The 260116-nt window shown below is 40.7% G+C and overlaps 26 protein-coding genes across 35 annotated transcripts; 11 read left to right on the plus strand and 15 right to left on the minus strand.

Annotated features, from left to right (window-relative positions):
• Window positions 1–2615: 2615 nt before the first annotated feature.
• Window positions 2616–4009, minus strand: wu:fa19b12 (uncharacterized protein LOC560551 homolog). The gene is made up of 3 exons (XM_053325929.1): window positions 3958–4009; window positions 3482–3818; window positions 2616–3213 (listed from the first exon to the last, which is right to left on the minus strand). The coding sequence occupies exons 2-3, from the start codon at window positions 3788–3790 to the stop codon at window positions 3049–3051; spliced, it is 474 nt and encodes a 157-aa protein (XP_053181904.1). The 5' UTR covers window positions 3791–3818; window positions 3958–4009; the 3' UTR covers window positions 2616–3048.
• Window positions 4010–4707: 698 nt separating this feature from the next.
• carnmt1 (carnosine N-methyltransferase 1) lies at window positions 4708–10594 on the minus strand. Of its 2 annotated transcripts, none has more exons than XM_053325926.1 (8): window positions 10317–10594; window positions 9647–9842; window positions 9393–9559; window positions 9026–9166; window positions 8583–8710; window positions 7496–7609; window positions 5728–5831; window positions 4708–5628 (listed from the first exon to the last, which is right to left on the minus strand). In XM_053325926.1, the coding sequence occupies exons 1-8, from the start codon at window positions 10475–10477 to the stop codon at window positions 5434–5436; spliced, it is 1206 nt and encodes a 401-aa protein (XP_053181901.1). In that variant the 5' UTR covers window positions 10478–10594; the 3' UTR covers window positions 4708–5433. The 2 variants fall into 2 exon arrangements, with proteins under 2 accessions (XP_053181901.1, XP_053181900.1); XM_053325925.1 differs by having other exon boundaries at window positions 8583–8761.
• A 1003-nt stretch (window positions 10595–11597) lies between these two features.
• Window positions 11598–13344, minus strand: LOC128365256 (serine protease inhibitor 2.1-like). Its single transcript, XM_053325927.1, has 5 exons — window positions 12696–13344; window positions 12497–12567; window positions 12187–12380; window positions 11915–12062; window positions 11598–11826 (listed from the first exon to the last, which is right to left on the minus strand). Exons 1-5 carry the CDS (start codon window positions 13339–13341, stop codon window positions 11632–11634), a joined length of 1254 nt encoding a protein of 417 aa, XP_053181902.1. The 5' UTR covers window positions 13342–13344; the 3' UTR covers window positions 11598–11631.
• A 6378-nt stretch (window positions 13345–19722) lies between these two features.
• Window positions 19723–22493, minus strand: LOC128365254 (serpin A3-5-like). The gene is made up of 6 exons (XM_053325924.1): window positions 22372–22493; window positions 20866–21517; window positions 20667–20737; window positions 20355–20548; window positions 20082–20229; window positions 19723–20001 (listed from the first exon to the last, which is right to left on the minus strand). The coding sequence occupies exons 1-6, from the start codon at window positions 22378–22380 to the stop codon at window positions 19807–19809; spliced, it is 1269 nt and encodes a 422-aa protein (XP_053181899.1). The 5' UTR covers window positions 22381–22493; the 3' UTR covers window positions 19723–19806.
• Window positions 22494–23604: 1111 nt separating this feature from the next.
• LOC128365257 (dual specificity protein phosphatase 26-like) lies at window positions 23605–25291 on the minus strand. The gene is made up of 3 exons (XM_053325928.1): window positions 24665–25291; window positions 23970–24181; window positions 23605–23806 (listed from the first exon to the last, which is right to left on the minus strand). The coding sequence occupies exons 1-3, from the start codon at window positions 24841–24843 to the stop codon at window positions 23610–23612; spliced, it is 588 nt and encodes a 195-aa protein (XP_053181903.1). The 5' UTR covers window positions 24844–25291; the 3' UTR covers window positions 23605–23609.
• Window positions 25292–25606: 315 nt separating this feature from the next.
• Window positions 25607–30953, minus strand: bag4 (BCL2 associated athanogene 4). Of its 2 annotated transcripts, XM_053325075.1 has the most exons (7): window positions 30708–30953; window positions 30006–30125; window positions 29568–29798; window positions 29133–29405; window positions 28157–28811; window positions 26857–26986; window positions 25607–25762 (listed from the first exon to the last, which is right to left on the minus strand). In XM_053325075.1, exons 1-5 carry the CDS (start codon window positions 30798–30800, stop codon window positions 28344–28346), a joined length of 1185 nt encoding a protein of 394 aa, XP_053181050.1. In that variant the 5' UTR covers window positions 30801–30953; the 3' UTR covers window positions 25607–25762; window positions 26857–26986; window positions 28157–28343. The 2 variants fall into 2 exon arrangements, with proteins under 2 accessions (XP_053181050.1, XP_053181049.1); XM_053325074.1 differs by having other exon boundaries at window positions 26857–28811.
• Window positions 30954–31436: 483 nt separating this feature from the next.
• lsm1 (LSM1, U6 small nuclear RNA associated) lies at window positions 31437–35231 on the plus strand. Its single transcript, XM_053325273.1, has 4 exons — window positions 31437–31636; window positions 31775–31843; window positions 32895–33010; window positions 34138–35231. The coding sequence occupies exons 1-4, from the start codon at window positions 31591–31593 to the stop codon at window positions 34306–34308; spliced, it is 402 nt and encodes a 133-aa protein (XP_053181248.1). The 5' UTR covers window positions 31437–31590; the 3' UTR covers window positions 34309–35231.
• A 1463-nt stretch (window positions 35232–36694) lies between these two features.
• Window positions 36695–60274, plus strand: grk5l (G protein-coupled receptor kinase 5 like). The gene is made up of 16 exons (XM_053325032.1): window positions 36695–37150; window positions 50787–50882; window positions 50997–51109; window positions 53812–53889; window positions 54294–54391; window positions 54545–54637; window positions 55684–55747; window positions 55836–55976; window positions 56062–56252; window positions 56402–56439; window positions 56637–56726; window positions 56835–57043; window positions 57133–57270; window positions 57497–57634; window positions 57836–57967; window positions 58055–60274. The coding sequence occupies exons 1-16, from the start codon at window positions 37099–37101 to the stop codon at window positions 58136–58138; spliced, it is 1755 nt and encodes a 584-aa protein (XP_053181007.1). The 5' UTR covers window positions 36695–37098; the 3' UTR covers window positions 58139–60274.
• A 3229-nt stretch (window positions 60275–63503) lies between these two features.
• Window positions 63504–65399, plus strand: star (steroidogenic acute regulatory protein). Its single transcript, XM_053325114.1, has 7 exons — window positions 63504–63567; window positions 63766–63873; window positions 64089–64219; window positions 64372–64530; window positions 64676–64860; window positions 65021–65114; window positions 65280–65399. The coding sequence occupies exons 1-7, from the start codon at window positions 63504–63506 to the stop codon at window positions 65397–65399; spliced, it is 861 nt and encodes a 286-aa protein (XP_053181089.1).
• Window positions 65400–67412: 2013 nt separating this feature from the next.
• Window positions 67413–78154, plus strand: elmod3 (ELMO/CED-12 domain containing 3). The gene is made up of 13 exons (XM_053324796.1): window positions 67413–67484; window positions 68565–69347; window positions 70864–70935; window positions 71057–71131; window positions 71224–71293; window positions 71643–71705; window positions 71827–71915; window positions 72608–72731; window positions 72871–72993; window positions 73231–73361; window positions 73617–73693; window positions 73802–73929; window positions 74067–78154. The coding sequence occupies exons 2-13, from the start codon at window positions 69312–69314 to the stop codon at window positions 74315–74317; spliced, it is 1239 nt and encodes a 412-aa protein (XP_053180771.1). The 5' UTR covers window positions 67413–67484; window positions 68565–69311; the 3' UTR covers window positions 74318–78154.
• A 5879-nt stretch (window positions 78155–84033) lies between these two features.
• Window positions 84034–96712, plus strand: aebp1b (AE binding protein 1b). The gene is made up of 22 exons (XM_053324794.1): window positions 84034–85007; window positions 85835–86014; window positions 86109–86171; window positions 87143–87487; window positions 88203–88277; window positions 88820–88885; window positions 89363–89446; window positions 90602–90673; window positions 90781–90890; window positions 91110–91249; window positions 91331–91415; window positions 91542–91686; window positions 91772–91860; window positions 92198–92321; window positions 92635–92831; window positions 92984–93160; window positions 93378–93541; window positions 93673–94148; window positions 94285–94424; window positions 95132–95231; window positions 95348–95514; window positions 95605–96712. Exons 1-22 carry the CDS (start codon window positions 84755–84757, stop codon window positions 95959–95961), a joined length of 3609 nt encoding a protein of 1202 aa, XP_053180769.1. The 5' UTR covers window positions 84034–84754; the 3' UTR covers window positions 95962–96712.
• On the minus strand, window positions 96706–99404 carry pold2 (polymerase (DNA directed), delta 2, regulatory subunit). Its single transcript, XM_053324795.1, has 11 exons — window positions 99279–99404; window positions 98954–99183; window positions 98724–98845; window positions 98482–98605; window positions 98256–98370; window positions 97984–98182; window positions 97763–97843; window positions 97415–97572; window positions 97195–97322; window positions 96997–97098; window positions 96706–96884 (listed from the first exon to the last, which is right to left on the minus strand). The coding sequence occupies exons 2-11, from the start codon at window positions 99174–99176 to the stop codon at window positions 96724–96726; spliced, it is 1413 nt and encodes a 470-aa protein (XP_053180770.1). The 5' UTR covers window positions 99177–99183; window positions 99279–99404; the 3' UTR covers window positions 96706–96723.
• A 1363-nt stretch (window positions 99405–100767) lies between these two features.
• Window positions 100768–102667, plus strand: nono (non-POU domain containing, octamer-binding). Its single transcript, XM_053325080.1, has one exon. It carries the CDS (start codon window positions 100867–100869, stop codon window positions 102199–102201), a length of 1335 nt encoding a protein of 444 aa, XP_053181055.1. The 5' UTR covers window positions 100768–100866; the 3' UTR covers window positions 102202–102667.
• A 4134-nt stretch (window positions 102668–106801) lies between these two features.
• On the plus strand, window positions 106802–118238 carry npc1l1 (NPC1-like 1). Its single transcript, XM_053325982.1, has 21 exons — window positions 106802–106980; window positions 108594–108755; window positions 108919–109833; window positions 110149–110442; window positions 110539–110762; window positions 110881–110981; window positions 111243–111415; window positions 111787–111915; window positions 112607–112789; window positions 112893–113007; window positions 113167–113432; window positions 113576–113665; window positions 113779–113969; window positions 115067–115194; window positions 115297–115426; window positions 115519–115574; window positions 115696–115846; window positions 116013–116244; window positions 116893–117006; window positions 117137–117299; window positions 117407–118238. Exons 1-21 carry the CDS (start codon window positions 106939–106941, stop codon window positions 117643–117645), a joined length of 4098 nt encoding a protein of 1365 aa, XP_053181957.1. The 5' UTR covers window positions 106802–106938; the 3' UTR covers window positions 117646–118238.
• Window positions 118239–119319: 1081 nt separating this feature from the next.
• Window positions 119320–140173, minus strand: LOC128365301 (rapamycin-insensitive companion of mTOR-like). Of its 3 annotated transcripts, none has more exons than XM_053325979.1 (37): window positions 140125–140173; window positions 139963–140010; window positions 138315–138412; window positions 135533–135597; window positions 135164–135295; window positions 134948–135011; window positions 134228–134354; window positions 133910–134079; window positions 133446–133513; window positions 132890–132957; window positions 132689–132771; window positions 130806–130893; window positions 130464–130554; window positions 130276–130342; window positions 129948–130028; window positions 129597–129697; window positions 129256–129421; window positions 128454–128555; window positions 128285–128331; window positions 128058–128193; window positions 127747–127946; window positions 127519–127645; window positions 127189–127353; window positions 126902–126978; window positions 126689–126767; window positions 126480–126589; window positions 126300–126387; window positions 126065–126157; window positions 125864–125970; window positions 124938–125167; window positions 123703–124801; window positions 122301–122560; window positions 121950–122156; window positions 121668–121820; window positions 121039–121162; window positions 120787–120925; window positions 119320–120693 (listed from the first exon to the last, which is right to left on the minus strand). In XM_053325979.1, exons 1-37 carry the CDS (start codon window positions 140171–140173, stop codon window positions 120613–120615), a joined length of 5190 nt encoding a protein of 1729 aa, XP_053181954.1. In that variant the 3' UTR covers window positions 119320–120612. The 3 variants fall into 3 exon arrangements, with proteins under 3 accessions (XP_053181954.1, XP_053181953.1, XP_053181955.1); XM_053325978.1 differs by having other exon boundaries at window positions 122301–122608; XM_053325980.1 differs by lacking the exons at window positions 132689–132771; window positions 132890–132957; window positions 133446–133513; ... (6 more) ...; window positions 139963–140010; window positions 140125–140173 and adding an exon at window positions 132162–132239 and having other exon boundaries at window positions 122301–122608; window positions 130806–130916.
• A 6462-nt stretch (window positions 140174–146635) lies between these two features.
• On the minus strand, window positions 146636–150294 carry c9h5orf34 (chromosome 9 C5orf34 homolog). The gene is made up of 11 exons (XM_053325571.1): window positions 150061–150294; window positions 149371–149460; window positions 148920–149285; window positions 148589–148848; window positions 148390–148488; window positions 147612–147738; window positions 147422–147513; window positions 147269–147338; window positions 147103–147179; window positions 146950–146996; window positions 146636–146817 (listed from the first exon to the last, which is right to left on the minus strand). Exons 1-11 carry the CDS (start codon window positions 150262–150264, stop codon window positions 146636–146638), a joined length of 1614 nt encoding a protein of 537 aa, XP_053181546.1. The 5' UTR covers window positions 150265–150294.
• Window positions 150295–151137: 843 nt separating this feature from the next.
• On the plus strand, window positions 151138–157799 carry rnf34a (ring finger protein 34a). 2 transcript variants are annotated; one of them, XM_053325987.1, is made up of 8 exons: window positions 151138–151293; window positions 151860–152078; window positions 152903–153289; window positions 154043–154105; window positions 154408–154609; window positions 154826–154855; window positions 155072–155113; window positions 155765–157799. In XM_053325987.1, exons 1-8 carry the CDS (start codon window positions 151288–151290, stop codon window positions 155950–155952), a joined length of 1137 nt encoding a protein of 378 aa, XP_053181962.1. In that variant the 5' UTR covers window positions 151138–151287; the 3' UTR covers window positions 155953–157799. The 2 variants fall into 2 exon arrangements, with proteins under 2 accessions (XP_053181962.1, XP_053181963.1); XM_053325988.1 differs by lacking the exon at window positions 155072–155113.
• A 728-nt stretch (window positions 157800–158527) lies between these two features.
• On the minus strand, window positions 158528–169632 carry kdm2ba (lysine (K)-specific demethylase 2Ba). 4 transcript variants are annotated; one of them, XM_053325984.1, is made up of 10 exons: window positions 169305–169632; window positions 165527–165748; window positions 165296–165439; window positions 164397–164484; window positions 163721–164007; window positions 162766–163583; window positions 162482–162645; window positions 162205–162366; window positions 161685–161903; window positions 158528–159936 (listed from the first exon to the last, which is right to left on the minus strand). In XM_053325984.1, the coding sequence occupies exons 1-10, from the start codon at window positions 169356–169358 to the stop codon at window positions 159755–159757; spliced, it is 2340 nt and encodes a 779-aa protein (XP_053181959.1). In that variant the 5' UTR covers window positions 169359–169632; the 3' UTR covers window positions 158528–159754. The 4 variants fall into 4 exon arrangements, with proteins under 4 accessions (XP_053181959.1, XP_053181960.1, XP_053181958.1 ...); XM_053325985.1 differs by having other exon boundaries at window positions 163721–163999; window positions 164398–164484; window positions 165527–165751; XM_053325983.1 differs by having other exon boundaries at window positions 165527–165751.
• A 1940-nt stretch (window positions 169633–171572) lies between these two features.
• LOC128365305 (calcium release-activated calcium channel protein 1-like) lies at window positions 171573–175731 on the plus strand. Of its 2 annotated transcripts, none has more exons than XM_053325990.1 (2): window positions 171573–171589; window positions 174752–175731. In XM_053325990.1, the coding sequence occupies exon 2, from the start codon at window positions 174758–174760 to the stop codon at window positions 175295–175297; it is 540 nt and encodes a 179-aa protein (XP_053181965.1). In that variant the 5' UTR covers window positions 171573–171589; window positions 174752–174757; the 3' UTR covers window positions 175298–175731. The 2 variants fall into 2 exon arrangements, with proteins under 2 accessions (XP_053181965.1, XP_053181964.1); XM_053325989.1 differs by lacking the exon at window positions 171573–171589 and adding an exon at window positions 171762–171943.
• A 3079-nt stretch (window positions 175732–178810) lies between these two features.
• Window positions 178811–180288, minus strand: LOC128365308 (rho-related GTP-binding protein RhoF-like). Its single transcript, XM_053325991.1, has 5 exons — window positions 180154–180288; window positions 179888–179975; window positions 179507–179616; window positions 179208–179342; window positions 178811–178981 (listed from the first exon to the last, which is right to left on the minus strand). Exons 1-5 carry the CDS (start codon window positions 180286–180288, stop codon window positions 178811–178813), a joined length of 639 nt encoding a protein of 212 aa, XP_053181966.1.
• A 1140-nt stretch (window positions 180289–181428) lies between these two features.
• Window positions 181429–188988, plus strand: LOC128364955 (histone-lysine N-methyltransferase SETD1B-A-like). Its single transcript, XM_053325572.1, has 17 exons — window positions 181429–181566; window positions 181699–181797; window positions 181907–182177; window positions 182279–182391; window positions 182565–183575; window positions 183701–183839; window positions 183921–184408; window positions 184728–184788; window positions 184879–185072; window positions 185297–185420; window positions 185513–185914; window positions 186187–187185; window positions 187436–187593; window positions 187671–187793; window positions 188232–188351; window positions 188593–188730; window positions 188815–188988. Exons 1-17 carry the CDS (start codon window positions 181429–181431, stop codon window positions 188986–188988), a joined length of 4752 nt encoding a protein of 1583 aa, XP_053181547.1.
• A 903-nt stretch (window positions 188989–189891) lies between these two features.
• Window positions 189892–195564, minus strand: hpdb (4-hydroxyphenylpyruvate dioxygenase b). The gene is made up of 14 exons (XM_053325573.1): window positions 195349–195564; window positions 193639–193665; window positions 193416–193478; window positions 192979–193083; window positions 192777–192819; window positions 192189–192271; window positions 191966–192055; window positions 191741–191844; window positions 191556–191633; window positions 190751–190913; window positions 190578–190649; window positions 190370–190492; window positions 190125–190241; window positions 189892–190002 (listed from the first exon to the last, which is right to left on the minus strand). Exons 1-14 carry the CDS (start codon window positions 195562–195564, stop codon window positions 189892–189894), a joined length of 1395 nt encoding a protein of 464 aa, XP_053181548.1.
• Window positions 195565–206264: 10700 nt separating this feature from the next.
• Window positions 206265–208292, minus strand: aplnra (apelin receptor a). Its single transcript, XM_053325417.1, has one exon. It carries the CDS (start codon window positions 208162–208164, stop codon window positions 207082–207084), a length of 1083 nt encoding a protein of 360 aa, XP_053181392.1. The 5' UTR covers window positions 208165–208292; the 3' UTR covers window positions 206265–207081.
• Window positions 208293–236178: 27886 nt separating this feature from the next.
• On the minus strand, window positions 236179–246598 carry LOC128364512 (TBC1 domain family member 10A-like). Its single transcript, XM_053325055.1, has 9 exons — window positions 245962–246598; window positions 244390–244489; window positions 242641–242748; window positions 242139–242245; window positions 241922–242036; window positions 240518–240583; window positions 239822–240011; window positions 239556–239710; window positions 236179–238700 (listed from the first exon to the last, which is right to left on the minus strand). The coding sequence occupies exons 1-9, from the start codon at window positions 246141–246143 to the stop codon at window positions 238143–238145; spliced, it is 1581 nt and encodes a 526-aa protein (XP_053181030.1). The 5' UTR covers window positions 246144–246598; the 3' UTR covers window positions 236179–238142.
• A 432-nt stretch (window positions 246599–247030) lies between these two features.
• Window positions 247031–252125, minus strand: sf3a1 (splicing factor 3a, subunit 1). Its single transcript, XM_053325054.1, has 16 exons — window positions 252070–252125; window positions 251876–251954; window positions 251052–251161; window positions 250745–250952; window positions 250396–250653; window positions 250230–250304; window positions 249988–250138; window positions 249699–249895; window positions 249487–249604; window positions 249079–249386; window positions 248729–248974; window positions 248436–248643; window positions 248163–248314; window positions 247640–247741; window positions 247478–247549; window positions 247031–247378 (listed from the first exon to the last, which is right to left on the minus strand). Exons 2-16 carry the CDS (start codon window positions 251921–251923, stop codon window positions 247277–247279), a joined length of 2355 nt encoding a protein of 784 aa, XP_053181029.1. The 5' UTR covers window positions 251924–251954; window positions 252070–252125; the 3' UTR covers window positions 247031–247276.
• A 123-nt stretch (window positions 252126–252248) lies between these two features.
• On the plus strand, window positions 252249–252500 carry ccdc157 (coiled-coil domain containing 157). The gene has a single exon (XM_053325900.1). The coding sequence runs from the start codon at window positions 252249–252251 to the stop codon at window positions 252498–252500; it is 252 nt and encodes an 83-aa protein (XP_053181875.1).
• The last annotated feature ends 7616 nt before the right edge of the window (window positions 252501–260116 follow it).

Raw genomic sequence — 260116 nt, forward strand, 5'->3', positions numbered from 1 at the left:
AGACATAGTAATGTTATATTGTCAAATTACATATTTATTTGTTGTTGTGGTGATTTTATTGGGGACGCAATAGGCACCGATTCTACACAATGGCCAAATGAATTAAGTTTAGCCTACCATTGTTTAATTTTTACTTTATTAATTATATTATTTATTCTTGTTGTAAGTGTACTATCTGGTTGCATGTGTATCCTCCACTTGTAAAATGAAATAAAAATTAAAAAATGGTGACAAAAAAAAAAAAGTTGCCATAAAGTCGTTAGCCAGTTCAGGCCTTTTTCCTATGTATACATGTAAACAGTATACTGTAGAAAGAATATATCATTAAGAGAATATTAGAGACAGTGTTGAAAGTCAAATACACATGTTTTACTGACAGTTACCATTGGCAGCTGATAAGCTAATAAATAGCGGCAGGTCATAAATACCTAACCTAGTTTTACACTCACTGGAAACAAAGCTAGCCATTGCTGTGAATAAAAGTATTAGTTACACACTACTTACCATGGCTGGAGGGAAACTTCGGTTTAAAACTTGTGTTACACGTATGAGTTTAATCCCACCACTTCATCATTACACTCCTGACAAGAACCGAGTGGCCCTTTATCAACCGCTGGTCCAAAGGGCAGGGAGAGCCGTTCCAAGAAGCCTTGAGGAGTTCATGATCCCCCCTCCTCCAAACACACTTTGCTTACAATGGTAGGAGTGTGACTATAAGTCCCCCATCCCGGTCCTGGGAAAAAATGTAGTGATGGTATCTGGTAGGTAAGAGAGATAATAAGGAACAGTAACTCAGTGAAAAGAATCAACTGATGTCTGTTACTCAGCCCCCTCCCACGCACACACGCACACACACATGCACACACACAAAAAGCAATTAAATGGTCAGAGCACTTGCTAACACATGAAGGAATAGTTTTATTTCATAAAAGCGTACATCAAACAATCCTATATTTATTAATTTATCATTTTATTTGAACTATAACAGGCTAATATGTGTTCTACTCAGGGGTTAAACTACTGACTAATATCATTTGATAAAGTGTAAATAAAATAAGTGTTACAACTCACTGTAGATACTGTTGTCAGTGCACAAAACTACAACTGATGACAATAACATCTTTCTGTAGGGGTAATCTCCTGTGAATCTCTATGAAATGTGAGAAAGGTGATGTTACCCCTAATTTAAGAGAAAACGATAATACAAAGTAATATCTATCACAATATTTTTAATAGTTAAATTAAACTATCCGCAAGCTAGTTCATTTTCATTAATTAATGTAATAGCTAGGAAAAGGTCAAATTAGCCTGCATTACCTAACTATGGCGTATTTTGATATGTTGCTCAAACAACTGTCCTAACAATGCTGAGATTTCCATACGTGCTAACTGTTAGCTTAGCTTGTCAGTCAAACTACAGCTTCCTGCTAGTCGCATGAAAGTTAGCTACCAAAGATTGGAGAACACTTGCCGCAAACCATCTTGTGTTAAAGTTAAAGATATATTATCAATTTCTTAAATTAAATCAAATCATTATTTAAACAGAATATCAGAGACTTTACATTATGTTAAACAGTCTCTTTCTCAACTATTGTCTCCCTACGTTCCCATCCACCTCACTCTGCCATCTGTGTCCAAGGTAATCTCATCTGCCAGGTAGCTCTTAAGGAAACTTGGTGAAAGTTGTTATATCACCTCATTCATGCCTATGATCTCTACAGCTACGAAGAAAACCCGTTTTAGTCATTTTTGAATAATTAAGACCGAGAAAATAGTAAAATGACAGGTTGAAGATGCGGGAAATAAGCGTCCCCTGATGACAGGTCAGTGTGCCAGGCTGAGCCCAGTTTTACCTGGCTTTACTGGCCCATGCTTTTACTTGTGTGTGCTGTTACTCTCCTGTATGCTTTAACTTATTTGGCTTCATGAAGCAAAAAAATATTTAAAAAGATCCCCCAGACATGTTTTAGGTCTATAACAATACACTACTTGGAATTATAGTTGGCCCAAGAAAAAAGACCATATCGGAAACTTGATAAACTAAACTTAGATCTCTTCCCTCTCCCTCTTGTAAAAATCCAGAGCCTACGAAAATATTGTTGATTTCAGAAGTTTAACAGCTGGACACAAGAGTCAAGTTTCCACATTTAAATGGTGTAAGTTTCTTACTAGAAAACAGTATTCTGGTTGTATCTTAATATTTACAACATTCGGCACAGTGAAGGTCACAAAACACATTTTTGGAGTGGGACTCCTGAAGAGTACATAACATTTATAAAAACAAATGAATAACACTAAGTGCATTTTAAAGTAAACTAAAATAAAAACAGTAAAGAGCACATAAAGTTTAAGAAACTTTTATTGCCAATAAAAACAAGTGACTGTAACAATCAGCTCTGATCGGCAACCAAGTGCATCAGTAACATGTAATACGAGAACATACACTGAACATTAACAAGGTGCATTTAAAAAATGTCTTACCTCCCACAACATCTGCAACTCAGTCACAAAATCTTGGGGAAATATTGTTATTGTTCTAAATGTATTGTGTAGACCCTGCTCCTACCTCATCGCAGTAGGTAGCATTACACAAGTTTGGGTTTATGTTGGGTTTACAAGGTAGAGCTTATGCACAAAACAAAATCCAGTCAAACACAAGAAACATGAAATACTGTTCACATAAAGATATTTTCAATGTGGATGTTATTTTAAATAGAACACTTGGATTAATAAACAAGCTACAACTTGGAAATGGATGGATTGATTTTCCATGATTTTGCAAAAAAAGAAAATCACCATATTTTGGTCACCACTGTAACAACTGTATTACTGCAGGGCAGATATTGTTAGTTTGCCTACTGTGAGTGAATGCACCAACACAGGCCTGTCTCACTATCCATCTGACAGGGCTACCTTGGCCTGAATTAATTATTTTGTGCAACCTCAAGTGTTGCTAATGTGCTTCTGATGTGTTCATCTGCTGAAAAGCATCACATTTGCCAGCTGAAGTCATGACAGACCATAACAAACTTGCTGCACCTTTCACTTTCAGGTCTCCATGGCATCTGAGGAGTTTTTGACCTTTGACTTGTCTTTTGTTTTGGACTGGGCATTGGCATCGTCTAGCAGTGAGAGATCAAGTTCAGGCAGAGGGACCCTCCAGTACTGGAATGAGTTATATTTGCAGTCTTCAGTAGTGCTCTCTGCGCCAGCCTGAAAGTGATGACAGGGAGAAAATGTGAAAAATGTACAAAGTAGCTATAATAGTAACGTTATAATCTGCATGTAGCTGCAGGGATAGAATCAAACCTGATAAAATCTGCCCAGGTATTGACAATTACAGTTGGGGCGAAAGAAAGCTACACAATGTTTGATAAAGGGTGACATCTAGTGGACGTTTACTGCCATTGCATTTTCTCAGAGCAGCTCCGCTATCATCAGTGCAGACTTGCTGCAGAATACTTTATTATAAATAACTTACATCATCCTTCGCTTTGGACGCAGTCTCTGAACCCACGGAGTCTTCTCTGAGTCGTTTCTTGGAGTTTGGGGATTTAATGGTGCTGCGACGGTCCTGGAAACTTCCAGAAGTTGGCACAGGGAAAACATCAGCCGCATGCTTCCTTGTGTCGCAGCAGTTTAAGGTCTTGCGATAAATGGGGGCTTCTTCTTGTTGTTGCTGCTGCTGCGCTGGGTCTTCAAAGTAATACGGCCGCTTTCTGCAGCGGGTGCCCAACAAAGCCAGCAGGGATGGCGGGCTCTTAGGAGCCACCATGCTTTCCAACTGCATGTCGATACCGCAGAGTGAGTGGTAAGACCTTTTAGATGGAGAGTGGTGCAATAAAGTGTCGTCTGCGCGTCTCTTTGCCATGTAAACCAGCTTGTCAGTGCACTATTAAGACAGGCAGTAAACCAAAGCACGTTTTATTATAAACGTTGGCAGCTGCGTAGCCTCACCTGTGCTTAGCGGGGAAGGTGTATACAGCCGACAAAACACGATTAGTCTTGTATTCACACTCGGAGGAAGCCTCTCGCGAGATCTTAACCCCATCGCGAGAGTTTTTACCCCTCCCTCATTAATGTGTTGATGTTGATGGAGAGTGCTGCCTCAAAGCTCACGTCGCCCCAAAATTTCCTATAGGTGTTCCGTTAGGTTAAGATGGATACATGCGAAGGCCATGGTATATGATTAACATAATTTTCATACTCATCAAGCTATCCAGTGACCCCTATCACGGTCATAAGCTTGACGGTTATGTTATAGAAACCTTCTTTATCCTTTTCGTTGCACATGTACCAATCTAGGTTATAAATCATGTCACTTATTAATATATAATTACATGGTGTACCATTTATAAAACCAAATTTCTTTGAAAAGTTACATTGGTCACTACAGTGAAGTTTCAGCTTTTCAACATACACTGCAGTTTCCATGCAAATATTAATTTATGTCATTCATTTGTTAATGTATTTTTTGTAACTTTGAATCATTCAACACAGGTGTAATCAACAAAATAAATTACTAATTTAGTTTTGTTGCACTTAGTACAAATATATTTTAAACCGTGATTGCACTTATGATTTGGTTGCTGTGTATACAATGCAACAGATCAAACATGACCTTATTGCTTGCTCAGTACCAGCATAAACACTAAATTAAATAAAACAAATTGAATAATATAGTAAAACTCTGGAGATTAATATTGTTCAAATGTCTGGCTTTATTGCAAAGTGTGATTAGAAACAACCAAAAGTTGACGACAGTAATTTCCAACTTTAAAACACCTATTCCTCAAAAGCTGAAACAAGTTTTGATTACATTTTCAGTGTAGATCAATAGAAATGAGTAGATGTAGTTATTGGCACCATATCTGAAAAAATAAATAAATTTCAAACGTAAATGTACATGTCACCCTCTTCACTCACACAATCTCAGGCAGGTAAAGTCAATGGGCATGAGAATGAGTAAAACTCCAGGCCTTAATAATTGAAGGAAGAGACTCTTCATGGCTTACAGCTGATACACAAACCGCCACAAAAGTAAAACACCAGCCAGAGCGATCTGACTCAACTCAAACCCAGCGATCAGAGGATGTCGAGTATTTAGGATCACAAGGTTTCTCTGCAGAGTATACCACTGTAGCATATGATGACGCACATTTCCAGGTCTGACAGATCACTTGGTGCTGCAAAAGTTCCTATTCCACATTCAGGTACTTGGTGTGTCTCCCTCCTGAAAACAAGTTTCTGGAGTTGAGCACATTTCTCCACAAGACACATTATTAAAAAAATAAGTCACAAAAAAGAAAATTTATGTCCACTGATTTGTTTTCCTTCTGTGTCAGTTTTCTTTTTTTATCTTCTCAGAGCAATCCTCTCTCAGCCAATGGTTGTGCTCCTTTACGCTTATTGTTCAAGGCAACGTATTTGCTGTCACGTCAGGCAGTCTGTTCCCTCTCGTCGTGGTGACTTTGCAGCCGGTGGTGAATTCTGTTGTTGGTCGTCTTCTTGACAGTTAAAATACAAATCTCCAGGCTTCCGTGCCACAAAGAAGACACAGTCATACACATACCTCAACATGGAGCGATCATTTTCTGTGTAGGTGGTCTGCACAGACTCTTTCTCCACCTGCAAGAGAAATGTGAACGTTGTTTTACAACAAGAACAGGATGTCTGAAGAGAAACACAAAGTTAAGTGATGATTGTGCACAGAAGTCCTCCGTTTACCTCTATGCGGAAGCCGAAATTAACCATCACTGTCCTAATGTCTTCGTAGCTAAGTTCAACTGAGAGTTCGTTGGCCATGTTCTCAAAGTGATACAGCAGTGGACCTGAAGAAACAAGAGATATGTGCACTGAGATCCAAAAATACTACTTTAAAAAGTTTGTCTATGTCTATCTACCTGCTCAAAAGACTGTGACAAACAATTGTACATTAGTGGTGGGACAATATACTTTGGCCACGATTCGATTGTATCATGATTCTAAGGTGCCGATTCGATTTGTATCACGATTCTCGATAATTGCAATTTTACAAGTATTGCTATTCAGTAAAATCAATAATTGCAATTTTCTTTTCCTTCTTAAAAAACAAACAAGTTGAATCATACACTTTTAGAGATGATAAACCATGAATGACATTCTCATAAACAATGCACATCAGTCTGTGTCAATGTAATGAATTGTTCAATAGATTACCCAATATGTTTTTAAATAATAAATAAAGTGCTCTGACTACTCAGTGCTCTCTGAAGTAGTGTAATGTCTGATAGCTTTAACAAAATAACTACTCAAAAATAGGTATTTTCTGTTGTTCAGTTGACTTGAGCTGTTGGAACAATAAATAAAAGATAAATAATAATAATGGTTTACTTTTTTAGTTGCCAGTTTTACTTTTTCCATCATTAGGCTACCATACAACTATGTGCGCTAGATTCCCCTGCTGCTCTCCTCATCTCCTACTGCTGACTGTGAGATCTGAGCAGGTAGAAGCTGATAGTTCACCAACTATAACCAGGGAGCATACTGCAACAAGGTTAATGATCCACACAGTGACATCATATCATTGATGACACGCAAAAGCGATAGAAAAACGGTCGTTTTTTTTTTGCAAGTGCATACGTGCGCAGGATGCAGCACACACTTTCTAGTTTTATGTAGTGTGAACTGCTCCTACACTCTAGAAGATTTAGGTGCGATTGGTGTAATAAGCAGCAACCCACACACTATCAGGACGCTGTGCTCTCACGCGCTGCATTGATAGTCACATACACAGACACACACGCGCTCAGTCTCTCTAGTGCGCGCTCTTGCTTGGTCGCTCCAGATTCCAGGAGATTGTGTCGGAATTTGCAGGCGTCAAGGAGCCGCTATCAATATGTTTAAATATTTTTAAAATCACCCCATAAAAAAATCGCGATATGTACATGAATCGATTTTTCCCCCACCCCTACTGTACATTCTATTAAATAAGAACTATTCATCCCAAATTTCTTTTGATTGATGTACAACCTGTTCAGTGACCAATCTGTTGTGTTATGAACAATGCTGGAGACATCAAAATGATAAAATAACACATAACTGAATCTTTGTAGATCTTTTCCCAGTATGGAATAGCATTACATTTTACAGATTCTCGGCAGCTTTTTTTGGTAATTTGATCAACCATTTTCAGTACACATTTTTCTGCCTACAACAATAACTATAGCATCAAGTATCACATTCACTGTAACTGAAGCATTGCTAAGTTAGTTGAAAAAAAGTTGAAAAATCAAAAAATGACAACCATGAATAGCAAAGAATTGCTATGTTAAGAGTATGTTAGAGTGAAATGTGTTTTTACATAATTGCTGTGACAGAGAGCATATTTTGGCATATGTCTCTAGTCTACAAGTTTATGGTGGTGTGTTTCTCCTTGTTAACTTCATCATTTGTTACAGCACCTACCAAAATAATAGCGTTCAAGGGTGAATCTTGTTTCCACAAACTCACTCACCCAGGTTGATCCAAACTCCACCAGGTTTAAGAATCTTCCAGATAGTCTCCACATACTGTATGACGTTATGAGCTGTGTCGATAAAGAAGCAGGTAGCCACGCAGTCCCAGGAATCTGAGAGAAACAGATGTTTGACATGTGAACACTTTTATAAATGAATATTGATAAGAAGCACAGTTTTGAAATAATACATTTTACTTTGGTGTATTTTATTGTGTGCTCCTTAAAGAAAACGTATAGATCTAAATTGTTTACCTGATGGAGCAATTTAACCGTAACAAAATACAGATTAGGGATGCAACGGTACTCAGTAAAATATTGAACCGTTCGGTCCGCTCTGCACGGAACAATACAACCTTATGGACTGCAGGTTTTCTGTGTGTGTGTGTGTGTGTGTGCGTGCATGTGTGTGTGTGTGTGTGTGCCTGTCCAGGCAGGTGAAAAGCCCTCCCCGCGAGTTAATGTCCAATCGCTGTTGTGCCTCCACCCACTCAACCCCTCTCACACTGTAACTAGAGCGGAGTTCAAGGTGCAGCTCACACACAGAAGTGGAAAAAAGAAAACAAAGAGGCATGGCCAGCACTAGTGGAGGAGTTGACAGAGAAAAGTTTGAAGAAGCACCGGCTACATTCAAATCTCCGGTGTGGGTTAATTTCTGTTTCGCCGTTGAATACATGCGGGAGTCTCCCGTATATTGATAGCGGCTCCCTGACGCCCGCAAATCTACAATCTCCCGGAATCTGGATCGAGCAAGCAAGAGTGTGCGCTAGTGAGTGACTGTATGTGTGTGTGTTTGTGAGACTATCAATGCAGCGTATGAGAGCACAACGTCCTTATAGCTGTGTGTTGCAACTTATTAGACCAATCCCCCAACCAGACCAACACCGATCGTGCACTCCCTTCCCCAACCCAGTGAAATTGTTTATACTGTATAGCGTATACAAGTAGTCAAGGAATAAGAGGCAGTTTATTTGAAAGTGTTGTGTTTGGTAACTGTTCACTTGAAAGGAAAGTGTTATATTATTCAGTACACCAGTGATACTGTAATTGTTTACTGTGAAATGCATCCACACAAATTTGTACTGACCTGGTTCTGTGTAGATCTCCAGGAAGTCTCCTGCTACCATGGAGAAGTCCGAATCCAGTGGTAAGCTTTGAGGGTTGACATCAGGGAATCTGATAGGTCGTGTCTGGTCTGAGGATTTCTTGTTGTTGCTAAACTGGTGGATCCAGGGGTACAGGGTCAGAGAGTTCACCTTTTCACACCTGAATGGAGCCGTCCATATAAATGACCACAGGTGGATCGAAGTGACATTCCACAGAGTATGAAGTTAGATGTGTACCGCCAAACAGCTTAATTTGAACAATGTGTTTGGATTTTTTTTTAATGATCACTGACACATACGAATTAACTGTGATTAATAGATAATTCCACTTCAAGCAAGCAAAGTTATCCTGCATGAATAGGAAGATGATAGTCCCTACGTGTTGTGAGAAGCAGGAATGTTAATGTCTGTGTATGTGCTGTACCTATTGAGAACATAGTTCGAAGAGAACAGCATGAAGAAGCTCCATTCGTTGCCCTGGCAGATGTAACCCAGCCGAGCTATCTCCCAAGCTAGACGGCCAAGACCAGCACCCGGAACCAGCACGCTCACCTTAGACACATCACTGACATAATAAAATGCATAAAATGCACATATCATATGGAAAACACAAGAAGGTTTGATACCATAGCACATAGACAAGTTGTTTGTTTGTATCATTATAAAACTAAATGTATTTATTTCTGTCTGTTCTACATATGCAGCACCATATGAGTTGTACTGTCTTTGTCTTAGCATGCATGTTTGTCTTTGTGTGTTATTCTGTGTGAGCAAGGATGTGTGTTTCCTACTATTGGTCACTTGGGAAGAGTCTTTGGATCTCTTGGATGATGGGCTGGTAACAGGTGTCCCTTTCACCCCGGCCCGTCTCACTCCAGTCTCTGACAAACTGCTTTAAGGTGGACTTGAGCTTGTCCATGTCAAATGTAGAGGATGGGCGCGCTTTCCTTGGATCCTCCTGAGGAAATCATACAGACACAACATGCTGCATTTCTGGGGTAAATAAAGCAGTGGAAATTCAAACTCCAACTACCTCAAGCCTTACCCTCTCGCCATACTCAATGTTCTCAAACATGTGGATGCTATTGTGAATGATGGCTTGCAGCACCTCCTGGTTGTGGTCTGCACACTTGCTGATGCGGGCCAGGTTGGACTGAACAGCTGGCAGCAAATTCTGGTGGCGCTGAGGTAAGCTTTGAAACTGACGCTCAGCACGTTTGACCTGCTCCTGGATATGGACCCTGACAGGAGGAAATGCAGGTTAGAGCAGGTGTCCACAAAGGGATGGCAGAAGGACTTTGGGATACGGCCTGATTTGATGCTTCTGTTTAGTGACAGACAGTGGGTATGACTCTCCAGATGAAGTGGTTTTTCTACATCATTTACTTTTGTCTCCAGGCTAATATTCCTTAAACCAATCTTATTCAATTTGCGAGCAGTGTGAGAAGGGAAAAACGGAACAGAGGTAATGCCAAGACAGTCGAGCTGCAGTAAGAAAATTAGCTAATAAATGCCACAGGAACCCGTTTGAAATATACGCTTGGTTAACTTTGGTGAGTTCACTGACCAGTATTTGAATAAAGATGAACTATCTGGCGAGGTTTCCCTCCAAAACCGTCTGTCATTTGCTATCTTTCTTTGCTAACACCACCGTTCGTTTGAAACAAACCGCCACTGGCCGTGTCTACTACTTGGTTTAATGTATTTTATTATACCTGTAAAATCTAAAAGCATCGATTATTCTCCAGAAATGTTGCCTTTCCAGCCTAGCCTCCTCGTCGGGGCTGCATTTTGTTTTTTCTTTGTTAAAATACGGTCCTCCTGGATCCCCTTCCCCTGGTGTTTCAGCCATGTCTGAAACAAACTTTACAGCCATCCAATCAAAATGCGACAAGCGTCTTCTTCTTGGGATTTGTCATTTCCTGCAGACCAGAATCCGCGAGGCGCACTGCTGCCACCTACCGATAGTCTATCAAACTGCATTATTTGCGCTGGTATTTACAGGTTTTACACTATTTTGTGACCCATTTACATTATGTGGTCTGCAATGATTGAAGAGGTACTCAAAAGTATCAATACCACAGTGTAAAACTATTTAATGACAAGTATAGAAGTGTTACTAGCTTAATGTACTTATGTACTAAAAAGGCTGTGACTGATATATTAAATAAATCATCATCAACAAAGTACATTATTAATACTGATAAGTCAATCCATAAGTAGCATATTACTATTGCAGCTGGTGGAGGTGGAGCTCCAATGATCAATTGGTTGGGAAGGAAGACAAAACATAGCTGTGCTACATAAATATAAATTAACTTTTCAGAAGGTTTGTGTAATCTTGACATTTCTGTGAAATATTATGGAGTTTCACCTTTGTGGGCCTGAAAGTTATTTATTTGAAATCATGTCAGGGGAAATGTTTACTGTCAATATTGATAATAATGCAGTCACACATGTTGTAATTGATATTCACAAGGTTGCTCATAAACAATTTGTAAAAATCATTCCATGATTTCCTTCTCTTTTTTTTAAACAGCAACAGAAGTTTCACATTTGTATCATAATAACAGACAAAAGGTTTTGGGTACAAGTGAATTATATATATCTACTGAGAGCAACACATGGGTGATTTTTCACATATGGAATATGCTTTTTTTCCATCCAAAGGATTTCATGAAATGACCCAGTACACAGTCAAATACTAAAGAGGATTCTAAATAAATAATACTGTAGTTATAGGAAAAATGTAAACATACTGCATAGCTCCTGAAACCATTGTGTATTGCTTTATGGCAGTACTTCTGTCTCAAGGCCTAACAAATGCAGTCAAATCCAAACCTTGTGATATTTGCATTTGTATCTGATATTGTATTATTTACCTTCAAAAACTAACATAAAACACTCAAACAATAAGACTGTTATCTACACACTCATTTATACAGCAAGAGACCATAGAGCAAAGGTTTTTTCTGAGTATTTAATTTGTGATGCCACAGCAGTGCATAAGTGAACACAAAGCTTACTCCATCAGATGTTTGGGTTGGTAATCTTGCCCATAAAGAGGATGTTTTCTGTGTTGTGCTCAGTGATCAGGACCATAAATGGCCGATCAAACTTCAAGACAGGGATGTAGGAGAAGGACAAAGGGATGAAGCCAGTGCCTGCAGCTGCTGCAGCAGTGGCTCCGGCCTCATCAACATTCAGAGTGGCTTGATGCACAATCTGGGGGTAAAATAGAGGCAGCGCGAGATCAAAGTTAGATAGAATAGACAGAAAGAAATATGTGTTAACAAATAGTCTCCATTCATACCTTTGAGACAGCCAATTGTTGTCCCTCTGAAATGCCGCTCAAATCTGCCTGATCACCAAACATGTCTGTCATTCCCATTTCAGTCAACACATCCTTCAGGAAATAAGAAGTCTTGATGGAGAACTTTGGAAGATACAAGTCAAATGTGCTAAAATTGAAAATAGACAAACATACAGTGATTGATCTGACAGCAGATAACAAAGCTGGTGCTTTGAGTCAAACCTTCCATATTAGAAACCAAAAATTAAAGCATGATTGCAGATTCTTTCAACCTGGACATCATCCACTTAAGCCATTTGGTGATGTGGTTTGGACAAATGGCATTCTCCAGTGTCGCCATATCATCAGGCAACAACAATAGCATGGAGTAGGTGCTGTTAAAGGGAAGATGGAGCACCGATGTGTTAATCGCCTGGTCGTAATAGCTATTAACATCCTCCTCCATATTCATCATCTGGACAGGAACCTAGAGGAATTAACATCAAGTGTCAGCTGGGAAACATCAAAGTATCAATCAAATGTGGCTGAGTTATAGTCTAATCATTGTAATTGAAGTATAGTATAAATAGTGCCATTCTAAACCTTGGTGTTCTCGTCAACTGTGAACGTATCCTCCATGGTGAGCTTACGATCAAATGGAGTTTGCCACTTTCCTGTTAGACAGTGATGAGCAGAGATAAAACACAAGTGATGGCTGATGTGTAAAATTCAAAACAACTATCTGAAATGCAGAAGAGACCTTAAAAGAATGAGTGTACAAAGTAGATCTCATCTCATGTACCTTTGAAGTATATGTAGCTGATGAGATACATGACTGTGTTTGGGTCCAGGTCTTCCACCAGCTTATCAATCTTTCCATTGGTCTTCTCCTCCACATACTTATTGATAGTATTGGCGCTGTCTGTGGTTTTGGTGAAGTCAACTTCAAACCCATCTGCAAAGTAAGATTTCTTTAAGACGTCCAGGAACTCAGGCTTTGGCTTGAAGCGGTTATCCACAAACACAGCAGTCCCTTCACTGGTGTCTTCCTTAGAGGTATTGTTTGCCCGTTCGAGGAGTGTACGGAAGGCCTGATCCACAACTGTCTGTGTTAGTAGTGAGTTGGTGAAGCCCAGACCACTGAAGATCTGCCGGTGCGTCTCCGCCCGTGCTCCAACAGACAAGGCAGCCAAGGCAACAGACACACTCTGTGGTGAGAAGAAGATATTCTTTCCTTGCGAGTCAGCATGAGCTGCTAACTTCCTGTACAGATTGTAGGCAAATTCTTTATTTGCTGAAGCCACCAGTGAGATGCTGTCGGCACTGCTGTCCAGTGCAGTGTCTTGGCTTGCCTGATCTTGGACCTGGATGTGTCCTTTATGGTGATGACTTCTGCCCACACAGACCACTGCGGATAAGATCCAGATACTCAGTAGTGCACGCATCATGGTGAACTAAGACAAAAGTTCCAAAGTTTATAATTGAGTTGCACAATATTTGCTGCAGCAAATACACAAGTGACACAATACATGTGTTGATTTAAAGGCCCTGACATCAACATGTCTCTCCTACTTTTTTATTGCAAGTAATGGGGTCCTACAGAAGCACCATTTTCAGCCAAAGACACAACATTTTTGGTTAATTTTGTTTTACCTTTGTGCACCAATAAGGATTTCTCAACATTTGAGTCACATTTGAGTTTTGACTGTTAAATCTTTACTAAATAATACCTAAAATCATTTTTTTATTTTGACTATTGCATATTCAGTGATTAATATTTAATGTTATTAGAGGAATACTTAGTTTGGTTTATAGTTAATACTTAGGAAAGTTCCGATGTGCATCTCTAACCAAAGATATCAAACACAATCTGCTTGTTGGCGAAACTGTTGCGCATAGAAATACGTTGCTAAAATAATTCATGTTAGAAATCTAAATATTTTTAACTACTTCCCTTTTTCATTAATCACACACACCAAGGCACAGTCTGGATAGAAGGAGATGTCAGTTATAAGAGCAGCTGAACTTTGGCTGTGTTTATTCTCTATCCCACTCAGTTATTTGCTTGGCTACTGTATTTCTTCTGTGTAATGGTTACTGTCTAACTGTGGCATCAAACAGGGATTCCAAAGTCAACTCCAGATGCACCAAATATTCTTACCTACCCAAATCTGCTCTTACCCAGGTGTGCTGAATAATGAATCTCACTTTTTCCCAGAATTTCCTTGTGTATGGCTTCTTGCATAAGGCCTATTGTTTGTTTGAGCAGCATTTACAAAAAGCTACCATAGTAATGATCACAGTCTCTATTGATTTTATATGGAGGTAGAGCTAAATGTAAATGAATAGTCTTTCATTAAAAGCTTATTTTTATTTCTTTCAGTCAAATTATGGAGAACAGCTTATAGGCAAAGGTCTTGGATTCCACTGTAGTCCAGGATTTCAAATTTACAAAAATAAATACATTTCAGTACAATTCCAGTACAGATACCACGTCACAATAATCGTGACAAATGTGGCACAAAAATGTAACACAAAAACACACAGTACAAATACGGTGTAAGTATGGCAGAGGCACACCTATAAACAGAAGACAACAAAAACATTCACCACACTACCATGTAACTTGTACAAACATCATGGCACAAATATCATCATTACATAGCCATAAATGAACAGGTGCATACAGAAAGAAAAATCAAAAAGAAATTCTATATGAAAAGGGAATAATATAAAATAAAAATGTAATTAAAGGTAAATTAAATTAAAAGGGTAGTTCCACTGCAGTTTTACTTTTCATGAGTTTCACGGCTTTAATATAAGATAGACTCATTATGAAACACACTAAACCTTGGTTTCACCTATTTGGATTTGTGAATAAAGAATTTCCCAAATATTAGGATATGAGCACATGGTCTGATATCCAACCTGTTTACCCTCTGTCCTCCTTCTACAGGCTGTAGTGAGTAAGTAGTCCCTAGTATATCTATCACTTGATATACAGTTGCACCCCTTGCATCCTGTATTTTGTTGCGAGCAGCAGGCCTTTGTCACAGATACACACTTTCTCACTTTGATAGGCAATACATTCTGTTACTTTTTGTTCTGCATATTCCTTAGTCCTGTAGCATGAGCCTATTTCAACCTTTACCAGTGAACTGCAAGCCAGTCAACTTTCTTGTCTCCAGGATACTCATTTACAAGAAGAACATCAACTGGAACATAGTAAAAAAGTATGGGGAATAGACTGTTGTCAAATTTGGAGTTAGATTATAGGCTTACAACAAATGCTCAGGCCCACGTCTTTTTTGTCAGTGGGAAGTGTGCGTAGCAATGTGTTATGTGCAGTTGAAGTATTCACATTGAGACTTATCAGTGGGATGATGAAGAGTTGTGCGGGTATAGTTTACAGAGCTCAGCTATCACTTTTAAAGTTATGGCCCTGATCAGAATACAATCACTCTGGTATGCCATACTTCATGAACCAGTTCAATGCAGATCTTCTGAGAAATTACTGATATGTTAAAACTGTTAGAGGCTTAATACAGAAAATGAAGGACATTAGGACTATAAGTAGTAGTAGTAGTAGTAGTAGCAGCAGTAGTAGTATTAGTATTAGATGGGAGTATTTTAAATTTAAAGTGAGAGAATTCACAATGCAATTTAGTAAATCCAAAAATAAACAACAGAGAGGGTTTGTGTTCAAATTGGTGCAGGATATGAGTAATTCCTGTAATACAACTCTGATATCAATAAAAGCAATTCTATTAGCTTACAGTCAAATTGGAAGTTTTCCAGTCTTCTAGTCAAATTATTATTAAAGACTTCCCTCACTTAAATTTATTTCCCAGCACAATTGAAGAGGAAACAACTTACAGGAATACATCAGTAATGTCAGAGTTAAGATAATAACAAGTTATCTCTCCTTTCCATTTCCACTTAAGACTAAAGAAGTTCATTTTAAAATGATGAATGAGATTTACTCGTGTAATAACTTCTTACCCCAAGGGTTTAATTTAGATTTAAATATCTATGCTTTTTGCAACTCAGGTATTAAAACTATAGAACATATTTTTTTCTTTTGTACATTAAGAAGGACTTTTGGGATGCTTTTCAATATTGGATAACCTATAATGGTCAAAGTGATTTGCTTTTAGCATATGAAAGTATAAAACTTACTCTCCTGTTGGAGGACAAGAAAATACAATTTTGTAAAAAATAATTGAATTATTTTGGTAACACATTTCATACATTCATGTAGTTTTTATAAAACAAAACTATTCCTATATTTAATGCATATCTAAGTGACATAACATTTCATTAAAAAAGTATGTAAAATGTTTTTTCTAGTGTTCCCATCTACCCAGGAGGATTACTTTAAAAGTATGGTAAACCCAAGCCCCCTGCTGTCCAAAGTGAACATTTACAACAGTATAACAACAATAGCTCAATCAGGAGAGACCAGAGAATGAAGTAAAAGAGTTGATTATTTTACATAAGACTGATGATTAGGTATTGTCAAAAGTCTTTGGCGCTTGGACTCTGTAGGGAGATTTTGAATAGAAGGATGTCAGTCCTGAGCAGCAATAACATATATCCCCCATGGAGTCCAGACACTGGTGATGGTAGCAGATGACTTCAATCAATCAAGCAATCAGTCTTTGTTAATACAGCACCAAATCACAATAAAAGTCATCTCAAGGCACTTTACACATAGAGCAGGTCTAGGCAGTACTCTTTAATTTAATTTAAAGAGACCCAACATTGCCTCATGAGCAAGCACTTGGCAACAGCAACAAGGAAACCTCCTCTTTAACGGAAAGAAAAACAGACAGTACCAGGCTCTAAGAGGACAGCCATCTGCCCTGACCGGTTGGGGTTGACTGAGGGAGAGAGAGAGAGAGGGAATGGCAGAGAATGAGAAAAGAGAGAAATAAAAAGGAGAGTGAGAAGAGGGAGAGAGGAGAGAGGCACAGTGACAGTCAACTTCAATCTGACTTCTGATTGAGCTGATGAGATTGATGAAATGATGCACTGATGAATCTGAAGACTGGGAGGTGATGGGGAGGTGATGGGTCACGCAAAACAGCATCAAGAAAGCACTAAAGCAGAGAGGGAGAAAACATTTAAAAAGACAGCTGCAATATGATAGGCTGACAAAGAAGGTGTGTCACTGTGCTATTGGTTAGATGTGGCCAGGTGATGTGAACAATTGATGTGGTATCAATGCCCTATAAATTACAGCAAGAAAATTATGAGCTGTGAGAAGAATCAGAATGACCTAGGGATCATGAGAAGTAAAATTATATGTGTGAGCATTTTACTTCATGTAATATTGTTCATTTTCAGAGGGTTTCTTTTAGTGATGGGAATTCTGGCTCTTTTGAGTGAGCCAGATCATGCGGCTCAGTTCAACAAGAAGAACCAGCACTTTCGGCTCCCAAACGGCTCATCATTAATTACTACTTCTGGCATTTATAATTTAGAAATTCAATATCTTTTTAACCTATGATTGGTATGTGTGCAGGCATATCACATGTTATTCAGTGCAATTATTCTTGACTTAATAATTCCCAGAGTACCATTATTTTACATTATGTTTAGTATAAGAATATTAATGTAAACACCAGACACTATATTACAAGTGTATTTATCAATTTATTTATATTAAAACACTATTGTTAATATATAATTTTCACTCAAATAATAGACCTTCTCTTTGTATTTGTTGCTTTCAGCACTTTAATGTTAGGCAGGACCAGCTGTCTGAGCCTATTGGCAACAGATATTAGTTCCACCCCATAGCCTACTTTATGCCTTTCTCTTTTGATTTTAGGGAAAGTGAATTGTTAGGATAAAAAGAAAGAAAGAAGAAAGCTCTCAGATGGGAGCTGGCTCCCATCGTTCACACAAAGGAGCCGGTTCATATAGCCAACCCGGTCACAACCGACACATCACTAGTTTCTTTAATCTTTAACATTTCTGTGAAATATAGAGTTTCACCTCAAACACTTAATTATTTAAAACCATGTCAGGGGAAATGTCTCTTTGGTGGAACTGCCAATAATTCAAGATTGGACAGTGTCATTCATAATGCCATTCTGTTATTTTTATGCAAAGACTTAATCTTAAAAGTAACTGCTATCAGATAAATGTAGTGGAGTGAACAGTACAATAATCACCTCTGAACTGTGATAAAGTATATTTATTAAGTAGCATAAAATATACTGTGTTGAAGTACAGATCCTAAATAGACACATAGCTAAAGTGCAACCGTTCATTAATCAAAAAGACAAAAAGATGCAGAAAAACATGCCTTTACCTCAAGCCAACTTGATTACTGTAATGCAGTTTTGACTGGCCTCCTGAAAAAAAACACTTAGAGACCTCAGCTCATTCCAAACTCTGCAGCTCAGCTATTAAACAGAACCAAGAGTAGAGAACACATTAGTCCAGTTTTAGCTGCCCTGCACTCTGACTTTAAGGCCCTTCTCCACATACAAAGCCCTTAATGGACAAGGACCAAGCTACACAGCTGACTCCTTTGTAAACTATTTGCCATTAACCCTTACATACTGTTTAGGATCAAATTTGACCCATTTTTACATTTGAGAGCTGTAAAAACACTGTATTTCTGTCATGCCAAGATACCTAGCTTCACTACAATAACTGTTTTTTTTTCAGATCAGTGTTTTACTTGATAAGTACAATTAATCACTTCAGCCATAGAGTACAAAAAGGTTTTTTTTTTAAATCAGGGTCATTCTACAACAGTTTTCCATGCCTTCATATTGAAGCCTCATCCCATTTTCCTGTGTATGACATTTTGTTCTCAACTTTTATTGTAATTGTGCTGCCTTTTTCCTAACTTCACATTCTTTGTAGGCAACACTATATGTTCTCCTCCACAATCTGAACATTCATATTGACCACACTTGCTATATTCATGCTCACCTCCACATCTTACAAATATCTGCTTCCCCTGACAGTAAGCTGCAATGTGACCATATTTCATTTCTAACATCTTAGAAGTGGGGGGACATATTATCTCATATTATAGGCTATTTCATGTAATGATATTGACTTGGGAAGTGTCTCACTTAAAGCAACTCAAGCATCAAAGACAAACTATCCACCTTTTCACCCTGTGCATGTTTTCAGTCATCTCAGACTTGATCTTTCCTAATCTGACATTATCCTTTAATTTTTACAGGTCCTCAGCAATAGGAATTCCATATATCACTGCCTGACTCCAGTGGGTCCATTCTCCAACTTTTTTCCTGAGCTGATTTTCCCCTCTTTTTTAAATGCCAATAATGAACAGAAATCAAGTGTTTTTCCCTCATCCCCGCTTTCTCATTTCAGTTCATTTAAGCATTCTCTGATTTAAGTCAATTTGTAACAATCATTCCATGATTTCATATTCTTCAAAAGAGCAACAGAAGTTTCACATTTGTAACATAATAACAGAAAAACGGTTTGGGGGCAAGTGGAATATCTTATGTATAGTAAGAGCAACATATGTGTATTTTTTTCAATATGCGATATAAATTTTCTATCCAAGGGATTTCATAAAATCACAGAGTGCACAGTCCAATACTGGAGAGGAGACTTGGGAAATATTATAGGAAATATAAATATATTGCACAGCTCCTGAAACCATTGTGGTTTTTTATGGCAGTACTTCTGTTTCAAGACCTAGCATTTGCAGTCAAATCCAAAATTTGTGATATTTGTTCCTGTATTTGACATTGTATTATTTACCTTCAAAAACTAATATAAAAACACTCAAACAATGAGACTGTTATCTACACACTCAGTTATACAGCAAGAGACCATAGAGCCAAGGTTTTTTGTGAGTATTTAATATGTGATGCCACAGCAGTGCTTAAGTGAACACAAAGCTTACTCCATCAGATGTTTGGGTTGGTAATCTTGCCCATAAAGAGGATGTTTTCTGTGTTGCGCTCAGTGATCAGGACCATAAATGGCCGATCAAACTTCAAGACAGGGACGATGCGTAAGGACATAAGCGTGATGCCAATGCCTGTAGCTGCTGCAGCAGTGGCTCCGGCCTCATCAACATCCAGAGTGGCTTGATGCACAACCTGGGGATAGAATAGAGTCGGAGTGAGATGAAGGTTAGATAGAAAGGAAATATGTGTTAACAAATAGTCTCCATTCATACCTCTGAGACAGCCAATTTTTGTCCCTCTGAAATGCCGCTCAAATCTGCCTGATCACCAAACATGTCTGTCATTCCCATTCCAGTCAACACATCCTTCAGGGAATAAGAAGTCTTGATGGAGAACTTTGGAAGATACACATCATATGTCCTAAAAATTGAAAATAGACAAACATACAGTGATTGATCTGACAGCAGATAACAAAGCTGGTGCTTTGAGTCAAACCTTCCATATTAGAAACCAAAAATTAAAGCATGATTGCAGATTCTTCCAACCTGCGCTTCATCCACTTAAGCCATTTGGTGATGTGGTTTGGACAAATGGCATTCTCCAGTGTCGCCATATCATCAGGCAACAACAATAGCATGGAGTAGGTGCTGTTAAAGGGAAGATGGAGCACCGATGTATTAATCGCCTGGTCGTAATAGCTATTAACATTCTTCTCCATATTCATCATCTGGACAGGAACCTGGAGGATTTTAAACATCAAGTGTCAGCTGGGAAACATCAAAGTATCAATCAAATGTGGCTGAGTTATAGTCTAATCATTGTAATTGAAGTATAGTATAAATAGTGCCATTCTTAACCTTGGTGTTCTCGTCAACTGTGAACGTGTCTTCCTTGGTAAGCTCAGAATCAAATGGAGTTTGCCACTTTCCTGTTAGACAGTGATGAGCAGAAATAAAACACAAGTGATGGCTGATGTGTAAAATTCAAAACAACTATCTGAAATGCAGAAGAGACCTTAAAAGAATGAGTGTACAAAGTAGATCTCATCTCATGTACCTTTGAAGTATATGTAGCTGATGAGATACATGACTGTGTTTGGGTCCAGGTCTTCCACCAGCTTATCAATCTTTCCATTGGTCTTCTCCTCCACATACTTATTGATAGTATTGGCGCTGTCTGTGGTTTTGGTGAAGTCAACTTCAAACCCATCTGCAAAGTAAGATTTCTTTAAGACGTCCAGGAACTCAGGCTTTGGCTTGAAGCGGTTATCCACAAACACAGCGGTCCCTTCACTGGTGTCTTCCTTAGAGGTATTGTTTGCCCGTTCGAGGAGTGTACGGAAGGCCTGATCCACAACTGTCTGTGTTAGTAGGGGGTTGGTGAAGCCCAGACCACTGAAAATCTGCTGGTGGGTCTCCGCCCGTGCTCCAACAGACAAGGCAGCCAAGGCAACAGACACACTCTGTGGTGAGAAGAAGATATTCTTTCCTTGCGAGTCAGCATGAGCTGCTAACTTCCTGTACAGATTGTAGGCAAACTCTTTGTTTGCTGAAGCCACCAGTGAGATGCTGTCGGCACTGCTGTCCAGTGCAGTGTCTTGGCCTGCCTGATCTTCGACCTCAATGTGACCTTCATGGTGATGACTTCTGCCCACACAGACCACTGCTGATAAGATCCAGATACTCAGTACTGCACGCATCATGGTGAACTAAGACAAAAGGTTAAAAGTGTATCATTGGGTTGCACAATATTTGTTGCAGCAAATACACAAGTGACACAATACATGTGCTGTTTTTAAAGCCCTGGAAACATATTTCTCAATCAGTTTTTTTACTACAAGTAATGGGGTCCTACAGAAACACAATTTTCTGCCAAAGATACAGTTTATTTTTCTTTTACCTTACCTACTAATCAGGATTTCATAACATTTGAGTCACGGCTGCTAAACCTTTTAAAGACCCCTTTTAACTAAATGTGTATTTTGTTTATTGCTACTTGACTTGGATGTTTGAGCTACAGTGTGCAGAATGATATATGTGTAGAGTGTAAACACAAGAAGATTATTTCTTCTGTGTCTATCTTGAATTCAAACTTAAGACTTAAGAGAAGATTTTGTGAGGTCATAGTGGGTGGTGGTGGTTTACTGGAGGGCATTTGTATTGAAAAGTGTTATAATATTTTATCTTCTTAATGTATGTTAATGAATAAACAAAATATTAGGAACAACACTCAATATAATGCACTCCAGTACACTAGCACCACCTCAATAATAAACATAAATCAGTAACATCACCTTTCTGACAATGTCAACAAAAATTAAGAAATATAAGTAGAATTTATGGCAGAGCTGTTGTATTAGATTGGACAGTTGCTCCCAATAAAGTAGACAGTGCCCGCAGAGGATTTTTAAAGAACTTACATTAGAAGTTCCAACACATATTTTCCAGTGTGCATCTCCAACCAAAGATATCAAACACTATCCGCTTGTTGGCAGAATAGTTGCACTTAAAAATATGTTGCTGAAATCATTCGTGTTAGAAATAAATATTACAAACCACTTACCTTCTCCATCAACCACACACACCAAGGCACAGGCTGGACAGAGGGAGATGTCTCAGTTATAAGATCGATCAGAGCAAGTGAACTTTGGCTGTGTTTATTCTGTATTATTTGCTTGGTTACTGTATTTGTTCTGTGTAATGATTACTGTCTATCTGTAGCATCAAACAGGAATTACAAAGTTAACTCCAGATGCACTGAACGTTTTTAACCAACCAAATCTGCTTTTACCCAGGTGTGCTGAATGATGAATCCCACCTGACGAAAATAACTCAACTCAACTTTATTTATATAGCACTTTAAAACAACCACAGCTGAAACAAAGTGCTGTACATAAATAGATAAAACAACACAGGAACATAAAACAATTAACAGGAAATAATTACTAAGATAATGTTTATTGTTTTTAAAACAAATTAAAAACAATAAAACAATAAAACAATAATTAAAACAAACAAACCATAAAACCATAAAACACTAAAACAGAAGCAGAGTCTCATGCTGGGTTGAAAGCCAAGGAATAAAAATGGGTTTTAAGACGAGTTTTAAAAATGGACAGTGAGGACGCTTGTCTAATATTTAAAGGAAGCTCGTTCCATAATTTAGGAGCAGCTACAGAAAAGGCTCTATCCCCTCTGAGCTTCCGCTTTGACCTCGGTACCTCCAGGAGCAGCAGGTCAGCTGACCTGAGGCACCGAGCAGGAGCGTGGGGGTGAAGGAGCTCAGAGAGGTAGAGCGGGGCCAGTCCATTTAAAGATTTAAAAACAAATAAAAGAATCTTAAAAATTATTAAAAAATAAGGTTGAATTTGTTTGTCTATGGCTTCTTGTATGAGGTCTATTGTTTGCTTGAGCAGCATTTACAAAAAGCTCCTTGTAATGATCACAGTCTCTAGCCCATCATATGATGCACCATAAAAACCCTTTCACTGATTTTATATGGAGTAGAGCTGAATGCAAATTAATAGCATCATTCACTAAAAGCTGTACCAGATATATGTTTATAATATAAAACAACACAACACATTAAATTGCGAACAAATTGCACTTCAGAGAAATCACCTTAAGTTTATGGCAATTAAAACATGATCCAAGTATAAGATACTGTAAAAGGAAATACTATATGTACCATCAGTCAGGATCAGTGTATCTCACATTTTCAACACTACTGACAATTACTGAGCTATAACATATTTTTTCCATTTGTTCTGGTCTGATGAGAGCTGAGCAGTATTTCAGGCTTCAGTGATGTTTGCCAAAGAGTTGCCTGTCCAGTCGGATGAGCTGTCGGAGGAAACCTCTGTTAGGGATAACGCCCCGGTTTTCTTTCACAGCACAAATAGCCTCCACAAGAGTCAAGTTCTGCTTCAGCATCAAGTAAGCCAGGACTAGGGTGGCGGAGCGGCTCACTCCTACATGGCAATGCACCAGCACTTTGCCTGGAAGTCAAAAAGACACTGCATCAGAGACATGAAACACTGGCACTGCAAAATGTTATAGAAACCTTACAAGGTTTTCACCTTTAATTTCTGATTTACAAAGTTGCGTAAAGCTATCAAATTGCCTTTAAACTACAGTTATATTTTTCTTCATCCTTCTCACCTCCTCTGCTGAGAGCCCTGTGAATGAAGTCTGCTGCTGCCTGGAAGTTGACACTCATATCAAAAGTAATGGAGTCATGAGCCTCTATGCCCATATAGGTTATCTCCATGCCGGTATAGATATCTGGCTGTCCTCCACGTTTACTATGAGCTGCATTCAGGATGTGAGTGATATGATGAATGGCTAGATCAGCCCGGTTCTCTGCGCTGTGTCTGTAAAAAACACAAAGCTTTGCATTCACTGACACTAATAGTTAGTGGAATATAGATTTGCACGTTTCCCGATGAAGCATTTGAATGCGGCGTATTTCAAAGTGATGGGTTGAAATATAGAAGAGCGCTCCGGACATTCGAGTTACATTTATCAGAGATGTGAGACATACTCTCAATGCCAGGCCATCAGTGGAAACTCTCATATAGCACAGCAGGAGTTTACGCAAGTTCCCAATGTGGAATGCAACTTGAGCGATCTTGACTTACACTCAGTAATTAAATCTGATTTATGATCAGGTACTCTTTCACATAGGTGGATTGAATCCAAGTCTACACTTGGTTATATTTGTAACTGGGGCTTAGACGAACTCCTCTGTCACAGCAGAAGAACAATACTTGGCAAATAACATGCAGAGCAAAATGTTAAAAACCATTTGATTGCGCAGGGTTTCACCAGGAAGAAATACAAGTCGAGTTACTTACTGGTCACCGATGTAAAGCCTTGGCCACACTTCATCTGCATGGCTTATGATGGTTTTACCAGTAAACAAGAGTCTTTCCAACTCAAACACTGCTAATCCAGGTGAACTCAGGTCAATTTCCACTTTCCGGGTAGGTGGTGTATCATTCCAGGAGGCGGGAAGTTTGGATGTATATGGCATTGTTTAGTCTATATAGGGTTCAGGCAGTCCTCTGGGGCAACACACTAGATTTCCACCCGAAAGAGACAACTTTTACTCTATTAAAAATATAGAGTACAAAAAGTCAAAAACAAAATAGTTTGCAGCTACGTCTTCTCCCCCTATAATTGTTAGTCTTACATGTGGCCTTACTCTTTGAGGGAAGCTGTAAGAGGATTATTTCCAAGCAAGTTCTCGGTGTTCACGAAGTCAAACATAGCAGAATGAATCACACAAGTGATTTTAGTCTCAGGCTCCTTCACCTCAGATTTACTCACCACAGGGCGTCCTAAGTGTTGTCAGGCCATTTAACCCTCGAATCATATACGACCACCCCCTGAGGTGTGAGGTGCCTGTATGTGCGTGTTATGCTTTTGCATGAAAATAGCTGTCTATTTAAAGATCTGAATGCTAGCAGGCAGATCCAGGGTGTGAGGAACCATGCTGCAGTTTCCACCCAACATTAGGAACAAGGGATTTCTCTTTCTTCATTCTCATTAAGAGTTTCTTCTACTTATGCACATTTATTTTATTCATATGCAACTAAATATTTCACTGTATATAAATATATTTGACTCTCTTAACTACAGCATTTGCAGTGGTTTCCAAAAGTCTGAATCCACATTGAAAGTCTAATAATTTCATGTAAACCTGGAAATAATCAAAGTCTGAGGATTCATAAACATTTAAACACAATATGTTGTGACATGTAAAATGAATATGAAATATTTAAGATTCAGCACTATTTCTATGTCAGCAATCAAATTTAAGCAAAATTGTGGCATTGACCAACTTAACTGCTTTGTACAAAATGTCCTTGAGTTGTATCCTTTTCATTGAAGCATGCTTTCAGATGACATTATGTGGATTTGATCTACTCAGGGACTCGGTCTGTCTTCACCTGTTATAAATATGGCAGAGCCATCAAGTTTTCAGCAGATCATTGCTTACTCAATACCATTGTGATTGTAGGAAATATGGCATCAGAAATGAGTGAAAGTGTCAGAATGTTATTCTAAGCAAAGAGGGCCTTGCTCAGTGTCACATCATGGCTAGACTAAAGGTTACCAGGGGGGCAGTGCATGGAGCTCTAACACACTGTGCAGAAACTAGATCAGTTGGATCCAAAAGGATAAAAAGTGACCACACCATCAGAAGATCAATATATCAAGCTTAGTTTGCTGAGAGATATAAAAACTACTTCATCACAGACACAGAAATTGTTAAATAAAGAACACAAGACTAGCAAAAGTACTGTCAAAAGATAGCCGTCTTGTGCTGGTCTCAGGGGACAAGTATCAGTTTGTAAACCACTTCTCAGCTTGGGCTGGGCTAAGAAACACCAGCATTTCACAGTGGATGACTGGGGTGTGTGAGATGAACAGGAGAAAGAACGATCCAGCAGTGTATCAAACCCACAGTGAAACATGGTTGTGGGAATATTCATGTCTAGGGGTCTTTTGCCTGCTGTGGAGTTGGGACACTGAATCGACTAAACACTGACCAAGGAGAAGTACCACCCCATTCTTCAGTATCATGCTATACCCTCTGGTTTACATCTTGGTGGAAGATTCATACTGCAGCAGGATGATCACTCAAAACACACCTCAAAGCTTTGCAAGAACTGCTTGAAGACTGTCATGGACTTTACTGCAGTCACCTGACCTCAACACTACTGTACATTTGAGGGGGCACTGGATAACTGAGAAAGTCAAGTTTTTCTCAATAAGCCTTTTGAAACATTGTCATATCATGCTGGGTTAACAAGGGACATCAGGTTTTGCACAAACTTGTGGAGTCCATGCTAGTACTTTTGGGATTTTTAAAAGGCTTTTCACTACAATTGTTAAGCTGCTATTATTGTTTGTAATGGGAAAAAAAGAAAAAAGTATTACATTAGTATTGTACAGTGACCCCACTGAATATTTAAATGTAATTTAATATAGTGAGTAAAAAAAAACATTCATTTGCTCAAAGGTTAAAAAATATACTCACATTTAATTATTTCTGGGGGGTTAGGGTTCGTGATAATTTCACTATTTGTCAGGCAGAAGATTCCCATCTTGTGTTGAGAAACATGCATTACATCTGGAAACTATACAGGTGTGCTCCATCTAAACAGAAACTTAACAGCACAGGAAAATGAACACATATGACAAATGATGTTTTTTCATGCAAAGCTTGTAATCTTATTTTTATTATTTTTCTAATTATATAAAACCATCCCTTGAAATATGGCACGCTTTTTTTCCTATATCAATACATCACAAATGCTTAAAGAAAAACTTGCTCTACTTAAGCGTGAATAACTTGTGATCATGGTGCAATCAGGATTTGACAGAACAATAATTTTAGTGCAAGAGGAAAAAACAAGGTCTGAAATTTGATTTGAGTGCCGTGACCAGCATTGTCATCAAGCACAACACATTGCTGAAAAGTAAATATTTTCCTTTACAGCAACTGATTGAACAATTATGAAATACAATTCAATTGCTTTATCATATATATTCCAAAAAGAGGGAAGAAAAAAAGGACATCATTTAACAGATTTTTCAAGTAATTCCTAACCTTGTACTATATCTGCAATAACAGCAGTTCCTATAGTGAAATACATGGCATTCATATGTAGGTCTGATTCACAGGTCTGCACTTAAGAAGCAATTTCATCCGAACGATGGAATTAATGGGGACAGCAATCTTTAGGGGGTTTTCACTAATCTGCTACGACTCCAGGCCCAATTATGAGCTCTGAGATGTCACGACTGTATTCAGTTCAACTGTGCTCGTCTGATATAAAGACAGTGCATGCGGGGCTGGGAGCACAGTGGAGAAAAAAAAAGGAAAGCATTGCACCAATTCCTGCAGAGGCATGGTAAAGTAATTGACTATGGGTAACTAAGTGTATCGACATTATCAGTGGTGAGGACAATATTATGATCATGCAAATTGACTCTGAAATACAATAATGGACAGCTAAGGAAGTGCACGCGTTGTTAAATGTAGGATCAGATTCAAACTGACCCATGATCCTGAAGGACAGCATGACAATAATCTGATTCTGTATTACAGGTTGGAAAACACTAACGGTTGCAATGTGGCACTAAGTAAATAGACCTTCCAGCGTCTCTGCCCTGCATTATGCTGGGAAAGAAGGTAAAGACTCAGTCACTCACTGAGGCTGAAAGTCACCTATGATATGTACAACCATCAGTTTGCAGATCTAACACCACCATATCAGTTATACCAGCCCAGTTACCCCTTTAACGTTGATTTCATGTACCAGTGATTGTTCTACCTTGTTCTCAGCTCCTCGTCACTTGCTTCAAGCCTTTTATATCATGGTGACAGGGGGAAAAAACAGAAACATAACACAGCTCCGAGAACAAGTCTAGACCTTCCTTGTGTCCATGGAAGATCTGGAGGAGGAAAACAGCAAGACTTAGTGATCCACAAACCAATGAATGAGTCCAATTGAGTCCAGTTCAGAAAGCTTTCTTCTCCAGCCGGTCCAAAATGGCCTGGATCCTCTGTACGGCCTCCTTGCGGGCTTGCCGGACATTATCCTGTCCCTGAGTCTCCACAGAGTCCAGCTCCAGTAACTCTTTGGTCAGCAGTTCCTCCAGATACCGGTAACTCTTGTCTGATTTTCTGCCAACAAACTCATCAACATCTTCCTGATGCACGAGCACTCTGGCCATGACCTGCTGGACCTTAGCTAGGCCAGGGTTATCGCTCAGGGGCTGAGGTCCAGCCTGGCCAGGAGCTGGAGCCTGGGCTGGGGCAGAGGGTGGAGGAGGCTCACCTCTTGAAGGATTGGGCTCACCTCTCCCTGTTTTGTTGTACATTTGGGGAGGGGAACTGATTTCTGTGGGTTTTCCGTTGGAGGGATTTTGGGGTAGGGTTGGCCTGGGCTTAGGTCCCACTTGTGGGGCACGTTGGTGCTGTTGGTCCTGGAGTGAAACAAAACAGAAGATTATGTTTATGATATTTTGATTTACACTCTTAAATCTCCTTTGATCTTTTTATTATTATATGCCAATACTATTTCCCCCTGATATTTCTAGATGATAAAATTCAAATCAAAAGAAGAGTAACTGCATCTAAATTATCTAAACCTATGAAGGTCATATACATATTTTAAAGTGCATCACCTTCTAAAGTCGTAATACTTTTCTGTCTTATATCAGTGCCTTTCATTTATCTCAATTGACAATATTAAAAAAATCTATTGAATAAACAAACACCCCATAGAAACAGCTGCAGATTCACACCTTGGGTTGATAAGGTGGTGGAGCACCAGTTCCAGTCCCTGGCCACGCTGGTGGATGTGCTGGACGGACAGGATGATTTCCATAATGGTTCTGTGGAGGCTGCTGGCCGGGCTGCCATTGCTGCTGTGAGGGTGCATATGCACCAGAGTGTCCCCAAGCCTCAGCCTGGGGACTAGGATGGAGAGACTGGCCAGTGGGGTATGGGGGATTTGGAGGCATTGCATGACCACCTTCACTGTAGTGAGGGTATGGTCCAGAAGGATATCCGGGACCCTGAGAGTAGAAAAATTACAAATGAATGTAGCGAAAAAGAAAAAACAGTTTCTTTTGGGTGTGAAGGTAATGAAATAACCTAAACCTAAAATCATTCTGGGATTTGTTGTAACAACTACTCTTTTCCACATTTGACCACAGCATATGTTTGGCTGGTCTTACCCCTTGACAGTGAGGTCCAGGATAGTGGTGATGTTGGTGCTGAGAATGTGGCTGCCCAGATGGCCCACTGCTCTGCTCAGCTGGACAGCCCTGGCTGGGATAAGGACCTGGAGCTGGTCTTTGAGGGTCAGCACAGTAGAAAGGGTTGGATGGGTGGAAGCCACTTGTTGAATACTGACTCTGAGGTTGGCTGTAGACACCATGGCCATTTGGATAACCTCCAGGCATCACCTACATGGACACAAAATATGTATGAGAATCAAATACGCATGTATTACGGCACGTAAATGTGCCACATATGACTGCTGTTTTCAGTACAGTAGCTGACTGTTAGACAATGTAAGGCGGAGGTAAAAACACGTAAGAGACTTAGGATAATGAGTAGATTTACTCCGACACCCGCGGATTTAGAGTGCCAGGTTGCATCATGAGCCGTACCTGTGGACTGTACTGTGGCTGAACATCTGATCCAGAGGGATAGGTTGTTGCGTAGTGTCCTGTCGAGTGTGACTGAGGATACCAGTAGTGTGAGGGGTAGCCTGGATACTGAGGAGCATCCTGTGAAAACACACACAACATCACAGAGGGGGAGTCAATACAGAAGTACAATTACCACTACAGGTACTATCATCTGAGGTCTGCTCTGTTTGGCACCAGCAAACACAAAAGTAAACTGTGAAGCACATGCTTTCAAAAATCACTCCCCATCCTAGAAAAAAACTAAATGAACTGAGGTTGTGATTCTTTTTGTTACTTGCTGGTCCAGTTTCCTCTGAAGCAGGTAAACAAAGTATGCTGTTAGCCAAACCAAAACAGACCATGAGGAATTATTTGGGAGGGAAATATTATGTTGGTGTCACTCTGTGTGTTTTGACACAACTGTAGCACCATCGTTAGCAGCGTTGTCACGTCAGGATAAACGTGACTAGAGTGTAAAGCCGGGCAACAGCTGAACTATCGTTAGCAGTTAGCGGGCAACTATTACATAATGCCAGCTAGCTCCGATAGCGGCTAAACGGAAGCTAGCTGGGTTTGAATGCTTATTGTGTACAAACTCAACACGCTTTTTAGTGTTGAAAACAAACTCAGAGACAACAGACACACACTGGGTATTTGACTAAGTTGTGTTCAGCCACTTACCATACTGTTATTGCAGTTCACGTTATTATTTCCCGAGTTGCAAGTGGAGGGCCAGCCAGGTTTCAGGTCTGACTGCATTTGGTGGTGATGCATCAGCTAAGCGCGTTTTTCCATTTCATGAAAAAAAACCCTAAACAAAAAAAACCTACCCCTACTTATCTGAGTTGTCAGCTGGCGTAAACTGTTAACACCGTTTCCCCCCCAGAGAAAAAGAGATCGCTTGATCGGGAATCAGGAACCGATTGAATGACACCGAACTCGCACAATATTGTCCTTCCCCTTTAACGAGGAGCTCGAGTAAATGTGAAGAGCGCTCACTCTGATCATTTTTACGGGCACCTTGTACGGCGCGCCAGGATGTACTTAACTTTAACTGTGATTACACTGACGAAAAATAGAAAAAAATGCGTGATTATTTATGACTGTATGTGTTTGGATTTTTAAAAAAGAATTATATGGACAATATTTTAGCCACACAAGCACAAGTGTGGAGTCATTCCACATTTGTACACGAGTAATCTTTACTTCTAAATATTGGATCTCTGGTGTCGCAAGTGCGTCAGTCGAAGCTTTCAACCAATAGGATATACGTCAGATAAATATATTGTTTTTTTCCATTAATATTCGATATTTCTGTCTTTAAAAACTATCTTACGCGGGCGTTACGTGTATTTAAAGATCTGTATTTAAGTTACGATAAATTAATCCCGTTTATAGAAACTACGTTGTAGTGCAGCGCTCAAAGGGTTAAACGCGTACAGGAAGTTTATCCCAGGCGTGTATAAAGACGCTTCCTGTCGTCTTCTTGAAAGAAACATATTTTGAAACATTCATGGCTTGACGTTACATCAAGATACACGAAGCAAATAAACAGCAGCCCAAGATGAACTACGTACCAGGGACGGCAAGTCTCATAGACGACATCGACAGTAAGTTGGAGGTCGGAGGGAGGGGGGGTTTAGTGGACGAGTCGCCTCAAGATGCGGCATCGTGTCTGAGACCAACTGAATCATGTGTAACCGTTTCATACTGTTATTTAACATGCCTGTGTCGTTTGCGTCCTGCAGAGAAACACCTGGTCCTGCTCCGGGATGGCAGGACACTGATCGGGTACCTCAGGAGCATTGATCAATTCGGTACACATCATTTAATTATTTCCTACTTATTAACTCACATAACGTGCAAAACATTAAGCCAAAGTGTTTCCAGCTGAGTCCATAATGGCTCATTTCAAGTGTACTTAAAGATCCCCTCCAGACATGTTTTAAGAACACTCTACTTTAAAGGTGTCTATTAAGGTTTTTCCACCCAAACAAGTTAAATGATCTTCTGATCTTGTTGTCCTTAAAATGATCCTCCTTCTACCCCTTTTAGACATTTCAGAGTTTATGAATATACAAATATACAATCACTCGCCTCTTTATTAGGTACACTATGTCAATCTAATACAACTCTTCCATAAATAATGCTTTTTTTAAATTTAATACATTTTCAGTTTTTCGTTGACATTGTCAAGAAGGTTTCTAGTACTTTGTTTATTATTGAGGTCGTAGTGGGTGATGATGATGTGTTAGGGTATATTATATTGAATAGTGTTTCTAATATTTTACCCCCCTCATGTATGTTTAATGGAGTGGACAAAATATTACAACATAAAGCAGAATTATCACCTACCTGACGACAATATCAACAAAAACTGAAAAATTAGAAACTTCATAAATGTATAATTTAAAGCAGAACTGTTGTATTGGATGCATTAGATTGCATAGGTGTACCTACTGAAGAGGCCGGTGACTGTATATAAAACACAAGATATCTTCTACATCACTGGAAAGTTAATTCTCAGTGTCTGTGTACTGGTCGCTTCACGTTTCCACATCATACTTGTGAGTTGTTATTGGACCAGGATTGGCTCCAAACTACTTGTGGTGTCACAAATGCTGCACATAAAATTGGATTTTCAGTGAGCACAGAGAAACCTCCCACTTTCAGTGGCTGAAAATAAAAATAAACTGCACATAAATCATTCTGCACAGTAATAGTCAAACATCCAATTGTAGGATCAAGAAGGAGTAACACATTTTTGAATGGAGGGGGACTTTAAGAGTCCCACCATCTGTTGCATTATGTTTTTTAAGTCTTCTGTGTAAAGCAGCACCGCTCTCACCTGTTTCTCTTCTCCCCCAGCCAATTTAGTTTTTCATCAGACAGTTGAGCGCATCCATGTGGGGAAGAAATTTGGTGACATCCCCAGAGGAATATTCATTGTGAGAGGAGAAAATGTGGTCCTACTTGGAGAGATAGTAAGTGGACATGTCCTGGTTTTATACTTGAGTTTTTGTTGTTGTGTGTTTGGAGTAATATAAGTCGCTCAACTTTTACAAATTTGGGTTAAACAGCAGTAATTAATAAGAATAATTGTCATCAATCAAACTCCCTTCATTCACTTATTAGTATATAACATTTATAGCATTACATCCTGGAGAATAGATTCACACAAGCAAGTGGCCATGGCTGCATAAAGAATGGGATTAATTCTTATCATGCATTGTTAAATTATTCCTAGCATGGTTTAGGAGTGCATAATGCATAGAAACCAAAAATCTCCACTATATTTGACATTTTTATGTTGGCAAGTAGAGCACAAATGAAGTGGTGGAAGAACACAACAGCTCTTCTGCTCTCAATCTTCTCCACTCCTCTTTCTGTTTGACTGTCAGTGGGAATGACTTATGATGTCATCACTTCTTTTGCAAACCTTTTGCATGATTTTGTTTTTTACTCACGAGGTTTGATCATGTCTGTGCCGGGACGCTTTGCTTATCATTGTACTTTGACATTACAATGAGGATATAGGGGCATGCAGGCATACACACACTGCAATTAAACATAAGTCATGAACTCTGTGCATTCAGTCACAAATCTGCATTTTTGACAACAATGCATCCTAGCATGTGATAATGTAACACATTAAAATTTTTAGCAGAGACACAAAGCATCAAAACTTTATCACACTCAACGCTCCAGAAAATAACTTATCTTTTGTGGTTGGACTGGTTTGTGGTATCCTTGTTATTACGCTGATTTGCTATTTCTCTTTATCTTCATTTTTAATCAATTATTAATTTCAAATTGAGATATTGGAAGTGATTCAGTGTGCAACCATACTGGGTTTGTGGTTGTGGTGTAGTGTAGTTCAGCTGTGTGTCGTACACTTGAGTCATTTGAAATACCATTAGTGTCATAATTGATCAACTCAACTGAAATCCAGGAAATTGACCATTATGGTAACTTCAGTAATCCAGTTTTGGTAAAACAGGAAATAGCTCGTACTGTTTCATGAGGTTTACTGCACCCACAAGTTTGTTGGAACTGTTTACATTATGTGTTGAGTTTGTGGCAAATGTCATGTCTTTGTCTATCTGCGCAGGATGTGGATAAACCCTGTGACACAGTCCTGCAGCAAGTGTCCATCGAAGAGATTTTGGAGGAGCAACGGTTGAAGCAGCAAGCCAAACAGGAGACGGAGAAAGTCAAGATGCAGGTCCTGAAGGACCGAGGCCTTTCCGTCCCCAAAGCCGATAACTTAGATGAATACTAACACCGCCTTGATTCCATGAGCCTCTCTTTCAGTTTGTACTGGACTGACAAGTTTTATGTTGAGTTTGTGAAAGCACGAGTGTGTTTTTTGTTTGTTTGTTTGTTGTTGTTTTTTTAAATGAGTGCAAGGCAGCATCATGCTGGGCATCTATACTGTAGTGTACCGAATTTCTTTTGAATCATGTTAAGGACAAAAAAAGATACAGCAGCTGCTCTCAGTTTTGCAGATCATGGTGGGAAAACTATACTTTATCTATTTGTGTAAGATCACTATTATGGCAATTATTTGACGGCAGCACTTTCTATCTTGTCACTAACACAGCGTGTGTTTTTATTTGGAGATATATATAAGCCTGCTATTGACAAAAACTACTGGCTATGCTCCATTAAAGTGTTTAGTTTTTCATTAGATGAAGACCTGCTCAAAAACATCTGTGTGTCCTCACATTGTTTCTGTTAATTCTCTTGTATGTAATGCATCAGTAAGGCATGAAAGGTAGAAATATTTGGGTGAAAGTGGACCTTTGAGCCAGGGCTCTTTTGGTCCCAGGTGATGGCGCCAAAATCTCAACAAGCAGTTAAGGTCACGATGCAATGTGATATCAAACGTGAGGCGCTTTCTGTTGTTATCCCATCCAGGCCTGTGAGGAAATAACATCATTAATTTGGTTAATTGAGTGTAGGCAGGCGCGCGCACCATCATCAGACAGCCTCGTGTCTAGTTTATTAAGATACGAGACATGTATCGATCCTATCTGCCTCCATCAATCAATAATATCGTTTGGACGGACACAGTGAGGTGATATGAAGCAGCCGCTCAGGAGGCACAATGTGGCTGCTTTACTACACTGGCACTAACACAATAAACAACTTATTATGGTACCATGTGAATAAGTCTTTAGCCGATATTCATTGTATGCATTTTTTTTTCTTTTTACTGTGAACTCTACAGCAGCCTGCATGCAAAAAAGAAAAAAAAACTTTTCCACAGAGAGAAACGTCAAGTTATACAGCTATAAAAACACGAATTCCGGTCGAATTTCAAAATAAGATCCCTGAAAAGAAGTCCAGGAGCCTAGAAGGAACGAAAGGGGTCTATAAGATAGCGACTTTAGGAAGTACACATTAGGGCCTAAAATAATTTTCTTTCTTTACTGTCTGATTTAATAAGAATGTAACATGTTTGTCCAGATATGACAATTAATATTTATCCTGACTGTGTCAACTATGCAATATTAGTATCAGCCCCATCAAGGCTTATAACCATCTATAGAGGTTATGTCATAGTGTTTCGAATGTAACATATCAGCTTTTTTTTCTGTTGACTACTATTGCCAACAACATCGCGGTATAAACAGTGTGCATCCAGTGCGGGTTGAGTGTTGTCAGGCCTGGACACACTTGCTTAATAGCTACTGCCTGCCTATTACGCGCACTTAAGGGCTCAAGATTGTAAGTGTGGGTATGGGGACGCACCCATTGTGACTCGTCATGGTAGGGAAACCACGGGTGTTCCTAATAATTATCATAATTAACGATGGACGTGTTTTTTTCAAGCACTAGGCCTATAGTAACCCATGACACAGCTACATGGACCCGAAGCACCCACATGGTCAACTATTGTTATTTTATATTATTTTAATTTAAACAGACATGCTTCAATGACATTGTTAGTATGTGGACATAATGAGGTCTTCAAGTCAGTTCTGTTAGCCTGTGGAATAATTCTACCACCAGAGGGCGACTCTTATTTTTCCACTCCATATTGATTGCAACAGGGAGCAACTTTAACCTTATTTGTGTCATTGCACTAGAACCAATATTAATGATTAGTAGAGAATGAGCACTGGCATCTGAGTTTACAATGAGGACGTCCTATCTTTCTATTAATAGGCCAATATAGTGTGACGGTTAAGGACAGCCACACAGGTGTTTTCAATTATTGTGGTTGATTAGGCCTTTGCTCAGGTGGAAGGTGAATGTAACTCTGCAGGCAGTTTGAGGACGTTACCAAATCACAGATGCAACAACGAACACGACGAGAGGGAAGGACATGTCGAAACTGGAAAGGTTTGCCCCCATCAACCTACCCAGTCTGAGAGTGGGTGACATCAAACAGCTGGGGGGTAGAATGACTGATGTGGGGTCAGCTTCAGTGAGAGGACAACAAGTGAATTTTAATGTCTACGCTTATGGGAAGGCATTTCATTTAAAAAAAAAAACAAAACATAGCGGTACTGTGCTTTTATTGTGATGACAGGTTGTCTCAACTTCTGGTGGAGTTGTATCTGCCTGTGGCTTGACGCAGCTGGGGACAGACAAGCCCAGCCCATTTTGATTACGCACCAAACAGAGGTGGGGGCGCGCTGATGTCCTCTCTGGTGCACTCAGCCAACCCCTGCTGTTGAAATGTAAAGCTGGTAGTATCCTGGTGTACCGCTAGAAAGAATATGCTGATAGGACCCGGTTTGCGTACATCGGCATCTCCAACTTGATCCTTTTCTGCATTTGGGGAGATTCCGCAGCCAAATTACGCATGGAATGGTTTTGGGGGGATTGGAGTAGAAATGCAGCGCCGCACTTCCAGCCCACAACAAGAACCATGCCCAGTTTACATTTCAAGCAAATCTATGACATCCTGTTTTTATCCCTTACGACTTTGATATGAGTGATTTTTGCTCGGATACCGACGAGGAGTGAAGACAGTGTACACACCATCCACGCTGAAGGACGCTGGTCTCGCTGCAGACGCCTGTGTAACGAAAACCTCTGCATTTAGGATTTTTTTTTGATGGAGCTGGAGAACATAGTAGCCAACACTGTACTGCTAAAAGCGAGAGAGGGTAAGTTGATATATATAATAGTGCAAATAGCAAGTAGGCATGGTAATGTCACATTTTGCGCTTAATATGCAGAAAAGGTGGGAATAATCGTACTGATGACGGCACTATAGGTAGCCCTGCGGACTGTACGGCTCATTATAGCAGGTAAATCCTCCAGATGCAACAGACTTATTATGCAACATGAACATATCATTGAACATTGAATACCTGGTGATCAAATTTAACCTGAGCGCAGGCTGATGGATTATGTTATCCTCATCGATTTTGACAGATCATATGCGCCCCCCCACCCCCCCAAATATATGTAAGGAGAGGAGAGAAAAAAAATCTACCTCCCACATCCGCTTTCGCTGTCTGTGCAAATGAATGCGCTCTTTCGCAACATTATACATGCTGAGGCACACATTGGAGCAGGGAATAACTAACTATGGAGGGAATGAGTGTAGGCTGGCTGGCATTTGAACGGTGATTTGATGACGTGACTGGCGTTGAAATTTATGTACGGGGCCTGTACAGAGTGTCTGGTGTGGGTAGACAGTCAGATATCTGTGAGAAAAGATGCCGTTTGACTACTAGTCTGAAATATAATTAACAGTAAAGGGTCTTTAATATCTCTCCTTTTTTTTGTTGAGGAAGTCAGGGTCGCGCTGAGGGCAGGGGGGAGGCCAGCAGGTAAACATCATTCAGTCTGACTCCATGATTGATTCTCATCAGTGGGAATAAGTCAATGACAGGAGTCTGGAGTAAATGCAGTTTTAGCTGAGCCTTACATTGTCACTGGTTTGATTGTACAGTCTAAAATGAAATAAAACAATCATATTTTAATGCACCATGCCCCAAATCATAGGCTTTTGTCCCAGGATGCTATGGGAATATTTTCTTTTTGTTGGTGACTTTATATTTAATAAAATAACTGTATACTTTACCTATAGGAAAATGATTATGGTTTTAAAAATGTAGATAATTCCCAGTGACTTAAACCATATTTGTGGAATTTGTCCTTACTGGAACTTCCTTAAAGTCCTCTGGAGGGCCGCAAACCTGTTATGGGATCCACACACACACACACACACACACACACACACACAAAAAAAAGCTCCAGCATCATACTTCCCTGGAACTCTTTGCTGCATACTTGTGTGTTTTTTCAGAATTCGTTTTAATCTGAAGCACTACTCAGAGTCTCTCACAAGTGCAAACACAAGTTTTGTCGCAGCATGTGGTTTCATGTGGCAAGAGCCTCTGTGGATATGAGGGGTGACGCAGGAGAAGACTTGTGCGCCTCTGGCAGCTCCTAACCGTTTATCTCACAGTGATGACATACTTTGGGGGGAAAAAGGGCAGTCTGCAGAGAAGGCTGAAGCAGTTTCATGGGAATTAATGGAATAAAAAAGTGGAACAGGAAGCTGAAATGCTGTCAAAGCCCATACAAAGGATGCGTACGCCTCGAGGTCAGACTGGACGTTTGTTTTATGGGAGCAGAGCGCGACTGGGCTGGGTGAATTAAGCTTCATGAATTAATAAGAGCAGTTAATGACCCATGAGAGATCTCGCTTGTCCCAGCTGCTCCATTGGTGCTCATCCAGTCCCTGCCCTGACTGTGTGTGGGAGAGAAAAGGGCCTTTTACACTTTCACATTAAAGGATGAGACGGTTCTTTGAGTTAATAGCTGAAGCACGACTTTCTCAGCGGCTTGATCAATGGCCTCTGTCCCTCAGATGCAGCCTCGTGAGAATGGATCAACAGTTGAGTTGAAATGTGTTGCACTGCACACACTGAAACATGTCACAGGTTGTTATGAGTGTGTTATTGGTTGTGTCCTTTTTAAGCGTCTGAATCATTAGAGGTTTTATCTTACAGGGCCCAGTGCCAAAGGCTGTGCAATTCTCCCACTGTTCACTTGTATGTATGGCAGAGTACAGGATATACAGAGGCACATTTTAGGTCACATACCAGCAACAGTGGGAGAATGTGAATGGAGCAAATAAAGAGTGTTTATTCCTGTTTGTTTATACAAGTGCTTCTTCCAAGCCAGAGCTGAACCGGGAGACATGCATCCTCTGTCCAAACGCACTCAGGGATGCGCAACAGGAAGGCCCAGTTTACACTGCAATCTCTGCCTGTTTATGCCAGCGTCCTCACACCTCCCAAATCAGTAAAACAGCACGAGTGGCAGCGAGGCGTAGAAATAAAAAGCTATTGATATCTCCAGGCCAGGAGTGGGCAAAACAGGCCCTGTGCCAGCCTTGCATCGGTCTTTGGCTCTTGTGTGTTGGCCATGACTGATCTGACGGCACTGGTCTGGGTTTTACAGCCAAGATCGTGTGAACACTAGTCATTGATTATAGGGGATGGGGCAGCTCCCCTCGTGGATTAAGACCAGCTGGGACACGGCTAAAACTTTTTTAAATCGAAGAGGATTTATGATCAATATGCTTTTTCATGTTAATCATAGAGTGGAACACGTAGCACATTTTGATTTCCACTGGACCACATTGAACCATCTCGCTAAGTAGTCTTGAGCACTATCTTACATAAAGCCATATGCGCTATCAGTTAGATGCAGCCCATAAGCTATTTAATCAAATTGATCGTTACATAACAAACTGAGTGGGCTCCTGCCATCCGAGCTCCATCTTCCTGTGGAGCTGTTCTCCGGTCTCTGCGGAAGATACTTTATGGATGATGAGTATGCGGCGAAATGATACACCCCGATCTCCTGCGTGGTCATCTGAGTATCATCTGACAGTCCACTGTTAACCATGTCAGAGCAGCAGGAAATGCTGATGTGCTGGTCTGATGAGATAGTGTCTGTATGTTCTGTGTCAGCTGAGGCAATTGGAGGAAGGGGTGTCACAGAAAAAACTCAGGCCTGACGTGGCTGTTTGTTACAGTGTGTTTATGAGAAGACTGAGTAAGCAGGTTTGATACAAGGGTGTGCTGTACATTTGTGTATGATATTAGATGGAGTGTGCGTGGATGTGAATTCCTTTGTTTAAATGTAACTTGAACTCAGCCACTCTGACGAGAACAACATCAGTGCAGTAGACCCCGAGCTTAGTGTGTGTGTGTGTGTGCGTGTGTGTGTGTGTGTGTGTGTGTGTGTGTGTGTTCCTCCTGCCTGCCTCCCCATTCACAACTCTTTCTGGCAGCAGTCGTAGATTCCGAACCAGGCGAGCGAACGTCATCGGCTGTCCAAGTGAATGAGAGTAAGGGGGGAAAACTGCATTGCTGCATCCAGCTGCCTTTCTTTGAATTGCGGTAACTGAGCCGGGGTATTTAGTTTGGGCTACTAGACTGAATTCCACTCCGCTACCGCTGCTGCCTGCCGGCTTTCTCATTGGTGCTGTCGTGTTTTTGAATGTTGTAGCCGTGCAAGTAAAAACCATTTGGTGCCGCACAGCAATATAGACATACAGTACATATTTCCTCGTGTTATGGGCGTGTTGGTAATATGACCTGAGTAGTGAAGGATAAACTCAGATTAGAAAGTCTCAGTTTAGGTCCAGGTAACTAAGGTGAGACATCATGATAACAGGAACATGGCAGCTACCCTCTCTGTTTGCTTTACCCTTTATTTCACCCTTCAAGCATTTTCTCCAACAAAAGCTATAAAGCCCCCCCCCCCCCCCTCCTCTCAACAGTGTATTTTCCTTCTTGTTCCTTCAGCTGGTTGTTTGACTTTCACTGTGCAGAATGATGTATGTGCAGTATGATTCAGTTTGGAGCCAATCGTGGTCCAGTTTTCAACTAACACAAGTGTGATGTGGAAGCTTGAAAGCCTCCAGCGCACAAACACAAAGAATGAACTTTACAATAAATCTTGTATCTAGCAGTTTAAAAGTATTCTGGCATCTTTAATGAGGAGAAATGAGTAAATGTTGGAAAAATGGACAAAAAAAAAATTCTTGAGGAAAAATGATATTGGAGACAATATATGTATGTTATATAGATCATAAAACATGTCTGGAGGGGATCTTTAAATACTTAAATTAGATCGAGAGGCAAACATGGAGACTTGAACTGTGATCTTCTACAACACTACTGATTCATTTGTTCGTTTTCAGCATGAAGAGACAAAGAGGAATCTCTGATGTAATGAATGATCTTGTTTGATCTTTGACGGCCTGTGTGGTTTAGATAAAAATCAGTGTGTAATTGCATGTCTCAAACAGAAACAGTTTGATGGGTCTAAGGGTTGTCAAAATAAAAATGTAATAATAGCCTGCATTTAAATGACATCAGTGCAGATTTATGACTTGTTTGTGTGCTAAAGTGCAAAAGGGAAAACCTAACATGATCGGTATCTAAAGATTGTGTGATCCAGTCATTTCAGATCCTTTTTAAAGCACAACAGCATTGGAGTCCTAGATTCACATTGCAACAACACCTAATTGGATTGTGTTGTGTTTGAAATCAATCCTACCATGTGTTTTTTTTTTGCCCCATTGCACTCACTCAGAACATCACCAACTGATCTGTGACTACAAGAAGCTACAATTGATTGAAGATAACAAAAGATATTAAGCGTGAGGTATTTGTCTGTTAAAGCGATTTGTGCGGGCTCTGAACGTGCACTGTGTCCTCGAGCTCCTGCTGCAGAAGGGGTGGAGGGGAGGGGTGGGGTGGGGTGGGTGGCGGGTAGGGGGTTGGTGTTGCTTCATCATGTGATGCCACAGCAAGTCTCAGCAAGCCAGGGGAAATGCTGTCAGTGGGCCTATGCCGAATTCTGGTGAAAAGGAGCCGGGCAACCTGTTCAAACCTCTCAACTGTCAACACACACAACACAAGGTCTTTGTGTCTCATCTGATCGTCTACCTGTCAGCTAATGGTAATGTCAGTATGAATAATATACAGTAGGCGCTTTGTCTTTTTGTAACACACACACACACACACACACACACACACACACACACACACACACACACACACACACACACACACACACACACACACACTTTCTCTCCCGCTTCCACACAAACAAAAACACTTGCCTGGAGTGCTCCTCTCTCAGGACCCCTCTGAGAGGACGGAGCCATGACATAATGCTGTTGACTTTTATTGGGCAGACAACTGGAGAGCATTAATGGAGGGGAGAGTAAAATACACAAGACTCTTGTTTCCTCGACAGGTAATGCTGACGGGAAAGGCAAGGGATGTGAAAAGAAAAAAAAAACCCAGGGGAAGAAAGTCTCTTAAGTAGCTGCGGGACTGTTTGTGACTAACCTAACCCATTTTTACATATTTCATATTTATCTCTCATATTAAAGAGATAGATTTTACGTTTTCTCTTTTAGTCACCCTGCAGATTAGAGCCCCAAAATGTTTCCTGCCAATACTGGTAATAGTTAAAGTGTTGCAGAATAAACATTTTATTATGCGAGAATCTCCTACAGTAAAACATTTAGATTTAAAATTTAGTAAGCAATTTAAATATGTCATCTTGGGTCCTGGGAAATATATTTTTACTATTTTCTGACATTTTATTTACAAACCTCAAAGACAAATTAATTATTAATAAAAAAAAGATCATCTACAGATTAGTTATTGAGTTGCAGCTCCAGGTAACGGTACAGAGCAGTTTTTGAAATTCCAGTGAAGCTTCAGTTGAGGTTAACATGAGGTTGATACCGAAGACAAAAGTCTTCGGTATCAACTGTATAAGTCAAATTTTTGCCAGTCCTCCAGAACGAAAAGGCAAAGGGATTCTTCCTAGACTCACTATCTCCTTACCAGTAGTTATACATGAAGAAATAAACTAAAGAAGCAGCAGAGATACCCATTCCTCCATCGACAACACGCCACAAGGCTCGCTGTGTTTTGAGTAGGAGTGTGACTCATTTTTTCTTGAGTGGAAAAATTCAGCTCTCTGGCCCTTACTATCTCTATTGTTATTGCTGCCTCTACCCACACATACAGTATACGTAACTCAGCTGGATGCAACAAGTTCACGCCTGTTCTCCGGGGGTTGTCGAGTGGAATTCTGGGAAATCCAGGAGATAATTATCAAAAGTAGAAGTAGCTTAGGGAGTGTGGATGCAGAAAAAAAAAAGTGAATTTAAACAGCTTGTCACCAAAGTACTCCAGGAATGCACTGAGCAGCCAAACTGATGATATCTAGCTCTGCGTTTCCATCATTTCAAACATACAGGTGAATACTTATACAGCATTTTACTGTGTCTTTATGTTCTTCCTGGGTGCTGCCATATTTCTGGAACATCATTTGTGCATTAATCAGAGAATAATCAATCCTGTCTATCTTTTGAAGCTTCCTCCCTTATGTCTCCTGCTGTATTAGGTGCCAAATGCAAAGCTGTGTGCTTTTACAACGCATTCATGCAAACTTGCAGTCACACCACAGTCAGACATGACTGTGTAGTAAGTTTTTATTTCGCTAGTGTTTACTAAGTCATCTTAGTTTTTTAAAATGTGAATGAATAGTCATGTGCATGTGACTGCTGTCCCACATGAGCCACTATAGGTTAAGGTAATGTAATCTATGGCCTGAGGTCTCCTAACCGTGCAAAAATGGAGCAGATTATAATGTCTATTACTGTAAAAACCCAATAATTCTCAACAGTGTGGCAGAGACGGGAAAACACCACCTCGTCTTCCTTAAGGCCTACTGTGAGTTTTAAACAATATAGGAAAAAAGACAAACAAAACTGCCCCTGAATAAGACCAAAATACCCCAGAATATCAGATAAATGTGGAAAAATCTGAAACAGCTGCTTTCTCTCAGCAGTTCAGCTCAGTTAAGTCCACAACAGACTCTTTTCTTTCTAGAGATGTTGCCATAACAGGGACAAAAGAACATGGAATGTCAACATACTGTAGAAGTAAGACGTGGAACAAACATCTTCTAGAGGAGTGTGTGTGTCTTCGAGAGGGGGGGTGGGAAATGGAGAAAAGGCCAGCCTGAGAAGGGCAATGTAATCACTTTAACCCTATTTCCGGGATGGGTATTTGTGCTATACGAACACGCACACACACACCCACGTTCAATAATATCTGTCCATGCACAGTGCACCATGTGTTCCATCAGTTTTATAAGTTAGGTCTCTTGTTTTCACTGGAGGCACTTTCCTCAGCGCTCTCTCGCTTGTGATGTAACTGCAGAGTTTTGCTCTGAGCAAAAAGAAATAAAATCATCTCTCATACAGATGTAGGTTTGCATAGTCATAATATTCTCCCTATCAAAACATTTATGGAGGTGAACAAACACACTAACAGCTAGTCAGCGCGGAAGGGCGTCCTATTATGGCGAGCTTCATGTGGACTATGCTCTGTCCTCCTGGATCTTTATGGTTGAGCAAACAGCATGTATTACCCAGCGTGCCCTGAGATGTGTGTGTGTGTGTGTGATGCTCTGATCGGACAGGCTGGTGGATTATATAATTTCAGACTATTGAATGTACAAACTAGGATACCCGCCCCCGCACTGCTTTCACATTCCATATTTCATATATTTATAGGACAGGAAACTTGTGGCACCTGACTCTTCCCTGACAGGAAATGTACTCTGCTTTCTACTGCTGTTGTGAGATTTTTGTCCTTGCAAACAAGTTTTCACACTCGACAATTGTTCACTTATGAAACACACACAGCACAGTTAGTGACAACTGTCACAGCTCGCCAGCTCTGAGGTCATGGACCGGTTTGACCACCTCCGTTTGTATTAACACATTGCTCCTGCCCTTGGGCTGGGTGCTATTTATAGCAGTGATGTTTACAAGGACATAAAGACAGGAAAATAGTCACGCTTGTGCCCTTTTTCTTAAAGCTCTGTGCAAATGTAGTTGTGGGCAACATGTTCCACACAGACTTTATGTCTAAACCCATCTTTAACATGTACACATTTAGCTTTCATGCTAAATACAGCTGCATTGTTAGGGTTGAGGTCAAGCTAGATTCAGATGTTATTGTCAGCGCAGCACACTTTGTGTGTTGGGACAGGGCTGTACAGTTACATCGATACTGCTGATAAGATCTCTCTTTTATTGTCTGACTAATTTTGAGTTTATGACCCCTCATTAAGTGGTTTCACATGTGACCCCGCAGCAGCTAAAAGAATAGTCCAGCGTTGCCAGGGTAAAAGTGGACGTCACAGATGTTTGCTCTGAGCGCGTTGGCAGATGTTACAGCAGAATCATCCCGTTATTATTGCGATAATGAGGAATACGTGGACGGAGGGGCTCGTTGAGGATGGTAATAAGGCTGGACAGAGGGACCGACATGACATCATGGTGGAACAGGGCAACAAAGAGCGTCTTCCTGCTATAGTCCTCCCCTCCTGCTCGGGTCTGGGCAGCGTTTCCCTCAGCTTCCTGTGGCACACAGACCACACATACAAACACACACATGCTACACTTAAAATGAACCCTAAACTGTCCTCCTTTCAATAACAAACCTAAACGTCACAAAGACAGGATTAATTCTAAGTGTCGGATTGCATAGATTTATTTATCAGTTTAGTGTACATTAGGATTAAGTTTATTATTACTAACTGTAAAATACATATTTTCTGTGCAATTTAGCTCTACATCCCCGTTCATACTGTATGCTGTACATAATAATGTGCACTTTCACACATAACTTGCTGCACAGCACACAAACAGCACATTCTGAAAAGGTGTGATATATTTTCAAGCAACAGCAGCTTCTTTGTTTTGCAAGATATGTTTATTAATGCTATGTCTCCTTGATTTAGTTTTTTTGATATGTAAAGGAAGCTGTTAAGAAGCAAGATGTAGGGCCTTGAGAAGCAGGAACAGGATGTTTTACAGAGAGCCCATGCAAACGTTCTTATTTGTTTGATCGTCCCCTTGTTGTGTTATTTACGTCTCAGATTTTGCATGTATAAGAACACCAGCCCTTACCTGCAGTCCTAATGCAAATACACTCCAGCCATTGGAACAGTTGGACATTGTAGGAGAGAAGGAAGAGGGAGACTCAGAGAACAAAGGCGTTTGTATCACAGTCTGGTGCTGGTTTGCATCACTGTGTTTGGTACCTTGCTGACCAACAACTGTACGACTCAACCACAAGGCCGACATTTTAACAGTTCAGACAAAGGAGGAGATGTGAGAATGAGCCAGAGTTTGGTGATCTATAAGAGATCATTGGTTGTTTGTTAACCAGTATAAAAAGTTTAGATCAATGAAGAGATGCTATGTGAAGTGTGAAATCTTTCTCACATTTAGCACAGCGGAGGTGTACACAGCCGCCTGTATATTCACAGCTCTACTCGCTACCAGCACACGTTGCTGCTGTTGCTGCTGTTACATATATGCCAGATGCATAGCATGAGTTTCAGGATGTGGTTTCGACTGGTTGTCCACAATACATCAGACTGCATGTCTGGTGTGACAGTGTAACTGGAGGTGTTTTTGAAACCTCAGAGACCATGTGTGTGGGAGCTACAAACTGGTTAATGGCTTGGATTCTTTTGTGTGTCAACACTTTATGAATATAACCTCACAGCTAAACGGGGACATTTTTGAATGTGTGGATGGATGGGGGCCTGCAGGACTGCCCGACTTGGATAAATTGAGCATGAGGTCATTACTAGAGAGAGGTCACAGTAGAACTCTGTGCGCACACACAGATGTTTGGGATGCCGGTAACCCCCTGGTGTCGCGCCAGACGGATGTCGTTCCCTCTATGACCTTATTTTTGCTTCACTTGACAAGCCTTGATGATGTCAGAGCTGCTAAGCAGAAACATAAATAAAGGGCGGTGACCACACTGCCCGCATGGAACAAATTAGACTGACAAGTTCCTGTGTGCAGTGTACCCACAACGCAGTGCATATTTCTGCTCATGTGTAAGTGACAGAGCATGAGAGAGTGAGAACTGTTTAATAGAAAAAGAAATAAATGGGGGAGCGAGGACAAGAGGGTTTATAGAAGACATTTACATGCATAGTCATACTTTTAATAGACCTGTTTTATTATACAAGGACCCAGATTTACTGATTTGGATCTAAAATACAGCACATGTAAGTCAAATATTTATTCTTGTAGTTTCAAATCTCAGTGTTGATATTAGCTATCCTTTTCAAACTTCTTTACTTCTTCTAGACCTAGTTTTTTTTTTACATCTTGCCAGAATATTTTCCCTTCAAGATGCAGATATACAACAGCTGACGGCCATAAGGTGTGGAACAGAATTTATTTGAACTGGTCTGATTTAGGTTTGAATTTTGTTTTAAAGCCAACACATCAGAGACATCTAAAGACACTGAGACCAGACAGACTATAATTTATGTCCAGATGGATGAGTCTGTTGTGTGGACATAAATAATTTATGCATTATATTTTAACGTTTGTGAGTAACGGGTAGGAGTGTCTGCATATGGGTATCCAAGCCTTTGCACCCAACAGGATAGAAACAAAATAAGGCAGTTTGAAATATGCTGACAGAGTACTGGTAGCTAAGCAGCGTGGGTGCATGCTTTCATCTCCACTAACTTTCTCACACCCTGTAACTCTGTTTCTTCTTCTCACCTAGCAAAGAACAAAGTTTTAGGTTTTATTGACTGTGCAGAATAGCTGTGGCCCCCAATTTGGGGGAAGGGTATATCTCAAGAGGTCACAAGAGAACTTGGATGATAAACAGGAGAGGGGGAAAATGTATTATGTCTATCTATTATTATAAGAGTTGTCTCTAATCTTTATTTTTCCTGTGAATTTCTGGATAATTTTAACCTCTCAGGCTTCTGAAAATGATTCTAATCAATCTAAGAGGGACAAATGACTAATGGCTAACTCGTAAACCTATGCAGGCTACCGCCTCATTTTTAGAGGTCATAAGCCAAAAGGTCAGGCGACAACTGATCTATAGGATAGTTCTGTTTAATTTGCTCATAAAACTGTTAACTTCTGACCTTATGTGACCCTAAAACAGACAATTGTTGGGCCTAAAGCTGGAAATGAGGTCTGTCATTGGCTGGCAGCAACTTTGGCGTGGTGATCTAGATTTGGTGATGACAGAACATCCTTAACAGAGTCTGAAAGTTAAAGAGATGCAGGCTGACGGGAAACCGAGAAAGGGAGGAAGGTGATGGCAGGAGAGACAAGTCACTAAAAGCCGGAAGAGATGAGGAGAGAGAAAATGAAAAATAAATAGGCTTGGAGAGCGCTGAGAAGGAAAGAAAACAGGATACAGAAAGGAAAAGGAGGAACTACATTATTTGTGGTTGTCTCAGCATTGTGTAGAAGTTGAATGCTTGGGTGGAGGACCCATGTTTGGTACAATTATTTGACATGGCATTGACCCTTCACAGGAAATCTATGCCATTTGGTTGATGCTTTTATCCAAAAACGCCTTACAGTAGCACAAGTGCTTTCATTTTTAGATTAGTGGCCCCAGTGGGGGATGACCTTCTCCGCTCACTGTACTGTTGTGCTTTTTGGCGGACATCATGTTTTTATTAAAAGCGATTATAATATCAGACCACACAGCTAGAGCGTGCTGACATTTTGTTGCGGAGCATAACTTTACATTAACTGTTTTCAGAGAACAACTGGTGCTTAAATAAGGAAGTGGGCCTGTTTATAGCTTGTTTGGTCTACAGTAATGTTGATGAGGAGCAGGTGCTGGGAGTTAATGATTCTCTCAGGGGATATTTTGACTTGAGTTATTAATACATTCATGCTTCATGTTTGTCTAAGGTGATACGGCTACCAACCCGTGCGTCTCAGCTGCTGTGACGTTGAGTCCTCTATGTAAAAACCAAAACTACGTCAAGTTAGAATCATTTTATGTGGATTTTGTGTATACAAAGCGTACGGAATGGATTAAAGTGTGTTTTTCTGCTCTAACATGAGCTGCAGTCGTTAGTTTGCCTGGCTTACAAGCTTACTAGTAACCTATCATTACTTCTGCAACCATGGAGCACATAATAAGCTGTGTTCACTACAATATTTTGTAGGCTACAGGTTATATTATAAAAATCCCCGTTCAGGACAGCTACATCCACTTTGGCATGTGGTAGATAGCCCTGGATGATTATATATCAGAGTGTTGGCTAATGTTAGTTGCTCTTTATTGGATTTGGAGAAGTTTACGCTTCATTAACTCATTACATCAGAGTGTTAGGTTTGCAGACTCATCAGTACTCATCCTCGAAGCTTTTTGATGCCCAAGCATTATAGAGACAACATCTAGAATGTATTTATGATGTATGTCTTCCAAATAGGAGATCAGCTGATTAAAAATATGACTTTTTGCCTGATCTTTAACTTGATATCGTGTATGTGCATATTAAGACCTTTTTATACATTATTTTAGTGTCAGCTGGAAACAATAAAAATCCAGCTTGCTAAATACCACAAATTTCAAGTGGTAGGTTTGCCACAGTTATTGTAAACAGTTTATTCCTCCTGGTATGTGTGGAAAGCTTGATAAAGGTTTGACCAAAAATTGTATCTAAACTCAGTGCTGACATTGGCAGTGTGCCGGAATTCAGCATTTTCTTCAGTATTCACGGTATAAAATATATAATGATGAGGTATAATGTGCATGTACAGGTGACTGACTATATTGATGCATTAAATAATGAAACAACCAAATTTGCTCTTGTTTAATCAAAATATAGCACTTAAATTATCAGTACTCCTCCTGATTCATACAAAAACATGTCAGTATGAGTCTTTAATCTTCATGGTGTTGAGTGTTATTGAAATTTCCTTGAATTCAAATCATTGAGAGTGTCAAATAATACACCAAAGGCGTGACAGTGTTTGAGATTAATAGATATATTCAAACAGCAGAGGAGGATGAGGCTGTAATCCAAGAGGATTGATGGGAAAACTGCTAAAGACTTCACTCAGGGGCTCCAGTATGACGTAGTGCCTCTCGCATTCCTGGGTTATTACTTAAAGATGTCTGCTTGTCATTACCTCTCCTGCTCTCATGCTCTCAGTGTTGCCTCTCACATTGGACTAGCTGCTCGCAGCCAATTTCCACAGCACCGAGCAGTTAAAGGAAATCCCAGTTAGTTCATTATAACAGTCTTCGCATATTAAGAAAAAAATAAAACTGAGATGAACATGACGTAGGGTTCAGCAGCTGGAATGGATGAAAAACGGTGAAACGAGCCCTCACAATTGCTGTTCTATCCCAATCTTTGGCTGGTGTAAGATGGAAAGGCAGAGGTGTGGTGGTCAAATATGAAAGGCAAGTTTCAGAAAGTTTTCCTTTAAAGATCTAATGTGGATGTAAATGATTCGAGTTCACGATGCTGCAGAAAGCTGATGCCCAATTATTCAGAGCAGTGGAATCCAGTCTGGCAAAGTCCCGGGCTTTGATGGGAACTGAGCCGGTCAGAATAGGCTTTCTGTCTGTGTGGACACAAACACACACATTAAACACACACTGTTCCACTTCCAGAAAAGCTACTGACTGAGACAGAAAGACAGTACAGAGACGAGAAATTTAGGGCGGAAGTGAGACGTAATCTATGAATTACATATACATGCTGAGATTATGATTTAATTCAAGGGAGAATCTGAACACAACCCCCTCTATGCTTTTAACTATCAAGCCTTCATTTGCTCCTGAAAATACACTTTGATGACAGTGAAACTTTTCCATCATAACGTCTTCTCCTGTTGTTTTGCTTTTTCTGCAGGTGGAGGAGGAAAGCGGAAAGGGAGGAGCAAAAAATGGAAGGAGATCCTTCGCTTCCCCCATATAAGCCAGTGCACTGAGCTGGGAAACAGCATCGGTAATATTCTGCGTTTGCACTCGTGTGTGTGCTCTCTTGCATTTGATGTGTTTGCCTGTGTGGATATGGCTGTGTTTTAAATTGTGTGTGGGTTTGTTTTGTGTCTTTCTGCAGAGAGGGACTATGTCAATTTCTGTGAGAAACAGCCTATCGGACGGCTTCTCTTTCGTCTTTACTGTGAGACCAGACCCAAACTGCAACGATGCATCCAGCTACTGGATGCAATGGTACACACACACACACACACACACACACACACACACACACACACACACACACACACACACACAGATATAAACACAGAGTGGAAGGCTACCATTAATCCCAAAATAGCCACAGGGAAAGTCAATGGTCAACTTTCTATTTCAAATTAATGATTATAATTAAAGTGACCGTGAGCAAAGAATTTCAAGGACTAGTTTGACAATTTATTGGCTTTCTCGCTGAGAGTTAGATGAGCAGATATCATTCTTATGCCTTTACAGTAAATATGAAGCTACAACCAGCAGCTGCTTAGCTTAGCATAAAGAGTGTAAAAAGGGGCAAACAGCAAATCTCGCTCTGTCCAAAGGCTGAGTATATGTCGTTTGTTTAATGCATACAGAAACGACACGTTGAGGTTTTATCAGGGGTTATGTGTCAGACTATTGCCGGGCACTGGAAGTTCCTGGCCCATGCAAGCAGCAGAGACAGAAGTCACTGTGCCTGGTCAAGAAATAGTCTTCCATAAAATGTTTTTAAGTGTTAGGATGAGGGTGTTTTTCCATATAAAACAAACAAGCAAAAAACAACTCTTTGCTGGATGAATGCACGTCTACAAAACACACGCCTGTCCACCTTTTCAGTGTACTCACTTTGATTACAGCGTACCCAGTGCTGGGTCAAGCAGCGCAGAGGGGACAATTAAACTGAGTAGTGATTATTCAACCAGCTAGATCCCCCCCATCAAGCCGGCTTGCCCCTCTCCCCTCCAATCTCTCTCTCTCTCTCTCTTTCTCTCTCTCTCTCTCTTTCTCTTTCTCTCTATGCGTCTAGACGGAATACCTCCCACATGACACATTTAAGTCTTTATCTATGCCCAGAATATCTTTGCGGGCATGCAGCAGGACAGAAAGGACAGCATTGTTTCCCACAGCACCCCATCCAATCCCAACACGCTCCCATCCCAGCCCCCTCCCTCTTTCCACCTAAAAGTGACTGTCACTCTCAGCGAGGGGGAAACCACTTTACATGCACTCATCCCAAACACTTGTTGGAGCTAATTCTGCAAACCATGTGACCAACTAAGAGGCTGCGCTCAGTGTTGAGCATTGTACTCACCACTTTACTGACAATAAAGCAGTCCCGAGGGTGATTACAACCAGGCAGGTGTTTCAAGTGTTTAAATGACATGTGAGTCCTGTGTGAAGTTTGGAAGTTTAACTATAAAACTGTTTTATGAGAGAGAGTTTTATGTTTTTTGAGATGTGTAGAAGTTTTAGTTTCTTTACATTGAGTGTGTGAACAGGCATAAAGACAACTGTTTTGAGGGGAGAGGGATTGTGTGTGTGTGTGTGTGTGTGTGTGTGTGTGTGTGTGTGTGTGTGTGTGTGTGTGTGTGTGTGTGTGTGTGTGGAACAGAGGAAGGAATGCACTCAGGCGTTCCAGTGGTTCCTCTTACATCATGAGGTGTGTGGATACAAATGTGTGTGTGGGTGTGTTGGACCCCCTCTGCTTCCAAAAAGGCTAAAGGGGCATCTTCTATTCCCTTTGGCTGAACCCCTGCTGACAAGGGTGAGAGTCAGACAGCTCATTTACTGTGTGTGTGCGTGTCTGCCTATGTGTGTTTCTCTAGTGCCTCTGATAACAAATCCTTAGTTAATCAACACTTCTTGCTCTTTCACCATTTCTCTCCACCTTATATTCACACTCATATATTTACATTTGAATAATACAGTATGTATTTATTACTGGACTTCTCGTGGCTTTGGTCTGAAGTGTCAGTGACGCTGTGGCTTTTTAAAGCCTGTTGTTCCTAAAGCTCCAGGCTTATGTGTGTATGTACTGTATATATATGTGTGACTGTAGATGTGTGTATGTGTGTGTGTGTGTGTGTGTGTGTGTTTTGTAGTGGAAAGCCGGTGACGCTGGTGTGACACACTGTGACACTCCAGGACCTCAAGGAATCCCGCAGTGTTTACTGTGTGGTTGCCAGGCAACACAGGACCATGTTGGATAAAAGCCACTGATAGAAAAAGTCGAGCCAGCATGCAGCACGGGCGCCATGTTACCCCCGCCCCTCTTCCTTTTTCAAAAGTTAAAAGCGCTGGCTACAAAATGCGTCACAGCGCTTTTCATGTCGATGCCTCTATGAGATGTCCAATATGTCCAGTGTGTAACGGCCAAACTTGTTTGTGTCAACAGCTACGTATGTTCACACACAGAGTCAAGAGCGCCATATGTTTATGTGAGAGTGACAGCAGCACACAGAGATACAGAGAGTGAGAGGTGTGTGTCTGCAACGTGGCCTTTTTACCACCAAACAGCAGCTACTCCAGCATACACATTAAACACAAAATCAGTTGTTTTTTCATAGTTGGGAAGCAGAGGAAAAACTTGATCATAAATCATCACCACTTTATGATGATTTGGGAGGGTATATTTTTTGTTTTTTTTATGTCCTTTATTCCTGCTGATTGTATCTTTGATCATTATAAAAGATGAGTTGTGTTTTAGGGAGCCTCACCATGGCCTGAGAGAAGGGACAATGTAATGTTTTATGTAAGAAACTGGTCTTTTCCTGACAAAATTATTTAATTGCTGCAAAGTTGTACAAAGCTACAAAAAGAATTATAAAAAAATGTAATTTTTGTTTGTCTCTGTCCTACATTGACAATAACTTTGGATAATGCACACAATGTTATTAATGCATGTTATATTGTGTTTTTAGGAAGACTATGAGGTGACGCCTGATGAAAAAAGGAAGAGCAGAGGAGATCAGATCATCAAGACTTTTCTCTCAAAACAAGTACGTTTCTTCATCTGATACATTTATCAACTGTTTTTAATTTACATTTAGCTTTAAAAGTGAGCTTTAGTAACTTTTTACAGTGACTGATTCTCCAACTGTGGAAAATAACTGAAAGCAGACAATAATGTTGAGTTACAGCTGAATGAAAGCCTCCCGAACACTACCCAGGGTACTTACCAGGGTGTCGTAATTCAGTTAACACATTAAATGCAGAAAAACAACAATGTAATGTTTGTACAAAGTGTAAATGTACATTATGTACTGATACAGTTATCGTGATTCGCTCTAAGAGAAGTTAAGTGTGTTAACCCCCAGTTTGATGTAGAGTGTGTAATAAAAAGTAATTTATTTGTGTATGTGTGCGCATATGTCACTGTGTGTGTTTACATGTGTTGATGTAGTCACCTCAGCGTGTAGACATAGCAGAGGTCTTTGCCGACCAGTGCAGAGAGAACCTCGAGCTCAGTCCATGTAAGGAGATCTTCAGCAACTGCCGCAAGTGAGTGGCCTCTTACCTGTCTGCTGGTAGTGGCTTTACCTTGTGCCATGTATATAACAGTAAAGATGTTGTGAGATACATTTTAATATATGCAATGTATATTCTCAGTTGTATCTGTGTTGACTGTGGCTGCTTTGTTGTGTGTTGGAGCAGGGCTGTCCACGACTACCTGAGCGGCGCTCCCTTCTCTGACTACCAGAACAGCATGTACTTTGACCGCTTCCTGCAGTGGAAGGTGCTGGAGAGGTTGGCTGGAAAAATCTTTTTTATATTAAGCATTCATTTAAAAGCCCTAAATTCTTAATTCATTTACATTTACAAGTTTTTAAGTGGAAAGTTTAGTCTTTAGCCTGTTGGACAAACTTAACACAGGTCTGTAGTTCAAAATTTAATTTTTACCCTGAAACTCAAATCGTGTGATCTGTTCTAATTTTAGTCACCAACCTTAAAATCTGACAATGATTAACATCAATAATCATTTATGTTTACCAGAAGCACACATCATACAACTTAGGTTCCTTTGTTATATATTTCCTTATTAGAGAGGAAGACTATGATGATGTTTTTAAGTAGGTTCAAGGTTAGTTATAATCTGTTCCTCTTCTCATCTGTTATTAGGTTATTAGGTTTCACTATTTTAAGCTATGAGGAGGAGAAAAAGGTGGCCCAAAAGCCTAACTTACTACTTTACTAACAATGTGTTACAGAACAAACAACTTACAGATAACACAAACTCAAACATTTTCATAATTTTTCAAACATTTTATCCTGGAAACAACTTGAATGGCACCTTAAAACAACCAATGAACTGTCTAAAACATAAAAAAAAGACTAATTCAAAACAATAACTCAACTCAATATCTTTCACCCAACATGGTTAATAAAATATATACTCACACATGCAATTAGTGTCTGTCATATAATGAAACTTGTGACTTCCTGCCCAGTTTTGGGAACAAAATGGAGTGAAAAAAAGTGAAAGTGAAAGAAATGGACTCTGATAGAATTGCACTTGACTTGAGGGATTCTTAGGAGGAACAGGATGACCCCAGACAGGAAAATATTTCATGCAGAGTGCTTTATCAAAGGCAGTTAGAAGTAAACAGCAGGCTTTCAGAGCAATCCTTGATTGTATCCATGTCTGGGAAGTGAAATAGCGTACAAGAGGCCCCACCCTCTCTACACAGGAAACAGACTAAGGATGGTATTGAGTTCCGCAGATAATATCTCTGTTCTAATCAATACTGTACGAGTGTCTATTAATGGGTTTTGCTGTGTCTGTGTTCTGTCAGGCAACCAATCACTAAAGACACATTCAGACAGTACCGAGTGCTGGGAAAGGGAGGATTCGGAGAGGTAAGAAATGCAGTTTATGAAGATAGTGATAGATGTTGAATACAATGTTTATACATTTAAATGACTCTATACATGCTATTTTTCTCAGGTGTGTGCCTGCCAGGTTAGAGCTACAGGGAAGATGTACGCCTGTAAGAAGCTGGAGAAGAAGAGGATCAAGAAGAGGAAAGGAGAGTCCATGGCACTCAACGAGAAGCAGATTTTAGAGAAAGTCAACAGTAGATTTGTTGTGAGTACCTACTCAATCTTATCTTGTCCCTTTTCCTTTGTCCGAGCTTTTTAACCTTTTTTAATGTGTTTTTCTCTTCTTCTAGGTGAGCCTAGCATATGCATATGAGACCAAAGACGCTCTGTGTCTGGTGCTGACTATCATGAACGGCGGAGACCTGAAGTTTCACACCTACAACATGGGCACACCAGGCTTCGAGAAAGACAGGGTCCAGTTTTACGCCGCTCAAATCTGCTGCGGACTGGAGCATCTGCACAGAGAATGGATCGTCTACAGGTAGTGATGTGAACACTTTGAAATGCATTTTGAGATGTAGTTAAGCTGAGTTCAGTTTTCAAAAGAGAGTTGACTGACTATGTTGAATCCGTTGTGAATAAATGATATTGTTCTTTGACCACACACTGAATGTGCTGTGTTATTTGCAGGGATTTGAAACCTGAGAATATCCTATTAGATGACAATGGTGAGTTTTGACGTTTCATCAGATCAAATTTCTGGTGACACCTTTGTTTACGGCATTTCTTTTTGTTTTGTTGCTGATGAACAATGTCAAACTAAAGTCACAAATCATAATCCATTTCTTGGGTAAAATAAGTTGAACGCATTTGTGTAAAAGCATGCAGTTTATGTGATTAGATAAGCCTGTCATCTACATTGCAGGACACATCCGTATTTCTGACCTGGGGCTGGCTATCAAAGTGCCTGAAGGAGAACTCATCAGAGGGAGGGTGGGGACAGTCGGCTATATGGGTAAGAAAACAATCAAATCAATGTTTGCCAGGGTACATTAAGTAGAGTAGATTCACCCAAGTATTTACCAGTTTTCAACCAACAACCCAATGCCCCTTTTCTCCTCAGCTCCGGAGGTGGTAAACAATGAAAAGTACAGCATGAGTCCTGATTGGTGGGGGCTGGGCTGTCTCATTTACGAGATGACCGCTGGACGATCCCCCTTCCGCGCCCGCAAGGAGCGTGTGAAGCGGGAGGAGGTTGAGAGAAGGGTGCAGGAGGAGGAAGAGGAGTACAACGACAAGTTTACAGAGGACACCAAGGCCATCTGTAGAATGGTGAGGGTTTGATGGAGAGTTGTTCACACAGAGAGATGGATGAATAATGAATAATGTAATGAGTCATCTCTGCATCTGCTCACACCCAGCTGCTGACCAAAGACCCTAAGCAGAGGCTGGGGTGCCAGGCGGACAGAGCAGTGGGCGTCAAGGCCCACTCGTTCTTCAAAAACATCAACTTCAAGAGGCTGGAGGCTGGAATAGTGGATCCTCCATTTGTGCCTGATGTGAGTAGTTTGTAATGTTGTACACACTTTGAAACACACCTATTGTGAAATGCTGCCTTTACTGCACTCAGTAAGGGTTTTAATCTATGAGCTAACTAAAATGGCCACCGCAGGAAACATGTTCTTTTAACTAAAATTCCATGATTATAAAATATCTATTAAGATAAATGCGTCTCCTGTTTTTCCTCTCCAACTCTTCTTTTCCGTGGTCATTGCCCTCTCCCAGCCTCGGGCAGTGTACTGTAAGGATGTGTTGGACATAGAGCAGTTCTCCACAGTCAAGGGAGTAAATTTGGACCAAACTGACAATGACTTCTACTCCAAATTTGCTACAGGCAGCGTTTCCATCCCATGGCAGAATGAGGTAAGTGTGTGCACTTAGTTTGACATTTTTAAATGCTCAGTGCAGTTTGTACAACTGCTGGAAGAACTTGCCTAATAAAGTTCACTGAACTTCAACTTCTCTTCTCTTCTCTTCTCTTCTCTTCTCTTCTCTTCTCTTCTCTTCTCTTCTCTTCTCTTCTCTTCTCTTCTCTTCTCTTCTCTTCTCTTCTCTCATTTCTAGATGATAGAAACTGAGTGTTTCAGAGATTTGAATGTGTTCGGGCCTCAAGGGACAAGACCTCCGGATCTTGACTGGAATCAACCACCAGAGCCGCCCAGACGCAGCCTGCTGGACAGGATCTTCAGGAGACACGTAAGTGAAATCACACACACGCACACCCATAAAACTCATGATAATTTCAAACAAACTAACTCACTTAAATCTCTGTCTCTGTTTTAGCACCCAGAGGTGTCTATTTCCCACAGCCGCATGCAGTCTTCCAGCGTAAACTCAGTGGACTCCATGTCCAACTCTGCCCCCTAGTGGCATAGTGACAGTGTGGGAGCCACACACACAAAGGGAAGGAGCTCTGAGGGGCTTCCCCGCTGCTGATTGGTCCACTGCCGGGGCCTGAGCAGCAGCCGGAGACAGCCTGTCTAGAGCCTAAATGGTCAGCCATTGGGGGGGGGTGGGGGGGGCTGACCAGGCCCTGAGACCCCGGGCATTTGTTATGGGATGTTGCAGAGACGTTTGGAAATATTCGGACAAACCTTACTTACCCTCAGGATTGTTGGACTATAGAACAGAGCCACTGATGTTGATGATAAAGGATAGAAAACAAGCTAATATTCAGGGGATCCACTGTATAATAAAGACCACCACAGGGAATAGAAGATGGGGTCTTGGTGAATTTCTTTTTCCAGAAAAGGACTTTCTTTTTCACTCATTATGAGTCTTCTTTACTTTCTGGCCTATATCTTGTACCAATATCTCTCAATAGTGTCACCATCTGTACAACTCTGACTATAACTCATTCTTTCTCTGTATTTTTCCACCTCTCGTACCTCAAATCACTCCTAAACATTCAGAACACATCACCTCGACAACCTCAACACATAATGTACATTGCCTTGCATACACTCAGGCCAAAGATTACAGTTAAGTTTTTGTGATACTGTTGTCATGTTGATTTATTGGTTTTTGAAGGTTTTTAGCCGTCATTCAGAACCACAGGGGGGTCAGAACGTGGGTTGCCTGATCCATTTTATACACATTCTCTAAATATGAGCCTGCAGACATATCATATAGCTTAAAGCACACACACATACATACACAATCAGACAGATGCACACAGACAGAATTGTGAGAATTGTGTTGTGTATTCATTGCATGGACAAGTGTAAGTATGGACAGCTGTATCCCTTTGCTTCTGCATACCTCATTCCACTGATGTTACCATTGTATACCATACAGCACAGACGTCTCCCTCGGTTTACAGTGTCACTTTATATATGACATGATGTGGAGTTTGAAAAACAAAGTAATATGCTGTACAGAAACAGAAATTGTCTCTTTTTTTTCTTCTTTTTTTCTGCTCAATTTTCTGCACAGTCCCCATGGAGTGGAGAGGAACACATGCACTCAGCCTGACTTCCAAGTTGCACAATTTTAAAATAATGTCATGCTGTTTCTTCATCAAAATGAAAATGTTTTACCTCTGATCATCAAGGCACATTATTGTATTGATATTACCACACACCGCTTGTTTTCTATAGTTAATCCGATACTTAAGTGTTCTTGCTCCCTTTATGCCTTTTCCATCTATAAGATATTGCTGCGTAGCCATTGTTGTCACATGTACAGGTTTTTATATTTTGCCCCGTTAACATTTCCATGTTCTTCAAAACGCCTCACCAATCTAAAGGGTCTTCCTCTTGTTTTATTTCCAGCTGTAATCAAAGGCACAGGGTATATGATATATTATCTGAGTTTTATTTATCCTATTCATCCGGTGAATTATATTGTCATATGAAGATGGAAGAAGACGCCAGAGGAACCCACAACACCACACAAAGAAGTGGCCTTCTCTCAGCAGCACAGCCAATTAAAAGGGAGGAAGAGCTCAGTCTCTTCTGCATGTTTCAAGAATGTGGTATTTTCCTATTTGAGGTAGTGAAAGCCGGTTAATGCAGTAATATAATCGTCCTTATTGATCTCACGCAAAGCCTGTTTTCTTTCTCTCTCTCTCTCTCTCTCTCTCTCTCTCTCTCTCTCTCTCTCTCTCTCTCTCTCTCTCTCTCTCTCTCTCGTTCTCTCTCTCTCGCTCCATATATATATATATATATATATATATATATATATATATATATATATATACTTGATATGAAAAAAAAATCTCAATCAGACTGAAGTGCCTCCTTGCATGATCTCCCAGACAATGCCCACACAGACATCAGCACTTTGTTTGTCCTCTGACTGTCATGATCTGTTTGTTTTGCTGGGGAACACGTCAACACAAGACTCACACAGTTTTTTGGATGGGAAGGGAAGGAGGAGAGGAGGGAAGTGGTGAGGGAATTCTGTTTTCCTTCTTAATGTGATGTACAGCAAAGTGCTGAGTGCATGTGAAAGCCAAACCCACTGTGTCCTTCAAGTCCCAATAAACTCTGTGCTATAGTTTGAGTACTCCACAGTACACCTGCCTCTTTATTTCCCTGTCTCCTCTGTCCTTGTGCCCGCAGCTCATTTCCTTGTACATATTCAAATTCAACTTGAGGAAGTTGTTTTCTTGCACGCATTGTTATATATTAAACCTTAATGTACAGGCAGTCTTGAATTTAACATAATAAAAAAACAGGAATATAATGCAGTCTGCATGAATCTGACAGTTATACAGTTATATCATCAGTTAAGAGCATGAAGTCTCACAGAGGATACTTGTGGGGGAATAACTTAGTCAAAGACCCCATTGGTAAATTAAAAAGTTTAAGAAAGACAAAAAAAACATAACTTACATATGTGACAACAATGTTGATTTCTTCCCACAGGCAATCATAAAGGGGCAACTGCATGGATTGTATTATTCTAGATTAGCTAACTCATGACCTTTCACCCTATGAAAATAGTACTTTATAATGTCTTCAGTGGCTCTGGATGTCTAGAAACTATAATATTTAGAATGAATCCTGCATTACAAAGACACTGCATTACAAACTTGGAGCATGAAATTAGCATTATGTGAAGTGTAGTTTGTAGTTTAACCCATAGAGATGAAAAATCGAGAGTAGTTGTTGCATTGATTTTTAGCATCTGTTTCCCAACTTAATGGAAGAGCAATGCAAAATCTCTAGAGTATAATTGAGGTGCGCTGTTAATCTATGACTGCAACTTTATTCAATGTAGGAAAAAAAATCGAATTTCAGCCAGGCAACGATTATTTTGTTTCAAACTGATATGCATCCACTAGAGGATTTAGCGCACCTGTTACAGAAGTCACTGTTGCTAGGTGAATTTATGAACTGAACAACAAACATCCAGTGCTAGAAGATTATATTACTTCATCTGTTTGATCACATCAAAAAAAGGTAGCATCTGTTTTCCTCTCAGTTTTTACCATTTTAAAGTCACAAATATATGAGATGGCTGTTTTATAATTCCATTATATTGCAACAAATATCAGATGGAATTATGGGAAATAAAACAGATGTGTGTACTTGGAGAAACCTGTAAAAATCAGACCATTCAAAAGGATGGATACAAACCTTTATTTTATCTTGAAGCTATTTAGATACCTTAAAAACTGTTATTTAAGCACACTCTATATGAGAAATCCAAGAAAAATCCAAAAAGTTTATGATACACATTATCATTCAGTAATGATTGTCTTCTACACATATAAAGTTTAGTGGTTTTCAGATATACTTTTCTACAGGAGACACTCTTTAACCTTCTATGGTTCTTAGATCTTTTTCAGACTGGGATCTACATTTGAGAAATGCTTTTTGCCCCAGGACTGAAGCTCATTAAAACATAATGCTGCTCGTCAAATAGGCCGCCATTAGAAATAGGAATATGACCCACTTTAGCTCCTAATTCATTATCTCAGAAAAATGAGCTTTACAGTACAAGAGACGTGGGTGTCTGGTCTGTCCACTGTGTCTTAGTAATGGGTCACATAGTACTAGGCCCGTGTGTTCCCATTTTAAATGAAATGACCCACCCTGCAGAAGGCCAGAGGGAATGATGGGTAATTCCTGCTCTCCACACAGAGGGACACAAGGTTGCAGGTTAAGGTGACTTCAGTCTTTCTTTGGGATTTATGAATCTGTTCCTGTTTTTTCTGTGCCCTTTTCTGTTCACTTATCAGATAGCCTGCTACTCTCTTGACAGGTTTCCATTCCTGTGGTCATGAACACTGTTGACTCTGAGTGTGTGTCTGACGCGCAACTCGCTGAGGCAATATTGCTGTTAGATAATTTGGATTTTGCTTGGACGGACTGAGGAAGGTTGTCAAAACATGTGAGTTGCTTGACAAAACATGTTATTAACAGATCTTGGTGTGTTGTTTGATGATGAAGCAAGATTTTTCCAGACTGTGATTCAATCTTAGACAGGAAAAGGCTGAAGCACAATCGTGAAGTTGATGTTAAGATGTTGGCATTATGAAATGTGATGTTTTTGACAAGTCTGACTGCCATGGAAACCATGACAGAGCTGCTTTTGGACAATAATAAACCCTCACTGAGTAGTTTCATTTAACATTTATGTATCCAGGATAGATTGGCTCAGTATGCTGTACATGCTTGATGACTGCAATGCCCTACAGTATCACTGTCTTGCAAATGCATTGTTACAATGATACAGTATGTAACAAAAATGTATCTAACCAGTTCCTCAGTGTTAACTTTGTTTCTTATTACTGTTACATAGTTTTTGGATTCACCTTTAACCCTTATGTTTTCTTGACACTGGCTTTACTTCCCCTTTGTTCAGAGTCACACAGTTCAAATACTTTCCTCTTATTGTCTGACCTTATAAAAAGCCAATATTTAGAAAAATATTAAAGTGTCAACCTTCATCTTTGCCATAAACTGGGCTTGCAAATTTAGTAAAGGTGGCAATTAGATGGAAATGACCATATATCATATCATACATCATGTTGTGTCACTGAATAAAGAAATATTTCATGCTTTATTTGATGTTTGATCTTTTTCATTTGTCAATTTCAGTAGCATTTCAGAAACATGTCAGCAGCTCAAACTCATACTGTATTTATAAGCGATTCTTTCAAAAAGTAATTAGATGAAGATGATGAAAGAATGCAAAGTATGGGTACTTGAGATATACTTCTAGCTCAAAACAAGATATCAATCATAATTGAGGGGAAGAAGCGAGCCAAACTCAATGGAACATTTTTTGCCCTGAAATTCCTGTGAGTGTTTAGGCTGTAATGGACCATGAAGGGACGGATGAGTCACTCAGGGTCTCTCACACTGACCTCTCTTTTGGCACTGTCATCACTGAAGAGAGGCTGTGTTTTTATGTGTGTCAGTGTGAGCAATACAGCGGCCTGGGCACTGAACGTTATCTGACACAGTGTTTGTGAGAGTCTGAGACATGCTCGTCGTGTCCGGGAGGCAACCTTGGCGACATGGCCATTGGAACAGTGAAGTGATGTGTGTGTGTTTATCTACGTGGTGATAGCACGGCGGCCTTGTGTGCAGAGCTCTTATATATACAGACACGTTCAATCGTCTACAGACAGAAATCCTCTCAGAAGTCCTCTCTGCACTCTCATCCGCTTGTCCTCTTCTCTCTAAGATTTACAACTAAGCCAGATTTTTGAATCTCATTTGCTTTTCAAGTTTTCTAGTTCTCTTAAAGCTGCAAGAAACTCTTGTGTCAGAAAATGCTGCCTGCAACCTTCAAACTGTGTGCTGGCATCTCCTACCGGCACATGAGGAACATGACAGGTGAGTGAGAGACATTAAGATATTCTTGCCTTGACCTGCTTTTCTTTCTGTTTTACATTAGGTTTAAAAATGCACATTTTCTCAGTGGAGTTCTGCACGGAGCCCAGAGCCAGAATGGCTGAATGAATCAAAGAAGACAGATCTAATCAGTGGATTTAACATTGTAATAACTGTGGGCTGTTTGTCTCTGTATCCCAGGTTTGAGAAAGAATGCAATGGTGGCCATTCACAATGAGCTGAACAGACTGGCAGGTCCGGGCCCCAGTAAGTGGATCAGCCAAGTCCGCCGACGAAGCTCCTTTCTCAGTGAGTTATTACACGTGGTTACTTGAGTCAGTTTATGGATTCAAACAGTGCTGCCATGCCGAGTAACAGTCTTTATGTTAGATCTTAAACTTTATAAGCATTTTTGGTTGATAGGTTAACAGATAAGTCAGTGTATTATTATAAATGCTCCTTCTCCACTATGAGTTAACTGAAGATTGATGTGAGTTTTTAGTTCCTTGCTGTTTTGTTTTAAGGTTCACGGATTGAGGAGGAGGAAGGGTACAACGAGGAGGAGATGTCTTATGTGAAGCAAGGGGAGAATGCACTGCAGAAGGCCATCAGCATCCTCGGTGAACAGGAGGGCTGGACCGTTGAAACTGTGGCTGTGAGTATCAAAACAGGACTCAGAAAGCAGAATAATGGTTCACTGAAGTGTTAAATCATTCACCTTGTAAGAGATATAGCCAACATATATTGTTTCAAATTTGAGAGATTACTGTATGAATTCTTCTGTACTTTGTTACACCATTCTTTTAGGCAAATGGAGACAAAGTCCTGAGTAAGATGTTGCCTGACATTGGGAAGGTGTTCAAGCTGGAGGTGATGTTGGAGCAGCACCAAGACAGTCTTTACGAGGAGCTGGTGGGAAACATGGAGCAAATGGGGGAGTGGAACCCAAATGTCAAAGAAGTTAAGGTGAGACAGAGGCAGCTGGTGTCTGCATGTGAATTGATACTGCTACTTGAAATTCACTGTTACATACCATAAATAATAAAACATGTACAAATACAAACATATCAATGCAAGAAGGTTGCTAAAATGTCACATTGGGATTCATCAGATCCTTCAAAAGATTGGCCAGGACACCATGATAACCCATGAGGTCGCTGCAGAGACACCTGGTAACGTTGTGGGGCCAAGGGACTTTGTCAGCGTTCGTTGTGCCAAGCGTCGAGGCTCCACCTGCTTCCTGGCTGGAATGTCAACTCAGCACCCGAATATGCCTGAGCAGAGGGGTGTGGTGAGGTGAGTCACAGAATCATTAACTTGTTATGGTAGATGCACACCACATTTACGTATGTAAGGAGTAAATGAATCTGAGATATGGATACACACTGTTTGTGTGCAATGGATGGATGATATGTGGTTTAAATTGATGCTGAACACTGATCATGACATTTTTCAGAGCGGAGAACGGGCCCACCTGTATAGTTATGAAGCCCTGCCCTGAAGACCCAAATAAGACCAAGTTCACCTGGTTACTAAATATAGATCTCAAGGTATATAAAAGCCGTCTCAGCATTTTTTACACTTACCACACTGAATTGCACTGAAATACATTCAGCTATGTTAAATAATTGAACATAAACATGTATGTGACAATACTGCAATACTAAACACCATGCTATTCAATCTAACACTGACTTTGTCTTGGTCGTCTGCAGGGCTGGATCCCAAAGACAATCATAAACAAAGTGCTCTCTCAGACACAGGTGGACTTTGCCAACCACCTCAGGCAAAGGATGGCTAATAATGTTTCTATGGAGATGGCTCATGCCTGCTGACACAAGATGCCTCTTGAGCTTTGGCACAGCAGTGCACTCGACAGCAGCAGAGGAGCAACCCCATCTCATTTGAAAATAATGTAAATCTGCTTTATCTGCTTAAGTGAACGAGACGATCATGAGGAAATGAAGGAGATCAGATGAAAATAATGCTTGTCTAAAATTTTTGGAAAATCTGAGGACAGATCTTGGTTTGAATTGGAAAATGTGTCTTTTTCTTGGCCTTTTTATTAGAGTCTGTCATGACATTTTGATCCACCAACACCAGCTTTGATTGTTTCTGCTCTACTCCACCTTGGCAGACACACTAAGCCATAAAACATGTCATAAACTGCCCATTGTTTCTGTCTGATAACACCCTAGTTACTGTCCATCCTGCTGCTGTAAAAATGCACTTTTATTTCATTGTTATATTTATTGATATTGCACAATTGCATTGCATTACACAACTGCCAACTGAATAAACAATTGATATTTATGGTTTTATGATTTTTATTACACTTTCGGCAAAGAAGAAAAGCAGTGAGGAGAATGATTACTCTGTCTTTTCCTGATGCATGAGAACCTCAATAAAACTTCATAAAACATTTCATTTTGACTTGTCTCATTGTGAAGATAAAGACACACTAACTCACTCATACAGAGGAGAACATACACAAGCAAAAAACTGAATAGAAAACCTTCTTGGAAACTGTACAGTGATTTTACAAATATTCCACTTCAGCAGGGAGAAGATGGATGAATTTAAACGTTCTTTTTTAAACCATGAATAATAAAGCTCATAAAAAATGTCTTCCTGTTCCTTGATGGGTTTTTCGGACTGACAGTTTGCCAGAGAGAGCAGGTGTTTGGCCATTCAGATGTGTGAGGAGCCCAGCAGCGAGCAGTTCGGTGTGAGCCAGCAGCGCATTCCCTGAGATCAAGTATCAGTGGATTTCATTCCAAACAGGAAATCTGTTCATTGCCAGTTGTGTAACATTTTTCCTATTTCATTTAGACTTAATCGATCCAAAATGTTTTGCAACAGCTCTTTTAATTGGATGTAGTGCAGACTACAGGGGCCAGGATTACCTAAACTGAGGAGTGTAGGTCTCAATCTCTGTCGCACATGATTAAGTCGGCTGCAAGACATTCAGCAGCATTACTTCAGAATTATGTAATTATGTCATACCACTGAGGCCTGAGGGAAGTTTCTGAGTTGAAATAGGAAGTGCGCTGACTGCAGCTTGTGAACAGTGGTAGCCGTTTATCACTTTTTTAAGAATTCCCTTTTTGGTTAAGTCTGACTCCAGCGTGCTCTAAAAAACACAAACTTCAGCAGAATAGCTCTAAGTGCTGGCTTGACTAATGCAAAACAAACTTTTTTTTTCTGTGAAAGAATGTTCCAGAGGGTAATAATTGACATCTGCTTGAAATCCCTCAAATCTGAACATAAGCAGATGTGAGAAGAGTTGTAGATGCTCGGAAATCTTGTTCCATTATTTGTGTAATAAAAAGGAACGCAGAAATTCTGGGGTAGGAAAGGGAAAATTGTCCGGTGCAGATAAGTTGTGTAATAGGACCAAGAAGACAAAACAAGCTATCTGGCAGTCATATAGAATCCCTGGCACTGATGACTGCCTTGATTAAATCTTTCTTCTTTTTTTTCCGCAACCAATATCCATCTGTGCGTCCTTGACTGAAATTCAACTCAAACATCAGCTTTTTTTCTGTGTAAGAGAGAAATGTAGGAAAATTCTTGTACTTTATGGGGAACACCAAGAATTGTCCAAACTTTGCCAAGGAATTCAGAAAAAATGAAAAATTAACCTTTTCACAATATCGCAATTATCTATTAAAACAAACAAACAGGGAAATTAAGATTTTACTGTATTTTGTGCAAAGATGTATTGCTGAGCTGCTATTAGGCTATCTGTAGACTGAAAAGGAGGTCACAGCCTCCCTGCTCTGTGCCGGAGAACGATGACGTAATGAGCCCAGAGTCCGACAGGAAACCACAATTCCCAAGATGCACTTGAAATTACCGTGGCCACTGGACGGGGGAAGGGAAGCTGAGATTGGAGGGAGAAACAATCAGAAACTGAGGTACTTTTAAATGCTTCAAATCACATATTATGCGCAGACATGCCGCGGCACACGTCGTTTTGTGGCGTTTTTAATATATCTTAAAGAGAAAAGCAGATATCTCCGCATGTTGCTGTCGCATTTGTGCATAGACTCCATCTCCGTTGCAGTTCAATAGAGCTACAGCTAGCCCGTTAGTTAGCCGGACAGCTGGCTTTTCTTGTGTTAGCAGGCAGGTCCCAGCTACTTAACCGCACTTAATTTTCATGACATGAATCGTTTAACTATGAAGCACCAAAATGAGGCCCGCTGACATGTAGTGTGTGCAGGCGTTGCAGTCTCGGTTAGAAATGAAGCTGTAGCTGCGTCTTTGTGCCTGCGGGGTTGCTAGCTTGTTGGCTGCTACAGATAATGTTATCCAGGCGACGTCAGGCTGCTGCTGTATGTTTGACAACTGTCACTCTGTCAAACATGAACTTATTCTGCATAATTTGTAATATTGTCATGACACACTGCTTTTAATATGCACTGCTTTAATGTACACAATATACATTAACATGAAAGGGTGTCTTAAAACCTCCTCATTGGAAGAATACTCCTGAATTGAAGATACTGTGCAAGTGAGAGTACACACGTATTACCAGCCAAATACACTGAAAGTGTCAAAATTCAACATTTTATTAAATTGAATTATAGAGCAGAAAATGCATCATACTTCATGAGCTTATTATACGGGTTGTGTTTCAAACTTAACTATATAGTAACTATAGTAAATAATAGAAGGTTAAAGTAGCATGACTCAAAATATAAGTACCTCAAATTTGAATTTAATCACACTTGAGTAAAATTTAATTAATTAGCTGTCCTGCAGTGAATTTAGGTTGCTCTGCTAATCTAGTCGCATAAAAATATGATACCAGAAGAAATATTATTGCACTGTGATGTAAGTTCATAGCAGTATTTTTGTCAATAGTGAGAGAGTTCAACTCATATGTAGCTCTGTGCTGTTTTCTGGATAGCCACACATGTTAATATGGATTTGTGTGTTGCTTATTGACATGTTTGTTAATTTTGTGTAGTTTAATACATTTTTTGTTCTAGTTTTCAGATATTGTGTACATATGACTGCCCCTCCTCAGGACTCTGACCATACAAGGACCCCATCCATGACCCACATCTCACGGAACACCTGCGTGTTGCTGTTTTATGTGAGACTGAAGACATAACACAGATGCAAATAGTAAATTGAACTATACTGGTAGCTCTGAGTACTCCTCGGATTTGTCTTGAGTGCCAAAGGGATGAAGCGTCTTGGACAGGGAGAGCCCAGCCCTGAAAAATGTCATCATCCAGCTTTTGTGCACCTCTGATGGGGCTGAGAAGTAAACCCACTGACCAAGCAGATCTGTGGAGGAGAGGAAGGAGGGAGGTTTCCAGGAAATGTGTGTATTGATGGATAGCCTACAGTCAGCTCTTGTAGACTGATACCTGCACATTCCTCTTCGCGCACACACTCAAGGTTAGACTTTTGGAGTAGCCACCAAAACCAGGCTGCTGTCAACACCACACAGTCATCGCTGTCACATAGAAAACGAGGATATCATGTGTGCAACATGGGTTTCTATTGCCAGTAACAGTTTTGTGAAATCCTACTGGTGACTGTGGACTGAGATTCTCTGTGTATATGAGGAAAAAAAGAGTAAAAGAATAGAAAGTCACTACACATGTGCACTACAGAAACCATGGTGGTCCTTGCAGCAGCTCATCACCCCATCTCAGTCCGTGATTTCAGAAGCCTTTAGAGGCCAGGATCAGGAACGCGCTTGCCAGCCAACACACTCATATGCAATGGAAGAAGACATTGATGTCACATCCCACCCTGAGGTATTGTTATTCTTTCATAGTTGGACTTAAAGTTATAAACAGTTCATGTCATTCAAGTGTTTTTGTTTACATTAATGTAACACAATTAAAGCAGGAACCTGCACCTGCTGTGTAAGTGGAGAAATTAGGAGTAGACTCTCTTTACTACTGTTGGCATATTGATGTTGTCACCATCATAGAGAAATGCTTCCTGTACTGCACTGTTGTTTAATGTTAAACAATTAGTAGCTCATCTGTTGAATCAGTTCTGTCACATGTGTTTAGATCAACAGTTCCCTCTCTGTGTTAGCTGTAATCTCTGGTCTGGTGTGCTTGGCACGTTGCCATGGCGGCAGCTATCCTCAACTTAGTTTTCTAGCCATAACATTACCTCTTAGTCCCTGGACTGTATCCTTGTATATTGCTTTTTTTTGTAAACATTTGGATGAGTACTCTGTGTCTCAGGGCTCATTGGATACGTTTACAGGCACACTAATATTCCACTATTATTCCAAATATTCCACATATTCCACAATATTCTTAATTGGATGCAGGTCATGTGAACAGCATATTCTGAATTAAGTATTTTCCAATTAAGGCATGAGGGATGTGCCAATATATTCATGTTTTATGAGCGTTATTTAGACTGGTATACGGTGCATCCAGAATATGCATCTCAGTAAGGTTTGTTACCAAAGTTTACAACTCACAGCCTCTTTCCTATTTACCCCTGCTCAAGCAAAATGACATATGCTAGAGCAGGAAGGCAGAAAGAGGAGAGGAATGAGAGGACAGTGGAGAGCTGTTCAGGGTGGGTTGGAAAAACAGAGCGTGCCTTCTTCATGAAGTGGATTTGTTATTATCCTGACATGCAGCCATGGACTGACGGTGACAACTTGATTTGATGCACCAAAAACACTCAATGTAGTAAACGTCATGGTACAACCCAGGCACTGAATAGGCCTGTAATTATATATTTATAATATCAGTCATATCACTTATAAGTATCAGGCAGCAGCTCACTAATGTTTTTCTCCTTGCTAGGGAAACCCTGAAAGCACTCTGCATGTAGTCGGGAATATTAGTGGAAAATTAATTTTCATTAGTCATGTTAACAGCTTTGTAGGAATATTGTCTTCTTCAAAAACACAAAAACTGGAATATTTTGTGCATGTAAATGTAGTCTTTGAATGCATGTGTATCTGGGAGGGTAGAGGGTACACACTTCTTTATTTATTTTTTATTTTTTGATTGCCTTATTTTCAATGCTTAAATTTAGGAAGCACACTAGTAAAACAGATGTGTTTGCAAATGCACAACTTCTGACACATCTGTGGGAGTTTGTTTGGTTTGTTTTACTTAGTATTTTTCAGTTTTCCAAGTTGGTATTAGGAATTCTAGGACTTTAAAAAAAATGAGATAATAATGAGGCAAGCAGTGATCATGAATGGCCTGTCTTAGAGCAGTGAGGGCTGCACTATTTTTATATTGGGTGCATGTCGTAATCAGCTGCTCTGTGTTGCTGCCCTCTTCTTAGGGCCTGAATGGTTTGTCCCATGAATGTAAACCATTAGAGGAGATCACCAATGGACACTCCAACCATAAGCCTGTGAGTACAGTAAAACAGACCACTTCTCATTGATGGGACCTATGTCTCATTTTCATTCAATGTGATTTTCTTTCCCAGAAAAACCTTTAAAACAGTTCAAACTTTTTTTTTTTCTTTTCAGGTCATGAACGGACTGATTATCGGTCATAATGTCAAAGACAACACTAATGGCAGCGCATCACTCAGATCCCTGCCGGTAGTTACAATTTATGTGTAGTATCTCACTTTAACAACCATCCTCTGGTCCCCTTTGTGTGTAAGATAATCCTTTGTTTGGTAATTGTGCAGATTTCAGCACTGAAGCAGAATGGTCTTCTGCAGACACTGGCAGCCGGAGGAGACCAGCCAAAGCCTGCAGGTGACACACACATACTCTCACACAACCTCTCCTTTGTCTTGCATCCTCTTCCCACAGGAATTTGTGAGTGTATCCTAGATACCAGGCAGCTATTGCAGGTAAAACCTCCCTCAGGAGTGCAGGTTGCCTGCGTGGAGGTAGAGTGGGGTCTCAGTGGTGCTCTGGATGATGCAGATCTGTTAGATAGGAAGCATTTATGACAGGGCATAAACTGGGTGGGTGTCAGCAATTGCACCACAGCCCCTTGGCAGACAAGACACTGTTTGAGGCTTGCAGCTTGTGAGGTTTGAGTATTACCATATATATCAACTGAATTAGTTTTCTTACCTCACCTTTTCTTTCTCTACAGAGGAAAATGCAGAGTTGGAAAAGGCCAGACAGGAGTGGGAGGCTCTGGAGAACATCCAACCAGGTCAGAAACATCTGGTAGTTTCACCTGTTGTACAAGATAATCATGACTTAGTGATTTTGAATGTGTTATCTGTAATTTGTTGCTAAAAATATATATTTTTTTTTTGGAAAAAATCCTGCAGCTCTCACAGAGGACTCAAACCCAACCCCGCTCATCTCCTTTAATGAAGCCCTGCAGTACTTCCAGACCACAGACCTCGGGGATTTGCTAGTAAGGAACCCTGCATACCATACATTCTTAAATAAAAGCTGTTATCTAAATGATGGCGCAAATCAAGGCTTGTCCCTGATTAAGGGTGCAAAAAGTTTGTCTTTTGAACAGAGATATTGTTCTTGCTCTGAATCACTTTAATGGAAATTCAACTTGGTCCTTTCTCAAGGTTAAGCCACTTTCAGTGAATCTCAGTGTTTCCTTCAGATGGTTCACAGTAAAAGCTGTGTATCTTGGAAGGGCAAGGGAACTGGTGGCAGCATTTTAACATGAAACAGATGGAGGAAGTGTTGACTTAGCATTAACAGTGAACACCAACAACAACAAATGAACAGATCAGAAACTGGGATGGTTCTTGGTTAAGTATAAATGATAAAATGTTCCTATAGAGTAGAGGAAATGATAACTAAAGGTCTGTAACACAGACCTTGATCACTGCTCAGTGAGATAAAGAATCAACAGATTGTGGGTGAGAGAGGGAAAGACTTACATCTAGTGTTGCCTTTATCTGCAGTCGCCTCCCAAAGCTGGAAAACTAGAGCCATAAAATGTGAAAGAGAAGTGAAAAAAAGCATCTGGTCCTGTTGCTCAGTCCGGCCATAAATAGAGTAATTGGATTGAAACTGTGGCGTAGTGATCATGACTTTTATTCTAAAGCAGTATTCTATTTTCATCTCCACCCCCACCTGCAGAAGAACATCCAGCCAACCATTCGCAGGACAGGTCTCGCCGCAATCACACACTTCCTCTTCGGACCACCGCGACTGCACAGGGAACTCCTGGAGGAACGGGATCTGGTCTTTGCCATCGCACAGTGTGAGTGTGTGTTGGCCAGGCCTGGTGATGAAATAATCCGCCTGGTGGTGAAATAATCCACCAGGTGTAACTCGTGAGTGTTTCCATTAAACCACTGATTTTTTTACTGAAGCATATTTGTGTGTCTTGTTGTTTGTAGGCCACGTGGACAACAGCCAGACAGTTCACATGCGTGTCCTACAGACCATTTATAAGAGGCTGCTTGGCTGCAGGCTTGACTGTCCTCGCTTTGGGTCGCACTGGGAAAACATCGGCTTTCAGGGTAAAACACCTTTTACACTGCTCCTTAATTTCATGACGTAAAAGATTTTAATTGTTTATTATCCAATTTCAATGCAGTACAAGTTTCTAGAGTATTAAATGTTGTGAATTCAAAGAAGGCTTTTGTGTGGTAGAGTGATGCTGTAAATAATTTAGAAAAAAATCTGTATCCACAGTTATTGACACCAAAGAGGGATATGCTGACTGAATTAATTTGGGTTGTTTTTTTGTGCTGTAGGTACAGACCCAGCTACTGACCTCCGTGGTACTGGTTTCCTGGGACTGATGCATACTCTCTACTTTGTTATGGATCCAGAGACTCTACCATTGGCTAGAGACATCTACAAGTTATCACAACACCCAACACAGGTACCACCACTTCATAATCAACACACTGCAGTCATTTTCACTATTTTATAGACAAAACCATTTATTTGTTAGTTGATAATGAAAGTGATTGTTTTATCTTTGTGTTAATGTTGACTCATTCAGTGATTAAATTGAGGCAGAAGGAACTAAATCGAATAAGAGAATTTCCCCTCAGGGATCAAATAAAGGTTAGCATTTTTCAGCACCTACCCTTGGACCCTCTCTAAGTTTCCTTGTGGTTGTATTCTGGTTTAGAACTTTCCATTCAGTGTGATGTCAATCAACATGACCCGTATCGCCCTGCAAGCACTTCGAGAGGAAGCCATGTCCAAGTGAGTCACTCGTCCCCTGATTTTGTTTTATGTCATCCTGACCTTCTGCTGTAGCGTCAGACAGTATCACTTCACACCAACTCTCCTCTCTGCCTTTGGTCTTAACAGGGAGTGCAACCGTCGTCAACAAGTGGTGGGTGTGTTGAATGAGTTCTATGTTGCCACGTACCTGCACCTTTACCAACTGTGGAAGACCCAACAGAAGACCATTGCTGACTCTGGCTTTGTACTAAAAGGTAAAGAAAAATATTTGTATACCTCTGCACTGGTGATTTTTGCAATATCTCAGAACTCAAATTTGGCTCAGTCTTCGTGTGTATTGGAGTCACAGGACTATTACAGATAGTCATTTTTTCTTCTTCTAACCCTTCAGAAGTGGAGCTGTTTGCCAAAAAGAACCCCAAGCAGATGCTGCGCCGACTAGAGGTCTTCCTGAAAGAGAGGAGGGCAGGTGGAATCCCCCGTGGAACATCGCCAGACCCTCAGGCCCAACAGCACTCTCCCAGCCTGGGGGATCGAAGGGCCAGAACCGGGACAGGACAGGGAAGCAAGGGAAAGGAGATGCACTTCACAGGAGTGTGTGATCTACCGCCAGACATGGAAGGAGAGGCCAGACTCATCTAAGCTAGACTCTGTCTGTCTGTGTGTGTGTGTGTGTGCGTGCGTATGTGTGTGTGCGTGAGTGCTCCTGGGTGTGTGTGAGCAGTCTTGTTTGTGAGTGGCTTACTTTCAGAGAGCTAGAAGAAGAACCCTCCAGACCCTGATCTAGGACCTGCTATCTGTACTTCAAACACTTCCGCTCCTTCCACTGATGCTGGGGTGCTGCACTTTGATCAGATGAAGCTTGGGGGGTCTTTCAGAGTTATATGATGTTTATTTTTCTTTGGGGTGGGGGGGGGGGTGTAATTAATTTATTTTTTTTAACAGTCAAATTTAAAGAGCTGATGCAGGTCAGAAACACAAAATGTCATAAAACAACAAGAAAGTGAATGTGTGCACTTTGCTGTGTGCATTTAGTAGCCAAATCAATAGCTGCCATGTTCTTGTCATTCTACTGGCATAGAAGTCTACAATGTACACATTTATGTCTCTAGAATCTCTCAGCCAGGGTGTGTCAGCACTGTAGAGGCAGGATCGTGGCATGGAGCGACTTATTTAAAAGGCTCAGCGTTCACTCTCGCTCCAAGAAACTGCTCCATCACACGAGCATGCTAACAGCCTGTAATGCAGCGGAAGAGCGTCATCGTCAGGCATATTATCAAACGCTCTGTTAACTTTAGGGTGGTTAGAAAAAAATTAACCGGTTCCAAACCCCGTCATGGAGCAAACAAGAGCAGGTATTCTTAGCATGAGTGGAGAGCAGCAGATATAATACCCGGAGAAGTTACAGAATCTTTTGAGCGGAGAGCAGAAATCACCAGGAGACGCTGTTCTCTCTTACAGAGCAGGCTTCAAATGCAGCTGGCTTTGAAGGTCTGATCACTTTGCATTCTCTATTAGAGCGTGAATGAAGTATACGTCATGAAAGATGTGAAAAATGTGCAAGAAAGGGCCCTCCAGTCCAGGTGTACGGTGGCATTGCCAGTTGTCGGTGTCAGCTGAAAGTGGTCTGATAGACTAGGTCCAGAGCTCCCTCTTACGCGGGGGGATATATTTTAAATAATTTAAAAAATAACTATTTTAGTCCTTTCTGTAGGGACAGCTGTCATAACTTCATAGTTATGCATAAAAGCACTTCAGAACTTTGTTATTAAACTGATGGCTGAGTGACCGTGAGAAGGATTTTTAACACTGTTAAATTCCACCAGAACATCTGAAAATCTTCAGACTCGTGAACACTCGCAGCTTTTCGCGGTTAAAGCCAAGGAGATACTTCATAACAGAGTCTGTGTGCTTGGCGTGGTCCCGGCTAAAGTCGAAGGTCTGGTATGAGCTTTCTCTACATTCCGTTATAAAGCATGTGATTGTAATTTCTTCTTCTTTTTTCTTCTTTTTTTTCTTTTTTTTTTTTTTTTTTGGAAAAGTTGAAAATTTATTCCAGTAAGTGTGTGTGTGCGTGCGTGCAGGCTTGTGTGTGGTGAAATGAATGAGCTGATATTGATGAAGGGTGCCTCTCTTTGGAGATGTATGGTACAGTATGCAATCCCAGCTCTAACTCAATGATAATCAAAACGATAGTGCTGTGTGACGATAGAAATCGTTTCTAACTTCAGGGTTTGTGCGCTTGTGGAAGCGAGTGTGTGTGTGTGTGTGTGTGTGTGTGTGTGTGTGAGTGAGTGTGTGTGTGTGTGTCGTATGACAGAAACTGACTACAGATGGGGTGCTTTCCTCTGCACACAATAAGCCAGCTTTACTAAGTACTTGATCCATCAAGCTGCAAAGACGGTACTTTAGTCATTTCAAAACGGTACATAGAATTTCAGAGGGCAAGATTTCTCCTAAAACAAACAACACATCTTTTTGTTTGCCTTTTTAAAAACAGGTTCTGGATACATCTGGTTTCAGCGACTCTGTGGCCTAGAATGGGTAGAGCTCCTCAGCAAAGCTGGTTCCTGCTTTGTGCTAATGTGAAACCGTCTCCCATTGTTGTAGTCTCAATCTGTAGCATGTTCAGGTAGCACTAGTACTGTAGCATCCTATAGCCTCCTCCTCTTCGTAAAGCTTGTTGATGTCACGTCTCAGTTACAGTCTGTAGTGTCGACCAGTGCGCAAACTGTTACTACTATAGCACATTCATTTCATCTTTGCATTAAAGCCTCCGTCATTAGACACACGTTTAGGTGGCGCAGCTGTTGGACATATGTCTTGGAGAGATGTGGGATGACGTGTTATTGAGCTCAACCTTGTCTTCTAAGAAGGTAACAGTAAAAACGGTGCCTACATCCAGTGGAGCCATGTGGGGTGGAGTGCTCACTTCCTGTTTTGTTTTTTTTTCTTCTTCTTTTATTTGAGCCACCGTGCCACAGTAGACTTCCTCCATTCATATAAGGCATTAAACTGAGTTGATGTGACCCCTAAAAACATGCAGGCCTAATGGATACATATTACTAAAATATGTAAATTTTCAATGTCAACATCTACTCAGATAGTTGTTCCCACGCCATCTCCATCGTATAACTTTGAGAAAAATGAGCTGATGTAGTGTTGCCAATTGTTTGCAAGAGTTTTGATCGATCAGGAAAATTTGCACTGTTGTAGATATTTGATAGTATGTGTGACGTATGCAAGAGGAAACAGGCCATCTTCAATAGCCATAAACGTTCAGTATCACCCACCATTAATACAGGCTTCGTGAAGTCAGACTCCCCTCCTCGCTCTTAATGAATTGCACCACAGATACGATCTTACATTTAGTTTTTATTAAATTTTAAACTGAGGAGCAGTACAGTGTATGTAAATCAGGAAGTTTGTATATAGAGAATTAATGATTGTAACTGTATGATTGTCTGTAGGGCATTATACTGAAACACATTGCTTACCTCAAGACTTGAGACAAATCTCTCCTTTCTCTCTCTCTCCTGATGTTTTTGGCCTCTCAGTCAGACTCTTATCTTTTTACGTTTCCTTGTACTTAGGCCTTCTCTCATACAAATTGGATATGTTATATAATGTGTATATTCAACACCTGAAGCACTATGTAATAGCAAACTAACACAAAAAGCTGGTCAATGTTATGTGTATACTATTTAAAGACACATTTATAGACACTATTATAGGCCCACACATGCTCTGATGCACATCTGCAGATAAAGAAATCCTTTTAAAAATCAATCTATAATTGGCTGATGTTACCATGTTGAAATGAGCTGGTTTTCTTGTGGCTTCAGTGATAGTACAGTATACTTTTGCTGTGTTTTAAGTGTTTGATGTCAGGAAAACACTCAAACAATCAAGTCTTTACAGCTACGGTCACAAACAAACAGTTCAATATATGATTGTAAAGATATAGGCTTGATTAGCAGCCATTATACTGTGTATGCTTTGACCTTGGTATATATTAAGTATCCAAACAAGGCCTGATTTATCCTCTCATATTACCAAAAGTTATATTTTCAGCAGTTGTAATAGATCATATCTTTTGATCTGTTGATCATCATTTTTTTTTTTTTTTTTTTGGTATCTCCTCAGTTGTGAAACCAGAACCAAGAGAGTTAAAAAAAAAAAAAAAGAAAAGAAAAACGGGTTCTTGCAGGATGTCGGATGCTCTGAGAGGTGTGGTCTGAAGTTCTGCTTCCCACAGCAGCAGCTCGGCAAATACAATCACTTCTCTCAATATCCTGCGCTTTATATGAAGGTGTTTTACTGTTGCCGTCATCGTCATGTCCCTCAGAGCATTTTATGACTGTACCTTGATTGTAGAAGCCCTATTTTATATTGAGAGTTATTTCAGAATACAGTATGTGCTGTTGTACATTAAATGTATTGTATGGAGAAAGCTAAATAAATGCTGTTTAAAAATGACTGTTTCTCTGTTTGTATTGTTGTATAATTGTACTGCTGTGTACAATGTCCCTGTTCCATACTGCATACTAACATTATACCCTTTGATTCAAAGTATAATGTTTCCAAATTAGTGTAACAGAGTTCATTTAAGTCAGCGTTTTAAAAATGTATCTATACTTTGATTAATCGTTCAATCTAAATGTCAGAAAATACTGAAAAATCCAATTATACAGAGCTCAAGGTGTAATTTTCAAATTGCTAGTTTTGACAGGAAACCAGATCAAAAACAAATAATTTACTATTTACTTGGATGTAAAACAGGAAAGAAGCAGATTGTCAGATTTGAGATGCTCTTCAACCAAAGAATATTTGGCATTTTTTGTCGATAATGGAACTAAACAATTCCAACAAAATCAAAAAAGTTGACTAATTTTCTGTAAGATTACTAATGCGTTAATCTAATCATTTGTATTTATTACATATATTTCCTAAGATCTTACCATCTTCTCTCCTCAATTAGAAATGTTTTTTGTGAATTGTATTGTGCCTTTTTTATTATTGCAAAACATTGTTGAACAATATTATGCATCAATAGCACACCCATAACTCAAGTGTTTCAGTTTTGCATGCTGATTAGTTCTGAGTAATTTTATTTGATCACTTTTCCCGTATGAACAAACCACATATTCATCTTCTGCTTATGTAACCTGGAGTTGGGAAACAGATGTGGTTTGTTGTGGGTCTCTGACATTGCTGTTCTTCAGTTTAGCCACTAGAGTGCACACTTTGCTAGATCCACAACTAATAAAACCAAAGCAGTGAGTTGACATATTACAGATCACAGGTGTTGCATAATTCACAGGTTGGTTTATATAGTAGTGTAGCAAGAGTTGTAAAATGCATAAATGTATACAGAACACTAAGCTTCAGTTTTACATGAGACAATATACTTAAAACTCCAATGAAATTTAAACCTAATAATTATTTATTCTCTCTTTGGCTGTTTAGTTTAAGTGACCCTCATATGTTCCTCTGGTGCAACATCATTAGGGTGGAGCACTAATATTGGCTTGCTGTGCAGACACTGTTTAAACTCTCAGGCCTCTCTGTCTGTGCCTCATTTTTCAACGGGGAAACAAATTACTTAGACATCACTGAGGCACAATTGTCCATAATTTGTTATAAGTGGGCTTGCACTATGTTTCCATGGTCCACTCCAGTGTTGAAATACTTGCAGTTTATCAGAGAAAGGGGGATTTTGGTGCTGGGTCAATGATATTGGGACGCCTCCAAAGGAATCTTGGTGCTGTGTGCTTCGACATCTGTGCTTAATCAAACTCATGGCTCCCGTCCCACAGAGCCAGATGACTAGGCTGTGGTGGACCTGCTGAATCACAGCACACACAGGATGGAAAAAATAGTTCAGCTAATCTTTTATCACCAATCCAAGTCAACATCACAATTCCATGAGCTATATTTCATATCTGCTAATAGTGTGCTGTGCTGTCTGTAATAGTTTTATTAGCATTCCTCAGTATGCACATGGTCTCGGTAGAGAGCAAATACATGACACATCTTTCGTTATATCACAGAGGAGTCTCATAAATGATTAATAATCTAATACACAGACATCAGTCATGTGTCAGGTATCCTGCAGGAGTGTTTCAGTAACCATGTGCCTAGTGAGAATGAACAGAATAGTGCAGGATGGGGTTTTATAAATCTGTTTCCATTTGTACCTAGTGAGCCTGCTGGAATACAGCATTTTTCTCTCACTCTTACTCTCGCCTTCCCTCCCCCAACTCTCTTCCTCTCTTTTCCTCTCTCCCTGATGTCATTGTTTCCTGCCCAGTCGATGCTTACGCTCGGCTCAAGGCTGCATGCACAGACACTGCCTGCTGCTCTGCTTAATGCTGACCCATAGGAATTTACAGACACTAATAAAAGTGATGTCAAATCCACAAAAAAACTGACTCTGTAAACTGTGTTCTGTGCCTCAATTAAAACCTCTGTATGTGTAAGTGTGAAGTGTGAAGTGTGGCTGTTGTGAGCAGTTCAACTTAATTGGAGGCCTCTTGTGCTCATGGTCACCGTCCATCTTCTCTTTGTGATTATCATCCATGGTGTCTTCTTCTAGGTTGCTGACAGCAAAAACATTGTGCTCAATCTTGGAAGAGAGTCACCACCACTGACTGTGATATACTATCTGAGCAGTAATCACTATGTGAGTGATAGTGACTATGTGAGGATTGTAATTAGATGTTCACACTGTCATTCTTGTGTACAATGGTAGGAGATGTATTTATCCTTTAATGATAAACAGCAGTGCCAAGCTGTAAAAATATTTTATTTCAAGTAACAGTTTTACTTAAAGTCCCCCTTCTCTCAAAAATGTGTTTTTCTACTTGTTTCTACAGTTGGATGTTTGAGCTTCTCTGTGCAGAATGATGTATGTGCAGAGTTTGACACTAGAAGGTTGTTGTCACATTCATCTGCTGAATATGGAAAGACTATCTGTACTCAATGAAAATTGTATTTAAAGCATGGTAACTATGGGTATGATTTGTGACATCACAACTATTATGGAGCCAATTATGGTCCAATATTCAACTTGCACAAGTGTGATGTGGAAACTTGAAACCTCCAGTGCACAAAAACTAAGAATGAACTTTCCGTTGAAGAAGGAGACATCTTTTAAAACAAACAGTATTTTCATATTCATAGATTCTGGAGTTTTTAATGAGGGAGAAAGAAGAGATGTCTTTTTTTTTGTGCAAAACTATATTACACACGATTTATTATTCACAAATGATAATTTGGTAGAATATTTCCATACATTTTAAAGGACCAGTGTGTAAGAATTAGTGGCATCTAGTGGTGAGGGTACAGATTGGTGGCTGTGGCTGTAAAACTTACAAAACGTGAAATGCCCTCACCAGAGTCTGTTTGGTTTGTCCGTTCTGGGCTACTGTAGAAACATGGTGGTGTAACATGGCAGGCTCCATAGAAGGGGACAAGTAGGCATATCTGCAGACCCACAGTATCTACACCATTTAGGCATGGGGGGGGGGGGGGGGGGGGCGGGGTTAGGATCAGTAAGTGTTTCACGTAGTAAACTGGGTGTGTTGTGTCTGCAAGCGTGTATGTGGACTCTTATTTTCAGGTGATTATCAGACCTGCTGAATGTTTTTTGCTTTTAAAGTGATAGAAAACATTCATTTCAGATAAGAAAGATTGTTTTCAGTTAATTAGAGCTCAGACACATTGTTCTGGGAATGAAAACACGTTTTTGCCCACTGATATCAAAACACTTATCTCTTCCTGTCTGTGCTCATATTGCTCTGTTAACTACTATGACTCACAGATAGTGACGTGCGGTTTTGTATGCCAAGTGTGGCCAGCTACTTACACAAAGTCACATTTGATTGGTTGAACCTTTGTAAAAGCCTCTGACACATTATGAGCACACATTTGAAACTATTTTACAGGAAAAAAACGTAATAATGTAAAAAATACAGATTTTATGAAATATTTGGCATATATTAAGAGACAAATAAGTAATTAACACAGGAACACAGGATTGAATGTGGGGAAAAGTAATTTTAATTTTGCATGTTTCACAAGCAGTATCTTTGTTGGTGGAAAATCTGAGGAAGTGTCATCGGAATTCTGTGGGCGGAGATTCTTTGTGGACCTGACTGTACACTAATTAAAACATGTAATGGATATTCCATTTCTGCCAAGTCCGTTCTGCTGGATCCTACTGAATTCTACAGACTGCACCTTTAAGTTAATGATTAATGAGATATTAAGGCGAAACCATAACTTTTGAAATATTAATAAATTTTTCCTCACTAATAAAAAATTAAGCTTTCAAACAAATTCAGTAATATTTGGTCTGGTATTATCAGGGGCATGGTGATAATGCTATTTTAAGTTATCTAACATTAAGATAGATATTAATCTGTAATTACCATTATTGAGTCAGTTTGCTGAATATCTGGAATACTGTTAAATTAGGTTGTAGCATTTACCATGATCGTGTCATGTATCATACTTGTTGGTATAAGTGGCAGTTAACTACTGTTTCATGTGTCTCAGTGAGTAGTGTAATAACAGGACCCTAAAATTGATGCAGCTCCATTACATTTTGTTATTACAATACTTACAATACTTTGCTTACTGCTGGGTGTCTTATGTGTCTGTGGAAAAAGCCCACCTCTAAAATAACAACCGTCAAATAAATGCAGTGGAGAGTGGAAAGATTTTCTACTCTCAAGTAAAGTAGTATCTCAAAATTGTACTTGAGCATAGCAGCCTAATTGAGAAAGATAGTTAGTTATGCTCCTCCACTGTTTGTATATAATGTCAGACTCCAACTTGGAAGAACTCTTCCCTTCATTACTAGATAAGAGACATTCCTTATCGTCTTAGGGACTGGCTCTTCTGGTGTTCTGTTAATCTCTTGAGTCTTATGAGTAAACAATTGAAGTGATTCACATGAAGTTTTCCAGTGCTCTCTTTATTTTTTTTATGACTAAAGGTATTACTTGTACAGTTTTCTTCTGTATTGTGAAATAGCTTTGGTGGGGGAAAATAAGAAAAATAATTTTCCAGCTTGCTCCTCTGTGTGTGTGTGTGTGTGTGTGTGTGTGTGTGTGTGTGTGTGTGTGTGTGTGTGTGTGCGTGCGTGTGTGCGTGTGTGCGTGCATGTGTGCGTGCATGCAGCAAGCGTGCGTGTGTGCACGTGTGTGCTTTATCCTTGCCAGTTGGAAAGGCCTCTGCTTGACCTTACTGTAGTCTGAATTATCTGGTGCATTCTTCACAGTCCAAACTGTATTGCAACATCCCCCACAGATATGACTGCATGTTGAAATACAGTTTTATTAAAAAAATCTAATCTTTTACGGCTTAATGTGACACTGTCACACTCCACTGTCCTCACTATCTGTGATAGTACTTTAGCAGGTTTGTGTTTGCGTGCTCTTGGGCGTTTGTGCCTTAATCTCTTGTCTAAAACTTGTTCAGATTGAAACACTGCATTAAAGAGTATGCAGACTCAGTAGCTCTTCACTGGGCTGTGCAGTGTTTTGATTTCACCACTTAAATCTAAGATCAGGCATTTCTGGGTAATAAACATTCTCTCATGGAAGAGTGCAGGTGACGATGGAGTTTTAAGGAAAACTGGGGCTAAACCTCAGGATGACATCATTGCATTTCGAAAGATGACCTTTTCCTCAGACATGATTTTGCACTGCAGGATAACTTTCTTCTTCCTTACTTGTATTGTAATTTTAAAATGAAATTAAAGTTAAAAAGTCGTAATTTCTCTTTAGTGGGCCTACATTTTAGGCCTATGTCAGATATTCCTCCCTGAGTATAAACAGTTCAGGATGACATTAGAAGGTGTACCCTGACTAGGCAGACAGTAAAATATACTGCTGTATATTCAGCAACTGACAGACTCTCCAAACTATGGACAGAGGAGGAGCTGGAGGAGGATGGTAGGGGGAGGCAAAGAAAACACCAAATCTTTAAAAGGTTATAATTCTGTCATCTGCTCAAACAATTCTTCCAATCTGTGTGAGCTCCTCTGTGGCCCCCTTGCCTGCCATAACTTCTTCTCCAGAAAAGAGAGAGCGAGCCGAGCAACACACCGAGGAAAGAATGACAGAGGCGAGATGGAAAGCATAGATTCATTCCCAATCAAAACAAGTCTTGGACAAAGAATTTATGTTCAGCTCCTGCTTGTTTCATTTTGTTTGAATTCCTCTCCCTCTAATGATTAGTGATGTTTGGTTTTTGTTGACACACACACACATACACACACACACACACACACACACACACATACACAATCCCTATCCTCCTCCCTTTTTGCCCCTTCCTCGTCCTCCTCCTTCTCCTCCTCCTCTTCTGGAATTCAATGTCCTCGGAGTCACTCCTCTCTCCTGCTGTTCCTCTCTGTTGTGAGTCTGCAGGGTGAACGTTCTCCACTGAGGAATTCGGTAGGAGCACCGGCTTCTTTTTTTTAAACCAAGTGGTGCAAGCGTTGCTGTCTGAGGCCTCACCTGCTATCCCTCCTCCTCCTCCTCCTCCTCCTCCTCCTCCTCCTCCTCCTCCTTCTTCTCCTCCTCCTCCCCCATCTCCTGTCTGAGCCCTGCACCTGTTCTAACTCGTCAGCCAGGTGAAGGGGATCCTCTGGCCACACTGTTTTTTCAGCTGACCGTAGCTGCAGGGCAATTAGGCTCCCAGTCTTTTCATTTGACTAGATTGCTGCTTTACTGTGTATCTCTCTCCATTGCTCTCTAACCCACCTCCCTTCCCTCCCCGTCTATCCCTACCCCCCTCCCACTCCATCTCTGTCTAGCCCAGTCAGAAACTGGTTGACACTGTGGCTGCGGGTGTGTGTGGAGCTACAGAAATTTCCTCTGCTGGAGTAAAAGTGTGGATCACATGGACAGGACACAGGGGAAGAAAGGGTGAAACATAATTCTTCTGGTGGATAAACGCAACACGACGAAATTGGATTGAGGACTGGACAGGGTGTGATAAAAACTCCTGAGAGAAAAAACCCAGAGCAAACCAAAGGATTCTTCTGTTGGAAGAACAGCAGATATGAAAAGCCAGACTGTGGTTATGTCTGTGGCTCTGCTGGCCCTGTGCTGCCTGCTGCTGATCCCCAGAGGAGGGGAGAGTGCTGGGGGGATCGTTTCTCTCCGGCAGAGTGAAGGGGAGAGACAGGCGGGGGATCTGCTAGAAGATGAGTCCCTGGATAACCCAGAAAGTGAGCAGGGACTTGTAATGGACCCACACCCACTGGAAAGCAGCAGCAAGGCCAAAAGAGACACAGAGGAGGCTCCACAGGCAGGTGAGTGGAGACGTTTGTCCTGTTACGATGTGTACAGAGCATCATTTTAACTTAAATATAGAAATATGTCACACAGATGAGATCAAAGCTCGCCTTTGTGCTCAGGTATGGTCCAAGTTACGTCATGACATGGGTGAGCAAACACAGACACAAACACAAACCTATTTAGTCTCTGAAAAGTGTCAAGGGACATGAGTCACTCCAGGTGCTCACCTGTCAGCTACACTGCGTCTTCACTGCAGGGAATACACAGGACAGATGGATTGGTTTAGCTCGCGCCAGACAGGAGAAGACCATGCTAACTTGAGCATCTTGCAGACAGATTTTTATGACACTGACCTTTTTCCACCGCCTCTGCTGCTGTAAACCTGCATGATTAATACTGATTGTGGTGTACATTCATGATGAAAGAATGGAATATGAAGAGTGATACACATTTGGGATACAGCTTTTTTCTGGAGCTTCAACAAAGCCTCAGATGTGATAAACACATATGTTTATGTCTTAGTGGTAAGCTGTTTCCCAGGCGATAGTGATATATTTATTTAGAGTCTGGATGGATTTTGTGTCATTAAAAACTGAATTGTGGTTAATAGAGCACAACTAATGGAAAGAGGGAAGTGTTTTCCATAAAAGTGCCTCAGGACTTCAGACAACCTCAGAAGGAAATAGTAATGGACCTCAACCAACCACTTAAAAGCACATCTGGCTGTCTGGATTTTCCCCCAGCAGAGATGCATTTTGACACTGAATAAAAGAAAAAAATGTGTAATTTATTTCTCATAAACGAACAAACAAAGATAAGATGATCATTTCTCTATTGATAGTTTCAGGTATTTCAAGCAGAGTGAGGAGAGCACCAGATGAAGGTAAAAAGAAGAAGAAGGACAAGAAGAAGAACAAGGAGCCTAAAGACCCCAATGCCACCAAAAAGCCCAAAACTGACAAAAAAGGGAAGAAGAAGGATAGGCAGACAACAACCACCACCCTCCCACCCACCACAACAGGTGAGGACAGGATGGAGCAGTGAGCCAAGTTTGTACTTGAATGACTCGGACTTGAATGAATGTTGTTGACTTTGTTTCTGTCTGCTGCTTCTAGCTATCCCAACTGAACCACCCACAGAACCTGAGGTGTACACAGACTACCCCTACCCTGACACTGGTGAGTGACACACACACTTAGGGACTGTATGAAAATTACAAGAAAATTACAAGACACTCCTCTGTATTAATCTCTCAAAATACAGTACATGCTTGGTACAACTAATTCCATCATAAACAACTAATGACAGTAAAGGATAATACATTTAAGATGGTGTAATTTAATTGCATGTAAACCTTGTGTAATAAAAATTGTCCAAAATGCCAACAGCATGCAAATTCCAAAGTTATGTCAAGCATGACAAAAAGGCTGACCATCAGTTATAATACAGGATAACATTATATTACACATTTCACTTTTCTTTTCCTTTTTTATAACATTTTTTGATTTTGAGAGACATATCCACCTTTATGAACCACTCTGGACACTAGAAGAAATAATTTGATTCCTTTTTCAAAAGAATAATCTTGCAAGGGATTTGTTGAAATACAGTTTTTTGGCTGTTCAAAAAGGAAAAAAAAACAACCTTTCTCTGTTCCCACATAAAAAAGTCAGACTACTCATCCGCTCACCAAAAAGAAAAAGTACATAATGTCCCCCCTTTTCTGACCCCCACAAATCCTAATAATTTGTTTACAGTCCCATTGGATTTTAGGCACTGTACAGGAGGTAACTCTGCCAGTCCCCCCCCCCTGTGCACACACCATCATTATTCCATCTACAAGAAACATCTACTATTAAAATTATAATTAAATGATTGAATATGGGAGTTACTACTCAGCTGTCATAGTCATACTTTCCTGTCTTGAAAGGCAATTTGTTTCAACATTGCACAGGAAAACACAACCAACTTTCATCCCTGCTGGCTTCACTGTGTGTCCTTCATATTTCCAAGAAGTGTTATTTGTTCATAATTCTGTGTATTTCAGTCACATCCAGTTTAAAAACCAAAGCACTGTATAACCAAAGTATCTATTCTTTCCACCTGAGAACCATACGTAAATATTTTAGTCCATCTGTTTCTCTGCCAGATGAGGATTACTGGAAACGGGACGATGATTACTGGGATGCTGATCCCACATCATCCAGGCCTCAGTCTGAGACTCAGACCACAGATATCCCGTATGACTATTGGAAGCCGGAGGAGGAAGACCCTGCTGTAACAGATGTGTACGATGACTACTGGAAACCAGAGGATAAAGAGCCAACCGCTCCAGTGACTGATATCTATGACGACTACTGGAAACCAGAGGAGAAAGAGCCATATGCCCCCGTGACTGATAACTATGACAGCTACTGGAAAGAGGAGGACCCAACGCCCCCTACCCCTGAGGTCGATGGGAAGGTTGGGACAGATGACTACTGGGATGCCACATGTATGTCTGAGTCTTGGTTTCTTCTGGCTTTTTTAACATTTTTGTTGAGGATGGTTTGTGGGGGAGTTACCGACATGAACAGGATCATGAAACAATAATGATCCTTGTGGGGAAATCATTGGGGGTCAATGATGCTGCAAAGAAAAAGTTTTAATACTATGTCTTGAAAAGATGCAAATACTCTGAAACTAAGTATTAAGACTAAGTGACACTAAAACAAGGAGGATAATACAATTTTATTGCAAATTCTACGCATCTGTGGTGACAGAGGAACATTTGTTTACGTCCACTGGCTGTTATTAATACAAGATTGTCCAAATTCAGCCCCCTATGCTGGAAAACTGACAAATCAGTGGAATAATGAATCTCAAGTGTATTTATCCTGTAGAATATACTTTGCAGACTTCAAACTTTTACAGTCAGCACTATCTCTTCCAGCCTCCATCCACCTGATGGAGTGACTGAACTAGTTTTTCCACAGTATCAGATGTTGGAAACAGCGTGTCGTGTGGTGCTGTGACACTGGTCTGGAATGGACATGTTCTCATTACTCTGAGTTTCCAGCATACTGTACCATATCCGCTGATTCCCTCACATTGGTCCATTGTTACAGCCTTTTTTTCTACAATACTCTCAGTCTTCTACTGACACTTCTATAAACCGTCCGGTTGATCTTTTAAATTTCTAATTATGTTTTATTTTTCCACTCCTGCAGTTAAGGAGCCTGATAACCTTCCATTCCCTGATGGTAAAGAAGTCAGCCCTGAAATAAAAGTAGAAACTATACCAGGTAACTTCTGCCACCCAAAGCATGACAGAAATTCATCTAGTAATCAAAATGTCACGTTTTCAATTAGACAGTTAACTTGACTTGCGATGCAGATGAAATGTCCATTCCATCTGTGCTTTTAGTCTAGGAGCAGATGAGCAATTCAGCACATGGGAATAACATTATAGTGAGTCTGTGAGTTAACCTGCCCTACTTTTCAAACAGGAGTAGGCGGGCTTGCTTGATTCCACATAGTCAACAAAAGTTTCCATATAGTTTTGTTGGGGAGCACGAAAAGCCCTGTCATCACATCACCACTATGTTATGATTCTTGTAAATGTAAATTAAAGATTTAACAACTTTAATTACATGGCAGGCGTCGCAGTGGCATCCAAAGAGAGCAGTTGTTGTGGTTGGACAAAACAGGGCTGCGCTAACCTGTAAAACTTTGCAGATTAAACCATGCAATCTCATAAAATCTCACTTGTAATGTCATGGTGCCACTGACTGAGTGATTGAATGCGTTGTCTGACTGTTTGTTTGGTTGGATTGTTTTAACACAGAGGAGCCAACAGTCACTTCTCCCTATGAGGGGACATGGTATGATGATTACGACGAATATGGAATGAGTATGTACCCGCACACACACACACACACACACACACGCACGCACGGACACACACACACACACACACACACACACACACACACACGCACACACGCACGCACGGACACATGCACGCACGCACGCACACACACACACACACACACACACACACACACACACACACACACACACACACACACACACACACACACAGGGGAGCTAGAAAATGAATACCCAAATGTTTTATATTAGAACCATTAGTTAAGCCATAGTAAGACTTGCTGCCAATAAAGCAGAGACCAAAGCAAAGGTTTAAAGAATAACTTTCCTGATTTATGAATGATCCTCACTATAAATGGGTGGGAACTTTTTGCTGTTTATGGTTCCTAATGGCTTGCAAAAAATCCAGAAATACTTGTAATACACTGCTGCACCATGGGGCTGGTTTATTTATAGATAAATCTATAAAGTTTTCCTGGTATTGTCTTATTTTCTACAGGGAGGAAAGAGGACGAAACAGACGACAAATGGATGGAGAAAGAGAGAGAGAGAGCAGCGAAAGAGAGAGAGAGGGAGGAGAAAGGTAAGACAACCCAGATGAGGACTTCTTTTTCTTGCATAACACCAAACTGCACGTCAGACTACAAATGATACTGCAGTTGCCAAAGCAGAGAACATGGTCTGTGACCTAAGTGCAAAACTTCTAACAGATAACAGCATTGTGCTCTAAGGCGCCCGTTCTCTTGGAACGCATTTCTATCGTAAGAGAATGCAGATGTGATTTCCCACCATGCAAATGTCAGTGGACCTTTGGTGCAAATGTGCTTGCTTTAACTTGCACGGCAGGGACAAAAGTTCATCCTCCCATAAACAAAATGGAGATTAGTTTTAAAAATATCTTGTGAGCTGGATTTAAGCAAAGACAGGGAGAGTGGGAGGTCAACTGAGAATGAAATGAGGATGCTGTTACAGTGAAAAAATGCAGATATTCACATTACATTCAACTCTCTTTTGTTTGCAACGTGTCTGCTGTGTGTAGTGAGGTTAGATGGTGGTTAAGGCAAGCCTGGAGCCAAAGATATATAACACTGTCAGGACTGGTGTCGGAGGGCACTTCCTGTGTTCAAGGTTCACAGCCAACTGTGCTCAAGGTGAAAAGCATTTTCAGCTCACTCTGAGCACAAGTTCAAAAGTCACTGAAGCATTTATGTCTCAGCAGGACTCAAAAACAGATGTGTGTCTGCACCTCCACATATCAGTATGTGTGCATGGGTTCATGTTCATGTCCACTTCTGCATATGTGAATGGTCGGGTGAGGGAGCATACAGCATTTTTTACATTCCCAGTGTCAGCAAAACGTCTGGCAGCCATACTAAGAGCAATAAAGTACTGTATGATAATGTACCACATGGTCCAGTGTGTCAGAATGTAAACTGAGGCAATGCTAGATGGGATTCAGCGGCAGTCGTCTTCAATAGTAAAATCTCTGGGTCAGAATGATCTGATTTTGATCAGTAGACACTTGGAGTAGGAGGGAAGTCACAACATCTGTTTTGTTTTGTTGTTTCACCATGGTCCAGCCCTCCAGGTCCTCATGGGGATTTTTGGCATTTAAAATTTGCAAAATAATAGTGAGTTCCTAGATCATTTCTGGGCAGACAGCTTGTGCGAGAGTAAATATTCACCAAATGTTCTGTAATTTATTTTGTATTAAGACTGTTTTTCTGACCTCTGATAGAGAGAGTGCAGAAACTGAAGGAGGCAGAGGATCGGGCCAGGAACAGACCGCGTGTCTTCAAAGAGCCAAAGAGTGAGTCAATCTCTTTCTAAATCTGGAAAAACACAGCATAAGCTTTACTGATACAATTTACATATCATGTGATTTCTCTCTGTTGTGCGTGTGTGTATACGTGGCAGAATGTCCTCCCTTGGGGATGGAGTCCCATAAGATCCAGACGGACCAGCTTTCTGCCTCCTCTATGTCTCAGTATCATTTTGCACCTCAGAGGGCACGCCTCAACATGCAGGTATACATCAATCAGTGCAGAATGGCCATGGTCTGAACATGTACATATACTACAACCATCACTTACATACTGCCAAGTCTTTAAATAAACATGAGCTTGTTTGGCAACCACAAGTTATGCATATCAATGCATGGTTAAATTATATTTGCTTTGAATTCACACACAAGCTCTTACACAGTACAGTACAGTAAAAACTGTCCTGGTCTCTGTTGTTCTCAGGGCTCTGATGATGAGGATAACTTGAGAGGGGGAGCATGGTGTGCAAATTCAGAGGACAGAATTCACTGGTTTGAGATAGATGCACGCAGGGCGACAGAGTTTACTGGGGTCATTACCCAGGGACGAGACTCCAAGAATGAGTAAGGCACAAACACACATGAATACAGAGTATCTACATGTGTATCTTCCTAAACTCATGGGCCTGTCTTGATTCATTTCAGGAGTGACTATGTCACATCCTACTTCGTGGCTTTCAGCAACGACAGCAGAGAGTGGACCACCATCCATGATGGATATGCTGACTGGGTGAGTTCACTAAAAAAATGATGTTTAAAGCAGAGTAAAGCCACTTCCTTGGGCGCCTCATATGATATCTCCTTCCTCTTCTCTCTCATATTTTTCCTCCTCCCACCCTCTTTCATGTCTGTCCAGTTGTTCTTTGGAAACAGTGATAAGGACACTCCAGTGATGAACCAGCTGGCAGTGCCTGTGGTGGCCCGCTACATCCGAATCATCCCTCAGAGCTGGAACGGCACACTGTGTATGAGGCTGGAGGTGCTTGGCTGCCCCCTGCCTGGTGAGCCTGACACACTTAACATGGACAAACATTAAACATTAAAAAAAGAAATCTATGCATTCTTATTCCTTTCTCGCTCTCATAGATCCAGCTGATGCTCTGTACAGGCAAAATGAAGTGACTCCAGTGGATTACTTGCAGTTCAAACATCACAGCTACTCAGAAATGGTTGCAGTGAGTATCTCTGCATTCAGCCTCCTGCTCATCTGCTGGCTGATTTCATTCCACAGGAAATCAGTTATTAATGCCAAAAACAAAATAATTTCCTAGGAAACAATAAAACTTTGAACCAGAGGCTCTGCTTTCATCCACTGTGACAAACACTCATATTAAAACCCCTGCAAAGTTTATTCCTATCTCACTGAGTGATTTCAGCCACCAGAGGGCAACACACTAATACAATGAAATCATGAATAACTCCCACTATTTTCACTACTTTTCATAACAAAATATACAAATATAAAAATATACAATACTTTGTACACTGATCATGCCATATCTTTATGTTCAGCTAATGAAGTCAGTGAATGACGAGTGTCCCAACATCACCAGCATCTACAGCTTGGGCCGCAGCTCCAAGGGACTGGACATCATAGCCATGGCCATCTCTGGTAACCCCACAGAGCACGAAATAGGTGGGAATGTGTTCACATGACAGCTTGATGCAACTGTTTTATTATCTGCATGGAAATTCATTGTAATATGCACTATTAATACCATAATCAAAATCAGAGAAGGCTTTTTTTTAAGCAAATGTCAGACCAGCTGTTGTCTCACAGACTCTTCAACAAACTGAGCTGCTGATTGGTTGAAATTAAAACCGGCAGAAGACTGAGCCTCAGTGGCACCACTGATGTCTCCTTTAAATCCTAATAAACACCAGGTGAAGTCTGCAGATTATGGCTAACAGACAAGCAACTGTACACTGTTGCGTGACTGTCTCCGCAGGTGAGCCGGAATTCCGCTTCACAGCAGGTCTCCACGGAAACGAGGCGGTGGGTCGGGAGATGATCCTGCTTCTAATGCAGTACCTGTGCAAAGAGTACAAAGACAGAAACCCCAGAGCCCAGCGGGTAGTGGAACAAATACGCATCCACCTGGTGCCCTCACTCAACCCTGATGGACATGAAGAAGCTTTTGAAACGGTCAGTTAAGGGGGGGAAAAATCCCATCTCTGCTTTTCTGGGTAAACAAAACAGAAAAACAAAACAGGAAATTCCAATTAATCATGTTGTATTATGTTAGTGGTTACAGAATATTTTTCTGATGTGTCCCTCATCCATTTTCTGTCCTGCAGGGATCAGAGCTGAGTGGATGGACCACCGGCCACTTCACAGAGGACGGCATTGATATTTTCCAGAACTTCCCCGATCTGAACAGCATCCTGTGGGACGCAGAAGACAAGGGCATGGTGCCCAAACTAACCCCAAACCACCATGTACCCATACCAGAGAACTTCGAGACCAACAGCTTAGTAAGCGGGAGGGACTTTGTGTCCATCTGGTAGTTTTCCCTTAACAGATCATTTCCTTCCGAGTGGTTTATTTAGGCTTACTCCTACAATATAGTATACTGTGTATGTGAAAGATTATTGTTTTATAAAAAGGTAGTTGTGGTTTACTATGAAAACAAAAAATGTGGGTTTATGTTCCACTTCATCTGCAATTCTGATCCTCCTGCTTTGGCTCCAGGTTGCTGTGGAAACCAAGGCCATAATCTCCTGGATGAAAAGCCATCCATTTGTGTTGGGTGCAAACTTCCAGGGCGGGGAGAGAGTTGTGGCCTACCCTTATGACAGCTTACGTCCCAACAAGCCTGCCCAGAGCCAGAAGCCCCACAGCCGCAAGAAGAGACAGTACGACTTGCTCTGTCCATCTCTCTGTGTTCTGTTATTGTTTCACATTTTTATTTCCCAAATTCTTCCTCCTCATTCCCCTGAAAAGCTCTCCATGAACTGTTAAAGCTTACACAAATCATTTCTCACAGGTATGAAGAAGAGGGTTTTGATGTGACAGAGTGGGGAAGGGGCTACCAGGAGGAGCCAGAGGAAGACTGGAGAAGTAGAGGGTATGCAGAGCCTGAGGAGGAGTGGAGGGGCCACGGCTACGACCACGGCTACGACCGTGGATATGACCGTGGCTATGATCGTGGCTATGATCGTGGCTATGACCAGACTTACGATCACGGCCGCGAGCAAGGTTACGAGCACGGTTACGAGCACGGTTATGGCCACAGAGAAGAGGAGGAGGATGACAGAGGAAGAGGTGCCGGCTACCAATACGGTGAGCCTGAGGATGAGCCACGGGTGATTGCGGATGAGTCCCTCTTCAGGTGGTTGGCTGTCTCCTATGCCTCCACACACTTGACCATGACACACAACTATCAGGGCTCATGCCAAGGGGACAATGCAGCAGGTGGACAAGGCATCGTCAACCGTGCCAAGTGGAAGCCCATCACAGGAAGTAAGTAGAAACCAGCAGGTTTGAATGGATGTTGAATGAGACTTTAAGCATCTGTGTGTATTTATAACACACTCTGGTGGACAACATGTGAAGCGCAGGCTGTTAAGCTCGTGTGTGTATGTGTGTGTCTCTTCAGGTATGAATGATTTCAGCTACCTGCACACCAACTGTTTTGAGTTGTCCATATTCCTGGGCTGTGATAAGTTCCCTCATCAGAGCGACCTGGCATACGAATGGGAGAAGAACAGAGAAGCAATGCTCACCTTCATGGAGCAGGTCAGTCACACACACAGCATTGAAAGAGTGCTCGAGCATCAAATGGAAAATAGTATCTAATTTCTACCAAGTATAAAAGTTGCTCCTTCAAAGACTTTTCTTAGTAACAATTGTGACTTTATATTCGGCCACTATGAAAGGCCCAAACCTCAATTATCCTCTTACTTGTATATGGTTTCCTCACATGTTGTCAGGTGAGGACATTAAATTGCAATAACCTCCCATATCAGCATTACTATGTTTTTCTGTAATTCCAAAAGTAGTTGAGCTGAATGTTTCACCAAAAGTTGCTCATTGATTGTCGCATGTCCTAAAATAAATCAAAATGCTAGCAACTAAATACGAGTAAGGGGAAATTGTGATTAGATATGTGTCGCCCCGTCACTAACTAGCTGGTCATCTGGCAGTGTAAATGCTCCCTACAGACAAAAGTCAATCTAATGAATCCAACATATATGACTTATAACTTTTAGTTGCTGCAGTTTTGGAGCCATTTTAATTTTGTTTTTATTGTTTTAATTTTTCTGGGTGATTTCACCTATTTTCTGATCTTTAGCCTGTTTTTTCATAATTTTCTTGTTTTATTGATTAATGTGATTTTTAATTGCTGTTTGACTGTTGCTCATGTTGTGTAGACCCCAGAAAGACTAGTGACCACCTTGTGAAAGCTTAAGGTGATCCAATGAATAAAGCTCTTTGCTGTCTAGGTACATCGTGGCATCAGAGGCATTGTGAAGGATCAGCAGGGGAACCCCATTGCCAACGCCACTGTGTCGGTAGAGGGCATAAACCATGACGTCACCACAGGTCAGCACACTGCTCAGGAGGCGTCACTCTTAGATTCACTGTATGTTTTAACTAAGGAAATAAGACGTTGCATCCATGGTGTTAAAAACTAAATGTCTTTTCCCTCTTTGCTGTAGCTTCAACTGGGGACTACTGGCGTCTGCTGAACCCTGGGGAGTACCGTGTGACAGCGCGGGCTGAGGGCTTCTCTGCTGTAACCAAGCTCTGCGTGGTGGGTTACCAGTCAGGAGCGACAGCCTGCAGCTTCAACCTGGCTAAATCCAACTGGGACCGCATTAAACAGGTAAGGTGACACCATCCTGCACTGAGCAAACCTTAAAAACCTGTTGCCAGATGATGAGATGGTTAAGATCCTTTCTTCATTTCTCTACAGATCATGGCCCTCCACGGCAACAAGCCAATTCGCCTGGTTGGCCATGGCAACACCAGAGTGCAATACCCTGTAGTTATTAACAGCAACAGGCATACGGTTGCTGGCAAGAATGGGTTATCAGATCAGCAAAGGAGGCTCAGAATAGCTCGTCTCCGCCGCCTTCGGCAACAGAGATTAATGAGGTTAAGATCGACGACGACGTTACCCCCGACAACCACCACGATTCCCACAACACCAGAGACCACTACATCCTGGTACGACTCATGGCCCATAGAGGAGGGACAGTCCTCGACGCCCGGTGGATTCACAGACTCCATCCTGGATTATAACTATGAGTACAAAATTGATGACTATTAAATCGAACATACACGGTCTGTTTCTGTAAACACGCACTCATCCTGTCCTAATTGTAGATCTCATTGCTATGATTTCCTTTGAGAAGGTTGAACAAGAATCAAAAGAGGAATCCTGTCTTTGTATGAGACATAAACAGAGGGGAAAGCTCAGAGTCAGCTCCTAAACTTTAACTATATTAACTGTATAGTGTATCTGTTTCTTAACAACTTGAAAAAACACATTTTCACAAACCCTTTTAATTAATGGTTTCATTTCAGTTCAAGGGTTCACACTGCATTTTTCTGACTCGTTATTCAGTCTTTTTTTTTTTTTTTTAAAGAGATGTTTATTGTGGATACACATTAAAAAAAAAAAAAAAACACGACTCTTCTTCTCTTTACTTTGCCAGAGTTGAATTATTTACACTGTCTTCATCAATGACAGAAATATTTTTTACAGTATGAACAGTCATGAAAGGTTTTAAAGGAGCATTTGTTCAAAGCTGGTAACAGAGTCAGGAGAAAAAGGAAAGTCTTCTGTCATGTTTCCTCAGACACAGCTGGGGTACAAGAGTTATTTTTCAAATAAAGGCTTGTTAATACATAACACGTGTCTTCTCCTTTTTTCTTTTATCGACTTCGACAACATGGATTTATGTTGCTAGAAAACATTTCCCTATGACTACTCTGTGGTCATAGGAAATGAGTCTGAATACATGTGAATAGTTTCCAAGAAGTATCAGCATGTTGTGTGTCTGTGTGTGTGTGTGTGTGTGTGTGTCCCTCAGTGGCTGATGTTCATCTCACTCTCCTCGTCGTCTTCGGCAGAGAAAGCAGAGAAGCTGACCGGCTCACATTCAAGAGTGCGTAAATTGACCAGGCAGGCCGTTTGGGTGCTGCTGAACTTTGGAACGGCAACCAAAAGCACTTCCTGGCCATCAGGACCTGGCAAGAGGAGAGGAGGAAGGAGAATGCTTAACATACTTAAGAAAGGGAGGAAACAGTTTAAAATGCAAATACAGCTAAGATAATGTATAGAGACAAATCACACACTGACCTTTGATGAGCTTGGACTCAAACGAAGGGGCGTTCCCGCTATAGTAAACATGAGGACACTCTTCCAAGATGAATGGGTCTTTTTGGTAAAATGGGTAACAACCTGATGCAAAATGTAAAGAAAACAGTGTAAATAATTTGCACAGCTCGTATACTTAGGCCAGAGGGTTTATGTTGTATTGTGCATGCAAAGTCTAACCGAGGGTATCGGGTGCCGTAGGAGCTAAGTGTCTCAGTCGTAGCGTCTCCTCCAATATTTCCAGGTGACTGTCCATGCTGCTGTATTTCTCGATGTCACAGACGTTCTGGCCTGATGTGCCCAGGAACCTTTATGAAAAACAGACACGAGGCTTTATAAGTATGTTAAATGCATGACGCTAAATACAAGATATACACGTGTCATGTGTGACGTTACTCACCTGACTCCGTCTATCTCAGCCTGGTATGGGTTGGAGGCCAGCTGTAGTGTGGGGTACACCGAGGACAAAGGGAACATACAGCGGTGGAGAGGCTGCTGTGGGAGGGTGAAATTGGTGGGGTCATACTGGCCGGGCATTACATCCACCGGGACAGATGCCTAGAAAAGAGGACGCAGCGGCACATATATATTATGAATATATGAAGACAACAGACAATTAGAGGTATATTGAAGACAATCCTCTGATGATAAACACACTTCATTATGTGTGGCAGGATATATCATTACACTGCACAATCACAGTAAATAAATAGAAAATGTTTATTCATAGACGTAGATGCAGACTCACCACGAGCTGAAGCAGCAGCTCATCCAGCAAACGAATGGCATCCACGCTGCCAGCCTGAGTCTTCTTGGTGAGGTACTTTGCCTATACAAACAGAGAGGTTCAAATTAGGCAATTTAATATTTTTCAGTGAGTCATTTTAATGTGTGACTTTTCTGGAACAGTAAAACTTTTTAATTTCTATAAATAAATTACTGAGTCATGGTTAAACTGGTTCAAGTTACCTTTGTTGATGCATCCTTGTCCAGGGTGCTTTGACTTAGGAGATTTCCAGCCAATAAGACCCTTGATATCGTTGCTGCTCCGTTTTGCTCCCCCTGGTCACCAAGCTGACCGGTTACCATGTCAACAAGCAGCTGTAGCCCCAGCATACTGTCGGCATGACTACTGCCGAGGCCGAGTCCCGAAGCCAGGAGCACGAACCTGCACAATGAAAAGCGCGACCATTAGAATTTATCAGCACATTGAAGATTCAAACTAAGTTCTGTGTGCTTACTTATCAGTGCCGAGCGTGGGTCTCGTTGTCTGCACAGGGAGATCAGCTGTGCAAAAGTCCTCAACTGTGAACTTTCCATCATTCCTCTCAGCTCCGTATATTGCGATAACACTACCTGAGACGAAAAACAATGAGATGCCATGTCATACAGGAGACCATGTACTATTATGGTCCTTTAATGTTTTGTGACAGTGACATCCATCAAAGGGTTGTGAAAAATCCAGACCTGTGACACACTTGTCTTTGTCAATTTTGCCCTCCAGTTTGATCCTCTGGAGCTCATCCTCCAGAATCAGCTCATCTGTTTCACTTATGAATTTGGTTCGTGCAGGCTGAGGCAGCAGATTGTGCTGAAGGAGGGACAGAAAAAGAGAGTCATGACGTGTTCGTTTCCAGCAGCTGATTTCATTTTGTCTGATATTCGTGTGTGTGTGTTTGTGTGTGTGTGTGTGTGTGTGTGTGGCCGACCTCCTCACTGATCTCTTTCAGGATAGACGGCTGCAGCTCCATGCGCTTGAATAAGGTTCCCACAATACAACACTGCTCTCCTGTCTGAAGATCACACAGCTTCCTGACCGTCACATCTGATCCTGCAAGAGGACAGAAAAGACTCGTTTAGAAGTGAATACTGGAGACAAAAAAAACATTTCACTCATCTCTCACATGACTGATGTGGGGGTTTAATATCCAAAACTCACCCCACTTCTGCTGAGCTCTCTCTGTGAGCAGGGGTCTCATCTCCATCAGTCGTGCTGCGTAAATATGAGCATACTGGCGACTGAAACTCCTGTCTCCCACTTTATAGCGCTCGGAGCAGGGGCTGTAGGCCGGGGACACTCTGTCAAACACCGGCCCCTGCTCCTCTCCGGCCGGGCGGCTGAGCAGAGAGGAGTCTTTCTGGGCACTCAAGTCGGAGAACATGACGGACCTGAAGATGAAGAGGTTAGTAGATTTTTACAAACTGTGTTACAACTAGCCCAGGGTTTAAAGCTGTTTAGCGTGAAGCAGACTTAACGATCTTACCTTAGCAGACAAGAGATAAAGCTTGTACCAGTCCTAGGCTACGTCAAGTATGAAATTAGGTTTTGTATTAATACAGATGCTGTCACTCCTCAGCAACGAAAAGATGCAACAGTTCCCGCGAAATAACTCGCTTTTCTTCTTTTTCTTTGGTTGCACCGGAACACCACACATCAATATTAAAGGAGCCATGCCGCCACCTACTGTACCGGAGTGTGTAACATGATGACTTTATATACAACCAAAACACTCAGTTAAACTTTATGAAGAAGTTATACTCTGGATATTACACCCTGCTTACATAGAGCGTGTCAGTCTATTGGTGTGCATGATATTTAATGTAATGTAATGTGAAAATAGATATATAAACGATGTCATCGATCATCTAACCCAACCTAACTGCTATCTCTAGGTCTCATATGCTCTCAACTAGCCTACATATATATATAATAAATTTTAACTTCGAATAACCACTAATTGTTTTGTTTTTGAAAATAAAATAGAATGACCAAGATACACTGGCCCAAGCGTTACCTTTTTTCACCTTATTTATTTAGCTATTTGATTCTACTCTACTTTATTAACATTTTACTGTTTTACTATATCTATTGGTACTTCACAATGTTTTCTTATTCTATTGTTTGTTTTAACTTTCATTATGTATATTTTTATTATCTTAATTGGCAATCTTTTATTGTTGTCTTATTTAATTCCCTTCTTTTGCTTTTTAATTGTTGTGGTGTGTATTAGTCTCTAAACCCAGTTTTAGTTTCACTTGTAAAGCACGTACACCTGATTACATACATAGTCGTAATGAAATATGATGAACAAATAATTGATTTACAATAATAATAATTGTTATCATTATTATTATTATTATATGGTGTGCAATATGCAATATAAACATTGTTATTGTTATAAATTGTGCATAAATCCAGATTTCTCCAATTTCTTCAAGTGTTATGTTGAACTTCAGACAGTCTTTGAGTTCCTATCTAAAACCAAAACAGACAGACAAAAAAACCAAAGAAGCAAAAGAAAACACAAAAAAACTTCAAACACATCTTACGCTTTTGAAACATTGTGGACAACACTGCCAAATTATTTCAATTGGTTTGAAATATGGTCTATTCACGTTATAATTATTAATTTACTTTTATTAATTTCTGTAGGCTACTTTGTATCTTTTTTACATTGTAGAATATTATTTCTGCTTGTTTTTGTGATTATTTTATTTTTCTCTACTTCTCCCTATGCTGTTTTTATATTGTAATATTACTGTGTTGTTAATAAATTAAGTAAACTGTTTTGTAGTTTGTTTATGTGATTAGTTTATTTTATTTCCCTTTCCTCTAATACTCTCTGTCCTGTTTTCTGTATTAAAATAAAGTTTAAAAAATGCTTTTTTTTGTTTTCCTGTCGCATATCATTTACGTCACGGATTTATATACTGTGGTCGCATGGGTGTGATGTCACAATAGCACCGCGGCAGCCTCGCCATTTTCGTAGGTCTTTGTGCGCCACGATCCGCTGCTTGCTCCTCTTTATCGGGCCATTTCTCGACTCGGGTTCTTACTCCTGGTGCAGAAAGATGCAGGGTAACAGAGGCCCCCAGCAGAACCACGGCCCAAACCGGCAGCCCGGGCCCGGGGAACAGAGGAAGCCCGGAGGGACCAACACGAACGGGCAGCAGCCGGAGCACAGCGAGCACAGGAGCCCGAATGAGGCCTTAACGCTGGACCTGCAGAGCTTCAGAAAGCCCGGGGAGAAAACCTTCACCCAGCGCAGTAGGCTGTTTGTAGGTAACCTCCCCACCGGGGTCACCGAGGAGGACCTGGAGAAACTGTTCGCCAAGTACGGCCAGGCCAACGAGATCTTCGTCAACAAGGAGAGAGGCTTCGGCTTCATCCGGCTGGAGACCAGGATCATCGCAGAGATCGCTAGAGCTGAGCTGGATGATACTCTCTTCAGAGGCAGACCCATACGGGTGAGGTTTGCCACACACGGAGCCGCTTTAACTGTGAAGAATCTGCCTGAGTTTGTGTCCAATGAGCTGCTTGAGGAGGCTTTCGCTGTCTTCGGCCAGATAGAGAGGGCTGTGATAATAGTCGATGACCGAGGGAGGCCAACAGGGAGGGGGATAGTGGAGTACACTTCAAAACCAGCAGCAAGAAAGGCTTTAGATAAATGCAGTGATGGTGCCTATCTGCTCACAGCCTTCCCTCGGCCTGTCACAGTGGAGCCCATGGAGCAGTGTGATGAAGAGGAGGGACTGTCAGAGAAGCTCATAAACAAAAACCAGCAGTATCACAAAGAACGAGAGCAGCCGCCAAGGTTTGCTCAGCCAGGCACCTTCGAGTACGAGTACGCCATGCGCTGGAAGGCTCTGATGGAGATGGAGAAGCAACAGTATGAGATGGTGGACCGCAACATGAAGGAGGCTCAGGAGAAGCTGGAGGCTGAGATGGAGGCGGCCAGGCACGAGCACCAAGTGATGCTGATGAGACAGGACCTGCTGAGGCGTCAAGAAGAGCTGCGGAGGATGGAGGAGCTCCACAGTCAGGAGGTGCAGAAGAGGAAACAGGCAGAGCTCCGGCAGGAGGAGGAACGCCGGAGAAGAGAGGAGGAGATGAGGATGCGTAATGAAGAGATGATGAAGAGGCAGCAGGAGGGCTTCAGAGGCAACTTCCCTGAAAACAGAGAGCAAGAAATGAGAATGCATATGGGCGGCCATGGGATGCCCATGAACAGAAACTCACTGGGTGGGAATTCTGGTCCCACAGGCACTCCTGGGATGGCTGCTGAGAATGCTCCCCTGATGCCGGGGCCCGGAAATGCCAACATGCCCGGAGGAGGCCAGGGAGGTTTTCCCAGAGGCCTCCCCGGGCCCGGAGACTATGGACCTAACAAACAACGCAGATTTTGAATCAAGTGTCTGTTTTTTTCCCCATTTCATATTCACTGTATTTTCTAAGTTCAGGAAGTGAGGATTACTTTTGAACTCTGAAAAATGTTGCATGTTTTTTTTACTAGTGCTTTTGAATTATGTTTTAGTACTAAACATGTCTCCAAACTTTCCAAATAAGCCATGTGTTTTACTTTAATTTCTACCTTAATGTACTTTTCATAGGGATAGAAAATGTTTTTGTCCTGAATTTATTGAATTTTGTGGAATAAATTCACCGTTCCCTAAGAAGTTTGTTTTATTCAGAGTAGACAACACTCAAGATTTCTAAATGTCTTTCACAACAATATGAAACCAGCTGTGTCACCACCTCAGTGGGTTTTATTCACAAAACAGACCAAATCAAGACACTTTGTAATGATGTATACATATACACATTTTTTGTATTACAACAGGTTATTCAGGGACTGCAAGTGAACAATGAATATACATATCATGCAAGAAGAGAAACTGTATATCTATAAAAGAAGAAACAAGCAAAATAGCTCAATATAAGAAAAAACCTTAGCATACACCATAACTATAATAAAATGTAAACAAGGTACTGTATACATTAGACAACTGTGCAAAGTTTTAAAAATGCAATAAGGTAGAGTATAAAGATGCAAAATTCACTGTGAGCAAAGTTACTGAAGGGATGAAACAAAGTTGTTGCTTTGGACAGGAAAGATTTCTTGTATCAGTCTTTATGATGGCAAAGTCACTCCTAACAGAGAGCTGAACCACTCTGTTAGAGAAAGTGCTCTGCTGTCTGTCCAGCAGGTGGCAGAGTGGGTGGTCAGGATAACAGTTGGTTTTATGGTCATCCATAAAGAGGTGTCTGACTGGTTCATGGTTCAGCATTGAATCGCTGCCGCCAATTGGATTTCATGCATGAATGGAGTATTGATTTAATTAACACTGAGGTGCTGATGAAACACATTTCCAGGGCAGCATATCATGGCACATCAATAACATAACGTCCTGTGTTTAAGGTAAAAGATGGTTCAAAAATGTGTAAAATGTAAGAAAACCCCCGCCCCTCCACAGCAAATTAACTCATTATTGTCAGTTCCTGATTACAGCTTTATTTAAAATTCAACTTAAAATGAATGGTATTTGCTGCAGCTGACTGTTACAGAGCATCATATGTTATTTTTACATGTCGGCAGGGAAAGCACAGGGTTTATTTACATTAAGTAATAATGGCTGCTATCTATTTAGGTGTGCCCTGGCTATGGTTCAATGATACAGTGGAACGGAGCCATCAGTGTTTTTGCATTTGTCTGTGCTTTTCCTGCTATGTTGTAAAAAGGGCCTATGATTTTTACTGATTTGTATTGACGGCTGACTCACTGAGGAGTGTATTTCCTACTCAACTAGGCAGACATTTTGTCGCCCACGTAACGTCTATTCACCTGGTTTCCAAATGCCAAAGAGAAATGTAAGAGCGTTTCGGTGAATGAGAAATAAATAAAGCAAACATTCATGCACACACAGCTCCAAGTGACACAGAGGGTAATGACACCTGAATACTTGCAGTTTCCTACAACTCACTAGTGGTCTGTTGAGACTGAAACCCAAATAGAGACACCATGCCAAGATAGTCTGACTTACACAATAACTCAGGGCCCATGCATGTGCCAGACATAGTGCTTTATGTTTATTCTGGAAAGAGCTAAGTTATATCATCATAGTTTGTGTTGTCACAGAGGAAGAAAAAAAGCAGTATCATGTGGATGTTTTGGTTGGACACTTGCAGAGTACAAACTTCTATGCAAAAAGGTTAATGAAATAAGTTAGAAAAGTCTAAATTAAATCAACTATCTTATTGAGATTCCTTTAAAACATCCTGAATATCTTTAATTGCAGTTATTTGAGGATCATCCAACGGTATCGCCATCAGGTTTTATATCCTCCTAAATTGATAACCAAGACCTCCATGAGGGAACTGCCCTTGACCTGTATCCTAGAACTAAAAGTCGAGATAATTATCTTGCTCCACCAGCAAGCACAAGGAGAGCTCCATAAATAATGACTGATAAAGACTCAGTCATAAAGAGGGGAAAGTGTCTTATCTGAGTTTGAAATCAGCAACGTCTTGGAGCAAAATGGTGTAGATATGTCCTTTTTAATGACTATGTACTTTGGAGGAGAGACACCAAGAGATTCTGTGCATCTCTCTATGTGTAAGGTGTTTCTTTTTGTATTGATCATCATGGTTTGAGCCCCGACCCTAGAAAAGCTTAGATTAGATTCAGATTCAGATTCAGATTCAGATTCAGCTTTATGTTAGTATGTTGTTATGGTTTCATGTTACAGTAGATAACACATGCACAGCCTGCAGCATTCTATAATCTATAACATATATTTGTTAAACTAAATGTTTAGTTTGTTTGAAAAATAGCAGCATATTGTTGATTCATGTTCACCAGAGGAGGAGGGAATAGTTACACACATAATTCTTTCTTTATGCAATTTGACATGAAATGCTGAACAGAATCAGTGCATGTAATAGTCTTTTAGCAAATGTTTCAGTGTCATTATCTAACAGGATAATAATTACATACAAACCCAGCTTTGCACTACATTAAAAATAAAGTAATTGTTTTTATATATGAAATACTAATGAAGTTATTATGAAAATAAAAAATAAAGAAAAAAGCTCAAACACTTATATGTCCTTTAATGTTGCAACTCATCTAGTAGTATGTCATTTAAACAAACTATTGGATGATGTTTTACAAATCTATTAAAAGCTTAACATTTAAAATGTTAGTCTGTAAAATAACAAATCATTTTTTTTCTGTCAAATATAGTATAGTATATTCAAAAATGGAAATACTCAATAAAACTCTTGAGTAAATGTAACTTTCAGTGTCTTTCATCTGTTATCTGTGTATTGAGGCTCATAATAACTTTCTGCTACTTTTCAGGGATTGAAAGTTTGAAATGAGCAAAATGAGGTTAAGTTATGAAATTATATTTGGTAATTTGTTTGATGGTATATTTCAGTATGGTTTGGAACCAATCAGAACTCCAATATAAGACCATAAAATCAGATATTGCACAAAAAAATGTTTTTTAAAAAGTGGCCATTATCATAAATATTGACTTCTCTGATAGTCTCAACACAAAAGTCACATTTTAACAGTAAACATGGTTGTAGACAGATTCAGATCAAATGATATCATGTTGTTCCTGCTGTTGTGTAACAAACCCTGTATTCCTTTAAATAATTCAGGTGAGCAAATGATATTGTGATAAATTATATTGTTAGTTTGTTTGTTGTCTCAGAGTCTTCATTTGAATGATGTTTTTTTTTCACCATAAAGAAAAGTGTACAACCAGCATATTTTGTATATTGTATGCTTAACTTACTTACAAATATTATGCATTTAATACAATTTTTTGTTGATGGAATTAAAGTGTTGTTGTGACTGTTGTTACCGTGGACTACAATACACGTTGATAGAAGCTGTCAAAAAGTTATTACTGTGAATTTTTAAAATACTATAGAATTACTAATTACTTTTGGGGTACTTACACTGATAAACAGCAGATAAATTGATATTTATGCTGATAAATGAAATGATTTTACCCTTTATTCAACAGTCTTCAATGCAGTGTGCAACATTTTTTGTTATGCTGGCCAAGTTACAAAATTCTGTCATGCCATGACATATCAGCATAATGGCAGAACAAAGAACATCTCCATATCCGCCCCATTTCTTCTTGTCCTTGTTAGCATCTCTGTTTATCACAAATTTAAATCTTCATGTACTTTTCACCCTGATAGCTTTGATGCCCTGTGGCATGACTGTGGAACCTTGGTTGTCAGTTTTATCTTGCCCATGACCTTGGCGTGCAAAAACAACATTAATTGCAAAGTTAATCTTAGACTGTAGGATGTGATACAGAAAGTGATTAGTCATGTTGTCTTGGCATGTCTGCCAACTACCATCGTCAGGATCTTGCTGGGTTTCATGAAAGACCTTTATGAAGAAAATGTCAAGAAAAAAAGGAAACTGGGACATCAGCTGATACAGACGTCTCTCTGAACCTTATAGACAAGATAACCTTCACAAATAAGGTCTAAAGGTCATGTTCGTGCCTGCTCCAGCTTACTGTACTTAACATGTGAGTGTCCTACACTTTGAAATTGATGTCTGCAAGTTTATCTGTCTTCAATAGAAACACCAAAAGTCAAAGATGACCAAAAGCAAAGTATAACTCAGGTGGAGAGAAGAGCACTTTGAGTTTCACCATAAATGAAAAGTTTGGTATAAAGTATATGTAGTATCAATCTTATTATTATATAAGCAAAGCTCTGGGTGTGGTTGTTATTATGGACTCTCATCTCTCATTTAGTTTCTCCCATTTGCTTTGCATCTCCACAGAAACCCTATCAAAATTGCTCCCATGTTAATTATCAGACAGATGAATTGATCATCCATAGCTGTGATTGGCCACCCTCACATCAGACCAGATAAGAAAAGGTGTGACATCACAGGAGTGGTGACGTTGGACATGTCATGATGTTTCCCTGTCCCAACCCTATCACTGTTAGACGGCCAGAGAAGCGACTGGAGAGAGAGGACAACTAAGACTCAACGTAACACCTCTCACTGTCTTACTTTGGGCAGCAGTGACTATACACTCCACTTTACTGTACTTGAGGACCCTGATTCATCTGTTGCTGAAAGACTGTCAGGAATCATGGTCCACCTCGCAGCCCTGATTACTTTTCTGACTTGTATGGTGAGTTGGTTCGGCAGTTTTTCTTTGTTAGGAAAGTAGTGCTGGATGATGTTGTAATGGTGTACTGTAATATAAAAATAATATATAAATATAATCTAATATGTAAACTAAATCTAAATAGTATCTAATATTCAAATACTCATACTTAATTATTTTCCTGCAGTATTACAAACTTTATAGTACTTAACCAGGAAATAGAAGACTATATGTAAGTTTTTGTAATTGCAATACTACACACATAGTCACTACAGATATTTAGAAAAGGTTGTAGTTAAATTGTAATTATTATTATTATTTTAACCAAAATGTTGGTTATTATAAAAGGGTTACATTAACCTTTGTTTCAGCAGTAAAGCAGCATAAATGTAAATGACTTTATTTGTATAGCACTTTTCATTTAAAAAATGCAGCTCAAAGTGCTTTACAGCAAAAGAAATTACATGCACCAAATGCTTTACATGTAAATGTACATATGATGGAAAATAAAACCCATTTGATAATGTTTATAAACATAAGTGCATCAGAATTCATGCATCAGTGGTGGAAATAAGCGAAAATGTATAAAGTAATTCTACATGTGTATACAAACTGTAAATCGGCCCCAACAAAAAACAAAATAAGACACCAAACAGACTACAACACAAATAAACGGTGGCACTGATGACACCATGGTAATTTGAGACTTCATAAGTGAGGGAAATTTTGCCATGTGTACACAATTATAAATTGGTGGCTAGGTCTCTAAAGCCATAAAGAAAAGAAAGGTTTTTGCTGTTAAGTAGGTGATCTGTGATTAATAAAATATGACATTTCAAAGTAACCCTCTCAAACATATTAGTGACTACATTTAATTGTTCATTCTTTACTGGAAAGGACATTAAAGTTTATAGTTACATGGTCAAGTAAGTTTTTTGTGTGTTTTTGGTTAATGTTAAAGTGTAAAAATGAAAGACAAAATAAGTCTGCCCCAGATGAATCAATGCAATCTATCATCATTTATCATACATTTGACATTTTTTAGTAAAAATGTTTAAATTGTGTTTATCTAATGATTTTTCCCATCACTTTTAAGTTATAGGTGACCAAAGAGCTTTTACATGGAAGTAAAATATAAATGATATCAGAGATATTTATCAATTTGGAATTAATTTATGGATATCTTATTATGTGACTGTGGTTGTTATCAACCTTGAACATGTTCAACATATTTGGACTTGAACATACTTACATACAATTCTCTATTTTATTGTTCCTGCAAAGTGGCATTAAGTAGCTGATATGACAGGGCACAGTACAAAGCTAATGTCATGATAACCCTGCAAAGACATTTATGAGTTAAAACTGTAATGTCTTAAAAAAAATAGAATTGTACCAATGTACATAAATAATATGATAAACCTAGTCAAACTGTGTTACTAGCTGCAAGGTGTTGGGAATATCATTCAGAATTTTTATTTCTATTACTATCTATTTCTATTATTATAATATGCTAATTTTGGGGTCTTTGTGTGTTGAGCATTTCATGTTTTATTTACTTTTCCAGGCTTGTATGTGTGCCTTGTTCCTCACTTATCTGCAACATTGTACCATTTATTTTTTAAAACTCCATTCAGGTTCTGTCTGAGGCCCAACATGAACCCGGCTACTGCTCTTTTTATGAGGACTGTGGCCGAAACCCGTCAGTGGGATCTGCCCTTATTCCTCCTAGGGTCCCCTGTCTCGATTACAGCCGTGCCCGACCTCTCAGAGGAGAACACTACAGGCAACTTGTAAAGGTCTGTATGTAGATCCTGCTCAGGCTGAATCAAGCATAATAAAGTAGCAGATGTCTGTTCTTAAGTCCACTTAGTCTACTCTTAAGAAATGTTTTAGGAGTCTTCCTTTGACATCAAATGAGCTTGTGTTTGTCCACTCATATGGCACCTGTTCTTGTGGCAGGTGTGTCCCTTACTGGATCGTGGAGAGAACAACACATACGCCTGCTGCTCCCCCACACAGCTGAGATCCCTGGAAACAAGTTTGGCCTTGTCCAAGGTTGTGCTGGTCCGCTGCCCTTCCTGCGCTGACAACTTTGCCCACCTGCACTGCATCACCACTTGCAGCCCCAACCAGAGCCAGACAGTAAAAGTCACAAAAGTCATGAACATCACTAGTAACCTAACGGGCATAACGAGAGAGGCTGTGGTGGCCTACCAGGCATTCGTAACCAGCAAGTTTGCAAACGCTGCCTATGATTCTTGTAAAAATGTCAGGATCCCTGCAACAGGAGGCTTTGCCATCGCGGCCATGTGTGGTCAGTATGGTGCCAAGCTGTGCAACGCCCAGCGTTGGTATGATTTCCAGGGCGACTCCAGTAATGGCCTGGCTCCACTGGACATAGACTTCAGGCTGACTAAAGAGGGAGACACTGCGGGACTACCAGAGGGTGTCATTCCCTACAATGGACGAGCTTTAATGTGTAACGAGACCACACCATCTGGAGGTGAGGTCTGCACCTGCAAAGACTGCCAAGAGTCGTGCCCGAATGTGTCTATACCACAGCCACCCGCACCCTTCACACTGCTGGGGGAAGATGGCTACCTTGTGATTTCTATCATCATGTTCGTGTTACTGATATGTTCCTTCCTGCTCTTCCTCATTGTCTCTTGCTGTAAGAGGTCTCAAAAAAGAAAGGATGAAGAGACTGGAAAGAGAAAGGGAAAAGGCAAAGACCAGAACAGTAATGATGTGACTCAGCAGGTCATAGATCCATCAGAAGTTACGTGCGCTGACAGGAATAGCCTGGCTGCTCAAGCTTTCCTATCCACTTTGTTTCAGGAATGGGGAACCCTCATGGCCAAGTATCCTCTCATGGTTAGTTTCTGCAAACATTTCTTTACCAGAAAAAGTAAAGTGCACAATGTGCAGGTTAATTGTTTTAGTTGACATGTTAAATCCACAACTTCTGACATTGATACCACACTGTGATCTGATCAGGGGACACTGATAAATAGATATAGAGAATTCAATTTTTTAAATGTTTCTGCATATAAAAACCATCATGATAGTTTTTTAAGGCTTGTGATAATTGCATAAAAACTTTACTTATAGTGGCTATAAGTAGGAAGCTGGTTGTAAGCCAGATGAAGAAGATATGTCTCAGTTGTTAATAATTCATTCTCATTCAAGGTGCTCCTGGCGTCAGCTGTAGTTGTGGCTGCTCTTGCTACTGGCCTCATGTCCGTTGAACTCACCACTGACCCTGTTGAGCTGTGGTCTGCTCCTAACAGCCGAGCCCGTGAGGAGAAGGATTTCCATGACAAACACTTTGACCCCTTCTTTAGGACCAACCAGCTGATCTTGACGGCACCAGGAAGAAAAGGTCACATTTACGACTCTTTGCTGTTTGGGCAGCAAAACTTTAGTGGCCTTGTATCCAAAGATCTCATTATTGAGCTGCTGGAGCTCCAGAAACAAATACAGGTAAAGACCACAGGAACAAAGTTATGTGTTGATAGTATCTGCACAAATTCACTGCATAATATTGACACACTGATGCCTCTTCTATGGCATTTCTAGAACATCGAGTTCTGGTCTGACGATCTGAACCGCACAGCAACTCTGAAGGATGTGTGTTATGCACCACTGAACCCATCCAATCCCTCCCTGACTGACTGTGCAGTAAACAGCTTGCCACAGTACTTCCAGAACAGTGTAGAAAACATTAATGCGAAAGTGAACATGACAGAGCTGGGAGTGACCAAAGAGGTGGACTGGAGAGACCATCTAATCTACTGCCTCAAGTAAGGACTCTTAAAATGTCAAATTAAACAGCAAAAAAGGCAATAATGCTTTTGCTAATGCTTGGTAATAAAAATAATAAAAAAATAAAATATCTTTTCATTCTCTTTTCCTCTCAAGTTCTCCCCTGTCCTTCAAAGACATCACTGATTTAGATATGAGCTGCATGGCCGACTACGGAGCTCCAGTCTTTTCCTTTCTGGCTGTTGGAGGCTATAACAGTGAGTTATATTTAGCATGATCATTTACACATTATACATGGTCGCCCATAAAATTGGAATAAAATATATATATATATTTTTTTTCTTCTCATGAAATGATTGTGACAATGTGATTTATTCTTGATAGATAAAGTGTATATGTTCCCAAAATTGTATTGCTGTGTCTGAAAACAAAATTATTCCAACTTTATGGGCGACCGTGTACGTTTGTACTACATAAAATGTACACCATCTCACTTGTATATGCCTTTCTTTTCACAGATGATGACTATACCAACGCTGAGGCTTTCATCCTGACCTTCTCCCTCAACAACTATCCTCGTACTGACATCAAGTTCAAAGTGGCTATGCAGTGGGAGACAGAGTTTCTCAAAATTGTCCAAGAATACCAGAAAAGCCCTGCTACCAACTTCACCTTTGCATACATGGCAGAGGTACAGTCAACAATAGAATCTCACAAAAAATAAATAAATATATCTGTCACATATCAAAAAAGTCACAAATGGTAATTTTCCAATGGTGGATTTTGGGATAGTGGAAATAGCTGTTTGCAATAAACAGTGTATTATCTATCACCTTGTTATCTTAAATAACCAGTATAAGTTTTAGGGGATCTATCAGCAGAAATATTAGCAGAATTTTGTTACCTTAAAATAAGCCCTTCATATCTATATAGGGAGTGGGTCCTCTTCCATAGAGGTCATCACGTTGCACTGCCACCACTTAATGCCACTAAATCTTACATACTGGTCCTTTAACTCCTAAACTCATATTTCTTTACTTATCTATGGCCCCATGTCCACAGAGGTCTCTCGAGGATGAAATTAATAGGACGACAGCAGAGGATATCCCCATCTTCATGATCAGCTATGCTGTAATCTTTGTTTACATTGCTGTTGCACTCGGGGAGTACTCTTCATGGAAACGCATACTGGTAAGACTTCACAATGTCCAACTTCATTATTATGCAATATTTCACAATACTCAACGACCAGCACATTCGTGGTCCCCAGAGAATGGGTGAACTTGGTGATCCTCTGAATTTTTCTCTAGTGCCATTGATGAGGGTGACATTTGTTGACATTATCTCAGGAACTACTGGATGAATTACCATTGGCATTTGGCATTCATGTTCCCCTCAGAACTAATATTGTACTCACTTTTCAATAACTTTTAATCTAGCGCCATCATCAGGTCATCATTTTTGTCTGTTTATTACTTTGATTTGTGACAAAATACCACCTAAAAAACCTATTAGCTTCAGATGAACATTTGACTTTGTCACGTGGCATTGTCACTGGGAGTGTTTTAGGATGCTGATGTTATCATTTAGCTCAAAACCGAGACAGACATATGATAGAGGCAGGCATATGATAGAGGTATATCACATGTGCCTGGTATATGATAACAGTATATGATAAGAACTTATCGCTTATATGATAAGGGGAGACTATAGTATTGTGGGTATGCCAGCTGTAAAGCATTTATCTCTGAGGTGAAGCACATAGGTTTATTGGCCATGAAGTTATACAATATATAAGATTTGATAAAGTAAAACATATGGAAAAAAGAGAGGATTCACTGAGTCAAATGAATATCTTGAATCTTTCTTCTGTGTCCTGCAGGTGGACTCTAAGTTTCTGGTGGGTCTGGGTGGGATCCTGGTGGTTGGCTGTTCTGTCCTGGCCTCCATGGGTTTCTACTCCTGGGTCGGCATCCCCTCCTCCCTTGTCATCCTGCAGGTCGTGCCCTTCCTGGTCCTCGCTGTGGGAGCTGACAACGTCTTCATCTTTGTTCTGGAGCACCAGGTGTTTATTTGTGTGCACAACAAATGTACAATGTGGCAGTTTTTTTTCTAAGATATGTGTATAATTTTTTTCTCAATGTCACCTTGCCGTTCCTTCCTCGTAGAGAGATGTACGGAGGCCTACAGAAACGAGAGAAGAGCAGATTGGTCGCGTCCTTGGAAACGTAGCTCCCAGCATGCTCCTGTGCAGTCTCTCAGAATCTGTCTGCTTTTTTCTAGGTAATATGTGTGGCATATGTGTTTGTCTTTGAAAAGAATCTGCATGAACAAAGTGCTATATCTAACACTGGCTTGGTAAAGGAACAACACAAGTCTGTGCACATACAGTGTTTAAGTACAATATGTGACCCTAATTGTGTCTCTGTTGTGCTACCCAAGGGGCCCTGTCCACTATGCCAGCAGTGAGGTCCTTTGCGCTCTACGCCGCTCTGGCTGTGCTCATGGACTTTATTCTCCAGATGACAGCCTTTGTGGCGCTGCTGTCCCTGGATGCTCGGCGGCAAGACAAGAACCGCTGTGAACTGCTCTGCTGTGTTACAGTGTCTACCGAGCGCCCCAATAAGCCCAACGAAGGTTTCCTGCTGCCCCTCATGAGGAAATACTACGCCCCCTTCCTGCTGAAAAATTGCACCAGGATCATAGTGGTATAACCCTTCAGCTATAACATAAGACAAATTATTTTCTCAACCTGTGACCTCTTGTGTGCTAATCATGTTATGAAAGTTAAATCAATGTATTGTTGAAGTCGATGATGTGTTGAATACACTCTCCTATGTGTCCCCTCCAGATGCTGGTTTTCATCATCATGTTCTCTGGTTCCATATTCCTCATGTTCAATGTGACTGTGGGTCTGGATCAGGAGCTAGCTATGCCTCAGGTCAGTTAAGAACTGCTTTCTTCAAATGGCTGATGAACTTACTTAACTATACAGTATATTCATGTTCCTCTTTCTATGTAACCTGACAAATTTTCTCTTGTTTTTATGTGCAGGGGTCTTATATGCTGAGATATTTTGAGTACCTGTACAAATACTTTGAAGTTGGAGTCCCTGTTTATTTTGTAACAAGAAAAGGCTTCAACTTCTCCGATGAGGCGGGCATGAATGCAGTCTGCTCCAGCGTGGGCTGCGATCAATTCTCCCTGACCCAGAAGATCCAGTACGCCGCTGACAACCCTGATTTGTAAGTCAATGAGTTAGATTCATCAGTGGTGTCCTTCACATCATCATCATTTTTTTCTGACAGATCCTTGAACCTGCTGATATAGCAGCAACCAAGCCAATCTGATAAGTTAATGATAAACTCAGTTAAACAGCTTTGAGCAGATAAAGTCCGCCTCTAACTGATCATGCCAGACAAATATCCTCCACTAGTACAGTTTGCATGTATAAATGGAAACATGTATGTAGATAAGGCTAATTGATAAGTGTAATGTAACTTTTTGGTGCATTTTTACCTGTTAAGTAAAGTATAGTATATATCCTTTCAAAGCAAACATGATTTATGGTGCTTACAGTAGAGAAATATTACCCTTTTTTTATTATTTAGTATCAGCTATGGATACTTTACAACACACGTTTGTTTCCTGGAGATAAGGAGCTAACTTATCACAGGTATTATCAGTTGCTTACTAGTAAACAACAATGCTGTTTTCATGGATGGGGAATTCGCTAGAAGTATAATATCACATGAAAGTGATAACAAGCATAACAAGTACTACAATAATGTGAATATTGCTGTAAAAAGTTAAATAGTTTGACATTAATGACAAATGTGCTCTATCTTAGAGAAGAACTCTGAGTTCATACTACTTTTATGTCTGTGCAGGAAACATGAACCTACAGCCAGAAACCAGTTAGCAAAATATATAATGTTATATAAATATATAATGTTAACTAGTAAGCTTTAGAGGTGCTGGAAGGTGGATTTTGTTACCTTTGGACAGAGCCAGGCTAGCTTTGTAATAACCATCAGAATATAGTACACAATATACAGTATTTACCTCCATCTGAATAACATAAGATAAAAAACTAGTGTCCAGATGTTTTAGGAAAGTGACCCACATTTTTGACTCCTAAATTGACATCTTCAGTCAGTCATAATTAATGAGCTTGCCGCCATAGACAGGGTAGGGTAGTCTGAAATTACTGAGAAACAGACTTTTCTCCGATTTCTTTTCATAGGATTTGCTGACAATAAGATAAAGAATACCACCTTATTCTTCACATGGACATTTGTATTCATGCGTTGCTTTAACTCATTGATCATGTGATCTGTAGATCCTACATCTCTATTCCTGCTAACTCCTGGGTGGATGATTTCATCGACTGGCTGAACCCTGCATCCACTTGTTGTCGTCTGTATACCCTCGGTCCAAATAGCGGGCAGTTCTGTTCTGCAGATGAAAGTAAGTATCAGCACAGTAACACACACTTTCAACTGTGAATGTCCTTGTATGAGAAATTACCCCTCCTCTATTAACACCTGCTCTGCTCTCATGTCCCAATAGATGCTCTTCTTTGTGGACGGAGGTGTATGAGTATTCCTGCAGATGGTGTCCTCAGACCTAGTGTGGCACAATTCAACCGCTTCCTCCCTGATTTCCTGGGTAACAGACCTGACCTGAAGTGCCCCAAAGGGTGTGTATCATAGCTATCTGTGTGGACAAGTACACACAAAAACATCACATGATCAAGACAACATTCTCACTGCTTGTTGTCCCTTTCAATAGTGGTCTAGGAGCCTATGACACTGCTGTGGTGAGGGATGACAATGGAGAAATTATAGGTAAGACCTATATAGATTAAGATTTATTAAGATTTATAAAGTAATCTAAAAGTCAAATGTTTGTTTTTTTTTTTACAAAGATGTGATGCAAATATCTGAATCTGTCACTTTGTGCTCACAGCTTCTCGGTTCATGGCTTACCACAGTCCTCTGACCAACTCTCAGGAGTTCACTGCTGCATTGCTGAAGGCCAGAGAGCTGGCACACAACATCACCATGGGCATGAGGGAAATACCTGGCACCTCACCAGACTTTGAAGTTTTTCCCTACACGTACGTACTTTTATTCCCTTAACTCCTTCATGTCATCTTCCCATCTCTAAAAAATATATGTTTTAGCTTCTATGGTGTGAAGGGGCAGTTTCTTTCCATTACTAATCCATTCAATCTATGCATTCTGTAGTTCCTGATCATTATTTTGCTTCTGTCCTTCTTCCAGGGTGACTTATGTATTTTATGAGCAGTACCTGACCATTGTGCCAGAGGGACTCTTCAACATCTCCCTGTGTCTGCTGCCGACATTTGTGGTTTGCTGTCTGCTGTTAGGTTTGGATCTGCGCTCTGGTCTGCTTAACCTTATTACCATAATCATGATCGTCGTGGATACTGTTGGTGTCATGACTCTCTGGGGCATCGACTACAATGCAGTAGCCCTTATCAACCTGGTCACGGTAAGAGCACGCCTTGTGGTGGGGCACTCCTACACATGAAATTAATTTTACTCATCATGAGAAGTACTCCTCACCTCGTGAAAACAGGTGTATGTCTTTCCAAAGTCTCAAAAAAATAACCCAGGTGATGTTGTAGTGATGTCATCATGTTTATTTTAGATGTACAGACTTAGAGACTACACATTTAATAACAGAAAGTCAGAAAAATGCCATACAAATATGTTTCAGGTGCATTGTGGGTAATGTAGGATCCAGTATTTTTGATGTTTGACCCATACCAGGAACTAAAAGTCAGGGTATAACGGCCTCTGCTGCTTCTTTTTTAAATCTTTGGTCTCCTTTGAGTCCCCCAACTTTATCCAGTGTAGTACTAATTTGCTGGAATACCCCTTTAACATTTGTCTTGTAGCCTAGACGGATGTGATGGTATACTTTTGACATTTTCACTTTCCATTTTCAGTTTTCAGATACTGAACAATGAATTGTTACTTTTGTGTAGTACTTTGCTTACAGATGTATATAACATGTGCTCACCTGAGATATGTTCATTCTAGTCTTATATGACAGTGTTAATTATACTTCATGAAAATATAATCATGGCATAACAAATGCTAATAGCTGGCTCATTGATTCAATCTATTTTTGCAGGCGGTGGGTATCTCTGTGGAGTTTGTGTCCCACTTGACGAGATCCTTTGCACTCAGCACTAAACCCACACATGTGGAAAGAGCAAAGGAGGCTACAGCAAACATGGGCAGCGCTGTAAGTAAACCATAAGGCAATCTGGAGCAGACATGTGTGAATCACAGACAAAGTTAAAGCAACTGTACGAGTACTCACTTTATACCACACAGTAATAGCTGACTGAGTGTGTTTACTTTGTTCCCTGAAGGTGTTTGCTGGCGTTGCTATGACCAACCTACCTGGCATCCTTGTGCTGGCATTTGCTAAAGCACAGCTCATCCAGATCTTCTTCTTCCGGTTAAACCTTGTCATTACACTCTTGGGGATGGCTCATGGACTCATATTCCTCCCTGTACTGCTCAGCTACTTTGGTATGTACTTTGTTTACTGCATATTTTTGGGTGTAACAGAGGGCACTAAAGAATAAAACAGAACAGATTTTTCCTGATCTTCATGATTTTTGTGTTTTTTTTCTCAGGTCCTGGTATTAATAAAGCAGTGCTGCTGCAGCACCAGCAGGACAAAGCAAAGGCCGCCCAGGAGCTGGAGATGAAGAACAACATGAGACAAATGTACGAAAACTTGAGCTACGAAGACAACGAGACAAAAGAGGAACCAGATTCAAACTCGACAAAGGGTCATGCAATTGACAGAAGACCATCACAAACTATGGAAAGCAGAAAGGAGGAGCAGGAGGTGAAAATTGATCGTTTCTGAGCACCACCAACTAGACAAACTGAACTGTTTTTATGCTCTTCCGAAAAAATACCTCTCCAACAAACTGAACAAGGATGGACAAAGACTAAGACAGAGATAGCAAACGAGTGGTCATTTATTTGGTTCAATATGGAAATCATTAACCTAACTATGTACCTCAACCAGAAATTGAGCAGTGGGACTGAACAACAGCAACACACAAGTTGTGCAATATTTCTGAGCAATGCAAGAATTGACTATTGCAATGAGAGTCAATCTTCCTATCTCAACATACAGTTATGGATATACATGTCTCTGTCTTTGTGTTCATGGCATGATTGTTTTTGTTCAATTGTGGAATCATTTGACATGACAGGAAGTAGACAAATACTCTTGAATTAGTCTTTTTTGGGATTTTTTTTATTGAATGTAATAATTTTGTATGTATGAATGTATGAATACTTCACATTAGCACTGTTTCAGGTGGTATAAAGGGACACGCACTCCAGCATTTCATATTATGGTTTCTTCGATTGTAGTATGATGCCATTGTTGTAAAAATGTGCAATCGCTGAAAAAATATTACATGTGTTTATTATGTTTAAATTATATTATTATTACTGTGGCATTATAGTTTTTCATGTAAGTCATAAAACTACCTTCTTTTCAAATTAAAAAAAGTAATTATAATAGGTGTTTTGTTTTTTCAAACTGATCACTAAGAGTTTTGTCCTCTTTGACTCGTCTGGCCATGAAAAATATTGTGTCAAACACCCATATTTTAGTGAAGATTGTCCAAAGAAGAACTTGAATTGATGTCATGTTGGTGTTTTCTGGACCATTCGCTGTCTTAGAATCACACAGAATCTAAATATACTTGATTGTATCGAAGTTGGAATTGTCAAACTAAACATTATGTGTTGCATTTAATGTTAAAATGGTCAGAAAACAATTGGCAGTTAGCTTCTTAATGTGGAGCAGCTTTGACTGGAAAGTTCTGTTAAAGTTTCATGAAAGCAGAAAACTAATTTAATGACAATATTAATGGAAAAATAGTAATTCCAATAGTAATTCATCTATACGATACAGCTCCTAACAGCTGATCAACATTATGACCCCAATCTATGACGTGAGAGCACTGCTGAAGCAGACGCTGACATTGTGGTATGCCTGTTATAAGTAAATTAAGAGAGAAGTAACGACTTACAAAATGAGTGAAAAATCAGATAAAAATAAAGTCCAATATCTTGGGTATTTCAATTTTGTTTTTATTAACAATGCATCCCTTTGATAGGATTGTATGTTTCTTTAGGTCATCAATGCCCCCAAAACATACTGTACACATTATACAAGGGAAACCACGATTCAGGCAAAAAAAAAAAAAAACAAACAAACAAAAAAACAAATCTTTTTAAATTATAATACAGTCTTGAGGAAAAAATATAAATAACTTTTTTCTTCTCTGGTTGAGCTCACTCTATGGTACAGACATATAATAAATAGATCGGATCTGACATCACTCAGCTGATCTATGAATCATCTCTCTATGAGTCCATTTGTGTAGCAGCATTATAGCAAAAACAAGCCAATGGAAACAGGAGGTTCCCCCGTTTCCCTGGAAACCTTTTACAAATCCTTTAGTCATCGCACCCCCCCTTCCTCCTCCTCCTCCTCCTCCTCCTCACTCCTCCTCCTCCGTCTCAGCCAATGACAGACAGTGATATTGCATTATGGAAACAGATTCAGGGGTAATTATATTCCTACAATGTAATGGCAGCATGTAATGGCAACTTATCTTCAAAAAAGTTCTACAAGTGAGAAAACACGTTAAGGTGACAAACAGGTTACAGCTTCGCCATGCTTGTTGCACATGCAGTGGAAGTGAAGCACAGAGGTAAGTAGGCGTAGAGTCTGGGGGCTGCTGGGCTTACGGTGGGTTTCGGAAATGCCTGGGAAAGAGCGGAGTCTGGTACTAAATCTGTAATGAGTTTAGATAACTTATACAACAGCACCTTTCCAAAGACTTAAAGGTCCTAAGCAGGTAAAGGATGGCATAAACTAGCATAAAGTTACATGCTATTCTCCTTATGTAGGGTGTAAAGGTGACATATATAGTGCTTAGGAAAGTACAATACTAGTGATGTTTGATTGTCTGAGATACAAGAAATAGAAAAGTAATTGGCTGTCTGTGTCGACAAGAGGCTACAGGTTGTAGGAAGTGATGAGGCAAGAGAAGCAAAAGCACATTATCTGGCTAGAGCAGATCGCAGGTTGGGTCGGGATGTGAACCAGGAAGGCTCCAGATAATAATAATAAAAACAAAAAAGAAACAGCAGGACCCTCTTTAGTGTTTTGTTTCATAAGGGGGGGAAAAAGAACAAGGGCTCTGAGGAATCACTGGGTAGACACAACAACATGCCTTTTTCATTTCTTTACAGAAAACACCACCTCTGGAAAGAGAAAATGTGGAATTTTTTCTTCTTTTTTTGTTTTGTTTTTTAACACAGCGTGAGTCTTTGTCTTAATGATCCAGCTTGTCCTTAAACATTATGTTGATGTATTATTATTATTATTATTATCATTATTATTATTATTATTATTATCATTGTTATTATTATTATTATTGAGTGTTGCTCAAGATTGCCACCCCATCTGAAAACAGTATTTGGTTAAACTGCTCCCCCTTTTTCCTGTTTAAAAAAAAAAAAAAAAAAAAAAGTCTGAAACAGCATTAGGCCTGTTAGGTTAAACTTTGTTTACAGATACTGACGTCCTTTGTTTCCAGCTCTTAATTTGCTAGAAGAAAAGTCGAGTGATGACCACCTCCTCATTTTCCTTGGCTGTGGTGATCTGTTTAGAGCAACAGAAACATGCCAAATGCCTCCCTGTCCTTACAGCCGTATTTGTCTTTCATTCTTGTGTTCATTCCATGTTTGTAGGGTGGCAGGATTGGGGGCTGTGCAGGGAAAACAAGGGGGGTGAAGATGATCAGGATTCTACAGGAGGGTCAACGTCCTCTTCAACAGGTTTTGGTAGCTTTGTCAGGATCGCCTCTGCTTCCTCAAACATCTGGAGAAAGAGCAAAGAGGATTGTCATAAATGTGATGGAAAGCACAGAGACATTTAGAGGATAAAAAGGGAAGGGGTGGAATTTTCACTTACTGGCATGAATTGCACATCCTGGAAGAGTTCCTGTATGAAGCGTCTTGAGGTCAGGCGAAACATACAGTGGGCTAAGAGGTGTGAAACCTCGGAGTACAGGCAGATGTCGTCAAACGCATAGGGAAACTTTTCCTTTATCCTGAAGGGAAGGCAGAGATTTAACAGACCTTTAAAAACACAACTCCTATTGATCTGCAATTTAACATGCAGCTCAAAATAAGGAAGTATAGAGAGGAGGAGAAAGAGCTTTACGTCAGTAGTCCTGTTTCGTGGCCTTTGGTTCCTACAGAGGAGCTGAGGTTGATGATGAGGCGGAGCACCTCCTTCCTCAGCAAGACTCGGGAGGCAGGGCCGTCCTCTGATATCGACTTGCCACCTAAGGGACACATCAAAGATATAATAAATATTCATATCAATACATAAAAATAAAAAAAAAATCTGAGTAAAATGTGCACTGTTCAACCAAAGTGAAGCTGCCAGTTACTTATTTTATACTGCAAACAAATATTAGACTTTTTTTTTTATGTTTAATTCTGATTTTGTATGATGTTCTGTGTTATCCATCTTAGATTGTCTGAAAATCATTGTCACTGCTGCCTACCTCAGCTGAAACAGGCTTTAAAAAATAAATAGACAAATAAAATCATAAGAAGCTTTTTTTTTATTACATAAATAAGAATAAATCACACTGAAGTCAAATCTCTTCCCATTTATATATTTCAGCCTTCTGGTTGTGACTGTAAAATGTAATATGATGAAAATATAAATTCACTGTTGTTTGTTGAGAAACTCAAAGTAATACTGAAACATTATTTTGGTGCAAAAACAAAACAGTGTTAAATACACAGAAGTCTGCAGTTTGTGGTTATTCACAGTCTCACCTATGACAATGTCACCAGGTGTGAGCGTGCCACAGATTGAACCTTGTGACACAGCAGCGTCGCTGCAGCCTGACACCCCAGAGAACTTGGATTGAGGCATCACCTCCAGACGATGGCCGCTCTGGCCTCCCCATGGTGGGAAGTCGACGTAGTCTGGCAGAGCAAGAAAAAAAATGAGTGTTACATTCTGGATCATGGCTGAATTTGTGTGTGTGTGTGTGTGTGTGTGTGTGTGTGTGTGTGTGTGTGTGTGTGTGTGTGTGTGTGTGTGTGTCCACTCACCTGTCCGTGGGTGCGTACTGTTGATCTGTGGCTGTGTGGGGTATCCGAGGACGCTGGATCCTACACAGTAGAGGCAGTTTTCTTCAGTGTGTTCCTGCAGCCCTGTCTCGTCTAAACCCACCGTGTGGTTCTGGCTATCGCCTCGGGACACAATCAGCTCAGAGATACTGAACTGTGTCTTCAGTAAGGGGAGAGGGGGGCGATCACCTATAGAGAGAACAACCACAGTAAGCATGTACACTCATACCTCACAAAAGCTGCTCTTCTCCCTATATCTACAGCTTCATTTTGTTTTCAAATATCTTCTTTCACACATTTTAGTCTTTTATTCAGACATGAAGTTATTTTTACCATCTCCGTCACCAAAGAGGAAGCGTTTTCTCTCTTCTGAAGGTGGGCTGATCCTCTGCTGAAAGTAGGCCGAGTCTCTGATGTGGAACATGTCATTGATGTCCATTGGCAGTGCTAGGCCAACGTAGTCATCGTTGCAACCGAAGGTGGCGCTAGAGACCATAGAGCGCACTGAAGAGCAGCGATGCAGAGTGCTTTGGTTGATGGGGCTGAGTAGTTCCTCTTTATCTAGAGAGGCGAAGCTCAGAGCCTTCAGAAACCTAGGGAGGGCAAGAGGAGAGGCATGTGAGAGGACCCGGGGGGAGAGACTGGGACAGATAGGGAATGTGGGGAGTAAGTGGGAAAAAACAAACAAACAAAAACAGTAGATATGAGCACAGAGATGGAGAGTTTGTGAGCAATGAGTGAGAAGGATGTTGGGAACACAATAGAAAGCTAGCAGGGCAGAAACTACAGGTCACACACTCGCAGCAGTTATATATAGTATATGTTGTATGTTGACGACTGCCATAATGCAATGTCAGTTAACTTTCAAAACACTTTAACAACAAAAAACTGTTGTCTATAACTTCACATGGAGAAAAACACCTCATACAAATTTAGCGCAGTTAACCTAATATTTCAATCACTGGATGTTTTTAATAATTTTGAGTAAAATAAATGCAAAACTTTGGAGCTATTATCTATTTTTAGACATTTAAAGTAATCAGTTATCTACAATAATGTGTACAGTGATTGTGAAGGAAGTTAAGATGTTAATAAGCTACTCGTGTCAGTTAACATACAGTGAAGCAAACAGTAAAGCCACATCCAGAAAGTGGTGCCTTACTGTACATGTGTGTTGATTTTGACTTTATTAAGGCTCTCTAACAGCTGACCAGACTATGGGAGGGTGGGGGGGGGGGGCAGGAGGGGTTTACACTGAAAAGCTACAGGAGTCAAAGCAATGGCAACGCAACACTGTCGGTGTAGAGCTATAGTTGTAACTAAAGTAAAAGCAGCGGGGACACGTTTGGATCACATCTGCGCTAGAAGCTACATCTCTACTAACGAGGACTCTGAGTTGGTCCACCCACCGCGGGACAATTGTGGACAGTCTGCGGTACGGACTTAAGATGTTGGGATCTGGACAGGTATCCCTCCTATCTGATATCCTGACGGACACAGAAGAGGGTGCTCAAAACACAAACACACCTGTGATTGCTGATAGACAGAAACCAAAACCTCACACAATATCTGCTGAACCCTCTAATTTTTCCTCACATAACAAACAATGGAGATGATGGAGATCTGACACGTCATTTAAAAACAGTAACAAGCATTCATGAAGGCAAAAGTAAAAAAATCAATACTTCAAGTTGTGTCCGTTTTCTGCCATATTTTCCCTGTGGCATTGTCTTACCTGCGAGGTGTTAGCCTTGAGTCCAAGCTGCCAGTCTTCATAGTGATGGTGTCTGTGAACAGCACATCTTTAGCGGGTGAAGCCAGCGCTTCGCTGTGAGACAGAGATGGGTGTATCCTCTGCTGCTGCAGTCTCTTCAGTGTAGCGTAACCCAGTGCATCTCTTGGGCTGGTGTACATGAAGCTACAGTCAGCCAGGCTCTTGATGGTAGTTACTGACGGGGACTTGAGAGACTGAGCTCGGCGGGGGAGGGTGTGCGAGGAGCCGGGCGGTACCAGAGAGACAGTGGAGGACTTAGATGTGGACATGTGGTTGGTCTGAGACTGGGGGGTGAGAGAGGAGAGCGTTTTGACAGTCTTGGCCGACACGACCGTGTTAAGACTCACACAGTCGGAAGAGTCTGGTTCAGGTTCGGGCTGCTCTGGGTTTCCAACGGTTTCCCTGGACGGGCTGGAGCTCATGGAGCTGATGCCGCTGGTTGTGGTGTCCGTGTTAAAGCTCTGACTGCGGCTTTTGAACTGAGTACCTCCGCCGCCTCCTCCACCCCCTCCCACGTTGCCTCCACTAGACGATGAGCCACCGTCTCCTCCTGCTAGGCGCTCCCGGCTGCTCTGCTCCCTCTCCCGGCTGGGATGCTCCGCGTGCCCTCCCAGACTGCTCAGTCCAAGGCCTGATCCTCCTCCTCTGGCCAGCCTGCCATCCACAAGCTGCTCCTCGGAGCCCCCTCTGGTCCCAACAAACGACGTCTCCAGGCTCACTGTGGGACTCTTCGGCATTCCTCTGCCGTTGTAGTGGGTGAAGACGTCCCCCTGGTTTGGGGTGTAGACGGAGGGCTCAGTCACTGTCCTGTTTCGCCTCATGCTCCCCGTCTTGAGTTCAGTAGGGGTGCGAGAGCCCGATGGGGTCTTGGGGTCACTGGTGGAGCGCAGCTTCTTGCTGGGGAGGGACAGGGAGTTGAGGAAGCGTGTGCGAACAAAGCGTGTGGAAGCCAGGATCGTGAAGGGGCTGCGGTCCTTGACTGGTTTGGAGTGTAGATAGAAAGAGGGCTCGTCTGACTGGTCCAGAACCTCATACTTGTCATCATCAATGATGTACATGTCTGAGAGAGCACAAGGAATGAATTAGAAACACAAGAACAAACATATATATTCCAGGATAGATAAAAACATTAGAAACACAACAAGATACATTTCAGAAATAGAACGTAATGCACATTATTTTGGAGTCCTACATACTTGGTTGAGACTCGCTCTCGCTGTTGTGGCGGGAGCTGGTGGATTCAGAGTTCAGACTGAGCGTGCTCGGTACTGAGGAGAGTTCTGAGGTCAGCTGTGTGTCAACCTCATCTGGAGTGACAGGCCACAGCGTCCTGCGACTGTGTCTGACTGCATCCCAGCCATACTGCTTCAGCACCTCACAACCCTGTCTGGTCTTGGAGATCACACCCAGCACATAAACACACGTCCTGTGGATATGAAAGAATGGTTAGTAAACATGATAAACATAAGACTTACTAATGACTGCACATTAGACATCATTATTATTATTGTTTATAGAGCAGATTTGATTGTGGAAAATCAAAACCAAACATAACAACAAAAAAAAGGAATAATTCTATTTGATCAGAAACTGTATTATGTAAAATGAAATGTTAAAAGAATCCTGGAGAAATATTTTAATAACGTTGATGTCTGACTGATATGCAGCATGCTAAGAACCTAATTTTCCCCAGTTTTTCTCTTCACTTTCTATTAATAGAACGATGAGCTGCCCTTACCAGTTTACTGTGAACTGTCATGAACATTGTCTTATTGAAGAAGAAAACAGAACTTTTGATGCTTGAGACACGAAATCTTGAGTAGCACTTCTTCTTTTTAAAAGAAACTGAGTATTTTAAAAATGAAAGAAGAGTGTTAGTATGTATTTTCATAGACATGCTATGCTCAGCATGACGCCGTGAAGTCTGAAGAAACATATCGAAGAATGATTGATAACAGACTGGAACAGCTTGAGGTGCCCCAAAAAGGATATCACATTCTGCTCAAAATGTGTACTGAAGATATGGGTTAGATTCATCTTTGCCAATCAACCGCCACACAGTTTTTGCATTATCAATGAGCTTTATAGTTGTGAGTGTCCTTTTGTGTCAAAAACGACTTACCCTCGTACTGACAGCACCTCACAGTGCTGCGCCAACGCGAGGATGTCAGGAATGACATTCTCCTCCTGCAGGAGATTCAGACCCCAATTTGAAGAGCCAATGTTGCCCTGCACAGAAACAACAAACATTATGACCATTATTATTTTAGTGACAGGGTAACTGCGGAGACACAGACATGAACTGATATCAAGTGTTACTAACCAAAGCCCATAGAGCAGCCTTCAGCTGTTTAATGCCCTCCCAGGTGTCCAGCATCGGGGAGCGAACCGTGTAGCTGAGGTCAGGAACCACGCTCTGGAGACCGACAGAAAAAGACGAGCATTAGCAAGAAGGGCTGCCAAATCTGCACAACCCCCTAATCCCCAGAGCAACGGAAAGTAGAACATTAAACGGAGAAAGAACCCGGTGTGCTACTAAACTAAGCTGAAGTAGTTACCTGAGCCTCCAATAGATGGCAGCCTGTCTTATCATGGACCAGCTGGCCATACAAGTGCACAGGGAGATAGACATTTGGTCTTTGTAACCTGGAGACAAAAATCAGAAACATTACAAACAACCCGAGGGCTCAGCAGGTTGACTTAAAAAACAATTCACATCTTCAAGAGCAGCTTCTCACCTTTGGTTGCTGCGTCTGACGTAGTTGTCTCCGTCAACAGGTTTGCGGTAGGTTGTTAGTGCTTCGTTGAGCTGCTCCTCTATCAGGTCCACATACTTCAGGTTGTATTCCTGCAATCCAAAATACATTCAGGACTCAGTGTTAAACTAAAACCTCTATTAAACTCCAGTCTTTTTTTTTTTTTTTCTCTCTCTGCAAATATACTCTACCTTCTGCCATTTATCCAGCTGTTTGCTGACATAGCCCCTCTCATTGAGGTAGGAAAAACCTTTAGGAATGGACAGGAACCTGCACAGTAGAGACAGAATATACTGTGTTTGAGAAGGCATGAAAACACTGCTGGACAGTTTGGCATTACATAAAATGACAAAACATATTATCTGTGATATCCTGTAAATAGTGCTGTTGTGGTGAACACCCACCTGAGAAGCAGCAGGAGGCCTTTGTCTCCCAGGTGGGACAGAGCTGGTTTCAGCTGGATTAGAGCGTGGAGGTTGGCCTGTCAAACAGCACGACACAATGAGTGAGACAACGGAGGGGCTTGACACACAACAACAACAACGACCCTCAAAAGATGAAAAAACTCTATATGAATCTTCCAACACTGTACGTATGTCCATCATTTTCCTCTGCCTCTTTTAAGATCTATTATGGGTTAGGGTATTCCACTGTTTCAATGTGTTTGATGCATGCATTTTCGAGCAGTCACCTTGTCCTCGCAGGCCTCGTCCAGTATGTCCAGGGCCTCCATGGACACACCTTTGCTGTGGTCGTGAAGCTGTGTGACCAGCAGCTCCATACCCCAGCTACTGAAGAACTCCACTCCCGCTCGCAGCAGCACGCGGAGGTGCTTGGTGGCATACAGCCTGCACGTCTACTCAGAGGCATTGTGGGAGAAAGAAAGGGGACATTATTGATTATGCCACTCGTTATATAGAGACACTAAAAGCTGTGCTGTGCGACATGAGGAGTTTTAAACAATCCTCAACAACTGATACCAGCTTCTTAGGTGTTGTTTTTGTTTGTGTGGCTTCCTTACATCAGTAGCAGCAGTGAGGATCTTGGAGAGGATCACTCTGGCCAGGCCGTCTCTGCTGTAGTCCAGTGTGGATACAGCAAGTTTCAGCACAGCGTCCTGGTTCTTCACAGAGCACAGATTCAGCAGGCTGCAAAAACAAAACAAAAAAAACAAGCACAGACGGTATATTGAGTTTTATATTGAGCTTGATAAAATGTGTCCATCACCTGTGCGTTTCTGTACACTCACCACTGAAACAGGCCACATTTCTCCAGCAGTTTGACTCCCTGTGGGTGTGCAGAGAGCGTCCCCAGGAAGAGGAAGTAGTGTTGGCTGAGTGTGGTGAGCAGGCCGTTGCTCTGCAGGCAGCGCTCGGGCTTCAGCCCTGAGGATGAGGATAGCCATGACACCATGTCCTTCACCAGTTCCTCCAGGTAACCCTGACCATCCTGGAGAGAGAAAGGACAAACGGGACAAGCAGGTTAGAGAAGTATAAAAAAAATAACAAGTATCTTAAAAATAGGAACCTGTGTATGTGTTTGTGGAGATTCTCTTCTAACCTCGTCTGAGTCCATGAGGAACTCGACAAACTGACAGCCGACCACAGTGAGTTGTCTGGCCTTTGGGTGATCCAATGCCAGCCCTGCATACAATTTACTGCTGGGCTTATAAAAGTACAGCAGTCTCCTCACAAACCTGCAAAAAACAAGTATTCAATAATTATCCAAAAAGTACTCCGACTGCTTCACGTGTTTTTATCGGTTTTAATGGCGTGACTGGGTCGTACTTGTGCATCTGTTCATCTTTGTTGTTCCTGAGGTTTACATTTGGCCACTGGAAGAGAAAAACATTCAAACATGAGACACAATCCAAAAACTGCAATGGCCCGTGTGTGTGTGTGTGTGTGTGTGTGTGTGTGATAGGCAGTCTGTGGTGCTACATGAGAACAGCCTGACCTTAAGGATGGTGGCAATGAGCAACCAGTTCCACTCCAGGTTCTGCTTGTGGTTGAGAATGTGACTTTCTCTCAGATTCAACATCAGTGCTTCTTCTGTGTCCTGAACGCAGAAACACAGAAAACAGGAAATGCTGATTTGACAATGTAAGAAAACAGGAATACAAAGATTTGAATGTAGAAAGTAAGAGGCTTTGCAACTATTTTATTTGACTAATGACCAAGAATTATGCTGCTTAGCAGAAATCAGATATCAGTATTAGTGTCATCTTTGATTTATTAAGGCAGTTATCCACACCAGCCTGTGACTTAGGGTGAACACAGCTTCTTGAGTTTGAGCATCATCTGCTTTACATTGTGCCAAACAGCGCATCTGTTCTAAAACTGCAATAAACTACAGCGTCTCACCAGTTCTCAGCACAAACACTGAAAGTAAAAGGAAACAGCTTGACTAGCTTTGTTCGAGGTGCTGTCTAATAACTTCAAAGCTGTCTTGTTCACACATTGTTTCTTGAGTATTTAACAAAATGAGACGTTGCGGTTTAAGAAGAAGAATACACATTGGAGCCATTTGCTAATCAACAACAGCTGGCACATAGCTGGCTTAGCACATTTTCCAAACTCTGAACTAGACCAACTTGTCACTCTTGGATAAACTGGTGTCTAGCTTGCAACAAAATAACAACATTTTGGAGTGTGCTAAAACATAAACCATCTGTATATGTTGGGTTAGGGGTTAGGGGTTAGGGTTAGGGGTTAAGTGCTAAAAATGTAGAATATTTAGCAGCATGGTTTATTCTTACCTTAATGACATAGATGTCCCGGTGGGAACGTGAGTGTGACTCTCTGCGGTTAGGTGAAGACACAGACTTGCGGATAATGTGGTCCAGATAAAGACTGTTTGGTTTCGTTCCTCTCTTCTTCTTCTCATGGAACCTCTTCAGATTGTTGACAGCTGCACTTGCTCGACTGAAACATGCAAAGTTTAAGATATATTTATGTTATTTTTAATGATTCACTTCTAGAAATGGACTGTGGTTACTGTTACAAGAGCTTTTATGAGGAAGAGAGAAAAATGCAATGTACTGTGCGAGAATGTATAGTTCTGCTAAAAAAAAGTGTGTTTGTACAGAAGTGCACTCACAGTCGCTTCTCCTGTGCGATGTCAAAAGAGGCTGCCATGTTGATGAGGGTAGGAAGGCAGTGCAGGTGGTGACTGTGGGAATGAGGAAGGATGGTGTTTGCCTAAACAAGAGAGAGAGGAGGGCGGAAGAAAAATCAAAGATTGATACATTTAGTATTATAACAGCGCCGTCATGGCAGCTTATAGAAATATACACACTTTTTATGTGCGGTGACAAACAAGCCTAAACATTAAAAGCTAGGGATTTCTTTAGTGTGCTGGGGGTCATCAGTAGGCAAAAAAACAAAAACACATTTCCAGCTTTCCAAAATATGCTGAGTGTCACAGATACTGCCCCTATTTTTATATTACCATGTGTAGAAGTTCTCCCAAGAGGATGGTGGCTCTGACAGCAAGCTGATCATCACTGCTGGTCACCACTTCAACAACACCCTGCAGTGACAGACGGAAGAGGAGAAAGGACAACGTGACTTAGTCTGAGCATTCAAACCTCACAAAACCGCTGCCCATAAATGAGATGACGCAAAATACTCAGAGGAGTTCAGTCCTAAATGATGTAATTGTATTATTATTTTGCCGTACTATCTTAATAACATAAAACAACATCTGCAATCTAAATGAAAAAAAAGGAATGAAAGAAAGATTAGGTCCCAGTATACACAGACTTGCGTTGGCTCACCTCTAGCAGCCCACTGGTGATGAAGGCAGACAGAACAAACGCAAGGTAGTTGTCCATCAGATCCGGCCTGTTGTACCAAAACAGAGGAAATTTAATCTATTTCAAATTTCACGGTTCATGTAAAGACTGAGCTGACAGATAGCGGATTACGCTTTACAAAATGTCTCTGCTCTTGCGTCATCTCTCACCTGGAGCGAGCTCGATGGGGTAGGACGACTTTGGCCTCAGCAGCAACAAACCCATCAGACAGTCTCCAGGTGTCCTGGAACCTGGCGGCATCTGAGGTAGACCACAGCAAAGAAAATCTTATACGATCTGTGCACAATATGGACTTATTCTATGTTATAAGATAGTATTTTAGTGTAAAACTCGGGAGTACTTTTTTACAATGCAAAGCCAAGCAGCCTTATTAAACTGTCACTCAACAGAGCGGTGTATAAAAATACTCAAACTACTGAGTACCAAAATACAATCAGATGAAGTATAAAAATAAACTCTTAAGAAAAGAAAAGAAAAGATATTTTTCTTACCAACACTTAGAAGAGCTTCTGTGAAGTCTTGAGTTACAATGGGCACAGGGAGCCTGAATATCTCGTATAACACCTCCAACAAGCCTTTCTGCAGGGCAAATGACATTAAAGCTATGAGATCCGCACTAGGGATGTCCCGATCCGATATTGATATCGGAAATCAGTCCGATATCAGCCAAAAAAGTGAATATCGGATTTTATCGGACTGAATCTAAAAACTCCGATATAAACGCTCCGATATAAGCTGTCCATTTACCGCTCCAGCACTTCTATAATAATAGGTGACTCTGGTTTGATCACACTCCAACACAGTAGGTAGCGGTTATGCCCCTTAATTAACGTTGGTGCCGGCCGCGGAAGAAGAGCGTCTCTGATCCAGCATGCACAGCCCACGTGATCACAACAACGACAACGTGTGTGCCTGCAGCAAGGTGTAGTGATGTCGGCTGTGTGGAAGTATTTTACTGTAAACTCGGACAAAGACGTTGCAGCTAAATGCAACATTTGTCAGGCGCAAGTGTCCCGTGGAGGGACAGAACCGGAAAGGTTCAATACAACCAACCTCATCGCACATTTGAAAAAACACCACAAAAAAGAACATGAGGATTTTCGCGTGAAAAAAAAAATCTCCACATTATGCTCGGACTGCAGAAAGCGGAGGAGGAGGAGGAGTAGTAAGGGTAGTCAGCACTGACTGATTATTATTTGTTTTATGCTCTTGTTATTAGAGTGATATGTTTATTGTGTTTACACTCTATTCTTCAGTGAAGACTAAGAGTAATTACTACATTGTTTTGGGCACAGTCAGTCAGTGAAACTGGAGCTGTGTGAACTCTTAACTTAGAGCAGTTGGACAGTGGACAATATTGTGTTGTTGTTGTTGTTTTTGTCCCTGCCCACAGTTGTTTCCAACATATGCTGACAGTAAAAAAAATAACTGGAGTGAACTTGAATTGTTTGCACTTTAAAATTTAATTTATTCTATTCAATTGTATAATGATGTTGGTAACCAGTGGTTATTTTGCACTTTAAATATAACATTTTGTTTTTATTGGATTTGTTGAGGTAATACTCTTATGTTGAAGGTTAAAATTTATGTAACCAATTGGTTAATAATAAATGGGTCAGTTTTTCCTATACCTACTGTTGCTGACTATTGTTTTCTGTTATATCACTACAACATCAGTAACAGTAACATCACTTTATCAAGCCTTTTCTAACATTCCACACAACAAAATAAGGAATAAATATATGTATGATTCGTGCCTATATCGTATCGTATTGATATCGGTATCGGCCAATACTCAAGGCTACAATATCGGTATCGTATCGGAAGTGAAAAAGTCATATCGGGACATCCCTAATCCGCACACGTGTTTGATATTGCACTAAGTACATTTACCAGCACTCCAAAGAGCACTTCCAAAATCTTAATTGTACCGCTGTGGAACATTATGTGCCAAAAGGATTGAGGGAGCTCTAGTTTCTCTATGAATCCACAGTAACAGTGATAACATCTATGAGCACTTGATCTGTTGTGGTTATTTGATCTCTCTCTGCGATGACTCCAAATATTAAAAAAAACACATTTGGTATGACCAGAATCTTTCCCAAAGAAGGTGAAAGCCTGGAAAAACTCAGGTCAGTATGGCTAACGTCAATGCAAGTGCTATGTGGGGTGAATGAGAACAGATTGGTGACCATAGAAATGAGTTGCAACACTAAAGCTGGTGGGAAGAATACTTGACAGTGGAGATTTTTATCAGTGATTTCTTGGTCGCTTTAGTGGTAAACAAAAGTTATCCATTGTGTTTAAATCCACAAATGTCCTTATTTTCTGGGACATTTTTACATATTTTCTATGCAGTTGTTTCAATACTCACCCTAACTTCCATATTTGGTATGCAAAGTAAGCCAATTAAAGACTGGATGCCAGAATTTCCAGCCTTGCATAGGTTGATAATCCCTAAGTACAAAAAAAGAAACATTCAACTGTAAAACACAATACATTTAAAACAAATTCATATCAATTTCTCACTTAAATAACAACATTTATTTATTATGTTTATTATCTGAGCACTTACCAGACCAGGAGCGGAAAGCTGCAACTATGGCCATTCTACTAGACAAGAAACGTGACTCTCTGTCCTCCCTGTAACCATGAAAACAAACATTAAAAAAAAAAAAAAAACAGGACACCATGTTCCATGCACACATCATTATTATGATCTCGGTACAGCACTTTTCACACAGCATTATGGAGCTTTTTCATGAAAGGAGCAGGACTGCACAACAAATGTAAGCAGAGCAAAACATGAAGGTCAAGGAGAATCAATAAAAAAGTCTTTTATTTAAAAAGCCTGTCTTTTCAGAGTGACTTAGAGGATTATCATGACTTTACCCTGCTCTACTTAACCCTCGGGTGAGTAAATGTGGAGTCAAGTAGTTCTGACAATAAGGGTCACATCACAAAAACACTATACAAACCCTCAACTTTCTCAACGCATGATGTTACCAATATAGGAACATGGAAAACAGTAAACAGATGGAAATGTCAGAACACTATCTTTTTGTTTCTACTGTAACACTAACACTCTTCATACCCCACATACACACAAGCGCACATACACACACACTCACTTGAGTTGCCCTTCAGCCATATCTGCGTTGTGACGGTAGTGAAAATCTGTAAAAGGCGCGAGGATTTGCTGGAGAACAGAACAAACACACACACACACACACATGTAATGCACATATAAAAAACATTCAACTTATTATTTGTTCTTTTACAAAAATAAATAAGCATTAAACATTTACATAAAACCTTTTGCAAAAATAATTAACTTGTCTCATATAACATCAATTGGGCTATTATGAGTGCAGTGATGAGATGTTTCTGTCCCAGGTGTCTGTTTACAGACAATGAGGCTTTAGAGGAAAGTTGTAACTGATTACTCTAAGCTCCATGGGAAAGAGACGGGCAACCTACAGCTGCTAATCCTGACTGGAATGACTCCCAGGCTCATTTATAAACAGCCACTTCCTCTCAATTCATATTCTGTGTGTGTGTGTGTGTGTGTGTGTGTGTGTCTCTGTGTGTGTACCTCCAGCTCGACGTCGACGCGCACGTACTGACGGGTACGTGGGTGGTTGAGTAGATGGAGGATGGTGGTGATCAGAGCTTCATTGATGCGGCTCAGCTGACAGTCAATCACACTCTTGAGGATGGTGCTGAGGCCTCCCCGTTTGGCCACCACCTCTGGGTTCTTTAGGGCTACGATCAACAACAAAGAAATATTAGAGAGGCTTTTCATATTCATTCAAAGCAAAATATGTATTTTTCAAGGTTTTTTCTACCCAGCTCAACATGAAAGTGCCCACAAAATGATGGTGTTGTGTACCTCCATCTCAACAGGACTCACCTAGCTCACAGACGATAGCGATGGCTGCGCGGACCATGCGGTCTCTCTCTTGTAGTCCATCAGTTCCCACGGCGATTAGAGAGTTTGCAATAGAAGTGGGGAAAAGCATTGCATTGACAGTGATAATCTGCAGAGGGAGGGGGAGGAAATAAAACAAAAACAAAAACATGAGTCATCAAATAAGTCTGGACAAACAGAGACAACTGAACTTTTTTTTTTTATGTTAGCATTTTTTTCGGATAATGCTCAGAGACAGAAACAGAAGAGATAAGAGAGCAGAGAGAACAGAAGAGACAGAAAGGTCCAATGTGATGTGATGTTAAAATTTAAAAAGTGATAACATACAACCAACCAACACAAGGGTTGTATTGCTGCTTGTATGGTTAGTGGTCCTTTCCTGAAACCAGAGCCTGCCTCGGTGTGTGTGTGTGTGTGTGTGTGTGTGTGTGTGTGTGTGTGTGTGTGTGTGTGTGTGTGAGTGAGAGTGTGGGTGTGAAGAAGGTTTACAGTAAACTACAGAAGGAGCTATAAATATCCTCGGCTGCAGTCTCGTGCAAACCATCCACACGCTGACACTGCTGCTCACCCAATGATCTTTGCAGTGGCACTATGCTAGCACTAGCCTGAGCAGTGAGAGCAGTAGGCACATTCCTCCGACTCTACAGATCAATTAACGAACCACTGAGGACAAAAAGGAACAAAACATATATATAATCTTACCTTTCGAACTAGTCTCAGAGCCTGAGTCCTCTCCCCCTCATTGCTCTGCTGGATGTCGATGCATCTACACAAAACACACAGACATAATTAGTCATGTCCTTTAAGTAGGAGAAAATAAGTGTGATTGGCGTGTTGCATTTCGCTACTATCCAACATTAAAAGTCAGTCTGACAACATCTTTCCACCTGGCTCTTATGGACACAGCACAACTCTCACCTGGCTATCAAATAGTCCACCTGTAGTCTGAGGACCTTCTGCAGCACGATGGTGTCCCTAATGAGGTAGCGGAGTGCCCGCAACCCTGCAGCACGCACTTCCTTAGCCTCATTGAGTAGAGCTAATCGTAGACTGTGGATTTAAAAAAATAAAAATAAAATAAAATAAAAGATCACACATTTCAGTGAGGCGAAAATGCTAAAATAGACAACGTACACAATTAACAACCTTCTTTTATACATTCCAGCTGCTCCTCAATGAAAAACTTGTGTTCAAAATACAAAATACAGACAAACACAGACTAAAAATATCATTTACTGCACACACAACAAAGTGATGATTGTGACACAGAGTTCAAACAACACTTACCAAACGATGATTTCTTCGTATGTAAACCCAAAGTTTTCCTCATGGTGGCCAATGCTGCATAACAGCTATATCACGCACACACACACACACACACACACACACACACAGAAAATACATGATTTGATTCATACAGTGATGGTGATTGGCTCAACAATAAACATATAGCTGGTTATAAGGCATCATGATAGCAAAAGGACACCTCAAACTGTTTATATCCAACAACACAACACTTTCCTACAGGGTGCTGCAGCAGCCGTGCAGGCATGTCTGTTACATGCTGACTTATATAGAGGAGCTGAATCGCGAATGGATGAATGTTTCACGTCAAGGCAACACATTCACAAGTCCAGTCCTCGATGGAGGCTTATGTCACCTCTTGCGTTTCTTGATTGAATGCGCTTGATGATGTCGGAAATGTACGGCGCCACAACGGAAAGAAAGTGATTGCTTAACTAGTTCTGTAATATTCTTCCACTCACATCCAAACTATACGTCCCCGTTTTTCTGCATCGTTCCCAGACAGGCCACGAAAATCAACCCTGTTTTCAGCATGAATTGCCACTTTAAGCAGTTCCCCTCACAACAGATCCTCCATCATTAACGGAGGGCCCACACACAGCTGGCGTATACAAGTTTCACATTTTATGTACACAAAGGCAGTTCGTTATAAAAACAACGAGTCTTTGTCTGTTTCAACTGCCGAGCAAAATCCAGCAATAACACAGACTGAAAAACAATAATGAGTGGAGAGCAGAGAGCTTCTTGGGGAAAATGATGCTGCAATTTTGGAGCTGCCACCTTTCTTAGAAGCGCCCCAGCAGTACCAACAAGTCAGAGCTGCTTTGTCACAGCAGCTCAGTGTAAACTCGCAATCATGACGCAGCACAATCTGGAAAGTCGACAAGTGAATTAGACAGGTAGTTTTCCGTGACTTTTTTTTCTCAGTGCTGCATGCTCTTCTCCGACATAAACCACAGAGGAGAGCAGGAGGAAAGCTGGAGAGGGATGGGGTGGGATGGGTTGTTGCTGGAGTAGGGGGTTGTTGTGAACCAGCTGTGATGTCACAGCCCAAGCAGGCAGGAGGAGGGGAAAGAAGATGGGGGAGAAGGGCATGTGACACTCTCCAGGGGGATTAGGTCACCCTCCCTGTCCTGGAACCCTTATAAGGAATCAGAGGCAACAGACGTACACACACACGCACACACACACACGCACGTCATGGATATTACCCTGCTGTCTTGTTGTAAACAAGAGAGTTAGGTGCACCAATGAGACTCTGAAGCCTTCAGCCTGCTTCGGTGCCAGCTGCCAAGTTTTCTGAAGGCCGATAGTCACTGTCTGCAGGGCACCGGCGATCAATCCAAATGTGGTTTAAGGCAGCAGGTCAATCAGCAGAAACCAGCAAATATCTTGACAGGGATCTGTGCCCTGGAGGAGGTGAGCTGGCCCATATGGGCAAATGCTTTCAACATTTCTCAGTGAGACATGATGGTGAGCAAAAATATTGTGCTCAAAGTAAGAGAAGCTGCGATCTTCCCCTTATACTTTCTTTTCTTCTGCAAATTATTTGATAATCTTCTATTTCCTGTTTTTCCTGTTGAGAATAACAGAAAGGTTTGAGTGTGTCCCTGTATGTGTTAGGTGGAAGTCCATCACAGTGAGAAACTAAATTCTGTAATCTAAAAACACTGCTTACAAGTAACAACTTCCACACTACCCTCATCAAAAAGTTCTCCATCCGCACTAAAACAATAGGAAAACAACTGAATCTCTTCTTCTTCTTCCTCCTCTGTTTTTTTGCAAACAATAAATCTGTGCAACACAATCGTCATCAAACACAGTGAGACAAACACAGTAGGGCTGGGCGATATATTGATATTCTGAATTAAGACTAAATATCTTTGATTTTGAATATCCAAATATTATGATATGGAGTAAGTGTTGCCTATTCCTGGTTTTAAAGGCTGTATTACAGTGATGTGAACTCACCAGATTGTTCTAGCTGTTCTAATATTTGCTTAGTCATTATATCCACATTACCGATGATTAGTTATCAAAAATCTTATTGTGTAAATAGTTTGTGAAAGCACCAACAGCACCATGTGGCGATAGAGGCATTGGGTTAAAAATATTGTGATTTTTGATTTTGTCTATATCACCCAGCCCTGAGACAGAGCCTGAATACTCAGCTTGGCCTCTGTGAGTTTAAAGCAGTTCTGTCACCTCCTACAATCTCTAATCTCTGATGTTATGTTTCTGTTGAGCTGAACACACATTAAGTTGCTCTGGATAACATTTCTTCATTAGTACCATTGACATTACAACAAAAACCAACACAAGACCGATCATAATACATCACTTGCCCTGTTCGTAAATGTTTCATTCATATACATAACTGTAATGTTTCAAACATTCGAAATCTCAGGTTTCAAAGTCAAAGTGCTGCTGTTGGTGCACAGTAGGAGTGCTTTCCCATCCCTAGAGCTCCTGTTACATTCACTGTCAGCATCACAATGACAGGCACAGCTAGGCCTGCTGGCAGCAACACCCGAGAGGAGAGGATCAAGGAGAGGTCAGTGGTGACACCACAGAGGAAGTGGGGCACAGCCAGTCGTCTTTACAGACACCTAAACAGTAGCCATGAAATGTCACGTCTGAATTAACGGGGCTGTCCGATTGGTCTTTCAGGGAGATAATTTAAAGCAATTTTGGCACTTTCACTATTTCTCAGTGTTTAACAGATGAAAAGCTGGCATAAAGCATCACAAAACGACAGTGTTACCTTTGTGAAGTTGTTCAGGTGGCCCAGTTTTCGCATGTTACTGACTCCATGCGGTTTGGCCACATTTTGAAGGATTTCACGGAAGTTTTCTGATGGTTCTGCGGGACAAAGAAAAGAAAATACAATGTAACCAAGACAAGCATTAAGCATTATTGCCATAATATCAGTCTGTGAACCGTAATTGATATGTTGCAGGAAGGAAGTTGTTTTTAATTTAGTGTGTGCACTAAAAACAAGGTCTAGACAGCAAAAGCCAGACCAGAGCAGGGAAGTGTTTTGTGTTTTCAGTTCCTTTCAACTATTCAGTGCTTACTTTAATGCTAAATGTGCTTGACACGAAACAAGCTATTCTTAGGGAGGACTGTTCTTTTAGCAAGAATCAGTGTCTGTTCAGCAGCTCCAGACGCTGTATTTCAACTGAAAGGTAAATGCTGCAGAAACTAATAAAGCATCAATTTAAAGAGATGCATACAATACTTAACCTAACAGTAACCATCTATCGTGATTTACAGTCTGCATAAATAGGTCTTGATCATTGACAACTAAAACCTGAACTTGACTGATCCTCCTTGTTGCTGATTATGATTTACAGTCCACATGAACCGGTCTGACTCACTAAAAGAAGAAACCTGGACTCTTTACTGATCCTCTTGAAAGGATTGAAATACAAGGAAACCTTATGATCCCAGTGAAACGTTTACCCTAGGAATGATTGCTGATTATAATACAGGACTGTGAAACCAAGTCTTATGAGCTCGTCTGCCAAATAGTAAAACAGTAATACTATGTAATTACGAATATACATTTTCTTCAAAAATGCTAATTGAAACACATAAGAAAAACAATTACTACAGCAATCTTGTGAGGACAGGATTTACAAATATAAATGTTTTAAAAAGATAATCTGTCTATCATCTATAATGGATGGATTAATTTTTTTATCCACATCCATGACGAAACAGCTGACAGACAAAGTGTCACTTGCGGCTTATGTTTGGGGAGGGGGGGGGGGGGGGTACAATCATGTAATGGACACAAAGATACAGTTGGTTTTACAAAACAGCCCTAATTTATTTATTTATTTAGACAGTTAGAATAAAACCAGCAGAGATGTGGGTACTAAAGACTGAGACAGTCATGTAAACAAACTGTTGTGCAGTGTTGCTGCTGGATGAGTAAAAAAATGTGAACAGGCTGTGCAGCTGTGCATCAGTTAGAAGAAAAGAAAAAAACACACTCTGCGCACTCTGTGTGCTTTTTAAATGCTACTCAGATGTCTCTCACACAGCCAGCGATGACCAACACATGACTGTAGCACGTATGGGTGGCTGGCTGGATAAATAACAGGCTATGTTGCTCACTCACAGACCACAACAACACAGCGTCGTCATGGCTGCTGGTTAGCTGGTGGCTGCTAAGTTAACGTTAGCTCACCGCCGCCACTTATTAAGACATTGCTCGCAGTGTTATAAGACGAACTGCAACAAGGGGACCCCAGAAAAATGGTAATAACAACGACAGGACACTGTGTAAGTGGTTTTTCGCTTCACAGGGCTAGTGTTGATGGCTGCTCATCCATTTTGAGATGAGATGAAGCCTCTCTCTCTATCTCTCTCTCTCTCTCTCGCTCTCTCTCTCTCTCTCTCACCTCTGCTCAGATCCAGCGGTACGTTCTCCTCCCCGCTGTCATTCCGACCTGTTCAAAAACACACACCACGGACACACCGGGGTCATCACATGCCTCACAACATCTACTTTCACAATATCTCCTCAACACAGACACCACTGAGCCGAGTTTGTTCATGCTTACCTCGCATCCGAACACTCCGGATAGGACGGCCGCGGAAGCTGGCCGCCATGTTTCCAGGAACATACACACACGCAACACCGGAAACTTCGTGGCTTCTCGCGAGAAAGGGATAACACAGACAACGACATAGGCAGCCAGCAGCAGGGCAGACCTCCCACTGAGCAGAGATCAGCACACTAAAACCATGAGTAGGATACGTAAGCAGACAGAGTAGATCACTATTATTTACAACACTGGATTAACAGGAACATTATTTATCTTGCAGACAAAAGGATTAAGCTCAGTTATAAGGAATTGCTCTGATCTAAAAAACCTTTCCTGTCACTCATAAAAGAGTGTCAAATGGTAATAGTGCTATTCTACAGGAATTGGAAACAAATATTGATAGTCACAAATGTACTAATAAACATGTAAGAAATTATTTCTGCAGGAAAAGGACAATTACTCAATGTGGGATATGTATGTCATGGCTTCTCTTGTATAAATTTGTTATCCCCATCAAACTTTCATATATAGGCTATCTCACCAACAAATTCATCACAAGATTTGAGGATAGTGATAACACAACTAAATATCTGTTTTATGAATGTCAGTAGCCTATACATCATGATTCTGGAAAAGCAATTGAAGATTTGACACTATAATTATTATATACCTTTGTTATGAGAAAAAACCCTGGAAGGTTCAGCAGACTGTCAATGTATTCATCTTACTTGGAGAAGTTCACATCCATAAATCCAAGTTCAACAACAATAAGAAATGTACACATAGTTAGTTTGCTCCAAAATTTTAAAAAAAATCAATTTTATTGCTGACCTTTACTGTTAATATATTTTTCAATTTATTTATTTATTTGTTCATTATTTTTACCCTTTGCCCTGTTACCCTGTGGAGTGTATCAACAAATTGAAATGAGGTCAGGTCCTTTATGTTATCTTTATTTCATTATGATTCATAATTGATTGGTTTCCAAACTGTTTGTGATGTCACAAATCATGCTCGTAGGGTCCACCCGTTAAAATTGCATTTTCAACAAGCACAGAGAAACTTTCCATTTTCAGCAGATGAATGTAAAAACAAACTCTGCACATACACCATTCTGCACAGTGAAGCTTTGTAGGAACTATAGGAACAAGATATGTAGCCTGTTAATACACACATAATTGGAAAAACAAACCAACAACAACAAAACTTCAAAATTAATAATATCAACAATGAAAAAAAACATGCATTAGTTCTGTTCAATGGTGGCCACAACCAATAATCTGCATAAATAAATTCAAATCATTACACATTTTTCATGCAATCAAACAATCTACCAACTAACATCCATTTATTACAGGATGTTACAACTACAATGACCGTTCAAAAGCTCAGCACTGTGAAATACGGCGTAATCACAAATTAAAACAGGTTGCAACATTACATTTATCACAGTTATGTATTGATCTTAAATCATATAATAAATCATGTATCAATTGATTATGTATTTGCCAGGTTGATGATCAAGAAAATGTACAATACTCTAAATGATACAAAGAGGTAATTCATCAACAATATACAAACACTGCATACTGTGGGATGTTGAAATCTGCAGTATCTGGCAATCTGATCTGTGCTATCAATATTGTAGATCAGCTGAGTTCAGACACAGTCTGTGGGAAAAAAGAAACATTTCATCTTAATATTAGCTTTTTGTTGGTTTGTTTGTTTTTACATTGAATCCTAATAACATAATAACATCCATAACAAGTGAAAGTCCTGCATTTAACATTTTAGTTGAGCATAAGTATAGAATTATAATTTGTTAAATGTACTTGCAATATCAACAGTAGAAGTACTAATTATGCATATCAACTGATCGTGTTGATATGCATACTTTTTTTATGATTCTTTTCTATTTTTTATTTTTTATTTATTTCTTTCTTATTATTTTTTTTATTTTTTTTACATAAACTAAGATTTTTGATCACAAATCTGAATGCACTTTATAATCAAAGCACTTTATAAATGATTATTTATGTGTTGTATGTTGTCTGTTGCAGTGTGTGTGTGCTGCTTGATTGTGCAGTGTGTGTGTTGCTTGTGTTTGTTGATTGTGTTTCTTTTTTAGCTACTGTCATGGCCCTTTTAAATTGCCCCTCAGGGACAAATAAAGTGATTTGAATTGAATTGAATTGAATTGAATTGTTTTATAAACTGATTGTATGTTTTCTATGCAAAATTGTATTCTGCAAATTGACTCCTAAGTATAGCTGTCATATAAAAAGTAGCAAAATAAAATATTTGTCTTACATACCTTCTCCGATGTCATCATAAATATCACAGCTGTGTAAATAATAATCAAAGAGTTAAGTTAACATTTCTCTCACTCATTCTTAACCAAAATCGCACATTATGAGTTTTAAAAGGTAATATTGTGCAGCAGGTTATAATGGTTGTAATAATCATATTAACCACTAAGTGTCACCAACACATAAGAAACATAAATTAACTTCTTCAGGATTTGAATTGACTTCAAGTGACACTCGCCTTGTAAGCAGTATTTCTTTTGAGCCTGACTGAGGAACATTGTTGTCAGTGAATATCAATTCAACCTAACACTTGATTCTGTCCAAGAAAGTGACTTTAGAGTTTTTGGTTAAACACTGACCCCTACTGTCTCCTATATTGTGGGCATCTACTTTAAATGCACCCTCTGTGTTTTCTATTGTAACAAATGACCAAATCTGACCCATCCATTCAAAGGAAATATAAAAAAAAGGAGTACCTTGTCTCCAGATCACCTATATCATCATAAATATCATCCTGCTCAACTATTGGAAAAAAAGGAAAATGAACAGTTATGATTAAATAGAGGCCTTATTGACATATTTTCATATTTCAACACATTCAAATGACTTACAAACAATACAAGCTACTTACAATTGTGTGCTTCAAGCCCACTAAAAAGGAGAGAAAGCATAAAATCAGCACTTTTATCTCTAGATGTTGATGCTGTGTGTAAGAGGTATAATGTTTTGTACCTATCAACTAGTGCTCCGATGTCATCATAATCCTCAGACTCGTCTTTAGACTGAGCCCCATCACACTGCTTTAAATCATTATGGCTTATATCAACACGTTCATTCCGCACATAGTCATCTGAAAGAGCACAATACGGGTCATAGATCTGTGCAGTTACTGCTAGGATGTTATCAATACTGAGCACAAGGAGTTTGTCAGTAAATTGAGGCAATTGACAGTAGCCTTCTATATTCCTGGCTAGCACTTCTTCCTCTGGTTACCTGCATTGTGGATGGTCCCCTTTCCTCTCCCTTTCCCCATCGCAGTCTCATGAACAGGTTTTTTAATCTATTTGAGGATAAGGAGACAGTTAGTCATCAGTTTTTTTGACATATGTTCTGTTGTTCATATGTTTATGCATGAAATTATAACATGAAATTACTGATATACTCGTGTCACAGTGTATCTAAATGTGTTGGTATATTAATAAAAATAGTTAAATAATTAAAATCCAGAAAGCAGCTTTGTGCATTTACCTGAAACTTCTTCTTTGCTTCTCGTTCCTTCTTTTCTTTGACTTTCTGCTGTTTTTTCTCCCTTTTCTTTGCTTTTATGTCTTTCCTTTTCATTTCCTCTGAGCCAGTGGTTCCTTTTGGCTCCTAATTACCATGATCATTCCATCAAATTTTAATTAAAAACACCATTTTGCTACAAACGTTATAATGACAACATTTACTGAAGCCACTTACTGCCTGTTTCTTCTCTGCGGCTTTGTTTGTGTCCTCTTTTCCACTATTACTTTCTTGATGGGTTTTAGATTCCTCTGCCTGTTTTGTCCTGTGGAAAGATTAAAAATAGTCATGTTTTCACTCTTAGACAGTAGAGTGTGACATGAAGAAACATGTTGCCTCAACATCCTTGATACCTCAAGGAAAATGATTGCTTTTGAGAGGGGTAATGCAAATAAGTTACAATATATATAGTACACATAATTATGTCACACATGAATTTCCTCACCATATTTTTTTAAGTTCATAATTCATTTTTTTCCTCTGGTCAGTCTGTAAAGAAAATAGGGTTTAAAATGATGATGAATAACAGATGATATAATTGCTACATTATTTAAACTAACCACTGTTGTTTTCCAAAAGTAATCTATTAAAAGCTATTAATACCTCTGTCCTATTTGAAGACTGTCCTGTGGAGACAATGGAACAGGTCATAACATTTTAGATATACCTGAACACCTGACTGATAGTTATATATAGTGTTTTTTTTTAAAAAAGGGAAGTGGTGGAGGAACCTTTAGGGGGAACTGGTGGAGGGTTTGTGATGCAATCATCGTAGATCTCCTCATCGACCAACTGTTGGCACCTTGATTATAAAGAGAGATTGTGTTGCAATTTTTAGACAGATTGGAGCAGATAGTGTATCCACAATGAAAGTCCCATCGGTTCTGACAGTGCACAGTGTAATTGTGCACATCTCAGCTCTGTAATATCACCACTTACAAAGCAGCTGCTTGGTTTGATGACGGGCATGAATGTAAAGGTGGTAGTGGAATCTTCATCCCTTGTCCTATCACATGAAAATGCCAACATAGTTTAACACACTGAACATTAAGATGCAGTTTACATATTTGAAAGAGCAATAACTTATAATAGTCTAACAGCATTTATCACTGTTTCTCACCATCATGTCTTATCTCACCAGATGTTCTGTTTCTACCAAACCGATCAATGTTAACAACTGGAGGTCTGTCAGGCTTTGAAGGAGGACTTCCCAGATCAAGCATATCAGGAAGGCTTCTCCTCATGGGAACAGATGAGTCAGTGCTCTCCAGTTGAAATTTATTTTGACTTCCAAATGTTGTTGTATTGTTAGGTTTCTGAGATTTCATCAATGCATTTTTGGAAAGACTGGGCTTGAAGGACGTGTCAGTGTGTCTCTGTGTTTCAGCAAGTCTGAGTGATGATGATCCCAAATTCACTATTAAGGGGGTAGCTGCGAATATTCTCCTAAATTCAGGCTTAGGAGTGTGAGAGCTGCTGATCATATCTGCATCACACGATAGATTCTGCTTCAGAGTAGATACTATGCCCCGCACAGATGATACATCGCAGTCCTTTTGTTGGACAGCCAGTTTACTGGAAGCTTCTTGCACAGACTTGCCTGTTTCGTTGAATTGAGTCATTAGACCGATAGATGCTGTATGACTTTCCTGTATACAGAGCGAAATGAAATAATTCCTTTTCAGTCTAAAAAGCATTTGATCCTAACTTCACTTTTTACATTTTTCCACTTTTAGGAAAGGAAAAAAGAGGAAAACCCCCAATTGTTAACAGATGTTACATCAGATATCATCAGAAATTGAAAACAAACATGGTTTGTAACAAGCTTGAGCCTGAATAAAAATATTACATGCACACTTTAGGGGTAAAAAGATAAGAGAAAAATGGAAAAAGGAGTTGTTTTTTTTAAAGGCAGAATTGCAGGAACATATTTTGATTTAAAAAATTCGTCAGTAACTGACACTCACCTGATCGCTGGTTTGCATACAAGTGCTGTGTGTATGTCAGTGCGGCCAGGGTGTGATATAGTGGTTCTCTAAAAATGTTCCACCTGCATAGGAAGTTACTTTTCTATCGAGTAAGAAAAGACAACTCCTTTCAGTTTGGTATGACTGTAAAACCCACTGACCCAGATGATGACTAGGGCATAAACTAAAAATGTATTCAAGACATAGGACACTTTGACAACATTTTGAAACGTAAAAACCTTATGATAACTATAACCTTATGTCTTGTTTGCAATATAAAAGGCAAATGCAAAGCAAGCAGTTACTGCCTCAACAGGTTTTGGTGTTGAGATTTGAGTCTTTCTCCTGAAAGGAAGAAGTTGACCAGAAGATTGGCTATGTGGAAATGTTATAAAGACTTAATTTGGTTTGTGGCGGCTAAGTGCCAACATTTCTGAAAGATATAGATTCAGCTGCTTTTTCTTTTGAGTACTTCAAGTTGAAAATTGATAATCACAATTTAGCATGTAATTTTCATTATACTAATATACCTAAAAAAAAAAATCATAACAGAATTATTCCTCATGAACAACCAGGACACTCTTTCACATTCATGTACACGTCTTCATATTTAACAAATCACATGCTCCTCATACCGAGGTGTCTTTTTATGATTCACACTCTTTAACTACGATTTGGCGTGGGTGTAAGGAGGAAACATCAAGGTATTGAAGCCAATCTGCATCATTGCAAGGTCCTATAAGTTGAGGAAGAGACTGTGTAGTAACATTAGCGACAGGGAAAACGTTTTCTGTGAGTACGTTTGCCATCATTAATCCAGCCTTCAACTATTCATAATTCATAAATCCAAATCAAATAAAAAACCACCATCAACATAAAGATAAGTCTTTATTTGAGTCTCTACACATAGCAATAAAATGGCTTCATATCTTTGAAGTCAAGCTCAGACTCTTGAGAAGGACTCTTTCAAGTCAGCGTGGCAGCAGATATGAGAGCATCGATGTCCTGTATGGCTTTGGATGTCCTCTGAAGAGCCTCGGCTATGCAGCTCTCATTCACCTGCTCAACAGTCACCTGCTCTACACGACTATCTTCCAGTCGTGCACTTCTTTTCTCACTTCCCAGCAGGTAGTTATTCTCCAGCAGGACTAGGCACAGGATGTTAAAGAGCACAAACATTCCTTCATTCCTGCACATGTAACCGGATTACCACCTAATGCAATTACAATAAACATGCCCCATTTGTTAAATTTCACACCAGAAAAACTGTTGAAGGATACAGTTGAATCGTTTTATCTTCTCCAGTTCTGCAGCTACAAGATCTGACCTGAAGTGAGCAGAAAGTAGTATGGACATTATAAACAAGCTGGTAATACAGACATTAACATATAATATATAAATATAATAAGAATGATGAGAAAAATATAACTCACCGACTTTCTACCATTTCAACAGTTGTAGGATTGGTCAGGTTTACTTCAAGTATTGCTGGTTTAGAAAAATGTCTATCCTATAATCCAGATAACAGGCAATTAGGAAAACTGAACACTGTGTAAATAGATATTAATAGTAGTAGTCACAAAAGATCTGTTCTTTCACCTCTTGTAAGCAGCTGGGTGTGACTGGAAGCTTCAGCGATTGCTTGGCCTGGTCGTAGCAAGCGAGGATCCTGGAAAACGGTAACTTGATGGTCAGAGAGTTGAAGGAAATAAGGTCTCCAAATTCATGAGAGTGATGAAGCAAGCAGCTTACCTGCTCGCACGATTCACAACAGAGCATATAGAGTACACCTGTCCAGGCACATCAGGTGGAAGATTATTCAGGTGGTACGTTACCTCTTTCACCTGTGACATAATCAGTGATTTAGACTTCCATGTGGAGCTTGCAAAGGATAACATGCTATTGCAATACAGCACAATAGATATTAAGATGAGAGGCTTACATTTACCCTCCCTGACTGGAGCTCAGGCTTGTGATGGGTGAAATAAGTGTTAAGGACACCGTTAGACTGGATGACTGATCCATCTCCCAGAGAAACCTCAATGACAGGCACAGCCCCGCTCAGTATCCTACACAGAAGACATACAGGCACAAACACAGTGAAGCTGCAAGCATCATGTATCACTACAACATTTGCGTGTTTGAAAAGTTCCTACTCAAGAAATGATGAGCTGAAACAGAATCATATAGTTGGAGAACACAGTTGAACATTTAGCCAGATGTTTCCCCCAGATATTAATGGCTAAAATGAGTGAATACTGGACTTCAAGTGAATATTCATGTTGCTTCTTATGGGTAAAAGAGAAACTGTTTGCTAACAATGAGATGATATGTAATTTTGTGTGTAAAGCTGTTTATTCTGCCCCCAAGTGGTCAAATAAATTACTTACTGGAGTTTTAGAAGTTGTTTTGTGATATATATCTGTATTTATTTATTTTCTGCTTTTACCAAATAAATAATACTTGAACTTAGCTTTTAATCATGAGTTTGAACACAATGAAAACAACCTCAGAGGCAACATTTGATGGAATATAATATAAAGCCTAAGATGTTTTGTCACAGTTTAAAGATAGAATTCAGAGAGGACTCAAGTTTATCAGTGATCTTGACACGTCTTGAAATAATTCACTCTAAAAATGCATCTTTATCAAATATTTTAAAAATAGAAGACACATTTCATAGATACTCAAGGCTCTTGTTAAGCCTCAAATCTGCATACCTGTAGATCACTCCTTGACACCACATCACTTTTACAGGATCTGTTGCAAAGTCTTGATCTGATTGTTCTTTTGTGGCCAGGGGGTCTTTAATTTTCCACCTTAAAACACATAAGCAAGGAAACAACAAATCAGTCAGCGGACAGTGTTAAAGAGTGTGGTATATATCTGTTATGTACAAAAGCCAGCTGATCAATGAACCTGTGCCAATGAGGTGATGAACATGTGAGAGGCAATGACTGAGGAAGGCCAGATTTGATCTCTCCAATATTTAATGTGTGTATTCCACTGTCTGCCTGGTTTGAATGCCTGGTTCCCTCTGCTTCAACATCTTCAGGAGTTTTAGAGAGACGAGCTGTCCAGTGATGGCGAGCCAGGGAGAGAGGGTAGTGCCAAGTGTGGGCAACGGCACAGCAGGAGTGATGCTGGACCACTGTGGTGCACTGGTACATCTCCTCTGGCTGAAAAGGAAGAGAAGTTAAATACTCCATCAAAGCTGAGATGTAAGCACTGAAAAATCAAGAAGAATTACCTTTGGCTGGGCAGCGCTGTGGGTGATGATCCCAGGAGAACATCTGGTTCTGAGTGACTGATCCCTTCTGTTTCCCTCTTTGGTCTTTTCATCCCCCTGAAAGGTCAGACTGCTAACGTGCTGCAGCAGCTGACTTCCTGGGCTGCCATCAGGGTCTCCACTCAATTGCTGCATGCTGTGCTGCTGTCTGTGAGTCTGGCTGAGGCTGCATGTGAACTCAACGGAGAATTCTTCACCCGAGGGCGACAGCATCAGAGCGGCTCGTCCCTCCTCCGACCTGATGACGGTCTCACCTCCTGGTCCTAGCTCCGCATCACAGGAGGACCAGCTGGGCCAGTGCACATCTGAGTCAATACTGAAAAAAGGCTGCAGGGGACCAAGATGCAGTCAATGATATCATAGGCAACTTTTTAAGAGGGACATACTGGACAATCAGAATCAGTCTTTGTACCTTTTTGTGGGCAGCAGGGATGAGCTCCTCTGGTAAATATGGTCGACTAGCATATTTATTTCTAAATGTCAACGCAGCTTCCATCAGTTCCTGTGAAATGACAGCAGATTGAAGAAAATGTGGCAGGCAAACAAGAATAGCAAATTAACTATTATTACTGAATAGTCATTGAAATATTATTACAGTCAAATGCGTTCAGTTATGGAACAACTGTGTTGAGGAAGTGAAAACATGCAGAGCATTTAAAACGTTTAAACAAGTGTTTAAAAATAACATTGAATTGAAATGAGACGGATTATCAGAGAGGGAAACTGGCATAGTATGACAGGGAACAGGAAGTGTAGGTTGTTTTTGATTTGTGTTGTTTTGTTTGTTTAGTTCTGACAGTTCTGACAGTTTTATTTGTGTGATTGAGTTGTGTAATCAATCAAAAACACTGGGGGCAAAAAGTTGAAATATTTATGTTTATTGTTTATTGATAAAATATAAAAAAAGGGTCTAGCCAGGACTTAATTAGTAGGCCCATTCATTTCTTCTTACTTCTTTTCAAACATAAATATGTTTAATTGTTATTTTATTTTTTACACATATTTTTATTTCGTTTTCAGCATGGCCAAACTATAAGCAAACTATGCACTTAACCCTGCACAAAGCCGTTTGTTACTTAGTTATGATCCCTGATGGTGGTACCTTGTAGGTGCTAATGGTGAACCTGGTCCTCTGTCGTAACCTCTCAGGGGGCTGCAGAGGATGACCACAGGGGTCTTTGGCTTTGACCAGCATGAACTCACAGCCACACGGTGACAACTGCAGCTGGACTCCGTCTCCACAGCGAACATCGACCGACTCATCCTCATACATGACCATCAAACTGACGCTGGAGTGGGTTTCCATCGTTTAAACTTCATAGAGACAAACGGGACCCTGCTACACTTCTGAATCACGAAGGCGCTGAAACTCAAAACATTGAAGCGTCACTCAACGTCAACAGGAAGCCCTCTTTTGTCCTAGGATGGCGAAGTCATCCCCCGCCCTTTTCTGCCTCTGATTGGCTAGTAATCGTTGCCTTCGTTGGGTCGATTGGTCAGATTCAGGCAGGAGGAGTGTGATTGGTTAGTGTTACAGTAAGCGTGTCAGCGTTCGCCGTCCTAGGAAAGAAAATAGCCAACAATAGGGGAGAATTGACAGGAAGTGCCCTTTTTTCTCCTTAAAAGAACATAGGCACATAATTGTGAACAATCATGGGAAGGAGGGGTGGTCACAAACAGCCTATGCAAACAGCACATTAGAAATAGAAAGAAAATTAAATACAATAAAAGAAGAAAAATAAATTATACATCAAATAAATAAAACAACAGAATAGTTAAAGACATTAAACTGACAGTTTTTACAGCTTTCTTGTAAGTGCAGGGAACTTAAAATAATGACTAAATTGCCTCGTGTTTTAATTTTATAACCTATTTAAGTATAACGCTCGGTTACACAAGTATCACCTTATTGTTAAACCCAACTGAAAAGTACAATTAGATCAGTTCTTCCACGGCAGCATAATGCATGAGCAGCGACTCTCCTCTCTCTTTTTTTCACATATATGGCCCTAATACGCCGTCGTACGGCCTCCAGAGTTTCAGTAGCTGTTGCTGGTCCAGTCTGATGGCTGGGAAGAGGAGTACCATTATGTCTATGGGGAGTACGGTCCCATCTCCATGTGACCTGTAGAGGGCAGCAGAAACAACATCCATATTTAACTCCAGGAAGGCGAAGAAGAAGAACGAGCAGTAGCCTCGGGCTCGGTCGTTGCTCTCATCAGATCACATCAAGACGCATCCAGGCAGTTCAGTTAAAATAAGTGACTCTCCTTATTGCAATGATTACACCGTCAACCTGTGGTTTCGCAGTAGACACGCCGCAGCTGCAATGAAGGTGCAGTGTTGTTTACACAGCCTGTGTTTCCAGTTGTAGCTCTTGACTGTCGCTAGCAGCAGCTAATGTAAAGGCAGCTTCTTGTATTGGCTGACGCTGTAGTTAGCCTCGACTAGCCTGTGCCAGCTAATTATTAGAACCGTCGTTTACACATCGACTCTAGAGTCATTTTAGGCATGAAATTAATGAAGTAAACGTCTCTTCTTATTGGAGGATGGGTTAGTTATTCTTAAACACTAATGTCAGCTGTTTAACAAAAATACCTGAACTACTTGGCTAATTGCCTGCTTGTGTTTTGACAGTTAAAGCTGCCTGCACGGCTTCGTTGTGTTACACTTGCACCGGTGCTTAACTGCATAGTGTAGTCATCTCATCTATAATTAGCACGTATATGATATTCGATATCTATACACAGAGTTGTTTCCGTGGTAACCAGGTGTATAAATGCTGGTAGAGATGCAGTATGTTTAAGATGCTGTCAGGATACAACGAAACCCGTGTGAGGAGGACAGAAGACTGAAGTGAGGGTGTGTGTGTGTTTGTGTGTGTGTGTGTGTGAATGACAGGCAGGGGCCTCATCCATGTGGGCTTCATGCTGTGGTCTGCTGAATGAAGTCATGGGTACAGGGGCCGTCAGAGGCCAGCAGCCAGGGTTTGGGGCCGGCGCTGGACCCTTCAGATTTGCACCCAGTGCGGGATATTCTACATACCCGCCCACCAGCTCAGGGAGTCCCAGTCTTGTATGCAAGGCCTGTGGCCAGGCCTTCTCAGTCTTCAGGAGGAAGGTAAGGATGCTCTGTGTGATGCCACTCCATGTAAATTAGCCTGTTTACTGACTGGGTGAGTGCATGTGTAGAAACATAGGGGGATATCAGATTAATATTTAAGACAGAATTACTAATTATTTGCAGTACCGTAAATGATTCATATTTTAGAATATCACTTAATCCTACAAAGAGAATATTAAAATGATAAATCTCTTGTATATAGCAGAGTGTAACTGACCACTGGTTTGCAAAGAAAAAATGAAGTGAAGAAAAAAAAGTTAATTTATTTTTCACCCAAAGGCTACAGTTTTTTTTAGTGGAAACGCAGTGCAGTTCTAGCTGATTGCAGAAACAGATGGGCAACATACTGGTTCTGTGAAATCATCTTCACAGGGGCTCATGTTCATGTATGGCTCTGGGTCTTATTCTGTCTTAACCCTGTGCTTGACTTGCTCACCGTGCCAGTCTAATCCCATGTCTTGCATTGATTACTGTTTGATGTTTGTCACTTAAAAGAAATGAGCAGCCTCCTGTCTATGTGCCTGGAGAGGGAGAGCAGATGTGGATGATTGAAAAATGCAGGAAATGTTTTCTGGCATTGATATGCTCTCCAGGGACTTGTTAAATATTGTCTCTCTGCCGTCTGTTTTTTGTCATGTCATCACTTAAATATTAAGATTTTAAAATAAGTGGCAATTAGAAACATTTGGCCACATTTTATGTCAAATGCCGTATTCTGTTACGTGGGATTTTTGGCATTAACTAATGGTAGAAGGTGTGCATAAATTATGAGATATGTCCTATTTTCATCATCTTGTTTTTCTTATCCGTTTCTTCCCCAGTATATTTGCTGCGACTGCAAGAAGAGCTTCTGCTCTCTGTGCTCAGTGCTTCAGGAGAATCTGCGCATTTGTTCCACATGCCATTTGCTAAAGGCAACAGCTTTCCAGCGGCCGCGGCTCATGCGTCTAAGGGTCAAGGACCTGCGTCAGTACCTGCTGCTCCGTAACATCCCCACCGATACCTGCAGGGAAAAAGAGGACCTGGTGGACCTGGTGCTCTGTCACCAAGGCATTGAAGAGGAGGAGGACCTCGAAACAGCCAGCCTTCATTCACGATCCCTGTATACACCAACCCCTTCTACCACGCAATCTGCCTCAGAGCTGTCAGCTTTCGCCGCCTCTCAAGAGGAACCGCTCAGCAGGAGTGATAGCTCTGATACCAACCAGGTCTGTTTAAAACACCACATATCAGTTAATTCCTTAAAATGATCTGTGGCGGCATGGAGATAACTTTCCTAGCCTTTTAATATTGTCAATAGTCATCACTTCACTTTTTTGTTCATTCTGGAAACTTAACGGTCTGGTAAAATACTGAACATGGCTAGTGAAAATTTAGGTTTTCAGTGATGATGTTACATTTGTGAACAGTCCACATTAGTGTTATTTGTGGCAGTGGCAGACCTAAATGGGCATGGGTGTAACAAGAAAGTGTGGTTGAATACCAAACATTTGGCATTCTTAGTGCCTTATGTCATCACTTGAGGGAGACTATTTGTTGAGCTGACAAGAATGAGTATATGGGAACTATTTGACATGTTACCATAGACAAATATACAAACACAAAGTGTTGAATTGAGGTTTGTTTCGCATCCTGACTTTACTGCAATTCGTAATCCAGGAATCATATCGGGATTCTGAAAGGCAGGAAGGCAAAAAGTAAAAGGGGAAGAATTAGCACACACAAACTGGCAGTGAAAAGGGAGCTCAGCTCCAGGCAGACAGGATCCACTATAAATAATTGTACTTGGCCTGCTTAGAGGAGCAGTAAGCTTTTCTATGAATGGAAGGTAAGAGGTATTGTTGTTCCCAAGGTTTAAGTGACCTGTCTGAAGAAAGTCTAATCCAAATCCTCTGTGTACTGACTTGTTCCTCGCATGTAGACTACACTCACAATCTGTGGTCGCTTGTATTGTGTTGCAGGATATAGGTGATGCCACATCGGTTTCTCTCCTCAACTTGGACCCCAGTGAACACACTCCTGAGGTGATCTTTGTCTGATTGTCATATTTCTTACTACTCTTTATGAAAACATTCATGTATAGAGTATTGTCTAATGCATTTCAGTTTTTGGCTGAATGTTCATAGAAATATTTGTTGACAAAGCATTATATAATCATAATTATCATATTATAATTATTATATAATATTCAATTAATATAATTTTGTATTGCAACACTTGAGGGGTAAGGAAAACAATTTGACGGTTAAAAATGAAATACGACTGCAATTGAGACTGCATCAATACCAAATTAATTAAAGATCATTTTCAAACTTGACTGTTTCAGGTGAGTCCTCAGACGCGACGTCGGGCCAGAGCGTCTCTCTCAGACATCTCCAGCTTGAGGGACATTGAGGGCCTGTCTGTCCGGCAGCTGAAGGAGATCCTGGCCAGGAACTTTGTCAACTATTCAGGGTGCTGCGAGAAGTGGGAGCTGGTGGAGCGAGTCAGCAGACTCTATAGAGAGACAGAGGAGAACAGGAAATCCTGTGGGTATTATTTTTGTCACTCTTGAGTAAATACTGCCTTTTGTTGTTTATTAGGAAATGATACAATATGTCATCATTTACTGTACTGTGTATCTACTCAACACAAGCATGAGCTATAGTTTAATATAGTTTGTAAGCCTGTCACTGTGCTATATGTATATATATATTTATATATATATATGCACGTAGTAATTGAGTCAAATTTCTCTTTTGCAGTGGAAAATGTGAGCAGTACGATAACCACAGGTAAGCTGTCACCCATATGTGTGTGTGCAATGTCCTTGATTTTGCTACTGGATACCACATCCTGTTTTTAACCATCGAAACAATATTTCTTGAGCTGTACTAATAATTTACAATATCTGCAGCCAATCGTACCTGAACACAAGCAGTCATTCAAATGAGTGTCCTCATTCAGAATTATGATTACATGTCTCCTACTTTACTCCTCCCACACTTAAGTGGTGGCCTTCCCCCCTCCTATCTGCAACGGTGCCATTGGAGGTAAGGATTTGAGTTTCCTCGCCACCGTTGCCGTTGTAACACATGCCATCTGTGACTTCGCCCCTCCATCATACGAACAGTGTCACCTCTGCTTATGATCACACCACCTCTGTATTCGCTGTGAAGCCATTCTCATGCGTTCTCATGCCTCCCTGTATGTGGTCCTTCCCTGCTGATGTAATGTAATGTACTGCAAGGGTCTCTTGCGGGTTGGTGCAAGATGAAAATTAATGTTAATTTATTCCACTTAAGAAGATGGTTTAAATATTTCAGTTTCCCTTTCATTTATCATGCTCCAGCAACATTAATCCACCATGAGATCTATCATCCTTCATGTGTTCACCATATGAAGCTAATTATACTGTGAACTGCAGTATGTTAGCCGTTTATGTTCAGTCCCTCAGCAGCACACTGCCAGTGATATGAAGACTGTGCGGTTGTCATAGAAACATCTTGACACATAGCTATAATCAGGCGTTGACATGTTTCAAGAGTCGGTGAGGCTGACCTTACCAAGATAAGGCTCACTGGATAGGATGAGGTGTTCTACTGATCTCCCCTCACCCTCCTCAGTGCATCATAAAGTCAATCTGTTAAATGTAGTTTTCGAACATTTCCACTCACCTCTGTGTCTTTGATTTTCTCTCGCAGATGGTGAGAAAGGTCCGCTGACGATCCATGACGACAACCTGTGCAGGATCTGCATGGACGCTATGATCGACTGCGTTCTCCTGGAGTGCGGCCACATGGTGACCTGCACAAAGTGCGGCAAGAGGATGAACGAGTGCCCGATCTGCAGACAGTATGTCGTCAGGGCCGTGCACGTCTTCAAGTCATAATGCAACACTGCAGCAGCACAACAGCACCTGCTTCAGAGCAGTAGCAGCTCAGACTGAGACTGTACCTTAAATCAACCATGCAGCTCATTACCTTTGAATCCCAAAATACTTTTTTTGTGGATGTTCCATGTTTTTATTCCCCAAATTCACACTTTATTTGCACATTAAAAAAACTATGGAAAACATGTTTTTCTTAAGAATCGAACTCTACAGTTTCGCCAGTGAGCATGAGTCGTTTCCTCCAGTAAACATATCTCTAATCTGTGTTTATTCCTAAGGGTTTGTTTTGCTTTTCTAACAGATTTTCAATGCAAAGAATGTGTGGCACTCGCAGGCCACGTGCAGTCTTGTTATACACAACTCATCACCCTCAGATCTGCCTATAAATTGTAGCCGGCACTCAGCACCTCTCTCTACAACTGCTGCAAGTGACTACACATCTTAGTAACAGCGAGGATGACACACACCGAACCTCCCCACAAATGAGAGGGGGTGAGAGAACTAGGTGCCAAATAATGGGTTATGCCCTCATGCTTCTCACCCATTTTTTCCCCTCTACTGTGTGTGGGCTAATGTGTGACTCTTCAGCAGAAAGCACTTTGTTCACACTGTTAATGCACCACTGCTCACAATCCACTGCAAACTATAACTCAGTAAAGGTGGCTGAGGTAGGATGTGTCCTACTTCTTGAATACTTGTTCAAACTAGAGCTTGATTGATTTTGTGTTTTTAAAGACCACTAACTTTGTAAATGTCAGCTAGGGAAGCTGATAAGAAATCATTGAGCTCGTGTTGTTTTTTTTAAAATTAGCATTAGAGCAGAGATACTCAAGTGTTACTCAGCCCACAAATGAACAGGCACTCTGCCCTTGTGATTCAAGAATATTGGTGATTGATGATGGTGATTCATGTTTTGTTCACTTATTTTATTATAGAAGCCCTTATCGTAATGCTTCGCACAATTAAAAACGATCATACAAAGTCTGTCATTACAGCAATAGCTAAACTCCGCTGTCACCTCGGTCCTGTCTCTGCACTTTAGCGGAGACAAAACGACAAAAAAAAATGGTGCTAATTCATCCGACCATCTTCCCTGTTTTCCAGCTGAACTGTGGATGTGAAACTGAATGTTTTTATTTGATTTTTCATTGTCGTTGTATATTGTTGGGAGTGGAATGAAGTGTCTTAATGCTTTCAGTTGATTTTCTCTTACGTAGGAGTAATGTAATGAACTAACTATTCAAAGCTATAGCTACAAGTTTACTGACACCTGTGATATAGAAAGTATATAGAAATAAATACTTGCTAGTGTACATTTGCATATATTGATCCATATGAGATGTATATATCTATATTTTTTTCCATTTGATTTGAATTGTGTAATATCAGATTATTGAAATGTCCCTGGGATTGGGTTAGATTATAATTACAGAGTTAAGTTTTTCTTGTCAAGTGATTTTGAAATGTGTTAATCTGCATAGGTTTGCTTGAAATATCTTTCTCTCTTGTACCGGAGCATGACAACAGTCTGTGTGACACTGATTATGTTCCCCCCCCTATCATTCCCATCCTTCCTACCTTATACAACTCTGCCCCCCCTCCTCCCCCCCTCCCATTTAGAAATATCCAGCTCTATACTGTACCCATACAAAGTCAACACTGCTGCTATTACAGTTAAAGATGTCCCCTACAATCATTAACAGTAGCGGAGCTGGTTGCACTTTCCCTTTAGAGAGGGTGTAATTGTGTGCAAGGTTTGGTCTTTGTATTTGGGAATGTTGAACTTTTTATTTTGGTAATTAAAGATTTTAATTAAAGTCTGTTTTTGTATACAGATGCATCATAAACCATGTCCCTATATTATTTTTTGGTGACATAAACTGTATTCTTAGTTTGTCAAATGTGAGGATTAAACTCAACACAGTGAAAGGATAGGTACAAAATAAACTCACTGCATTTATAGTGGTTGTTGTAGGTGATAGTCCTGCCCCGATTTACATTTACCAGTGTCAGAATCAAAGCACACACTATGAATCAGTGGTTCCCAACCTGAAGGACTCCCTAAGGGATCTCCAAATTGATCTGAGGGGTTAACACGATTACATAGAGAGAATTTTTGCATTTCATACCTTCTGCCATAGGGGGCAAGTAGGGTCAAGGTACCACTCAGTAAGGCTTTGAAAATCAAACCAGATGGAAAAGCACCATAAGAAAAACACTGATTTGGTGCCCCCTCCCTTATTAGGCGACCACCAATGTGCCCTATGCCACCCCTGACCAAAAATGTAAAGTCAGGGAATCACTGATTCATAGTCTATGGACCCTGACTGTCCAACATCTCATAGCAACCCATCTAATACTGTTGAAATATATTAGTGTGGACCACCTGACTGTTGGCAGAACAACACTGTCAGACCCTCCTCTCCTTCCTTGAGGGTCAGATTGACACATTACTTCATTTAAAAAAGAGGTCACAAACCAGAAATGCAGACCTCTACTTCCAACAACAAATGAGCCTGATACCTTTTCTGCACTTTTCAAACACTTGTATGGCAAAGAAAATCAAAAGACTCACTGATGGTACAAATGAAATTCTTTTAATGCATATTAGCACTTAGTTTTTGGATTTACAAATATAAACATTATCACATTCACCTGAGGCGATAGCAGATCAATTACAGCACAACACATCCCAAAGTACACACAACACCGACTGTATGGAGTTATCATTTCAACATTATGCAAATGAGTTATTTGCAAAGGTCTTTTAGTTGGTTGTTTATTTAAAACCTGTACGGAGAACCAGGTGTGTGGGGCTGACTGCAGTATATTCAGTCAGTGCAGGTTAAACTGTCACGGTCACACCTGCCTGCTGCGACAGTCAACATCCTGGTACTGGCTCTGAGTGTTAACATCCCACTAACCGGGTCCTGCAAATAAGCTCGAACAACCTCGATAAATTATTGGCAAGCGTTATTCGACCCAGCTCTCTGTGAGACACCTACGTCAAAGTACAAGTTGCTAAATACATGAATAAATACAAACTGTAATAAAAAAATAATAAATTAATGTCGAAATGTTGGAGAAAACCCCCCCCCCCCCATCAAACACAGCACTCAACTGTTCATGAAAGTGTTAACTGAAGACGAATGAGGTGTAACAGGATATGAAATTTGTTTACTTAAATTTATAACTGTTCAAATACATTCTATATATATATATATATTTTCAGAGAGTTTATCATAGTTAAGTCAGATATTATTCCTGTACATGATCATTGTTTTTTTTTTTTATCTGATACTGAAGTTATTTGTGTCAAAAACTGGAGTTTGGCTCACAGGAGATACTGTCATATGAAAGAAAAAGTGAAGAATGGCACAATATTGGAGTTCACATCTTGTGTAGTCTCGCTGTGATATTCAGCTCCTGAGCAGGTGCGAAAGATCCTGTAAACTCATTAAATGATGCTCGTATAAAAATACTGTGCTTTTCAAATATTTAAAAGAATAAAAATAAACAACCCGACAGTCAGTTACAAGCACGTCTTATAAAAAGTAAAATCTCAACACGAATACATGCATGCTATTTCCTCTTTTCTCTGTCCAGTGATCGTTTATCAGCCTCTTTACATTTGAAGAGTCCATTTTCAGATCTCTATCCAGAAATCTCTGTCTCTCCTTTCAGTTTATTTTGACACTGAGTGAGTGAGAGACTTATCACAGGACCAGTTTGAAAAGAAAAAAAATATTTGTTCCATTAAGTGCAAAGACCTTTTTTTCAGTCTGTTTTGTCCCATTAGGAACTAGCTCGTCTTCTGCAGCAGTTTGTCCTCTTTCAGTCTAAATGGCACGCTCACAGACATCTCTGCTATGAACCTTTCGCAGGCCGTCTTGGTCACCTGCTTGCAGAAGCGGAGGTCAATTTGACAGATGCTTCCACAACGCTTGAAGAAGGTAAGGGAATGGTCTGTGACCCGGTTGCAAACTACAAAAAGAGGAACAGAGAGGATAACGATCAGTCACAAGCTTGATATTTTAAAAAAAAGGTGATGCATGCAGAGAATAATTTGGAAATGATCTTTGGAATTATCTTTTCTTTCTTGATGCGTAATGTGTTTCTTTGATTTTGCTGGACGATCAAGTCCAAGATCTTAAAGTGCACGCTATGTAGCTAGCACCAAACTGTTACATGCCAGAAAGACTCAAGGTATTACTTTGTCTTTGCAAAAGTTTGTTTGCAATTGACTTCCCTTAAGTGGTAAACCACACAGTTTGTGTCTAATTAGAAGATCGTGTGAATGTGTTCAGACCGTGCTTGGCTGACATCTCTCTGACCCTCTATTAGTTTTGTTGCAGAGTTGCACATTTACCAGTCTTCTTGGTTTATGTAGTTTGAGGATCTCATGTCTACCTAAACAAAGGTCTTATCAACCAGAGGGGTATTTACCTTACAATACTTTATATTCACTCATCTTTCTGCAGTTTATGCTTTTTATTATTATCCACTGCTGTTTTGTGTTAATCTCAGTGTGTCCAATTTATGACTATGCCTCCTACACATAATGGCTATGGTAATGTAATAACTTATTAAGTACAGACCACAACAGCCAATTATTCTGTGATTAATATCAGCTATGATGCACTTTGGTTGTTGCATGAAGAGGGTAATATTTTCTCCAGTTAACATAGCATGAGCATATGAGAATGCAAAGATTTAAATGAATGTTACTAGAAAACTCTGCTTACATGGACCTTTTTTGTCACTTCAGCAAAAGCACAGGTGTTACTAATGACATTCACGATGGTGCTGTTGTCATGATATTACAGTGCAACAGTGAGCCAGCATGCAAACTGCTGGGACCTTGAAACAGCTACTGTCACATGGCAACATGTCCTCCATTAAAAAGCCCTAAGAGGGCTAATTAAATATCTGCCACAGGTAATTAATTATTGTAGCAACCTGGACAGGCTGGAGGATGAGGTACAAGACTGCATTAATTTACCCGTGCTGGGTGCTCAGGACTGGCGTACATCATATGCATTTTTCACACAAAACCAGTTTTTTGTTAGTTGGCAATGTCGTTACCCACCTGCGCACACGCACAGCTGATTTAACACATTTTGGGTACTTAGTGCTCTTCTTAGGAGTGTGTGCGAGTGTGCAGACTGTGTTGATTGACTACGTTCATCTCTAACCCCCATAGCTTTGTTGCATCTGACAGGGTCACACATATTCAACTAGTCCTCCAAATTAATGACAAAATACACTGTACATTGAACCACACAAAAGCATTTCTGATCTGAAATGACTACTGGCAGGAAATTGTTTGTCTGTGCTTTTCAAAAACATTAAAAACATACATATGCATTGAAAAAAATATGTTTTGTGTGATATATCAACACTATGGTTGGTTAGGTTTATGCACAAAAAAAATGACTTAATTAGGTTTAGGGAATGATCACAGTTTGAGTTCAAATACATTTTTGTCAAGGTTTGGTACTTTAACCAATTATTGGTTGTAGACTTGTTGAATTAGTAAGAATGTAATGCCAACTACCCGTTCTATTTAAAAATAACTCAACATAGTGATTGGTGTCCAGCAAGGCCACAACAAGAAACTGTGAATCCCCTGAAATTCTGATTTGGGCGGTCTCCTAGTAGAACCATCTAACTTACTACAATCCTGAATTTGTATATTCCTGCGCTGACGTTCCTCAGGTCCCTGTCCTCACCTGACAGGTTGATATCTGTGAGGGAGTCTCTGGTCGTGGTCCCCGCCGCCGTCAGCAGGTTGACTGACTGGTCGTTGATATGGTTGCAGTAGCTCAGGTCCAGCCTGGACAGCAAAGGCATCTGCCGACTGATGAGACGCAGAGACGTGTCGGTGATGTCCAGCCCCGCCAGCCGCAGGTCCTCCAAGTTCCGCAACTTGCAGCGGTTATCCAGCTGACCTGTCAGTCGATCACATAAAGAACATATTCAGCTCTACTTGTCAACCAGTTTGAACAGTTAGCATGACTGACCATGACTGAACAAAAGGATCAGTTACAGAAAGCAGGTTACTTCAATTGAGTTTTAAAATAAAGTAGTTTTAAATTCAGTAAAGTAACATTACTTCAATAAAACTATCAGCAGGTAATGTAATGTTCCACATCAATTGGACAATTAAAGAGGCTGTATTCAAGCATTTTAGCAAGCAAGACATTTGGAATCAAACCCCTATTTATGGCTGTATTTAAACCAATGAGTTACCTGGTCTGTTGTCTGTGGGAGGTGAAAGGAGGTCCCTCATCTGTGCATCTTTCAGTCCCTCCACCCACTGCACGTCCAGGGTGCGTAACAGAGGGCAGCTGGAGGTGCACAGGGCGGATACAGCCGCCCAAGAACACCCTGATAACTTTAACACTCGCAGACCTGAAAGACACAGCGACAGAAACACTGACTACTACTGAAGCAGAAACCAAGCCACAAAAAAAAAAATGTATAGTACTCGTTCTCTATAGATGAAGAATTGATCATTGTTGGGTACCTGGCAATCTGTTAATAAGCCAGCTTAATTGTTTCTTGGAAATGTTGGTCCAACTGAGGTCCAGGGACCCAGGCTGACGGCGGATAATCCCGCTCAGCATGAGTGGAGTGATGGAGGTGCAGCGGTTCAGATCGATCTTTGTCCACAGTCTCTTATCGCAGCACCTAACCGTCAAAGAGAAACATGATCAGTCTTCATGTTACACCAGTACTCTCACAGCAGAGCAGAACACTCAATGAACGTAAAAATGGAAACATGCTGTTTTAGCTGAGCTGTGTATTTACCATCTGTTCCATGTCTTGCAAACTCTCATGCAGACACACAGCTCCTGGTGTGTGAGATAGCCAAAGATCTTCATCCAGACCTCGCGCTGTATGACGTGGGTTTTCCCGTCTTTCAGTGGCAGTCTGTCGGGAGGTGGGCTTATCGGAGGAGGCCGGATGACGTGCCGCTCCATTTGGACACACTTGGGCGGAGAACGTGGAGGCACCGGCCGGTTGGTCGGCGTGCTCCTGTTGAAGCCCAGGGGAGTGATCTGACTCGGGTAGAAGTGGCGCAGTTCCCAGGGGGTCCCGTTCATCTCTTTGGTCTTGAGGTGGGGCCTCTGATCCCCCAGCTCGCTGCCGTTGCGGAACAGCCTCTTGGGTTCCTCGTTTTCAAACTCCGGCTGGACCTTGAGGGGCTGCCGGTTCTCGTTGGCCAGGCAGTCCTCTGTCTTCTGGATTTCCTGGTTCAGTGCTTTGCTCAGCTCCCTGCTCAGTTCCCTGTTAGGTAAACGGCGCTTACGGCGAGCCTTTGGACGCGGGCCTTTCTCCTGGGTCTCGCTTCCGCCCTCGCTGCTGGGGCCGGCCTGCGGAGAGCTGCACAGAGACTGGTCGCTGTCTGCGATGGGCGTTTTGAGGGAAGGAATCAAAAGTTCGTTCTTGGAATCTTTGTCATCTACTTCGTCCTCAGTAGGTCCCAAACGCCTGTTTCTCTCCGCACTGCTCCGGAAGAGAGGCTCTTTTCCTTCTTCATCATCCTCTTCATATGCATCTTCGTCCTCCTCTTCTGTCTTGATTGGGTGCAGAAGTTTGGAGAAATAAGGATCGTCTGACTTTTCCTGCAGGAAAAGACAGCATGAAAATGACTCTGGTTACTCTGGTAGAAGTAGAATTAACTCTAAACACCACATCTGAAACTTCTAATGTTACAGAATTAGAAGTCAGTGGCTCTGTGAAGGACATTTCTGACACGTACCTTCTTCCTCACGCTGAGGTCCTCTTCTTCGTCATCATCAAAAAGCTTCCTCTTTTTCCTCAGCTTGTCCTCAGGCCTTGGCCGGGGCAGGTTGCTGGGGGAGAGTAGCGGTGGCTGTCGATGGAGGTCGGTCTCAGGTCTGTACCGGGGTGTCTCCTCTCTTTCAGGTCTCCTCTTGGCTGTGGCAGAAATGTCCCCCTCCTCCTTCACAGGCTTCTGTTCCCTCAGTAGAGAGCCAGGGAGGTTGGAGGCATACTTGAACCCTGGACCCCTTTTTTGCTTCAATGCCAAAGGGGACACAATTTGCAAGACAACTTTATACCTTTAGCCTATGGTGACGAGCAAACTCAGCTGTGCTACAGGCATATTCTAAAGTTTAAGAAAGTCATCACTCGACAACAATGACGCATAGTATGTCTGTGGTTTCCTGCTTCTGAAACAGTAACATGTGACAGACTTTCACAAACGAGACAGTATAAACAGGAAGTCGCAAACTGATCTATGTACATAAACTGAAAAGCAAAAGCAACTATTACCTATGAGTAATACACACACACTCAAAAAAATCATCTGTTGTTATAGTAACTGTACCATTTTCAGAGTAGAAAAACAAAAAGCACACACTAGTAACCTGTTACCTAATCTAGATCTTCTGACTCACACATATTTGTACTCACTTTTCCACTTTTCCCAGCATGGTTGCACTTGGGACACTCCCAGCAGTTAGGAAGCTCATCATTCACCACTCCTGAGGCGTCGCTGACCTGATGAATTGATGAGAAAATGATTTAAACAATGACGACGTGCTTCAACCGACTGCTATGTACAGTTTGTTTAACGCAAACAAGACAAGGGAAGTGAAAGCGACTGTTTGGCAGGTCAGAATTTAACCTCAGCCATGCTGAACATGCACACTCTTGCTTCACACATTAAGCAAAAAAGAGAAGTTAAAGACTCCTCCTTGAGCAATGTGCACTTCTAAAATCGCTGTAATCTCTTAAATTGTTACATCTTATCTATAAGACTGAAGAAGGAAAAAAAAAAAAACTTAACACCTAAGTTGTTGCATGCTGCAAAACAACTAGACAGTGCATGTCTGAAAAACTGGTTTGACCAAGCCTGTGCTAGCAATGCCCTGTTGTGTTTTTAATAGAACAGTTACAAACAGGGTGTGTACAGCTTTACATTTTGTTTTGCTTTTATAACAAAAAGGACTTCAGTGCTGCCACTAGTCAAGTTAATTATGACACTTCCTTTTAAAGGGAGTACACTCCATTGTTGGTGAGTCAGTCAAGTTCCTGATCATTTGTGGCATTGTCAAATCCTCAAACGTGATAGTGTCATGTTCGAGTCATAAGACTTCTGACTCAGATGGTAAGTATGTTGAATGTTATATAAGCAACACAATCTACATCCATTTACTTTCAGTAACAACAGTACAACCATGTGAGTCACTCACATTATGTTACCATGTATCCAGGATTCTTGGCACACCACTTTAACACACATGAGTCAACAAATGAATAACTTGGAAGAGGAGGAGCGGTTCTCTGTTCCCAGGACGGCTCTCTGTACCTTGAGGCAGTTGGGATGGACGATCTCATTGCAGATGGAACACTCCATGAGCATGAAATTGAACTTGTCCTCCTCTTCTTCCAGTGTGTCCTCTTTCCCAGCCTCCTTACACACCACGCACACCGCCGTGTGGGGCAGAACCGGCTGCACAGATGAACACAATGACAGTTTTACACCTTGTGCCTTGCAAACTTTATCTCTAATATTCAAAAGAGTGCACCGCTGACTCACCGCGATGCACTGTCTCATAATGCAGGACTGCTTCATGCGACCTGGCCCTCCGAACTTCTTCATGTCCTTGCAGAAGTGACACTCTCCACACTCGGTCCGGAGGCACGCCTCGCACTTTCGGCAGCGTGTCCTCCTGCGTCTGGCTCCAGACGAGCTGCGGTTGGACGGCAGCTTAACAGCTGAAGATGTCCCCATCTTGGGCTTCGGCCGGTTGGCTGCCCGCTGCTGTGAAGACACAAAGTTAGAGTGGTTAGACCCGACAATGCAATGTGTGTCAGTGGAAGGAGACGACAAACAGTCAGTCAGTTATTAGAAGCAAGATAATGTGTGGGTGTGCAACGTACTGCATATTAGGCAGCTTACCTGTATTGAGCTAAGGGAATGTGTACCAGGACTAACATTAAAATGATGCTTGGAATGTTACTCTAATATAATTTATGGATGAATCATATGTTACTTTACAAGTGTATGCATGTGTGATATTCATTCATTTGTCATAGAAGGTCATTCATGTTGAGTCATGAAGCAACAGGCAGTGATCAGTCAATTTTGAATGTCTAATTGTGACTGATGGATTTACTGTCTTGCACCACGTGATGCCAAGCCTTTGGACTTACAGGACAGCAAGAACCGAGATTATATGAAAAATCAAAATGTATAATAATCATAATACCAAGTATATTTATCTATGTATTTATTATGAAGTATGCAGGAAACTCTGCTTTAACTGCCATGTATTTTCTGTAAATTACATAAAAACAGAAACCTTTAATAAAAAGCTAATTAAAAAAACACATTACCTATATTATTTTTTCACCTATGTATTTCTTTAAATGTGATGAATTTAACTGCAGGGAAGACTTCAATGATCCACTTGCCATTTAAAAAACCCCAAACACCTTTCTTGTTAATATGCATCACTCATTGGGATAAATGAAGAAAAGGTAAATGGAGATTAAAAGACTTGACACACACGCCACTCCAATTTAAAATCATCACCACAAATTCACATAATTGTCTTTTCACATTTATTTTTAGTCTCTTCGCTGTTGCCATGGAAATGCAGTAAAGCACTATGAAAATAAGACAAATCATAGGCCATTACGGTGATTCTTGTTCTAGCAGGAGAGGTTACCTTGGCAACACATTTGCCTTGCTGGTGGCGAGTGTGTGCGCACAGTGGAGTGCAAAAGATGGATAAAAATAAGCACACAGAGGAGGTTATGTTCTTCTGTCAGGCTGTGAGCGTTTTTGTCTGATGTCACATATTGTTGCTGATTACAACACACAACAGCTTGCACTGTAATGATGAATGTGGCTCCTTGAGCAACAAAAATACTGTGCATTTCATATCTATCAAAACAAAAAAATTGAATTAGTTTAATAGTATTCATGTGCATGGCGATTTGGTTTCTAGGACACTGGAGTGTTGTGGACAGGAAACACAGAGTGGACACATGAAAGACTGGAGCTGCATCTGCTGAGCTATAAAAAAAATCCACAGCTCTTTATTAATCGTCACTTTTTTTGATCTGATCTTCTGAAGTTAACCTGCAGCATCAGTTTCCATGGTGATCCTGTTTAAAAAAAGAGGAGCCAGATTGTGATTGTGAAAGTTAAGACAAAAGATACCCAGCTAACCCACTGATCTGGCTTTGTGGGTACAGGCCTCAGGTAAAACCTGATGAAAACAGAACAAGATATTCCAGGTGAACGACAATCTAGCTTAATGTTCTGTGAATGATAGGTACCTGGAAAGAGAGAGAGAGAGAAACCAGTCCTGACTCTGTTGACTGTGACATATCAGTGGATTGCTAATGTAACTTCATAACAACATGTTCCTTCACGCTTACCAGAAACCCCATCTTCTGAGTATTTGCCTTCAGGAAGAATTGGGAACAATATAACCTTTAGTTCAAATGAATTTCTCTTGAATTGTTTTGTTATTCCCACACTGAAGGTTGTACCTATCCTGCTGCTGCTGCTGCTGCTGTTGCAGCTGATGGAGCGTTTAGTCAAAATAGGACAAGATCCATCTGACAGCTTTCCATAAATTAATTTGACTACTGTGGAAAAATGGGAGGGAAACATAAAAAGCCAGGGCTGCTGTGTGACCGTCAAGTGAACATCCCACCTGCTCTGACACAAGTGTTTTTCCTCTTATCCAGTGCAACATCAGGTTTGCAGAGCCTTTAAATAAGAGTAATAGGTCGATTTAGATTTAAGCACCCATGCTCAATTTTATACACAAATTATGTCTTTCATAAATCATGCGCCCCCCCCCCCCATTTCCTGGGCCACTTAAACCTGCACTGCCACAGTAGCAGATCACTTAATGTGCAGCTTTATAAAATAAACTGTATTTTAACAAAAGGGCTGCAAACAGAGCAGAACACTATCAGCTGAGCCGTCTTTACTGTAACTCTTGAGTAATATGTCAGGAATTTGGGATCAGTTTGCTGAGGCCGACGAACAAAAACATGGCCTATATTTTCAGTGCAGTCTTCTGACTCAGCTTCAGCGTAGATTTCAGTGGGAAGTCACACGGCTCATCATCTGCTGCTCACAGGGTGCTAAATGTTTTACTGTTTTATACACCGGTTAATGAATGATTTAATTCCACCAGCCACTCAATAAATTAACATGGTTCTTCTGTCAGTTAGTGAAGTAAATCTATCATCTACTCGCATTATTTTACCAACATTTGGCTGGTGTTCATTTTGTGCCACAGCTGCTTGTGCACAGTGTCCCTTAATGCACTCATAACAATGTGTCAAAAACACTCTATGGGATGATCTGTTGGTTGTATAAATATTGCGTAAGGTGCAAAAACTAAAGTCGTGTCAGCAATTTAACACATTACATTCACAGGTCAAGTGTCTTAAACTGACATGTGGAATATGGACCCCACTGTAAATGCACTTTATAACAGATTAAAAACTTTGCCCTCATGGTGCCATCGTTAAGAGTCCATATTCCTCTTCCTGGTGACAAGCTAGAGGACAAAGTCATGTAATCAAACCAATCCCAATTTTGCCAGAAGGAGACTCGAGGGGTCACTGTGGACCCCAGTTTGGGAACCCACCAAGCAACAGAAGTAGAGCCACTTCATTGTTCCCTCTCCCCCATCCCCCCTCCTCCTTCTCAGCCCTTTGCTTCAACAACATTTTGCTTAAAAATCCTTCTTAAGGGCACAGAGTGGTAGAGCAAGTTCAGGAAGTGTGAGGAAATTCATCACCATTTTCTAAAAAGGAGAAGTGGGAGGTCATTGAGAGCAACGTGTGTAAAATCACAGCTTGTGCCAGCGTGAAATTAGATGTTCTCACAGCAAGTGGAGGTCCTTAATGTGTTTGTTCAGGTCACAGCACAATAAAAGCTCAATCTGTAACGTTACTGGCTGAAACTGACTGTTTTCAGAGGTGGTCAGTACAAAATGGGACAGTGGTGGATGGTGTCCGAGAAGGAGAGGATATCAATAAGCAGCCCGTGTCCCTTTTACCTCTATGTACAGAAAATGTGGTCAACTTTACCCCTCTTAACACAAGTAAGGCGTAGGAGAAGGTTTAAAAGGACACATTTTCCTTTTCGATAAAAAGCAGAGCTAGCTTAAGACGCAGAGAAGAAGAGCGGGTGAAACCTTTAACGTTAACCGAAGACAACCGGGAGAAAAACACCACACGGCTTCCCACGTTAACGCTACACTTTGATATATAAATATATCTATTGTTAAAAAACAAACACGCAGAGAGGACATATATGAATTATGGGGAGCTCTGACCTGCTCAGACTCTGAATCATATTCCTCATCGTCTCCGCTCAATGACAAGGCCATGGCTCCTCTCTCTCATCGTTTGTGAACAGCAGAGAAAACTAACATGGCTGAACAAACTCCTCCAGCTCGGATAACCCCCCCTCCTCCCTCATATAGGCCGCTGGTAGCTGTGTCCACTAGGTTGTGTTCAAGACACCAGGAAATATCAACGTCCTGCTTTCTAAATCCATTTCAATTCAATTCAACTGCGTTCAAATCACACTAAAACAGTCGTGAAGGCAGATACCAGAATGAAACGCGCATTTTAATATATAGGGGTATGTAAGATATTCAATACAGGTAACAAAATAAAAAGTAAAGTATCTATAAACTGCATGGCATCGCACAGACGATTTCGTAAATTGCAACAGTTTTTAACGTGTAACATGAATGCAGCATCTGTGTTACAGGAAATAATGATAAGCAGGTAACAACAAGAGGGTTCACTCCCACATATATCCGCCTTCGCTTCGCTTCTTGCTTGTTTTTGTAGGCTGGTTGAGTCAGAATGGTTGTGAATTTGATTTAACATCTTAATCCTTAAGGGATTTGTGATTCAGGCACAGTCTGACCTCGACACCACCCTCCCCCCAAAATAAGTAACATAAACAAGTGCTCATAAAAAATTAAATATCTATTTTGGTGCATTAAGGGACTTCGTATTAAGGTTAACAACCATATCCACACTGTGCATCTAATGTAGATGTAAACACTCTCAAATTGATTTTTTTTTTTTTTAAGTAAGAGTCAGCCCTTTAACGTATAGGCATTAGTTCAGTTTGAGATCCAGTGCACTTTAGAGTCAACACAACAAGAAGTGTGTCATGGGCTAGTCACAACAACATACTAACATATGACATAATAACTAGTGAATCATATAACACAATGCTACAAAATGTGCTAAATTGAAAATGTTTTGCTTTGGCGCCACCCAGTGATAATGTTGAAGATGAGCATGTGGCTGATATGTATTCTTAGTTTTTGAATATAATTTACTTATTCGATGACGAGTTGAAATAAACATGAAAAATAGCCACTAGTGATAACAACATTCATATCATCTGAAATGTAGGCTATAGTTTCAGAGTGTGCAGGGACAGATTCATTAATGTGTACTTGCATGTGATTGCAAGTGTGGTTGCAGTAAGTCTTCTTTTACTACTTACTACAAAATGAGGATTTTACTTGATTCTAGTGAATCTGTTAAAATGTCAAAACTGCAAATGACAATGTCACAATCTTGAATAGTTCCTCAATCCTATTTGGCTGCTGCCCCATAGACTTAAAACTGCAGTTGGTACAATTTAATGAGTTTCAATTTCCACTTTCTCCTCACAATGATGAATACTGCACCTTAGAGAGCTACACATATAGAGCGTCTGTATGATGTAATAGTATACAGCATCTGTTTTTAAAAGGTACATTGTTACAAACTGTACCATTACTCTTTGCAGATGCTGCTTATGGTGGGGATAGTAGGCTTAACTATGAAGCCCAGTCCCCTCACTGACCTCGGCTAACCACAGCTGACCCCTCATACCGTCTAGTATTGCCAGTTATGTTTGATGGGGTCAAACCATACAGTCTATGGGTCAAACCTAAGCCTCTGTAGCTGAGTGGTCTTATCTTCTGTGCTTTTTAACCTTATTTTACAGTCAACTGGTCTGGTACACATCTGTACCCCAAACCATGAGAAACTACAAGTGAGCTTTCATGAGGAAGCGTGATGTGTCTGTTGTTACTTAAGTGAGGAATGTACCAAAGTATGAAAGTGTACTTTTCATGTTCCTGCATTTCCCCCGCTCTTCCTTAAACTATGTTCCCTTCAGATGTTGTGTGCTGCTCTGCCCTCATGTGGTGAAGAGCTATTTCCTCTGACTGACTATCTCACAAAACATATAGATGGTTCACAAACATTAAAGTGTGCACGTGTTTGTACTGACTGATGGGAACTGACTGGTGGTTTGTTCATTTGACCTAGTAGTGTGTCTCCATTCAGCATTTTTTCATATGCCATCAAAGCACAACTGGCTATATAATATGTAATGGACTACAATACTATGATAAAAAAAAGAATAATCAAATAAGTGAAGAAAAAAAAATATTGCCACTACTTTGTAGGCGTGGTGTATGAAGAAAAGTTGAAGAGTTTGTGAAGGAAAGGACCAATCAGCTCCATGATCATAGCTATATCTGGCTCAGAGGAGCTCTTCTGCTGCTGCTGCTGCTGCTGTCTTGCAGAGCATTGGATTGTGGGTATCTTATGTTTCCTGATAGACTGACAGTCAGCTGTTGCAGGAAAGTTTGCGCTCACTTTGATAGCACTCTGTTGACTTATCTCTCGTTTATTACATGTTCCACCGAGCAGGGAGATCATTTCCTGGGCGCGCTGTTTACTCTTTCTTCTGTCTCATCGGGTACAGTCCTCCTGACCATCAATCCGGTCGAAAATTGTATCGATAGAAGAAAAATAACTTCGAGCAACTTTCACGATGAGTTTGAACGAGCACTCAATGCAGGCTTTGTCCTGGAGAAAACTGTACTTGAGTCGAGCCAAACTAAAAGCTACCAGCCGCACTTCAGCTCTTCTGTCGGGATTCGCAATGGTGAGATAGCCTTACTGACTTTACTGCTTCCTGTTTCAGTAATCATGACATTTACAGCATGAATGCTCACTGAAGTCAGGCCATTGGTATGAGCCACAGATACATAGGCTATGTGACGCAGATTATTGTTACCAAGGGCTGTGAAGGTCTCGACACTTTACGGGCCTAATAATGATATTTACCATTATTGACTGTTTTGCTTTGCCTAGTAAGGATCTGACTAGTTGAAAACAAATCAAGATCACACAAACTGTACCGTAGCTGTTTAGTTTTACAACTGTTTGTCAAAGTGTCACAGTGGGATAATACCTGACTAAAAGATTATTTTTAAGATAACATTTTAAGTTAACTCAGGGCGGCTTTCTTGTAGATGTATCTTCCGCCAAACGAAGTAGACCGCACAGCTGATTTGCAAGCATCCCCCAGTAATATAATATGCTTGAATAGGCTTCACATGTTCAGGAAAAAGCTTTTGGCACAACCACTTTTTTGCCTTAAAAGGTCATATGGGGGTTAATTAATAAAACCGTGCATCATATTAGAATGTATAAATATAAGAAGATAACCATTGCATAGTTTGTGTCAATTGTAGCATTGATAGTATTTCATCAATACAGTAACAACAACAATTAAATACTTATATTCATACACACATTGATAACCCTCATTGTAGGGCCACAATCTACTGTGTGACCTGATGTGTTTTGTGTACCTTTCCATTGCTGGAGCAAAAGCTTCATTTGCCTTAGCCGTCATACCCATACTCTTCCTTACATCTAAAGAAAGAACATTATAAAACAATGATAGCCAGTGTTGTATATTTAGATCATGCAGATATTGCTGCTGTTGTTCCTCAGAAGAATGGCTTTTTATGGCTTGATAAAGCAAGAGAAGCCTCATCATTCAAGATAACCTTCAGCAGGCCTCGTATAATTACATCCATTATATCTGATAAGGCTCTCGCTACTTGTATGCAGAAGATATTAACCCTCTGACATTTCCCTAATGTGTATTTATGTTCCCATTTCATTTTGTGAACACAGTAAACATAGTCATTGGAGGTAGTTTAAGTTGGCAACACTTTGTTGGAGATAAATAAAACCTATGAATAACTATAATTTAGCATCTGTTGGTTATAATTGCATGAAATGAGTGGAAATGAAATGAGTATTCCAAATGTTCTATTCATAGTTTTTAAGGTCTATGTTCCCTATGTTACACCACATATTTTAGAAATTATTTATTCCGAAAGAGCAAATAAGAAACACTAGTTGGCAGGTCCTCAGTGGCATTATTGGTTCAGGTGTTAATGTTAAGCTGAACTTAGCTGGAACAATACATACAAATGACAATGTGAAGCAATAGCTGTATTATATAAAAATCTCAATATTTCAAAGTATGCTAATAATAATCCATACACTTGATAATTCCATTTAAAATCAAAAGGCTAATAGGATGACAATAAACATAAAATAGGCTGTTATAACAGTAGGCTATTATACATGATCAGTTGTATATAAGGGTATTGAAAGTAATCATGCAATTCTTACCATTTCCAGTATGAATGATTATCTTATTCCCATACTATATATCTTCAGGCACACAACAATTACATTTCTTATATAATCTCTCTCATTTATCCTCTTTCTTTACAAATGATGTATTTCATCCTGTGAGCTGCCTGGTTGTCTTGGAAACATGAAACTATAGTGCTGCTGGCTCTGGCTCTAACCATCAACATTTTGTCAACTGTTAGGAGAAAACACAGAAAATATAAACTGCAAACCACCAACATTACATCCTACACATGCATATGTATCAGTGGACCCCCGTCAACATTTTTTGACAGACGTAATTTGACGACACCTACCACTTATTTCTACAAGTAGATGAATAGATATCGATTGAGTCCATGAAACCTCATATGTGTGCTTGGCAGTGCTTAACTGTATAAAAAAAGAAAGATGACCCAAGTCAATTAAAAGTAGCTCTCAAGTCTTTGAATGATGTTAGTCCATCGTTGTTGTAGACATCTGAGAGGATATGAATGCTGTGGTTTTGCCACTGTGGGAATTGTATGTGTTTTCCACTTTTTTGTATTATTTGATTATTGAATATTGATGTATCCCATTGGCTTAGCTTTCAAAAATGTTGTCACGTATACAGCGAATGGCCTATAATTGGTCCAAATTGGGTACTACAATTTTCTGTGATAAACCTGAAAAAGATATATGATGATACAATATGTACATTTTTCTAATTGGACCTAAGGTGTCTTTAACTCCTCTATTTTTGCTCAATGGAAGAGGATAAAAGATAAACAATACAGTTCAAAATGTGGGACATTTAAATCTCCTGATCTATTATCAGGCTGGAATATTGTATCTAATCCTTGTTTTATGTCCTTTCCATAAAACGATAAGATTCTTCAGTCTATTCCAATAACCTGCTGAGAGAGGCATTTGCAAATAACCCTTGGGAGTAAGGCAGCTAATGATATTGTTAGCTTTGACCATCTGTCTAATTCCTCTGATTTAGAAGGTTCTTTGTAATTCTTTGTTGCAATTTTGCCCAAAGAAGAATGAATGTTGAGTCCTAAGTATCTCAAATTTGAAACAACCTATACCTGAATAAGGATTTGTGTTAGTAGTTTTCATTACGCATTTAGTGAAAGTAGACAAATTCACAATTATTCAAAATAAAATTCATATAAAACTCATATTCTCTAAACCTTCTTTTCCTTTCTTAACACATGCTTAAACCATGTTATAAACATCAACAATTTTCTCCTGCCATTTTTCCCCCCAGGTTGCCATGGTGGAGGTGCAGCTGGAGCCGGATCATCAGTATCCTCCAGGGCTGCTGATAGCCTTCAGCGCCTGCACCACGGTCCTGGTTGCAGTACACCTCTTTGCCCTCATGATCAGCACCTGCATCCTCCCAAACCTCGAGGCTGTCAGCAATGTTCACAACCTCAACTCTGTCAACGAATCACCTCATGAGCGCATGCACCGCCACATTGAGCTGGCCTGGGCTTTCTCTACAGTTATTGGCACCCTTCTCTTCCTCACAGAGGTGATGCTCTTGTGCTGGGTGAAGTTCTTACCCCTCAAAAACGCCTCGGAAAAAAACGCAACCATAAGCTCCGGTGAGGCCGCAGCCATCGCTTCCACCTGCATCATGGTGCCATTTGGACTCGTTTTTATTATGTTCGCCGTCCACTTCTACCGCACGCTGGTCAGTCACAAAACGGACCGGCAGATCAGAGAGCTGGAGCAGGTCATTCGGCTCCAGAACCAGCTGGACCAAAGGCCTGAGAATGATGACCTTAAGTCTGCTGTCCATATTGCTTAATTATAACCAGATAGCATACAACAGCAGCGGACATTCAGCGGTGCTTTTATTGTAAAATGTATGTTTAAGAACTGTGCGCAGATGCTTTTAATGTTATTGCAAGTTTCAACTGTTCAACGTTGCAGGTTTTGACTCAGTCCAGAGTGCATGGTCACAGTCTTCTGTACATTATATATTACTGTAGGAAAATAGTTCTGCCTTCAGCATTCAGGTAAACATTTTGTTCTCAGGCTGCAACCTTTTCGTGGCTTTTTTTTATATTATATGTAACACTACATATTTTAGGGCCACGTGTGTACTAGTGTGCACTGTTATAAAAATTGAAGCAACAGCCATTTGTTTGGCTTTTTTATGAAGGAAATAGCTTGCTACTTATTTAATATGCCAAAAAATACACTCCTCGGAACTGAATACTACACTGTAGTTTAGTTGTAAACAACAGTAGAAAGTAGGACTTAATATCACCCACTCTAGGAAATATATAAGACAAAACATTAAGTAAAGGTGAGAGTAGAGTGAATGGTAGTTACCTGGATGTGACTCTAGTTCTATGAGTTCCTCTGTGAGCTGGTCCCAATGCTACTGTTGCGGCTGTAAAACGGTGGATACATTGTTTTGAGTGTCACACAACCTCCAGGATATGACTCATTTCATCAGAATTAGTTTTGTTTGATTCAGTAACATTTAGGAGGTGTAATAGAGCCTTATGATTAAATTATATCCCTCAAGTTAGTGGAAGGCTAATGGGGAATTTATCTGACTCGGCCAGCAGAAGTCTCTGGTGCACATGCTCTGTGTCTGAGTTCTCTTAACGATACAAGTAAATGATAAAGATTTGATTTAAACAAATATATAGGTGAATATACAAATAAGCAAATAAAAGGACAAGCAATAAAATGCAATAAAATAAAACATGCCATGGGTCAACATAAATAAATAAATAGAAAGTAAAGTGAAACATCCAATTGAGATTTTACAATTATGAATGTAAAACTGCAACAAATATAATGTGATTGGTTAGAAAGTACTAGTTGTATATATTGTGTTGATCCTTAAAAAAAAAAAGTTTTTATAGTAGAAGCTCAAAGTTACTGATAATATTAGCCAGCCTCTGTTACTTTGAAATAGAGCACAGATCTTATGGTTCTTACAGCCAGATAGGTCAAAGCCAAAGCACATTTTTCCAACTACTCCAATATTACCCAACTGCAGCCACCAAAGCTGCTACAAACCACCCCCCCCCCCTCCCCCAAACAACGCCTGCGTGTTGCAAGACGAGCCTACGTGTTGCAAGACGAGATGGCAGTCCTATATAATCTTTCTAATTACATTACTTTCTGTTTTTGTATTAATGTATTGTTCAAGAACATTGCATTGAAAGGCATTTAATGTTGTGAATCAACCGTTAAAAGTTGTTAAAATTGCTCCCATTATTGTGCTATGGGCCTCTACATCCACCTGGGGTGTGGTTTGTAGCGGCTCTGGCTTGGCTCTGGCTGTAGCTAGACCTTACCCAACTGGTGAGTCAGCTAGATCAGTAGAAATACATCATAAGCCTAGACGAGCTCTAGCAAACCAAGGATTGCTGGGAATGCAGGACTGCAGGAATGTCATACCAAATACCAAGTTTAAAAACACTAGATTTAAGATCTTCATATACTGTGATATACAGAGATTTACCTGGCAGTGATAGGCTGAATTAGCATTGAGTGAACTCGTTTGGCGAGGGCTGTAATGTCACGGATGATAATTTACATGTTTATATATTCAGTGCTGCTGATGGTGGTTTACTGCATAACTCACCACCATGCCAGCATCCACCTCAGACCTTTATACTGTCCGATGGATGATCACATTTATTTCTCCTGTTCATTTTTAAGATGTGGATTGTCCAACTGAAATATCAGTTCAAATTGAATAGTATATTCATCTGCATGTTTTCAAAGTTTTACAACCAAAAAGACTCCTGTTACCAAAGTTATGTAACAAAATACTTCCATTTTAGACATTTACACTTACATTTTTTGAAAATGGTCCACGGTGTCTACAGGGTAAGCATAACGTTTGAACAAAGCGTTGTATAGGTCATTAAGAAAACACATTTAACAGCCAGCAGTATTTATGTACACTCTGAGACAACATCTTAAAATGAAACCTAGCTAGGGAATGCTTTTAATGCTGTGCACATATTTTTATTGTGAGGTGAAGACTTAGGATGGAGTCTATGTTTTAAAGAGTCATCCTTTTGTAAAAAATCAGTTTCATGCAAGTAATCTGCTTAGTTTCACTTTGCTTTTGCAATTCCTTATATACGGTTACAGCTTTTAATGAAAGAAATATTGTTGAATGTATTACAAAGCATGCATTTTGTGGAAATGTGTTTAAAGTTGTTGTTTTTTTAAAAACTTGTCCTAGTTTACAAGCTTGCTCATGTTCACACGCTCTATGTATAGATTAAGTGTGAAATATATGCTGTTATATTTGTCCCATGGCTCATTTTCACATTGTTTGCCTTTGGTTTGACTGTATTCTTTATGTTTGTACAAAAACTCTGTTCAAGCTCAAATATGGATGTGCGCACACATTAAGGATAATTGACAATGACAGAAATTTCATATCAATATGTAATTTCCAATCCAAAAGATTCATCCCTAAACATACTGAATAAGATAAAAATCCCAATGTGAGATTGTAAATATTTGAGAAAAATACATTTAAATACACTTAAATGAATATTGCAACATACTGTATTTATATCATGGTAATACTGTGGTAAATATTTTTGGCATCACCCATCCCAACACATACTGTCTACATTTATTGCAAAGTAGTTTTGGTCGACCAAAGGCTTCCCAAATTTGCATTCAAATTGTCCTGTAGATAATATCTCTGTGACAGTCAGCAGAGAACAAGGAGCCATACGGTGTTAGTAACTTCTAGACTATTCAGTAAAACTGTTATTACTTCTCTCCAAAGAATTTAGTGTGTGTGAACTTTCGCAGGTGTTGTTTAGTGAAGTTGGATTATTGAGGTTGACCCCTCTGTTAAGCCTGCCACATGTGCCTTCTTTAAAAACCAATTGTTGCAAATGTCTTCATGTTCTTTACGGTTCATTTTTGTGGTTTATTTATTTAATCCAGTGTATGTTACTGTATATACAGAAGTTCCACTGCTTGTGCCAAAGCACAACTTTCAAGTAAATATTGAGTAAATGTAGTTAGTTCTGCTTTTGTTTGGTAGCAGCTGATGATGATGCTGCTGCTTTGTAACCTGGTGAGATTCACTAGGACTCTTTGTTGCCGGTTTGAAAATAAAACACATTTCAGAACACTTGTGATTTTTATAACTATTTATTTTTGCAAAGCATATACATATTCAACAATGTGCAAAAAATTGCAAGAAAGGCAGACACACACTATAATCTAAAACAAAAAGTTAAGAGGAAAACCACACAGGAAATGTGTCCGGACATGTAGTGTGGCCTACTGTCAAAGTCAGAGTAGTGAGCATGCATCACAACAAAGTACACACACCCCCTCCTTTCTGTCTCACTTTTTGTGGTGTTGATGTTGCCATTAGTGCTTGTTTTGTTGCTTCCCTGAATAACTCCTTCACATTTTCCTTGTATTTGGCAGAGCACTCCAAGTAGAGTACACCATTGATTTTCCTCCTGGCTTCTTCACCCTATCAGAGCAGTTTTAACACATTAAACAGTTAAGCCTCATGAATCAACAGTGAATCAGTCTGTCAGTGATTTCAAGCCAGTCATCACACATTAACAGTATGATCCCATATTGCTTGGTTAAATTTACAGATTTAACTGGGCATAGCTAATTTGGAAACTGCCATCCTGCCAATAACAATTATCATGTTTACTTTGGACACAGAGGAATTTGGTTTGGTTGCATACCTGAATATATGTGACGCCATTCTGGCCCGATGACCACATTTTCCTGATCAGGTCTTTGTCCTCACGTAGGTCTGCTTTACACCCGACAAGGATGATGGGCACTCCATCACAAAAATGCTGCACCTCAGGGTACCACTAAAAGATGTTTGAACATGTTTACAATGTGATCTTTATTGAGAACTACATAACTGAAAATGATAAAGTAAAATTCATATTCACATTAAAGTGGAGTCATAAAGGTGTAATTCAACACTAACCTCGGTAAAGAAAAAACAAACAGTAACAACATAAAGGAATACCTTAATGAAGACATTATCAAAGCTTGAAGGACACATGATATCATAGCACATCAGCACAGCGTTGACGTTCTGGTAGGAGAGAGGCCGCAAGCGATCATACTCCTCTTGACCTGATATGAAAATTTAATACCAGCACCATACGTGAGATAACCTTTAAAATCCAGTGCCTCATAATAATAATAATAAAAAAGTTACTACATCACACTTACTTTACAGTTAAAACCTCTCAGCTGATACACAAAATGTCAATAAAGCAAATGTGGATCACCAGCACATTACACACATTAATTGTTTTATTCTAATCTGGTTTAGGAATGACAGGACACACCTTTTCTCAGACTTGGCCTACCAGTTTAACAAGGTGTGATAATGACACCTTACCTGCAGTGTCATAGAGATGTAGCCGAAACTGCTGCCCTCTGTACCTTGTGTTGACCACACTCTTGTCAAACACAGATGGGACATATACCTGAGTGGAAACATTTTTTTTTTGTCTCTCAGTACTGTTGATATTTATTTGAGTTATGAATATTTAATTGTTTTATACATTCAAATAGCATGACAATGTTTGAAAATACTGAAAATAGGCACCTTCAAATGTAGCGACAACAGCCAAGTGTATTGAAGCTTCACTGTGTGTCTCTTACCTCTGGAAAGACTCCTTTTGTGTAAACTGTGATTAGTGAGGTTTTCCCGCAACTCTTGTCTCCAACAATAACAACCTTAAATTCCTCTTGCTGGACGGTGTGTCCTCTCTTTGCCCCTGATCCATTCTGGCTCATGTTTTGTGGTAAGACAGATGAGAAAGGATGCTTCAGTGACTGCCGGTCCGGGTAGTGTATATACTGTCGAGATAATCCAGAGATAAACAAAAACTGAGAGTGCAGGTAGGAACTCTGTAAAACTGTAGGGAGGTTTAAATTAGTTACTAGTCATTTTGGAGGCAGCTGCATGAATAGAATATTTAGAAAGTCTCTGTGGGAAATTCACACCTTGAACCACACCTCCTCATAGCCCCACCCTTTCTTAATAGGCTGCCAAACTTTTGTCTGGTTATCTCAAATGTTTAAATAACCTCAGATATAAACATGTACTAATATATACCCTAGATATATTGTTTATATTATATATGCATTTTTTCCCAAATTATTCTTGGTTAAAACAAACACACAAGTATAGTGTATCTACTTTGCCACTTGGATATCTATATCAATACATTTCCAGTTTCAACTGCAGTAAAACTAATTTCCCTCCTGAGATCTTGAACTTGTAAAATATAATTTACAGAACTTTTTTATTTCATCTTATTTCAAAATGCTGAGATGAGTCCATTTACAATGATCTATTTTGTCCTATTTATTTGCTTTTGTCTATTTGTAAGGGACCATGTTCAATATTAAACATGAATGTAGCTGCTTAATAGGCCTATCAGAGCCTAAACATTAAAGAGCCTACCTGATGACGAGTTATTACACACATGTTTTTCTACGGTGCATAGAAACACCTGCAAGTGCACCTGCCACCTGTTAACCACCTGTCTTAGTGTTAGTGTTCCTCCGCTTTACCGGAGGATCTATAGTCGTTCCAGCGGATGGATCCATAAACCAACCTGGGCGACGAACGGTCAAAACAACGAAAATCACAAAGGCTGGTCCACAATGTTGGCCCATGAAAGGATGAAACTTTGGTACAGGTAAGCGAGATAAATCTATTTAGTCAAACTTCACTTTGGTTGTTTGGGTTTGCTTCATTTTACAAGCTGTAATTTTGTAGGGAAGGATAACGTTACAGGTGATGCTCTCCATCACCTGTCGGGGCGTGTTAACCTCCAGCGGAGGACAAGCTCACTGCTACACTAACCTTGGCACAAATGGCAGCAGACGGTGTTTATCTGTTATATTTTTCAGGTTTTGACCAATGTAATGGAAAGCGAAAAACAAACTACTGAGAGAGAGACGCCGCCTCAGCACTGGAGAAGTTGCAAGTTGATTATTGACCCCGCATTAACAAAAGGACTGTACAAAGTATACCGTTATGATGGACAATGTTTTAACATACCCGTAAGCATTTTTCAAATATTGTTTATAGCCTGTAAATGACATATTTCCCAATATATTCCCCTGCTATGATATTGCGCTAAACAACATGGCTGTTTTCCATAGTAGTGGGTGTTTTTATGTCTCCAGGTTGAGGACTTAGGTTTGTTTCCTGTGGATACAGTCAGAGATCCCCGCATCTGCCGCCTGTGGAGCAAATGCAACAGGACTGATTTGCTGGTGCCTAAATTTAAGGTAATCCTTATAGTCACCATAACAACTGTAATTAGAGTATTAGTAATGATAATAATAATAACAATAACAACTGTTTGCTTTTTGTTGTTGTTTACCTGTGTCCTCTCAGATTGATGAATGCTACGTTGGCCCTATTCCTCCCAAAGAGGTGACATTTACCAGGTTGAATGACAATGTAAGAGAGGCATTCTTGACTAATATGTGCAACAAGTATGGCCACGTTGAAGAAGTGGAAATATTCTACAATCCTAAGAACAAGAAGCATTTAGGAATTGCGAAAGTTGTGTTTGACACAGTGGGGGCTGCAAAGGACGCTGTACAACACCTCAATCAGACATCAGTGATGGGAAATATTATTCGTGTGGAAATTGATCCAAAAGGTAGGGTTAGAACCACCTTATCTTTTAATGTATTGAAAGTATAAATATTAATCTTGTTAAATTAGCAGGTTAATGATAACATGACATGCATCTCTCCTCAGGTGAAAACAGGGTGCGTTATCTTCAGCTTCTCTTACGTGGCCTCTATACTCCTTGGACATTACCAGTGAGCGGCAGTGACCGAAGTCTCCAAAGCTTACTCAATAGTCTTCTGGTAATTTGAAGTCACATTTCACGACATTTTAATGACGAATGTAACAGTTTGAACATTGTTCCGGTCACGTTTATTATTTAGAAACCAGCTGATGATATGTTGATTTGTATGTTTAAGGAAAGAGTCTCAAATATGTTTTTTTTTCTTCTCTGTTTTCTCTGTTTGCCACACAGCAACAAGGGAATGTCTCCAGCCCCATCAGCATCGCTTCACCTCTCTCTCTCGACACAGCCTATTCCAGTATTTGGCAGGATACACCTTGCAGCTTTGGGCTTACACCATATTCTCAGGGAACCCCCCGTACTCCTTGCTTGTCTGCGACTCCTCTCTCCCAGGACTCTTGTTACTCCAGTCTTCAAGCGACTCCTGTCCTCCAGGGGGAGCCCTCCACTTATAGTGTTCACAAACCTTTAAGACGAGACCTCTGCCATCGAAAACTTGCAAGGTACCACAGGGGATCCGGTGAAGTCTCAGATGTGAGTTTGATTTTGAAGCATTGCCAACCACAGACACCGCTTCCTCTCTCTGCTCAACCTAGCAGCCAGCAGTTTGCACTGTGGGGTCAGGATGGACAAACCTCTGAACACAATAACACAGAGCCTTCTTTTCACCCTGCCTCTCCTGGTGAGGATGTGGTTGCCACTACCTCTAAGGCTTTACCTCTGAACTGCAATTCTCTCAGCATTTTGAGCATTAATTTCACAGCTGACAGGCAGACAACAGCATCCTCCCCACGTGATGACCAAGCGTGCATAACAGAGTTGTCTCCATCTGCTGTGAACTATTCCTCTAGCAGCCCCCAACCAGAGGCAGAGAGCTTGGACTCCCGCATTGAAAGTTTACTGATCAACAGTCAGAGTACGGACACATCATACTTTCTTGGAAAAAATTTGGAAACTGATGTGCGCTCTCAGGACGGCCTGACTTCCCCTTGCTCAGCTAATTTCTCAGATGACTCCCTTCTTTGCAGTCGGCCTTTTTTTGGGTCCTTAGCACCCGACCAGCAGGGTTCCTGCAGGGATCTGGAGGACGGCAGTCTGACGTCCCTCCCTGAAACTGAAGAGGATGAAACTATCCAAGCTGTTTCTTTTCTAACAAATAACCCTATGTCTCCCACGCCATCGGATTTCACACGTTTTGAAAGGAGGCCTAATGTAAACAGAAAAGATGCAGAAAGTTCCAAGGTAATACCTATAATCTGCATATATCATAATGGAAATAAATGTAGTAGTTATTATGTTATTATATACATATTTATGTTTTATTTATGTCATAAATCAGCTATTCACTTTTATTCTGTCTTATGCAGGATCTCTATTTATCAAATAAGGATAAGGAGCACCCCAAAACTGTGACACCCACAAAAGATATCTTCTCTCTTCCACCACCCCCATCATTTTCTTCTCTCAATAGCATCACTCAACTTCTTAACTCCAAACCTCCTCCAGGTATTACGCCAGGATGCTCCCATCCACCAGTTACCCCTTTCCCTTTCCCCATTCCTTCCTTTCCCCCATCTCTTCCACCAGTCCCACTTCGCCTGCCAAATGGCACCATCCCCATTCCCCCTCCAAGTTGGATCCCGACTCCAGACCGTCACACTCGCATCCCCGTTCCTCCTCCTCCTATTCCACCTCCTCCCTGTATTCTTCCACCTCCTGGTTTTTTGGGACCTCCTCCACCTCTGATGGCACCACCCGCTGTTCCACCACCTGTATGCCCCTTACCTTTACAACCTGCAGGCCCTCTGGACATGAGCAATCCTCCACCACCCTTACCTTTCTGTCGACCACCCTGGCCTGCTCCACCTTTTCCTAGGTTCAACCCCTTTGTGCCGCCACCAGATTACACACAAGTTAGGGAAAACCCTCATAAGGTCACAGTGGAAAAGGTTTTAGAAGTGATCGTTGATGAACTCAAGTCAATCATTAAGAAAGACATTATACGCAGAATGATTGAAGGGGTTGCTTTCAAGGCATTTGAGGACTGGTGGGACTGTCAGGAGAAGAACACAAAAGTAAGTTCCTTTCATCCTTTATTACCCTTCAAGTGGCTAATAAAATCCTGCAAGTGACTACATCAATTTTCTGTGTCTTGCACCCCTTTGTATTATATTTAACATCATTATTGTCATTTTATCCATAAGACATTAGTTTCTTCTTTGAAAAGTGGAACAGCAAGTACAGAAGAGAGAAACAAACTGATGCATCCCATCCTTCACAACACTGGCCAGGTCAAGAAACCTCCTCTCCCATCCTTCAAGGTAAACTATATGAGTTTTATATTAATAAACCAGCATTTGACTTCTGAGTAATGCATAACTTTTTATAATGCAGGTAAAAAGGAAAAGAGATGATGATCCTGCTGCATCAGAGGAGATAGAAAATGAAAGTGCTGGTGAGTGTTTTTAATGCAGCTAACCCTCATTTACTACATATTTACTTTCTATTCTGTACTAATCAACTGTGTCGCTCTTATTCACCGCAGCTTTAGATGTGAAACAGGATGATGACATAATGGAACCAGCATCCCAGAGACCTAAACGCAGACATGGCAGACCACATGTGCTTGACAGTGATGAAGATGAAGAGAAAGAAGAAGATAACACACATCAAGATGAAGAGATCATATCAGAGAAAGTTGACCTGATTGCACCGGTTGATGATGATCTTCAAATTTTGGTAGATTGGATATATTTCATTTTGAAGTGCAGTAACATCTGTTGGGACACTTTTTGAGTTTTTGAATAGTCTCAAATTCAATGTCTGATGATGGTATGAACCTCAGTGGATAATGGTTGATTTTCCTCGACTTTTCCAGAATCTCTCTGGAATATTTATGTGATAAACTGACATGCAAATGTGTTAAATACTAGACTTCATAATATTTTGTGTACTGTCTTTAGAGTGACAGAGATGATCCTGATGATGGTGATGACAGCAATCATCATGATGAAGAAAAGGAGGTGGTACAAAAACTCACTGAGAATCAAGATGTGGTCATCTCTCCGATGCAATACTCAGATAGTGGTATGTTAAAGTTCATGCATTCACTACTGAAATCGAATGAATTACCTCATACCTTTTAGTATATTAAACATCTTTTGTTCTTTTAATTACAGAGACTTTTTCAGAGAGCAGCTCCTCAGAGGAAAGCGACTGCTTGTCAGACTTGGACTCCTCTGACTCGCTCTCCTCAGAGAGCTTTGAGGACTCGCCTTACTCTGACCTCAGTCCTGAAGATGAGGATATGGAAGACGGTGATGAGCACGACAGGACCGCTGAGTGTATCGTGATATCGTCAGATGGGGAGTCGATGGACCTCGAGCCTCCTGCCACCCCATCAGCTCCCCTCACTCCTGGTTCTCATTTGGAGTTGGACCTGCAGGATTGGTCAGATCCATTTAGCAGGGAAGAGCCCGAGGGGAACCAGTACACAAGTCAACAAGGCCCAGATATCATGATGGAGCTGCAAACCAGCGGAACACAGGACCTTCATCCACCATCACCAATTGGACTCTCAGGTCATATATCCAGTGTGCTTTGTAGTAGTAGATGGAAGTATTTTACTGCAGAAACACAGTCCAGAAAGACTGTATGTCTGATAAGATGAGAACTGGCCCTCAAATATTTTTTTAGAATCTTTCTGCCACCTATTAAGATAAAAAAGAAAAAATGAACTAGTAAAACAGTTCCAGATTTGATTTTTTATAGGTCTAATTCATTAATATTAAATAACAGGATTTACATGTTAACTTACTGATGAAAAAAATGTTTCTTGTATTTATTTCTGTAGCAGTGGAGCCTGACATTGACATGGAGATGGAGAGCCCTGAATGGACAGTGGAGTCTCTAGAAAACATAGAAAACTTGAGGCCCCTCACTCCCACTGGCTGCATGGTCGACAGTGACCCTGAAATCCTGATAAGAAGCAAACCAACATCTCCAGCTGTGGAGGAGGTGGAACGACCACAGACACCAGGCAAGGGAATAGTAGCTGAACTAGGAAGTGAGGACTCAGCAGATGAAGTCCACTCCCCAATAGGCAGTGAGCTCATTCTGGCTTCCTCTGATCCACCAGGCCCCTACTTATTTTACCAGGATATGCCCAAAACTCCTGGAAGAGAAAAAAGAAGTGGACAGTTTCAGTACCACTCTGGGAGAGCCCCAACAACTCAAGGCAGAGAGACAACTGTATTAGAAGGTAGCTCAGTAATATTTTCCCCTCTGAGCAGCCCACCACCTATTTCATCACTGTCCACACATCCATATATCACAGCCCCAAAGACTCCTGGAAGAGACATAATCCTACCACAAAGAACCATAGTCCATAGGAGGAAGACACAAATGGTGAACAATTCACAACCTCTTTTATGTGATGAATTCCTTGAAGCGTCCCCTCCATGCAGCCTCTCTGAGTCTTCATCTGATAGTACTGATGGCAGTGGCGTGTGGATCAACTCAGGTGTGAGAGCGAAGCCCTTGCAGGGACTGGAAAATATGCCAGGCCTTCTGGATGAGGAGAATAGGAGAGAGGCGAACAAGTCTTTATCAAGGCGTAAACACTGGAAGAAGCTAAAGAGGAGATGGAGAATTCATCAACGGCAGAAATCCCTTCAAAGAATCACTGGGTCAGTCTTCTCTCACAGCCGTCCTCACAGGTGGCGTTCGCTGTGTGAGGAGAGGAGGATCCTTCACATGGTTTGGAAGGAGGGTCTGGATGAAGAAGATGCAAGGCTGCTGCTGTGTACATATGAACGCCTGCAGGGACATTATGATGGCTTTGGCTGGCTGAGTGACACCCTCTGGATACCCCACCCTCATATCCTTTAAGCAGAGTTTCAAAGTCAAATTAGATTGTGAGGTCACATTTTTTGTATATTATTTGTAATTTTATATATATTTTGTCATTGAAAGATCAGTTTACACACAGTCATTAATTCAGATAAGTCAGTAGCTTATTTAATATATGTCATTATCAGATTGCACCAGTCATGGTTCATATTGTTTGCTTCCCATCCTTAACTGCTGCTCACTGACTAAAGTCTTAACAGAGAAGAATGAGGAACACCAACTTTGGCAGCCAAACCACAAGACTGGCTCCGCCCGAAGTGAAGGTTTCTACAAAATCAGCCAGAAGGATAAAATGAAATACCTCAACAACACAAAGCTGGTGACCGAGCTTCCATCTACAAGCACTCAGGTATTAGAGGAAATCATGATGATATCAGGTGAAAGGTTAGACTGCTCAGTACCTGAATATATATTGTACCTCAGCAGGGAATCTGCATCCCAGCCCAGACGACCTCACTACGTGCAGGATCTGATTTCAGGTCTGAACAGCGTCGCCTGCTGTCTTCCTTCAGTTGTGATAGTGATCTGGTCAAATTCAATCAGCTCAAGGTAAATTAGGTTTCTGTAAATACAGAAAGTACACTCTAAATCATGTTTTTCTAACTGCAACACAAACAATACAGCTCTTTTAGCAATCAACTGAGCTGCAGTTTCAACTCACTCCATCCATCCTAGTTGGATCAATGAAAAAAATCACTGGACTATACAGTATGTCTAGGTCCAGACCACAGTGTTATTCAAATAGAACATGGATTTATGTTGAGAAAAAAAGATTAAAATACACCACCCATGTGCTCAAGTACATCATTTTCAGGTAGAGTATATATTTTTTAGTTCATATGCAGTTTTAATAACTCCATGAATGGTTATGTGCTCAAAGAACAGTTGTGTGGTTGTGTTTTTCATGTCATTTTCTGCAGCAGTTGCTTATATTATGGTATATGTGTCTATTTTTGGTATGAAACTCTTCATATTTTCATACTCCAGTTCCGAAAGAAGAGGATCAGTTTCAGCCGAAGTCACATCCATGAGTGGGGCCTGTTTGCCATGGAGCCCATCGCAGCAGATGAGATGGTGATTGAGTATGTCGGCCAGATTATCAGACAGGTAAGACAAACACAAACTCATGATCAGCTTGGAAATTAATTCGTAGTGCACCCATTTCCCCTACCTCTCATGTGATTTTACAACCATGTGATTTAAAAGAAATCTGATTTCCCCTGATTGTATCTGTGAACAGGCCCACTGGGACACATGGTGGTTTTGGGTATTTTCCAGGAGTGTGATTAGGGTTATAACTATAAACAATGCTGTCATGAATTGGCTCATCTGTTCTCTTTCTCCTCAGGTCATTGCTGACATGAGGGAGGAGAGATATGAGGAGGAGGGCATCGGAAGCAGCTATTTGTTCCGTGTTGATCAGGACACCATCATTGATGCCACCAAATGTGGGAATTTAGCTAGGTTTATCAACCACAGCTGCAATGTGAGTAAGAGCTGCAAAATTCAGAAAATCCATTTACATTTTCAAAATAACAAATTAACTTTTGTGAGTGTTTGTGTCTTGCAGCCTAACTGCTATGCAAAGATCATCACTGTGGAGTCTCAGAAGAAGATCGTGATATATTCTCGGCAGCCAATAAGCATCAACGAAGAGATCACATATGACTACAAGTTTCCCATTGAGGAAATAAAGATTCCTTGTTTGTGTGGAGCAGATGGCTGCCGGGGTTCCTTGAACTAACCACTATTGGAGTGTCCTACTTATGTGTTTGTCAACAGCCAAAGTTGCCTGAGTGAAAAAAAATCATTTCAATAACAGTCACTAACTGTTTGGACGTCGTACAGAAGCTCAGAGATGCACTTGCAATGTGTTGGAGTGGTGCTGCCCAGTGTAATAATAATTTAATAAACTACCCCGAACAGCACTTACAACAGGAACGGAAGCAAGCACCTGGGACTTTACATGATCCAAGGATGGTATGATTATGAAGAAGACTCGAACTATAAGCACTGGTTATCACTGTTAAAACTATTTACTCTTTTTCTGGTAAAACAAAACAAAGGCATATAAAAAGACACTATTTTTGGTTGTACATCACAGTATATTAACATTTGGCAATTGTTGTTCACCCAGCAACTGTTGTCTCTTCCAACATGGAGGAAATATAGGCATCTCATATCATGCAAAAGTCCTCATTAACCAAATGATAACATACATGTACAGTTAAATGTTTTCATTTATGAGAATTTAAATGTTGTTAAGCTTGAGTCAAGCTTGTATCATTTGATAATATTGGTTTTCTTGTTAACATTGTTTAAAAAAAGAGAAACAAATTTACTGTAAAAGATTGCATTCTTCTTGATAACTCAGAAAAGTTCATGAACTTTGGGGAAGGTTATAATGAAGTGCTTTTCAACACATAATTAAATGAAGTTATACATTGTAATAAAACATGCAAGTTACAAAAAAATTAATCAATAAACATCCCTTGTGCGTTTGTATTGTGCGTCTCACAATATCAGAGCATTGGTGTAGCGTGTTACCAGTATGATATTCTCAAAAAAGAAACAAGACCCTCAACAGACTATCTTTTCATAGCAAATTGATAGTTATTAAGGCTGTAGCATAATTGTAACCGTGGGATCACATGCTCTTTGAAACTCCATTTGGTGTGAGGATTGTCAGATTTCCTCTAGCATGTTGGTCTGCTTCAATGGCCTCAAAAAGAGACTTGAAGTTTCCTGCACCAAAGCCCTGTGAATAAAACATTTATTTAAGTTACTGAAATGGAAACCTTTACTTAAAACATGATGTTATTGCAGAATAAAATATTGTTCTTCCTCTGGAAGTTGTCATCTATCCAGTAGCGCCCTCACCTGGTGGTTATGTCTCTGAATGACCTCTAAGAACACAGTGGGGCGATCCTGCACTGGCTTGGTAAAGATCTGAAGTAAATAGCCGTTGTCATCGTAGTCCACCAAGATCTTCAGCTCCTAAATATAAGTAAGAAGTACAACACTTGTTTCTGAAAGGAATTTCTCCATGAATGTATTAACAGTTGACTCAGAGTTTTCACTTCAGGTAGTGTAGTGTTGGTACATTAATGATCACAGTTCATTACCTGCAGGACATCCATGTCCTCTGCAACTTTGACCTTTGAGTGTTTTAACTTCTCCCTCAGCTGCTCGTAGTAGGTGTCAGGCACACACATAAACTCCATCCCACGCTCCTTTAGGTTACGAATCTACATATGATTAATTTAGTGTTATTGTTGCAGCCTTCACAATGCATCCCTTTACAAAGCTAAACACAGCTTTTTGTAAACTTACTGCAGTGATAATATCTGATGTGTTCATGGCAATGTGCTGCACTCCTGGACCTCCATAATACTCCACATACTCCTGTAAGTCAACATATGGACATGTACACTTATAATAGCAGACCTTTTGTCAAGAAATACATTATTTAACTGATTAAACTGATCAAAGTGTACAAAACATACTTGGATTTGAGACTTTCTTTTCCCCATGGCAGGTTCATTGATGGGCATCTTCACAGTCTCCTCATAATTTGCCACCACAATAGAGCGCAGTGCACTGAACTCTGTCTGAAGCTGCTTGTCATCAACCGACCAGAAGCGGTGAAAGAGAAGGTTCTTCTGATACCTGTAAGATCATAACCAAGAAAAGACCAAGAGACACACAGTGAAGTCAGGTGCTAAATTCCTTCTCATAGTGCAAACATACTGTAAAAAACATATTGTAAATTATTTTAACTTATCACCAGTTAACTAACTAGTGTTTTGAACTTAAAAGTCTTTTGTGCACACATCTGGAGTTGATGCTACTAGAATCTCACATCGGTGGCTGCTTCTTTGTGTAGAATTGCAAAACTTGAATGAATGAGTGACTTTTTTTTCTTTTCACTTACAAGCCAGTTTCATAAAGTTCTTCACATCTAAAAAAAACCTCTCCAGGCTAGGTTACACCTCTCTTTTTCAACATCAGCCAATGAGCTATCTCATTTGGAGAATTGCCTTTCCCCTCCTTTTCATGCCTACATCCAAGATCCAGATGTGCAGAGCTGCTTGAAACCAATTTAAGAAAATGCCAAGTCATGCTGACCCTTGAGTTGTGCCAAAAAAAAGTGTTATGTAAGAATATGACACCCTTGAACTCCTCCTCCCATCCACCCCCCGACTTATAACACATCACAACACAGAGGCATGGACAGCAGGTATGTTGTTATCACGTGTGCTACAGTTCACATTACATGTCTTTAAACTCTGCAAGAAATAAATCCATTACCATTCAACCACTGGAACCATCTCATCGTCTGGTTGGTTTCCCACAACGTGATCAATGAAGTTCAGTTTTCCACTTGGTCTATAGATAATGGTGGAAGCAAAGTCACACAATCATCTCTCATCATTTTTTATCATCATTTTATAAGTATACAAACATAATTACTCAATAATTAGTCATGTACTCACAGTTTGGCTAATAAAGGGTCTTGGAACAAAGGGGGCTTGAAACCTGGCAGAAACAACCCACTGTATCCCATCCTCTCCACAAATGTGTGTGTGGTGTCACCATACTGCAGCAGAACAAAGCAAATCTATGATTCTTGCATTTCTTAGAACATTTTCGCTTCTTTTTTATAATCATTAATAAATATTTTAAACTTAGGATTTATACTTCTGAACAACTTCTCTCACCGTTTGAAGCACAGCCAGCCTGACTTTACCGTACTTGTCCTCCAGGGTGTGGGGCTCCTTTATAATTATTGCACCTCGTTCACGGGCTTTCTGTGCAGACAGAAAATGTCAGTGTTTTATGAAAGTGATGATCTAATACAATTCATTACCAGTAATTGAATGTGACATTGAAAGCGAATAGTGTGTCAAGCTGAGACTGCACCTGCTAAGCTTGTAGTATTACCTGCACTAGGAAGTCACAGTTCTCCACTGTAAATGCGATATCTTTCACTCCGTCCCCGTGCTTGACTAAATGCTCTCCCATCTCTAAGAAAAGAAGAGAGGGGACATTTCCTTTAGTAACACAGAATCCGTCATTCTCTTAATATGTGATGTGTATTACTTTTACGTGTTTCTGTCTAAAAATAGGATTTAAATGTACTTTATGCTATAGTAATTCACTTTTGAAATCCATTGGAAACACTGGCTGACATTAATATTTATGTAATGTACTTTGCAAGGGCTGTGCACACAGAGGGGTCATTTGGAGTTAACTTGATGGAAAAGGAATCAGGATATACAAGGAAATGTTTTGCTTCTTTTTCCATGGGTAATATTGATAATAATAGTATAATTATGGGATCTCTGTGTTCTTTCAGAGGGCCATTTAGGGTATCAAGAAAACATTTTTGTATTAGACACTGCACTCCTCAAGTGAGTTGAGTCATTGTCAGAATAACAGAAAGGTTAAACAGCAGGAGGAGAAATAAATACATTGGATATTAATGCAACTACTTCAGCTATGACCACATGGGAATTGTTGTAGACCTACCTTTGTTTCCAGGATTGAGGGCAGATGAGAACACATATATAATCTGCAATACAAAATGAATATATTAAAATGTTGTTAGAAACTCTTTCCTCCATCATTTAATATACTTTCACTAAAAGAAATCCTCTCATTTTCCTGGTGGTGTATTCTGTATGTGGTGATATGTGCTCCCAGGCTCAGAACTCATAACAGACTTCTTTACCTTGCCTTGTTTGACTACATGGGACACCACATCTCGACTTCCTGTCTCCAAACCTTGATAGGCCAAAGGCTCAAATCCCAGCTTGTTACAGTAATATGATGCAGCCTGTTGAAGACAGAATGATTAGTGCTGAACAGAAAATCACAGGTGAAGTTCTTCATATCCATTTTACACAAAGATTAACATGGGCATGGATGAGGGAGGCTGGCTTTTAAACTGTATAATAGCGCCATCTCCTGGTAATAGTTAGTGTTGACTTGAGTGTGTAGTGTTGTTAGGTTGGAGAATGATGTGGTCCTGGGTTTTAACAAAATGCTGTGTCACCCCCACCCCTCTGGAGAACCAATAGCCTTGCGGAGTGAATTGCAACCCCCTGCTCTCCCCAACTATTAAAATAGTTGGTAGTGCAGACAGTGAGTAGTAATGGGTTAACTTACCTGTTTTGCATTTCCAACCCAGAAGGTCAAGTGGTCAAAGCAGAGGAACTTTCCCTGCTCATGCTAAAGACAAGAAAAAGGTGTAATAATTGAATCACTGAATGAATGAATTCTTTGTAAACTTGAGTGGTAAGTAGTTAAAATATATATTACAATGAATGAACACTGACAAATGATGGACTGGTGGCTTTAAAAGTACAATACCTAAAATTGGGTTACCTACCTTCTCGCCTTTGTCTGTGTATGTTGTCTATAATTTTAAAAAGCATAGGAAAAAGTCACAACATTACTACACTGTCAAATATTATTTCTATGGGAACATTATTAGTAATATTTTGTGACAATATTAAGTAATAATAAAAACAAGAAATATAAAAGTATTCACAACAAGTGAGCTGTTACTTACCATCTTGTTCCTGGTGACCTGACCTGACTGTGAGAATGAGATCTACCATCAACTTCTGAATTTAAAGAAAGTTTCCAAACCCACGCCCACTGGTGAGGAGGAGGAGGATGAGGAGAGGAGGAGAAGGATGTGGAGAGGAGGAGGAGGAGGAGGAGGAGAAGGAGGGAGAGTATTGATGGTTGTTGCAACCTCTCTGTTATACAATGATTACAAAGCAAAACAAGTCAACATACCAAAGATCTGTTCGTGTCCAATGTGTAAATTCACTAAATATTAATGTAGAGGTACAATTTAAAATTTCATTATTTTAAGATAATGAATCGACTACAGACACAAATTAGTGTTTTCTTCTAATTTTTTTTCTTTCACAAGACCTCACCATCACTTTCACTGTGAGTTTAATGTCAGTTTAATGCTACCTACAATGAATCACAATAAATGTAATATCAAGATGTACATCTGCCTTAAAGAGCTGGGGAACTTTACTATCCAAAATATGATAATCACAACTTCTCTTAATACGTAATAATTCATCAGATTTTGTTACAAATACAGAAAATAAATCCATATCTAACTTTATTTTCCTGCAAAGATTTCAGAAAAAACGTTGTCCACACAGGTTTAGAATTACAGCTGCATATTTCTAGAAGAAGAAGAAGAAGAGTACCATATGTTAGCATTTAGTGGCGAGAGGAGGCGCACTCATGCACAACTCTCATTGGTTCACTGTTGGAGCTGGTGTGCCTTGAAATGCCCCCATCCCATCACTCCTCCTATACATACTTCTATAGTTCCCCTTAATTACAACAGCACCAGTTAAAGAGTTTGAGTACAGCCATTACTGAATATGATTTTGGACCTGCACTCTGACTTTATAAAATCACTATACCTTATACTTTATAATATAGAAGAGGGAAACATAATATGAAAGAGAAAAACATGTTTAATTATACATTGGTACAGAATATGCATTTAGATGCGATCAAATACATTTATAACTACAGCCACATATTATTGACATGCACTCATATGTATTGTTAATTCTTTTTTATCTTTTTATCTTTTTTTTCTCTCTATGATTTATGATATATTTAATCTATTATATTTATATATTTATTTGCAATAAAAAAAACAACTGGTGTAAGTAAGTTTATGCCTCAATGTCATGGGTAAACTGATCCAATTTAACTGCATCCAAAGACTCCAGTGAAACATTGTCCAAGATCCAAACAAGAAAACTTTTTCTCTTACACCATAAAACTTCCCTTGTCTACACAAGAATCCTATAACAAAGATTGAAATTACCAATCACATCCTGAACTAACTAAAACACATAATACACACACACACAAGACATTACACTCGCTGCCAACGGTATTGCACAATTCCCCTAAATATTAAACACTAGCTGTTGCAGTTAATCAGGTTTTATGAGCATTTATTGTTCTAGGATAAAAAAACTACTTTTTAATCTGTTTGTCCGTGTTTTAACTGTCCTGTAACGTCTTCCTGGACAGCAGTTCAAACAGAGCGTGACCCGGGTGGGATGGGTCTGTGAGGATGCTGCAGGCCTTTTTGAGACAGCGGGAGCTCTAGCAAAAACTCACACAGGCACCAAGAGAACATGTAAACTTCACACAGAAGGAGTCCAGCTGGCCGGTGGCTTTGAATCAGGAACCTTCTTGCTGTGAGGTGACAATTGTAACCACTGTACCACTGTGCCGCCTCTAGGACCATCCCCATCGTAAATAAATAATTCTGTCGTTCATGACTTAAGTGACTCAATATGGAACCTGCTAATTGCCCCCCAAAATCATGCAAGCAAGCACCAGCTTGTGACCCCAAAACATACAACATTCAAGCCTGCTCTAAATTTTATGGTCCAAGGAAACAATCATAACAACCTTTAGACTATCTCAGAAAAAGTGCAACCACATTTTTTCAGTTTTTATGGACATTTATGTAGTTCAAGTCCAGTGAATAATTTTAAATGGTAATAAGATAAGGAGTAAACAGATGTTTAAAAGAAAAAGTTTAAGTTTACAAAACTAAAAAATATGATCACAGGGATCACAGCTGTTCTGCAGCAATGTAAGTAAATTAAGCCTTGGAGGTTGATGCAAACGATTTCTGCACCCTTCCTCTCCCAGGTTTGTTGATTACTTACAAACTCTCTGTATAAAAGCATGGCAAAGTGGAATGTTCTGGTGCTCTTTTGCTGGATTCAGAGTTGATGACCCACACAAAGTGAGATAATCTCCCCAACATATGTCTAGACTGCCAGAACTACCTTAGAAGAAAAGAACAAGACAGCACAGTCAACTGCTAGCTTAAGATTAACTGGACAAAAGAGTAGAAGAAAAGCAACCTGCTAGTGCATCACATTTATGAGTACTTCTAGGTTGTAAAAACTCCTAACAGTATTTGACTACCATTGTCAAAAGAATGCCTCGAGTCTGTGTTCTATCAGCAAATGGTGGCTACTTGAGTTAAAATGTATGTATTTTATCTCTAATTGTTAACTTCAGAGCTGATTCAGGCATTTAACTGTGTAAATTTCAATAAAAACTGGAAAGATTGAGGCATACTAAAACTTTTGAACGGTAATGTTTAGGGGTAAATAAAAACAAGATTTGTTTCTTTGTATTTTGAGGTGAAATTGGAATGAAAAAAAGAAGCTGTTTTTTCATTATCCAGAAAAACAAATCAGAAGAAGAAAAAAAAAAGAAATCAAAAACCAGATTTCAAAACAAGCATGGACTGAATGGAAGGTGTACAGATTAAATAACTATACCAGAAATATTTCAGTAGATAGAGCTGGTTGTCCATTAATGACAGGGTTAGTAATGCCTGGCTGCTTCTTGCCACATGTTGAAGTGTTCTTGTGCAAGATACTGAACCCCTAAATTCCTCCAATTTATCAGGTCAGCGTCCTGTGTGTCAAGAACTCTGAGTTTCATATTAGCTGTTTTTTGTTTTTGTGATACACAGACTTTCTATTCTTGACTTATATTAAGTCAAATCCCACATTGAGCAGCCTTATTCCACTAACGCAGATTTGTTATTTGTGTGTTTCATTTCTACATTCCAGACAGACGGAGCACAAACCTGTAATGAGAATTTCGAGCGTGCCCATCAGCTCTCCCTCTGCGTCCGTCCCTAAGGATCTCTGTTTTTCATGCTGTTACCAGGAGGCTCTCTGTTGTCACGGGATGCAACTACACACATGCAAGGTAGAGCAACACAACATGATGGCTTAAATAATTATAGCTGTTTATATAACTGCATCAATTAAATAATGAAATAGTGTGATGTGGGAGGGTTTTTGTTGCTGTTTATAAATGCCATTGGACACTAGTATGTGTGTTGTTTCTTGTAGTATGTGTGTTTTTATGGACCCATCTGGTGTGAAATAAATACAGATTGATATATATCAGAACAGAGGCAATTCATGCAGGATTTTAATGGACTAATTTGATTTTTTTTAAAAACCAAAACAACAACTTGCCAACATATTTGATATTTTCACTGATTAATGTTTCACTGTTGCACCAGAATATCTTTTAAATGTTGTCTTGTATATCATGCTGCATTACACTATAATGAAGGCCTAAACCCCCTGTGTTCAGCCTCTCTAAGGACAAACACCTTAGTCAATTAGGCTCTTCCCACGCCTTCTTTTCTCATATAATTGTAGTAGCTCAGTTCAAGAAAGCAAAACAGCTCACAAGGCGAGAGATAAAGATGAGTGAATTATCCTCTTCAAGAAATCCACAAGTACTGGTGAATGGTAAACAACAGGATCAACAGCAGGATGAAGAGGAGCAGATCTCAGCTGTTGGTGCGGATGATGAATGTGTGGAAGACAGCGCTTCTGCAGATATGGAAACACAAACAAAGATGCAGTCTGTTTTCCAACAGGTACGTAACCAGATCAGATCACAAGTGGGTGTGAAGGCCCCAAAGAGTAGCATACTGGAGCTAGTGCAAAGAGTCAAAGACAGACAAACTGAGGTTGCACAGGAGAACGGTGAACCTGATAATAACAGTGAAGAGAAGACACAATTGGAAAATATGACAAATGAGATCAAGGATGAGGTGAATCTGAAGGAGGAGGAGTTGGGTGTGACTTTTGAAAAACAGCTTGAGGCTAGTAAAAAGGCTTTGAAGGATGAGTTTGAAGAGCAGATTTCCCAGGTGCGTAAAGACATGAAGGCCTACACTGACCATGCTCTGAGGGACTTGGAGTGTAAGATGCAGAGCTGGCAGTCCCTCCACCAACAGCAGGCACATCCCAAAGAGCAACAAGAGAGCAAAGGTCCAAACAATAAACAGAAGCCTTCAGCAACTCCTTCACTGGCGTCCAGGAGAGGGAGAGTCCTGACCCGCACCATGACGACCATCATCCCTAAGACGTGCCCCCCTGTCATTGTTGGCCCACGTGCTAAATCAGAGACTCTGAGCTCCTCTAAGGGTGAAAGCTTTCGACTTTTGCCAAGAGAACCAGTGCTGTCCATGCTCTCCAAGCCTTACCAGAGCCGCAAGCCGCTCCCCCCAGCTTGCCCCCCGCTACATCAGCGTAAAAAGCCTGTCGGGGCAAAAGCTAAAACTGGAAACTGACTGAACTTAAACTGAATGAAAGTGAGGAAATCATTTCTGTACTTGGACTGATGACAAATCAGAACAATGAGCATTCAGATGAAAATTGCCACATTGATAAAGAGAGTATCTGTTATTGCTTCTTAACTATGACTGTTACTGTACCTGATACACTACTGCTCAAGTCATATATAGCTTTTTGTTGTAGCTTTAGTGATATGATAGATTATAAAATAATAAAGCATCTTGAGAGAATTTGAAATTTCCCCTAAAAATGTTGTGCTATTATCTATGACTGTGAAGACTGCAAACAAGTTGAACTGGGAGGACTGACATCAGTTGGGGGTCAGTTTCCCCAAGACAAGAACTTTAAATCCAGGCTCTGTAAGGGTTAGTGGAAGGTTCTTGTTGATTGAAGGTTTGCTGTTAGGGTCACAAATGAGGCAGGCTTTGGAAGTAGGACAAGCACAGGTGTAAATAATTAAGTTAACGAGTAGCTGACATCAGCGCCTTGGTAATATGCATGCTGGGACACTTTAATAGAGCAGATCCATCATTAATATCATTAGTGAGAGTGTAGATCAGTGGTGGAAGAAGTATTCAGACCCTTTACCAACAGAGCAAATACAGTAATGTAAAAATACTCCAATACCATTTCAAGTCCTGCCTGAAAAACCCTTTCTGTAAAAGTATGTAAGTATTATGAGCATGATGTAGTTAAAGTCTTACATTAAAAGTAGTGGTTTAGTCCCTCTGACTGATGTATTAATATATATGACATCATTAGATTATTAATACTGAAGCATCAGTGTTAGAGCAGCAAGAAAAAAAAACTTAGATTTTTGGTGAAATATTGGGTCAATTGAAAATGTATTGAAATAAAACCATGTGAGAAGTTTAAAGAACACACTCACTATTTTGTGGAGCTGTTAACAACTCATAGACATCTGAAATGTGACCCCAACTACACACTGTAAGACATCAAAAACAATGTGTTGTACTGTATTTTAAAAGCTTGTTATATTATCCATTGTGCCAAAACTTCATCTGAAACATAACTAAAGCTGTCAAATAATTGTGTTGTGAAGTGGAGTAGAAAGTACAATATTTCCCTCTGAAATGTAGTGGAGTGGAAGTATAGAGTAGTATCAAATGGAAATACTCAAGTAAAGTACAAGTACCTCAAAATTCTACTTCAGTATAGTACTTGAGTAAATGTCCTTAGTTACTTTCTGCCACTGATTTAGATAGCTGAAGATCAAAAGTCATGTGATCACAGTAGAAAAATAGCAATGTTGGGAAAGGCTTAAGCAATATTTGGTGTGGTTAATTCACTGTTCAGCTTCCTGGTGGAGTTAATTACAGTAAACTATAAACACTTGAGACGACAGCTGTTTGTTTTTCTGGCAGAATGGCTTTGACTATTATCTGTGGTGAACATTTTCTGGCTTCTCTTTGAATGCCTCCTTGAATAACAATACACTGGCTGACATTTTTCATGTTGGTACAATATATTTACATGGACATTTTAAACTATCAAAAAATGCAGTTTCTCCCAGTGTAACTGGTCTCAATTAGAGGAGAAACCCTTCAATCTGAAAACTACAAAAAATGATTTAATTATCATCAAATGGCAACTTTTAAAAGTGAAAAAATGAAAATGATAGTTTTCACAGTTAAATAGTACTTTCACAAAGCAGGTAAAAGTCATGACCCTTTAAAAAATATATTTCTAGTAATTGTACAAATTGGTCAACAGGTGGCAGCATTTCATTGATGTTGGTACACAAGAATCCCATAGACATGAATAAAACTTCTGTCATCTATAACACAGAATGATGAAGCCGTTTCAGAACTGGAGTGTTGTCGCTGCAGTGGAGCAGCAGAAACTGCAGTTAAACTATTTTTTATTCTAGTTCCGTACTGTGCAGCACTCGTTTGAAAAGTAGATGTGCAAGCAAATATTTAAATTTACTGTATTAGTATTATTACTGCTTAATGATTTATACAGATGTTGTAATTGAGCAAACTGTATAATATAATAGTTGAGACATGACAGGGAGCAGTACCTGATCCATGTGGTTAGGAATTTGAAGTTGAAGCAAAGTAAGGTAAATCCCTCCGTTGCCTTAAATCTACGGTGTGCTGATGCTCCCCAGTGGCCAAACAGCAGAAGACTGCGACTGTACCAATCAGCTCCCAGGAAAGAAGATGTGTAACAGTATGAATATACAAAAACAGTAATGAAGGAGGGAAGCAAAGAGTGCAGAAATACATTGATGACTTGTTCACGCAAAAACATTTTTTTCCCTATCAATTGGACATTTTGACCCCATTTTGTTGATTCTATGCTTTCCCAGCCAAGATGGCACTCAAGGTATTTAAAAAGGTATCATCAGTGTCTTGACAAGCTTTAAACACATTTTTCTTCCTGCAAAAGTGCAACAGAATGACTCATTATTTAGCCTCTGATGAGATTTCAAAACTGACATCAGACCATATTTATCACCAGATACAGCCACCTTCATGGGGCCTCATATCCTTTTAAGGTAGCTTTTGCAGTAAAGGTGAACCAGAGCTCACTTTATTTACCTCTGATGTTTATTTGTAGAGACATGAGCACCTGAGTGTCTCCAGCTGAACTGGCACTGGGGCCAACCAGTGACAGGAGATGCATTTAGGCCTTAAGCAGGCACAGGAGCCGTGTGCCGAGAGGCAGACTCCCACAATGGACGGGATAGAGAAGAGTGTGAAGAGGATCTTTGTGTCTAAGGGATGATGAGTCCCGAGCAACCATATCCGGAGGGGACGCGAGCCCAGCACATTCAGGTCTGGCCAAGCCACGCTGTCTTCGGAAGCAGCATCTCTCGCCTAACGATAACCACCAGCAGCAGGGCTCATTACTATGCAGCATACAGCAGGCCCCTGGTCTTTCCTTCGAAATAGATGGTTTTAATATTCAGCAAAGGGAAACGCAATATTAGAAGTGCTGCTGGATATTTTCATACATCAAATTAATAGATTCAACAAATTTCCACATATGTGCCACATATGTTGGAGGTTTAGAGGCCTTTGCAGTATATTATCTTATACATTTGCTCAGCTGACTAAAATGCTCCTGCTCAGACGCAGGTAGTGCTCCAATGGGTGGAGTAAACATGACCCCGAACAACAACGAATAACAATGACAGAAGGTGGAGGGAACATAGAGAACCATTTGAAAATTCCTATTTCCCAATCAGTTCTTGAAATGTGCCAAAAGATAACAACATTATCATTTAAAACACTAATCTCATGTAAATGCTGTACTTTTCAAGGCTGTTGTTCTCAATGTCTGGACAATTACACCAAGAGGCCACTTCCACGTTAACCTACCGAGAGAGGCTGATTTCAGGAGTGATTCTGGTACAGACGTGGTTGCAATTTAAGGTCATCATACTGGGAAGACATCAGGGAGTGTTGGCACTCAAGTGGCCACTTTTGTGAGGGCCGATAAGACATGTAATATCCTTTAATTTCATCTTATTGATAAGATTTGTTGTGTTTTGGCTCTGTTTCCAAGGAATTCCAGTCATCACTATCAATACAGATTCAATCAAAAGGACTGAGATGTGAAGATTGTTGCTGTGAATGCAGAAAAAATTGGCTTTAACTTGTTTTTTTTGGCATTCAGGAACATCAACTCCAAAAAAGGTCATAAGACAAGCTTTATTGGATGAGGGGAAAACACAGAAGAACAATATAGGCCTTCTCAAGTTATGGATTAATGTAGAATATTTCTATTTTGTCAGACTTCATATTTTTTTTCTACTACATATTATATCTATATAAATGTATAAAATATGATTTTCCTCAGAGGCCCACCACCATCTCTGTGATAAGGAACATTTAAGTTCAAGCACCTCTGTAATACGTTGCTTTGTGTAACCAACATGAGTTTCTATTTAAAAGGAGAGGAAGGGCCACATCACCAAGAGACCAAAAGTACAGATGAAGGAAGCAATATATTTTTAAGGCGTGTACACAGTCAACAAGCAACAAAACATGGCATGAGAAGGAACTTTCCAGGTTTCTGTGTCAGATGGGACGACTTGTTTTTGTGGATCAGAGGCTCCACTGTCTAGACTGGTACTGGGCTCATACTCAGACCACAGACTCAGACTCTTTATGTTATTAGCAGTACAGTGTAGGCCTTAATCCTCTGTACAGTTTCTCATCACAAAGCTGTCAATCCCTCACTGATCATGAACAGGGCTTAAAAGAAGGTTCATCCTACTCAAAATGTGTTCAAGTATATTTATCTTCACTTATAAATTTATGAATTTAAATTAAATAGTTAATTGTAAACACAAAAATGACAAACAAAGTGGATAAACTGAGGAATTAATGTATCCTCCATTATAGAATCACTCATTACCCAGTTGAGCTATCTGCAATGTTGATTAAATTATGAGAAAATTAAATAGAACCAAAAAGAAACAACATAAAATTGCAGAAAAGGAAAGAAGAGGAACACATTCACACATAATGTTTGTACCACACACACACACACACACACACACACACACACACACACACACACACACACACACACACACACACACACACACACACACACACACACACACACACACACACACACACACATACAAACACAAATGCAGCACTCACTTCATCACCCCCACCCCCATTCACCAACTGATCTTTCCTGATTTTTGGGCTCTGGGAGACCCTTTGTGTTCCAGATTTACAGGTAAGACAGACAGGCAGGCAGGGACAAGGACACCCAAAGATCCTTTTGATCTTTTAGAGAAAAGTTTTGGGGGGATAATAATTAATGCCCTCCCCCCTTTCCATTTCCATTTCCACCTCCAGCTACTACCCCTCTCTCGCTCTGCTCTCCATTAAACCAACTAATGGATGGACAGTATGCAGAGAAACTTTCCCTAACTGAGTCTTTTGTGATACGTAACTCTGAACTAATGCTGTTTGTTTTGGGTATAATAATAGGAATGGGGAGCTGACCGTGTGTGTGTGTGTGTGTGTGTGTGTGTGTGTGTGTGTGTTATATTCTGGCAACAGGTGGACAAATGCTATAGAGAAAGTAGGGTTAGCGTTGACAGCCTGTGGAATGTGTCAGATCTCTGTTTACATGTGCGTATGAACACACACACACACACACACACATACACTCACGCACGCTATAGTGCATTTGTTACTTCTTGGGTGGGATAGAACAGCAGGGAGATCTGAGGAGAGGGGAGCAGTTGTGTTTTGATTGAGTTTAGAAGTCCCATTTGGGTGTGGCAGCTCACACTGACGACAACACTCGGGAACAGGCACCTGTGTTTTTAATGTGTTTCACTTGGAATTGGGATCAGAGATGCAGAGTGATGGTGATACCAGTGTGATTAAAGGATAAATATTCTCAACTTTTTTATGTCAACAAATCCCTTAGAAATACCAAAATCAATAATTCTTCAGTGTGTAGCCAGAGCCTGATGAAGCTTATTTCTCTTCTGTTCATAATGTTACATTTTTCGACATGCTCCCTCATTATCCTTAACATAGGCGCTAATTTGGAGTCAGAACCACATGCACCATCCTGCTGCTGTGAATACACACTACAGTACCAAATCCACCACAGAAAATAGCCCCCAACATATCGTCCTCTCTGACTGACTTTTGCTAAAAACTACAGTGCCCAGCTGTCTGAATTTGTTTTTTTAAGATGTATGTTCTCAGTTGGAAAAAACTAGACGCCAAATGCCAGGGAAGTCGAGTGTGTACACATCTGTGCCGGAGTGTCAGTTCATTTTTAACAGAAAAAACTGTTTTTAAACACAATATGTGTATTGTTGGAAAGAATACCTGTATTATCATCATTTAGTGTGTAGTTACACTTGAAAGATGAACAATGGTGGTCTTTTCAGGCATTAGTTATTAATAACAAAACAATTAAAATATTCTTTAATGTGTAGAGTCAGTGGTGTTAAAACAGATCTAACATTTTCATTGTGGAAGAACTTGTATTGTTGAGGTAGACTGTGTAAAGAGTGTTTCTTGTCTTGACAAGAGGTAGCAGCTGTTGGGGCTGTTGGTCAAAACAACCAATACCAGCATGCTCACTCTCCTGATGAGGAAAAACTCATTTTAGAGAGTGAGCAGATTAACATAGTTGAACTCCCTCTAAGAATACACCCAAACACCCCAACAAGTCATACAGGCCACACACGAACTCAGACATACATTTATGTGCATTCAATGGCAAACAACTGTTGTTTTTTATTGTTGACAGTGTCTCCTGTGTTGGCCTGGTGCTTTGGTCAGCTGGTATTCTGGGTGAGTTATCCCAAAGTGGACTTGCTGGCTAACAGCATCAGACAAGCTGTCAACTCCAGCTCATCCCAATAACAACATCTAGTCCAGCCAGTCCTGCATGCATGATTGGCTCCACCCTGTTTCCACTGTCTTATTGTCAAACTAATATCTGCTGTTTGGCGTAAAGATGAACCAGATGAAGGCTTCATTCTTTCGTTCTATTTGTTCAACGATGCAGTAAAGGCCTGCATTATGGCTTTGATTCCCTTTATACTCATGGCACTCAACTGTGCTTATGAGTATAAGAAAGATAAGAGTGTATTAAAGCATCCATCAAACTGACAACCTCATGATATTTTTCAAGTCTCGGCACTGTCAAATCCGTTCCATTTTGCCAGGATGGACAATAAGTTATGATCTCTCACACTTAAAGACAAAATGAATCATGAGGCGCCACATTCTCGCTGTTTCACACATGTTGTTGTTTAAAGATGTGATGCAAGACAGACGCATATAGCTGTGATCTCTTCCAACTTCCTCACCTCTTTTCTCTAGTAGTTAATTTCTCACTGAGAGCAAAGTCCTCTGCTCTGTCATCACAGTGTGTTGGAGCATCTGCAGTTCAGACGCCCCCAGCAGCCCCGCCCCGCACCCCAACAACCGCTCTAACTGCAATCTCTTGTCAGCGGAGACAAATATTGACTTGTTCGGTGGCCCGACCCCTGCCAGGATTAGAGCCCCACTTCCCCCCCGCCACCATCTCTAAACGGTGTTTATGCCCAACAGAGCTCATTACTGTCAAATCAAAGGATCCCTCAGAAGAGTCACTCATTGGTAATGACCCTATTATTCAGTGAACATGTTGGGTTCGTTTGGCTTCACCTCCTGTGGATACAGACAGTACTGTCTAGATGTGGTGCTGACAAAGGTAGATGGTATATATTGTATATATTTTCCTTACCTAGAAGAACCTAACTCAGAATACTTGCACGGTACCACCATTGAGCTGATTATAAATAAACAGAAAAACCTTTGAATGGAATCCACAGGACTGTGTCATCAAATAGTTAAAAGTACCAAAGCTGATGGAAGTCACAACTGAGTATTGAATACACACTCTCAGGATGACTGGCACTTTGCATAATCTGGTTACAGTCTGGATACTGGCTGTGAATCAATAGAGATTAGAGATCTATTAGTCTGAAGGTGCAAACCAAATGTGAGACATTCATAACAAAGGTTCAACCCTCAGGAGATACCTATCAGTGAAATAACAGGATGGTGCAATGAAACTGATGTGAAACTGCAAGTTTGACTTTTAAAAGAAACCTTTCTGCAGCTATCTACATTTGGTACAATTATAAAATATTTTTTTCCCTTTTCCCTTTACTTTAAACCTTTTTACCTGTAAGATTCAAACATGTTATCACAACTTTGGTTTTTCCACATGCTTACACACAATGAGTCTAAGAGATTTGGTTCATAGAACACATCTTTAATGCAGTAGTTAGTTACAGTGAGGTCAAAAATAAAACATATACATCAAAGTGGAACATTTATGAAGTTCCTTTGTCCCCTTTAGTGCCGTGGCTACACTTCAAAACCCCTCCACCCCACAACACCGCCCACCCCACCCCATTCCTGTTCCCCAACAACATTTGTCAACTGCCATCTGCCTGTCTGCCCCCAGCTCCTCTCCACAAACTATATAATTAAGCTGCAACACCTTTTCTCCTCTTACGCCACCCCCCCCTCCTCCCTCCTGCAGCCCAGACCTTCACTAAAAACAAGCTTTCAAGAGAGGACACTGCTCTGTTTGAATTCCCTGCTCTCACATTTTTTATTAACAAGTGCTTCTACAAACAAAACAGCAATAGATCTGGAAAAGAAAATGCTATGGTATGAAAATACTGTACAAATTTATGTTTCATCCAGTGTAAATAGATTTCCATGTGAATCAATTACAATTCTCAGTGTGTGTGGTTCAAGTCATGATCCTGCCCTCTTTCATAATACAAATTAGAAACTTTGCAGAGCAGAACAAAACAAAAAAATAGACATTTCTTTTCTCTGAGAATTTGAGGAACAAGGCAGCTAAGGAGCTCAGCCAGCTGGCTCCAGCACAAAGTCCACACAAGATACAGAGCATCAACCTCTTTTACTATAGAATCAGAGGGACATATAATGGATTTCATGACTGTGAGCAGTGACAATTCAAAGTTAATCTTCTCATCTCACCAGCGTTGAACAATGGACACGTAAAGTCTGTATTTTTATAAGTGTTCCAGTGGTGGGAGCTGGGACCGTCCTGCGGCCTCTCCTTTCTTTTGCTTTACCTCTCTACACCTTAGTGGCCAGAGACTGAATCTCTGACTTCTGAGTCTGGGCACTCAGCGTAGACGACATGGAGCTCATCTGGCCATGCATAGCCTTCTTCAGGTTTAACAGGCACAGACACTGAGAACGAAAGCGCAGGTCAAAGAAAGCATACAAGAACGGGTTGAGGCAACTGTTGATGTAGGCCAAGCAGGTGGCATAGGGGTGAGCCAGCAGCAGGAAGCTCAGGAAGCCGCAGGAGTTCGGAGCCAAGTTCAGGTAGGAGAGAGCATCCATGCTCTTCAGGACATGGAAAGGTGTCCAGCAAATCGCAAACACTACCACCAGTGTGGTGATGATCTTCAGCAGCCTCCTCTTCTTCTGGTCCTCCTTGCGCAGGTTGTTGAAGTGGCGTGTGACGGTGCAGCCGATGAAGCAGTAGAATATCGTCATGGCCAAGAAAGGTAGGAGAAACCCCAAGGCAGAGGAGGAAAGGCTGAGCCCAGCGATCCAATAGGACTCATGCCTCTGGTTTAAGGTCACCACGCTGAAGTCCATGGCACAGGTGGTCCGGTTGTTGTGGTCGGTCACAGTGGTGCGGAATAGCAGTGTGGGTGCAGCCAGCAGGCCGGACAGGAGCCATATTGCGCCCAGGGATGCCAGCATGGTACCCCGGGAACGCAGCCTGTTGCTGGACAGAGAATGGACAATGGCCAGGTAGCGGTCAAAGCTGAGGCAGGTGAGACAAAAAACACTGGCGTACATGTTGACCAGGACAACATAGCTGCTGACCTTGCACAAAGCCACGCCAAAGGGCCAGTGGTAGCCCAGCGCTGTGTACACAGCCCATAGGGGTAGCGTTATGACAAAGGTCAGGTCAGCAAGGGCCAGGTTTCCAATGTAGACATCTGCAGCCCGACGTTTTGATTTGGATCTCCAGACGGTGAAGATAACCACGCCGTTCCCTGACAGGCCCAGGATGAAGATGAGCATGTAGAGGACCGGGATGAGAGAGTAAGAAGGCTCCCACTCTGAATAATCACAGATAGTCTCATTGTCTTCATAGTAGTCATAGCCCTCACCATATTCCCCAGTGTATGCCTCCATGCTGCAGTGGAAAAGCTCTTTAAAAAAAAAATCCTGTTTTCAGATCAAGATAGAGTCCTGTACAGGTCCAAGGTTTCTGAGGCAGTGAATGAAAGCTAATATCTCAGGAGTTGTGGGAGCTGCTGCTGCTGCTGCTGAGAGTCAGAGGAGAGGGAAGGTTGTGTGTGAGTGACTGTTGGTACTGCCTGCCTTTTTAAACTCGGCCTCCACACCCCTGGTTCCCTCCCAGGACGACCCCCCCCCCCCCTCTCTCCCCCTCTTCCTCCCCCCAGTAAAACATCTCAGCCCTCCCCCTCCTCCTCTCTCACCTCTTCTGGCACAGCCTATCTCTGCCAGAAAAACAAGGAGTCCCGATAACTTCCTCCTAGTACACAAACTTCATTACAAATATTGCATTTTTATACACCACTTTATATATAAGTGTTTAATTTTGCAGCACTTGAATCTGACACGTGAGACCTGGTAGAAATAAGTTGCATATAGTGCATATGCTTTTGCCCAAAAAAGAAATTATTAAAAGGTATATACAAATATAATTACATAAGTTTGCCTTGAATAAAATTGTTTTAACTAATAATAATATCATCAACACTGATTGAATCACTTAGTGCCCGTTACTGATGTGAATGAAAGCAGACCTGTTTGTCAGGTTGAGCCACCCTTCAACTTTATCTTAAAAACAGCATTACTTACTTTTCAGTGTAGCGTTATAGTTTTCCGACGATTTCGTTAAAAAAAAGGGTCAGATTGTGGTTAAAGGTGCGGAACAAGTCTGGACATTTCAAATCCTGCTATTTAACATCACAATCAGTCCAATTAAACGGCAGATCAAAGCGTAAACAGTTAGATATGCGCCACGTTAATAGTTTTTTTCTGGTCGGTAATTGATAGTGAAAATAACGCAGTTAAGCAGAATGATGTGTCATTTTAAACAGCTGCAGCCTCAAGAAATATTACTAATTTAACGCGTTGCCTTGAAAGGAAGAGGTAATTAGATCGACAGTGAATTGCAAACTGAAGATTGGATTAAATGTCAGTGTGTGAATTCAATTCTTAAATCCTGGGATTAATTACCATGAGAAAAGGGACAAGCAAGCACACACCGATTTGAAACAAAAACAAAAGGAAACTTCACATTGACACCATCTTTGTTCTGACAATGTCTTTTTCTACACCTTCCTCATGTGATTTGTTGGTTAATACATTTAACTGCACCGCTGATCGCATCATACAGGCTCAAAGGAGTTAAAGCAGTGCAATTTACAAGGCCAGGCATTAAGGAAATATTTAATACAATATTTATTTTTGAGTTTAAAATTGGTTTATATATCATTTTTGTTGTTTTTTTATGTTTGCATAAGTGGGGAATTTATTGACTTGCACTTACAGCTCTCATCAGGCATAACTCACCAACTCTTAAGTATTTTTAAGACCACCCCTAAAAATTATATTTTTGCATGATGGAATCTCTCTGCTCATACGGCATATCTGTATCTGCAGTGGGACTACAGTTCCTCAAATAAAATTAGCTGCAGTGAAACAAGGTGTGGACAAGTCTGAGCAGTGCTGAAGATTATTTGCAGCAGGTTTAGTTTGGGTAATCTGTTCCAAACAGGCCTACTAGTGGTGATAACAGGGAGCTGCTACATGAATCCTCAGAGGAGCATTGTACTGTAAATGTATTGGCTTTGAGAAATGTCTCTGATGAAAGGAAGGACTTTCTGGATAACAGTTTATCAGCCTGTAGTGAGTGACTGCTGATTGTACTATACATGGATCCAGTTGTGGGAGTTTTTTTTTTATCCTTCTTTCTTCTTTTTATCCTTCTTTCAACAAATGAGCAGACCTTGGCGCCCAATTTCTTCTCTGTGGAAACACAACTGCTCCTCTGTTGTTCTGGGATGACATTCAATTCACAACACACATTCTGTCACTACTTGATCCTCAACCTTAAAACACACACACAAGAACTCACACAAACACACACACCAGGTGGGTCCCACCTCTACTTCATTCCCCAGGGAGAGGATTGGCTGCCTGCTGCTTGCTGGCCTGCTATCCCTTGGACAAATAAATTTGCAAATTTAAAAAATAAAGGCAAGTAGATAAGAAACAGATGGTCAGATTAGACCGTCGTCTTAGATATCTTCAGAGGACCTCCTCACTTGTTAATCATAGCCTTTATAGGTGCCAAGATAAAGTCCTGCTGCTGATCCTGAGCTCAGTTTTATGGAGGTGGGAGCGTGATTATCAGCGGGGAGTGAGGATTTACATTTCTCTCTAAGCTAAACATGAGTCAAATCTATGAAATTAAACTGTGTGGATCCTGCTTTCATTTTCCATCATTTCTTCTTCTTTCTACCTGTTAGCTGCCCGTCATTGTTTGAGTCGGAGGGTTTTCTCCAGTCTTGTTTTTCCTGGACCACACATGTGTCCCTGCCACAGCTGTGACATGCTTTTGATCTGCTGCTGTAATGGCCCTGCTGTTGTGATATGACTGCTCCTGTCTCACATGTGCTGGACAAAATGTAGCCCTTCAGTGGAAAGTTGGTGCTATCTTTTGCTTTATAGCAGTCAATTCATCTTCATGCAGAGTTCAACGGAGTCAATTCATCTTCATGCAGAGTTCAACGGAGTCAATTCATCTTTATGCAGAGTTCACTGGAGTCAATGACAGGCGACTTGGGGGACATTTGTAATGGACGCCTGTCAGCTCCAGTCTGGTCAGCAGAGGAGATAAGTGATTGAAGGTGTAATCTGTGACCTGAGGCTTGTTTGAAGTGTAAAATTGTTGCCAGCACACAGATCACCCCCCTCTCCTCCTTGATTTGTGGTCAATACAGCAGACCCCAGGACCCACAAATCATGCTGAGGCACCTGGGGCCCAGGGCCACTGGGGTCACAGCGTGGTGTCACTTGAATTAAGCTAGAGATGAAGTTGGTCCCTTAAGTGCACACTGTCCCTGCTGAAAACACTTCATGTAGAATAGAGATAACAATAATTCATACTGGCCCCTGATTTGTGTTTCCACCTGGTCAAATCTTATAACTGACTGTGAGCCACAGCCGCGGACCTTTCACATTGGCTTGCTAAGTGCCGACTCTGCTGTGTCAGACGACGTCGCACTCCTGTGCCACGGAGATGTGCGAGGGCGCTGCTCCTGCTGTTTGCTGAGTTTGCTGATTTGGCAGAGCTTTTTGACAAACTTGAGGTTCCCTGGCTGTTTTGTGGCCTGCATGATGATTTACTCCGACAGGCTTGCATATTCAGCAATAGTAATTAAACGCCAGCAAAGAAACTAAAAGCAAACCGAGCATAAAGCTCAAGGATAAAACATTTGAAAAGTTTGAAATAGGATGTTCTTCTAGAAGGCATTGTGCTGTATGTGCCTAATTAAACCCTCAAACTGGAGGCCAGCTGTACCATAAACAGCTATCTTTTCCCCACATCTGCCCACTCTTGACCTCAGCATTGAACCGAGTAGAGATCTCCGCCCAGTCATAAGAAATATTAACATTGATAAGGAGGCTCTATTGTTTCATTTTTGTCGCTCTACTTAACGAGCAATGCATCTGTGGTTAGAGTGTTTTTTGTAATGATTAATCACGTAGAGCAGATTGGATTGATATACAATATTTTTAACACAAGGGGAAAAAATGTTCCTGTTTAGAGATTTTGGTGATTTATTGTGTTTGTGTGTCTCATTGTAGCTTCTAATGGCGGTGTACATTATTTAACCACTCATGAAAGAAACTGACATTTTGTGAAATTCACTTATTTCGGAGAGTTAGACGAGAAGATTGATACCAGTCTTCAAAACATGTTATTGCTTTAATTCACTTAGAGCTTGTTGCTTCCTCTGAATTTTCAGTCTGATGTTACAGTATGAAGCAGTGACTCATTTACTTATTTGAACATTCAGACTATATCAGTGAGCTGAGTGTGCATGCATCAAAGCAGAAGTTTTCCTTGGATGGCTCAAATGTAGTGCAGAGTTTATCTGCAGCAGAAGTCACGCTGTCTGTGCATGGGAGACAGTTGGATTTGATGTTCGTATCAAAACCCAAACATTGGCCAGCCAGAGCCAAACTGCAGCAGTGCTGATCATTGTGTTGCCACAAGAAACAAAATCCCGACTGTTTATTTATTACTTATCGACCTTCCTTATTGCAGGCTTGCCAAGAAAAAAGCATGAGTTGACCCACTTGTTTGGATATTTTGCTTGGCTCAAACAGGCGCTTTTTACACTCCTCATTCAAATGTTTTAACACAGATGCACCAGATTTAAGCAGGTGATCATGATGTTAAATGTAAGCCAGTTACACTCACTGACCCACATGAGGCAGCTGTCCAGCAGTGCTCTCTGCTCTTCCATCCTTGTTGTCTCCGCACCTCCAGTAGCTTGGTCAGGAACAAGGGGGTCACAAGGTGTTTCCCCTCTCCCTTCTCAGGACCCTGGACTACCTCCGCACCCATCCTCTCTCCACTACTCTTTGTGTGTGTGTGCGTGTGAGTGTGCGTGTTTGTGTATGTGTGTGTGTGTGTGTGTGTGTGTGTGTGTGTGTGTGTGTGTGAATGAAGAAAACAGCAAGCATCACAGGATGTGCTATAATAGGACAGTTTATCCTCTCCAACTGAGATGCTCCTGTCAGACTTTTGTTTTATAGCTGCTTAAGGTAAGCTATTTATTTAGTAGATGGCGTGACCGAATGATAATAAATATTATTTTGTCATGCCATATACAGTAAATTCCCAGATTGCTATTTTTATAGACTTGTAAACATAGACCAGATTAGTGGCTATATGAAAAGATGTGACATTTCTCATATGTTGTTTCTATAAGGAAAGTTCATGAAGTATTCAGATGAAACCCTTAAGATTTATGTCTCAGCTGCACACAGTAGAGGGGACGATTAGGAAGGAAACCCTGCAGAAAATGTAGGAAACAATAACACAGGAGAAAATAAAGAAGAAGCGGGAGATGAGTCAAATGAAAGACAGGATGTTAGGGAAGAAATAAAGGGACAAAGGACAGTGTTGATGAGAGGGTAGTGACTGGCTGGCAGACCAGTTTTCTCTGTGTGGTAGAGTTAATGACAGGGATTAGGAGCCGGGGACTGCTGGGATCCCCAGGCTCTGCTAGACTCCGGCCTGGCCCTCCCATCCCAGGAGATCTGTGGGAATCTGACTCCATTTGGCCTAAAATCTCCTAACAAAACAAAAACCCCGTGGCTCAATTAGCAGGAAATTAGTCTCTCTTTACACATTCACAATCCTACTCATTCTGTTATAGCATTTTCACTGCATGCCACATCAAAGATATGTGGTGTGACTGTTTATATGACGCTCAACTTCAATAAAATAGGCTGCTTTTAAGATTGCTTGGCTTTTCTCTGTAATGGTAGATGCTTATTTTTTAATGCAGGGGTCTTATTCTAAGCCTGTACCTGTTATAAGAAGTCAAAGTGAAAACCCAAACAGTGGCCCATGTGAAAACCAGGTGCTTTGCAGACTTTCCACCCAACGTCTGACCGGAACTTTTGTCTGTTATACGATAATTTCCTTCAGTGGGAGGAATGAAAGAGCTGTCACAGACCTGACTGGCACTGAGAAAGACCAGGTGGGAGAACCTGACGAAAAAATGCAAGTGAGCAAAACCACAAATGAGAATTTGAGCAAACTAGTAGGCTTTAATTGTTAACTTGCTCTCCCCAAATTACATTTTATATGATTTATAGGCCTAAGAAGTTGCTCTGTGCAGCAGGGCACAAAAAGCACTAACAGGTCTATGGCATCTAAATGGCCAGTGCTGAAAATTGGAGCCCAGCCAGGGTAAATCTAAAAGACCCTTTCATAAAAACTAAAACGAGTAACAAGTTGTGTTCCACACTGCGGACATGCCAGGAATATCACAGACTATTTCAATCTCAAAGGATTTACAGCCAAAACAACGCCCACTACTACGGATTTCACTACAGACAAGGACTGTGTTACATTTCTGTTCTCATTTCAGTGCAAAGTATGACAATGTTTTCCTAATGGTTTTAAAAAGACCTTTCATATTTGAGCAACAGTGTTTATTTCCATACAGTCTGGATTCAATGCCAACCACTGCTCAATGTAAACTGAGGACAGATCAGCCCTGCACTAAACTCTGTTAAATGATATTTAGCAGGTTCACTGGTCAACACAGGTACAAAACAATAAACTGTATGTTCTACTGTTACACTTTTATGGTTGCTGTTAACCTTCCCATCAAACTTAAGGAGTGCTCCTCAACATTCTTGCCACTGGTGGAACTGCAAAGCATCTCACAGTGGCGACACTGTGGCGCACAGTGCAGTGTTTTCCCCATCTGTCAGCTGTTTGACAGACAGCAACAAACTGTAAATCAGTCACCTCTGAGACGAGGCCGGCCCCTCTCCCTGCTCAGAGCAAACAAACCATAGGGTGCGTGAGTGTGTGTGTGTGTGTGTGTGTGTGTGTGTATTCACCCTTACAGTGTACTGTCCACTTCCTTTACCTATGTTATTTGGTGCGGACGCTACACTGCCATCAGGTGGGTCAAGTGGAAGCAAATTTTAGCATGCAGATAAGAGTCAAATTGATTTTTCTGGGTACAGAGTGCAAAAACACGGCAATCATCCCATTGTCCAACACATTCTAAGATCCAAAACTTGTGTGTGAGTGCTGCTCACCACTTGACATTGTGCCTTTGCATGAACTGGTCTATTTTGAGGCTGTGAACTCCCAGCTTGTCTGCAGACAGAGGCCAGGGCTCCTTTAAAATCTGCTTAAAAAGAGCTTTCAGGAGTCAAACAATAAAATCAACCTTTACACTCTGTCGACAACTTTGATGTGCAATCACAAGGCGTTTGTCTGTGTGTGTGTGTGGCGGGGGGGGGGGGGGGGGTGGTTTGCAGAGTAAGGAGTGAAAACATCCTCTGACTTGCCTTAATTGTTTCGGCATCTGTTTTGCTGTTGCTATCACCCAGACAGCCTGAAAACACAACTGAAAACACACATTCAAAGTTTCCACTCAGTCCATTTCCTTTAATCAAGCTGCCCTCACGGTGACTGATTGCCAGACCAGACCTTGGCCTCTTCTCGCATGTCTCTCCATTTCTGCTTACTGTACAATTCAAGTTCAGATCTTCAAGGCTTTTCCTCTTAATAACACTATTCTTTTCCCCTCAGCAGACAGCTGATAATTACATTAACTCATTACAACTGATGATTATATCATAAAATGTGACTGAGTGGCTCTGGAGGAACAAAGGAAGCATGGGTCCAGGGTAAGATTAAGCCAGCAGAGATACTTTGCATTTTAGTCCCTGGCCAGAGCGCGTTAATGAAACGAGACCAACTGGCCATGGAACGTGGCCTTCTCATTATACACGTACTTCAGGTTTCTAAAAGAGGAAGCGGGACACTGTTAAAACACAAAAGGTCCAGATGTGAGGCCCCTTGCAACACATCTCACTGTCTGCCTCATGCTGAATGCTGACAAATTGGCCTTTAACGATCTCAAAACAGGCCGAAACTCAATGTCAAAGCCATGTGTCGCACTTCTGAGTGCTGTGTGGGAAGGCTAACTGCCTCCGAAAAGAAGCTGGGACTCTAAGAAAATATTTGGACAAAGCCCTGCGCTATTTCAGCCTCCAAAATGGGTTGATCCACATACTCTGCACTCTGCACATGCTGTTACACTTCATCTCGTTCATGGATTGAGGACTTCAAAACACAGCTGGGGGATTTAATAAAATTATTAATGACTCGGGGAGACATTTCTAACCTTGTAAGAAGACTTTTTTTAATACCTTAGATGACAAAGCAAAGGTGAGAGTGGTGAGCAAGATGGCTATAGCCTATGACAGAGTTCATCATTTGGGTACATACTCATAATACAACATGTGATCTAATCCTTTGAGCTACCAGGATGTTCTATGGCAGCACTTCTTACAGAGAAGGCTCCTGGCTGTCAGGGGCGCCATGACGCCAGCATATGTGTTGGCTGGCTCCACAAATGTTTGCACCCCGCACTCACCCAACTATGATTTAGTTGAAACAGACAGCTGCAGGCCACATCCCTCATGCCCCAACACCATTCCTCCTTTAATCTACTGCTATCAACCACAAAAAAACACTCTCAGCATTCAGCTTTAGCATCCATATACAAAGTATTTTTTCATATGCTATAACAAAATATGATACTACAGGTGAATCCATATACACACATAGTAGGTGTAATAGGTTTAATAGCAAATGGTAAGCTGGATATGAAATATGATTTGATCTCATGTCTCCTCACAAATCTTTGCACTTACGTCGTTATATTCATGGCTTCCATATGGCCATAATACTGTTGAGCAATCTGGAAGAACTATCTTGAAATACAATCTCTACGTCCAACTGAGAGCCGGACATATTCACAAAGCAGTTGAACAACGTTCTTGAGTTTCATGTATCTTTGTCTGCAACTGATAACCTATGTCTAAAGTATATTGTGTCACAATGTGCTTGGTAACAATCAAGACTAGGACTTAAGACTCTCCATAATCTTCAAGTCGTCTGCAGCCATGCCAGCGGCTCTATGAATCTGTACTTTAGGGTTAAGTATCTAAAACCATCCCTGTAACCATAGTAACTCATAGGCTCATTCCTTCTTAAGTGTGCACATGTACTTGTTGCACAAAAGAGGGAGAGATGCTGACTGAGATTACTTTCAGCCACATGAAAGTGGATAAATTACAAAATGATAGATTTGTGTATAGCTACTTCTCAATGAACTGAATAGCAGTGCTGCTGTTGCAATGTGCTGCTCTGTCCGTGCGCTGTCAGTCCTCTTGCACCGTGATGTTATCAGTTATGAATTTGTTTTTCACTACATGAGAAAATTGATGTGTGGTGAAAAAGCGTGTGAACCGTGTCAGTTGTGCATGCTTGGGGAGTAACGGAATACATGTAACGGTCAGACAAAACAAAGATGTTATCTGATTACAGGTAACCTACATTGAGTAAATGGTCTGAGGAAAGGATGATACCGTATGACGTGTACAGCCCTTTTCTCAATTTGGAGACGCACTTATTGTTTCAGCTGCTGTATGATACTTCAGCCAGATGTGACACACAGCCAGCTGTGTGTTGCTCTCAGCTGCAGATTAGCACAAAATCTTATGTGGGTAGGCCCATAAAACAGAGCAGATAGTGGGTGCAAATACTGCCCAATTCACAGTGCTGTAACATTCTCAGTGAAAGCTTCTGATGCCCACTGCCTGTCTGAGGTCTGAGCCCGAGTTTTCTTTGACTCATTAAGTATAGAAAGTGTTCGGTGACCAGTGACCTGTCAGGTCAACATGTTACGCACACAGTCATATCAGTGGAGAGCAGTAATGTGCGCTGCAAGATATCATCAAGCTGTTATCAACTTATATGAGGGGCCAGTAGGGATATACTTTGGAACTGTAATTCACACACACATACAAGTGAAATGCTTTCACATACACTACTGAAGTGTAACATTATCTAAAGTGGCAGAGCAATATCATAAATAAATTCAAACACCTGACATTACAGAAAGAAAAAAACCTCTTCATTGTCTCTTAGCTCAAAGAATAAAATGTGGATTTGAGACACAACTATTATAGGTCAAACATGCATTGTGGTTTAACCCTCCTGTTGTGGTTTTGGTTTATAAAACAAAAAGTATAAATTATCACCCAATTCTGTGTAAGACCTTTTGAGCCAACTTCATTCAAACTTATTACCACAGGTTTCATACATATTTTTTGGAAATTATGGTCAATATACCTCATTTAAATTATACTATATTTCATTTTTGAGTTAATGCCTGATGTAATCCTAGTAATAACTTTGTTCCCCCTAATTGAATTATGGGGCTGCGTTTGTTCCACTTGCTCCATTACATCTATGGTGATTTTTAACATGTTCACCATTTTAGTTAAACATACTACCCTGATAACACTGATTAACTGGCACTAACCACAAAGTACAGCTGTGGTTGATGGGAGTGTCAATGGTTTTGTAAATATTTTGTCATAAACCAAGGCTCTAATGTGTCTACAAACCAGGATCCTCTCCCATTGTCTTTCTTTATTATCCTTCAAAAACAAAGAATTTGACGTTGGCCTCCTCCACCCAAAAGCAAAAGCATTCCACAACTGTGTGTTCATATTTCTGATGTCTAAATATCCACATCAGAGCCACGATTTGAGAGTGTTTACATTGCACTTCAGACCCCCAGTGAGTCTTTGCTCTCAGAGAGGGGATCCTCTGAGAATAAATACTAAAACAGGAAAAACAGTCTGTGTTACCAATCATACTCCTGTGACACTCTATGCACACGATGGATGGGAGGATTTGGCCAGGGTGTAGGGTTCAATGGCTCAGCCCTTCCTGCTTTTGTTGGTCTTTGTTTAGGGTGGTATACCTTCATCAACCAGAGATGCCCTTGTGCATGACCCTTGCTCTACAGGTTCTTCCTGAAAGATCAGACCTTATATTACACTCAAGTGTTCAAGTTTTAGGTGTTTCATTTGTAAATTGAGCAGAACCTGGAGAAACTTATGTACCTTTTTCATGAGTATCATGGAAACTGAGATATTTTTTAACGATGGTTGAGGTGGGTATGACCCTGGGGGCTTTTAGGATTAGGGCTGAGAGGGCAAGTCTAAACCTGATCTCTTACCTTCCCCTCACAGACCTGCACAGACCTCTGACTTTACAACACATGAAAATTGTGTTGAAGAAAATAAGGGTGGCATTTGAACAAAACACCATTACAATAAAGTTAAGTTATGATGAGTTAGCGAACTGGAAACCTTTTGATCGCGGTCACACTGAAACCTCCATGATTAAAGGACTGAGGATCCTCCCCCTCACATCTGCAAGTGTGACTACATGGGTCTATGCAGAGGGCAGGAGGCAGCATGACAGCAAGATCAAGGTCAGAGAGTTTGAGAAGAGTGAAAAGAAAGGAGGACACCCAGGCTCTTTTTAGGGATAATCTCTGCTACCACAATACCGAGTGACAAGCTTTCACGGGCCCAAAAGGCAAACAGCTCTCAGCATTCCAACATGGCAGACAGATCGGTCTATTCATATGCAGAGTGAATGGCGAGTCATCACCTTGCTCATCTGACATGCGGAGAGGGGCGGAGGGGAGGGCTTTCTTGTGGGCGAGAGGCTTCACCTGTCAGAGTAAGAAAGCCCTTCGGCCAGGATACAAAGTGCATAGCAAAATCTGACAGATACTTCCTATAGGCACACATGAAGACAGGAAAAGAGAACTTAATCCTGACTGAAATGATCAACCCTGATGAGTGAATCAGTGATCAGGTAATATAGGTGTGAAACTAGTTAGAAAGCATGGTATAAATTGAGGCAAGTAACTTTGAGTAACAAAGATTTATGCACAAAGTATAAAGTAACTATAGAAACTACATAAATCAGTCTAAATCATCTCAGTGATCCTTATCCTGGTTTAACATCCTGTCTGCATATGCATGAGGACCTAACCTGTTAGCCTGCTTATTTTCACAGGCTAATTTGTCTATAATAGTCTATAATTGACCTTTGTTTGGTGCTCCTGTTTCTTATTAGCTTTCATGCCGAGATTTAGATGAGAATACTGACATTTTTTTAATGGTTGCATGGTTAATAAGAACCTAGAGTCAGCAGCTAGTTTAGCATAGAATACACACTGGAAAGGGGAGGAAAAAGCTAGCATGACTCCATCCAAAGGCAACAAAATCTGCCTTCGAGCATCTCTGAAGCTCACTAATTATGACTTCATATCTTGAGGGCAGCTGTTTCCAGTCTTCATGGTAAGCTAAGTTAAAAGGCTGCTGGCTGTAGCTGTTTACTGTAAAATTGTGACGGTTGTATTGAACTTCTCATTTCATTCTCAACAAGAATGTGAAAAAGCAGATTTCATATAAATGAAAATTTTGAACAGAGCAAACAACTAAAGAGTTTTAGGAACACTACACTGAATGCAGTGGGAAATCAACAAGTCATGTATTCTCAAAATACACTTTTGGCATTTATTTCCAAGCCAATTAAGCTCTAGTCTACTGTATTGTTCAAAGTCATGTCATTTGGCAGCAGGCCTGTAAATTATATTATGGTTAGTGAAAACTAGACAGTGCTGATTTTCTTTGTAGAAAATGAGAGAGAATCCAATTGTTTTTCACCTCCCTCCCCCTCTCCCTCTATGGCTATCAGTGAGTCTCTGGAGAAAGGCTGGTTTCCGTGAACGTGATGGGGAGATGTTTCCTGTGGCAGGTCTGTCTGCTGCTGATTAGAGCCCATCCATCAGCCGGACCTCCTCGGAGCAGAGAGGAGGGCACTGGTCAAATCTGTGTCTTAATACAGACCAGTCAGCCATAGAACCAAGGCTGCAGCAGGTCTGCACCCTGCACCTCCATCCTGGACAACACTGGCCAACAAATCTCTTGGCAGGGGCTTATTTATCGGAAGATGATTCACTGATTCAAATTTGGAATTGGAGTTAATTCAAGTGCACACAATAAACAATGTTGGAACCTCAACCAAAGCTTTTTCTTTAACGTGCCATTGGACAGATTTCCAAGTCACTCTTATCTCAACTTCTTTCATACAGATTTGCAGTTTTAATACTTAACTTGGTCAGTTTAGACTATATAATACAGTATAAGTATACACACTGTCTAATTTATGAATCACAATATCCCAGATTTACACGCTATTGAACTTCAGCCTGATATGTGATCTGTTCTGCTTTATTATATTAGCTGTCTAACTGGGAATGTCTTAAAGTGTAGTGCGACTGACTCAAGGCTCACAGAGGTCAGAGGGGCTTTTGTTTCTCCTTTGCAGACGCGATCCTTCATCAGCTCTGGCCTGCAGGCGCTGATTGCTCTATGCAGTAGTACAGTGGGGTTCTCCCTCTGTGGACCACATGCCACTGTAAGGTAAAGCACCCACAATGGCAGGATGACTCCAATCTAAAAACAGACTGCTGTGTGTGCCCCCTGCTGTGTCAAGGCATTTTTCTCCCAAGTCCCCATCACTTTCTTTGGTTTCCAGTGTAAAGCGTAAACAGGAGGTAGTGAAGTATCCTCCCAGGGCAGGCAGAGGAAACCACTCAGTGTCTGGAGACTGAACTCTCCTGTGGTCAGCTGGTCAACTGGAAGGCAAAATTGTGAACTATTGAGTCTGAGAAACTGTTACGGCTACAGTCTATTGTGTTTGACATTGTTTGTGTATAGATGTCAAAAATGGCGTGTCCTCACATGAGAATGAAGCTTTGCTCCTGTGTTGGCACAGTTGGAGTGCCATTAATAAAAAGAAGGGAGAGTCCCCAGTTGGAATCAGTTTAAAGCATCAAGACAAAAACAGGAACAATTTACTCTCAGGACTGGAGTAGCCTCCATTCCAATAAAACCCAGAGGAGATTAATTGTACTTGCACACAAATGCGTTTTTGTTATGCTTGTTCTTTAAACACTGTATAAATCAGCTAATTTATTATGTTTTTATAAAGATAGAGTAGGTTATTCACAGAAAAGCTCTAACATTGTTGTGTTTCGACACTTGTCATAACACAAATTCCTTTGTAGTACAACCACAAAAAAAAACGTAATTGGCCACGTCAGAAAAAGGAATTTAGTCAAATTTATACCACACTTTGACTTTAGTCACTATTGATTTAAGAGACCCTTCCAGGTATGCAGTTGTTCGGATGTAACATTCCTCAGGGAGCAGTAAGTGACAGAGCACCACTGACCGTACACCCCAACCTGTCAGGCCACTGAACCTGGGGCTGACTTAGACAATGCCCAGGTCACCAGAACGACACTACAATCACTACAGGCAATATATTCCATTACTTGGGTTTGACCTCTGACCTTTTAGGGAGTGTCTGAAGAAAGTCAACAAAAAAAGGTGGAAACAGTATCAAGTCAAATGAAAGAGTGGAACCTCCATTCATAAATATTTCTCTAAACGGCCCTCTGAGAGTATCTACATTTTATCAGACTCCAATCTTGGGTTAATTGCCATCTGCAAGCAAAGCAGCTGCCTCTTGATTAGAGTTTACCTTCTGGCAGGAATACAGGCAGAATATGGGTCAAAAAAGTGACCCAGCACACTGTTGCTACTTTGCATTTTGGACTCACAGTAAAGGAGTGACAGAGGCTACTACAGGTATCAGAGAAAAACATTTTGCTGGTCTGGCAAAGGAATAGAGGAACTGAGGGTCTTTCCCAGCTGCACTGAAAAAAGAGAGGAAATGAGAGGCAGGTTTGGAAAGATTTATAATCTTTATAAGAGATTTCACAGGAAGGATTACAGCATTACATTGTAAGTGTGGATGTGGTAGAGGAGGAGCAGGCGGCACTTTGGCCAAAGCAGGGACAGTTCTGTTAATAGCCTGGCCACTGCTTCTGTTTGTTCAGGAGAAGCCACGCCAGGCAGACTCCTCTTTAGATCAGATACAGCAAGTCTCAGAGACAGACGCTAAGATTTCCTTTCTGCCATCCAGCTGCTGTGTGTCATTATTGAGAGCCTCTGAAGTTACAGCCAGCTGCCCCTGCAGATCAACTCACTATATTCTGACTACAGGCTTTGGTGCAGCTGGATGCATGCAATAACACACAAATTGAAGAATTGCAATATTTGTTATGTTATCTTAAAATCTTAATGTGCCAAACTTTTCCACCCTCCTCTCCTTGTTTAACGATGAGGAGAGTCTCCGCATATCTCTCATTCCATTTCAGTGCCTATCTGGCCTGGATTGTCCATGGACAGACCCACTAAATTCCACAGCTAACAAGCACCATGGGGCAGAAAAAGGAGGGAGGCCCAGTGGCTTCTCATAGAGGAATATCTTATCAGACAAAATACCATCAGCATGCAATTTGCTACCAAGCTAGGTTATTAAATCACAAAAATGCTGTTGGTACAGTTAATTTGACGTAATAAAATGTACCCATGCACATTTCATAAACCATGTGTTAATCCAAATGTTTTGCAATTTTGCAGCAGCTTCCAGTTGCAAAATATGGTTTATTTGCAATTAAATAGCTCAGAATCACAAAAGAAAATCTTCTGATAAAAATCCAAATACTGATTAAAGAGCCAGACTGATACGGTCCATCAGCACTGTACAGAGAATAACCCCAGTCTCAGCCATTCTCTTTTGTTGCTTGGGCGTGGGTTGTCAGATCGTGTATATGCTAGCTGTCATGTATTGTGTAAGAGGAGGGCGAAGCTCGGTAAAAGCTGCAGAAACCAGCAGTGTGACCTGACGCTGGCCCCTGACCTATACCCAATGGGAATGAAGCTCAGCGGCAGGATGCCACGGCCGACATGACAGCTCCTGCTGGGAGGGGAACGGGCGAGGCACAGCTCACCTCTAATCCCCACCAGATCGAGCTTCACCAGGCTGGTACCCCGCCTGCAATGCTGCACTCACATTCCAGTACATCCCAACAGTGCAGGAGCCCCTATTAGGCCAGAGGAAGAGCCCCTGCTAAGCCTCACACTTAGAATGAAGCTATAGTGTGGCAAAGGATGTATAACAAGTGAATAATTCCATGTGAGCATCCAGGCAGTCAGCTCACACTTTGCATGTGAGTTGATAACATGGTCATGCGTGCAAAGCCCACATGCAGCTGCATGTTTCAGATAGCATGTCATAAACACAGGGCTTAAGCTATTGCCTTTGGGGCACAATGCCCAAAGCAAATACTGCAGATCTCAGAAGAGTTGAGGAAACAAGAGAAAGGTATTCAGGGGCTCCCTGAAAGCAATTATACTGGCATGCACGCACACACACACACACACACACACACACACACACACACACACACACACACACACACACACACACACAAAAGACTACGGTCAGTCAGTGGTGGACGAATTGACTCCTAAGGCTTTGGTTCTCCAAACACACTGTCTTCCTGTTTTCACAAGGAGAAAATGGGAGCAGCAAAGGAGAGGAAGAGAGAAGATACACAGCAGGGTGGAGGTGAGACTGAGGTGTCATTACTCAACAGTTAGGATGGTAACGTGTCTGTTTTAACCAAGCTATCCCCTTGTAATTTTACCAATGTTTTTAACATGATAAATGACTAGTCTCAAAACGGATATTTGAGATTGTTCTTTGGATGATGCAAAAATATGTCAGAGATAAGAGGAAACAGCAGAGGAGTGTGTAAACGACTAGTCTGTCTGTGTGTGTGTGTGTGTGTGTGTGTGTGTGTGTGTGTGTGTGTGTGTGTGTGTGTGTGTGTGTGTGTGTGTTTGCATTGAATGGGTGATAGAAATCATGAACATAATGCTTGAGTAATGGTCCCAACACACTCAAGTCAAAGATCAGACATTGTAAGCACATGGTTTTCCCACATAAAAGTAGAAAAAGAAGAAACCTCTGGCTTTTTTCCACAGGCATGAGACATGCAGAGAGAGCGTATCAACTAAAACATTCAATATTTGAAAAACCAGGGGAATTACCGGGACATAATTGCGTCAACATGGAAAGGTCTGGAAGTCGGAGTACATGTATGAGAGGGGATACAGTGTGTGGTTTTTTATGTCCCGCAGTGTGGGAAGTAAATGTAAGGACACTTCAAAAGCCTTTCATGACTCTGTGTCTCTATGTTGCCAGTCTCTGAGGAAAAACTCTCCCTGATTATTAGCTCTTCTCATGAAAACACTGGATTAGTCATGGTGTGAAGCAGAAGAGCTGTATAGTCTCTTCCTGGACCTTGAGAAAAGTCACTGATGTGTGCTCTTGCTTTTTTCAAGGTAGGGAAACACTGTGTGCTGTAACAGAATGCTGTACACTGTGAAATGATGCTCCAAATAGACGAGTAAACAGCAGAGTACAGCGTGAGCAGCTGGATGGGCTGGTCCTGTTGTCACAGCAAGTGGATTCCCAATTTCAATGACTTCCTGAGGGGCTCCTGTGTCATTAGAGCAGGGCTGATGAGATCCTCTTCAACCAGTCATAAATTACACTTTCAGTCCTGAGAACTCAGATCTGTATCTGAAAGCACGCATAGCAGACACGAAGTATCAGTTCTCTTATGTGGAAACATCTTTTTACACACAGCTCTCTTAAAGTATCCCGATGTGAAAGAATTATTCAGAGGAAATGTGTTGAAAATGTAAAAACTTTATAAATGGATTTGAATGAATGGATATAAGGGCAGAAAGCAGGGCTGAGAGTAGGAGTTGTACATATTTCTTTTCCACCCCATGCACTACCTGCCATCTGTGAGATTATCAACTCCACCCAGAGGTGATGGGTCCCATGACATTAGTGGAAGGAGGCAGGCCACGGGAGGGACAGGGTTCAACCTCAGATATCGCTCTGAGGAAGGCCAGGGGAGGAGAGCAGTGGAGCCCCAGCTGCACCACTCCCACCATGCCATCTGGGCAACACAGATGTGCTGCAGCCGCTTCTGGATCCACCCAACCAACACTGAATTATTCATACTTGAATAAGCTACTGTGTTTTACACATTGTGGCCCATGTGTGACTGTGGAACAAGTGGTAACTGATGGGTTTTTGCTTTGACAGGTCAGAGGTCATGTTGATGTAATTTAAAATGGGATTTATAACAGTCAAAGGATACTTAACTGTGTTCATTTAGTAAATCCTTCAAGTATCAGATAACGGTTAAATATAATAGCTCTGCAATGAATCCTCTTCAAGATTTATTGAAAATAAATTATCCAGTAGAGGAAGCTCTTTCACAATTAACTGTTTGCTTGTCCAATCATAGCATAGCAACTATAACCAGGCTTTCACAAAACAAAGACTCAAGAGCACATGAATGATTTAATGTGTTTATTGCCTCTAAGCAGCAAACATTTTAACTTGCGAGGCAGCTGGATTCGTAAGATCATGATGTCACGAGATGACGCAAGAATCTATTTGGGCAGGTTTAAGTTATGCACTTGTGTTCGAACCACTGGTGGTTTGGACCAATCAGCACTGCAAATCCAGCTGTCTCACAAGGTAAGATGGTAATGTACAATAACAGACAGATAGTTCATCCAGTCACCTGCCCTTTTCAAAACAGCTTCCAAGGACGACTTCTCAGATGTCTCAAATTATCTAGCATGTCAGGTTAGTAATATTTCCATTAATCATTAATTGGAGAGGATACTGACTTTTACCTATAGGACATGTTGCTTTAGTCTTACAGCACAATATTACGTATGTAGCCTTCAAGTCAATATTTAGAATCTTTTTTTAGGGTTGTCATTTTAAAACAAGTCAGCTTAAAACACGAAAAAGTCAGCCAGAGACCTCAACTCAATAAGCTAACATTTCCAATTAAGACCCGTTCCCTTAATTAGCTAGCTAGCTACAGCTGATGCTAGTGACATTTCTAATTGGTAAAATCAACACTTGTCTGCAAAAAATAGGCAGACTTCTGTCTACATGGACCTATTTGTCTTTAAAGTACTCTGAATTCACTAGAGGTAAATCTTTCACAGTTTCGTAAAGTGTAGAGAACCAAAGACATGATGTCACATCCAGGCTTTCTCTGTTCTGCTTGCTCCTGTAACTCAGGTCAATCTCTCATTGAGCTTCACTTTCATGGGTCTTTCTGAAAACATTAAGTGTGTTGCTGTATTGTTGCTGTATTCTAACATCCATAATACCTACCCACACTCTCCTAATGTCAATTTTCCAACTTTTTAGCTGTAATCTACGCTGTCTGTTCTGACCTCAGTCCAGCTGTCATTACATATTTCTGAACTCTCCACAACCTCTTCCACTCACCCACTGACTCAACACTTTTGTCAAGCCTTACATGTGTCTGCCATGGTCTATAGAAAATGGTATTTGTTAAAGGCCTCTAAAACAGACACATCTGCATCAGGCTGTTGCTTTAAAAAAAATATTTTCCCCATATACTCTTTTTGGGAATTACACAACTTGTTGAGTGAAGTTACATTTCAAGGCTTTTTAGTTATTTGTGTTGTTACAAATGTCTGGGTTTTTGAATGTAGTTTCTAACTCCTGGGACAGAACTTAGGAGTTCTGGTTTCACTTCAGCTCTCAACTATTGGCTCTGTCTTATCGGTTCAATTACAGTTGAGAAATAATGGCCATTTGTATTTAATCTAATCTCAAAGGACCGTCACCATTAGACTTCTCTCATCCAGCTGAGTTTCTCCTGGGTGGCAAATTCTCTTCTAAGTTATAATTATTCACAGCAGGCCAGAGCTAGAGTCGGGCGTGTAAGATGTCCGTCACCTGTTGTTCACACAGTCAAACATCTATACCAGGCCTATTGCTCCCCCTACCCTTCCTGTGCCTACGTCTTTGATCAATAATTCTGTGGCCAGCCGTCAGCCATCAATATGTTCACCAGATAGGGGCCCATTGTCATCTAATTACAGGCCTACTGCTCTCTGTGACTGAGCCAGTGCCTGGGTGAGTGTGATTATAAGTCAGCTGGGGCATGCTCTGGTTCCTAGCAGCTCTTTCAACTGGAACCAACAGCTTGGAAACATAGCACAGACAAACAATGCCTTCTTCAGCATGCTCCAGTTGGGGCTGAAATTTTAAATGCTATTGGTGGTGACATCTCTTTTGGGTTGGGGGCTTACAGAAGTTAAGAAGTAACGTGATTGAGCATATAATTTGTAATGAAATTGAGAGCACCTGTGACATCTGGACAGGCTGAAGCTAAAACACACATGAGCTCATCCTCAGAGCAAGAGGAGCGGAACATCAGCACAATAGCTACTAGCATCACAACAGGGACAGCGACCATCTGAGTCAGTGAGGCCGGCCATTAGGGGCCAAGACCATTGTCTGTCTTGACCGAGGTGAAGGATAGCAAACACAATAGGATCTTAAGAGCTCAGAAGTCTATGTGTGTGCTTGCATGTCCGTCTGCATGTACAGTATGTACTTTAAATGGACCACCACCCCCTCTCTTCCTGTGACAGCAAGGATCAGTAAAGTTTTGTTTGATTTGAAAGCCTGCAGCAAATCAGTTCAAGATGGCAACTGAGCCTACACTCTGCATCTAGTCCATGATGAACCTATATTAGTAGATGGAAGGGAACCTTTCCTGAGGGAACACTCACAGGAAACACCTTCTCCTTTATTATCTTTCCTGCTGTTATCGCTGGCAGCACCGCCTTTCTCTCTCCTCTCCTCCCTAATCTCCATGGCCGGCGCAGCCTGCACGCCATCCTCACATAACTCCTCTTTCTCAGGGTCCCACTCCTCTCATACATCCACCTTTTCCCAAAGCAAATTCCCTCATATAACCTTGCTGTTTGTTCAAATGCACAGATCAGAAGGCAGAAATAAAGAACTACATACTGCATGCTGAAAATGTGCAATCACATGCTACTCTGTTCAGCTGCTAGGTAATAAAATCAACATACTGTATGTAGCTGTTAGTAGTCCTTATAATTGGAATTAAATGGAAAAGCCAAACTCAATAAGACTTCTCTGACTCACTCTTCTCAATCACTCCGTGATTAAGAACGATTGCTCTCCTCTCATCTGCAGCAATCATGTTCATACATCCGTCATGATCTCAGGCCTGGAGCAGATGTAGGTCCGGTGTTGCATTTAGGTGACAAGAGCACACATATGCAATGCAATCATGGCTACAGATGGGCCACAGCATGATTTATGATATGGCATAATGAGTTCATATTAATGCACGAACAAAACCTGAGTTGAAGCTCAAACTCCAGATGTGCTCTTGTAATATGTCTCTAGTTACCTTCGGGATATTTTGCCCTGTGAAGAGGCGAGGCTGTTTATTTTCATTACAGTACAGTTCAAATAAAAGTCATTCATGTAATCCTTTAAAAATAAAAGATGGGTTACACTCGACTTGCAGTCAGGAATTGCTGTATCATGATTAGGTAATTATCATTAATTCAGTGATTAAATCATTATTAATCAAAAAAATTATATTTTTATTTACCATTTTAAATACATGCTACCTACATTATGGTATCTTACCATTTGGAGACTGCTTAGTGTGATGCTATGAATTCACAATACTGATATACTGTATATCAACATAAAAGACAGACCAACTTTTCAGATGGTTCTTGTGCTACATAAAGAACCATGTGTTGCATTTAGCATGCACATATAAGAGTTCATATACTTAGGATTAAGAGTTTAAAGAATTGGGAATTGTCCTGCAGCTGAACCCTCAGCTAATGCCTTTAATCAACAATCAATCCTTGTGAATCATAATCCAGAATAAACGACAATATTTTGCGACCAGATCCAGCCCGCTGGCTAAAACTGAAACCTATAGCCAGCAGTCTATAGCCAGCAGTGTTAACAAGTCCCACCGCTGTGCCCTGATCCTCCTCAATCATACCCCAGCCTGGAGATGAAGGGGCTTTGTCCATGCAGCTCTGAAGACACAACACCCTCTGTGCTGATACGTGAGCTGCTGTTTCATCCTGGCAGTTCATTGTAAATAACAGAGAAGCCTAACTCAAGCTCTTTCCATGGGAAACAAATCTGCTTTGTGTTCCTCGTGGTGTATATCTACTTTGCTCAAGTACGCCTGTCTTGCTCAGGAATTGGAGCACTGGAGCCCTCTGGACTCCAGGGCCACTTGTTTTAAAGGGGCCTCTTGACATCAAAATTGTTGGTTAGGTTTATAGCTCCTGCTCTGTATAATGCTCAGGTTACTCATCATCTGGACTACATAACACTTAAACTGTAAGGGGGTATCATCAGGTCCAGCTTGTGAATCTGTACAGTCTGATTTAAGAGGAACCAAGGACCCTAACTATTACAACACTTCTCAGACACTCTACTTGAAGTGCAAGTCCCAGTCGATAACTTCTTCACTTGAATCATTGAATCCACCGCAAAAAGAATCCAGGGTGACGTAAAGGAAGATGAAGCAATAAAACAACCTTCTATCTCCTTTATCTAATTTTTTCCCTAAAAAAGAACATCACATGACATCATTATCTTATTATCATAGTCAGCAATCCATGAAATTGCCTGTAATTTTAATGAAAACCAACTACAGTATGAATCAGAGAAATGTGTCAAATACAGTACAGTAGTAGATGACGCATGCACACACACACACACACACACACACACACACACACATACACACACACACACAGGCTTGGTTCTATCTCAGTGCAGCAGTCTTGTCAGCAGCACTGCAGTGTCCTGGCACAGTTACATCGCTTATCTGGCGAGCAGCATCGCTGTCTGGGAAAGTTTCCAGCAGCTAGTCAAAAAAACCCAAAACCCACTTCACTAGAAGGTTGACAAATCATCTCAATAATGTGCTGAAATCTTGAATATCAATCTGTTGCTTTTATTTGGATTTTAAGTGGAGGTCAATCATGCGGCATGTGTCTGTCAATTAGATTTTTAACTGGAGCCTTCAGCACTAAAATATGTACTCAGTACAGTAAGGTGCTTTGGAGGAAAGTATTTAAGCCATCAAAGGACAGTGTGTTTGCGTCAATCCTCAAGTGTCGAGAGAGACCCATCAGTCCAGCCGAGCGTTGACAGTTGGAGTCATCAAAGAGACTTTACTGCTACTGCATCGCACAAAACCCCCAAACAATGGCAGGAAGAAGCTGCAAGTCTTCAGGAGATGAGCCACACACAAACATCTTCAAGCAGGATTCTTTAGACTGGCGCTGAGGTTGGGGGTGTCTGGGGAGGGGGGTCCATCCATTTCCTGTTTTTACCTCCAAGGAAAGCGGTGACAAGGGGCAGTGTGTGCCAACACCACTAATGACTCATGACTTGTGAGTCGTTACTAACACAATCCTTCAATACTCTATTATGCCCAGAATGGAAGTTGTAGAGACACACATCCCGGGGTCCACACGTGTACTGGCAGCAACATCATCTCATCATTAGTGTTGACCAGAAATGATGCCAGTGACTTTGTGTCTACAGCTATGAACACAATGGTTTGTTAAGAGCCTCCTAGCGCAGAGGACATCCTCCCCATATGGCTGGGGGAGCCTGGCTCCAATACTAATCTGCTCCCACTGTTTATAAAATAAACAGGACCCCGAACACTAACCTAAAGGCTGCCCAGTCCCCTCCTCCCCCTCCTGCGCCCTGCACATCGCATCTGGTTGACCTGTGACCTGCGCTGTTTGAACTATGCTTCCTGTCCAGTGCAACATGTAAATGGCATAATGGCAAAAACTTGCACTGTAAGCACTTTTTATGCAGCGGAAGAGGGGATTACCAAAACATCCCAATGGAGGTGGCACATGTGGCAGCTGCCATCCCACACATGAGGGTTATAGCCCAGAACTTTTATTATGAGTCATATAAAATCACAATGCTTTAGTGGTTAATGAAGAGAAGGGGGGAAAAAAGTACCCAAACTCTTCAATGTTAAAATGCAAATGAATTTACATTTAGATAAGACTCTGTTAAGTGGTGTAAAGTTACCTCTAATTACAAAACCTGTGCCATTTAAGGCAGCAGCATTACCTTTTCAAAACAATTCTGTTTTCACACAGACACCCCCACCAGACACCCCCTCCCACCTCACCCACACACACCCGCCCCTTCTCTCTGGGAGCCCCGAGCCTGCTAGGCCCAGTGGTGGTGGAATGAGACGAGATAAGCCCATGGTAGGCCTCCATCAACACATGAGGCTTGCCAAAGCGAGTAGAGTTACAGACAGGCACTCCTCTGGGGCTCAGTGGGAGTGGGAGTGGGCTGGGGATGGGGCTGCTCAGACATGGGAGGCTGCTAATCTGCTCCAAGCCAGCCTACTGATGCCCACCATCTGTGTCTGTAACTCATCACCCACTGGCCAGGAGCCACCGCAGGCACACACACAAGTAAACAAACACCCGGAGAGAGCCATTTAATGGCTAATTCTCTACCTGGCTCTGTTAATTACTGATTATCAGTGCCACCCAAAAAGTAGAGAGCAGGACCCAGCGGAGAGAGGTAAGAGGGGATAATGGGGAGCCAGCTGTGAATAGGGCCCCCGTTACTTCAGATTGTTTCATCGTCCTCATTACAGAGGGAATTTTTGTTAGACCCTCAATCAGTACACAAGGTTATGAAATGAAAAAAACTGCGGTGACAGGTTTAATTACCACCAGCAGGGAATGAAGACAGAGTCAAGTCAACAGACTCCACAAGTGTCAGGAAAAATGTTCCTGCTTTTTATGCTTCATTTACTTGACAAGACTTCACAGCCATAATTGCGTACGCCTCTGGCATTACTGAGCCAGGGGATGTAGTGGGTTAAAAGGTCGTTGGATGGTTGGGGGGGGGCGACTGATGGAGATTAAATGAAATGCCTAAAACTCCTCAAGGAGTATGACAGTCACGCAGGTGTGCAGCACTTACCCCCACATAACCCCCACATAACCCCCACACACCCATCGTTTGTGGAGAAAATATCCTGTAGGTGTAGCAGCAGCCAGGTGATTAGCAGACACAATTACTATGCCTCACTTACCCTTTTACTATTCACCCGCATGTGTGAATCTCACTTGACAGAGAGAGCCTTGTTACTTCATGAGATTTGAGCCCCCAGAGTGGCAGGCTAGGTTGAGTTTGGCTGCACTTTTTAAAACTTTTTTAGTATATACTCTAAGGGATTGCACAAAAATGTTTGGGGGGCTGGCATGGAGTCATAAAAGGGGAGGGTTATGTACTTTTTTTCCTTTTTTGCTTAAGAGACGGTGGCCTAAATTTATTGGGAGCAAGGAAGGGTCTTTTTTCCATGCCCCAGATTTGTCCTTTTCTTAGGAGACGTACTGTTAAAGAAAATAATTACATCTAAACATGCCTTTTGTGTGTGCCATGGATAATAAAGGCCATTTATCATGTCTCTGTATTTGGGTATTTTGTAGTTGCTAGTTGTCACAGTGTGCCCCTTTTGAGAAAGTTAGCAGCGACTATAAAAAAAACATTTGTTCATATCATCATTTTGAGTTAACCTATAATAACATTATTTTTCAGCACAACCCAACCTCTTTTACTAATGTGTGAAGAAAACATTTCCTTCAGTAGCCACAATGCTTCTGTTTTTGCCCCATTAGTTTATGCAGCAACTGTGGTAATCAGTGTTTGTTTAGTAGCACTCGGTTGAAAAATAAAGCATAGCAGGTAAACAGAATGCGCCATTTGCAATGTTTATTATAATTTTGGTAATTGCTAATTATACTCCTAATGTGCAATTTGAGCTCTTTAAAAATACTTTTGCGTCAACATATTAAGCTTACAGTGAGGGTTTGGTTGGCAAATTAAGTTGGGAGGAGGGTGCTGCAATTCATTATTATTTAATGAATAATCTAGAAAGGGTGTTGTTTTAAAAAAGTCCCCCTCACCACCGCACTACTTTTTTTTTGCATGGTCCTTATTCCACTGGGAGTAGCCGGAACAAGAACTGTGATGACATTTTAAGTCGTTTGCTAAATGCACCCATGAGAATTTCTGGTTGTTATTCTATGTTAAATTTACCAGCTAAGTATGAACCATATATGTAGCTGTTCATGGACCATAAATGGAAGTCAAAATACACAATGGAAAAGGCATAGGTGCCAAAACTCCATTTCCAAGGTACAGAGAACCTTGTATATCACATGATGGAATAGTTGAGCCTGCAGGCACTGCTCCAGACCTAAAACATTAGCAGATATTATTAACATCATTCAACAGTAGTCTCTGTTTAGGATGGTCAGAAATAACTCACAGGGGGATATATTTACAAAGGTCTGCCTGGAAAAATGTCATGTTTCCATCTGAAACCAGTAAGCCCAGATAATAGCTTCAGACAATTAATATTCATGACATATAGAGACTGTGGAAATGAAAGACAGGTACAGAGGATTTGTTTTTAAGGTCTGGATCTCTCAAGGATCACAGTCATTCATAATGCTAAGAGAGGATAATAAGAGTGAGGGTCTTTCCTTTGGCAGATGAACATAAGATGTCTGCACTGAAAGAACAACACAGGGATGATTCAATTATTCAACCCTGGGCCTCTCACAGGGATCCATTCTCTTAATGCCCCATGCACAAAGACTAATGTTTTCCCTTGGCGCAATAAATAACTTTTTATTCCCACTGCCACGGAGAGTTCACCTGCACAGACGATCACAATGTCTGCCCTCATATTTGTTACTGCGGCCTTTTAATTTGACCTGAGCCAACCTGTCATGCTCCATCAAACGTGGGAATCGGATACCTCAGGAACACAGGCGCCTTTGCTTTGCGTTATGCCATCCCCCCCTGTGCCTTAACACATTGAGCCTGGGAGCAGAGAGAAAGTCACCCGCATCACATGAATCAAGCACTGTGACAGGGGTCCGTTGGGTCTGGGATCACACGGAGGATCACAAGTCTCTCTTTTTACTGCTCCCTCTCCCATCTCTATTAGCTGGGGATGAGAGAGTCGGGATGGCCCTCTAAAGGCATATATTTCCGTTGATGAAGAGATAAATCAGATCATTTCTGGAGTAAGGAAGGGAGCACAGAGAGTGCCTTCTTGGTCATCCCCCTTTGAGATGTAAATGGCACGGTGGCACTGAAAGAGGGCCAGGTGTCCGATGCAAAGAGGGAAAGCGTGACGGTGCATGCATTCCTGAGAGACCTCGACCATTAACTGTTGCTGTGCCTCATGTGGGCAAACATCAACAGATCCCATAATGGCTCATAATGGCCTTGGTGGAATGACACTCGAAAGTATGTTTAATAGCTATTGACAGGTGCTATCCTTCAAACAAACACACACCATACATACCTGTTGCACTGATAATATAACACAAATCTAATTGTAACTAAAGGACAATTCCCAAATTATACACAACTTGCTCTTGTAATCACTACTCGGAGCCCCTGATGACCAGAGGTCAACAGCTGCAGCTCACGCCTTGCTGGACGATTAGGAATGAGTTAGTAGGCTTACTGAGGTCATCAAGGTAGCAATTTGCAAAGAAGTCATTCAAGCCTGAGGCAAACACTTCAAATATCCCACACCTTAAGGTGGAGAAAAAGGGTATTTGGCAGTTCAAACGGTGAATTAAGAAGAAGAATAGCAACCTGTCATTAGTCTAAACGAGGAGAGGGACCAGGAATGACCTTTTGGGGGAAGTTGTTGCAGTTGAAGAGAAAGCTTTAGTGTAGAAAGGTCAAATACTTGTGTCATGAGTGGATCCACTCCTACAATGGCTGAACAATCTTTTTCTTTTCCCATTTCCAGGATGCTCAGAGAGATGCACACCAGACCGTGGGCTCCCATTTGATAAGATTTTGTACCATGTAGTCCTATCTGAGATGACAGATTTGACATAGTGCAGAATAACATAGCAGAGGGAAAGAAAATTGATCATTGTAAAGCCTAATGTTTGTCATTAGACCAACTTTGTCTGATAGTTAAATTATCATACTTTAGTCTAGTGGTTTCAATGAGTGTTGTTAGAGGATTTTTTAAATAAAAACAAATGTTATTATTCTCACTCAGAAACCCCCCCAGCAGTTTTAACTGAAGCTGGCGTGCAGACTGAACTTAAAATAAACAAGAAATGAACACTGAAAACACTGATTTCTGTCATTTTGTTCAAACGTAGAGTTGTCATGTCACCAGTCTTAGCTGCTGAATTGATACACATTTGCCAGCATTTTTACTGGTGGTTGCTTATTTCCTCCATTTTTGTATGTTTGAAAGTGGACCATAAAACTCTAGTTTTTAATGTAATTGTTTACTCATTTTGTTTGTGCTGACACGTGGATAAAAGTCAACAGTTAAAAGGTGGGTGCTGTTGTGTCCACTTTAGCAGCCACTGCTGAAGTCATTTAAAGTGATGACTCTGGTGCTCCATCTGCTGGTGAAAACAACACATGGTACACAACAAAGTGACAACCAGCAGAAAGCTTGATCAGGACCAATACATTATATACTCACAGTATGTGACAATAAAAAGTGAAAAATAAACAGGAAACATAAATATTTCAAGTTAGCTTTAGACAAATTTTTATTTGTAACATTTTATTTCATGATGCTGTGATACTGTACTGTGAATGGTATAATAATAATACCACTCTGTCTCCAGAGGAAGAATAAACATTTTCACTGGCAAAGGTTTTCCCCAAATTCCCCATGAACAAACTAGTTTTTTTCTAGTGTTACAAATGTAGCTCTAAAATATACTGCAAGGTTTGCAAATGATTCCAATGTCTCCTCTGCAGTTTCTGTAACTGCTCAATAAAATATAGCATTATACATTGAAAAATAGATTTCATTACAAAACAAATTGTTATTTTACATGTCTTATCTACACAATGAGCATTAAATTAAAATATAACATCAGCCAAATGTGAGGTGTTTAATAGAAGCAACTAAAAAACTATGACATACAGGCAAGTGATGGCTTGAAAGTGTGTTATTCTTTAACCCCCATTGGTTTTTATAAGTGACCTAAACATGCAGCAGAGGCTTTTTTTTTTTTAGATTAATTGCATACATAAACACATTTTACACAAGTGCTTATGCGTGTCAAAACTCCCTTTATCATTGTGATAAAAGATAGTAAACACACTTGAACTGCCAAAAGAAAAAGATTGTCTTACATTTTTTGAAAACAGCCTCACATCCCTGGCATGTCTCCGTATTTCCCAAAAAAAAGAGCCAAGTTCTCAACAGAAATATCCCAAAAAGAAGTTGCAATCATGTGATCCCTCTCGACTGTAGTAACAGAATAATCCTGGTCACAGGTAGCGGTTGTAGGTCAAACAACAGTCATGATCTGCTTTGGAAATTCTAGCAAAGTATACATTAAAAAAAAAAAACAGACAGAGAACACACTGTCCGATCTTGTTGGAAGGTCAGCACCATTAGGTGATTTGCAAGCACTCGCTGTCCAAGTTGTCACAGGAAACACATGCACAAATACATATATTATACAGATTTGCATTTGGCAAAAGACAGCTTCGAGACTGATTAGCTTTTAAGAAGGCAGGAATGTGTCATACAGTGAGGAATGTCTGCTGTTCTCCTCTCTGTTGCCAAACTAACTAACGTGAATTACTGCTGCTCCAAAGTGGCTGGAAGTGCCTGGCACAGTGAGTATTGAAGTTAAAACACAGCTCACTTTGAAAAAAAGTGGTGCACAAGCGAGGCACGCACAAACTACACATTTCATGTTTATACTTGAAATAAATAATTCTTTTTGCACGATCACAATGTGGTTGTTGCTCAATTTCACCAATTTTCAATTCAAATGTAAGAATGTCAAACATGAAATGCTCAAGGAAAAAAATGTAAGCGCAATCTCATAATAATACCTCCCAAACTGAGTCCTTAAAGGAATCCCAACCCTGCTGTGCTCAGTTTTACAAACAGGGAATGTAACAGGAAATACAGCTGGCACCTCTGCGAGGCCGCCCTCTAGTGGGCAAAGCCCCTAATGACATCAGAGAACTACAAAAGCATTTGAATTAGAAATACAACAACAACAAAGGACTACAATCACCGCTGCAAAATATTACAACTGAACTCAATAGTGTTGAATCTGAGTGGAAATGTATAGAAAAACTGCATAAGCTGTGGCACCTCGCTGTTCTCCCAATTCTCCGTAACATGTCTCCCTTGCAAACAGAATACTAAGACTTATGGTTAGAATAAAAGCGTCAAGCATCACGAGGAGCTAATATCAGCATCACGTGGACAAAAAATTGGCGCAAGCATCAAACTAGTTTTACACTGAGCAATGATGCCTTAGTGTATATCAATAATATTGTAGGCAAAATGGTGTCTAAGATGAATAAGTGAATACAAAACAGTCCAACACTTTATTGGCTGGTTGTTGGCTGAAGGGTGCTGGTGCTTCTTCCACACACACGCACACACAAACATACACGCATGCACACACATACACACACACACATACACACGCGTCCACACACGCACACACTAACTACGGTGGAGTTACAGGTATGTATCCTGTTCTGTGCTGCTAAGGCTTTGTGTGGATCGCTGAAGGGGCGACTCTTTGGTGGGGGAAGGGGCTGTGGGAGGTGCTTGCTGCTGGTGAGGTGAGTGCGGTTCAGTCTCTGGCGCGGTCTCTGGCGCGGTCTGTGGCGCAGTCTCTGGCGCGGTCTCTGGCGCGGTCTCTGGTGTCTCACTACGGACCGGAGGAGGGGCCGGTGGGTCGGAAGGTGGAGGTGGAGGACAGTCATTGAGGAGAGGGTAAGGGTTAGGGATCTCCTCAGTGAGCTGGCTTTTCTTCATGCTCTTCTTCTTCTTGCTTTTCTTCTCCTCCTTGCCCTTGTTCAGCTGTGCGGCCGGCTGGGGCACCTCGATTACGATGGTGGGGTTCTGTTGCAGGTCCTGGCGCCTGGGCGGCTCCGCCAACATGATGAGCCGGGCGCCGTGCATCCTGGGAGGCGATTTGAAATTGAGCTCACCGCGGTTCTTCTTCCAGCGCTTCAGCTGGGAGTGGTGCTCTCTCTCCACGTCTCGCGCTGTTACTGGAATCTCCAGAATCTGCGTCAGGAAGAGACACATCATCAGGTCACAGCCAGAGTCATGTCTATCAATTTCAATGGAAATGTGAGGCAAAAAAACAAAAACAAAAGAAAAGTTCTTGGTGGAAAATATGATTCTTTCATGTTCAGTTATTGTATTAAAAATGTGAACTTTGTCAGAAAAATGCCAAAGGGCGTCTGGCTGGTGGGTTTGCGTGGTCAACCGCAATCAAGACAACCCAACACATAAGAGGGGGTATTGTTAGCTTGGACAGAGAGTCACACAAGGCTTGGCAACGTAACCAGACACCGTCCAGCCAGCACTCAATCAATTTATCTCTGTGTCACTTTAATTCATGCTCTTCTATTCCCTTGGCTGCATTTGTGAACACTCATTGTTCTCTGTCAGCTCCATATCCACCATGACTGACACAACCCTCCACTACTTCATCAAAGGATTATGTCTGTGGAATATGACTTCTTGTCATCGACAAAGGCCGCCCATAACTTCAGCAAAACCTCAGTTTATGCCGACCAAATGTAACGCCATTCATGTTGAAAAACTGACACGCAACTAAAGGGAAGTTTCACTTTTTCAAAATGTACTACTTCTCTATATCTAACACATTCAGTATGTAATTTAGAGTTTGTAATTTGCAGTTTTCATGCACTTACACTGCAGCATTAGAAAAAAACAAACAGATGGAAATATATTATGAGGACTGTGAAGAAAATATGGGAATTATTATGCATGTTTGCCTGTACGTATCGCTGTGTGTGACATACAGCTTTCAAGATATTTATTGAACAAACTAATTGAACTCTAGTCCTACATTAGAATATTCTCTAACACACTACTCCTTAATATTCTTACCTCTCGGACAAGGAAGCCCTCCTGCATGTATCGGGGCTCTATGGCTCTGAGAAGCTCCATGGTTTCATATTGGCCCTGGCAGGCCTTCAGCTTCTCACGGCTCCCCAGCATGCACTTCAGCAGCACCAAACCCACACGGAAGATGATCTTGACTCCTGAGGAGGGAGAGGAGCGAGGGGAATGAGTTACAGAGTGTGATGGTCATGAAACAAAACTTGAACAAAATAAGGTACCACTGTGAATAGAGTGCTATAAGGCAGGGTTACCATCACAGAGGAACATGTCCCAGACTCGCAGCACAGAGGCCCAGGGCAGCGTTCTGGAGAAGGCGCACATAAACCATTCGGTCATGTAGAGGATGGGGTCGATCTTGTGTTTCTCCAGATGGCGGAAGGCTAGCGGCGAGACACGTCGCAACAGTGCGAACAGGATCTCACCATCTAACTGTATAGCTTCCTGAAAGAGACACAGGTAGGAAAGCATTAAGAGAGAAAACAAAAGCCATTGTGCTCTGTATTGTTGAGGCTGAAACCTGACATGCATGTACATGTTCACCTATTAAAAATAAACCAGTTCAAATGCATCATATTGCTGGAAGTGTTTGTGTGCATGATAAGACAGATTTTGTAACACTTTCTTTTGCAGCTCTGCGCTTCCACGAGGAAACATTTCATGAGTAAATCTGGTTTTCATTTTAAATGAATTACGCAATAAGAAAGAAATGCTGTTGAAAAGAAGACACCAGGCAGAATTAATTACAGAAGATATGTTATTGTGATGTAATTATAGTATCAAAAATTGCCACATTGCTTCCATCTGCAAAATGCACTATAGTTTTAGTGTAATTGCAGTAAACTCTAAAATAAGAGCTAGTGTCTTGTAACAACAAACTGCAATCGAGTAATATCCTCCTTCTGATGTCATCACACATGGCAGCACTATAACACGTGTTTCAGTCTCACCAGGCCAGGACTGTAGTAGCCAGGAAGGTACTTCTCACAAATTTGGACCAGCCCCCAGAAGGCATCCTGTGGAAACACATACAGATGATGTCAGGAAACAGAGGGGAACAGTTCATTTTACAGGACTTTTATCTGTCTGCTCACATGGAAGTCAACACTGGACACTCGACTTTGATAGTAAAAGAAAAGAGCAAATATATTTTTAATTCTTCCATAATAAACATTGTGGAGAGAGAGAGAGAGAGAGAGATAAGTGACTCTGCATTTACGGAGTCACTCAATCACTGCTGGAAATACAACAAACATGAGCCACATTAGGACACAAGCAAATCAGCAGTATCTAAATCCTCAACATTCTCTTTATCTTCAACATATCCCAGTTGGTTAATTTTAACTTCTGCTGTAATTCTTCCATGACTTCTTCCATCCGTTTGTTTGCATTTGGATTATGTTAACATACTTCCTGAGAAATTCTTCAAGACACATGCGATTATTTTTGTACTTTCTTACATCCAAAACACAAGCAGCTTTAGAGCTCTGTGACTCTCAAGTTACTTTATTCACGTGATACTTGCCACAGTGGTCGATAATTACAAACAGATATAACTAAGTTAGGAATGATGAACTGAAGCTGAGCATTAAGACTTAAACTGCTGAGGATATCAAATCAAACATTTTTAGAGATGATCCAACAATACTCAATTAGTAAATGACTGTTTATACGTAATATTATGACAATCCTTGTAAATTCACCAGGCGTGCTGTTATGATGTCCTAATTGTTGATCTATTATTCAGTAAACAGAGCAGCTACCAAATGTTACTGTAGATTACATCATCTGTCTGCAATCTGTTTATCAGCTATTCAGCACTAAAATACTTTTATCAAGACCACACATGATCAAATAAAAAGCTTTGTCTTTTAGTACTGGTGCAGACACCCAATAAATACATAGCATTGTTTCTCCCTTTACTTTTCCAGCAGTTGGAGAAACAACAGACTTTTCTTGGTTTGAGAAGTTGCAGCATTTATTGAGTGACAAGCAGTAGTCTGTTTTGTACATTTACTGCCAGACTAACAAGCTACTGCTAACATTATGCACTGTCTGATTCCTTATAGCAGCTTTCACATAGATTTCCTTTAAATGAGAGAATGAAGAAAGAGAGGATTCTGGGATTTGATGCACTACTCAGCGACTCTAAACAATTACATGATAATTATCATTCATATCAATGATCATGTGAAATTTTAGCAGCAGTGCTCATAATTCTACAGCAGCACACGAACATAGGAGAAACACTGCACAGCCAAGACAATATTACAGGGTCTACCGACATATGGTGATAGCACTTTTACGCCAAGGGGTGTAGTTTTTGTGGAGTTTGTGGTGGAGGGAGGGCATACCTCAGCAGGCATATGCATGAGCAGTACAGCAGCAATGGGGGCCTGAGCTTGGCAGTATCCCTCCTCTGGTCTGTACAGAGTGTAGGCCTTGAGAACACGGAACAGGTCCTGCTGCCTGCAGAGGGTCACGACATGTGCACACACACAAAATAGTTAAGATAAAGTCAAAAAAATAAGTCAAGCAGGACTATGTCATGAGTTCCTGTGAACAGCTTACCCGTGTCCTCCCCGTGCCACAAACATTTCATGGAATGGAAACTGTCTATGAAGGTCTTTCTCAATGACATCAATCCATTTGGGGTCTCCTGGTTGGCTATCCAACTCCTGACAAAACACATGGAGGACACTGTGAGATCTGTTTTTTTCCAAATTAACATTATTGATAACAATGTGCTTTCAAATCAAACAATTCAGAGAGTGGATATTTTCCAAATTTTACTTATCAGTGAAATACTTATTTCTTGTAAAGGTTTGTATTTCATTATTTGTATTTTGTTAGCTTTTAAACAGCTGTTCATTTTTAATTTGTAAACTAACAGCACTAAAAGTGAAGTGGCACCAGTCTCAGAAAACCACATCAGGGTTCTCGGGTAAGAAAGTAACACTGGTTCCCACCCACAGTTTCAGTTACATTTTCAAATGAATCTTAAACATGAAACGAATCCAAATATGGATTCAAAGCAGCTGTGACGAGGAAGTGAAAGAGGAAGGTTTCGGACCTGAAACTTTCCATGGTTCTGCTCTCTCTTCACTTTCCCTCCTGACAGATAGAGCCACGCGCGGCCTCGGAGCGCGGGAGGGATTCCTTTCTGGCACCGCAGCCTCACCTGAGACACAGAGGAAGACGAGTTCACCAAATAAACCAGGACACAAAGCCAACATACAGTCTGTGATGATGGTTTGCCACAAGCCAAGAATGGCATAATGCGAGCTGGTATGTGTACTGGACTTCCTTTCTTCACACTTTTTCACACAGTCGGTGACACTTACTACAAAGTTCTCGCTGTCCTTAAAGTCTCAAAGACAGTTGCATCAGATAAGCTGTGGTTGTGACATAACCAACAACACTTAATACTTGTTTTATATAAACACAGCAAGTAGGATGTTTTAGTTCTTTGACATCTTACAGGAGAAAAAAAGCACTTGGTACTAAGACTGAGTGGAGCCATCGTTAATGTTATTACTTATATCTATATGTTTCCTATGATGACAAGGCAAAATATGTTTCTGTGGAAAAAGGTTTACTGAAAATTAATTTTCAGTTTTATATACATGTGGCCTGTAACTGATCAAAGACCTTTTAAAGCTGTGATAATGCCAACATTCCTGAGATTCCTGGGAGTTTTGTCTAATATCACTTCCATTTGATAACCAAATACAATTTCCTGACCTCCATAATCATTTTAGAGGAATCTGTTGGTCTCAATGAACTGATTTTTTTTCTGTGTATAGAGATGTACAACCTTCTTACTTTGTTATTATTGCGAGTACAGAGGAAGTGATACAGGACGTATACGGTATGACAGGGTGAGATGAGGACAACAACAAATACAGATAGGTGCATATTTAACATGCCCTCCTGTTAAATGCAGAGCTGTGCAACTTATCATCACCTTGTAAACCAGAAACATTACTTGTGCAACGTGTGCCAGTTATAATTCCTTTTACACAAGCCACTGCTGACACAACAGACTGGTTGACCTGAAGTGAAAACATTTATCCTTCTGTTACAGTCTGTAATTGACACTGCTACTGCTTTTTCTCACGTTAACATTTCTCTACACCCTTTTTCTGATAACACTTGCCCACTTCCTTAAAGAGTATGATTTCTGTCAAGTCACTGTGAAGTAAAGTACAATAAGAGATTAGAAACCCTGACCTTCACTGCCTAACCTTTGCGTTTATCTACAAAACAAGCAAAAGCAAACTGCTTGCAGCTCAATTCATTTTTCACTCTGAGGAGCTGTTCTGCTCTTGACTACAGCTGCAGTTCATACCCACAGCGTGTTTTGCGCCTTGATTACAACGTTTGTCATGAAGTCAACACAGCCCCACCCTGAATCTGAGACTGTCAATTTGTCACATGGTGCATGGTGTGATAAAGGGATGGGTCGTGTCCTGTCCTGCTGACTCATGGAAACGGGGTGAAGTTGCAGCTCCGTGCAGAATTGCTGACAGCGTTTTGCACAGAACCAGCTCGGCAAGTGAAGCTGCAAACAATGTGTCCACAGCGGTCTCGTCCTTGTGCAATCAAATACTTTAAACATCTGCCTTGTCTGATCATGTGTACAAAACTAAGCTGTTGCCTGGAGACAACAGCGGTAAAGCTGAGACACCAGCTTTATAGTAACCCAGTAGAAAAACTGAACCAGTTCCGATGTGGCTGATCCACATGACTATCACCATACGTGTCAATGCAAACAAGCTACTTGATGTTTTGCATTATTGAGTTCACACTTTGCGCTGACCTTATTGAATCTCTTGATCATCCACTTGTCCCAGTGGCTGAGCATGTCCAGCCACTTCACCTCTCTTTGCCGGAGCACTTCTGGAGGCACATCCTGAGCTCTGGAGACACAACACAGACAAGACAAGAGTAATCAATTCAACAATTTTAAACATTTTAGCAATATTCAATCAAATGACTCATTAAATCTTAACTCATTCTTATTTTTGGAGATGCAGAATGGAGCAGGTAGAAAAGGTTTATACACTGTCTAACAGGTTCAGCCTGAACTAAACTTGTAATAACTTAAAATAAACAACTGAATAAGCACAAAGAAAGACACTTGCAAGGAGCTCTATAAAAGAGGGCGTAACAAAACAAAGAGCGGTGCTCAGATCGTCAGACCAGCGTGTGTGGCCATGGCTCATGTGCAGGCAGTAAACTGTGCCATGAAATGAGTCAAAAATAGCAACCACTAGACTTGTTTTGAGGACACAATAAAAGATACAAACGCAGCTGAAGCCCAGTCAATGGTAAAGCCCGTTTAACCTCAAAGGGCTGCAGTGAGTATTTGTCTTTCTTGTGATGTAATTTAACTTTAAACATTTACAAGCCGCCGTGAATAAAATTAGAGACCGCACATAATATTCTCCAACTGAAGGAGAAAACGTAGGCAGCTTTAACCTACATTATGAATGAGGTCTGATGCTTTACTAAACTATGTAATTATCTCATCAGCACAGGCCTGTGATTGTAGGGTTCAAGCTTCTTCAAAAGACAGTTTCTTTTTTCTAGCATCCCTCCTTCATTTAAAAGAGGCAGTAGGCTATATGCTATGGATCAGCGCAATAGGTTATACTCCTGCTTCAGCTTTGAAAGACCTTCAGCATGATGAGTTACTTTCAATGACTGCCAAACAGTGCAAGTTAAACCCTGGGTTTTGGGAATACCTATAAAACTGTGAGCCAAAAGAGGCCCTCTAGTAACAGGGCACCAGAGCTGAGGCTCCAAGTCTGCCAAAACTCCAGAAAACAGGAAGCTCCCAGCCAGCCAGTGCTTGGCACAACTTTCATTCAGTCCTTCCACTATTTCAGTGCTGTAATGCAGGCTTCAGGCCCCCAGTGGAAAGGGAAGAAAGACATAAAGTCCCTCTTAGAAAAAACATTCTGCAAGTTGCCTCAAAGGCAATGAGTGAATTCATTCAAAAACAAACGGGACAGTGTGAATAGTTTTTTCAGCTTTACTCCACAAAGAGACTATGCTGTAAGTAATATCTACACGAGAAAATGGTTTGAGGAAAAATGATGGTCCTTGTTTATCTATCTTGGTCAGCTTGCCACTGGTGTTTATATTAGCCTTGAGTCAAACACTGGGTTTATAACCACAGTGTGCCACGCAGCTGGTTGGGAGCTGTGTTGTGCAGAGCCACCCAGACAACGAGTCATCTTAACTAGATTACACTCTCTCTCCATACTCTCTACTTTGCCCTAAGTGGATTACAAATGTCATCCCCATATTATAGTGAGCTCGGGAGTACTAGACGAGGCAACACTGATGGAATGAATTGGACAATTACGAGTTGAAACAAACTTACGATGCCTCCGTGTACATCTGTGCCCCGCCAATAAATCCATATTTGTCAGTTTGTCTGTCGCTGGTGAAGCCGTTGATCTCCGAGTCGGATCCAAAGGAGCTTTCATCGTCAATGTGGCTGCTGCTGATGGTCCGGATACTCCTAGTGTCCACCGACTGACGGCCGTTTTCTATCCTGGCCATGGTAGCTACTACACAGCTAGCTGGTTAGCCAGACTAGCTAACGTCAGCGAGCTTGTTGACAGCCCAAAGTCAAAACTGCACCCCAGCATATGTTGTCCTATCAAACTTCATCGACGCCATTATGTTTCTCGATGTAAATTAAGCTTTTCACCTACTGTTAACTTGCTAAATATCATCTAATGTCAGTCTACAGCTGGCAGCTCATAGACATCAAAGAGCTAGCTCGGTTAACTTGTCAGATTTAACATTAGCCAGCTAAGTTGCTAAACTTAGCCTCAGGAGCTTGTAACGACACAACCCAAAAGTACATCTATATTGACCCACCTTCACCAAACTGGTTTTATATTATCAGCTTGTTTTGCATAGTTCGCTATTCACTAACTAAGTGCTAGTTAAAGGACTAGTTAACGTTAAACATGGTGACGGCTGGCGGTGGCTCGGTCCTGTCCTGTCATCCCGAGTGCGCTGGACTGATTTTGGCTCGACCAGTCGCCCTGGGGTGGTTGGATTTCTGCCTTGGCTCAAACTCATGGTGGTGTCGCCCCTAGTGGATGCTCTTGGAAGTGATCTTAAATCTTGAGAAACTTGCCTTCCTGTCCTGCGCTGCGAGTTTCATGTCTTTAGCCTCCATAATCCATCAAATTAGATTTAAAAATGCCAGTAATAACACCAATCCAAAATGTACTCCAGGGCAAACCTCCAAGTACACCATCAATTTAATCAAGACGTCCTTTTCACTCCAGTATTTACTCTGTGCCTTTGCTGCAGTGGGTGGTCTGTCTATCAAGGCATTCATCACGTCTGTTAATTACATTGTTATTCACCAGTTTTTAACCTCAGTATCAACATGAACATAAAAAACATAAACGACAAAAGCAGACTGTGATTTTTTCCCATTCCTTTATTTAATGAATTATCATTATGGAGAAAATTTAGAGTTGAGTCAATGGTGTAAAGCCATGCCTGCCAGGCAGTATACTTAGCACATAGTCACATTTAAGTATAACATTTTCTTCTCACAACTTTGGATGAAAATTACAATACAATTTTGAATAATATCAGAAAATTAAAATGACATGACAGGAGTGACAAAACATCCATGGTACAAAATCATAGTACTCTTGGTGCAGGGATCACTTCTTTCTTCCACCTCTCTCCTTCAGTGCCAGGTGAATGACTGAACCGTTGCTCATGTTGTAATAAGCCAGAGAGTTGGAATCCTTGATGAAAATGCCCTGCAAGTGGAAAAAAAAGTATTATTATTATTAAATCACTCATTAACATAAATGTGCACATGACGTCCCATTTTCAATGAGGTCAGAAGAAAAGTTTACCTCATACTGCAACTTCTGTTTTCCTGCTGGCATGCCTGTGGCTTCATGGATTTTGACTTTAATAACAGACACCTGAGGAGACATTGCATTTACACATTTACTCGGCAGTTTTTACAATACAATTATTAAAAACACAGAAACAATAATGCAAGTTCTACATACCTGGTCTGTGAGAGGGACAGTGAAATTTAGCACTTGGCCGTTCAGCTTCCATTCCGTCTTGTCCTGCATGTTGGGGACTTGCACTTTAACTGCCACAGGACCCTGGAGAGAAAAAAGAAATAAATCAAGGCTCAAGTTATGATAGAGAAACTTACAGCAAGATAGTTGGATGCACATTACCAGACCCAATCAGTATTTTGACTGTACATTACAGGTAAATCTACATTTATTGCCAAAGATGCTGACTTGCTGACAAAAAGTAAGAACTGAAAATGTACACATTTCTACATTCATAAACATTACCGACACACACAAGACATTAGCAATTCATAAACATTCATTAGTTGTTGTCTATCAGTACATTTTATTTGATGATCTGTCAATGAATTTGGGGTCAGCAGAAAGTTTCAATCCTGTATTGTGAATTTTGTCTGCATGCAGATCATACACTTTGGAAATGGACAAATGGCATTGGTTAATTTCCAACGCGACAAATTTTCAATACATCACTGCTTTAACATACCTTGTTTCTACGAAGGAACTCCTCCTCTGGAATAAGGTTGTCCTCTGTCTTCATCTTCTTGCTGACGGGCTCATCCTCATGAGGTGGGGGTGGGTGAGCTGGCGGTGCAGGAGCGCTTGGGGGTTGTGGCACTGGAGGAGCGGGGACAAATGCTGGAAATAGAAGGGGAATAATTTCATTTAAAATTATGAGGAAAAAAAAGTAACAAGTATTGATTTGCTTAACAATGGGTTATTTATTTTCAATGTGATAATTGTGTGGAAACTTTCGTACCAGTTGGGACAACCATGGGAGGTGGTCTAGGGGCCATGATGTGGGGTCCTGATGGCGGCATTGGAACCACATTGATGCGAGGAGCAGGAATCATGGGCGGCATTTGTGTTAAAACTTGTCCTGGTCCAAGGCGCACCACAGGAGACACCGGTGGCCTTGGAATTACAGGTACAGCAGACAGAAGAGTGGTGCGCACTGGGGGTGCCATCTGTCACCAAGCACATTAGTGTGTTATAAAATAAAGATAAATAATTTAATCTGATTATGGATGAACTGCTTTTCAAGTAACTTACAGTGGAGGGTGGTCGAGGCACTTGCATCGGAGGACTGGGTTTGGGCATATTGCCTGAAGACGAGGGAAGGGGAGGCTGGTGATGAATTTCATTGGGCTTGCTTGGACCAATTTTCTCTTTAGTGTCATCCTCTCCCACCAGCCCTTTGGCCTTGTGAATGGCTTCAATCTGCTCTTGGAGAGTGATGTTGGCCTGTGCTGCCTGCTGAGTACGTGCCATGCTTCCTGAGTGGCCGTCCCAGGTAACCTGACCACAGAAGGACAAAAAGTTACAGAAAAACCCCAAAATAATAAAAATCAAACCAAGTTACATGTCACTTTTGTACTATATAATCCCACAGCTGTACTCACCTTCTCCTCTGGCTTCTGGATTTCTTCTTCTCCGATCTTCTTACCGATGGCTGTCTCTTCCACACCGAAGATATCGGTACGTCTCTCGGCCAGTTGTTTCAAGCTACTCTCAATATCCAGACCAGGAGCGTAGACCTCATCTTCGGTCTGCCTCTCTCTGATGCTGCGGTCCCTTTGCTCCAGCCAGCGTGGATCCAACAGACCAATACGCATGTGCTCTTGCATCTTACTGGCTGGGATCTTCTCACCAGTAATTGGAGAGATGAGGTACTCATCCGGAGTTGTGATTGGAAGCTGAGGCTTGGAAGCTAAGGAGAGGATGGCGTGAGATCAACACACATTATAAAAAATGTTATAACTTAAGAGAGGCGAGTTGGACTTAGTATTTAACAAGGAAGCATTTGTTACCTTTGGGGTCGTAGTCTTTGCGAATAATAACCTGGTCTGGGGTTGGGGGCAGTGGGGGTGGCATCGGGTTGTCTGGTGGCAGTGGTGCCTTCATGCCATCATCGTCATCATCAGATCCCTGAAAAAGGCAGCAAAGGAAAATTATTGTTACCAACAATAAATAATACAATACAAAATTGCCTTGGATCATTTTCTTTTCAGTGTTTTCTTACCTCATCCATGTCCTGAACCTGTGTGTCTTGATCAGGCTGTGAGGGATGGCCTTCATTCCGATCCTCACGGTCATCCTCCTCATCCTCACTTTCAACCTCCATCTCCACCTCCTCACTCTCTCCATACTTCTCATAACGCTCTTGGATTAGGATACGAGCACCAAGCTCCTCTGGTGTGGTAGGTGGGGGGAAGTGGCCTGTGGAAATACAGATACAAATAAAGATTATTAATGAATTATACACATTGGACTTGCACTTTGAAATCTTATAATTATTGTGGGTTTATTACCTTGCTCATTGGGCTGGAAATCAACCGTCTCAACAACTACAAAGTCATGCCAGTCGATTTGGGCATAAGCCACCCGCTCTTTCTCTCTTTCCTCCTCCTCCTTCTTTCTCTCACGCTCCTGGAACTTTGCCCATTCAACACGGTACCTCACCTGGTGGATGTGCAGTGGGACAGCTGATTAACATGGGCAACAGGCTGTTAAATGCCTCATTTGAGCAACAATCACAGTTAAAGGTGATTACCTGGTCCATAACCTCTCTTGGATGCTCAGCCTCTCTCTTCAGCTTGGTCAGTAGGCCTTTAGGAGGGATCAGAATCTACAGGTTGAGAGACAAGAACAAAATATAGTTTAGCATCACAACAAAACTAAAGAATGAAAATAAAATCACAAAAGGCGCAGTTATTCACCTTAGTGTACTGCTCAACTAATTTGGTGAAGTAGTTGAAGAGGCTGTGCTGCGGCCGCAGGAAGTCAAACTGGTAGTTCCTCTGTTCTTTCTGCATGAGCTGAGTAAGAAACTGGCGGCCATTGCGGGCAACAAACTGGGCAGTCAGCTTGACAACATCCAGATCAAATGCTGAGATTGATGGAGGATCTGCAATGAACTCAAACTCAGGAGGAGGTTCTTTGGGTACCACTGTCTCCTGAATCACCTGTGACTGCACCTTTTGAAGCAGGAAAAAAAAAGTTAATGACCCCAAATAATGACTGGAAAACAAATCAAATGTAATCGCACAACAAAATGAAATTACTTACTTTTTGAGGGAGCTGCTGGGATTGCTGCATGGCCTGCTGCTGCATAACCTTAGGTATAGCTGCAGATGGTTCCTGCGCTTTGCCCTCCTTAAATTCATTAACCTTATGACGGTAGTAGGCATGGTATGGGTCGCTGGGGTTGAGGAAATTAAACTTTGGATTGTTGATTTCATTCTGCCGGATTCTTGCTTCAAATTCAGGCCCATTCCTGTGAAATGACAAGGTAAGAGTTGGTTTTTCTCATGGACATAAAAACCAGTAGATTCCAGCTGTATTAAATACATTTGACACATCTGGAGCAACCAACCTGGCCACAAAGCTGGCTGTCTTGTCAACAATGTTTCGGACTTCAGGAGGTGGATATATGATACCAACGATGGGTTTGGTGGCCGGGGTTTCTTCTGGTGGTGCGTCATTCTGTTGACAAGATTTACATTTGTTAGGATTCAGTATATAAGACTGCTTAACATAGAATTAAAAAAAAACAAGCTCCGCAACTTAATATCTTTCAGACAGAACTTTACTAGGACAATGTTAAAATAAGCACATATCCCCAAAGTTATCGCTGACTGAATATCAACACTAGAGCCTTCAAGTACTTACAATGCCAAATCACACAAATACTCACATATCAGGTCAGGGTCTTTTGGGGGGACATTACATAGACTGCTACTTACGTATCCTTAACTCTTACTCTTTAACCAACTTAAATCACTGACCCAAAAATATCACAATTTTCCCAATTGGGGACACGGTCTTCGTCAATGAAGTGATTATTGTATTCTCCTAACTATCCTAAGTATAAGTATTGTCCCAAAAGTAGCCTCTAACAGACCATACACACCCGCACACTTACAGCTTAGGTTACATTTTATTTGCTGAGGTTTGGACTAAACATTTCAGATATTAAAACTAAAAAACATTAACACCCCTACCACCAAGCTAATAAAGGCGACTACAACTCGGCATTTAAAGCATACAAAATATAAGAAAACTCTACAACACTATTATTTCTAAAACACGATAATCTGGATAATACATAGACCTCACTATGACAGTTTTCACGGTATACTACTTCATTGTGCATGAGTTTTCTAGCATGCTAACTTTAGCTAGCAGCGGCAGCATTACCTTGATGCCAGGCTCCGGCTGAACAATTTGAACAGGCCCAGGCGGCATGGCTGTGTCTTTGTATCAAGCTTCAAGTCAACTGTAAACAACCAACCACAAATATCCGTTATATGCACACTTATGTTTTCATGTATGTGTTATCGAGGCGGTTAATCGCAGCTAAACGACTGTTTTTGTTGTAGTTGAATACTTACTGCGTCGCGGTGTCGTTGACCCCGCTCTTCAATGGAGACGTATTGCTTCCGGAAACAAGCCGCAAAGCATCATGGGAGTTGTAGTACTTTTTTAAGGTTGTCACGGTGACGTGATGTCAACAAGCTACACCTTAACTCCCATTACTTTCAGAATACACATATAAGCCAACTTGTCAGAAATGAGTCAGTTGTTAGGTCGTCAAGACTGCATCGATAGTCTCCGGAAAGACCTCGTCGACCTTCAAGGAGCTATTCTGGACGTCTTTTCCAGAACCGGACCGGTCCACTTTTCCTCCTGGAAGTTCCCGGACAAACTCTCCTGTAACCTGGACTTGGTAGCCCTGCTGGAGCGGTATGACTTTGTGGAGGGAGAGGATGCATTCAATCAGCACTCCCATATTGTCTTATTGGAGCTGGTGATTGACAGGTAAAATAAAGCTTAATCTTACATCACATTCAGAAATAAATAATAAGTCTTAGTCTAATTTATCCCCCCCCCCCCTCTTCTCCCTAAACAAGAATGCAGCTTCTTATACAAAGCTTTAATGCTTATGTTGAGCAACTGAGGAGCAGCTACAAGAGAGACCAGACCCAGCAGAAAGGATACCTGTCAGTTGGTCTTGTGGTCAGAAACTATTGGAGTAATTTAGTTCAGCTTTCAAACATTATGGTAGGCACGATATTTATCTATGTGGAAATAACACAGTTAAAAAGAGTGACTATGTTGACTTATATATTTAATTATTTATTGGCATGTTTTCTTTATTCTGTCAGGGAATCTGCAAAGACATCAAAAAACAGACAAAAAGTAGGATGTTTGATTGTGGTGACACTGGGACAGTGTCATCTTCCTCCCGCCAAATCAGCTCAAGGAGTGAATGTTGCACACAATGCTCATCTGCCTGGTCTTCAATAAGCTCCTTTAAGTTTCTCCCAGAGAATCATGTTCCCTCCAGCCCCACTCACAGCACCCCATGCTCCCCTAAAGCTGACAGCCACAATGTAAGCTCCCAGACAGTCGAATCGTCCCTCGTCCCCTGCAATGCATGTCATCAAGTGCAATCTGTGTTGAGAAAGACAGGAGATGCCTTGATAGAACTGTTTCAAAGTGAGGGCCTGCCCTCGTCACTGCAGCCGCTGTTAGTAGCTGTGGAGGACACTCTGGAGCTGGGCCAAATGACAGCAGGTGATGTTTCCCAATGGGCCAATGAGCAGCTTAGAGATATGCGGCGGCTGGCAAAACATCTACAAGATGTGCGGGGTACGGTACAGCCTCTTGGGGAAAGACTAGCGGCAGCAGAAGCAGATCGGGAGAGATTCAGGTCTCAGATGGAAAGAGCACAGAAAGAGCGAAAGCAAGAAGTGGAAAATCACCAATCCAGCATGGTTAAGCTGGAGTTTTCGTTGCAGAAAGCACAGAGATCCGTGAAAGAAACAGAACAAAGGTTACGAGAGGAGCAAAAGCAAAACAAACGAGGTGCAGTAAACTCACAAATAAATATTATGGAAACACATTGAAATCACTTTTAATACTGTATGTTTAATCTTTTTTCCGTAACAGAAACTTTGTACCTGGAGGAGAATAATTCCAGACTGAAAGAAAAAGTAGCAGAGCAACAAGATTCATTACAAGCACTTGGTGAGGACATGAAGGATTTCAGTTTTCCATCATGTCACGCTTCTTACAATGTTTATATTTTTCAGGAGCCTGTTGAATTAAAACCCTTGCCTTAGCTATTCACACAAAATAAACTGATATGATGTATGATGGACCATTTATTCTGTGGCAGAGTGTGAGAGGAATGATCTGCAGGAGAAAATGAGGGCCTTGCATCTAGAGGAAGAGGCCTGTTGTAAACTTCATGAAAGGATCCAGCAGTTAGAGAGTCAATTCTCTGAAAGTCAGCTACTTCTTCACAAAGAGAATGCCAAGTACCACAGCGCTTGCCGTCAGCAGGAGGTCAGTCACGACTAACATCAGATTATTTCTTGTATTCGTTTTGAGACCTTGACTGTCGATACCGGTAAATGATTCACATAACCATTTACAAATAGATTTATGTGGGCGTTATTGTTTTCTCACTGTGCTTCCAGTCAATGCAGGCAAAGCAGAAATCTTTGTTAGGGAGAGTGGATGCTCTCGATGAAGAGTGTGAAGAGCTGCAGAAGCAGTTGGGAAAAAGTGAGGAGAGACAGCTCAACCTGCACAATCAGCTGCAGCACATGTCGGAGGAGAAGGAACAATTGCAGGCTCAGCTCACCCGACAACAGGTTTACCAGAATTCTTTCATACCCAACACCCATTATTTCATATGACGTTCTAAAACTTAGTCACCCACTCTGTGGTGCTTCTTTCCAACAGGACCTGTGTTTTGAGCTCCAAAAGGAGAAGCAGACACTAGAAACACACGTGGGCGAGTTAAAGGACAGTGAGGCTGAGCTGAAGGAATATGTGCAATCTTTAAAGGAGAGGGAGCGGTTTTTGGTGGCTTTCCCAGTGCTCAGCCCTCCGGCTCAAGCTCAACCACAGAGTAGGCAAATATTTTATTTTCCTCTGTCTTGCAACAGTTTTTTACACGATAAAATTTACCTGAGTATACAATACCAGTCAAAAGTTTAGGCATTTGTCATTTAAGCGTATGGGAAGGTGTGTCTAAATATTTACAGATATTTACATATCATTGCTGTTTACCTTCCTCTGCATGAGCTGGCTATGGATTTTGGAATACACAGAGAATCTTCAGTGTTAATTTGACAGAGTTTAAATGTCCCTAAATACACACATTCACACTCTAGCAGAAAGGTAAGCTTCAAATTGCAATTCTTTTTACACAATGGTGACTGCAAATTATTTAAAAGAGTGATTCTGTATGAATTATTTGGAAAAGAATCCAGTCCCAATTTCCTCTTTTTTGATTACTTTGGACAGGTTGAATGTTATCATGTTGCTCTTTGCACTTTTACAAGGTACAGGAAATGTTCTTTTGGATATGGAGCAACAATTGCAGGCAAACTGCATTCGAATAAGAGTTCTGGAGCAGGAGAATGCTGCTCTGCACAGCAGCATTGTGAAACTGAGGGAAAGAGAACAACATAATGCTGTCAAGGTAGGGCAGAAATGTGTGAATTACATACACTACCGGTCAAAAGTTTTAGAACACCCCAATTTTCCCAGTTTTTTATTGAAAAAATCTTTTCAAGCTTACCATCTTGGCCTTTTTTCCTACGGTATTTCTGGCATAGCTTGGCCTTATGTTTTGGGTCATTATCTTGCTGTAGGATGAACCCCTGACCAACTACGTGTATACCAGAGGGTACTGCATGGTGCTGCAGAATGCTGTGGTAGCCAACCCTGGATCCAGAAAAACAGCCCCAGACCATCATGCTTCCTCCTCCATATTTGACAGTTGTCACACACTGACAAACCATCCTTTCGCCTACTCGACGGTGTACAAAACTCCTGCATGATGAACAGAATATTTTAAGTTTTGATTCATCAGTCCATAACACCTTCTTCCAGTCTTCAGTAGTTCATTGGTGGTGTTTCATGGCCCAGGCAAGCCTCTTCTTCTTATTCTGACGTCTTAGCAATGGCTTTCTTGCTGCAACTCGATCTGTCAAACCTGCAACTCCAAGTCTTCTCTTCACAGTTGAGACTGAGACTTGCTTACTACGACCACTATGAAGCTGTTGTCCTGTGAGCTGCCTACTTGTCTTCTGACTCTGTTGTGGCTTTGGGTTTGCCAGACCTCTTCCTTTCAGAGTTTCCCCCAGTTTCTGAGTGCTTTTTGATGGTGAAGGAAACTGTACTCACATCTTGACTTTCTTTGTAATTTCTCTGTAGGAAAGACCTACTGTACATTTTTAAGTGTTTTTGTCTAATTTTCAGTTTTGGGTAACCTTACCTTTTTTTTAACCTCTGGCAGTTCACCACTTACCTTTGTACCATTTCAAGCTGTTCATTGGACTTGAACTGCTTAAATTTCAATAAAAAACGGGAAAAATTGGGATGTTCTAAAACTTTTGACCAGTAGTGTATGCATGAACTGTCCATTTAGCTGCTACATGTTGGCTTTTTTTAGATGTTGTCGGGATCATTGTAAGTTACATTAACATTTGTTTGCCGTGTTGTTGACGACAGGAAACTTCACCTCAGCAGACATGGAGCCTCTCTCTACCCAGCACACCAGTAGAAAAGCAACAAAACCACCTGACACAAATGCAACAGAGTCAATTGTAAGTATATGCATTAGTGTTGTTAAAATTAATTGTACATCCCAACAAAAATACCAAAAGCACACCATTTATAAATGATTTATTATCATATTATATCACTGGTATTGTGCTGCTTCTCCATCCACCACAGGCAGAGCATGAGTGCAGTGCAGCTGGGATACAGTAACAGAGTGAAGGAAGCAAGAGGAGGGAAAAGTAGTCTGGAGTCAGCTGGGTCAGAGGATCGTATGTCCACTGCTGCCTCTCCCTCCTCCTTACAAATTCACTTTCAAACCCTCAACCTCAACACAAGTGCCACTGCTGCTAAAACCTGTACAAAAGCACACAAGACTTCTCTCTTTTCTCAAACCAGGAGCTTTAATCAGAGGAAAAAATAAAACCCTTAATATGTAAAACATTTAAACAGAACACAGCAACAACTGGCACATGAATTGCATTTTTAATTTAAAAATGTTTTTACCTAGATTTAATTGCCATATCATTTTATTTATTTCCTGTTTAAACCATTCTGTTTTTATCATTTTTACAGTGTCAGTATGCAAAAGGTCCATATTTTTTATGCTGTCAGAGTGCACTACTGTTACTATTGCATCTCATTATGTTTGGTAGTGATGTGCTGCATTGAAGTTTATAATTAAATGTTGAAAGATATGTAAAAGAAGAATGGTATTAAATTGTGTCATCAAAGACTATCGCATAGTACAGACATATCCAAAATAATTGCTACCCTTGCATTTTATTAAAAGAATCCATTTGCCCTGAGCAGTGTTCATCTTTCATTATCAATGCATGTCGATCTTTGGTTTGCAGTGAAAGAAAGAGACAATAGAGGAGTTGTAAGAAATAATTGATTTGTAGTGATACTTTAAGCAGACTGTTGTCTTATAATTAGTTTCACAAGTGTTTTCAATCTGGTAATCACTCATGCAACCAGTTTGAAAGGAGAAAATGAGTCTCTGCTGTTTGGTCCCACAGTGTGTACCACATTGAACATGGAAACCAGAAGGAAAACTAGAGAGTGGTTTGAAAACATTAGAAAAAAGGTAATAGCCAAGCATGGTCAATGTAATGGACTATCTCCAAAGAGACTGATGTTGTTGTGACCACTGCTGCCAATATTATTAAGATGTTTATGGCCCATTAAACTGTAGCCCACATCTCTGGACAAGAAGAAAATTGGCCCTAGACTGAACAGAAGGATTGCTCAAATGATTGAGAAAAAATAAGGAAAACTTTAATACAGATCCAAGTTGATCTTTAACTTAAGGGTATAGTAGTGTAAGGGTATTGTAGTTTTAAGTAGTATCATCCATTGCTGTCTTGATGACAATGGACTCCATGGTAGAAGACCCAGGAAGACTCCACTTTTTAAGAGGAAGACACACACACACAAAAAAAGCTACAGTCCTTCTGTGAGAATGTGCTGTAGATAGATACAAAATTAGAGCTTTTTGGTAAATCACAGGAACCCTATATTTACAGAAGAAAAATTAAGCCTTCAGTCAAAAAACACTGCGCATGAAGGAGACTCAGTGATGCTTTGGGGTTTCTTTGCTCCCTCAGAGACTGAGTGCCTTGAATGTGTGCATAGAAGAAGACTATCAAGGAGTGAAACATACAGCCCAGTGTCAGAAAGCTTTTTCCTCCTTGCAGGTCATGACTCTTCCAACAGTATAATGAACCCAAACATACATCAACCGACTAAACATAACCAAACATACAGCACAGAACAATGGATGAGAGGAAAAAAACTGCTGAGTCCTGATCTGAATCCCATTGAACAGAAGTTGATTGCAGTTATTGACTCCAGATGCTGGAAAAATTAATATAAGGGTAACAATATTTTTGGCCATGCCATTTTCATTTGTTATTATTTTAAATAAAAAGTGTTGAGTTGTAAATCAAAAGCAAAGTGTCAGTTATATTCAATGTGAAATAAAGAATGATGAATACCACATACTTGTTTTTAAAAAGGTGGTGGTACCAATATTTTCAGCCACGTCTGTAGGTTTATGGATTTATGATATGCTTCTCAAACAAACCTGAATAGAGCTGAATGATTACCCTTCACACGAGGTGAGTCACATGCTATTGAGTAAATAGGTGATTCGTACAACCTTGAATGTTACACAAACAATGATACAGGGACAGATGCGCTGATGGATTGGTGGTGCCATCTCACAAGGGTGGGGAGTGGGGGTTTCCATGGCAACGCAAGTGCTCTGCAGGATTCATGCTCTGTCGAATCCCTACAGACTTTTATTTCAGTCCAACCAAGATAATCTGTCAGTAAGTCCTCATTAGTTCACCAAGATCAGGACCACACATACTGTGGATCACTGTGAGTCATGCCTGTCGTTTGAGTATTTGCCTCACACATCATGAAGTGCGTTTTGTTTCCCAGTGGTAATTTGAGATGCCATGCATGAGCTCAGTGGTGTAATATGAGTCTAATAGAGAGGCTGAGAGACTTAGCTTGTACTGTTGTTGAGCTGTTGAAGTGAAACACAAATTTCTTCATGTATTTGATGACAGATAGTGAAAATGAGTAACTGTTCCTTACTGTAAATGCCTAATCAACATTACCAATTATCTTAGTATCAACACTCTGATCACTCACCAATGACACCTGAATGGACACCTGATCTGTCATGTAGTTCTCTTAAAAGACAGGCTATGGCCTGAGGGTTAATCCTTAAATTGGGTTAACTATACAGTTGTGTCATCAAGCATGTAATTGAAGTTGATTATTTTTAAACTCTTTCACACAGTGCCACAGATGTCAGTGAACATTACATCAGTACTATGCTTGACGAAGTGATTAATTTATATTACCTATAGCATTTAGCCATTTTAATTAGGAGAAGCTGGCTCATAATGACTACATGTGCACTCCTGATTATATAATAGACAAGATTGGACATGAGACAAGTCATATCTATTCTACAACCTACATCAAGGATAAGACTTTTCTCCCCGAGCATACTGCAATCAGATTATTCCACGATATTTATGTAAATGCTGCTTCAAAACATTTATTTTTCACTGATAACACAATATATTGCAAGTTATACAGACATACACGATAACAGAAAGATTGAGACTGTAATGTGCAAGTACAGAATACAATACTATGCAGAAGAAAGAAAGAAAAGAACCGGATCATTTATAACTGTGTGCTTCCCGGCACAAAAAGACAGTGAATGTTCAGCTTAAAAAAGCACCACAGTATTAACAACATCCTTCACTGGCCCCCGACATCAAAAGCATTAACTGTGACACAAAACTACCCGACAATAGTAGTCAAACAGTGTGCAAAGTTGTACAAAATTCTCTTGAACCTGACGCCTTGTTGTAACTGTGCCAAAACGCCCCGTACGGTACATTCTCTTCCAAGTCTGTGTTTTGGTTTTAATAAGTAGTAATCATATAGTGCTGTATACGAGTTTTATGACAGTGAAATAAAATCAGATATGCTAACAAAAAAACATCAGGACAGACTACTTGAACTTTGGAAATCAGTCTGCATTGATCAACATACATTTAAGGCCATCGGTTTCATATGTAACACATGCAAACATAACCTGAAATCAACAAAAATATATAAAGCATTAGAGTCGTTTTTTTTTTTATAGGTTTTTTTTTTGGAATTGAGATTAAACCCTTGTGTTTGTTGACATTTATGTAAGCGGATGAAAGCTGTGGGAATGTTATCTGTATAATATGAGTGAGTTCTCATATGTGTGCCTTTCTCTAATCTAGGTCAAGCCACAGACTGGCGACAGGGACCGCCACAAATCTGCTGGGATTA

Source organism: Scomber japonicus, chromosome 9 (genome assembly GCF_027409825.1).
Source record: "Scomber japonicus isolate fScoJap1 chromosome 9, fScoJap1.pri, whole genome shotgun sequence".
NCBI classification, from domain to species: Eukaryota; Metazoa; Chordata; class Actinopteri; order Scombriformes; family Scombridae; genus Scomber; species Scomber japonicus.

Excerpts from the sequence above, each read along its gene's own strand:
- wu:fa19b12 (XM_053325929.1), bottom strand. The coding sequence starts at position 3,790 with ATGCAGTTGGAAAGCATGGTGGCTCCTAAGAGCCCGCCATCCCTGCTG. Across the intron at positions 3,214-3,481 it reads CGTCCAAAGCGAAGGATGAT|GCTGGCGCAGAGAGCACTAC; the intron begins GTAAGTTATTTA and ends CATCACTTTCAG.
- carnmt1 (XM_053325925.1), bottom strand. The coding sequence starts at position 10,477 with ATGGCTGTAAAGTTTGTTTCAGACATGGCTGAAACACCAGGGGAAGGG. Across the intron at positions 9,560-9,646 it reads ACATTGAGTATGGCGAGAGG|GAGGATCCAAGGAAAGCGCG; the intron begins GTAAGGCTTGAG and ends TGATTTCCTCAG. Across the intron at positions 9,167-9,392 it reads CTCTTCCCAAGTGACCAATA|TGATGTGTCTAAGGTGAGCG; the intron begins GTAGGAAACACA and ends TTATTATGTCAG.
- LOC128365256 (XM_053325927.1), bottom strand. The coding sequence starts at position 13,341 with ATGATGCGTGCACTACTGAGTATCTGGATCTTATCCGCAGTGGTCTGT. Across the intron at positions 12,381-12,496 it reads CAGTTGACGAGAACACCAAG|GTTCCTGTCCAGATGATGAA; the intron begins GTTTAGAATGGC and ends TAATTCCTCTAG. Across the intron at positions 12,063-12,186 it reads CTTAAGTGGATGATGTCCAG|CACATTTGACTTGTATCTTC; the intron begins GTTGAAAGAATC and ends TTTCAATTTTAG.
- LOC128365254 (XM_053325924.1), bottom strand. Across the intron at positions 20,230-20,354 it reads CTTAAGTGGATGAAGCGCAG|GACATATGATGTGTATCTTC; the intron begins GTTGGAAGAATC and ends TTCAATTTTTAG. Across the intron at positions 20,002-20,081 it reads AAAAATTGGCTGTCTCAGAG|GTTGTGCATCAAGCCACTCT; the intron begins GTATGAATGGAG and ends TTCTATCCCCAG.
- LOC128365257 (XM_053325928.1), bottom strand. The coding sequence starts at position 24,843 with ATGCCATATACATCCAAACTTCCCGCCTCCTGGAATGATACACCACCT. Across the intron at positions 24,182-24,664 it reads AGGCTTTACATCGGTGACCA|ACACAGCGCAGAGAACCGGG; the intron begins GTAAGTAACTCG and ends TGTTTTTTACAG. Across the intron at positions 23,807-23,969 it reads CAGGGCTCTCAGCAGAGGAG|GCAAAGTGCTGGTGCATTGC; the intron begins GTGAGAAGGATG and ends TTTGACTTCCAG.
- bag4 (XM_053325075.1), bottom strand. The coding sequence starts at position 30,800 with ATGCATCACCACCAAATGCAGTCAGACCTGAAACCTGGCTGGCCCTCC. Across the intron at positions 30,126-30,707 it reads TGAACTGCAATAACAGTATG|GATGCTCCTCAGTATCCAGG; the intron begins GTAAGTGGCTGA and ends GTGTTTTCACAG. Across the intron at positions 29,406-29,567 it reads CTGGACCTCACTGTCAAGGG|GGTCCCGGATATCCTTCTGG; the intron begins GTAAGACCAGCC and ends TTCTACTCTCAG.
- lsm1 (XM_053325273.1), top strand. The coding sequence starts at position 31,591 with ATGAACTACGTACCAGGGACGGCAAGTCTCATAGACGACATCGACA. Across the intron at positions 31,637-31,774 it reads TCTCATAGACGACATCGACA|AGAAACACCTGGTCCTGCTC; the intron begins GTAAGTTGGAGG and ends TGCGTCCTGCAG. Across the intron at positions 33,011-34,137 it reads TGGTCCTACTTGGAGAGATA|GATGTGGATAAACCCTGTGA; the intron begins GTAAGTGGACAT and ends CTATCTGCGCAG.
- grk5l (XM_053325032.1), top strand. The coding sequence starts at position 37,099 with ATGGAGCTGGAGAACATAGTAGCCAACACTGTACTGCTAAAAGCGAGA. Across the intron at positions 55,977-56,061 it reads AAGTCAACAGTAGATTTGTT|GTGAGCCTAGCATATGCATA; the intron begins GTGAGTACCTAC and ends CTCTTCTTCTAG. Across the intron at positions 56,440-56,636 it reads TATCCTATTAGATGACAATG|GACACATCCGTATTTCTGAC; the intron begins GTGAGTTTTGAC and ends TCTACATTGCAG.
- star (XM_053325114.1), top strand. The coding sequence starts at position 63,504 with ATGCTGCCTGCAACCTTCAAACTGTGTGCTGGCATCTCCTACCGGCAC. Across the intron at positions 63,568-63,765 it reads GCACATGAGGAACATGACAG|GTTTGAGAAAGAATGCAATG; the intron begins GTGAGTGAGAGA and ends TCTGTATCCCAG. Across the intron at positions 64,531-64,675 it reads CAAATGTCAAAGAAGTTAAG|ATCCTTCAAAAGATTGGCCA; the intron begins GTGAGACAGAGG and ends GGGATTCATCAG.
- elmod3 (XM_053324796.1), top strand. The coding sequence starts at position 69,312 with ATGGAAGAAGACATTGATGTCACATCCCACCCTGAG. Across the intron at positions 71,706-71,826 it reads TCTGGAGAACATCCAACCAG|CTCTCACAGAGGACTCAAAC; the intron begins GTCAGAAACATC and ends AAAATCCTGCAG. Across the intron at positions 71,916-72,607 it reads CAGACCTCGGGGATTTGCTA|AAGAACATCCAGCCAACCAT; the intron begins GTAAGGAACCCT and ends CCCCACCTGCAG.
- aebp1b (XM_053324794.1), top strand. The coding sequence starts at position 84,755 with ATGAAAAGCCAGACTGTGGTTATGTCTGTGGCTCTGCTGGCCCTGTGC. Across the intron at positions 92,322-92,634 it reads CCCCACAGAGCACGAAATAG|GTGAGCCGGAATTCCGCTTC; the intron begins GTGGGAATGTGT and ends CTGTCTCCGCAG. Across the intron at positions 92,832-92,983 it reads ATGAAGAAGCTTTTGAAACG|GGATCAGAGCTGAGTGGATG; the intron begins GTCAGTTAAGGG and ends TCTGTCCTGCAG.
- pold2 (XM_053324795.1), bottom strand. The coding sequence starts at position 99,176 with ATGTTCTCCGACTTGAGTGCCCAGAAAGACTCCTCTCTGCTCAGCCGC. Across the intron at positions 98,846-98,953 it reads GAGAGCTCAGCAGAAGTGGG|GATCAGATGTGACGGTCAGG; the intron begins GTGAGTTTTGGA and ends GTCCTCTTGCAG. Across the intron at positions 98,606-98,723 it reads TGAAAGAGATCAGTGAGGAG|CACAATCTGCTGCCTCAGCC; the intron begins GTCGGCCACACA and ends TCCCTCCTTCAG.
- nono (XM_053325080.1), top strand. The coding sequence starts at position 100,867 with ATGCAGGGTAACAGAGGCCCCCAGCAGAACCACGGCCCAAACCGGCAG.
- npc1l1 (XM_053325982.1), top strand. The coding sequence starts at position 106,939 with ATGGTCCACCTCGCAGCCCTGATTACTTTTCTGACTTGTATG. Across the intron at positions 111,416-111,786 it reads CCTTTGCATACATGGCAGAG|AGGTCTCTCGAGGATGAAAT; the intron begins GTACAGTCAACA and ends CCATGTCCACAG. Across the intron at positions 113,970-115,066 it reads GCCGCTGACAACCCTGATTT|ATCCTACATCTCTATTCCTG; the intron begins GTAAGTCAATGA and ends TGTGATCTGTAG.
- LOC128365301 (XM_053325978.1), bottom strand. The coding sequence starts at position 140,173 with ATGGCGGCCAGCTTCCGCGGCCGTCCTATCCGGAGTGTTCGGATGCGA. Across the intron at positions 134,355-134,947 it reads CTCTGAGACTAGTTCGAAAG|ATTATCACTGTCAATGCAAT; the intron begins GTAAGATTATAT and ends CTCCCTCTGCAG. Across the intron at positions 130,029-130,275 it reads TCACCAGTGGGCTGCTAGAG|GGTGTTGTTGAAGTGGTGAC; the intron begins GTGAGCCAACGC and ends CTGTCACTGCAG.
- c9h5orf34 (XM_053325571.1), bottom strand. The coding sequence starts at position 150,264 with ATGGAAACCCACTCCAGCGTCAGTTTGATGGTCATGTATGAGGATGAG. Across the intron at positions 149,286-149,370 it reads TCCCTGCTGCCCACAAAAAG|CCTTTTTTCAGTATTGACTC; the intron begins GTACAAAGACTG and ends GGTCCCCTGCAG. Across the intron at positions 148,489-148,588 it reads TCATCACCTCATTGGCACAG|GTGGAAAATTAAAGACCCCC; the intron begins GTTCATTGATCA and ends ATGTGTTTTAAG.
- rnf34a (XM_053325987.1), top strand. Across the intron at positions 154,610-154,825 it reads AGAGGAGAACAGGAAATCCT|TGGAAAATGTGAGCAGTACG; the intron begins GTGGGTATTATT and ends TCTCTTTTGCAG. Across the intron at positions 155,114-155,764 it reads CTGCAACGGTGCCATTGGAG|ATGGTGAGAAAGGTCCGCTG; the intron begins GTAAGGATTTGA and ends TTTCTCTCGCAG.
- kdm2ba (XM_053325983.1), bottom strand. The coding sequence starts at position 169,358 with ATGGCCTTGTCATTGAGCGGAGACGATGAGGAATATGATTCAGAGTCT. Across the intron at positions 164,485-165,295 it reads TCCATCCCAACTGCCTCAAG|GTCAGCGACGCCTCAGGAGT; the intron begins GTACAGAGAGCC and ends TCAATTCATCAG. Across the intron at positions 162,367-162,481 it reads GCTTATTAACAGATTGCCAG|GTCTGCGAGTGTTAAAGTTA; the intron begins GTACCCAACAAT and ends TGTGTCTTTCAG.
- LOC128365305 (XM_053325989.1), top strand. The coding sequence starts at position 171,830 with ATGAGTTTGAACGAGCACTCAATGCAGGCTTTGTCCTGGAGAAAACTG. Across the intron at positions 171,944-174,751 it reads TTCTGTCGGGATTCGCAATG|GTTGCCATGGTGGAGGTGCA; the intron begins GTGAGATAGCCT and ends TTTTCCCCCCAG.
- LOC128365308 (XM_053325991.1), bottom strand. The coding sequence starts at position 180,288 with ATGAGCCAGAATGGATCAGGGGCAAAGAGAGGACACACCGTCCAGCAA. Across the intron at positions 179,976-180,153 it reads CAAAAGGAGTCTTTCCAGAG|GTATATGTCCCATCTGTGTT; the intron begins GTAAGAGACACA and ends GTTTCCACTCAG. Across the intron at positions 178,982-179,207 it reads ATGGCGTCACATATATTCAG|GGTGAAGAAGCCAGGAGGAA; the intron begins GTATGCAACCAA and ends CTGCTCTGATAG.
- LOC128364955 (XM_053325572.1), top strand. The coding sequence starts at position 181,429 with ATGGAAAGCGAAAAACAAACTACTGAGAGAGAGACGCCGCCTCAGCAC. Across the intron at positions 183,576-183,700 it reads AAGATGCAGAAAGTTCCAAG|GATCTCTATTTATCAAATAA; the intron begins GTAATACCTATA and ends TGTCTTATGCAG. Across the intron at positions 187,186-187,435 it reads TGATGGCTTTGGCTGGCTGA|TCTTAACAGAGAAGAATGAG; the intron begins GTGACACCCTCT and ends CACTGACTAAAG.
- hpdb (XM_053325573.1), bottom strand. The coding sequence starts at position 195,564 with ATGGGGATGGTCCTAGAGGCGGCACAGTGGTACAGTGGTTACAATTGT. Across the intron at positions 192,272-192,776 it reads CCTCAATCCTGGAAACAAAG|AGATGGGAGAGCATTTAGTC; the intron begins GTAGGTCTACAA and ends TTCTTTTCTTAG. Across the intron at positions 190,242-190,369 it reads AGGACATGGATGTCCTGCAG|GAGCTGAAGATCTTGGTGGA; the intron begins GTAATGAACTGT and ends ACTTATATTTAG.
- aplnra (XM_053325417.1), bottom strand. The coding sequence starts at position 208,164 with ATGGAGGCATACACTGGGGAATATGGTGAGGGCTATGACTACTATGAA.
- LOC128364512 (XM_053325055.1), bottom strand. The coding sequence starts at position 246,143 with ATGGCCAGGATAGAAAACGGCCGTCAGTCGGTGGACACTAGGAGTATC. Across the intron at positions 242,749-244,389 it reads TGATCAAGAGATTCAATAAG|GTGAGGCTGCGGTGCCAGAA; the intron begins GTCAGCGCAAAG and ends TCTGTGTCTCAG. Across the intron at positions 242,037-242,138 it reads GTGGCACGGGGAGGACACGG|GCAGCAGGACCTGTTCCGTG; the intron begins GTAAGCTGTTCA and ends GACCCTCTGCAG.
- sf3a1 (XM_053325054.1), bottom strand. The coding sequence starts at position 251,923 with ATGCCGCCTGGGCCTGTTCAAATTGTTCAGCCGGAGCCTGGCATCAAG. Across the intron at positions 249,896-249,987 it reads TTTCCAGCCCAATGAGCAAG|GCCACTTCCCCCCACCTACC; the intron begins GTAATAAACCCA and ends GTATTTCCACAG. Across the intron at positions 248,975-249,078 it reads TCCAGAAGCCAGAGGAGAAG|GTTACCTGGGACGGCCACTC; the intron begins GTGAGTACAGCT and ends TTCTGTGGTCAG.
- ccdc157 (XM_053325900.1), top strand. The coding sequence starts at position 252,249 with ATGAGTCAGTTGTTAGGTCGTCAAGACTGCATCGATAGTCTCCGGAAA.